Source organism: Vanellus vanellus (genome assembly GCF_965231255.1).
Source record: "Vanellus vanellus genome assembly, chromosome: 2".
NCBI lineage: Eukaryota > Metazoa > Chordata > Aves > Charadriiformes > Charadriidae > Vanellus > Vanellus vanellus.
The window spans coordinates 873,868-1,152,156 of NC_138906.1; the positions used below are offsets into that span (position 1 = coordinate 873,868).

Consider the following 278,289-nt stretch of genomic DNA (forward strand, 5'->3'; position numbering starts at 1 on the left):
CAGTTTGTTTCTGTTGGATGAACTCTCCAGCGATGTTTGCTGGGGCTTAAGGCTCAAGCAAGGAGCCATAAAAAGGGAGAATAACATCAAAAGAGGAAAGTGGAAGGAGGCCAAGAGGAACACGGCCAAGTGCCCTTTCCTTCTTTCTCTTTCGCTCTGTGTGGGAAATCCCCGAGACTGTGGGCTGTGTCCCATCCCTGTGTCAGGCGAGACATGGCCCCAACCCCGCATGGTCCTGCCACCATGGGGCCACGCAAGCAGGAGGGTCCCTGACGGCGGCTCAGGGGTCCTGGGGAGGGCAGAGAACCGGGGAGAGGCTCAGCCGGAGGAGAGGGCCCCACAGAAGGAGCTCCAGTCCGGAGCTGGGGTGAAACCACGCTGCAGCTTTCACTCCACCTCGGTGGCTGGGTGACTTCTGCCATCGCGTTTGGTGGGACAGGAAGGTTGGTCCCCAGTGGGACTTATGCGCTGGTGGAGGAGCCCTGTGGCCAGATACCGGGTGTCCCCACTGAAGGAATTAAGCAGGGCTGGGAAGGAGACAGTGGCTACTCTGTGGTGATGAGATTAGCACTTGCAAACACCACTGCGGTGGTTGCACAAACCTCTTCAAACAACTGCTAGGTGCCACGTGAAGGTGCAACCCTGGCTCTGTGGTGCTCATCCCCGCCACCCCCTAACTGGTTTTCCCCACGTGCTGTGGCTCGGCGAACCCCACACAAGCAAACTCCAGTGCTGGTGGTGGGTTTGGAAGTGCAGCTGGCACCCAGCATGGATCAGCTGCCATGGCTTGATGCTGCGTGGAAGCTCCCCAAAGAGATGCAGCCCCTTTCTGGGTACAGGCTCCGCATTCCAGATGGCCGTGCCATGGCCCACCTTGAGGGTCTCATGCCCTGGGAGAGGGCAATGGGGCGGTGGGTGCGCAGGGTTTGCGGGTGTGCCCTGGGAACGGCCCCCGGGGCTGCGCGCTAATGAGGGATGATCCAGCAGCACCACGGCAGCGCTGCAATCCTGGCCGTGCGTGACACTGAGCAATGCCGTAATTAGAAGGTTCCAGCGTTGCTGAGGTTCGTCCCTGGTTCAGCCCAGTTTCGCCTCTGTCTTCTCCTCTCCGGGGCAGGGGCAGTCCCCTCGGCACCAGACAGGGCAGGGGCAGGAGCCGGGCTCATGCGGGTCCCCGACTGTAGCCACCACCCCCCTGCAGCCCTTCTCACGCAGGTTAAAGAGCAGAGCTGTGCTTTGGGAGGCAGCAGGATGATGAGGGATTCACCTCTCCCCACCAGGTTAACCAGTGTGGGATGTGGTGAAGTCCATGGGGGATCCCTGTGCTCACGGGAACTCTCCAAGGATCACTGCGGTCCCAGGAGATGTGGGGTCTGCCCATGCAGAGCCACCACAAGTGCATTTGGGGCTGTTTGAGGCTTTCCTGGGTGCATAGTTGGTGCTTTGGGTGTGGAGGGGCTGAGTTGGTCCTGGCCATTACCCATTTGCTGCAGGAAGAGGAGCAGTGCCCCAAGCTCCGCACTGGGAACATCCAGTCACATCCCCACCAGTCCCACAGATCTGTGTCCCAGCCTGCTGCTCCTCTCCCCTCCATCAAATCTGGTTGGAATTGGGTAAGAAGGTTGAACATTGTTGTGCAAGGCAAATCCACGCACACAGCTGCTGCTCAGCCTCGTTAGCCCCGGGAAACCCAGCCAAAAATCAAAGCAGGACTCAGATGGAAGCACCACATACTGCCTTGATTCAAACGGAGCTGCAGTGCAGGGAGCCCTTCAGCACCACGTACAACACTGACCACTGCCCACCACGGCACTTGCTAACGAGCTTCTGCACCAACCTGAAGATGCTGCCCTTGGTGAGGGTGTGCCCTGCAAGAACCGGAGCGGTGGGCTCGAGAACCGTGCGGAGATGTCACACCACCAAGAAGCTTTTCCTCCAAAAGGTGGTCCCAGCTCTGTCCATCATCACAGCTGAGCTGGAAACGGCTGTGCTGAAACGGGCCCATGCCTTGAAACCCACCCTCTCCTGCAGCCTGGAGGACCCCCAGTGCTCTCAAACAATCGCCGAGGAAAATAACGATCTTTTAATGGGAAGCAGTGGAGCCTCGTCAGCCTGTGCAAGCAAGCCTGGCTAGCTGGAGGAACGGGCATGTTAGCTCGGGAGAGCTTCTCACTGTCCCTTTCTCCCCTGGGGTGAAACCAGTCCCTAAAGCGGTGGACTGCACCGGTTAAATCCCAAAGATGCTCAGAGGGGGCGAGGGACCGAGGCCCCATGCCAAGCCTCCGTGCATGCGGCCCTATGTGTCATACAGGTCCTGGAGTCCAGAGCTGCCTGCGCTCTCCACGGATGGGTGGAGGATCCCTCCTCCCCACACTCGCCGCCTCTAGCACATTCAGAAATCCCTGTTTCCCACCTCCGAGCTCACGCCACTACAGACCCTCTCGGCTTTCTCGTTCGCTTTCAGACCATCTCTGAAGACCACTGCGGACAGTGGTCAGACCAAGACATTCCCGATGATGAGCTGCCCGTCCTTTCTGATGGAGGACTCTCACTGCGCCGTCCCCGTGTCTCCAGTTACACAAACATCCACAGCCAGCAGAGGGGCATGGCCCACGGTGACTTACCCTGCGCTGTAGGATTATTTTAGGAAACTTGGCGACAGCAGCAAGCTCGCATCTTGCTGGCGTCTCCCCTTGCTCTCCCCTGGCCGCACTGCTCCGGGGATAAGAGCAAGAACACACCACGATGGCCTTGCGCAGGGGCTGGGGAGGCATCTGGTGAAACGCCAGGGGCACAGCGAGCATCCTCTTCCCCGGGTCTCGCCAGGCTCCGCTCGAGCCGACTGGGGTAGGGCTGCAGAGAGGGGGTGCAGGGAGTCCTGCTCCAGCTTCACCTCCCGCCCTCGGAGGCTCTCTCCTCACCTCCATCTTCTCCTGTAGGAAACCAGCAGGACCTGCTCCTCCCTCGGCTCAGGAAGGAGAGATTACCGGGGCAGAGCCATCATTTACAGCACCACCTGCTTAAACGATTGCCCAAAGTCGCTCTCTGATTAGCAGCAGAAGCACTGCTTGAGATCACAGCTTTGTTGTGCCACAGGCTGTACGTGCACACACGCGCACACATGCACACGCACTACGGCTGTGCACAGATGTCTTTTGGATCCTGCTGAGGCTGTGTAATGTATTGCTGTTCCCAGCTGCTCACAGCTGACCCTTTCGCTGGCTGCTGCGCTGGTGGGACCATTGGAGTCGTTCACAATCTGGTTTTTGTCAAGAGCCGCAATAGCAACAAACCTCTGCACCAGAGGCTGTGGGGTACGGGGTCCTGGCGGCAACGAGCCGGGGACTGGGGCTCGCTCCACTCACTAACGCCCCGCTCCTCGCCTGGTCTGACCTCACTCTGCGGCCAGGGCCTGTCCCTAGGGGATTTCACCCCAAACTCACATCAGGCGAGATCTGATCTGTCATTTCAACCCACCTTTTGTGGTTGTGTCAACAAGCCCTGCTGTGGGGTTCGAAGCAGAGAAGGGACCGCTCTCAGCTCCAGGTCCACCAGCTCCGCCAGGCAGCAGAAGCTGCAACAACAGTTCGGAAAGGGGACAGCAGGAGTGGGGTATTATCTTAAACTGCGGCAGCTGTTGGCAAAACGAACGTGTGTGCGTGGCCTAGGAGACCGTCTCTTGCCTGGATAGCTGACAGTTGAAATAAAGACGTTCAGACCGAGGAGACAAAGGCACAATTGTTGCTGCCACAGCACGGACGGGGTGCAGAGAGGCAAGTGGCTGTCGTGCACGGAGGCTGTGGTGGAGCCGCCGGGTCCTGGAGGGCTCAGGCGCTGTTGCACACTGCTAAACAGCAGCTGGAGCTCGTGGAAAACAATTCCCCAATGCCATTCTCAACACCAGGAAACTCCTGGCAGCTGGGACCCGATCCCAAGCACGGAGGCCGTCTGGCTGGCAGTGCCTTTGCCGGCGTCGGGGGCCGTAATGGGGAGAGCAACCCCGCAGCTGCTGGGAGAGGCAGGTTTCAGGGGGATTGTGGCCGAGGGAGAAGTGCAGGGTTTGGTTCACAGGGTGCCGGGATCGGAAGAGAAACAACCAGCAGTGCTTCACAGAAAAACACGCCGGGAATTTCCGCGTGGGCTTTGCTGGATGCCGGCAGACCTGCTGACCCTGGGCTGTGCCGACGCTCAGGCCCCGCGAGATGCAGAGCGGCCGGCCCTCTGTAAGCTGAAGGCCGTATCTGCCGTGCTCCCCATCTTTATCGCTGGCTGTCCGCTGAGCTGCTGCGCAAGCTCAAAGCCTTCACGCTGTGCCTGGGATCCTGGCTGGGCACCGCGGGATGCTCAGGTCTGCCCTTTGATCTATCCAGCCTGCATGAAGGAGAGGGTGGGCTGCACAGAGCCCCGAGGCGTATGCAGACCCTCACCCTGCAGAGCTCCAGCGCTTGTGCTAAGATGGGCTGAGACCACACTGTGGCTCCTGAGAAGCTCTGGCACCCATTGCTCCGGGTATGGCGGTACAGCAGTCTGGATGCGCCATGGCGCTTAGGTGAGTCATTGAGCCCCAGGGTCTTATTCACCTTTCATCTGTGTTTTGTTCACCTCAAACACACCAATTTGTTGAGATGGTGTCGCTTCTGCCTGACAGAGCATCTTTCTAGAGCCCTTTTACCCCTGGCTGGTGCAGCAGAGCCGAGCGGAGCGGCACGGACCCGGAGCTGCGCTGAGCAGAGCTGATAGAGTGGGAAATGTGCGGCAACCTGGACATTTCGTATCCATGAGGCAGGAGCCAGACTTGGAGCCAGACGCTCTTGTGCTGCCTCTTTTCTTCCCCAGATGGATGCACGAGCCCTTTTGTGAGAAGCATGTTTGCACAGAGTCAAGAGCAGCGAGTCTGGATTTGAGCCTGGGCTCTGACCCAGGGCTGCTCGGCTGCAGAGGGAACGTTCACAGACGCCGGCAGCTGGCGGGTGGCAGGAAACGCTGGCTGCTACACGCATCCACACCCTCCTGCGTGTTAGTGGGGATGCAGCGAGAAAGCCTGAGAAAAACAGAAAAGCATTAGGTTAACAGGCCTTAAAGCAGCTTCCTCCCCCATCGCTGCAGCGAAGCGCTCACTCTCTGCCTTTGGCCAGCACTGAGTAGGAGCTTCTGTGCCTTGCTGGACACTTTGATGGCAAAATTGGGGTTCAGATGCTTTTTTTTTCCTCCTGGAAGTGACGAGGAGATCCCTGCACAGTAAGCTAAGCTCTCTCTCCTCCCTCGCCACGGGACAGCTAGAATAGACTTTTCTTTCTCTAGAATGATGTTGCTATTGACAAAAGTATGTAGACACCCACCCACTCATAAATAACTCGGTTATTTCCAAACAGAGCTGGTCTTTGCCATAATTTCCTGCAATCCCCTGTGCAATCAGGCTGCCTCTGTGCTGCGGCGAGCATTGTTCGGCTTGCCGGCAGACCGGGCCTATCAAGAACTGCCTGTGCAGCAGATCTCGGGGCAGCCAGCTCATCCAGGGCTGGATTTCAGTTGAGTCACGGTATCAGGTTGCTCGAAGCATCCATTACAAGACATTTAAATCAGCCTAGGAGGAGAAGCTGTTCCAGTCAAAAAGAACGAAATACTTTGGCTCTTCATGGCTCAGCTGCGTACACAGGGACTTTCAGTGCGTAGCACTTGAAGGAGTCCAGGAGACACAGAGATTTACCATATTCTCTCCCCACCATACCCAATGCTCTGGGGCACTTTCCTGTTTCACCAAACTTCCACCGAGAAGAATTTCAGTATTCAAATAACAGCAGCCAAGATCTGTACAAACGGTACTGCTACGGCATTCGTACAAATGGTAGTACTCACAATCCTTAGTATTTTTTATATTCCTGGCGGGACAAACTGGGCGAAATGTACTTTTCAGCAAACCCCGAGCCTCCCTTCCGCAGCCGTGGGATGTCCAAGGTGGGGCCAGCAGATGCGGGCATGAAAGCCCTGGCCTTTTTAGATACGTGGGGTTTGGCAGCATCCTGAATCCCTTCCGCCTCAGCTCCTTGTTGTTCCTTTAGCTCCCCGGCTCCCCGTCGCACGCAGAGCCGTGCCGGCGGTGAGCAGCGACCTGCCGCAGGCACCCGCAGCTCTTTGGTGATGACAGAGAGCAACGTCATCTACTCGTTTTCAAGAACGCCTTATGAGGAAACAATAGTAGCAATCCTACACTGCACATCATTATACATATGTGTATGCATAAAACAGCTATTTTATGCTGTCTCTTTGTTTAGCAGCTTGAAATGCTTTAAAATTAATGGCCTGTAACTATTAGAACCAGACGTAATCGGTGCGAGACTCAGCTGAGCGGGCTCTCTTCGGGCGGCTGCGGAGCTGGCCTCTGCACAACATCAGGATGTCATTTCTGATGTTTTATTAAGCTCCTCTCAGCTGTCCTGGCAGGAAAGAAGCTTTTTTTTTTTTTTTTTTTAACAAACATCAGTGTTTAAAAATATGCTGATTGTTTTCAGCTAAGTGTATTTTCAGTCATAAATAAATGGCAACGGAACAACTGAGCACCCCATTCGCACACTTTTTGGTTTTGTGCAGTAGGTCGCTGATACGCCAGCCTTCCCTTAACAATAGACTTCCTTTTTTTGAACTGTTCTTTCAGTTTTGGCCTGATTTTCTTCTCTGAACAAGAGGCTGTCTGTCATCAAGTGCTAGAAGAGAGATTATCTCTCCATTCTTCGTGCCTGAGCATTCTGGCTGGGAAACCCCAAGGGATTACCACCGGATCATTTGGTAATAAATAGCCATATTTGTAATATTTGGTTACAAATCGCATCCTAATACCCTTTAATAACTGGGCGTGTTTACCACGCAAACACAAAATTTCTCTTTCATCACTATCCCTCCAAGATTTCTTCCGACCTATCTTTTAATCTAACCCTGTGAGGAACCTTAGAAACAATACTTACATCGATGGTCTTTCATCATGCTGCCAAATGAAGTTGTCGGTTCTCTTCTCCCAGACTGAAGCCGGACTCCACGGCAGCGCACGGGGAGTTTGGTACACAACCTTGTCAGCAGAGCCATCAGCAAAGGAAAAAAATATGTATTTTGCTTGCAAGCTTCCTCACTGGGCGGGTGCCGTCACTGCAATGAAACGACAGGATTTTGAAGGTGCGAGGACTCAGGTGGTCCCAGTTCCTCTCATGGCCCCAGCTCCAGCCCTTCCTCAGCCCCGGTGGCCCACAGCCCACCAGTAACACAGAGCACGGGGATCTGGGTGGTGTTCACTGCCGGAATACGGCCCTACAGGCTGAACCAGAAGACTAGAAGAGTTTGTTTCAGTTTCTAAATAAGACAGGTAAGATTCTTTAGCAGCCAACTGGCCAACTTTAAGTATTCCTTTGCTTTCCCACTGCTTAAATCCTCTATTTCGTGATTAAGGTTTAAAAGTGGTGAGAAAGAGCAATGCCCGTCTGCTTCTGTCCCAGGAAAAAAAAAAAAAAAGAGAGTAAACTCTGCTAAAAATATATGAATGCATTTTTGGAGGCAGTGATTCTTTAATTAACACAGGGCGGTGCAATAATTACACTCATGGCTTTTTGCCCAATACAGAATGGAAATCGGGCACACTACAGCCCCTCTCTCCACTTTCCCTCTGAGACCACGGCCTCGGTGCCACCCCACAGTGCCTGGAAGAGCCGGTCCAGCAGCTGTCCATCCAAAAAGGCCCTTTTCTTCTCTTCGGCCATGCTCTATCCCACCCCACTTCGCTACCACGCACACATTTTTATCTCTGTGCAGCTGACTGGGAGGAGCCAGAGCTGTCCCTGGGGGTTCCCCCTCCCCTGTGGCTGCGGTAGCTCGTGACTCGGCTGGAGGCAGTGGCACAAGTCCCGTATCACCGCGGGGATGAGCCCGCTGGGTGGGAACCCCGGAGATCCCCGCATGCAAACAGGGACACACAGGCGTACGCCAGACAGAGCAGACCTCGCACTTGTGGGAACGGATGCAGCTCTCCTCTGAGGGCTGCCAGACGCACGGAGCGGCGTGGAAGAGCATCCCGGTCCCACCGTGCGCTCGGGCGCATCAGGAGGACGAGAGGTTGGAAGCAGCGGTGGTGTGAGGCTGCAGGGCTCTGCTTTTCGAGCTCGAGCGGGGACCCACTGCGCGCAGGGTCAGCACACAGTCTGCTTTCCCCACTCCTGCTTTTGCAAGAGACGTGACCCCATTTTGAAACCTTTGAGCCAGTTCCCCCAATTTAACCACCTACATTCATTCATTAACGCTTGGGCTGTTCTTATTCTACCCCCTTTCTAATAACATTGCACTCTCACCAATGCTTATTTGGGATGACTGTGGGAAGATTTTGAAACCAGATACAGGCTTGGCAAAACATTCATTATGGCTGTGGCTCATCTTCTCAACCAAGAAATTGCATATTCCCCCAGTGCCCCAAATCTGCTTCCATTTGCTGAAGCAGCAATTTGACATTTAAGTCGTTTGGCTCTTCTCAGTGGTTTCGCATTTTACTTCTCAGGTTTCCTGAGGAATTTGTTGCAGACTAATATTTAATCGTGCTCTGGTAGGGTGACAGCACAAGTTTAGCAGAAGTATTGCTAATATTCAGAGCTGGGATAATTTAATTCAAAAGCAGATGCTTTCCCAAAGCAGTGGATTTATTTAGATACTAATTTTAGGGAAATGTTTGGGCTGGTTACAACCAGCGCTACCCCATCAGCATGTAAAGCTCTGTGCCGTGCCTCCCTGACAGTTGTGACAAACCGATTATCCCTTATTGTCTCTTCCAAAGACGCCACGGCCAAGTAGAGGAGACAATAGGCATCGGAGCCTGTTCTCAGACAGAGGAGGATGAATCCACTGACTTTTAAAACTGCTTTGGGGCTGACACTGACAGAAGTTGTCCATTAACAAAACATGGGAGGGATGTCCACATGGGATACAACTTCAATCAGAGAGCTCCCTTTCCAAAACGCTCTCTACAATGAGAGATTCACATAGCTAAAATTAAAAGGTTCTCTGCTGGCTAAAAGCAAACACTACGAAGGTTTCCAAGTGCTCTGTTAGCAGGATCTGAACATTGTCTTTGCTTCATCCTGTTTCATTTGGGGTTTATATAAACCACAAGCACGGGCTGCAGTTCACCAGCTAGGATTTTTGCTAAAATCTTTAAACAGCCATTCAGTAATGATAAGGGCCTCTAAGAACTGCACACAGCAAAGGCTCCTCTCACCAGGAGAACAACTACAGTAGTTTCTTTCATGGACTTTGGACGTTCCTCTTAAAGGAATGGCCTGAAGGTCACCCCTCCGGGATGTGCTAACAACACCTTAAATACCTGGTGACGTTTGTCTGGATACCATCTGACCCCAGAGCTTCTCAGACGCTGTTGCCTCTACAGTTTCTCCTGTTACCTAAAATTTCAGTTTTAAACAAACCCATGTATCTTTAGCTCATCTGCTGCTTGGGGATCTACTTCAGTAAGTCCAGAACTTCGGCTATTTGAGGACTAGAGGATTTTGTATTAAGCGGCAACAGTAGCATGTATTTCATTATGATGTGTAATGACCTTTGGGGATTGTTTTTAATTTAGGAAAGAATTCTTGAGTCATTTCAGGCTTTCAAGCCAGTATCTTCTTCACTTTCATATGGCATCTTTATGTTCCCAAAGGTTCGCTTGCCGGCATCTGTTGCCAACATATTCAGCTATACCCTGAAATGAGTTAATTGCGACGTAGCTTTCTCATCTTGTGTCTTCATGACTCTCTTGTAATCTTTTTCACTCCTTCTCCAGGATTCATTTTTCCCAAGCTCGCTCTATCTGTACGATTCTCTGTTTACTGACTGATGCTGGCACCGAAGACTTCTATTTATAGAAGTCTTTATCACTTATTTCTTTATCACTTATTTTGTGGCATTTCATGCCCATAATTTTCCCAGCTGCCGCAAACCTTCTTCAAATTAAATAATTTGGGAGCGGTTTAGATGAGGGGGGCTTTGATTCCTTCAGAGGTTGTTTTCTTCCCCTTAAAAGGCAATCTTTAATACAAATACCACTTCACAGTTAAGTGCTGCTAATAGTGATTAATTCAGCTTATCAAAAACTTGAGAATAGTTGAGCTGGGCTATTTGGTTGCCTGGATCCTTGTCTGGTGAATGCTTCCAATTACGTTTGATTCACAGAGGTGTGCCTAAATTTTCTTTAATTACTGCCTGTCTGCTGCCGTGCTATTTTCTGTGATAATTCCCCTTGACTGCAAAAATTAAAACACCAAAATAATACTTAAAACCAGTCCCCAACAGCCCTCCTTTGCTGGGTCCCAAGTACCTACCTGCTCCCTCCAAAGCTTGTTTTACCCAAGGACTCTCAGGAAATGCTGTGGGGGGTGAGGGGGACGACTGTCCCTCAGCCTTCTTGCTGGGTTTAACTTCTCCAATTGTTCAGACTTTCTACAGTCTTCTGCCTTTTCTCTCCCCTCCTTCCTTTTCTGAATTTCATAGTCTGCCAAGATTGTTTTCATCGGATTATCATTATTTTCCAAGCTTTGTATGAACGAGTTGTATTTCTATTCCAAGCAACTGGAGTGCATTCCCTCCCCCCTTCCACCCCCTTCCTTAAAGTCTCTCATTTTTGGAAGATGAATAAGAATTTAAATGGGAATTCTCACCCATAGTAATGAGAGCTGCTGTCACTTCCCCCAGCTCTCATTTCTTTTTAAAGCAAGAGCAGAAAGATATGTAGAAAAAACATTGCAGTTTGCGGCCTTTGAGTGCAAGCTTTGGATATTGTTTGCATCTATTTTTTTTTTCTGCTGGTAATGATGAAATTTCGCAATCAGGTCTCCAGGTCTGTGATGGAGTCCCAAGGGAAGAAATAGTCTTCTAGAAACTGTGTTTACTTTGCTCTTCCAGAAAGCTCGGGTTTAACAACATGGTAATTAAATTTTTAGATGACGGATTGAGTTTCTTCCTTCAGCATTTTCAGGCAACTTTTAATCCTAATGTCATCCACCCTCTGTTTTATATATAATTCAAGTAGCGCTCTGCTGCAGCCATGTCATGCAGCCCAGTGATGCACTTTCACTTTTCTCCTTTGGGCCAGTTTCTGGCAGTTACGCCCTCATCCCAGCCAGTACCTTCATTTTTATTTTTTTTTCCCTACTGCAGTTTTGGATGTGAGAGAATTCCTCGGAGATCACCTCTCTAACCTCAGCCTCATGGGTTAGCTGGTTTTCTCTGGTTCGTATACTCCACTCTGTTTTAGCAGCCAGGGTTTGGGAGCGGATTCAGAAAACCTCTCCAATTGCATCCTTGAAAAACTCATCCATCTTCCACAGCCCCGGTGCTCCACGTCTGCTAAGCTGGGTGGGCTTCGTTAGCTGGTAAAGGCAAATGACTGTGCTGCCCGCTCAGGTGCTGGGCAGCCCGTTCAGTCCAGCGTGACTGGATGGTGCTGAGGGGCTTGCAGGGACAGCCGACCCTCGCGGGCTTGTCAAAAGACTTAAGAGGCTCCCAGGTGACACTGCAGTGAGCTGGGTGTTACGCAGACAAAGATCTCTGCCTTCTGCTGTACTGTATCTGAATATTTTCTATACTGTACTGCTGCCTCCATTCAAACTGCAGGGGAAAGAGGCTTTTGATCAAGAAGGGCTGAGCTCTGTCCTTGCTGCTGAAGTGACACTGCCTTTAATCCACACAGAGGGCTTGCTTCTAGCCTGAAAAGATTTTTTTTCCATGCAATTTTCAAGTGTGGCCCATATTTAAAGCTAAAGCATATAAATGAAAGCTACACACCCTTTATTTGCATGTCTGAACTGATGAGTGTGCAAAATGGGACCAGCAGTGGCTGCCCAGCTGTGGGTGAGCATCGCACACACACGGTCTTTCCACCCCACGTGTCCTTCATAGGGTTCATGCAAATGGACTAGCTGCCCAAACTGAAAACAAACAACAGAAAATGCCCTGGGAATTCTTCAGACAGCCAAAGTGCTCTCAGCCATTTTGACGAACCAAGGGGAATTTCATGGGAGTCAGGTTTCTAAAGTGTCTGTGTCATTTCAGAAAGGGAACTTGGGCACTACTGTACGTAGCACTCTCCTGACTTCTGCCCAGTCTATGAGCAAAATGAACAACAAGATGTTAGAGATTTAAAAGAAATAAGATGAAGTATAATGAAAGTGCTGGAACACAGATGAGTGATGTAGGAAATGTATGTGAACTTTATAGTCTTTCCACAGATGATACCCATAGTACTGTCTCATCCCACCACAGCAAGGAAGTTGGAGAATTCAGGAGAGTTGATCAAAAGCAGGGAGGGCAGCCGTGGAAGACAGAACAGCACATGATGAGACTCTGAGAGATCGGCCACCTCAGAAAAAAAGGAAAATCAGAAATTATGTGATGGAACCAGAGAAAACACTGAATGGCCAAGAGAAGGTACAGCAGGAACCTTCCGTTTCTTTTTTTTTGTTGTAACACAAACCCAAAGGAATTGGAAAGCAGCGCATTCCAAAGCATTAATTTGCACACGTACCAGTACCTGTTGCCACAAGAAAGTGTTGCCACTGTCTTATTAAGACTCAGAAAGGGAGTGGACCGTTGGGTCCCAGGAATGCCTAGAATAGTCATAATGAGTGGTATGGAAAGGGTATTAAACCTCCTGTCCCAGAGCTTCAACCAGTCCAGCAATCGGAGCGCAGGATGAGGTCCAACATGGGGAGATCACCCCCACTTTGGCCTGGCAAACTGACGGTGCCTGTTACGGCGTGCCTGGCACCAGCTACCATCAGAGACAAGGTACTACACTACAAAGACGTGAGGTTTGGTTGCCTTTCACAATTCTCTCCTTCTGTCCAAGCAATGACAGCACATCTCATAACAGAGACATGGCAACCCCGCAGATACCCGCGTCCTTCATCTCACCGCTCTCAGATCTGCTCCTTCCAGTCTCCAGATGAGTGATCCAAACTTTCCTCTCTGCTGCTCTCTGCGCCTTATCTTGTACCTGAGCATATGAGGAAGGAAGAGAACGGTGAAATTAAAACAAACTAGGCCCTGACCCCTGAGAGACTCTACTTGTTGGTGAGGGATTAGACTTGCAGGAAGCTTCTTGCAGACCTGCAGGGCCTAATGGAGCCGGGCTCTCTGCAGATTGCTTTTCCCCAGAACAGTCGTCTTCTGTCTCATCACACAGCTTTTGTCAGTCCTGGTTACATGCTCCGTCTAGTTCGGGCTGGAAGCTCCTTGGGGCCCAAAGACCTCTCACCCGCTCTTGTCCCCCGAGTGTCCTGTGCACCAGAAGCGGGACAGAAATAGCAAATCACCATCAAAGTGATCAGGAGTCATTTTTGAGCTGCATGTTTCACACAGCAAGGGAGAAAATGTCTGTGGCTTCACCAGGGATAGCTGCACAGAGTGGAGAATGTGATCAAAATCTCCTCTCTCCCCCACTTGGTAGTTTGAGGAGAATAATTTAATTGCAAGGCAAATCCTTTAATCTCTAGATATAAATCAACAGAATGGCAGAATTGCTTAGGACAGAGCATATCATATAGGACATGTACTGTATGTCTTTTCCCTTTAAACAAACATGGGCCCTCCAGCTGTTAACCTATTTATAAAAGGTAACTCAAGGCTACACGCAAACTCCCGAGGACATTTCATTCTGTCATTACAGCACAGACTCAGTTTTTCTGCCTCGGAATAATTGGGCTTGGTTTGGAGAAGAGATGAGCTCTGCCAACCTGATGCTAAAAGCCCTCTCCAGTGCAGAGGAGCAGGATGAAGCCCTCTAGAAGGCCCAGGCTGCCCTGCGCTTCCCGGGACAAGGCTCTGCTTAGATAAAGAACGATGCAAATATCAGCTACGACATCATGACAAGCCTCTGCAGGTCCACCTCTTCGCGCATGTGAAAGCCCGTGCACGTCCGCACGCTGGGTCACTCACAGTAGGACCTGCAATGCAGGATAGCAGCTAGCGCTGCGCTTTCTGCCGCTGCCCCCGGGACTGTGGAGCCCTCAGCAGTGGTACTCACAGCCGCAGCCTCGGTGCAGCACCACAGCCACCCTCCTCCTCCTCCTCCTCTGCAGCCCCGCACACCAGGTTAGAGCTGATGGACAGATCCCAGATCAGGAGATCACGGGGTGCGCCAGCTGCAAGGCAAATCCCATGACCGGTCAGAGAGACTTGACATGTCTCTGGGATGGCAGGGATCTCTGGCCAAAATTCCATGCCTTCCATTGTGCTGGAGTCAGCTTTGATGAGCATAACAGCCCTGTCTGGCTGGCGAATATCTGCCAGTGACCCACAATGATTTTGTTGTCGCCGGAGCAGCGTCCTGCCTCGCTCTGGCTAGTTAGCTTCTGCTTGCATGCCTAATTCATGATAGGGAAGTGGACGTGAAATGAAGATTGTGGCATGGGAGTGAAGGTTGCAGGTGAGTTTTGTAAGAGTATTCAAATTCTCCAAGATCCTTGCAGGCATTCACTTTCAAAAGCATTCAGAAACCTAATTTTCCTGAAAATCAGAGTCTGTTGTGTGCTGCTATTAAGCGTTGAGGCAATTCTCTGCTCTACTCAAACACTTTATAGCTCTGGTTAATTTTTTTTTTCTTTATAGAGGGTTCAGGTTCATCACTTACTAACTGCCACTGATGAGCGCTCATTTTTGGAAATGACCCCTCCAAAGGCCCTGCTGCATGTCTGAACTGAGTGAGAGATCGGAGGAATGACAGCGAACCCCTCAGCAACAAGCAGCTCTTAAAGCAGCATCCCTGCGGAGCCAGGACAAACCCCAGCAGCCTCTCCTCCCAAGCACTTCTCATGCTGAGCATTCACCTTCGGCTATCATGTCATGTGCTTTGAGGAGAGAATGACAAACTCTTGATAAATGGGCAAGAAAGCTGCACAGTTTTTTACTGTTCCCCTCCGTGACTTTTGCTGTCAATGCCCTGGAATTAGCAGAGCCAAACCCTACCACATTACTGCGCGTCCTTAATTTGCACGGCCTCCCGTCAAAGTGGCGACGAATGAGCATTTGCCAGCAATGAGCTCTCCCGTTCCAGCTCCCGCAGTGCTCACAAGTGACTCACATGATACAAGTCAGGCCTACACTTAGAGCAGCCGAACTGCTGGCCTGCTTTACCTGCCCTGCTGGGCTAATGGGGCTGGCCAGGAGTGACTCGTTAGGGAGATGAGCTGGTCCCCTGCCCTTTCCCCATCCACTTTCACTGTCTGGCTCGATGAAAGGGCAGAGCCATCGCCTACACACCTCCTCTCCCTCCACCTCCCCCCACCTCAAAAGAATAATCCCCCCTTGCTATTAGAAGGAGAGACACACCTGTAGCATCTCATAGATTTTGTCTACCACGTGACCGAGGACAGTGGTTCGTGCTGCTTTCTCTTTCAGGCCAAAGGTAGCTGAGAGTGGACTCGGAGTCTGGAAAGGCAGCTGGGAAAGCTAGTGGAGAAGTAGGTTATATTCTTTTGAGGGACAAACAGAGATAAATGAGATGCTCTGAACTTGTGTGTAGGGGAAGTATGTGGGGAGGCAACAAATGGAGTCTGTCCTAAAGTTTTTCCCATAAAGCAGACTTCAGATTTTAACCTAAAACAAGGAAGTTTTATATTAAACAGTGCCCCACACAAGCCGTGCTAAGCTCGGGTAGAATAATAAAGTAGCGATCAGGTTTTCTGGGCAAGCTAGGCTTGTAAGCACTGTAACAGCTAAGAGAACATGTCAGTCAGTTGTCCACCTAGGAACAAGCCCAGCTGGGATTTCGTCCTGCCTTTACATCGATGATTTCTGAAGAGTTACAGGAATTCACCTGTGTGGAGGATAGAAGTGCAGCTCGTATTATACATTTCCTTTCTTCCTTCCTTCTAGTCAGGAACAAGTTATTCTGTTCTTCAGATGTAAGCCAAGCTGTGAAATGCTCTCTTCCATCCTGCTTCTTCCAATGCCAATGATAAAAATTCAACCGGCTTCAGCTGAAGCAAGAGAGGATCTAAGGAAACCAGGAAGCCCAGTTCTCCATGTACTGAGAAGCTATGCACAATAGGGTAAAAAACCATAATAGCTGAAGATGTGCAAGGAGCATGCCACGTATCACAAAGAAGAAGCTGTAGCTGGGGATGAGACAAGCAGAAGAATCTGTGCTCGGTGAGCGATGTGCCTGGAAGAACAGCGATGGGAGGCAGCTGCCCCGACTGCGATGCTACGTGCTGTAGAAACAGATTTACTTTGTTTCCGTGGAAGGAAAAAATCACGGCTTTTGGGCTGATGGTAGCCCACCTCCCAGGGCTGCCAAATTCAGGTTTTGTAAAGTATGAAGCCCCTTGTGCAATGAAATATGGATGTTTGGATTACGGTGGATGCTTGCCTGCTGCAACCATATATAGTTTATAATGGACACACCTATGGCATTAAAGCGTTGCTGCCCGCTCTGGTTTATGATAGGTGTGCCTGGCTGGGACTAGGGCGAGTTATCAAAGCTGTTGCTTGACAGAGTGAAGCCTGGACACCTCTGTCTCCTTAAAACACCAAGAGTTTGCTCCTGTGTGATTGACTGTGCATTAAAGTTTAGGCTTTGGACTCAAGTTTTTCTTCTGGGGCATAAATTCAGGGCTCGGTGAACAACCAGAAGTTCTTTTCGAAGCCCAAAGCAGGTCAGCCTGGTGGTCTGACATGGTCCCTAACATGGCACCGATGTAACCCACAACTTTTTATTGTATTACTATGTCTTCTCCACAGACACAGGAATTACTGTCCCGCACTAGAACCAGGGTCTATGCTGCCTCAGAGATCCCCTAGCAGAAAGGCTCCAGAGGAGAAGAGAGGTGGATTTATGAAGAAGAGAGAGACGTCTTTAAGCCTATGACGATCTGAAGCCCAGGGTAGGCTGGGACAGCCCTGAAATTCAAACCGTTGCCCGATCCTCCCAAAGCAAGCCATTAGGACGCTATTTTATCTTGGAGCTTAAAAATAGCACACGGTACCAGCAGTTGTTATATATATGCCTTTCATCAGGACATGGGATTTCCCCCCCCATCTTCCCCTTATGAGCTCTGGCACTGGAAACGTACCCACACTCTCAGGTTTGGGAGGAGCAGGGTGGGCAGAAGCTGCAACCTTAGTTCTACATGGATGGGGTGTGCCCCCTTCCACAGCCTCATGAAGAGGGTGTTTCCTCCCTCAAGTGACCAGACAAAAGAGACACACCTATTTTTGTTTTAATTTAGTCACCACACTTTGATTTTCTTATCTAGCAGGCCAACATGTTGCATACTTTTATGAGATTTAGTAGCTCTGCAGCTCCCTCCGGTCAGATGAGTGACACATACACCCCTTGGGCACATGCAGGAACCTTTGCTGTCAACAGGCAGGGGATGATCTCCCTTCCTCATGGATTAACTCCCATCGTAGGTTGGAATGGTTTAAATCACGAAGAATGAGGCTGAATATTCCTCCTGCGTGGTTGTTGTCACTGTACCAATACTGGATGGTCTTACCTTTCTCTTGTCTGAGCAAGTTTCAGCCACATGCACTGCATGGGTTCACTAAGGGCAAATCGTGCCTGACAAATCCGGTGGCCTTCTATGATGGGGTTACGGTCTTGGTGGACAAGGGAAAAGCAACTGACTTCGCCTATCTGGACTTGTGTAAAGAATTTGACACTGTCTCACACAATGGTCTTGTCTCTTAAAACAAAGAGACGTGGATTTGACAGATGGCCGCTCACTGGATAACAAATTGTCTGTATGGCTGCACTCAAAGAGTTGCAGTCAATGTCTTGATCTCTGGGTAGAGACCAGTGATGAGTGGGGTCCCTCAGGGGTCCATATTGGGACCAGTAACATGGGGACATGGACAGTGTGATTGAGCTGATGACACCAAGCTGAGCGGTGTGGTTGACATGCCTGAGGGATGAGATGCAATCCAGAGGGACCTGGACAGGCTGGAGAGGTGGGCACGTGAGAGTCTCATGGGGTTCAACAAGGCCAAGTGCAGGGTCCTGCACCTGGGTTGGGGCAATCCCAAACATGGATACAGGCTGAGCCATAAGTGGATTGAGAGCAGCCCTGCTGAGAACTTGTGGGCACTGGGGGGTGACAAGGTGGCCATGAGCCGGCAGTGTGCGCTGGCAGCCCAGCGAGCTCCCGGCACCCCGGGCTGCATCCCCCGCAGCGTGGCCAGCAGGGCGAGGGGGGGATTATGCCCCTCTGCTGCGCTTTGCTCTGCTCTGGGGAGACCCCCCCGCAGTGCTGCCTCCAGCTCGGGGGCCTCAGCGCAGGAGAGACATGGAGCTGGTGGAGCGGGGCCAGAGGGGGCCCTGGAGATGCTGGGAGGGCTGGAGCCCCTCTGCTGGGAGGACAGGCTGGGAGAGGTGGGGGGGTTCAGCCTGGAGAAGAGGAGGCTCCGGAGAGACCAGTGCCTAAAGGGGCTCCAGGAGAGCTGGGGGGGGACTCTGGGTCAGGGAGGGGAGCGATGGGACGAGGGGGAACGGTTTTACACTGAAAGAGGGGAGATTGAGATGAGATCTGAGGAAGAAATTCTTTCCTGTGCGGGTGGTGAGCTCCTGGCGCAGGGTGCCCCGAGAAGCTGTGGCTGCCCCATCCCTGGAGGTGTTCAAGGCCAGGTTGGACGGGGCTTGGAGCAACCTGGGCTGGTGGGGGGTATCCCTGCCCAGGGCAGGGGGTGGGACTAGATGAGTTTTAAGGTCCCTTCCCACCCAAACCATTCTTATGATTCTACAACTATGCCTGCTGTAAACAGCATGTTCTTTCATCCCTTACCATCCTACTATCTACATTTCATCCCTATATATTGTTCTCCTGTCCTTCTTCTGTCCTCCTGCATGCAAGGAGGGTTGTGTTTCCAGACCAGAAGGGCCATGGTGGAATGTAAGCAGAAGCACCAGTTGTTCAGCCACCTGGAAAGGTGGGTGAACTCTCCATCTGTCCCTGGACACTATATTTTACTGCAAACCTCCTTTCAGCTTCTTCACCACATCAAGTCCTCCTGTCCAACACAGGCATGCACGTGCTCTCAGAAGGACATCCTCTCCCCTGCCAAATGTAGTCCTTTCTTACCTCACCCTCTCCCTCCCCAACCCATGGGATTTCCTTCATCAACCTGTCAGCCACCATCCACCCTCAAACTTCTCTGTCTCTGTGAACAACCATTTTGGTCCCCAAAGGTGAGATGACAAAGCTTTGCTGCCAGGAACCAAAATGTGCCACTTGTCCTTCGTCACTGTGTGTCAGCGCTGTACACATGCTAATGCCGGTGGCTGCTCTCCCCTCCCTGGGGACGGATCTGCTCTTACCACCCCCCAGAGACTGCACCAACTCCAAAGCACTGCTGCAAAGACACCCTCCACCCCCGCCAGCACCACCCCCCACCCCCAGCCGAGCTCAGGTCTGACAGCCCCATGTTCCCTCAGCCCCCCATGGTCCCTCACCGTATCCCCCTGGGCCCTTCCCCATCACCTCCAAGTGCCCTTGCCACCATCTCCCTTCACCGCTTCCCCTCAGCTTCTTTCCCTGCCTAACCACATCTTCTCAGCCCCCTCTCCACTTCCCCTCAGCCATATTCTCTTGGCCCTCTGTCCCCTCAGCCATGTCCCCTCAGCCACCTCTCCTCAGCCATGTTCCTCCAGGCACCTATCCCCCCCAGCCATGTCCCCGAAGCCTCCTGTCTCCTCAGCCATGTCCCCTCAGTCCTCTCTCTCCTCAGCCATGTCCCCCCAGGCTCCCATCCCCCTCAGCCATGTCCCCTCAGCCCCCTCCCTCCTCAGCCATGTCACCTCAACTTCCCCTCTCTTCAACCATGTCCTGTCTCCCTCACCCCAAACTCCCCCACCTCCTCCCCTCACCCACCTCCCCTCTCTGACCCCCTTCTCGGCCCTTCCCCTCACCCCCCCCGCCCCTCAACCGTGCCCCTTCCCCTCGCAGCCCCCCCTCACGCCGTTCCCCACAGCCCCACTCCCCTCAGCCCGGTCCCGCCCCGCCCCACCCAGCGCCATGGCCCCCTCCGCGCCGCACCCTACCCCACTGCCCTGTCACCGCAGCGCCGCCTCAGCCCCGCCCGCCGCCCGGCCCGCCCCTGCGCCGCCCGCGCTCGCAGCGATTGGCGGGCGGCGGGCGCGGCGCGGCGCCATTGGCCGAGCGGCCGAGGGCCCGCCCGCGGCGCTAGCAGGGTAGTGCGCTCGGCGTGAGGCCAGCGGTGGCTCCGTTCCCTCCTTCTCCCCCGGCCGGGCCCGCAGGGGAGAGCGGCACTTACTAGGCGGCTCCGTCCCGGCGGCAGCCTCTCCCCGCGCCCCCCTCCGCCTCTGGTATGGGCCACCGGGGAAGGGGGGCTGCGGGTGGGGAGAAGGGCGCGGGGATAACCCCGCGGGGAGCGGGCGCGGCGCCCTCTGAGGCGATGGGGGGGCGGGCCGGGCCGGGCCGGGCGCGGGGGGCTCCGGCCTCGCCCTTGTGGGGATGGCGGGCGGCCTGAGGGGGCGCGGGGGGCCGAGCGGGCCGGCAGCGCTGCCGGGTCTTTTGTGAGGGGTGCGGAGGGTGAGGGGGGCGGCGGGCGGGCGGGTGGGGCTGCGGCGCGGTGGGTGACAGGGGAGCGGCGGGGCCGGGGGGGGGAAGGGCCCGGAGCATCAGGAGAGCATCTGCCTGGAGGAGTTTGCGCCTGGGTCATCCCGGAGGAAGGGGGAGCTGCCGGGGAGCGCCCTTGTTGCATTGGGGGGGGAGTGTGGGAAGAGGCTGTGGTGATCCTGGGGAGGGCTGCTGCTTGTGCTTTATGGTAAAGAGAGCTCTCTGAGAGCTGCCCCCCCCCAAACGCGTAGGAAGCGCGGGTTTTGTTGGTCAAGGGCAACGCTGTGAATCGTCACTTCTCGTTGGGACCTCTCGAAACTTTGTGTAAGGTGGTCCCCGTCCCGTCCCACACCCCCCCCCCCCATCCTTCCCCGCTATCCTTCTGTTCGGCCGGTCTCCTTCCCCGCTTTATAAGGATCGTTGCACCAGGACATCTTCGTGCCGTAAGTCGGGAATCGCAGGAGGGATGGAGTATCTGCGGAGTCGCCGCTCGCTGTTCGGTGCCATGGGTGTGGCGCGCGGGGTGGATGCGGCACTCGAGGCCTATATGGCAGTGGTGCTCAGCCATCGGCAGAGTCCAGCAGCGGAGATAGGCCGGGCCCGCTGTAAGGATGAAAACTTGTTTCAGGCAGAAGAGTCGTAATTTTAGGTATTAAACAAGCGTTTGCTACGGCATGATGTAAGATTGCTGCTGCTGAGTTTAAACTCGAGACAGTGAAGTTTTTTGGTTCTGAAGATGCTGCTCTGCTGCCAAAAGCTATTTCTAAGTGTATCTTGCTGTAGGTGGTATGCTTTGTTGCAAAAACTACTTCTCTGACAGGGATGTGTTAAATGCATGATCTGTGAACGTATTAAACCTGAATTTAGATGTTGGGTTTTGGTTTTGTTTGTTTTTTTAGGTTCTTCTTGATAATTCTTACTTGGTTGCTCCCTCTCTTATCTTTCCCCCCGATTCCTGTATGGATTTAACAAATAAACTTATTTATTTTAGCTTTTTTCAAAGTTTTTTTTTAAAGCTGGAATCCCATATTCAATGAACCATGTTCTTGCTGGCTTACTCTTTCAGCAGAGTATCTGAAAGGCTTCTTGAATAACATAATAGACATCTTAAGTACTTTCTCAGTGTTTCAATTTGTGGAATAGTGAGCCTTGCTTGATGCTTCCCTGTGCCCTCTTTACACGGGGCTCTGTGTGTGATGCTGCTGTAACTTTGTTTTGAAAAGTGAAAGGACAGGACTGTGCTGGAGTTTTACAACTGGAAAGTTTATTTCCTCTTTGCTAGGGCTTGATTATTCCATCTGGTAGTGTATGTTTTACTGGTATTATACATATAAGATGCTATTGTAGCTTGATTTACTTTTTCTTTATTTGTGAAAGAAAAATAAATCATAACTCACGAATATTCAACACAACAATACAATTGTGATAAAAGTGATGTTGGCTGGAAAGAGCTGCCTGTGTTAAAATTGCCTTTTTTTTTTTAATATGAGAACGAGTGACATTTCTGATTGCTCTTTCAGATGCATTTTGGAGGATTCATGGACTGCTTTTTTATTTTCAACTTTTATTTTGTTGCCCTCCTCACATTAGAAGAGAGATGGTTTTTTTCAGTTTTAAATAGGGCTTAACTGACTTGCTTTTGCAATAGCAGCAATATCCTGTGTCTTTTGTTTTCTTTGGTAATAATTACACGTTGATGACAAATAATAAGCTTGAATGCAGATTAGTTGATCTGTTTGTGAATGTGATTGTTGACTCTAAAACTGAAGGACGTGGATATTATTAAATCTGTATTATGTGTCTCTGCAGAAATGACATCAGGGAAATATTTAATAATACAAAGAAGTGCCAGTGGTTTGAAGATCACGGCCCTGCAAGTTCAGCTAGAGCGCAATGTTGCCATGGGTACAGTTTTGTGGGTCACCCCTTGTTTCCCCCGACTCCTCAGATGATATTAGGAGAGGATTAAGTCATTCTTGTCCTTAAAGAACAAATGGGAAGCCTGTTGGTAGTACGCTTATGCCAGCGGATACTCGTTGAAGCTTTAATATCTGACTTTATCAGATTGTTTCTTAAAAGCTAATGACTCTGTCAGTCAATTTACATGTTGCTGTCCAGTGATCCTCGGGCAGGCTCTGAGGAGTGTTGAACACCACGGCTCAGCTCTGGGAACTGCAGAACCTCACCCTGGCAGGATATCTAGAGATCTGTTTTAACAAGTTGCCTAATTTGTCTGTGGGAAACTTTGAAGGTTATGAATAGTGTGGTGTTGTGGGTAAAGGCATCACTTCAGCCCTTGCCCGTTGCTTTGTATGAGTTGGCTGTGGGCATCGTAGAGTGGAGCAAAGAGACCGGGAGGTGAATGATCACACGGCAGGCTCCCATAAACTGTTGAAACCAACTTGGACCTACTCTGGTATCTGTGTATGCCAAGCCTTACAGTACTGGTAAGTGTCCTTTAGAGATGGCAATGTTACTTCCGAAGTACTTGGGTTTAGAGTGCTCCTTTGTTTTCCTTCTGGGGACACTTCACAGTTAAATCTAGTTTTTAAATACCAAAGTATTGCTTAAACTGTTCTTTCTATCATGGTATTAAACACCCCCCCATACCTCCAACAAATAAGCACAAGGCAACCTGCTCAGTACAGTGAAAATAGAAATACAGTGCAAATAGAAGCACAGAAATACAGTGGAAATAGAAACAACTTGTGTGGTGTGTGTGTTTTTTTTTTTTTTTTTTTTTTTTTTAAGGGGCAGTAGGTAAGGCTGTGTGGAGGGTGAGATGTGACTTGATTTCCAGTCTTAAGCTCACTTTATGAAGTCTGATGAATACTCAGTTTAAACAAATGAATTACGTATTCTTTCTGGTGCTTGTAAAAGGGCTGATGCAGCCTTAATTTTAGCAAATGGAGCTATAATTATATTTGAGGTCCCAACCCCTGTAGTATTTTAGTGGTTACCTCTCTTCCCTAGAAATAAATGAATCTGAGCCATTAAATCAGATTTGAATTCCTGCAGAGTTCAGGTCTAGTTTGGACTGTTAGCACTGTTCTTGGTCTTTTGTATTGTTCTTAAGCTTACCTCATGTTTACTAAGCTCTTTTGAGATCTTCAGCTAATAACTCAGTACTTAAACTACATTTGTCTCTATGTACATAGCAGTGATATCAGAATTTGGAAGTCTGTACGTATGCCAAACTTATGACTAAGGGAAACCACTGGTCAGACGGGGTATAAGTCAAGATGAATTTGAGCTACTTGCAATTCAAATGAAAGTGATGGTTACTTAAAAGCCAAACAATGTATAACTATACCTTGTTTTGGTCCAGAAAAATCCCAAATAATTTATTTTGCTGTTCCAGACATAGATTGGAAGATAAAATTCCAGTCTCCTCTTCTGAGAATGAAGAGTTCAAGGCATGTTACTCATCATGTTGTTGCCAGTCTGGTTGTAGACAGCAAAATTATATTTTGTGTATGTGCTTCAGGAGTTTCAAAGGCAAGCTTGAAGAAGCTAATATTGCTCTGAAAGGCAGATAGTTATTTCCTGTAGCTTCGTGTTTACACTTCCTGTCCCAACTAAAATAGATCAATCTCTTGCTTAGCCAAATGTCTGTGTATATGGCTTCCTCTTGTCTTAACAGCACAGTCAAACTGATTTTCTTTGTGCTTTTTTCTTTTCCTCGAAGGCAAATTAAATTACAGTCACCTGTAGATCAGAGAAATGCAGGGGTCTGTGATTACAGGAGGCAGTATGGTGGCAGAACAGCTTGAGTCTTGAGCCTGAGCCATCATCACTGCCGTCATCTGCGACAGAGTTTGTCTCCCAGAAGAAAGGGTAGATGTACTTTGGATCAGGTTCTTGAGGAGGTGGCATAAAAGCTGGTTGAACAAAGTACAGCCTGTGTGAATAACGCGTGCAGGTAAGCTTGCACAGCGGGTAAACCTGTGTTTCCCTTGTGAATTTCTCCAGCCTCCTACAACTCGGAAGCCCATTTCATGATTTAGTATTTTGCACATGTAAAAGAATTTCTTGTGGGAAGAACAGGTCAGTGAAATCAGTTGCTGTCGATGTTATGCAGATTTTAACTTGGTAACAATGAGAGTAAAATACTTCTGGCTCATACTACTGTCTTATGTTGCTCTTGGGGAGACTTCTTGATAAAGTTTTTGAACTTTAAATGTTAGAAAATAATGAAGTTATTTAAAATTATTGGGAATTCTAACCCCAGAGAACTACGGACAGACATTAATGTGATGCTTAAGTAGTATTTAAGATCTAGCACTCTTAAAAAATACATCGGGATAGGGCTAAGCATTTGGATCTGTTCCCAAACAAGGTTAGTCTTAGACTCCTCTGAATAAGTTGTCATACAAGCCCATATTTTGTAAACGTTGGAATAATTGAGAACAAAATGCCTGCAGTTGTTGCTCTAGAAAACATGGGGAGATACTGTGTTAATGGGAAGTCTAAGTCTACTACCTAGATGAAAAAAGGATGTATATGGATGGATAAATGATAGTATATTCAGACTCTGTAATACACATTCTTCCCTTGAAATATCTGCTGGAAGGTGGGAGGATGGTGGGTTATTTATCTGGTGCTTTACACACATCCTCCCCTAGAAATGGGGAGGGAAGGGTCTGATTTCTTCCCCGCCTACCCAGCCTCCTCACTGTTGGAAAAGGCTGTTTCTTTTTGCTCTTTTAATCCTTGCCTGGCCTCGTAGGAATTTTCCTGAGAGGGTGGCAGCTGTTGAATTAGTACTTCTCTCAAGGACTAGCAAGATACTAACTTTGAGATAAAGCTAGCAATGTCCCTGTGATTTGGATAAAACTAGCAAAGAAAAATAAAAAAACAAAACCAACCCCCCCCAAACAGTTGTAGTTGCATTATTCAGGCACGTTTGTGTAATGCAATAGGCTCTGTATTAGCTTTCCCCTGCGAAGGTTAGATTTCCAGTCTCTTGGGGCAGTAACTTTTTTTTTGTAAAGAGACTTCAGCGTAGACAAACACAGGTCTGGAGTCTTTGTACCCTGCCCAAAATGATTGTGTTGGCATGGTGGAAGATTTGATATGTGGGTGGAAATAAGGTTAAGTGTTAGGTATATCCTTGCATGCTGGATGACGTGACGCGCATGGCGTAGCTGGAGATTAAAATGGGATGAGCAGTTCTCTCATGCTGCATTCTGGCTATCAAGCTACTCGTGTAGCTGCAGGAAGCTTCTCTGAGAAGTATGCAGTTAATCACATCCATTAGCATGATTAAAATCCTGATTAGCCTGTGTCACTCACTTCCATTCTCCACCTACACTTTTCCCCTTTTATGCAGAATATTTGCAAGTAGGAGCATAAGACAGACTGAGAGCAATGCAGGCTCAAACCCAAGGGATGATCACTGGGCTTTAATGTACCAAATAATTCTGGGCTTTATATTGTTATAGGAGGTAAGTTCCTCAAAAAGCCGTGCAGCTGCTGCCTGAACATAAAATCTTAAAAATCAGCCCTTCACAGATAGAGGATCCTCAGCAAGATTGTCAGGAATCCAGTTGAGCACAAAGTAGGCTCGTCTTGCTCGTCAGTCAAGTACTCATAGCTTGCTAGTGTTTCATATCTAGGGTGTACTAATGTTTTAATTTTAACGCCTCCATCCACATTTGACGATGATCTCTTCATGGTGGTTGGTGTGTTGGGTCGGTGCTGGCCGGGCCATTAGAGGCAAGGACTAAAATGGGCTGGTGAGGGAGTCATACGTGGATGTAATTCTATGGGAAGATGGCTAGTTTTAGGCTGAAATTAAAGCTAGGGAAACTGCTTGTAGATGGGCTGATTGTATTTGGCAAGGACTAATTGGAGGGTGTGTGGGGTTGTGCAAAAAGGGAGGTCATTTTGTAAATTCTGTTGTGCAAAACCTTTCCCTCTTTAAAACTTTACGTGTTGGGGGAGATACTGTACATACTGAAGTTAGATCTTTTTGAAAAAGCAAGCTTCTTTCTGAGCATTAGGTCATACACTTCCAACACGTTCCCGCCGGGGAGTGAGTCATTGTTCCTTTTGTAAAATTGCATTAGAGCTACATCATCCTGAAAAGCTGTTTTTCAGCTGAATTTAGGGTGTTGACACTTGCTTTAAACAAAGTAAAACTATGGGAGCGTTTATCAGATGAATTTCAAAGTATGTTTACATACTCTTGAGTTGCGACTCCCGAAGTGCTAGAATATGAGATCAATTCAGACTTGTTAGTGAAAACCCTTTGGTGCTGGGGACGCTGCTTTCTGGGTGTGCTGGGTTTCATTCCCCCCTGTCCACTGGGGTTTTGAACCCTCCGCTTGCAAACTGAGGATTGTAGCAAATTTGTACTTGTAGTTTAACTGATGTTTGAAATGCTTGAAATCCTCTGGAAGGGGCAGAAAAGCATACATGTCCTTTTCCTTGTTTTTATTTCCTTTTCTCCCCCCCCCCAGCAGCTCGTCACTTGTTTCTTGCACTAACTGTGGTATGTCTAGCTCTAGCTCTCTGCTGTAGATACTCTGCTCGTTTGTCCTTGTAGGACTGTGATACTGCAAGTTTGTTTTTGTATTATGGCTTTTTTTTTTTGATAACAAAACTGGTTTGAGGCTGCAGCCTTCTTTCACATTACATTTTTTTTTTTTTTTTTATCATGCTGTTATGCCATCATAACTATGTGCTGTAAAATCGGTTGGTGATCAGGTGGAATTTCAAGAACTATTTTCAGGACTCGCACCAATTCTATTAAAGGGGAAGTTAGAAACAACTAGTTGGAGAAGGGGATGCCCAGCATATATCAAACTAGCTTTCTGTTGGGGAGAAAGCGATGGAGAAGCACTGTCAGTGGCATGAATGAACAAACACAGTGCAAAGCATTAAGGCTTGAGGGTGGAAAATCCAACCCCAAACCGTACGTACCTTCGATTGAAGGCTTGAGCTGTCAGGCATGCCAGCATGTTAATGGAACTCTGAAAGTTGTGCTTCACTGACCATTTTCCTTTAATCCCCTCTGGGAAGTACCATGCATTTTCTAAGATTCCAGCTATTAGTAGTTTAAATTTGACTTTGCTTTGGGGACACTAAGAGGAAGAGGTCTGCCGTTGGGTAAAAGGCTGTTTATCATGGGTTAAGCTAAAGGTCCACCTGGTCTTGTAGGTGCTTTTGACAGTGACTAATGATGTCCGCTCAGGAAGTTCTTGCGTGCTCTGTTCCCAAGTATGGCTTGATGTATGCTTGAGCAGTCCTGTGAAACTATTAATGATGCGAGATCTGAAATGCTGTTAGAAATACAGATGCTGTTGCAAACAGCAGCTTATGGAAAGCATTTTTAAGCATAGCTGTTAGCACTGCTTGTAGCCGTTCTAAGTGCTTAATCTTGCCTGTAACGTGATTACTGTCTACACTAAGGTTCCCTTTCTGTTGGACTGAAATGGTGTTAACACCAAACACATGAATCTGGAACTTTTCTTTTTGTTGTTGCAGGTTGGTGTTGTGGTGTGTGTGGTGTGGTTTGTTTTTTTTTTTTTTCCCTTTGTTTCCTCATCCCTTTTCAGGCCTTTTCTTGTTTGTTTGTTTATTTTTTTAACCTTGAGTATTCTACTTATCTCTATCTTCTGACTCTATAAAGGCTATTTTCTCTATTGCAGTTTTGTTAACTGTAATGCTCTTTTTAAAGATGCTCCTGTGCTTGTCAGCACTGGTCTTAAGAAATCTCAGAACAGTTTTTCTGCTGTCCATAGATAACTAACTACTAGTAATGAAAGTAATTGGAAACTTCAAAACTGTGGAAGAGCGGAGAGAAAAATCCATAAGCCAGTTCCAGCAGAGGCTTTGAATTAGACTCTGCAGATTTAAGAGGCAAAGAATGAGACAAAGATCTGAGTCATTGGCTCTTCCTTCCTTTTGACTTTTGTGGTGGGAGTGAATCATTTCTCTTCTTGGTCATGAATCGAAGCAATTAAGAAAAAGGTTCTAGATGTTAAGAGCTAGATGATTGGGACTTCTAACTAAGCAGGAGCTGTGGATTTTAAAGTGATTTAGATGTGCAGTAGTAACTTCAATATATCTGTGTTAGGAATCCAGCAACAGGTCATAACATAAATTATTGATGCACAGCTTCAGAAGCATTACTTTGATTGTAACTTCATATATGCTAATGTTTTATCTCTGAAAAGGCAGAGAGAAACCTCTGGAAAGAAAGGTGGGATGTAAAAGGAAACCTTAGAAATGATGGTGGGATTCTGGAGGAAATGTTTGGTCAGCACAGCAGTTGGTAATAGTGCTTTGAGTGTCTGCACTCCTGCTGGGGCTTGCAGAATGCAGCTCCTGCAGTGTAAGTTGGTTCCACCTACACCAGCACAGTTGGACAAAATGATGGGATGTGATCACCAGGATGTCGGTAAAACTAGTAATCATTGTCGAGGTTTAAATCTCACATTAAATGCTTTTGGGATGACATGTCATAACATTTGTTCCCCAATATATGTATCAGGTGGCACTACTGTGACACCACGATGATGGGAACTCTGTAGGATGCTGTGGGTGGCTCAAGCTATATTTTATCCAACAAATTTGCATTTACATATGAAGCTACAATGTACGTAATCTGCAGTGTTACTTTTTTCAGGATATCTTTATGCTTAAAGCATATATATTATTTTTTCTTAGACTGTATTTTAACCTATTTAAGCATTTATGGCATGAAAATTAAAGGATACATCCATCTTGTGTTCTGAGGATTGGATTTTTTTTTTTAACTGGTCTTTTCAGTAAAATGTTTTTGTGGGTTTTTTTTTTTTATTGGGATTTGGACAGAGCATGTAGGGCAATAGGATCAAGTGTCACATTGGGGATTACATATTTGTCCTGGAGTGACCCTCTTAGTAGCTTGCATTGGTGTAATTGGTGAATGACTGACTGGATTTATAGGGATGTATATCTGCATTAGCACTGGTTTGATGTAACTCTAGCTTATTTGCTCTTGGTCCAAACTATTTTCAGCTTGGTAATTCACTTTTAAGGAGACATCTATAATTTGCCTCAAACTAGCATTTTTAGGCTTGTGTTTCCCTTTAAAAGTAATGGTGGTTTTACTGGGAATAATAGTTCTACATCTTAATGTAGAAGAGTATTGTATGGCATTGTCTGGTTGCTGAAGACCAAATTTTTCCAATAATCTGTGTATTTATTTGAGACCTGTGGATATTAATGGCGTTAAAAAAAAATAATATATCAACTGTTCTATTGTTGCATCAGTAGTTGTCGTCTTGTTCTTAAAACTGTAACAGCTCTTTTTTAACTCGTGGTATTCTATGTTATTTTGATGTGTTGTGTTCCTTTGCTGGCAGTTTATATGAGATTTCCCCCTCCTAGAATGAATGAATATGAATTTGAAAGAGTTGGGGAACATAAAGAAACTCCTTGCAATTTCAAGTTTAGTTTTCTCCAGCTAAGATTTTTAACTTGCCAAATTACCCATAATTGCTGGTATTGCTAAAAGACTCACTCTATGGGCACCATCCTTCTGTACTCTTGCAGGCTCCTCCACATCCAGTACTGGTTATCGTGGGGGCTGGTAACTTCTCTAGGATTTTCCATTTTAACCTAGTCTACAGTTGATGTATGCTCCTCGCTGCTGGCAGAACCTCCTACAATCGCGTTCTGGTAATGATAGATTAGTAAACGATTGTGGTGCAGTAAACAAGAAAAGCTGAATTTGTCAACTCACAGCAAATAGCCGTGTTGTACATCAAATCTACTTATGTGTTGGACAAAGGCCTTTAGGTCTAAAGCACTGACTTGTGTTGGTTTTTTTTTTTTCTTAATTTCCACAAGCTGTGCTTGTGCTACAGGTTCTGCCCTACAATTGCTGTGCTTCTCTGTTTTTCTCTATTCTTTGCACCTGCCTGAACTCACATTTAACCTGTGCTGCTGTTTTCCTCCCTTATTTGTGTTTCTTGCCTACCAAATCCCATTTATGGCCCCTCTGAATGTATTGAATGTGGGGTGGTTTTCCTTTTTGCTTCAGAGACCTTTCAAAAAGGTTGGTTGAGGGTTGATTGCCACACATAATTTAATACAGTGCTTCTAAAAAACCGAACTCTGGCTGGCATCAGCTGATGCTGTGTCTTATTTAAACATACGGCAGACTTCTTGATGTTCTTTTTCCCTGGGGGATTGACTTCCTGTGATAAAATGAGATTCCCTTTTAAAGTAGAGGTCTGTGGTTATATAATGAGAGTAGGAAATGGTCCAAAAGTGACACTGGAAGAATAGAAAAGTTATTTTGGTAACTGACTGTTAGACCAGAGAATAGAAAATATGCTCAGGAGCATTATTAGTAACTTGAATTCTCTTTAGAAAGTGAGAGGAATACATGTAAGGAATTAAGTGAGGGAGTGACCAGGTCAGAGCAGAGGAAGGGAGGTTACATTAAGGACAAAGTTGTACAGTGCACATCTAGGATTCCTCTTAAAAGATTTAACTCTTTCTGAATTACTTTTAATCTACTTGATAAGCTGCTCTGTTGTCCTCAAGCATAATGTGTCTTTAAGTTTGAAACTGTAAGAGCCATGCTAGCTTTTGCTTTTTTGGTTTGAAGATGTGTTTGAAGATGCATTTTCTGTTCCCCCTTACCAGTATGGCAATCTTGCAAAGAATTATGCAGCAGTCAGTAGTCAAAACTGGCTTTTTATGCTATTGGTAGGGCAATATTGAAATTCCTAAATCAGATCACCTTTACTCAGGAGGGGCTGTTAAGGGGCAACGATATAAACTCCCAGGGAAGCCAACTGGATTCTGTCAGGGGGTCACTAAACTTGCTGAGCCTTCGTAGTCTCCTCTGAGACGGAGGAGTTCAAATTCAGCACTGCATGCATGCTACGCTCCATACTGTGACCAGCTGTTCTTGCAAGTCTGATGTTCATATGGGTTTAAAACGGAATATTGGTTGTGGTGGTTTTGGATTTAAACTGGAATATCAGTTGTGTTTTTTTGAATAAGGCTCTTTTAAAGAAATTTAAGATCTATTACCTCCAGATATTCACATTTTGTTGTGTAATGAGATAATTTTCTATCTTCTTGCTCATTGTGTTTTTTTGTTTTCACTTATGCTAGTCTCATGTTTTATACCAGTTTGTGTCTGTCGTTGCCTCAGAGGGAATAAGGGCAGAGGGGGATGGAATGAGAGTACCGTTAATTTAGTTCCCGGTTCTGTTTGTTTCTCTCCTGCTTCCTCGGTAACCTGTATTAAAGCATTAAGCTTTGAAATAGTGCTGACTCTTTAAAGTGTCATCTTCAGTAAAATAAATGGAGGGAATTTACTTCTCTTGGACCACCATTTCAGTCTGACTGCGTACATGAAAAAGCAATGTTGTATTGTAGATAACACATTTATAGCTTTTGGGGGTACAGTGTGAGGTCAACATATCTAGATTTTTGGCAGATCTCAAGTATGCTGGTAGGCTCCAGGACATGGGGTACTCTTGTACTCCTGAACAATGGTATAATTTTATAATTTTGGCACAGTTCCCCCCCCCCCCCCCCCCCCCCCCCCCGAAGTGAAAAGGAAGGTCCTAATTTCTCTAGGTGTAGAATCCAGTTTGAGAATTACAATTTTTAAAGCCTGAACTCTTAGGTGCTGGCTGGCCACTCTGGAATCATTAGCTGAGACCATCCCTCTTTCTGTCTTCTAAAATCTTTTTCTTTGTCAGTTTTCTATTAAAGAAATTGCACGTGGGGACTGGGAGGAACACAGATTGAGAGAAATGTTCTGGGCATAGTTGATTGGCTATCTTAATGAAAGCAATGCTCTCCATCCTGTGCTAATACGACCTCAATGCCCATTGCTCATCCCAGAACTCCACCTCGGATGGTGCAGCTTGCCAAGACCAGATCCCTGTGCTTACCCTGGATCCCACAGACAGGGTGCTGTCCTGTGGGACAAAGCAAAATGTACCAAGGGTGGCGTTAACGCAGGTTTGTTTCTGAAAGGACCCTCACCCACTTTTCGTCTGTGGTATACCTGTAGAAACATTGAAAATGCCCAAGATTGATCAAAATTAGACTTCCTTCAAGTCTGGGGTGTTTGGTTTCCCTAGTATGTAATTTATCTGTAGCCTTATTTTTCAGCAGCCAAATATGCTGACTGTGCTGGTTACATTTCCCAAATGAAATTCTCTGGCAAGCTTCACATCTTCTAGTATCGTTTTGAGGGGCTGATTTAATCAAATGGTTGAACCTGAACTGAGCAGGAAATAATATAGTGCAAAACTTGCTCTTAAAATCTGTATGGAATTAAAATGCATTTGTTCTTTTTATATATTTTTACAGTAAGCATTTGTAGTATTCAGTACTTTAACTTTTGGTCGTTTTTTTAATGGAAGAGATGTCAATTTATTGAATGCATACGGGGAGTGGGGGAATCAATACCGATGTGTTGCATATCTTTAACTTGTCATCAAAATTTTAGGGGAGTTATTTTTGCAACTCTTCTAATAATTAAACATTGTGCTGAACTCATTTTGCAAATGTGAAAGGGGTAACACAATGAGTACATGAAAATTGGTAATTTCAGTTGAAATGCATTAAAGCATCCTGGTTGTAGAGCTGTAAAACCGTGCATTTTTCTCAACAATTGTAGTATTACTTAAAAGAAACATCACAATTTAAAAATTGAGGAATAAAATATAAACAATCCTCAAAAAGAGAAAAGTAAAATAGAGGTATCTCTGATCTTTAGTATCTTATTTAGCACACACAGATAACCTTGAGTAGTATTGTTCTCCATATTGAATTTTTAACCAATAACCTTTAAAGAAAGGTGACTTTGTAGGTCCTCCAAGTCACTTACGATATTTTTGTCCTTAAATTATTTTAAGTTTCAAACTATGGATAGTTGGATCTAGTTATTTATGCAACCTAAGCTTTGGATTCAGCTGAAGGACGTTACTGGGTTATTAAGAGAAGTCAGACCACAAAGGGAAGCTGTATATCTACCAGCTACGCTTCTTGCTTACTGATACTGGACTCATTCAAAGTAGTTTTCTTTCAGTAGTCCTGTTAATGCTTTAGATTAAAGCCTAAATCATTTTGTGGCATTGGGGGTAGCAAAAAAAAAAAAGCTAGATCAGAGGAATAAATGGAATGTATGGTGGGGGGAAATAAAAGCACATATTTTAGCATGAACAGCAGAAGAGTAGGGTGAAGTAAGTCATTATTAGTTAGTTGTTTGGTTTTTTTTTTTTTGTAAGTCAACAAGACAGTATTGCGTTCTCTACTTTCATAGCATATGAAAAAAAAATCAAAACTACTACAACACGTCAGGCAAAAGGATCATCTGTGTGAATTTGTGCAGTAGTATGTTTTAGGTTTTGTCTTTTATTCATCTTCTCGTTTTCCATGCTCAGGTAGGGTTAAGTGTGGGCTGTCACCTCTGAACTCTGTTTGCATTGGAGGCTTGGGTGTTGGTCAGCAGCTATTGTACTGCAGCCTGCCTGCCTGTGATTCTGTTACAGCTTCTTTAGAGGCCCTTCATCAATGCTACCAGCGCTGACCTACTGCAACAAAAAATGCCTGTCCTTCATAGGAGGCAAATAATCTGTAAATGGGCAAGTGCTGGTGGTGTTGAGGAAATGATCCAGCTCAAAAGTCTCTCTGTCTCCAAATAGAAAAGATTATTTTTTGGTTACCACTGCTACCTTTGTCCTCTCAGCACAATTTATCACACTTGCAGCTTGCAGGTCACACTAATCGCTCTCACATCCCTGCTTATCTCTTCTGAGAGTGTTTCTTTTAGTCTTTCAAAGTACAGGAGCCATAAATTCTAGATGAAATGGTTTGTATTATACTTTTCAGAAGCATGGTACCAAAAAAGGGGGTATATACTGAGGTGACCATTTTCATCTACTGAACAGGGATGTAGACTGTATTTTATGGAATTGACTCAAATCCTATGTTTTTTGTGAATTGTTCACTTAGTTTTTGCTAAATTACTTCTGTTAGTCTACTAATTTTTTTAAAAAATATATTTATAAAAAGAAAAGTTTAGTGTGTTCAAGATGCTCACTGGATTGATCTGATTCAAGGCAGTCTCTTGCTTTCACGTTTCTTTTGTGTAAACTCTAGGTTAATTAAGTGACTCATTCATTCCGTCTAGCTAAAGCTGAAAGGCTGCAGAGGCGAATGAATTGCAGGCAGCAGATGCTTGGATGAAAGAAGAAACAAACCAACCACAGGGTGAAACTTTCTGAAGCATCTGTGTTTCCTTCTGAAAAGTGAGTTGAGAATAGACAGTCTATGCCTTGCTAGAGATCTGTGGAATTGATCACTTCATAGAACACAAAGTTTCTCTTGATTATGAAATACTACATGACTTCTAGTTTTTGTCTTTGTTCTTAATTTCTATGATCTAGCCATTAATAAATGCCACTGTGTTTTGATTTGTTTCAGTTGTGTGCTATACAACGGCAAATCTTTAATTCTGCATCCAGTTTTCTTTAGCTTCTTGTGGCCAAGATGAGAAGTCTTGCATGACTGGAATAAAATAATGGGGACGATCTAGAAGGAGGCTCAAAAAACGGCATACTCAGTTGCAGCAGAGTAACAGGAGGCTCAGGCGTCAGGAGCTGTGGGTTCTGGCTTATATCCTTAGGATTATTTCTGGTTTTATCCAGCAAGTCTCTTGTGTGAAACACAGAAGCAGTTCCTGAAACAGAAGTCAAAACCGAGAATGCTTGGTTAGGAGGGGGATAGACAGGCACAGCCGTGCTGGTCTTTCAGGCTTTGTAACTCGTCTTGGGCTTACCTTAACGTGTAGAGGCTGACCCCTGCGCAAGCAGTGTCTGTGGCAGATATTTGGCTGGTAGTGCACTTTCCAGATAAATGCTTTCAGGCTGAGGAGGAAATACAACCTGGATCTCCAACTCGCAGGGTGTAGAGCCTGCTTCACTTTAAAAGGGGACACAGTAGGTGTTTCTTTCAGCTCGATGCTGTTCGTGCATGTTTCATACGCTTGTGTATATGTGGGATCAGTTCCTTTGGAGGCGTATGTAAGATGCTGAATTTACAGATCTAGAATATGCTGAATATTTGTCTTAATCAATTGCCAGTGACCTTGGACAGGTACAGCATCAGGACTTCAAAGGTTGCATGAATTTTGGATGGAGGACCTCGGCTGGCTAGAGCCTATCAGGCGCTGGAGCAGGCTGTGTAGTCTTTGTTGAACTGGTATTCTGAAAGTAGGTGTCTCAGCTCTTCTTAGCTGAACTTCAGGAGCCCAAGAGGAGTATTTGGATTTTACTGGGGGGGAAATAGTACTATGACCCCTACTTTTTTTTTTTTTTTTTTTTTTTTTTTTTTCCCCCTTGCTCATTTGTCAGCAAGGGCGCTTTGCGCAGTAGCAACCTTCTCCTTCGTGCTGGCATATTCTTTTTCTTCAGCTTGAGGCCAGGCATGGGTAGTTGAGAATATTTTCTCATTCCTTTTGCAATGTGTGCAAAGCATAACTGAAGGGATTTTTTCCCAGATTCTAAAAGGGATTTTTTTCCCAGATTCTAAAAGGATTTCTGCTTTCAAACACCAAGGGGAAAAAAAGACCTAAGTAAAAAGCCCCTCCCAAATCCCTCTGATACTCGTCAGAAATCATCCCCTTACGATTTTAATAATGTGGCTAAAAAAATGTAAAAATGTCTTATAAGCGTTCTAAATCTAAAGCAGTAGAAATGTAGGAGGGGGGCTACTGAATACTTTCTGAATAATAAAGTGAACCTTTCTGTAAGAGATCTTCTTTGCTAATGAATCATAAAATGAAGCTAACTTTCTAAAGTACAACAGCCTGCAACAAAAAGCTTTTTGATTAAGTTTGTTGGGAATGATCTCATCCTAGTGACCAAGCGGTCTCTGTGCAATGCTCTAACTATTTGCTGAAACAAAAGTATGCTGCATTGGCTGAGCACTGGGTAATCTGTTTGGTCGCGTCGGGGGGAGCTGAGTGTCCGTTCAGATGCAGCCGTGGCGCGGCAGCCAGCAGGAGATGCCGTCTGTAGAACTTTTCAGTTCAGAAACAAGAGCTAATCTTTGAGGTGGGTTAAGCCAAGACCTGCTTCCTCTGAATTGGATGTATTTATTTTACTGGCAATCACACTGATGTGGTGTTTTTTTTTTGTTTGTTTGTGTTTTTTTTTTTTTGTTTTTTTTTTTTTTTTTAAGACTCTATATGGAAGATTTTAATTAAAATTATGTAACAGTTGTCCCTAGCTTCATAGTTTTATTTATTTTGAAGCTTAGTACAGTGAATCAATATGCCTTCTGTATTAAATTCACCCAGCTGTATTTTGCAGTGAATTTCTGTCTTACCAGAGTAAGAAATGAAGGCATCTCTTAACTGGGTTAGAGCATTTATCTAACATTCCCGTTAGATTAACTTTGTCACAGACTTACACACAAAAAAACCATTCAAGGACTCCTCTAGCCACTGTGTAGCGATACTCAGAGTAAACCCTGATAGGTTCTCTCTGAACCTATCTCTCAGTATATTTGTGCTGCTGTGACTGGTGTCCTCTGGCTTTTTAAAACGAAACCGTTGAGAGGAGGACCCCTCTGCCCCTCTCCCCACATCACTGTGTCCATGACTGTAGTTTGGTATGAGATGACTGACTTTCAGTGAGTTCTGGAAGCCATGGGACTTTATTTAGTAGTGCAAGTTACTAGCAGTGGTGCGTGGTGAAATGCCACGTGCTTTCTACCTGTTTCCATTTATAAAATTGTCGTTTTAAAATATGCCGTTGAATGGAGAAACTTACTACAGTATGAGCAAACCCCAGCTATTCGACTCCCGCGGTGCTTGTGGGAGCTGACAGTTGTATCTGTCTCGCTTGTTGAGTTGGAGTTTAGTGATGTGCCAGAAACAAAGCGAGTTTGATTCATTTTAAGTCAACTTTAAAAACTAGAAGTTGTAGAATTTGTTTTTGTTCTTTCAGTTTCTCACCCCTGTATGATTGTTTGCTGACCTTGGATGCGTAGAGAGCCACATGCTGGTTCCAGTTTAAAATGCAATATCTGTGTGTAGAGGGAGCCAAAAAGTTTGTAGTCTGCTCAAACTCAAATACAAATATTTTATTTCTGCCAATTAATGAAATGCTGAGAACTGTAAAAATAATGAAGTTACATAGGAGACAATGTACTATGCCTGTCTTCATTTTAGTTTGAATTTGTCTTAAAAATATGGAAGAATTAATTAGTAATTTTTGACTCATAACAGCTTCAAAATCTGAATGCAGCAGAAGTGACTACATTTCACCTATGTGTTGTTGGCTTAGAAATCCCCAAACCCTGGGTGGCATAGGAACAGGGCTGTTTATACAACTTTTTTGTTTTGTTAATAGCTGTCAGGCTCGTCGCACTGGCCAGTTTGCTGTATTCCCATCTCCTAGTTGCACTTCATTAGTGGTAAGTGTGAGATTTGGGAGTAGAGCCTGTAGGTGCAGGGTTGCTTTTCACGTACTGGCCCAGTGAAACAGTGGACAGTGAAACTTGCCAATGAGATTAAAATAAATACTAAAAAAAAAAAAAAAAAACAAAACAACCAACCCAAATGTGGACAAGTCCAGTTCATAAGTGATTCATTCCTCCAGGAGTCAGCCTCCTGTGTTTTGGCAGAAGCTGGTGGCCTTGCATGCTGTCCGCCTCCCCCAGCGCTTTGTGCGGGCAGGGTGAGGGGCACGACTGCACCCAGCCGCCTCGGTGTGCTGCTGGCTTTCGTCTGAGCCGGCGTAAGGGCCACCAGCAGAACTGGGCTGTTCGGTGGCTCAGCCAGCATGCAAGTGAAACTCTGGACGGACATATGAACAGATTTATTTTTTTGTCTTAACGAGTCTGAGCAGAAAATTTTCAAGTTCGGATTACAAGCAGGATGGTATAATTTTTTTTTTTTTTTTAACTGGTCTTTGCAGTAGGAACCTAGGCGTTAAACTGATTAGCTTTTCTGATTTGTTTAATGAGTTGAGTTGGCCTGAGCAACAGTCGATCGGCTCTCCCAGCACAGGAGAGGGGCAGGGATGTGCAGCCGGGGCCGCAAACCTCGGTGATTCTAGGACTGGCACCCCGAGTAACGTACCTGCGTGCTTGAGCGAGACTAGGCACTGGGTTCAAGGCCCCTGTATGGAGGAGGGAGGGAATTTAATCAGAAAGTTACTTCTATTTTGGCACTGGCGCAGCTCTTAGGATTGTTTCGGTGGTCAGCTGGGGCCTTGCTACGCCGAGTAGATGATGTGCTGAGTCTGGGTGCGTGTCCTCCTTCCAGCATGTAAGCTTCTCGTGGCTCTGCAGAATTTCCTTAATTCCCAAAGGTGTGAGAAATAGAAATCAGATGGATTAAGTATACTGCTGGAAACTAGTTTTATTGGTACATCTGAAGCATTTTTACAAGGGATTTTTTCATTCAGCTATATATAAATACAATATTTACTCATGTAGCTCTTGATTTCTGAAGACATTATTTGATATTTTTAAGGCAGTAAAATCTATTGCACTGATTTACTTGATTGTGATGTAAAGTAATGCACGTTACAGCTTTCGGTCTTGATGGGAAACTGCTGCTGATCTTACTACATCTTCAGAGCAGCTATTGCTTTCCTTGATAGGCACAGAACAAGTATCTCGGAGAACAGTTCCACCAAACTCCCTTTGTTTATCCTTGTTGCGATAACACCGACAAACTAATACTGCTCCTCTGTCTTCAGCAAAATAAAACAATGTCTGAGGGGAGGTATATTCTAAGATGCTGAGTCTCCCTTTTTACCTGCAGTTCTTCTCCATCTCACTTTTTATTTACTGTGATTGAATAGCAATTTGAAAAAATGCAGCAAGATAAAAGTGCATGAGTCTCGTCATGCAGATGTCTGTTTTTGCCATGGCCATGGGTGTGATAGGTTTAAAAAAAAAAAAAGTAATTAAAAAATCATGTTTAACAATGCATCACAGGGCAGGGTAGACTGAGTGTCGGATGAATGATCCTGCCCTGTGGTGCTCTGCTCTGCAGCATATTATTTAAGATCCTACCTATGTCAAATACACCATTACATATATTGTGTCTCAGATCTTGAAACAATTTGTTCATCTGTTCTGGTTTAACACAGCTGTCCACACCTTGTTGTAACCTGTCATCATCTGATGTTGGGTACTAAGACTCCATCTCGCTTTTTCATGCTGAATTGAACAGATCTGGTTTTGGAGGCAGTTGCATAATGGGAAATTAGTGTTCTTCCTCTGTTCCAGTTAATTTTTTGTTAGCTTTAGAAACTTCTTCCTTTACAAACCTTAATTAATCTTCTACAGTTGTAAATAAAACATCTGAAGGATTTATCAGGTAGCTCCAAGGCCAGTCACTTTTGTCTGGAATTTGCTAAGGAGTGACACTTTTTAAACCATGAAAGCCATAGTTTTGGTGCAGGATATGTAAACATGTTTCAGCTTAAACCAAATATTTAATTTATTTGCAAACTGGCACTGAATCTTATTCTGACTGCTTGGTTCTTCAGCCCACTTGTAAAAAAGAAAAAAAAAAAGGGGGGGGGGGAGAGCTCACCTTTTGCAGATTGATGGATTTTGATTGGTTGGCTGGTGTGTAGTTTTGTTGGTGTGTGGGGTGTGTGGTTTTTTTTTTGGTTTTTTTTTTTTCTCCAGTCTGAGTCCCCAGGACTGCTCCTCCAGGGGAGACACAGAAATTGCCTTTGTGGTGGGACATATTATTTTTTTTACATCACCTCAAAGTGTTTAGACTTATGGAAAACCCAAAAGCTTGGGTAAGATGGGCTTCTTTATGCCTTGGAAATGTGATATGCAAGCTAAAAGGCAAATAACTAAATGTTAATGATCTTAACCCTGTCTGGCAACACTGTTCTGACCTTTATCTCCCCTTCTTCCCTTTCAGCAGGTATGGATATCGCTTTCTGCTTACACCTTACAGAACAAATCCAATCTTACATGCTCTGATTTTAGCTGGAAGTCTTAAATGTTGGTGCTGCATGATAAATAAAGGGAGAAGGTTTTGTTTTCTTTTGCTGCCCCACACACCTCCCCTTAGTGCCAGAGTCTGCCTGACCTGAGGTGCCAGCTCTAGCTTGGCCAGGTTGATCACTGTCCCTGCAGCGGGGAGGTGAAGTGATGTTTTGAGGCTTCCACTGAAGTAACTGGGAGAATGTGGGATGTTCTACAGGGGACTTCTGCACAGCTCTGATCTCAGTGAGGTCCTGGCAAAGTCTGTGTGTCATCAGGACTTCACCATTTCAGTAGCTTTGCTATCTCAGGATGCTGATACTGCATAATTGCAGTGGATCTGGTATTTTCCATGTAAAGCTTTGGAGCAAAAAGTCCTCTGAAAACTTTGGGAATATAGTCCTATTCTGAATGGCCTTGCTTTTAATCAATTATGACACTTGTGTCTGTAACAATTTTGAGTTTCACTAACTTTTTAATCCTCTGTTAGAGGATGGCCTGTAGTCTAGAAGTAAATATTTTGATACAAGGTAAAGTACATAGCTTTGTGCTACTGAATAGCTGTGACTCCTGGAAAGGCCTTTTGGCTTGAGGAAGAGGGGAGAGAGAGGAGGAACCTCCCCCCTGGCCCCTGCCAGGGTTGTCTTACAGCGCTCACTTACAGCTGAGTGGAGTATATTTTCACATGCTCTAGAACTACAGCGAAGATCTGTCATTCTTCACTGTGCAATCCAGACTCTGAAACAGCAAGACTGAAAATATTCAGCTGTCAAATGCAGCAGATCACTTAAGCCCTGATCAGTTTTAAATTTGTACTTGGGAGGGTAATCTGTCTCTGCAGTCGCAGTGGTTCCGTGTAAGCCTTGGTTCCTATCAACCGGTCCTCCCTGTTGACGGGAGGTGGGTGAAGACTGTCTTGGAGATGTGCAAGGCAGCAGCTGGTTTATTAGTAGCAGATTCCAGAAAAGTGAATAGGGAAGCTCAATGGTTTCTAGCGCTCAATTAGCAATGATCATGTGTCTGTGCACTGGGGTTTTTAAATGCTTTTTTTTTTTTTTCTTTCCTCGCTCTGATCCATATTCATGTTTTGGCTCTTGAGAATGCAGAGAGAAATCTATTGATAATGCAGAGGTTCTAAACCTGTTATCTCTACACAATAGAAAAATCAACATTACTGTGGTTTTCTTTTTTTAATATATTCCTTGGTGTACTGGTGGTATTGCTGTCTGGCATCATTTTAAAAAAAAAAAGTTGCATTCCCTCTGTCTAATATAGATGCTGATGAGGTGTCTTCTGTATCATCACTGGCTAAATAAGTCTCAAAATTAATACAGATATTGATATAGAAAATGTAAAAGCACAATCAGGCTCTGTTTGTAACCTGTAACTATTGAATTTTGGCGTGGGCTACAGTTAAGTGTTGGAGACAAGGGGAATTATCATTTCCATCTGCCCTTTTTAATACAGGAGATCTTGTACAGAAAAGAAATGCTGTTCTTCATTCACCTGTTTTAAAAAAATAGTGTGCATGTGGCTTGCCCTTGGGATGCTTTTGCTCACCTGTGACTAATGAGGAGTGTTAGGTGTTTCTAATAAGGTCTTATCTGACTGTTCTGACACCAGTCCTGCTATTGGTAGCCTTTAGAGCCATTCTGCTCAACCTCGTCTCCAGTTTCTGTAATGGAGACACAAGGCACTGGAAACCAACCTGCGAAGCTTGTGTGTGCAAAGGTAATAGATATCAGGTGAAGGAAGATAGAATTTCCCGTAAAGCAGCACCTGTGTTCAGTAGCAGATTCCACAAAAAGCAGGCAGGAGAGCACATTGATTTCTAGCCCTTAAGTGGCAGTGGCGTACGTGCATGTTGTTTTTCTTCTCCTATTCCCCTGCTTGCTCCTTCTGTTCCTTGCTGCCATTTTGCCCTTCGAGAAAGCAGAAAAATCTCTTTTGGTGCCCCTTTATATGTGCAAGGGACAAGCATCTCTGTCTCTTGAAAATGTTGCTGCCTGTTGTGTCTACAAGTGCAATGAGGACAGTAAATAGAATATAGAGCCATGATGGAAGCTCTGCCCTGTGGCTTGTCATGGAAACATGTGGCCTTAACTCAGAACTGCTCACAGAATTGTGTCTATAAAGAGCAACTAGTTCATCAAATGTATCACCGTAAACAAAGGAGATACTGAATTTGCTATTGAGTGGATTCATTTTAGTCTTGCTCACCTTCTGAAGTGATGGTGTGACTGATTTTAAGGGCACGGTTAATGGCTAGTTCACTTCCTCTTAAGTGTTCCTAAACATCTTAAATATTTAACCTAAAACACACAGGTCATTAAACCTGTCAAGCTGATTTGCTCAGATACTGGTGTTTATTTAGAGCACATCTGGGCATGAGATTTTTGTCTATATAGATGACCTTGGGCGTGGAGTTATCTTTCACTTTTTTAAACTAAATAACATGTACTTTTAGAGCTTTTAACTCAGGGTGCTGGTCAGGCTGCCAGTGTGTATTCTGCTTAATTTTGGTACTTAATGGGTTGTTTGTGGTTTGTGTTTTTTTTTTTTTTTTTTTCCCCCCTCCAAAGCATTTAATGTAAAATATACTTTCATAAATAAGTTTCCAAAGTGAAAATCCAAGGATTAAATAAATCATAAATCTCTGTCTTAAAGGTACTTCTAGGTCAAGATTGGGGCGGTTGGAAGTCAGGGTGAAGAAGCACAGATGAACAGTCCTGCCACATTTGAGTCCTCGAGTCCCTGTAAAACGTCCCATTCACAAGCACCATGTAAACCTCAACGTGAAGAGCACCCGCTATTATCTGTGTGGATCCTTTAACATAAAAAATGACAGTGGCTTGGTAGGGTGGTGTGGTTTTTTTTTTTTTTTTTTTTTTTTAAGATATGCTGAGTGCTTAAGTGCTCAGTGAAGTCAATTAACAGTATCCCTGAAAAGTGACCTGCAGCTGTGCAGCCCTTTCCCCTGCCCACATCACCGCTGTCCATACGTACCAGTGGTGTAATCCTCTCCATGCTGTGCCTGCTCCTGGAGGAGCAATGATAGATGCGCAGGATTATGACCTCTGCAGGAGGCTTGGGTGTAAGTGAGGAGACATTAATGGACAACTCTGGCACTTAAATTATGAAAGCTGGCAGGCATCAACCTTGAAAGCATAAGTAGATTTAAGTCTCATGAATTTTCATGCTTTCTTACAATAGCAAAATGTCACATACGGTTCAGAATTCTCCTCCAATAGTTGTTTTGCTTTAAAGCCGTTGCCATGGTAACGTGTCATTGCCGAGGCAGTCTTCAAGGTCCCAACGAAATGGGAAATCCAAACTTCTCTCTTGTTTGCCCACACTGGTTCATTAGCTGACCCTGCAGACAGTGTTCTTTAATCTGGTCTAGTTTTGTAAAATTGCTTTTGGCACCTGCGACTTCCTAAGTTGGTCTTCCTTTTCCCAAGTCAAGGAAAGACAGTGCTTCATAGGCCAACTGAGATTATGGCATTCTCCGTTCAGGGACGCACCAGTACCTGGGTATATTTGATATACATGCACATTGTATTTTTTTAAACGTGCATAGCATCACTGACCACTTCATTTCATCTGTGCAGTGAGAGTTTGTCAGCAGAAAGGAAACAAACAACCCTGTTCTTGAGCCATCTCAGGAATTGCCAGGTTAGGGTGTGCAAAAACAGCAGCGTTCTCTACTGCTGCCCTAAAAGGATGTACTGTGGATGAAGTGAATGAGAGAAGGATGCTTTTTGTTTTATGTCTTGAACAGCCTGTTAGAAATTGGCTACTGATAAACCTATTTCAGCCTTGTTTGCTGGGCATGTGACCTTAGTGCCTTTATGACTTGCAGCTAGAAGCCTCAGATTTCTTCCTTATCCTCCTTCACCTGCATCTGGAAACGGCGCATGGCTGCCTCCGTGGAGCAAAAAGGAACTGTTAACTATGGCTTGAATAGGATTGAGCTCCAAGAAGTTCCTTTGCAAAGTGAGACCAAGAGTTCCCACGCAGTTGAGAAATACAGCTATGGAGCACCATACAGCACTGAGTGGAGAATGGGAGAACGAGGATCTGGGCAGCCCATCGGCTCAGCAGTGTTTCAGGTTAAAGAGGTGGCAGTTGTGGGTTAGCCACTGGTGAAAACTTCTGATCACCTCACCTCCAGCTGTTTGTTAAACACCCTTTTAAAAAGTGTCAGAGTCAAATTGGTGTGAGTGAAAAGGAAGTCCTCTATTTTAGGGGAAGTTGTTAGGGATGGGTGGCTTACACTGTTGAAGGGGTAGAGGAAAACTATGGAGGAGAGTAAGTGGCGAGTTGCTGGTTGCCCGTGCTAACCTCCTATGGTTGTCCCACTAAGCTGTGAAGAACGGATGCGCCAGAGATTTAGTTTAGATAAAAAGAACCATCTCAAGCAGAGAGACTTTATAAAAGACTTGTTAAAGACTAGCAAAAATTAGAACTTTTTAGAAAGGCATTGAGAAATAAGACCTTGCAAACAGCCCTGTTTCTTACAGTAGTGGCTGGGGAGACTTTCTTGGTGGTATGGTCTTTTGCAGTGGCAGATGGGGATGAGCTGGACTACTGGAGTTTCCAGGAGGCTGGGATGACACAAACATCAAAAGAACTTAGTAAAAGCTTCTCTGGTGTCTCCAGCTATACCTGTGGTAGTGAATTACGTGATGCTTGGTGACTTCTGGTAGTGCTGGAATACAGTGTCTGTGCTGTTTGTTTTTAGAATATTTCCTGTTGCAATCTTTGGCCTTAGGGCAGAAGTACTCTCCCAGACACTGGTGGATGCTATTCAAGAGCTGGCATGGACCAAGACTGTTCCCAAGAGCCGTCTGCATGCAGCCACCCTGGTTTAAAGAGTGAGATTTCACAAGTGGGAATGCAGTCCATTCCTAGTCCTGGGCAAGTTTAAGTCAACTGTGACACTGAAGTTCCTAGTGGGGAGGGAGCCTTTGTGTTCCTTGTTGTTGCAGGAAGCGCAATCAGTTTAGCAGCCTTTCATTAGAGGGCAAGTGAAATTTGAATAATGAAAGCTGCTTTTCTCTTTGTTCTCCTTGAGCGATCAGTAGTGTTCAGCCCCAGCTGAGGCAAAAATGGCCATTGGAGCAGCTTCAGTTGCATTTATTTTCCTATTCCTATTTCAGTCATAGCTCAAAACTCAGCTCAGGTTCTTACTGCTCCTTTTTCTAATGTTTATGCAACTGAATCTTTACTTAGTGAATCTCCGTAACATCTCAAATTGTTAAAAATGCCTATCTCTGGTCTACACTATCCAAAAAGATGGCAGGTTGTTGGATAATGCTGTGCAAGTGTGGGGGTGGGCGTGTGCTTTGACAAATAAAGCATATGACAGGAGTCACAGTGGTTCTGTATTGATTAGATGTAACAGTAGGAAGAATTCTTGAATTCTTAATACCTTTATTTTTAGATGTAATTTGGCTAGGCTGAAGGCTTACTGTTCAATGAATTGTTCCAAAAATAAATATTTCAGAAGAGGATTAAACTTGAATGTGGAAGACAGTTTTTCTTATGCATCAGTGTTCATGGAAGGAACTGGTCAGAAATCACTATTCTCCTTAAATTTGCATGCTCTGAATCCAAATTAGAACTGCTTTCACCGAAACTACTCATCCACACAGGAAGCTAGAGGTGCTGTTGGGAATGCAACTGTGATAGCTAATTTTAGCTAATTTAGTCCTGTTAGCAGCAGAGTTCTTCAACTGTGAAAAGAGATACTTTGGGCTTGCTTAAATCACTTTCTTTTTTTATTGCGCTTCTGCTGAAAAGGAATGTGCTTTGTTTCTCACCAAAGGCGTTTTCTGCCCTTTTTTTTTTTTTTCTTGTGGATCTGGATGTTTGTGTGTTAAAAACCACAAAACCAAAGCTTTCTTGTTTGTTTGTTTTTTTTCTGTTTGGACAAGTTGAAAGATCTATAGAAAGATTTAGAAATTACTTCTGTCAAAGTACTTCATCTCAGGATTCTTTGGGTGTCTTCAGCCTCTTGTCGGGTGTACTCTGGGATGCAGCTGACTGCTCGCTCCCACCTTCCCCACGCTCTCTGGTTGTACGCTGGCTGCTGGAGCTCGCCCCTTAATTAGTGTTTGCTGCACTGTCCAGCCTTTTGGGATCATTCTGGAAGGTCCTTGGTTGGTCCTTGACACTGGTGATTTGGGAATCCATGAGTCACTCTTCCAGCTTTCTGGAATCATAGAATGGTTTAGGTTGGAAAGGACCTTGAAGATCATCGAGTTCCAGCCCCCCTGCCACGGGCAGGGACATCTCTCACTAGACCAGGTTGCCCAAGGCCATGTCCAACCTGGCCTTGACCACCTCCAGGGATGGGGCCTCAACAACCTTTCTGGGTAACCTGTGTCAGTGCCTCACCACCCTCACAGTGAAAAACTTCTTCCTACTCTTCAATCTGAACCTGCCCTCTTCCAGCTTAAAGCCATTCCCCTTCGTCCTATTGCTACATGCCCTTGTAAAAAGTCCTTCCCCAGCTCTCCTGTAGGCTCATCACATGTTGTTTCTTTATTCCAAATTGCTCTTGACATACAAAAATACACTGTGCTATAAAAACAGCTACACTTGGGCAGCTGCTTATTTACTGTCTGATTGTATGAACCTCGCTGTTGTTTAACTTTGTCAACCTGAATTGCTACAGAAGACTATTTGTTAAAGCCTGTCCCCTTTCCTAAGGTTTAAATGTGGATTTTGGCAAAGCGTATCTGCTTTACAGCTGCACACCTCCGTTCTTCCGTGTGCTACCTACAATTGGGAAGTATGATCTCTTTCTTCAAGTAGTAAGAGTTGGATGACTACTGTGAAACTCTCACTTGCTGTTCATGAATGTCTACGAGTGAAACTCAGGAAACTTCAGTGGAACTCCATCTTGTGTTTTGAAGACTCTCTATTAGTCTAACTTCAGCACTTCCTTCCTCTCCTGGGAGACACTCTACTCAAAAGCCTCAAATCGAATCTAAAAGCAGTCCATTTCAAATACTGTCAGCTTTATCTGAGATGCCTCATGTGAGTGTGGGAACAGGAATTTGATGCTTAACAAAAAATCATTAAATATTTGGCAATGGTACCCATGAAGAAAAAAAAGTCTGCCATATATTCTAGAATTAAATTCTTGGTTTAGGATCTTGGTGAGTTCAGTTCTGGGCAAGGAGCAGAGATAGGGGCTTGTGGCTATAAAGGTGGTTTTCCTTGTTCAAGGCGGTGTAGTTAATTTGCTGCTAGCGCTGTTCCTCTAGGGAAGGACTGGGGTGAAAATCTGAGATGCCTTAATCTCTGGCTTTCATGGCCACCATGTATATATAGCTCAGGGTTTACAAGACTTTGTGTTTGAACTCATGGTATTTGACAACGTGATACTGCTTTGCATGTGGAATGCTGGAGCTGCAATGTGTGCCGCCCCTCTCGGCGCTTCATATCAAGTGATCTCCATGTACCATGCATATTTAAGACGGGCAGCTATTTAAAGGAAGCTGTTTATCTAGAGATTTGGAAACAAAGTATGAAGGGTGAGAGACAACAGGAAACTAAAAGACCCAGTGGCTTTCTCTCCACGGATCTGGGAAACACGCTGCTGAAATTGGGGATGAGAAAACAGAAAGTGGTGCTTGTTTAGAGACATTGAGGGAGCCGATAAGGGCATCTGCTATGATGAATGGCACATTCTTTCTGTTACAAAACTTAATTGCACTGAAGGACATTCCATTTAGCTGGGGCAAGAGTGATAATCCTGAGTGTAACTGGAGGTTTGCTCCAGTATTTCCCTTTGGCAGTATAGCAACACAAACGCAGATTGAGACAAGCACTTTTCATACATAAAGAACTAAATTATTGGAACTAGAGACTGTCTAATTATGATAATTTTGTGAGGTGGATGTGGGGGAATCACTTCCTTGCTTCTGTCGTGCATTGTTTTTGGGTGGCCTAGCAAGGTAAGTTGTATGGTTTTCTCATGGGCCAAGGAGATGTGGTAGTTTACTTCATCCTCTAAAGGCCTGGAAACCGGCAGGGACAAGTAGTTGCTACTTACAGAACCTTAAAAATTATAGAAAACCAGAAATAAATTGTTAATGTTTGCCCTGAAATATGTATATGCTTTTTGGGACTCTCGGAATAGCTGTTGTATTATAGATGGGGTGGATTTGGTAAACTCTCAGGTGAGAAAGAGACAGAAGGTACGAGACTGGGGAGTAAGCAGAAAGCAATCTGGTGTATTAATGGGATGCAGGTAATTCAGTTACTGGGGAGGAAAAAAAGCCCATCTGTGTAGAAAACTGGGTGAAGTTAGAGAAGCCATTAAAATGTTTAGTAATAAAAGTGCAAGGAGCTTGGGAACTAGAAGAGCTGAGGAACAAGAACTACTGGTGCAGGACGTGGAACTGGATATTGTAGGGATAGCAAACACGATGGGACAGTATGCATACCAGGCATTACCTGTTTTCTGATAGCGTAGGCAAGATAAAAATGAAGAGTGGGTGTGGTGTGGGATGTAACTGAAATAATGGACTGCTTTTCGGTGTCACTTGAATAAAAGTTGTGTTGGGGAGAAATAAATTTGCAAACTTAGAATCAGGGCTCTAATGTATAGACAGACATCTCATAACATTAAAATAGTTCCTGGTAATATTTCTTCAAACTGGAAAACATTTATGGCTAATATTGGAACATGTGAGTTGGTATTTGCTGGCAAGGTGATAGATGACTTTTTTTTTTTTTTTTTTTCCCCCCTGCTGTTCACCAACACTTCTATAAGTGGTCGGAGTCCCCCTCAATTTATTACGTGAGGGGACGAGGTGAAGTCTGTCTTAGGCAACTGTAAGACCTGGTACATAAAAAAATCTTTGCAGCCACACCTGCAATTTTAGCAAATCTGTCAATTTGGGGTAAGAAAGATGAGATTATTTAGCATTTCTGCTTGTCAGTCAAGAACACTTCATATGTAAGGAAAAAGGCAATCTTTACAACTGTGGACAGTTAAGACTATGTTGGTAGTATAGGAATTCTTTCCTTCAGGGTTTATTTAAAGCGCAACTAGAGATGCAGACCAAGAATCTGCGGCAGGTTTTACTTTACTGGTATCAGAACCCCGGTTGATGAAGCGCTGCCCAATCTGAGATGGAGTAGCGATGCCCAGCACTCAAAAAGGAGATAATACTTCTCATTTTCTTTAATGTTCTGCTGCAAAAGACAGGGCTGTAGCTCCCCCCCCCCCCCCCCCCCCCTTTTTTTTTTTTTTCTTACCAAATCAGTTAAACTTTGTTGTTTTCAGTGAGAAGAGACTGGAGTATCGTGTGTGAGAGTGTAATAACCTGGTGGATCACAGCAACAAATGTGGGATGAACTGCAATGGAGCAGGCCGTCGGGCTGTGCATTTTGGGCTTGATGCCTTTGGATGTGGTCTGGGTGTCCGTCAGTGGGAAATAGCTGGGGAGAAGGACCCCGATGCCCCAGTGTATTACGGGGGGGGGGGGGGAACGACACACAGACTGCAAATAATGATGTGGAAAAAGAAAAATGCGGGTTTGTGATGTATATTAGAGAGTTTCCTTTTGTTGGAAAGGAGAGCATTGGTGTTACCACACAAGCAAGGGCTCATCCACAATACTTGTGTGTGATTCAAATACACAAGATATTTCTCCATTCCTTAATTTAGTAGCTCTCCTTTCCACCCCTTCTGATGGGACCAGGGCTCTTTCAGAAGGTTTTTCTCACTCCTGAGCGCTTTACCACTTAGTAAAGCTGAAATGATACCCTTTTCACTGGGCTGTCTTCTCTTTTAACTGAAGGAGCTGGCACTTCACTTCCGTGTAACGTGCAATGTGCATCTGTAGGGCAAGGAGCAAGCATTAGTGTTTCTCTAAGACTTTGCATTAATAAGCAGGTACTGAGATGGTATTTTGTTGTGAGACTGGCCTGATTGCTTGCTACGGTGAAGAACAAGTTGCCTGTTTCTCCATGTGGATTGAAATACTTAACTGACTCTATGCAGCTTAGTTTATATTCTTTTCCAGGGAGTGCTGCATGGAGAATGTAAGGAGCATTATTTTTTTATTTTTTGTAGATATGCTTGTTTTGCAATAAGGAAACAATAATGACCAAAGTGTAAAATACTGTATAGAAAAATCTGGGACACAACACCCAGGAGATGAAGAGACAGTTCCCTTGTAAAGCTGGTGGGTGTAGCTTCACTGAAATCATGGAAAACGTACAGAAAATAGCTAGCTGTGTATAACTGAAATACAGATCCTGAATTACTTTTTTTTTTTATATCTGGATCCCCTTAAAATATTAATCCAAGTATCATGAATGCAACCCTTAGAAGAATACAGTGTATGCTTTTCTAGTAGAGTAATAAATCAGGCAATGCCTGTTGGTTTTGAGTTGTGAATGTATTAATAACACTGCGAGAGATTCCACTCTGAAGTTGAGAAGTACAGAAAATGACATGGAGTGGTACAGCCTTTATTGAAGGGAAAAAGCTTCATCTTTGCTTTCTTGCTTGTCTCGGACTGAAACGTGACAGTTCTGCCATATGAAAGCCTTTGGAGCGCCATGCACAGGAGCTCTCCATAATAATAACTGATAAATTGGGCCACAGATGTTTTGGTGCCTCTTTAGCTTTGTTCATCTCCAGTCAGATTAAAATCAAGTCGTGAATCAAAGGTGGCTGTTGCAGGTGGCTGTGCAGGTGTGTGCCTAACAGTGACTTGGAGAGCTGCTGAGCCTTTATAAGAATGCCCGAAATACTGCTCAGTGGAGGGATGGCCTCGTCATTCTGGATTGCTTCAGCTTTAATGGTGTGTTTGAAAATAGCTATTAAGATGCATGATGAGGGAGAAGCTGCTCACAATTTTCATGGTATATCCTTAATAGCTTGAGCAAGTTTTGATGTGAAATAGTAATAGCTAGATAGTATTCCTATTGAGGAGCAAACATTAAAGCAAGCTTACTGGATGACTGTGGTGAGACCGTGGCAAAATTTCTCAAGGTTTAGTTAATTTTGAGTAACATAAATCATCTCCTAGCCATCCCTATTAAGCTTACATCCAAGTACTCTGTAATTGTATGGCTTCCTCTTAATTGTGCATGCATTGTATTTTGCAGATAAGCGGTTTCTGAGGACTGAAGGACCTGCTAAAGGGAACGTCTGCTTTTGAGGTAGGAACGACTTTTCTAATGACACATCACTAAATCTCTGATTGAAAATAAAGGTTTGATACAGCCGTATGTACACACTAAAACTTCATCTGTTCTGGAAAATACAGTTACCATCTCAAGTTCAGAAATGCTGAAATGCCAAAATCTCAGACTGAAGTTCAGCGGCAGAGCCTGGCAGAGCAGGCACGCCTGGCTGAGCAAGGGGAGTGTTAAATGGACTCTGGGAGAGCCTGTGTGTCTGTAAAAGGTATGATATGGAGAGTTCTGCGACTGGAACAGAATAAACATTTCTGAAATGCATTTGCCTTTCAAATCTTATGTTTACTTACTTTACGCTTTACTTACCACTCTTTTTGGGTATTTGTTAAAGTTTCTAACGCTCCCCTGCTGCAGTTCAAAATAACAGGACTGGAGTGTGACTCAAGGGATGTCCTTTCTCGCCAGCTGGACCTTCTTTCTTGCTTTTTCTGCCGCAAAGGGCAGACATCATGTTTAACTTGGTCACTCAAATCTTTTTATTAGAGTAAGAGGACTACAAAAGATTAAAATGGGCAAACTAGGCTAAGAAAAAAACAAGTCTGATTTGAATTGTTAGGAATCTGGAGCAGTGGAATTCTCCATGTTTCTTGTCCTAGCCTTCCGTTGTGGAAGGCACCATAAAGCTGCACTTCCACTGGAGTCTGTCTTCAGGTCTGTAGTCGGAGGGTATCTGAGGTGCAAGTGCTCATGTAACATATTTTAGTGAAGGAAATACAACTTCTTCATGATATTTGTATGGACTGAGGGACATGAGTGTCTTCTACCTTGCAGTTTGATTAGCTTGACAGTGATTGTTCTAAAATGCTGCCTATTTCTGGGCAGTCTTGGAAGCAGTTTCAGCCTGTTTACTCCACTAATTAATGCTTCTTCCTTCTGCCTTAACCTTACGGTACTCCAGAACGTAAACCAATGAAACGTGGTACAGACTAGTACAAAAATGACTAAGCTGTTACTGTCAGTCTGCCAGTACCATCCAATGATACTCGGCTGTAAAGAATGCAGAGGAGTCAAATGGATGCAGTTCAATTACAGCTTGTTTTAACATCACCAACTGTATCTACTATGATTTACTAAAACTGTCTTGAACTGACAGTAGCCTTGCATGTCTCCTAAAGCTTTGTTACAGGTATGGGATAAAATTGTTCCTAAAATGCCTTTCTTTTTTTTTTTGTCTCCTTAAATGGCAGACACAGAGATGATAACATCATAGGTGCAAAGTTCTGTCTTTTCGGTTGGGATGATGCTCTTGCGTATCCATTCATGATGTGACTGGAACCAGGCTCAGTTAGGGGCAGCCGCACCACCAGTTGTTTATACTGTGTACTGTGGCTGCCTGCCAAACCATCTTAAGTCCTTCTCTAAAAGCTGTTTGAATAAAAGCCAAATAAGATGGCTTATCTCCCTCTGGGTGGGATGGAGGGAGGGGGCGGGAGGGCAGGTGCCCAGAATGCTGCGCGTGCTTTTCACTGTGGCCTCAATGGAGCTAAAGAGGTCACGGGAGGTGGACTGTCACCTTCTCCTGCAGGGAGTCAGCGCTATGCGCAGCTGAACATAGAAGATGAGATAGGAGTGTAAGTGCCCTTCCTGCACTTTCTGATCTTAAACTTCTTTTTTCCTCCCTTTCCACTTCACTTAGCTTTGACCAATGTGGTTGTAATGTCTGCCAGCCTCCTTGGGTGTCTGGAACCGATCTCGGACTTCAGTTTACTTGATCATGTTGTTAACTCTCATGTTGTCTAAGGGGGTGAGTTTGCTATGTTATTTTCCTCCTTTCTTGTCTCCATTCTACAAAAATGAGAGTTACAATGTAAGCTGCCTCTTAGAGTCCCAGGGAGGCATGTACTTGCGCCTCTCAACATTTGTTCCATCGTTTCAGGACATGGAAACCAAGCAGGTGTTTCCCACGGACTGCATTCAGCAGCTAAAAATGCTTCCTGAAGTAATTTATCCGGGAACATTTAATCCATGTTCATTGACTGCCTCAATGAATAGAGGCTACTTCCTCCCCGACATCCTTTGGAGGAGCCCGGGAGAGTGGGCAGGAAGGGGGAAGCGTTGGTGTGAGTCTGGCACTGGCTGGTTGCTTCTTGTGGGGTGACCTGATTGAGGAATATCTTGGGTTCTTTACAAAACAAATCCCAAACCCTGTTCCTCTCAGACTGTCACTCAGAAATAAATGGGTTCTTCCTACTTATTCTGCTATGAGCTCTTTCAACCAAGTACGGTTGCACGTTTGGTCATCTTGCTTTCTTAAACTACAAATACTGACTACAACTCTTGTGGCGCCTAGAACTTCATTTGGTTATTGTATTGGCTACATGTATATAGATGGGGAGAAAGTACTTCTAAAAACACTTCCTAATGGATTAATTTGTGTGGGTGGTTTTTTTTTTTTTTTTGTACAACTGCTCTAGCTGGGAGGAAACATGCACAAACCCCCATCTCTTGGATCAATTTTATTGATGAAAAGTGAACCAGATTGGGGATGCTGCTGCTGACATAACTGTAGTAGGAGAAAGTAGCTGCTACTCGCTGTGCGAGTCTGCTCCCCTCCTGCAGCAGAGCTCTGCCTACAGAGAATTCTGCTCAGATAAGGCAAGCAGATAAGAAAACTTCCTTTGTCTCTGTGCTTTAGCAAATCGAGTGTGATTGCTTGTCTTCCGAGAGGAGTTTGCTGCAGGAGGGGCTGGCGTGTTACCACCCACACTTGTAAAAGGGGCTTGAGGAGGTAGGCGCTGACCTTCTAGGTTGAGAACGCAGAGAACAGAACTAAGAAGGTTTAGTCCTTGAAGTAAGAGAGAATCCTTGGGGAAAAAAGCAATGCTACTATGTCACTTACCTCGTATGGTTTTGCTTCCTTAAGAGATGTGGGCAGAACCCTTTCTTTTGAATTAAAAACAACTTAAAATGTGTTTTTTCTGAGTACCACAGTGAACAATTATCTATTTGGTCAACTTATGTTTCTCTTTTTGGAGGGGAAACTGCCTGTGTCAAAGGGCACAGTGCTGTGATACTGGATATTGCAGCCATACCTGCAATGAGGAAGTGAATCTTTCTCTAAGAAACCAATAGACCGTACCTGATAACATTGCAGGGAGATCTGAAATTTCTTTTATTGCTCTCTTTTGTGGAAGCTTAGCTTTTGTTTTCTAACCAATGGCTTGTTTTTCAGCCATAGTTGAATGTATTTGTTATCAAGAGTACGGAAATATAAATACAATAGTGGTTGAACTGCAGTAGCTACTCCCTTCCTCCTTTGCTGGCTTCCTGCATACGTTTGGGGAGGTGGAAACTATTCTGCATTAATTCATTTCAGAAATGAGTGTTCTTCCCCCTATTGCCACCTCATCAGGTTTCAAAACCCAAAGGGTATGAGCAAAGAGAAGCGAATACTCTCACATATGTTCCTTGAGACAGAGAAGTAATGTTCCTCTTGCTGTAGCTCCTTCTGGCGTTTTCCCGTGCTCCAGCCAGCCTGGTGCAAGCCCTTGCCGATGGGACATCTTGGGCTTTCTCTGCTTTACTTAAACCTCTAACCAGATAAACCACGTAGGCACCATAGGAACTAAGTCTGCGTTCATCTGCTTGCAACATCTGTGCATTTTTCTTAGAAAAAAAACTTCAAAAAATTGAAGCAATGCCTTCAGTGACTCTTGTACTTCTCCCAGACTTAAGTTTGCAGTTATTTTTGAGAGTTGTTCCCTAAATGTGGTTCTGCTTGTTCTGGTTGGGTCATTAGTAGCTAATGTTGGTCGCTTTCTTAGGCAGGCAGGAATTTCGTCACTAAAACCAGCTCAAGATAATGGCAAGGCTCAAATGGTAGAATTTGTTCTTTTGACTAGCCCAGGAGGAATTAGGTTCAGCTGTTTGAAGGGTGTAAGCAGTTAAATTGACCTCTGACTATAGCTGTCATGTGCTTTTTTTACGAAGTCTGTCATGAACTTTGTATGGCAGTAACAGCTTTGTGAGGAGAGTTATTTATCTTCAACTACCCAGGTCTTTCTTGCATAACCTGACACTCTTAATGCTATTAATGTGTCTGTACTGCACTAATGCTGCTCCCTTTTCAGAACTGAGGAGTTCTGTGATGCTCTTATGGCACTTGGCCAACTGCATGACCGAACTTAGCTAAATAAAAATCCCTGGGATCCTCTCTAAGGATAAACATCACGTGAGAGCAGGAGTGTTTCCCTGCTTTGAGAGAATTAAAATGGCGTTGCTGGTGGGGAATAGCAACAGCAGCTTAAGGGCCAGGCTGGCATCCCTCTCTGCCTAGGAGGGATCAGCTATGAGTCCAGAGGAAGCAGAAGGGGCTGGCATGTAACCTTTAGCTTTCCTTGCCGTTGAATTTGTCCATCTGGGATGACATAGTGCTTTCAGAATGTCCTGTTTTTATAATTCAAGAATCTGATAAATACCCTCATGGAGGAGACGTGAACATTCTTGCTTAACTTGTAGTCTAGCAGTCTTTCATATTGGGCCTTGGCCTACAGCTTAAATGCCTGTTAATGTGCTATTGAGTAAACTTCTGAGTGCTTCTCTGTACCTATATTTTTTTCTTTTGGTAGCATGGGAGGTACTGGAACTGGTGTAGGCGTCTGGTAACATTGCCTCAAGTGGGCCTGCATGTGGCTTATGTTCTGGCACAAGCAGTAATGGATGCTGAGATAATGTTATCTTGCAAATAACCCCCTTGCTGGGGGAGGAGGTCTCTGCTCTGCCAGCCTGTGGTGCACATGAATGTGCCTTGTATTCTCTGGTCCTGCAGAAAAGTGTGTGTTCTCCCCTCCGGGAGTTCTGTGGTGACTCACCGGACCTTTCCCTGCTTCACATACAATTCTGAAGCTAAATTATTATTCTGCCTTTCTTTGTTTTGAAGCTGTTACATTACCAAATAGGAGCACCTCTTTTTCTTGGATCGCAGGCAGGCAATACTGACTTCCCAGGCGTGTAGCAAATCCTTTCATGAGCCGTTGTAGCCAAAGACTTCAGCTCTGCTAGCAGAGGTGCTCAAGTGTGTTCAGCATTTTTCCAGCTATATGCTTCTACCTTGGTTTAAAAGGACTTCTGATTTTTGTCATTCTCACTTGTGTGTAGGTACAAATATCCCTACTTAGAAGTAATTCCTAGTAACACAGAATATATTTAATCCCCATTATTATCTATTGTGGAGTTGCTCCAAGATGAACAAAATCCATGTGTGGAATTGCAAAAGGTGGTGCAAAGAGCCAGGTCCTTCCTAAGCATGTTCTGGTAACAGAACATGTCTGTGTAAAGACAGCCTTGGATATCCCCAAGCTGTTCTGGACAGAGTAAGAAGGAGCAGGCTCCACAGGTCTGAATCCTCCAGGTATATACTCTGCTCCCACCCTAAACATGTCTAGGGACTTCATTTCTCCATGAATTTCAGAGCACTTGAGTGGCGTCCCTGGAAATACAGGGACTGAATTTTGTTCCTGGCTTGAAAATCTGACACGTGTGAAGCAAATGGGAAGCTGCTAACGCTTAGTAAGTGGGCACGTTTGCTCTAAACTACTTTGCCTACATGGTTGCAGAGTTCTGCTCTGGCTGGCGCTCTGAAACTTTGGCACTAACAGAGCATTTGTTTCTCCTTTGTAAATGTCTGCTTCCATAAGGCTGTGTTGTGGTTTTCAAACGGCAAACCCCTACCTCTCCACTAGTTAAATGTGTCTGTCTGTTCTATTTCCAGGTTCCTTTTGGGGCATATCTGTCAGCTCTCAAAAGCCTGCAGGGAGGGCATGATTCTCCAAGGCAACTGATGAGTCCATAAACTAATTTACCTGCTGTAGCTAAGTTCTTGCAGAATTTGCAAGTAGCTAAAGCTCATTTCTTAGCATAGAAATGAGATTTGTTTCATTCTTGCAAAGTTTTTTGACCTTCTGATAATGGAACTCTTTAAAATGTTGTTTGTTCTTTACGAGTCATCTGCTTGAAAAAACATTGATAGGTTTGCTCTTCCACTCATCTGGCTCTGAAACATCAAGCTGGTGATGAGTTGTCATCGATGAAAATACTTTACAAGTCAACTTTCTCATTTTGAAGGGACCAGTTCTGCATCCTGATTGACAGGTTCTCATGCTATATAATTACATTGTCAAGAGAGGTGCTTATTTTAATTAAAAGTAAAGTAGCTACTCTAATATAGTCACTAATATAATTAGAATTATTCTAGATAGGTAAAGGAGTAAAGCTTGTATGTAAACTGAGTTCCTGGAAGCAGTGACTGTGCATACCTGGTTGCCAAACGAGCTGCTTCTGTTTTCATAGTTGTATCTGCTGTAGCTGCTACTCTCTGTAACCTGTGATGTTTTGTGCTCCTTGCTCAAATTTTGCCTTGCTTTTTGAGTAATGCTGACCAATGTGTTGATCTTGGGGTGCTTCTCTAGAGTCAGTTTGCTTGCAGCAGATGGCATCTAGCCTTTCTCGTGGGCATCAGATTGTGTATTTGAGTAGGAGAAGCCCAAAGCTGACCTCCAGGAACTGTACTTCACAAGGTCTTTCCAATGACACTTATGACTTGATTTATCCTTCTTGATAGCCCTTGTAAAATAAGGGAGCGGAGATGCTGAGTTGCCCCTTTCTGCCAGATCATTTCCACAAGCTTCTTTTTTTTTTTTTTTTTTCTGCTGTTCTACAGAAAGTTTAACTCAGAATTTTCAAGGCTTACTACAGTAACTTAATACAATAAACTTGACGTATGCATGAGGTATGATGTGGTTGTAACACATGAAATGCTATTTAATGGCTGCTTATTTTACTCTTCAATGAAAGCTTTTTTTTGATTCACTTAGTTTCAGAATCTGTCCTCTATGGTCTTTCCCTCCTGCCCTCTCAGATCTGTGCGTGTATATATATGTAAGGCCAAATGTTGTGAGTTCATGAAGGCATTTGGGCCTGCTGTCGCACAGCGGTATTACAACTGTAATTAAGCTGGACTGGATCTCTGAAAAACTTTTCTCACAGCATGACTTGAGCTCTTTCTCGCCTCCTGGTTTGTAGTTCCAGTGTTCATACTGCACAGTTTTCTTCACAGCAGTAACAGAAGAAATCATCTTTGAAACGAAAGTCAAAATTCTCACGTAAGCACGAGATCCGTTGTTCTGGGAGCCGCACATATAAGACCAGTGTGGAGTAGGATGAATTTAGAGGAGCTGACTTGAGGACTGAGGGGAACTTTTGCAGTGGAACTTCTCCCTTTTTGTGCACTCATTAGTCTTCCTTTCCAGGCTACGGCAGCGCGATGGTCTTGCAGGAAGAAGAATAAGGAGGTACAAAATACCTAATAAAAATGAGAATTATTGACTGGTCTGCTATATTAGAAATGTGCCGTCCTTCTCTTCCTCCCAAGAGAAGGGACTCTTTAGCAAAAGCCAGAAAGCCATTATTTGCTGGATTTTGCTCTGGGGAGGTGGAAGCTGCTTTCCTTTCTGATGCATGTGCTATTAAAGGAAAGCAGCTGACAGAACAGCTGCTTGCCTTGCCTGTTTGGTTTGTGGCTTAGCAGTCAATATGCAACACAGAAAGAAAGCGTTTTGCTAATAGCCAGAGTTTTCGTACCCTGCCCCCACTTTGACTGTCTTTGCCTCCTTCCTCTGCCAAGTGAAAACAGGAGACTCTTTTCCCCCTGTGATTAATGAACGTCTCCTTATTTGGTGCTGCCTCTCCTGGTGTGCAGCACAGAAAATCCTGTCTGCTGTGAGACAGCCTGAAAACCAGCAAACAAGTATGACTCTGGGCAGTTTCCTTTTTTTAAAGTAGTTAAGGAATAGGTCATTTTAGAGCTAAAACTTACAAGTCTGTGCAGAAGGTGGGCAGACTCCTTTTATTTTCTTTAGATAAGCATTTATGATTTTTGGAGATGACATACCAGTCTTTTTTAGGTCTCTTATTTCAGTGCTTGTAGGCCTGTGTGGAGCTAGACACTTGAAAGTCCCTCACAGTTATTATCTATGAACTCATCTTCCATGTGGCTTTTTTGAAGGCCAGCCAAGACCATTAATCCCCACCTTCTAGAGTCCCTAATCCCTGCTGGGGTTTATAGGAAAGTTATTCTTGTACTCCCAGTGAAGCTGCTCTGGCAGAGTGTCTATCCTGCTGTAATTTAAGGCAAGTTTATTAATGTGACTTTTTATCAGCTTGGAAGTGGTACAACTCCTAATGTAGCAATCTGACTCGGGCAGTCTTACCCCATCCTGCTGAGTGGTTAATAGTAGTGAAATTGCCCAAAGGGAGGGAATCATTGAGGAGGCTGGTGTCCTCTTATCTCATCTCCCTGTGCTTAAGTGTAATTAACAATAGTAAAACGCTCTCTGCAGGCGCAAATACATGCCACGTATGTTTTTTGGGAATGGGTGCAAGTAAAGTGAAGTCAGGGTTGGAAGTGGTCTGCTGGGTGAGTCTTTGCAGTTGTATCACTCTTCGTCTTCCCAGCCTGACACTCCGGAAACCTCCCAGCACTGTCTTTTGTCCAGTTGCGGCTAGGCTGATGTAACGCCCTCTTCCTACATGAACCTCCCCCATTCCCACCATCCTTACTTGCCCAAAGACTTTCCTTTGGTTCCCAGTAATCTTCTTCACTCAGAACTGGTTCAGGTTGGCTTCCTTCCATCTCTTGTCCTGCTAGGGTTCACTTGTGATTTGGACAGGATGGAAGTCCCAACAATTTTATTTTCAGTTTGTGATTGTTCACTCTTGTCAGTTTTGGTAGCACTGGTCAGCTCTGTCAGTGCTAAATCTTGTGTGGGTTGAAGTGGTTTTTAGGGAGCTTTGGGGCCTTTGCTGTCAAAGGGAGTGCTGCCTCTCCACTGGTACATACCATGGGGAAACTGCAAAATTCATTTCAGGCTTTTGGAAAAATTCAAAGCAATTTAAGTCTCGTTCCCAGGGATGTGGTGGAGTTATTCTTGTGAGTGTTTGGTGTTTTCTGTTTCTACGAGTTCAGTGACCAGAATTAGGCTCTTCAAGGCCAGATAGCAAAAGAAGTTGCTGTCTTGGCTTTGCTCGGCTGTTAAGTGTACTGATAAAGAGCATTGTAGGCTTCATGCCTAGAGTTCCCCTGGCATCTCCTTCTGGAGCCGCTGCATGTAGTTACTTCCCTACAGAAAAGCCAACAAGTTCTGCAAAAAGTATCTCCTCACCCTGAGCAGAGGAAGAACCTGAACTGAGGCCAAAGGGAATGTAACGGATGGAAAACTGTGACTCTGAGATCTGAGTTAGCAACCAGTCTCGCTGCACACTACGGCTGCCCGTGCGCACTGGACTCCATGCTGAGGTCTTTTGGGAGAAGCAAGGGCCAGTCTGTGCAAGGGAAATGCTGTGTTCCAGAGATGTAATGCTTCTGAATGTGATGATCATTGAGTCTGGTCATGTTATCACGGAGCTGGAACGCCAACAGGTAAGTCCAGCCTTCTCCAGTGCATCAGCAAATCTGAACACTTTCAGAGCAGTAACTGGGCCTATTTCATGAGCTCTCATGACTTCCCTAAAGCAATATTTTGGGAACGAGTTCTCTAGAGGGGAATCCATGAATGCGTAAGTGAAAGGTGATGCAGTCATCTTTACTTAACGCGTAACATTGATTTCTACAAATGGTACTGGAGGTGATCTTATATCACCCACAAAAGGAGGGGCTCTTATCCTTGAGGGAAGAAGTCTAGTAGTCCTGACTAGAGTTGGATAAGAAATTCATAAAATATTTATCCTGAGTGCTCCGAGTTCTGAATTATTGTGTGTCTGTAGCTGCTGTTGATACGCTGTCTGCCTGTTGTGGTGCTTATGTATGGCAATGTTCTTGTCGTATGCGAATAGTAACAGGTCAGCCACTCCCAACTGATGGAAAGGCATTGTGCGTTTCCACTCTTACCCCCGACGTCCTAATCCTTTACTAGGAAATAACTATAGGGAGAAAAATATCAGCCCAGAGATTTGAAAAACTAATGAAATTGAGCAAGAAAAAGCCCCTTTCGGATGACTCTTACTCTCCTTCTCTGTCATGAAACAGAAGTTTACTTGCTGCATCCTGGCCTGCAGCCACACATTGCGGGTGGGGGATTGGGAGTGTGGTGCTCTGGATGGGGAGCTCTCTACTGGGATCCGCTTCTACCTGGAAGAGCAGCTCCATACCCACGGGACTGCTGCTGTTCCAGCCCCATCAGTAGGTCAAGACAACTCTGCTGGCAGTATGCTAACAAAAGCCCAAATACTCTTACAAGTAGCAACAACATTTGGAAGCTTTTTGAGATAATACTTGCTTTTATCCTAAAGCTACATTTTCATATACCTTTCTCTGCAGGAAGGAGGGGAGGAGTAGTGAGAAACTAACATCTTTCTTGTGTGTATATATGTGAAATTCTTGCTTTTGGAGCTGACCTTCCAGATTAATTCTGGTTAACTTTGTAGTTTTGCAAGTCAGGCTCTTCCTACTGTACTGACTTCTGGCCTCGCACTGTAGATAAACTGAAGCAACTGCAGACAAGTAATACCTGTGGGTCTTTTGAAGCAGCAGGAGGAAGACTTTTGTATTTTAGTAGGCAGGATCAGTGGCTGCCTTTCCATTGCAGGACTGGTTGGGAATCCTAGACCTAGCTTCATAGTACCCAGAATAATTTTAGCTCTTAAATTAAGATTACCTGAAATTTTGAAAAAGCAAGATTGGCCATTGCGTATCAGAGATGTAAATTCTGGAATTATTCCTCGGGTTTTTTACATATCCTTGTCTTGTTTCCATTCTTAGCAAAAGCCATTGCATGAATGAAATGCCGTATCTACTGCAGGGCTGCACTACCGTATGCCCTCCATACTGCTTTATCCTCTTGGTCTGGGACAGAAATGGATCCTTTCCAAAACTGTACGAGTGGCCAAGGAGGTTGGGGGAGTTGTTTTCCTTTGGTTTTAAAACTTGCTGTCAAAATACAAAATGGAAGTGCTTTAGGACTTGTTCTATTCATAGGCTTTTGATCATTGGTTTTGAAAGTATGAACAATGGTTTTCAAAGAATATCAGAATTCCCAAATGGCTGAGATAGTCAGGGACCTCTAGAGAAGATAATCTAGTCCAACACCCCTCTGCTTAAAGCAGGGTCCCCTGGAGCAGGTTGCCCAGAACTGTGTCCTGTTGGGTTTTGACCATCTCTGAGAACGGAGGATCCCCAACCTCTCTGAGCAGCCTGCAGCTCTTGAACTCTTAGTCCAAAGTAACTGTCCCAATGGTGTTGGTTATACAGAAGATGATGGACTGATTTCTTTCTGACTTTCTTTATTCTCAGAATGTAAGGGGTGTTCCTGACAGTTCCTGGGGGATTCCTGACAGTCAGACATTTGCCAAGTGAGAAATGGTCTTGTCTTTAGCTGTCTCCATCTCCGATTTTCATAAGTATGTCATGTCATGTTCTTATCGATGCCTCCTAAGTCTCCCTATTCTGGCATTAAAGAGTGTCATATATACAGGCACCTGTACGCGTGTGTCTGTGTGTGTTCATATATAGACAACGTGCAAACAAGAATTCTTCCTGCTGCTGTTTCATTTGGGTATCCCTCCTGCCTTGATCTCTGACGGAGCTCTAGCTCCAGCTAATTAATTTTATTTTGCATAAGTGCTGAATGTAGACTTTATTTTTAAACTGCTTTTACTTAATTGAAAACAATGATAATAAGGGGCATATAATATGCATGTTATCTGCCACTAGAATGCAGACAATTCCTCGAAGTCTTGAAGTACTGGTATTTATTTATTTATTAATTTTCTTCCCTCCATTAATAACAGATCTGACTACAGGGATCAATTTGCATAGAGGGCTTCCATCATAACTGGGAGTAATCCTCTCCAGGCAACTTTGCTCGGGTTGAATTGCCTTTCTTCTGTGGGAGAGGTGAACGTTAAGTTGAATGTAGTGGAATCTGCAGGAGAGTTTCTGCCCTCGCAGGTGGTCTCTCGCCAGGAGCCCGGCTGTGTGGGTGGCTGTACTTGGTCTCCCTGTGTTTGGGATGCATTAAACGTCAGGATGAGAAGCAGCAAATGACACTGGGTAAAACAGCAGAGGCTTTGATGGCTGAGAGGTTTTGGCCTGTATTGTCACGCACTGGATCACCAGAGACCTCTATTTTGTTGAAATCTGTGACGAGATCAATGCCTATACTAAATTGCAGCCAAGTTATGTGTCAGAGTGACTCGTCTTCCTCATGGATAGAGATCACTATAATAGCGTGTTCTTTTGGCTGGTGCAAAGCTTGTATTTCGAGTGAGCAGTACAGAGCATTGAATTTGTCTTTGAAGAGTCTGCTGTAGATGCAAGTGCAAAGGTGGGAAGGCTAAGTAACACAATGATCTATCCTTGCTGGGATAAGGCTAAAGTTTCTTGAGAAGCCTCATCTTGGATCACAAGGGTTCTGCCCTGGAGAGGGTGGACCAGCCATGGAATCTCATCGCTTTTGTTGCAGCTGTAAATACATATAGTCCTTTCCTAGCATTGGAACAGGCTGCCCAGGGCAGTAGTGGAGTTGCCATCTGTGGAGGTATTTAAAGGACGGGCAGACGTGGTGCCGAGGGACATGGGTTAGTGGTGGGCTTGGCAGTGTTGGGCTGATGGTTGGACTTGATGCTCTTCAAGGTCCCTTCCAACCTAGACGGTTCCATGATTCCAGGTATTTCAGTGTTTAGTAGCTCTTACAATAGTCTTCCTTCTAGCCAGCTCCAGTGAAGTTTTTATTTGCGTTCAAGAGCTTTTCATTACCTGATGTTGTGTAACTTGTCTCAAACACCCTCTGCAGACCTGGCTTATGTTGGAGGTGTCACTGCTGTACTGGAGATGCAAAGCCGATGTCTCATCATTGCATCAGTTGGGCTGGGAAGCATCCTCTCTAGCAAGACAAATCACGCTGATTTTCCTCAAGTTACAATTTGTCTACCTATACTTGAGAAAAGTAGCCTTGAATTGTCCTTGTGCCATAACCTCCCCTGCACAGCCTTCGCCTGGTCCCTGCAGCTTCTTTTGAAGTCCCTTTACTTTAAAGAAAAATGGTTTATTTCTTGTGAAATCAAGTACAGATAATTTTAAGTGAATGTCTGCATCTAAAAAGAGTGGCTATAAACTGAAATGTAGCTTTAGTAAACCTGAGAAATTTTGGACTGTCAGCTTGTAGGCTGACTTTAATTATGGCTTTTATGTTGACAGCAAGTAGGAGATGCGCATGTGGAGAGAGGAGGTTATTTTACAGCTTTCCTCTGGCTAGTTTAGGATTTCTGCCCAGTTATCTTTGTAGACTTTATCGTTTGATGAAGTGTCGGCTCTCTGAGCTATGTATGTCTGGAAGGCAGGAAGAAAATAGAAGTCGTCTCAAATCTCCAGAAAACTGAGAGAATCTTTTTAACATTACTGAAGATGCACAAATACTGGGAGACCGTCTGCTGCCTTACTTTGCTAATTCACACGTCATCTGAATAATTGAATATGGTGAGTGCGTACCTCATTGGCTTCGCTATTGCTTTCTTAAGGGAAGCCTAGTTCATGAAAATGTTTCAAGCTTATGGAGCAGAGATGTTCATTAAAAAGACTGGTATGCAATCTAGTTGTAGGAGTTGGGGACATTTGCAGTACCAATTAACAGCAAAAAAAATGCTTTACTTTAAACGGGGGAGAAATGGCTTGTATCCCAAGTAATGAAACCCTACAAATTGAGGGATACTATTTGGAAATACTGAATAAAAAGCAGAATTATGTAGACTCTTACAAGGCAACATGAAATCGATATAACTGCACTTTTATGCCGTCAACTTTGGAATTCTGAAGTTGCAGTTTATAAAAGTTGAAGGTACAGCATTAAAAAAAAATGGCCTTTGTCAGCTAGAGCTCGTTTTGTTCAAATGACTTTCCCTGTCGTGGTCTATTGGCCTCACTGTGGTGGTTTCTGTTCTGCTCTGACAGTTGGTCTTTGTTTATTCAAAATATTAACATGTCCATGAAAGTGAATGACTAATAGTGTTAACGAAGCGCAGTTGGCATGCAGACCGTGCTCACCACCTGCAGTGCTCGCAGCTCCCTGCCCGCCTGCAGCCATCCTGAGCATCTTCTGCAGAGTCTCTGCAATCGCCTCGTGTTTTCCTGATCCTCTAGTTTGGGTCTCAGCTGAAACTGTCGCTGCTTCCCAACTTGTCTTTGTGGCCACTGCCTAGAAAAGTTCGCAAACCTACCTGGCAGAGAACTGTGCTGTTTTCCCTTCTGTCCGTATGTAGATCAACATGCAGCTTTCCCATCTTAGAGCTGTGTTGCGAAGTGGGAAGTTGACTACCAAGCGTACCACAGTCAAGCTTCTGCTCAGTCGTCATGTGGCTCTTGTGTTCATTTTCCTCTTTTGCCTGTCCCCTTCCACTTCCTTGGGCTTGTTTCCTTTTCTGACTTAGGCTTTTTTCCTTGTCCAAAGTACATATGTGTGGGTTCCACCCAAGACATTACCCATATCCAGTGGTTTTGCTCATAGTCATGCCTGCTCACAGGTTTACTTCAACTGTCCCCTCCCAAGCAAAAGACCAGCAGTGCTTGGAGCACTCATTTCCTTATCTGCTTGGATCTGTCTTGGCTCCTTGTGTGCCTCACGTGCAGTTCAGTTACCCGCAACCGAACAGGCTACAGGCAGCTTGAGAATCTCCAGGATAGTTTCAGTGCATGTGTAGCATCACTTGGAGCTTGTTTAACCTGTTCTGTTGCGTAGGCTTTTTCCTGTAGGAAAAGAAGCTCAGGTGAGACGAGCAGCCTGAATCAAAAGCTGAGGGAAAGGTTATGAGTGACCTGGTAAGTGGAAGTAGTGAGAGACCAGACGAGGAAGAGGAAATGACTCTGAGCAAACTGTCTCGTGAGGCAGTAATAGTGGCTGAAGCTGTGCCCTGGCGTTGAAGTTCTGTTGACGAGCTGAATCACAACTTCGCTAAACCTCTCTGAAGTGAGAAGTTAAAACATCGTGTTTATTATCTTGTGTGTGGCCATAAAGTGATTGTGGAAGTGAACAGAGATTTGCGTCAAGCCTTTGGAGCTATTTTGTGGTTATTAGTGTGTGGTTCAGTGGCCCTGACTTCTGTATAAAAGCCCAGGGTTCTTGGGGACATCTTGCCGTGTCCCCACTCCTCTGCAGTACCGCCACGTCCATCACTGGTTCCCGAACTCTGCCTGTGTGATGGATAGTGTGCACTGTGGCTGGGTAGCCCTGAGGGGAAATGCCTACGTTGTTCTTGTGTTTCTCTGGGGAGGCAATAATAGGAACTTTTTTCCCTTTACTTGAGTTGTGCACTTCTTGACTTCTTACCTACGGGAGCACAGAGGTTCAGGGACTTATTTAACACATTCTATGTACTTAGATTAGCCAGAAAGCTGTTGGAGAATTTGTGCTGAGAAGTGAGACAACTCTACAAGTGCTTTGTCTGTTGCAGCAATCCAGGCGTAAAACCAACAAATGCCCCAAATTTCCTGTCTCTGTACTTGCCACTTCTTTTGTCCTTCATAAAGGAGGGAGGCAATTACTTAAGCTGTATAAATAATAGGTGGAAACTCTCTTGCTGTATTTATGTGTTGTCTGAAGGAGAAGGTGGTTTTGCATGACGTGACTCTAACTGAAATCTTGATGTTGCTGAAAGTCCAAACATACATTTGAAATTAGTAATAAGAGATTGTATGCAATGCCTTACATAAGCAAGACCCTTAGTGACGTGGAGGTTGGCAGCACGCATGATGGAAATGGCGCTCTGCTTCAGCTCATAGGAGTTACGAGAAAGCTGCACTCCAGTTTGAATGGCTGCTCAAAGTGTGCCATTAGTGTTTGATTTTTTGCTATGGAAATATCAGTAGTCTTTTTCTTAACTAGTAGTATGATGATGAATGTGGTGTGGGGTCCTTACGCTCGTCTGGCAGGTCTTGAGCATCTGGAGTGGACGGCCTTCCCTCCGCTGGTGAGATGGTGACTGTACATCGTTGCATTTTTGGGGAACTAACTCCTGAATGTAAGCCTGTAACTCAGGACACCCATTTTGAGGCTGTTGCATTGGTTTTTCTAGCAAGTGAGTTGAGCTTGAATTTGTAAGTGATGTTGGAAAGACTTCAATAAAGATCCCTTGACCTGCATCTCTCTACCTCTGAAAAGAAGCTTCTAGTAATTTGAGTGATTTCCTGCAACTCAGAACATCCATTAAAAATAAAGCCAAGATCTTACCTTATGTAACTTTAAAAAATAAAAATAAAAATTAATCCCCCTGATTCACTCTGCCCCCCAAAATTGCAAAAAAATAAAATGGAAAAAAACCTGGGCAACTTGATTCACTGATGTGTCCTCTCCTTTGGAAACCTTGATGCAGACATCAAACCAGGACACTTTTCATGGAAGACTCCCTTCAGGACACTGCGAAGGAAGATGACTTAGCATATTATCTGCTCCCTGCTATCCTGTTTTCTTCTGCCTCAACGGCCGCTGCCGAGTGCTCAGCTAAGAAAAGCAAGCTGACTTATGACAAGAGAAATGGGAATTATGACTGAGCTGTCCCTGTTTCTTCCAGTCGGGGATTTTGTTCTGTATGTAGTTAGGAGCTAATTTTAAAGGAGCAAGTGGATCTGATGAAACAATATACATGCTTCTCCTAAATCTGTGCATCAGATTTAAACAAACAAAAAGCAAGGAAATGTTGCTTCACTTCGTTTTCCTCTTAGATGTGCTACTTTTGTGAATAAATGTCTGTTACCTCTGGCATAAAGGTTGCTCGAACTTCACTTTGGTAGGGGAGAATATATAGTTAATACTAATAGGGATACAGCCACTGCCTATCCAGATCGGCGTTACGAGGAAGAGGAGCGGCTGCACGCAGCTCCCTTGGTAGAGGACAGAGCCACAGAGCTGCTTCGTGGGCGGCATCCCTGCGGGACGCCGAGACGCGTTGTGCGCTGTGTCACTGCGGGGCTGGCAGGCGCTCCGCCGTGCACCGCTGGCAGGGGCTGGTACCTGTCCTGGGTACGCTGCCCCGGGGGAAAATCTTCTATTCCCTCTGCCAAAAACCTGAGGGAAGTCAGTCAGCATCTTGTGCCAAGTATGATTCTGTTTAAACAGTTCACAGGTTTTCAAGTGTCTCCGTTTCTTTCTGTGGGCAGCACCCCCTGCCCACACTTGCCTGCTCTCCCCTGTCTCTGTCTTCAGACGAGGTGTGCAAAATCTGGGTCAGACTGATCATAACTTTAAGCTCAAAGGCTGTGCGTGCCCAGAGGCATGTACACAGCAGTGCAGTTAAGGAAGCTACAAAATGGAAATACAAAGGTCGGGAAACAAATTCCACTCTTCCCTAGATGGGAAGCTAGAGGCTGTGCCTTTGTGCAAGTAAGAGCTGTTTGTCTTGCTTCTGCTTTCAGAGGGTGGCTGGATGAGATGATATTTCTTGGGAGTTATTCCACTGGGTCACTTAAAGTGAAACTCATGCAAGGAAGTGCCAGTCGAACTTCTTTGGGATCTCTAGGATGTTGTGAGTCTGTCACTCTCTAAATTGGTTTGCAGAGCATAAGTTCTGTGTATATTAGCAAAGGTCAACCTCGTGGATGTGGCCAAACATCAAATAAGATGGTGGGAACACCCAGAAAGGAGCTCATTTGGAAAGGGAGAGGCTCACTGAATTGGGTAAACAGTAAGGGCTGTCTGGAACGAGAGACCAGGACAGGGGGTCTGTGATATGGGCAAGAGATTAAAATAACTCTTCCGTATCTTTCAGATTAGCTAACAAGAAGATGGATTTTATTTGTCTAAAGGAACAGGTTATTCACTGGGTACACAAAGATTCTAAGCATAAAAATGAACAGATGGGGCAAATACTGGGTGTAACAGATCAGCTGTTGCTGGAACATGAAGAGGTCTAAACAATTCTTTTCTTTTAATTAAAAAAAAGTGTTAATTAAAGGAATATGATTTATTTGCTGTGGAATAATTTGAAGATTTCCTGGAATGGACTTGAGGAATGTCTAGCTACAGGAAAACTCTTTTCCTGGTCTGTAGTCCAGCTGTCACTGTGGGACTGATAACGCGATGGTTGGCTCCTTTCCACACCTTTCCTCTGGGCAAAATACCTACCTAACTTGCCATTCTTCAGGGAGGACTTGACTCTCCTCTGAGGCTCTTCCAGAGATAGAAATCTTGAGTCACACAAGTTGGTGTTACACCATCGCTGCTGTTACTCCCTCTGTTACTTAACAAACAGGGGGGGCCTCAGCAGCTGTCTTGCAGCTGAAGAATTATTTAATACATTTTTAAAATGCTGCCTTCGGAAACCTCAGTCATTCCTCAGTTTTGCCCTTTCATCTTAAAAGTTAATGTCAGGATTCATACTCTTTGTACTGTGTTCATGTCTGATTTGCATAGCTTCGTAATGCAGTGTGTTAAGGTGCATCGTGATGAGGATTCTTGAGTGCTTCCTGCACGTAGGTAACTGGGTTCCATATGAATGGAAATGGTGTAGGAAACCTCTGTCTTGCTGAGCTGGTCAACACATGAACAGGCTTCAGATTTGCTTTCTGCCCTTGGGCAGAATCTGTGCAATATACTTATTTTCCTTTTGTCTTGGTTAACTCTATAAGTTCAAACTGGGAATGTGGGAATTAATCTAGTTTGGCTGCGCTAACATCGGAGATGGAAAGCAGAGAAATGACTTCTAGTCCAACCCCAGTGGTGGTCTGGCTGTCCTCTGTCCCTGCCTGGGTTGTAGAAGGCTTTCTGGAGCCAGTGTGGTGCTTTGGGTTTAGGCAGCTCATTATTTGCCAGGTGCTTTTACGTGCCTGAGATACCAGTTCTGTATTTGCTACAAAAATGCAAAATGGCTTTTATTAGTTATGCTGATTTTTTTTTTTTTTTTTATACATAGTTTCTGCATTCCCTATTAGGTTAAATATAGGCAAGGAAATGTCCTGCTGATAAGCCTGCATAACCTCATTATTATTTTTTCCCAGAAACTAGATTGCTTTAGTGTCCCAGTTCCTATGTAGGTCTGAGATGGAGACATCGGCAATGCTATTTTACGGTATCTGTTTCATAAAGTGTGACCATATATGTGGACCAAAACCAGCGTGATATGAATCCCTCAGTTGCTTGTGGTGGAATACTCCTAGAATCATAGAATGGTTCAGGTTGGAAGGGACCTTAAAGATCATCTAGTTCCAGCCCCCTGCCACTCACATTCTGGGGGCTGATCTGGGTGGGATTAGCCTTGATTTGGGTTTAAGAGTTCCTAACTGCTTCCCTAGCCCCACTCGCACAGCAGCTCCTGCTGCCCATGGGGCTCCGGAGGTAGTGTCTCAGTTAATTGAAGTGCAATTGTTTAGGTCTAGGGAAAGGTGGCTGAATATCTCTGTGGAATGAGGACTAAATAATTTCTGGGCCATCTAAATACTGCTTATAAGCTTGCTCTGACTGCAGACTGGTGATTATGGCCATGCGTGTTTCTGCGCTGTCTGGTCTCGGCTGTGGATGGTTATTGGGTTTGACCATGCAGGGGAGGGGATGCTAAATGTTAAAAGGCCTCTCTAGAAAGTAGTTGGGTAATAGTTTCCATTAGAGTGGGAGGATGGCGATGACTTGCTATTTGGGCAGACCCTAAATTAAGCTGTCAAGAAGAAACGCTCCTAAAAGGCCACTCTGTGTTCCTGACACTAAAATAGCAGGAATGTTTAATCTGAAGTGAATGTGTGAAAATTGTGAGCTGATAGTTCAGTTTACGGACTGTAATCTACTGCTAATGAGCATTTGGAGTGAGGTTAAAAAGAGAGGTTTTCCTAAATGCCATTTATATAAAGCTTCAGGTTCTTGACGGGTAAACCTTGCTGTGCTGGCGCTGGTTCCGCACCAAATGCGATACTGTGAACATGAAGGACTTGACATCTGTGGAGCCTGATTCAGCCCGACCCGGCATGAAGAACAGGAGTTGGACTTTTCTTTTGGCATCTGGTGCGTTCACTCCAGCCTTTGCCTGCTTATTCCCCAAGCTATTGGATGTTCTGTAGCTATTTTCCGACCATAGTCTTGATTCTTGCGGTTCCTAGTACCAACATGAAGCAGCTTGTTGAAAATTTTAAATATTGTTTTTCTTCCTTATGCTAAATGACATTTTCAGAAGAAAATGATGAAAAGTTCATAGATATATATATATATATATATTTTTTTTTTTTTTTTTTTTTGAGATTGACTGACCCAAAAGCTGTCATTTCCCTTTCAAGTTGAAAGCAAGGGAGGACATGCTTGAAAAGATGACTGCTTAAGAGCCCTATTTCTTCCTTCGAAGGGACTGGGCAGTGCAAAGATCAAACTTCTGGAAGTGACTGACTTCCCTGGTTGGAGCGCAGAGAAGGGTAATGTGCTCAGTTGCGTGCAGATCTGTAAACCGGGTGGGGGTAAGACAGTGTGTCTTGAATATACTGTTGGTATGGAACTCTGAAAGAAAGCTTTTTTTTTTTTTTTTTTTTTTTTTTTTTTAAACAAGACTCTTTCACTTAAGTATAAAGATGGCTTTTTTAATAGCAATAATTCATTCAACTGTGACCCTGCACAAAGGGTTTGGAGCTCCAAACCTTTCACCTCTGGATTTCCATAAGTGGTAATTCTCCAGGGCCTTTATCTAAACTAACAAAAACTGCAGTTGCTGCTTGAAGTCTGATCTGGCTTCAAGTCTGACCTTTTATTGTTAAAGAAAAAAAGAATAGATTTAACTGAATTCGTTTCCATAATATCCTTGCATGCAATTACATAAACAACAATATCAGTGTGATACCATTGTTTATAAAGAATGCGAAATATTGCCGTATACAGGCTTGAGCCTGTAGGTATGTGTCGGTGGCTGTATACTGCTGACGAAGAATTGCCTGTAGTTCAAGGAGTAGGAGCCTTTGTGATTTCGGAACAAGAGGATCTGTGTTCTGCCATCCCCATGGAAGTCAGTGACCCCGGACTGCTGCACAGCGGCCGCTTGGGTCAGCCCTTCGTTAACCAACACATACAAATGCCCATTGTGTATTCTTGTGAGTGTCTGTGCCTTTCTACGTGTCCAGTCCTGTATCTTTGGCTCTATGTTCGGTGTTTTTTTTTTTTTTTTTTCCCTAGTGTGGCTTGGTGGTTCTTGTCCAATGTAGTGAGAATTGGTTGTAAAATGATGAATCCCTTTACCTAAGCTCCTTCGTATCTCTCTGTTTGGATGAATTTGTTGGTGGAACTCCGAACTTGTTGTTTCCATGTCCTTGTTCTCTACTAATTCTCATCCAAGCGATTCTGTGCTGGCTTGCCAGCCTCCTAAAATAGAGTAAATCTTTCAATAATGGGAGAGTCTCTGCACAGATTGTGCATCTAATAGAGTAATACAGATCAGCAGCAAATTGCTTTGTGCTTCCAAACGTAGACCAAAATTAAAGGAGGCTGAGCTACTGTAGTAGGAGTTGTAAGTATGCCAATTTAGATACTAATGGCCCTTTATGCTTCTGGTTTTCACAGTTTGTACCAGACGATTTCTGCAAATGGCTAAAGTGTATGACTAGAGCTTTTGGTGTCTTCGCTGTTTTGGTAGTGTCGTGTGTTTAGAACAGTGCCTAACGCTGCCCTGAAAGTTTCAGAAAAGTTTCAGAAAGGCGCCTTGTGTCAATCAGAAGCGGTGGGTTTTGCTCCTATAAATTTCCTTCAGTGTTTGTTGGCTGTTGTTCCTAATAATAACTTCAAAAGGATGAAATGTGTGGGGGGAAAAAAAAAAAAACAATGTTTGTGGGTATATTTGTTATGCCAACCTGAAAGCTTCAGCTGCAAAACAGATGAATCCGTTCAGGTACATCTTTCTCTTCAGGGCCAGGAAGTTAAATTGAATGCTGAGATACAAATCGGGGAGGAAAAGATAAACGGTGATTCTTCCTGCTTTTTTTCCAATTTATAGTTTTATATATAATGTGTACTTTTCCTACATACTTTCATGTAAACATTACTAAAACTTCACCTTCCAGCACAAATTGCAGGGCTAGAGTGGGTTCGCTGGTATTAGCGGGGTTCGCTGAGGACATAAACATGCTACAGGACCCTATCAAAGGGATCAAAAGCATCACTGAAGTATACATCAGAGATTAGGTAAAATCCTAATCTCCACAGGAGAGGCTGGGGGGAGTCCAACCCAAGAACTAAATTCGCTTGCGTCATTTCTCTCTTTCTGCTGCTGAGGATATGTAATTAACTCTCGGATCTAGGGCAAGGCAGAAATCGATGTCAGATTGTGTTTATGCTGGTCAGGTATTGTTGTTTTTTTTTTCTTTTTTTTTTTTTTTTTCTTTGCTAAGGTTCTGATAAAACATCACATGAAATGGAATGTTTGTGCAGTAAAACCTGATTTAGCTGATCTAGCTGCTTGTTTGGGTACTGGTGTGGGGGTTTTGTAAACACCTGGGAATTATTGAGCACTAAAACAAACATTTTACTGTGTTATGGCACAGGAGGCATGCAGTTGTCAACATCAAACTCTGAGTAAGCTTAAAAGGTCTCTTATTAAACTGATTGTTTCTTTTTCTTCCCCACATCGCTTTTCAGGTTGCAACGGTGCTAAAGCATGGCTGACTTGGATCACAACCTCAGTCTTGCGGATGCTCTGACAGAGCCGCCTCCTGAGATTGAGGAAGAAGTGAAAAGGGACTTCATTGCCACTCTGGAAGCAGAGAAATTTGACGATGTGGTTGGAGAAACAGTAGATAAAACAGACTATGTTCCTCTGCTGGATGATGATGATGCAAAAGCTGGGAGCCAGGAACCAAAAAGCAAACCTCATGCAGATGGTATTCAGGTGGAACGTAAGTGTCTAAAGCACAAGACCAAAAAGCTGCATCACTTGAGCATAACAAGGAAAAGTGTTCTGTGATCATATTGCCAGATCTGCTAAAGCACGGCTTTTGTATGTTGCTGGTTTTAGTTTGAACAGTTTATTTGAAAAGCAAAGGTTGACATCAAATCCTGTTTCTTGTTTTTCTACTCTGCCTTCTGTTTAGTTCTTCAACCTGTAAAATAAGCTATCGCTACTAGTCCACAGAAGGTGCTATTTTTTATGTTAATGTTTTGTGGGCTGCCTTGGGCGTCTTGGAGAAAGCACTGTCCAACATGTGTGACTGCTATGCTTTTACATATATACACATATATATACACACACACGCGCGCGCGCGCACAGTGCTTTCCATCTCAAAATACTACAACTGTGCAAGATACCACCAGTCTGGGTAATGGCAAATCTGAGGTGTGGAGATTGCTGACTTGCTGGTGGTGAGGTCTGCAGATTGGTGTCTTCATAAGGTCCGTGCTGTTTGTCAGCTTCGGGCTTGAATGTTTCATGTCTAAAGCTTTTGATTCTCCATTGATCTGAGGGTCTACTTATTTTGATTTCTTGATGCGTGTATATGCTGGTTATGTGCGTATATAGCAAAAGATGGTGCTGTCTCTGCTGGTTATGAGCACTTACTAGCCCAGCTGATATTTTATTGGTGTTAATAACTTCATCAGAAACTACTTAGAAAAAGGAGAGGTTTCAACAGATACTTGCTTCCCTACCTGAGTAAAAAGGAAGCCAGTGAGATTTGGGGCTTATCCATTAGGTATCTTTCTCAGTAAGCAACTTAAATTCTTTGTATCTTTGCCTGTGTGGTGTTCCCCCCCCAGCCAAGTGGGGCTGGTCACCTGTCACAAGTAGTGCCTTTGTTTTTTTTCTATTTATTTTTTGGCCTTAATCTGTGCTATGTAAAAGAAGAAAATGTTTGTTCCTGGACAGGTAACCTCCTGGTGACTTCTTTCAGAAGGAAGTCTTTCTCCCCCCCCCCCCCCCATCAAATGTTGATGCTCATCAATGTTGATGAAAGTGGGATGTGCAAAAAATTTGTAATGATCACCCCTCAGGAGCTCCAGGACTACAGTATGGGGAATTAGGCAATGGGAATTTCTGGTCTGTTTAAGGTACTTTGCATTGTATAGAAGTGCATCAGGTGGCTTGTAATACAGAAGACTTAATTTTGAATTTTCCATACTAACATAGTTTGTTAAATGGTGACAAACGAGCAGGAAGGATGGAAGTAGGCAAAGAGGTTATAAAACTTTGAGCTTTGGTCAATTCAGCTGTGTATTATTATAGTCAATTACAGTACCTCTAATGGTAGGTGGTTTATATTTTAGCATTGCAGAAGTGAGAGTAACAGAGAAACATGAAGACTTGTTAACACTTTTGCATATGGTTTAAGGATGTTTTAAAAATAATGCTTTGTTCTAGAAGTTACAGATTTTAAATTGTCTCAGCACCAGAATTTCTCAGTGTTAAAATCATTATATAATACTGTTTTAAAATACAAGTTCCTTAAGCTGTGTCCTCCCAGACATGTATCCTTTGAACATTACCATCCTAACTCAGGATTTCAAACCACCAGATTCTTGAAGCAGATAGAACAAGGCCTTTTGGGTTTGCTCAGTAATGAAAACTCGCTGAACTCCCCGTGAGAAAACTGCTGTTCCCGTGGGCAGGGCTGGGACAGCCACTGGGGCTAACACTGGCGATCTCTGGGACGGACTCTTCATCTGCATCTCTTGGCTTTTCCACCCCCCTTCCCCTCCCCAGTGCCTTCCCGGGCTGTACAACCAGTTGTTTGCTTGAGCAGGACTTGTTTCCCTCCTGCACAGCAAGGGGGGGATGCAATTTCTTGTTCTAGGTTTGGAGATTTGTTTTTCCCTTTTTTGGGATAGCTGGAGAACAGTTATGAGCATTATCTACATCTTTGGCAAGATGCAAACAAGACACTAACTGAAGAAATTGGAGAGCTTGTATGCCTTGAGTGGCTAAAATAGTGTTTTTCCTGCTTTCCCACCTTGTACCAGGAGGAGAAGGGCTGTCGTGCTTGGCAGTTGAAGCCAGTGTCAATTTACTACAGGCCAGTGTTAGGATCTGATCCTGTTATGTCTTATTTCATAGAATGGTTTGGGTCGGAAGGGACCTTGAAGATCATCTTGTTCCACCCCCTGCCCTGGGCAGGGACACCTCCCACCAGCCCAGGTTGCTCCCAGCCCCGTCCAACCTGGTCTTGACCACCTCCAGGGATGGGGCAGCCACAGCTTCTCGGGGCAACCTGCGCCAGGGGCTCACCACCCTCATGGCAAAAAACTTCTTCCTCAGATCTCATCTCAATCTCCCCTCTTTCAGTGTCAAACCGTTCCCCCTCGTCCCACGGCTCCCCTCCCCCATCCAGAGTCCCTCCCCAGCTCTCCTGGAGCCCCTTTAGGCACTGGGAGGGGCTCGGAGGTCTCCGCGGAGCCTTCTCTTCTCCAGGCTGAACCCCCCACCTCTCCCAGCCTGTCCTCCCAGCAGAGGGGCTCCAGCCCTCCCAGCAGCTCCGGGGCCTCCTCTGGCCCCGCTCCACCAGCTCCATGTCTCTCCTGCGCTGAGGCCCCCGAGCTGGAGGCAGCACTGCGGGGGGGTCTCCCCAGAGCAGAGCGCAGCAGAGGGGCACAATCCCCCCCTCGCCCTGCTGGCCACGCTGCGGGGGATGCAGCCCGGGATGCCGGGGGCTTGCTGGGCTGCAGTCATACATTTCTGGTTGATGTAGAGCTTCTCATCAGCCAACACCCCCAGGTCCTTCTTCTCAGAGCTGCTCTTCCAGCCCTTCTCCACCCAGCCTGGATTTGTGCATGGGATTATTTGTCTAATCTGGTTTTCCCTGAAGTGTAAGGATACCTATTTCTTCCATGAGATTTCTTCAATGTTTAGAACTGTTTTATAAAAATATGTAGTAAAACTTAATGTACTTGCTTTTATTGAGGCTATAGAGAAAACGAGCCTGGGTGAGATATTACAAGGTCCTAATGGGGGTGTTGGGTGTTGTTCTAGTGCGGTTCTTGGAGTATAACATGAAGTTCTTGGGGAGGGGGGACTGCTATGTGAAAGACGGCAAGAGTTCGATGTCCCCGACTCCAAATATGACTGCAAATAGCTTTGTTTTCCTGAGGGAGAAGAGTAGCTTTCATGCATCAGGCTTTTCAGCCCCCGCTTGTTAATTTATTTATGTTAAAAGGCACGAATATGTTCAGACAGCACAGTCTCTGCTACTGAGATTGCCTTTCCCCAGTCAGAAGAGGTTTAATCATACGTCCTGTCAGGCTCGAGCTATTCCATCTCTGCTCAAGGTTTTTCTTTCACTTTTTTCTTAAACCCAGGAGCCAGATTAGGCAAGTTTAAGGATCAGATGGGCCCCCATCATGGACCTGGGTGAACTATGTGAGTACAGAGAGGTAGAGAAGAGGGAGATGTGATAAGTAGTAGTATGGTCACCTATAAATTTGTCCTGGAATAAAGCACTAATAACAGTTAACTTTTAAAAATATCACTGGAAAGGCATGGCTTAAGAAGAAAGGGTTTTACTCTTTCTGGCACCTGGCTGGACATCATAATTTGGCAAATTCTGGGGTAATCCTCTTATGACATTGTGGGCTTTACGTAACCCTGAAGGATCGCTTTGGGGGTGTGCTGTGCTGTTGGCAGCCAGCCTTCCGTATCGGGTCTGAGGCTCCAAGGAGTTCAGAGGGGCCCGTGGAGCTTCCAATTAAAGTGATGGAGGCTGGAGCAGCCGTTCTCGTTAGGGTGCTCGTGTGAAGTGAGGGATACGCATCCAGAAGTGCAAAGGCAGAGATGTTTGGGTGGGAGCAAGTTCCAGCTGGAAGGAAAATACTGTGCTGTAATAGCTCACAGCAGGCAGCAGTGCTCCTGTGAAGTGTTTCAGCTCAAGTGAGGACCAATATCGTTTCCGAAATGTTTGATGGTGTTATTGTTGAGGAATTGCCTTCAAAGCTAGATCCGTGTCATAGCTCTTCGTGGCCTTCTGCACAGTAAATGCATATTTTGCATTCTTTCACTCTGTTCACAAACTTGGTGACTAGTCTAACTTTGTATATGTGTTGTTTTTTTTTTTTTTAATAGGGAAACAAATACTGTGCATCATGTAAGTGATGAAATGCTTTTAATTTGCTATGGGCAGTGGCTTTGGGGCTTTTTTCAAGCACGTGTGTCGCCACGAGATGGCTCTGCCGGCGTTGCGTGATGCTGCTGGACAGACACTGCTGCACAGCAGAGCAGGCCATCCTCCCCTGGTATGGAGACGAAACGGCGCCGGAGCCTGAAACCCGAGGCAAAACCACGTTTCCAGTTCCTTTTACCCCCTTTCCGCACCAGGAGCGAGCACCTTTGTTGCAGAAGGCAGCAGGCTTTGCTTTTGTAAAGGAAAGCTTAACGACTTTGTCACATGTGAAACTGAGGATGGAGAATGCTCCATATATCCCAAAGTTTCAGAGGGATTAAAAAAAGTCAGCAAATAATATTGAGATATATATATTTATCTCTTATGAGACATTAAACACCTTCTCCCTCTCACAGTCTGTTCATCCCCATTTCTGCCCCAAAACTGTTAAAAATTCCAGTTAGTATAAATCCTTGTATTACCTTTTTGTACAAACCCAAATATTTAGCACAATCTGAGTGCCCTCTCAGATCTGGGTGACACTTGTGAAATAAACCTTCAAACAGTTCAGAGAGACCCGGGTGATATCTTAATGTGCGCTCCTAAGCCGTGTGTGCTCTGCCCCAGGTTTCGGGTGCTTTCCCAGCGTCTCGGGGTCCAGCTGCCCAAACTGCAGGTTCATTTCCGCACGGAGCCTTGTGCCCGTCTGTAGGGAGCATATTGCAGTGTGAGGGTGGGTTTTGTCTAAAATGCAGATTATATTGTAAAGCTGCCTGGATCTTGGGGCGAGTTGCTTAACTACATAATATACCTCCATTTTCTTAAGGAGGATGGAGTGCCTGAAGTATTGTCTTGATAAGCCAAAGCGTTCTTGAAAATTTTCCATGTTTTATGAACTGAAGTGGGGAAATTCATCTAGTTGTTCCAGCTCACAAAGCAAAACTAATCTTTTTCTAGCTCTGCTGCTTTGCACTGAATTAGCATCACTCAAGTAATATTTGTGCTCAATTAGTGACCTTCACTTGGGGTTCTCTCACGTCTTGGGTTCGGTCCCCTCACCGGCAGCCAGTGGGCAGACGTGGTGATTAAACCCTCCAGGAGAGGTGTGAGGGTGGGGTGGGGGAGAGGGATCCTGGTGGAAGTTAGTGTCTGGTCTCCTTGCCCTGCTCTCGCACACCAGCCCTGCCCGTGCCGCTGTGCTTCCGTCAGTCCCGCCTGACAGTACGCGTGTGCTTCTGAGAGCCCTGGCGTCCCTGACACGCAGACCCAAGCAAGCCTTGCCTTCCGTTTGAATTCAAATTCTCGTTAATTCTCATGGTGAGAAAGAGAAGCTTAAACATCCGAACTGAGCGTTTATGTGCTATTGGAATGCCAGAGGGCAAGCAAAGATCTAAGGCTTTTTTTTGGTGACTGGGAGAGGATGAGCTTGACTGCTCTTTGGAAGCCATTTTGAGACAGAGTATTTAAACATAGAAACTGAAATAGCTTAAGCGACGGGTTTGAGAGTTACCAGTTAGCTTTGACTGTATGGCACTCTGTTTATCAGCATTTTTATTCTCACTCCTGTATTTTTTTTTTTTTTTTTTTTTTTTTTTTTGTCTAAGCTCTCAGATGAAGTTGCATTCAACCAAGTCTGCACACATGAGTGTGTGATGGGATGATAAAACATGCAAAAGGAATCTCATCCCCAACCCATCCACCCCCTCCCCGGCCTGTTGAGAGCTCTTTTTTCTTTTTGCCCTCAGGTATGCCATGCCTACGACAGAGCAGGCTGCGGGTCTGATGCTGCAAACGTGCTCAGTTGCGGTTATGCTTCCGTGTGCGCTGTGCCAAGTCACCGCTGGAGATTACGGGGTTTTATATTGGCACTGTCCATTTGCTTGAGATTATCGGTTTAGCGAATGCTGCCTTAAATTTGTTTATATAAAAACAATCCTTTGATCCACTGGCCAGATGCAAATACTATCTTGTGATTCTGGTGAGGATTATGTAGTTACAACATCTTGACATGGTTTTGGTTTTATGCAATTTAGAATAGGAGGGGAGGGGACCTGGCCCCGGGCAGATCGCTGGGTCCTTTCACGCTTGCACCCTACCTAACTAAAATAAGTTTGATTTGCTCCCAAGGAGCTGACCTTCGGAGGCATAAACCCCAAAACTACTGATGCTGGATGGAGTTGTTTGATTTGACCTGACTTTTCTGGAAGCTTGTCTTCCAAAAAAGCTAAAACTGTAAAGGAAACCATTTTCCTGCTTTTCATCTTTCCCAAGAAGAGCGGAAGGCAAGACATGGCATTCCTGATTCTTCTGCTCATTTGGGAACCCACTGTTGAGCCCCAATCTTTTTCAGATTTAGCCTGGCTCTGTGTTTGGTTCGGAGTGCCCCTGGCTTGCCTGAGCGCACCATGCACGTGCGACAGCGTCCTGCTTATCCCGGCACGTTTGCAGAGCTTTTTAAGAAAGTGAAAAGCTGGTGCCTGTGTGAGACCCGCTTGCAGGTTCCTCTGCCATTCTGGTGTTTGGAGTTTTTTCTTTTTTAAATCGCTTTCCCCCTCATGGTGCTGCTGGCAGAGGAGCAGCCCTCTGCGGTTACTGCTCAGCACTTCAAGAAAGACAGGAATGGCTTTAACCTCTTCTTTTGTCCTAGTTCCTGTGCCATTGAAGCAAATATAGGATTTTCAATATGTATGTCTTACCTTTTCTTTTTTTATTTATTTTTTTTTTTTTTTAAATGAATGTAGGGGACTGAGTGAGACGAAGCTTCTCTGAAGGAAAGTATTAGTGCTTTGTAGTCTAGAAGCTGCACAGGCTTGAGAGCCCTATCAGCTCCGTGGCAGGTTACGCCAGAAACACAGCTGGCTTTGAGCTGTCCTTGTTTTCATCTGCCATAGCGTTTGGTGGGCTTGACTCATAGTTTGGTAGGGTTTGTGTCTTTTTTTGTTTCATTTTAAGTTTGCAGAGCCCTTGGTAGGGGAGTGTGGGTTGCTCTGGCTTTTCTTTTTGCTGGAAGGCAGTAGGCCTGGGTCACTTGCTGCCTGGGAGATCAGGCTCTAAATGAAACTTTCTACAGATGAAGTATTTATTTTCCGAATAGCTGAAATGCACTGAATTGCCAGAAGCACCGCTGAGTAGACCATGTGCAGTGCAAAGCCGACCTCAAGTGTGCACAAACCGCTCCTTCCAAGTGCTACCAGACCAGTCTTACAGATGAACACTTTCTGCGACCCAAAGCCAGTGCTCAAAGTAGGCACGCAGACTTGCAGACCAAATATGTTTAGCCATATTTGTGATTGAGTCCTGTTTTTAATGCATGGATGATGATGGTGGCACCGGACTATGAAACATTTCAACGGCTAGACTGCCTGTGCGAAGTGTAACAATCAGGTTTGAATGAAACTGAAAGCAATATGTGATCTTTTTGTCCAGTTTAAAACAGAACTTGCTCTCAAGTTTTCAGTTACAGTTTAAATACTGTGAAGAATAATTCCATGAAGAAATGGGAGGGAGTCGGTGGGTTGTGGTAGTGGAGGTTGCTGTTTATTTTCCCCATCACCAAAAGATTTTTTGACACGTCTAGTGTGAGCGAAGACTGGAGAAGACCTGCAAAGCCTCTGTTACAGCGGCGTTGTCAGCTACCTTCATTAAACCAGTGTTATGACACTCCTTTGAGCAGGACTTAAGAAAACTTGTAGCTCTTGCACTTGGGTTAAACTTCCTCGCTGTTAACTGGAAGGTTCAGCAGGACCTGTGTGGCTCCTCAACGTTATTCCTCAGAGATCTCGTTGTAAGACCCTGTTACTGCACGCGATACCCAGCGTGTACCTTTTGGAAGCTGTGGAGCAGTGTTGTGTAAACCATCCCGTGACCCTGATTTCTCCTTGCCCGCACTGATTGGTAAATGCAGTGACGGGGGGTCGTTCTCCCAGTTACTCGTTAAGAGGGTTCTGCTGTTATAGAAAGTACCAGACCTGGTAAAGACTGACGGCAGGAGGAGCTGGTGTGTTTAAATGCTAAGAAACAGGTCCAAGGATTCCCGTAGTATTTTCAGCTACTTGAAGAGGATGTAGGTGTATGTTTTTCTGTAAGCTGTCTGGCAAGTTCATGTTGAATCTTCATAAAGCACCAGGATGAGCTACTGAAGTAACTGGAAAGACTTTCCTTTTGCTTTACGGAAGGTTGGATTAAACCATAAAGTGTGTGTCTAAAGTACACTGGTAACAGAGCTTTGTGTTAAAACTGCCCGAGCCTGGGGAAGGGACAGCAGCAAATGTGTGTCTCTGGGAGTGATTTTATTTTTATTTACTTACCGGATTTTTTTAAGCCATTGCCCTGAGTGTTTCTTCATGATACACAGAACTGATGGCCGGAGGAGCTGAACTGCTGTTAGAGCCTGTGCCGCTTGTTACGCTTAACTAATATTACTCAGGATCATTCTTGCAATGACTTGTCTTCGCTATTTCACAACTGGAAAATGGGATAAATTCTTAGAAACTAAGCATAGTTTATTTAAGAAGATATTGGAAAGTATTTTAAGACTTGGTGCAAGGATGGTATCTTCTATTTAGGTAAATGGCCTTGTAATAGTCACCTGTCGTGGTGGTGGCTGCCTACAGCAATACTGTACTGCTGGCAGCCTGCACCAGTATAAATACCAGCACAATCCAGCTACTTTTGTGGGCACCCTAATCTGACCTCAAAGGCAGGAACCTGAAATAAATAAAATTCCTTGAGCAGTTTGCCTAAGCAATTGTAGTTATTGACCTTCAGCAGCCCAGTGCAGAGATTATGGGGTGACTATAGAGTTTCACTAGCGTATTGTGATGATTGGGAAGAGCTGTTTTAGTATTAAAACAAGTGTGCTTTTTAAAAAAATTACACTATTATGTTGGCCAGGTTGGATGGGGCTTTGAGCAATCTGGTCTGGTGGGAGATGTCCCTGCCCGTGGCAGGGGGGTGGAACTTGATGAGCTTTAAGGTCCCTTCCAACCCAAACCGTTCTATGATTCTATGTTAAATTCCTAATTATTCCTGACGATAGTTTCCAAGCAGCATTTTGAAAACCATTACACGCTTGAAGATAGCTGCCTGTTAGCGGAGTGGCTTTCCTAAGGTGACCCACTGAGCAGATGGCAAAGCCAAGTGCAGAGCTCCGTTCTTTGATTCCGGATTGCTTGAGCTTTCTCTGGGTCTCGTATTGCTGCCTTGTTTTCAGGTTCAGTGTGTAAATCCTGGTGCCTGTTAAAATTTTATCTGACAATGTCAGAATGAGATAGACTAAGTCTCTTGGTGGTAAGTATCTTATATGCTATTTTCTGGAATCAGTGGTCTTCCACCCTGAATTACACTTCTCTAAATCTCTCCCTGATATCTGCTTTAGCAATGTGCTGTCAAAGCTGAGACTGAGGTCTTCTGATCCGTTTTTCTAACAGTATTAGGACAGCTTTGTCTGTGAGAAACTTGTCATGACTAAAGGGGACCAATATTTAAAAATTCTGGGGAATTAGTTCATGCCTCTTGGCCTGTCACTGGACTCCATTGAAAAGAGTGTGCCTTAGGCTCCTTTACAGCCTCCCTTCGGGTGCTTGTACGCATCCTCCCGAGTCTTCTCCAGGGAGGATGGTCCCAGTTCTCTCTCAGCCTTTACTCATATAAGAGATGCTCCAGTCCCTTAATCATCTTAGTGGCCCTTCACTCACCTCTCTCCAGTAGTTCCACCTCTCATGCTGGGCTCCCCAGCACATTGGACCCAGCACTCCAGATGTGTCTCAACAGTGCTGAAGAGAGGGAAAGGATCACTCTCCTCAACGTCTCTGCCTAATGCAGCCCAGGATGCTGTTGATCTTTGCTGTAAGGGCACGTTGCTGGTTTGTGTTCAACTTGTTGGCCACCAGGACCCCTGGGGCTTTTCCTGCAGGACCGCCTTCCAGCAAGTTGACCCCCAGTGTATGCTGGTGCCTGGGCATATTATTCCCTTGGTGCAGGACTTCGCATTTCTCTGTGTTGACTTCATGAGATTCTTCTCTGCTCATGTCTCCAGCCTGTCCGGGTTCCTCTGGATGGCATCACAAGCCTCTGGCGTATCAGCTGCTCCTCCCGGTTTTGTATCATCTGCAAACTTGCTGAGGGTGTACTCTTCTCCATTGTTTAGGTCACTAATGAAGATGTTGAACAGTATTGGCCCCAGTGTCAACTGCTGGGGGACTCCACCAGTGGCTGGCCTCTAGCTGGACTTCATGCTAGCTGTCACCACCCTCTGAGCTTGGTTGCCCAGCCAGTTTTCCATCCTCCTCACCATGTAGTTACCTCACCCCTGCTTTCTCAGTTTGTCAGTGAGGATGTTAGGAGATGGTGTTAAGATCAACAGCGTCAACTGCTCTTGCCTGACGTCCACCAAGCCTGTCAAAGTTTACCGGCTTGGTGAAGCATTGTTGAAGGAAATCCAGAGTCACGGTGGTCTAGTGGTGGCCCTTAGGAAAGCTTAGTTTGAAGCAATGGTATGAATAAAGAAGCTTCTAGTTGTTAAGCCTCAAGTCTCCATCATGGAACTAGATTGTCTGTGATTGAAAAGCTCTCCTTTTTGGGTTTTAAGTTGCTGCCATGTGGGTACCTTAACTTATTTCAAAAATAATTCTGGGGAATTATCTGTGTTTGATAACATTACAGTGTTGTCCTTACAATGTTGTTCTTCAGTTTTGGATGAAGATTAACTTCATCCGGTGCTAACATTTCCTTCAATTTCTTGCAGATACTTCAGCTTCTGGGCCAACAGTTGTAGAAAATGGTGACCATGGAATAGAAGATCACCACACAGGTACGTGTTTAAAGCCTGAAGGAAACATGTCGGCTTGTTTACTTGTTATTGGATCAGTAAAACCTCATTGTGACAAAGTGTGTCTTCTTTTTGAGTTGTATTTCTCCATTGAGGGTTGTTTTCAGTTTTTTTTTTTTAACTGATCTTCTCAAAGAATTTGAAACAAAATAGAACTTTATTCTCTTCTTGCTTATTTGCACAAAGCCTCATTCTGAAGATACCATATATTTTATGCGTGGGCAGTGTTGGGAAGGCAGCATCGAGAGCACTGACACCTAAATGGCTTTCCAGTGACTCCATAATATTCATAGCTGAGCTTTACCCCAACCTCTGAGAACTTCTCCTGTTCCCCCTGAGACTGACAGTGATGGTGCTTCTCTGAGTGCACCATCCTTCCATGTGGTTTTTTCATTCACTAATTCTTAGCTGCTACTGAAATGACACTGCTGTGTTTATTCTGCAGCTGCTCCTTCTGCCCCAAACTACCCTTCTCTGAATATCTTCTAAGAGTTGTTTTAGCACTGTCAAAGATGAAATTGAGGTCTTCTGAGCCTTTTTTCATACAGCGTTAGGATAGCTTTGTCTGCAAGAAACTTGTGGTTACTGAATTGGTCCAATATCCCAAACTTGTGGGGAATCTGGAAAACAAGTGATCTTTCCAAGCAGCCTAACGTGTGCTGAAGGTAGTTGTCTTTCAGCAGTTACATTTAATGATAAACACCATGAGACTTTCTTACAGTGGATTGGGTTTCCTACCAAATTCCAACCGATCTGTTTAGGCTGAGCAGTGCTAAACTCTGCGTCTGTGCGTGAGCCAACGCATTGTCTCCTTTTGTGGCGAGAAGGGTGCGGATTTTGACAGGCTGTACTGTAGCACCTCTGTTTTCTTGAGGATAAAACATGCAAAAGTCGATTGTCTTCCCAGCATTGGTAAGAGCTATTTATGTGGTCTCCCTTTTCATGATCTCCCGCTCAGCTTTAGCTGCGCAGATCATCACTTACATCATTTGGGTGTTCCCAGCACTAACATCCCCGCTAGTCCCTAGGTACCGCCCCGAGGAAAAATCCAACCAGGAGATCATGATGAATGTGTGGGAGTGGGAGACAGGGATGAATTAAAACACTCTCTTGCTGTAATTCTATTTAGTGTGAGCAAGTGTTCATGTTCTTATTGAGGGTGGGAATATAAAAATTGATCTTTGTACTTAATTTGCCATCGTGAATCTGGTCAAAAGGAAGCTGTGCATCTTCTATAATTTAGTATAAAACTGAAATTAACAACACTTCTGAACCTTCCTAAGGATACTTCCTCTCAATATATACATCTAAAAGGAGATACAAATAAAATCATATTTGTGATGCTCCAGCTATGACTTTAAATGTATTGGGATTTTTTTTATTGAACTTCTGAATTGTGTTTAAAAAAATTTCTTGTTATTTGCTTAATACTAGCTTTCTGGAGGTTTAACTCTTCACACACTAATGCTAACAACATTGATCAAAGATACTTTTATGTGTCTGAAGCTCTTAATTTATTAATAAGTTCCTTCTTTATGGGGTAGAGTTGGATTTTTTTTTTTTCTTGTTAAGGGCTGTCTAAAAGTGACATCAAAGTGGTAGAAACAGCATGTCAAAGGATGAAGAGTCGTAGGCATCAAGTTAATTAGGCTTTTCAGAATAACAGAGGATTTATACAACACAACTATTTCATGGATTCTTTCCCCCTACCTCATTCTCTATGGAATACTTGAAATATCTGTGCTTATACACTGGAGAGTAAGGGAGAGGCTCGCTTTCCATCAGACAATGGAGGATTTTTCCGAGTTGAAGAGCAGTTGATGCTCTGCAGCAATTCAGGCGAGGTGTTCCTGACCAGGTGACGGACTTCGGCAGTGCCTGTTCTACATTTAATAGGCGGTGCTGCCTGAAGCCCAGCGTCCCTGGCCCTAAGCCACCTTCAGTTTTTGGCCAGCTTGTTTGTTCTCAGCTGGATCTATTCCCTAATCTGGCTCTTTGTAAAGCTGAATTGATTCTTCCACATTGGCGATGTGGGCGCAGTGCAGAGGTGGGAAATGGAGTTGCTGAGAGAGGACTAAGGAAGGTGATGCTCAAGGAAACTAACTTTTGCTACCCAAAGTAGTGTCAGGAGCTACAGAGAGAGCTTTTAAAAGCAGAGCTGTGTTTGAGTTGGATTCTGAAACAGACTTCAGGGAAAGTATTGGGGAAAGATGTAGTTAAGCTATTTGAAAATACAAATGTCTGCTTATCTCTCCTGTCTAGATCGCAGGAAGCGTTGCTACATGTTGTTTTTTGTAATTTTTTTTTTTTTTTTTTTCAGCTATCAAATAAAACAGGGTGATGACTTGCTAATGTTTTATTGCATGCAACATTATCTACAGACATCTGGCGTATGTGTATGCAGAGGTTAGAATTAGTCAGGACTGAAATCTTAGTGCTGGTTTGGCAGCCTGTGCTGCCTCCTGACCGGATGCCCCGCTCCGAAATACCATTAATGTAGTAGATGGCATAAATCCAAAACTAATGTAACTTGGGGGCAACTCCTATATTAACTGTTGAATTATTTGTATTATAACAGTGATGTATTTAAACCATTGATGCGGGGATGTGTAGAGTTCAGTATTTCAGAATGTACAGGAACAATGTGAATGGTTGACTTTACGTTGGCTGTTTACTTCGAGGGTCCAAACCTGTGGCCGTGAGGCTGAGAACCCTCCGCACCGCTCTGCTTTGCCTGAGAAAGCGGCACTTTCTCTGAAGGGTTCAGTTCTTGGCAGTGCTGAGCCGTCCGTAGCAATTTCGTTTGTGGGTTTTTTGGGTTGTTTTGGTTTTTGGTTGGTTTTTTTTTTTTTTTTTTTTTTTGAGAATTTGAGAGCTACAGCCTGGGAGCTCTGGCTTGGGTACTCAGCACATCGCCTGAAACTCTCTATTAATTCTGTTCTTCCTTATAAGGATAAATAGAAGAGCGGTTGGTGCAGCGCTGGGAGGGAAGCTGTGCACATCTGGTGCAACTCAAGTGAATCAGCAAGGGTGTGGGGGAACTGTTAATAGTTTATAATCACTGCTGGCATGCAGGTATTGAATTAGGGAACAAACTGCTAACTTTCACCATGCAAAGGCTAGAGAGTGGCTAGTAAAACTAACGGCAGGTTTAAAACAACAAGAAAAAGTGTAATTTTTGAACAGTGCAACGTTTGCAACGCCTTATTGCAGGATATTTGCCTAGAGTTCAAAGGAATTCTATATTTCAAAAAAAAGACAAATTTCTGGAAAGAAATCCATCAAGGATGGTCAAAAGCTTTAATGCGGATACCTCTTGTTCCAAGATCCTGTTGATGATCTTGCTGGAAGCTGAGAAGTGACCTGGGGAAGTATCGCTACTCGGTGTCCGTACTTTCCCTAGTGGGACTTTCTCTCCAGCCGGCCTGCTTGTCGTTCTCTCATCTGAGATCGGGTCACAAAAATACTTTGTCGCTGCTTTCAGTGCAAATTGTGCTTTTAAGCAGCATCCTGAGCTGCTGCTCTTTTGATAGCAATTTGTCACTAATCTTGATTTATGACAGCTAATTTTTGCATGTGGCACAATGTCATGCCATAGCGTGACTAGTGATGTATTTTCGGACACGTCTAAAAGCAAAAATTCCGAGTGTCTCTAATCTGGCTTTTGGCAAATCTCCTGGCTGCACTAAATGAAATATTGCTTGTTGTGCAGTTGCTACCTGAATGTTCATGTTTACTAATGACTTGCGCTTTTTTGCCCCTTTCCCCATCCCGTTTCCCTCTCCTACTTCTTTTCCTCTCTTCTATTTTCTCCTCCTAGAAGCCTAGACTGTCTCCTAACACTGGGGCTGCCACTGACACGACACCAGTGTACTTTTCTACCTGCCATTACACTTCTAAAATCTTCAGCATTTTACAGAGCTCTTGCTTTACATCCTTGGACTTTACGTGTAGAAGAAACCAAAGGGTAGCAGTGCTGTCGGCCGATCAGCCCTTCTCCTCCTCCCTCTCTGCTCTGCAGTGCTTGTTGAAACCTTCCTTTCTTTGTGTAAGCACAAACGTGCATGATGATTTTTTAACTGCACTATTTCAGCGCTCCCACTGGTTTTAAGTCACAACCACAGCTCCATTTTTAGTTCAACCACCTTTAAATTTAATTTCTATCCTTTTTCATGGGTGCTTAATAGCAGAAGGTTTGATATTGAATTTAAAGCTGTGCTTTCATAGCGGATGGGTGCACCATGACTGCAGCTCCTTTCCCTTCTCCCCGTACTCACCACAGCCTTTTAGAATATCGCTGAGTTTTACCTGCCTTCATCCTTGCTGCTTTGAAACCCTCTCGTATGAGGTTTTTGTCTTTAATGATGTTGTCTTCTTCAAAACAGGTGTTCTCGCATCATAGCACTTAAAACACAGACTTGAGAAACAAATTAGGAAAAGCTGCATTTACTGAGGTACAAGCAGATAGTCTCTGGTTTGTGAGGGGTGGATTACGGGGTTCAAGCGCTTCCCATCCACTGGGAGTAGGAAGGAAAGCAACTGACCCCAAATTCCTGCCTCGGTAGCTGCTTTGCTGTTGTACTGCTTCCTGCAAGCCTGGGAAGTAAGAGAGAAAATTGCTTTTCTTTAACTTCATGCCTCTAACTTCGTTTTCGTAATGACAGCCTTCGATAAAATCTTACATGCCATGAAAAATAATCTGTCCTTTCTAAAACTGAAAGAAACAAAAGCTCTAGGACTAAACTGTTACATTTATACTGAAATCATTATGACAGTTTCCAGCAACACCAAAAGGAATGGGCCTGTTTTAACCTTCAGCTACAAGAGGGCAGCAAATCTGTTGCAATTTCTGCCGTCTCCATAAAGGTGCAACACTTTCCAAACACAAAAGTATTAGTTACTACCACTTGACAGATAAAACAAAATGTAAAAGAAGGAAATAACGTAGAGAGACTACTGAGTGTTTTGCATGAGACGAGCTTGGCCCCATGTTTTGTAGACACGGGTGAGTGTTTTGTTTGAGGATAATTGTGTTGTGTAGCTGAAGATGCTTTGCCTACAACACCTGAGCGAAGTACAGGATTTATTTGAGCCTAAATCCAGTCTGAGGTGGGATGTGATTCTCCAAACTGCCAAAAGCTAGCATGCTAAGGCCTTCACTTGCCTAAAAATATTTCCTTGTGAAGACAGTAGCTTGCACCTGAATGTTCCTAGTACCCACAACTATGTTACAATACTGGTCTACTAAAGATTTACTGGAAGCGTATTGCACCTTGAATGAGTACTACTGTTAATGCCAGTAGAAGGTTTTCTTTGAAGATCTCCCTCAAGTAGTTGACCCATCCAATTTTGATATTTTTTTTTTTTTTTTGACTGAGACCTCACATGCCCCCCACCCAGGGTGAGCATCCAGAGCTGCTGTGATGAATCATGTGCAATCAGCCCGCTGAGAGATGTGCATCAGAACTTGAGGCTTTTGTTCTCTAATTTGGTGGCAATTTATTGCTCTACCCACCACTCAAACCCTCATTAGTAGCTGACATCCTTGTGGTGCCAATTTCTGAACAAGTAGTGCCGTTGGCTTCTCCTCCGAGGTAGACAGCTGTCACTTCGGAGAAAACCTCGTTGCCTATGCGCACTCAGCTGCCAAAGCTGGGCTCTTCCCTTGCTGGTCCAGTGTGCCGAACTGGCAGAGCCATCACCCAGTTTCTTATGACCAGCGGCCTTTGAGACCACATCCTGACCCAAGTACAAAAATAAGCATTTCCCCATGGATTAGGGTGAGAACGGTAACTGGGATTTGGGATACACTGGCACGTATGGCTGTCACGAATTGCCCTCTGTCTTTCTGGTTTTACTGGAAATACTGCCACGTGTTAGCATGTAGCCAACAGCCTCCGCCTTTGACAAGCCACCAAAGCCTCACCTCTGCCGTTTTGGGGGTGACGGAAGGTCCGTGGGCCACCCAAGACCATTCCTCCAGACGTACTTCACACCCCGGCTCTGCTGCGCAGTCACACCGAAAGGCAACGCGCGAGCAGTGGCGTGTGATGCAAGGAAAGGTGTTTGTTCCTCCTTGTTGTCATGAAGTGCTTTCCTCCGGGGGGATTTTTTTTTTTTGCTGTCTGTTGCCATAAAAGGAGATTGTTGTGTTCTTGGCCTTGTTTTTAAAGACCTCTTTGTAGCTACACTTTTTTTAAAATGCGGTTGATTTTGGAGCAAGGCAGCATCACGGCTGAGTTTGGGGACCTGTTAGCTTGGTTCCACAAGTCGTTCTTTCTCATCTTTTGCCTTAAGTGAGCTTACCTATTTCTGCCCTAGAGACAGCGAGCAAATAATTACAGAGAGACACTTTCAGATTGAGTAACAGGAGTTGTCAGATTAACTGAATATCAGACTTCCTTCCCCCCAACCCCTGCACACACTTGATTTTATTGAAATTTAAAGTCTCGGCTGGAGGGGGGGTTCTGGCGCTTGGAGCAGTTGGCTGGGTCGGCTCGTGACGACTCGTTGGCTGAGACGGGCTGGACGCCCGTCGGCGCAGCAGCGTCTCCAGCAGACCAGAGCCGAGGTTGGTAACGCAGCCGGGGGCACCCCTGGGGTTCAGTCGCTGTTTCAGCTGCGACCATGAATAATTCGTTCCATTCCCCTAGCACTTCTTCCCCCCTCCATATTTTTATCCCTGTTTATTTTAAATGTCATTGGGTTTACAAATTTGAATGTAAACTTGTAGACAGAGGGAGGGAGATGGTGGTTTCTTGCTCGTGGTGGTTCTTCCTTACAGGACAGCTGCCAGAAGCTCTGCTGTGTCACACTTTTGCTCTTTCGGGGGCAGAAGTGTAACGTGCCTGTCCAGGGAGGCAGAACGCTTTGGCAGGGGGCTGTTGGAATGCAATGGTGTATCTTTTGTCACTCCCAGAAAATGTACCCGTATCGTGCTCAAAATTCGGTGCGGTAAATGAACATGCAGGAGTGTGTGTTTTGTTTCTCAGTTTTTATTTGCAGAGAGCCAGGTAGCTGCCAAACGTGTTCCTCTGTTTAAATTCCATGTTACCCGTACTTCTCTTCAGTCTTTGGAGATGACGCGAAATCTTTGCAGAACATACTATAACTTGCTTGTGCTTCCAAGCTTGTCTGTTACCACTTCTGACTTTTCTGACCGATGCCAATGCTCTGTATGATGTGAAGCTGTATATCACTGTTGAATAAACCACCCTAATAAACATTTCCAACTAACCTCTTGATAGTTGTACTGTGGTGAGAATCTTCGTGGACGGTGCTGCTCGTTCATGGCTGCTCTCCGCAGCAGCTGTGTGTGCTTCGTGAACCGCTTTGGTGTTATTTCCAAAAGAGGTAAATGGCTTAAACTGGGATACCTTGCTGTCCACGCAGGTGTCTGAAAACACGTCCATCAAAAAATTGGTTTAGTTAATATGGTTAATACATTAAAAAGGAAATTACTTCAACGAGCCACACAATTTTGTTGGTTTTGTGGGGCCGGGGGTAGGCAGAAATGTGAAGAAAAAAGCAACTCAAGGAATAAAAAGTGACCTGGGGATGGATGAGATGGATGCTCATTTCCATGTTGGGCGTACAAGGTACTTAAAATCTGCGTGTATGAACTAGCTCGTAAATAATGTGTAGTATTTGTGGCAGTGTAGCTCTTGTGGCTTAGGGTGCCTGATTTTGTGAGGATTTGCAGAAACACGGCCGTGTCCGTGGGAAGGGCGCTCCCCACTGAGCGGTGTTTGGGTGTATGGTGTGTGCAATGGGAGCATTTCGCTGCCGCCCCAGCTGAGGGTCGCTCTTTGCTGTTTGTTATCTCTCCCTCTTTAGCTGTGGAGTAAGTTGCTAGTGCATAAAGTTTAAAAAACAAAGAAACCAAACAAAAAAAAACCAACAACCAACCAAAAAACAACAAAACCCCTAAAAAAGTCATTCCTTATGTTTAGCATTTTTGTAAATAGGACACTTAAAGGTGTGCCTTTCTAATTAAAGCTGTCTTTCCTCTTTTACCTGCCTGCATATTTCCCGTTTGGTGCAAGTTTTCATTTATAGAGGCTTTTACACTTTCTGGACTCCAGGGAGAGCTTTTTAGGCTTTTCATTCTGCATCCAACCATTTTTGCTAAAGGAGAGTTCATGTTTTCTGTTGCTTCAGTCTAAAAAAAGCAGCCAACTGAATAATTCAGAAGGCTTCTTCAGTTCTTCAGACGGGCATGACTAAGAGTTTTCTCTCTGTGTCTGATTTTTTTTTTTTTTTTTTTTTTTTTTTTTTTCTCGGGGGGTGTGTGTGTGTGTGTGTATGTGATGGTTTTTAGGCCAAACTGGATGGGAGAAGGGGAAGGGGGGGCATCTGGATGGAGCTGATCTGACGGCCGGGGGCAGAGGTTGGGGGTGTCCATCCCTGCGCCTGTGGCTCCGGGGAGGATCCAGCCAGGAGATGGAGGCACTGCCGGGGCTGTGCTGCTTCCTCTTGCCCCCGGGCTGAGTGCAGAGGATGAAGGTTTGTGCTCTGCAGGCGCCCCTTGGGCGGGCTTGGAAGGAGCCGGTGCCCTTCCCAGCGGAGAACCCTTTCTGCAGCTGGCTGAGGAGTTGAGCAGCAGGTAGCGTAATCCCAACTCATGAGCCACTCGGGAGCGGTTCAGAAAGCCGAAGGAAACTTTCCAGATGTCAAAGCACTTGTAAACACTGGAATGTGAGAGGCATTGGGGTAAATTGTTCAGCACAGAGCTTTGCTTAGAAAAGCTGACCGCTCTGAAGAGCCCCGTCTGTGCCCCGGATTCAATCAAGGTCTGTAATTCTCACGCCGCTGAGTGTTTGGTGGAGTGTCACGTGGGGGAACCAAGTCACAGCACTGGGATTGCAGGGAAAGATGACTCATGAGAGCACCGGGGCACAGATCTGTCACTTCAATGCGTGTGTTATTAACACAGCTCTTCCCTATTGTCTGACTGCGCACCGGTGTCATGTACCAACGGGGACCTGAGTCCTTACCAACTGAAAAGGTGTGTTGGAGCTGCTTACCAATGCTGCCTTGAGCACACAGAATGTCTCGCAGCAGCTTGGCATTAAAATATTACAGGTCTGTGCTAGAAGTATTGCATTTAAGAGCTTTTGGTCCTTGACTCTCTTGTTCTTACGCATCTCGGTGAGTTGAATAGTCGCATTTTGTGTGGAAGCGATGTAGGTGTGCGCTGACCTACAAGACAGTTGTGTGTGCTACCAATTTTCTAAATCCTTCTTTCTGTTAAGATGTTGGATGTTTTCGTGAGTGCTCAGTTCAGAATGGTGGTTTCATCTGCACCTTGAAATCACTGTATGGGTCTTTGATACCATGAGAATGACTTACTTGAAGAACCATGACTTTGGAAGATTAAATCTTAGATTAGCAGGTCAAAGATTCTGCCCCTCTACTCCTCTCTTGTGAGACCCCACCTGGAGTACTGCCTCCAGCTCTGGAGTCCCCAACAGAAGAAGGACATGGACCTGCTGGAGCATGTCCAGAGGAGAGCCACGAGGATGATCCGAGGGCTGGAGCGCCTCTCCTATGAGGAGAGGCTGAGAGAGCTGGGGCTGTTCAGCCTGGAGAAGAGAAGGCTCCGGGGAGATCTTATTGCGGCCTTCCAGTCCCTAAAGGGGGCCTACAGGAGAGCTGGGGAAGGACTTTTTACTGGGGCATGTAGCGATAGGATGAGGGGGAATGGCTTTAAACTGGAAGAGGGCAGGTTCAGATTGAAGAGTAGGAAGAAGTTTTTCACTGTGAGGGTGGTGCGGCACTGGCACAGGTTGCCCAGAGAGGTTGTTGAGGCCCCATCCCTGGAGGTGTTCAAGGCCAGGCTGGACGTGGCCTTGGGCAACCTGGTCTGGTGGGAGGTGTCCCTGCCTATGGCAGGGGGGCTGGAACTTGATGATCTTCAAGGTCCTTTCCAACCTGAACCATTCTGTGATAAATAAGGAAAATTTATTTGCCTGCATGTAGGAGGAGCAAGCTGCTACTAACACAAAGTGTTTCTTTGCAGATGAAGTCTTAGTGGAAAGAAGCTGAAGTAGTGTTGTAGTACACCTCTGGGGCTTTTGGTGTTTTACTGACCATTTCATAAGACTAGGTAGGACCATTCTGAGCTCCCTGGGTCAAGAAGGACAGGGAACTGCAGGAGAGGGTCCAGCAAAGGGCTACGAAGATGATGAGGGGACTGGAGCATCTTTCTCATGAGGAAAGGCTGAGGGCCGTGGGGCTGTTCAGTCTGGAGAAGAGAAGACTGAGGGGGGATCTTCTCAACGCTCATAACTCCTTAAAGGGAGGGTGCCGGGGGGATGGGAACAGTCTTTTTCCAGTGGTGCCCAGTGACAGGACAAGAGGGAACGGGCACAAACGTGACCATGGGCAGTTCCATCTCAACCTGAGGAGGGACTTCTCTCCTGTGCGGGTGGCAGAGCACTGGCACAGCTGCCCAGAGAGGTGGGGGAGTCTCCCACTCTGGAGCCATTCCAAACCCGCCTGGACGTGTCCTGTGCCACTGCTGGAGGTGCCCCTGCTCTGGCGGGGGGTGGCACTGAGTGAGGTCCTTTACGACCCCCACCAGTCTGGGACTCTGTGATTAATGACCACTGCCTTGACTTCTGCCACACAGGGTAGTCCTCAGTGAGGAAGTTCCATGCCATTCGCATAATTTGTTTGATGTAAATATCTGATTTTGATTTCTTTCATCATCTGAAGGCTTTAAATCATCTATTTGTGGGGGCTAAGTTCTATATAGTTCCTACTAGTATTTAAAAAAACCCAACAACCCAAATAGTTACTACACTTATTTCCATTTTGTCCAATTGTCAGCTTCAAACGAGCAGTACTTTGAGAAATTTACTTGCAGTAGAAGTAGCGGTAGACTGATCAACTCGCCTCTCCTGTCTTTAAAGGATATGTCAATGTTGTGTTTTTGGATGAACATCAGTATCTTTCCTGTGGACAAGGAGCAGCTGTGAGTCAGTCTGTTCGTGGTACCTTTGTTAGCCATTAACAGGCGGATTATTTTGATTCCGGGGTAATTTCTGAATCCCGGGGCCCAGAAACGCATCATAATATACATCTCTGTGCGTAGGTGTTTGTAACAAAAATCAGATCACTTCTCAGGACATACGATCAACTTCTTTTGATGATTCTGGATGTGCGATTTGCTTGGCAGCCTCTTAACTGCCTGGTGTGCTAATGTGTTCTTTGACCACCCAAGCAGAGAAAACTCTCACCTGTGTTACACGAAATGCACACGTACGGACTTTATGAAGGCCCGTGGAGTGACAGCTTTTGTGTTCCGTCTCCTTATGAAATCATCGGAAGGCATAAAAGTGCGAAGCCACGTTCTGCAGAAGCCGCTGCCTTTTTGGTGTCCTGCTTCATGTGGGAGCACCGAGTCCACATCCGGGGGGGGGGACGCCAGCACCACACTGTGTGTCCCGGCCTTTCTTTTTTTTTTTTTTGTTCAGGGGAGCAAAACCAAGTTCAGGTGAAATGTGCCATTTGGGGAAGCCATGACTTTGTGCTGTTCAGGCTCAGTTGAAGGATGACCCCTGCGCCAGCAACTGAAGCGGAGAGCGAATGGCATCTGCAGAGGGCTCTTTGCCTCCTGGAGACGGGCACCAAAAGCTTATTTGGGTTTATGTGAAATAAATTGAAAAAAAATTCCGAACTGTAGGCTAATGCCTGTGCCTTTGTTGCGTGCACTGATCCAGTAACGCCTCAGATGGTCTTTTGTTAGTTTTTGCGAAATACATCTGTATTTCTCCCTGTTCCCCGTGCCTTGCTTGGGCTGCTAGAGATTTCTCACCTTTAACTTGCTTGCTACGTCTATACTAAGTAGAAATAACTTTTCAAATATCCAGCTACTTAAAATTAGCAATTCTGAGTCTGAACACCCTTAGAAGTTTCAGTTCTAACCCCCAAACAAGTCGTTATGTCGTGTTTTAAACCCGGTGAGCACAGCAGCTGGCCCTCGGCAAACCCCGGTGCCTCCTGCCTGTGCTCTGCGCTCGCAGGAGGACGTGCGTGGCGGCACCCTGCCCCGGAGCTTGCTGGAGCGCTCGGCCACCTTCCTGGAGAAACATCACCGCGACGAGGGGAGTGTTTTATGGCTACAGACAACCTCTTTTAGGTACGCTGTAAATAGCCCACTTTCTTTAAAACTTTCTGGATGGCATTTAAATGTAACTGATAGGCTTGGCACTGGACGCAAGTTGTCTTTTTGGTCATTTTAACAAACTCGGTTGGGAAAAGAAATAAAATAATATAATAGCAAGTTATTCTTTGCCACAGATTTCACATCTTGACATCACTGCTACCCTGACCGTGGAGCAGAAGCACAATTTTTCTCTTGTATATTCTTGCCCCTCCTTTTGGTTTTGGAATCTCTGCATTAGTGTCTTTATTTCTTTGCACAATAGTCCTCTCATTAGCGTTTTGCTAAACTAAACTTTGACTTTCCCAAATACAATGGTAAGGGAATAAATGGATACTGCTGGCAGTGGCTGGTTTGGGCTGGGAAGTTGTATCTGGTCAATGGTGAAATACAGCTTTTGAGCAAGAAGCAGCTGGGTGGTGGAAACTTCATTATGGACAAAGTGTCCACATGATGTGAGATTTCCGCTGTGTCTAATGCGCGTTGGATTATAGGAGCCTTGTGTGACGGGGGTTTATGTTGGTGAAGACTCTCCTCCCCACCTCCGGTTGTGGCTTTGCTGGCGTGAGCCCACTTTGTGGGACCCCGAGTGGGTTTCCCACTACCCCGTTCCCCGCTGGAGAGGGTCCCTCTGGCAGCGCCTGCAGCCCTTGTGGCAGCAAGCGTCAAAAAACAGTGTTAGGAGGGTTTTTGGGGGGGGTTGTTTTTGCCTGCGTGGTAGTATTGCATCCCCTATGGGCTACTAGATCCAGCAAATTGCCGTGCTATTACCAGGGAATGATTTTAGTAAATGTTTAAGTACACTCAGCATCGTACTCCGGGTTTTTCTCACTGTAGTGCCCATTTGGGGCACTGTTCACGTTGCCGTGGGGAATAGGTAAGACATTGTGCATTTACGACGTTACTTGGCTGTTACACTTTAAAATGTGCTAGTTGCTTGTTTTTATGAACTTTATTTAGGCTTAAATTCTTTAATTTCCTAAAATGATGTAGAAAGATTGCGCTAGTTCACGTTGTTGCTGTCTTCCAGTGAGCAGACTGAGACCAGGAGGAGCAGGAGGCTGTGCTCGGGGCGCTGAGGCTCCGCTTCCGACAGCCATGGCTTTATGGAAATATTTTTTTGATAATTCCAATGAGTCTGTCTAGTCCGGGTGAATAGGTAGTTCTTTTGCAACCGAGAAGCCAGGGGAAGACTGAAAATAGCGAGAAAAAAAAAAAAAAAAACAAACCCCCAAAAAACCCCAAACCTTTATTTTTTCTTTTGTGATGATAGTACTGGTAACACGAGGGATGAAAGGACAGTCTTTTGGCTCTGATGTCTTGCAGGATATCATGATTAGAAAAAAAATATCTGTTAATATAGAAAAGCTTTCCTCTCTAATTTTTAGATTAATAAACTCAAACTTTTTATAACTTTGATATATTTTTTTTTTCCCCCTGTGCTTTATCAGCCATGTTTTAAAGAAGTAGTTTTCTGTAATAACTATTCAAGATGTCCTTCTCGTGTGCATTTTTGCTTGATGGGAAGGAAACCCACAACAAAAAAACTCGCCACAAAACCCCCTCCAAACAAAAAAAACCTCCGAACAGACAAAACCCCTCCGTGTCCTGTGAAGAAGGTAACACTTAACGGTTTCATGGCATAACTACCATCGCGTGTGTGCCCGATTTGTGATGTTTCCCTGCCGAGGAGTGTTTTTTAGAGTAGATACTCTGTCTTGAGTTGGCTCCCGCTGGGACCTCCCTAAAACTTGAGGGGAAGGGAGTGTAAATGAGCGAAACCTCAGCCTGGTTCAAAGGCTGATTAGATGCTGAAGTTCAGTCTACTCTGACATAAATCAGGTCCTTTTTTTACATATGTTAAATGACATGCTCAAGAAGCTTTTCTTCCCGGGCTGTAGTCTTGTTTGCTGCTTGTATCAAATCAGCTTAAGTAGTTGTGTAACGAGCTCTGTTATTTGCAGGAAAGTAGAGCGTGGCATCCCACCGGCACTGCCCGGTGAAGTGCTCCGCTCCCCGGGGCCGAGGTCGGAGCCACCAGCCTGGAATTGAAAGCGCCGCTGTTTCTGGGCCGCGGCGGCGCGGGGAAGCAAAGCTGTGAGATGGGGCAGAGGTGGGAATCAGCAAGGATGGGGGGGTCAGAAACACAGCACTCTTCTGTACCGAGTATCACTCCGGGTCCCTAAAAGCCTGCTTGCTGATGCGCGAAGGACAGTGAGGGTTGGAACTGGTACAGCTACTGGGAATGTATTGAAAGCTCTGGTGATGACTACGAGTAAAAGGAGGGACCTCTTCTTTTTGTCTAAAAAAATGCTGTTGCCATGGCCGTGGCTGTCTGCAATGGTATTTTTCCTAGCAACCTGCTACTTCTGCTTCTCGCTTTTTTTGCTTCTGAACTTTTGATTCAAAGGTGGAATGTAGCCTGACTTGACTCGTCGAATAGAAAATAAAACAAGTTTATAATGAAGTAGTACATATGTCAAATCTACTAAAAGCTTGAGGGTGAGGCTTAGTGAGATTTAAAAAATGTTAATACAAAACCTTTAGTTTTTGTAGTGTGTTTAAGAGTCATTCCAGCACGCGTCTGACAGCTGGAGGAATTAATGTGTTTTTTACAGGGCTTGACTTTCCTGAGCAAGTAGCTGTTACTTAAAATATTCAAGCCATGAGCTTTCCAGCTTATATCTTCAATTTAATATCTTATTAGTGCATGTAAACCAGCTGATTCGTGGAAGTGTGCTTCAGAAGTGTTGCAGAAGTATGCAGACTGATATCGAATAGAAAATGTGAACCCTTTTTCTCTCTGTCCCTACTCTGTCCGAGTTCATCAGCCTTTACACAAAATCAACTTCACTGCTGTTTCTCACAACTTTATTTCTGTCTACCCAGAACACTTCTGGACACATAATCCTGTAAATGGCTGGACATCGAGGCCGCCTTTTTAAAAAAAGTGGTATTTGGGGGAGTTTTTGAGGCAGGCAGAAGAGAGTGAGGATTATTGCTGCAGACGAGTGGCTTACCCTTACTGCTCTATCATCAGAAGTCGTGCTTTTATCCTACACTTATGTTACCTAATTTTCCTTTAATTAGCTTGTCTTTCTGGGACTTAACTGCAAGTTAGACCCCCCCCCCCCCCCCTTTATTGCCTCAGACAGCATCCAGTTTCTTTTCGTGCTTATTCGGATAGCTTCTGCTACAGTTTTTGCAGTGACCCTTTAGATGACTGGAATTTATACGCGTGTATTCTTGAGACACTTGTCAAAGGACAATAAAACAAACAGTAGTACTGTAAACCACATCAAAATTAACTTTAGTCTAAACACTTTCTTAACACCTTTTTGCTAGGTCTGGTTAATTACTTAGCTTAATAATAAGAACGTATCTTTCCTATTAGATCAGTTCGCTCAATTTTTGCCTTGGAGCTAGTCAGGCGGCCGAGCCCCGGGGGATAAGCCGCTGAGCTCCCAGGGAAAAGCAGAGAGGGGAGAGCAGCCCGGCAGCGGTTCGGCGGTCGCGCGCGGAGGGAGGCTGGCGGCGAAGCCCCTGCGAGGGGAGGCTGCGGGGAAGGGGGGTTGTGTGAAAGGCGCTGCGCTGCTCCGAGCTGCCGTCTGCTGCCCGCAGCGCGCGGGCGCTCGCGGTTAACACTCCTTTTCTTTGTTCACCTCTTCTTCCTGTCCTGAACCCCCGGGGTTTGTTTGGAAAAACAACTGATTTAATAGGGGTTTATCCTGCTTACAAAAAAATTGAGAAAGAATTGTGTGCTGGGATGTCGGAGTGGCTTTGAGAGGTCGTATGACACGGGCTAAATATGAACCTGGGGGTTAGGAAACTTCCCTAATCCTGGCTCTAGTTGGAGCTCCCTCGGAGGCCTTAGCTCTTTAATCTTCTTCCATTTCAGTCCCATCACTGAAAATAGGGTAAGGCTGATTATATTGTGCATTTTATCTTTTATAACTATGCTGCATCTGTTGTTATCACCGCGTTCTCATTTCAGTGGGGTTGGCTCGTACCAGGGGTAATCTTGGATTAATCTGACCTTTTCTGGAAAAAGAAAGTCTTGTAGTTACGAAACGTATCTGGACACGGTGAGGCTGAGCAAGAGGAGATCGTTGGTAGTTGGTAGTGAGAGCAAATGTACGCCTCCGGGCAAGCGTATCTTTCAAACGGGGATTCTGCTTAGACACTGAGCGAGCTGGCTGCTAGGGCTTCCCCGTTAAACCCCGTAAAGCTACTCTCTATCCAAATGTTTTTGAACAAATTTGGCTCACTTGCATTAATAATTCACTGAAAAATAAAGAAATTATAATACGCTCATCAGTAATCCCCCTTTTTGCTGCTATTTTTGGTACCATTTGTGCAGCTAATTGCCAGCTCCAACCCATCAAATGCCAAGTACACCTTCAGTAGAGTTTGTGTTTCTAAAATAGCCAGGCTTTTGTCCAGTGTAGCGTAAAAGTTACTTGAAGTATTGGAAAAGTTTTGCAACCTTCTGGAGCTATAAAACTCTGAACCAAGACGTGAGGGACACTCAGGATCCTGTTGTCCTCCCCCGGCCCAGGGAGCCCTGCCTGGTCCTCTCTGAACGCGTCTCTTCTCCCTTTGGATAACGCCGCAAGTGAGGCGTACCCAGTTCTTGGACACTGCATTTTCTACAATGTTGAATTATTTTTTTTAAGTATGTGCTCTTCCTTTTTCCATTTCGGTGGACGAATCGTGTGCGGTATCTCCTTTCCTTCATCCGATGGGGTAAAAACTCACCTCGATATGTCAGAGTTGGTCCCTCCTCGCTTGAAGCCGCTCTTCTCTGCTGGAGCGAACAGGGTAGGATCCCGGGTTCCGTAACACGGAGATGCTGCGGTGTTTGAAGAGGAGGCTGTTCCCGTAAACCTGGCGGTTCATTTTAGCGGCAGTGACTGGCAAAGCGAGCTGCTTCCTGGGGATGACTGGGTAGAAATTGAAATTTCTGAACAGGAATCTGGCTGTTCGCATTTAATCAATGCCTCTTAAACTATGCAGGATTAACAGCTCCCTTAGGAGCGATCGTATAACTTTAGGGCTGTAGATATTGCTGTAGACAATATATGCTGTAGGCAGCTATGAAATTAGAAATGACTTAGTGAGGCACGGAAGTGGTGGAGTCGCCATCCCTGGGGGTATTTAAAAGCCGTGTAACCGTGGTGCTGAGGGACGTGGGTTAGTGGTGGGCTTGGCAGCGCTGGGGTGATGGTTGGACTTGATGACCTCAAAGGTCCCTCCCAACCCAGATGATTCTGTGATTCTAGGTGAAATGAGACACTAGGAAGTAAACAAAACACAATCCCAAAAAAGAAATTAATGTGGAAGGGATGCTTGATTTTGTTTTGTCCTGTAACTTATTTCATTTAACCTTCTTCCTTTTAACTAGAGCATACTATATTTCACCTATCTATTTTAAAAGAAGAATTTTCTGTAGTTCTGTGACAAGTGAGTTTTTCCATGCCCTCAGGTTGATCTGGCTTCCTGAAAAACCAGAGTCTGGCTAAACTCGCTGTCATTCTCTGCCCTTCCTGAATTACTGGGGTTTAGCAGTTACGGAGTGCAAAGCACTTGACACTGTCCTGCACAACATCCTTGTCTGTAAATTGGAGACACGGGTTTGATGGATGGACCGCTCGGTGGATAAGGAATCGGCTGGATGGTCACACTCAGAGTTGTGGTCAATGGCTCTGTGTGCAAGTGGTGACCAGTGACAAGTGATGTTCCTCAGGGGTCAGTACCGGGGCAGGTGCTGTTTAACATCTTTGTCAGTAACGTGGACAGTGGGATTGAGGGCAACCTCAGCAAGTTTACTGATGAAACCAAGCTGAGCGGAGCGGTCGACACACTGGAGGGATGGAATGACATCCAGAGGGACCTGAACAGGCTGGAGAGGTGGGTCAGTGTGAACCTCATGAGGTTCAACAAGACCGAGGGCACGGTCCTGCACCTGGGTTGGGGCAACCCCCGCTGTCCATCCAGGCTGGGGATGGAGGGATGGAGAGCATCCTGCTGAGAAGGACTTGTGGGCACTGGGGGGTGACAAGGTGGCCATGAGCTGGCAGTGTGTGCTGGCAGCCCAGCGAGCCCCCGGCATCCCGGGCTGCATCCCCCGCAGCGTGGCCAGCAGGGCGAGGGGGGGGATTGTGCCCCTCTGCTGCGCTCTGCTCTGCTCTGGGGAGACCCCCCCGCAGTGCTGCCTCCAGCTCGGGGGCCTCAGCGCAGGAGAGACATGGAGCTGGTGGAGCGGGGCCAGAGGGGGCCCCGGAGCTGCTGGGAGGGCTGGAGCCCCTCTGCTGGGAGGACAGGCTGGGAGAGGTGGGGGGGTCAGCCTGGAGAAGAGAAGGCTCCGCGGAGACCAGTGCGTAAAGGGGCTCCAGGAGAGCTGGGGGGGGACTCTGGATGAGGGAGGGGAACGATGGGACGAGGGGGAACGGTTTGACACTGAAAGAGGGGAGATTGAGATGAGATCTGAGGAAGAAATTCTTTCCTGTGCAGGCGGTGAGCCCCTGGCGCAGGTTGCCCCGAGAAGCTGTGGCTGCCCCATCCCTGGAGGTGTTCAAGGCCGGGTTGGACGGGGCTGGGAGTGACCTGGGCTGGGGGGAGGTGGCCCTGCCCAGGGCAGGGGGTGGGACTAGATGATCTTTAAGGTCCTTTCCAACTCTAAGCGCTCTGTGATTGTGTCCTTCTGGAGTCCTTTTTTTCTGTGCAGATTAAAACTTACAATGTTAAATGGCTATTTACCAGATTCAAGAGGAAAATGCACTGGTAGTTAATGATGATGCCACATGGTGAGATAGTGTGAAGGTCGGGAGGAGAACTTGGGTTTCCTGAGCCAACCATTAAAATTGTTGCTTCCCAACCAGAAATTGGCAGGCAGAGCGTCAGGACCCGGGATGTGACAGTGTTTGCCAGCGGAAAGCTGCTGTGAGTCTCATCATCGGTCTGTGATGGCTGTATGAACTGTTCCGTGTTAATGGGATTTGGCAGAGGAGAGGGGTTAGAGGTGTCTGCGTTCTTGATATGATGCCACGTATTCTGCCTTAATTGGTACACAGCTTTTTGTGCTTTAAAAATCTCTTTTCTTGGTGCCAGTTTAAGACATGTTGCTGTAGAATGAAATTTGTCAGAAGGGCAGAAAGTCCAAGGGTGTTTCTGATAGCGGAGACCAGGTATCGAATCTCCAGTACGTGCAGATAATAGAAATTTGGCTATTTGGTTTAGTCCAGTGTATCTGAGATAGGAAGTAAGAATGTTTTCTCTATGCCTGAGAAAAAAATACTTCTGCTGCTTTATCACAGTATCACAGTATGCTAGGGATTGGAAGGGACCTCAAAAGATCATCTAGTCCAATCCCCCTGTCGGAGCAGGAACACCTAGATGAGGTTGCACAGGAAGGCGTCCAGGCGAGTTTTGAATGTCTCCAGAGAAGGAGACTCCACAACCTCCCTGGGCAGCCTGTTCCAGTGCTCTGTCACCCTCACTGAGAAGAAGTTTCTTCTCAAATTTAAGTGGAACCTCTTGTGTTCCAGCTTGAATCCATTACCCCTTGTCCTATCACTGGTCGCTACTGAGAAGAGCCTGGCTCCATCCTCATGACATTCCCCCTTTATATATTTATAAACGCTAATAAGATCACCCCTCAGTCTCCTCTTCTCCAACTAAAGAGACCCAGCTCCCTCAGTCTTTCCTCATAAGGGAGATGCTCCACTCCCTTAATCATCTTAGTTGCCCTACGCTGGACTCTCTCCAGCAGCTCTCTGTCCTTCTTGAACTGAGGGGCCCAGAACTGGACACAATATTCCAGATGCGGTCTCACCAGGGCAGAGTAGAGGGGAAGGAGGACCTCTCTCGATCTGCTAACCACCCCCCTTCTAATACAGCCCAGGATGCCATTGGCCTTCTTGGCCACAAGGGCACAGTGCTGGCTCATGGTCATCCTGCTGTCCACCAGGACCCCCAGGTCCCTTTCCTCTACGCTGCTCTCTAACAGGTAGCTCCCCATCCTATACTGGAACCTGGGGTTGTTTCTGCCCAGATGTAGGACCCTACACTTTCCCTTGTTGTATTTCATTAAGTTATTCCCTGCCCAAATCTCCAGCCTGTCCAAGTCTCTCTGGATGGCAGCACAGCCCTCTGGCGTGTCAGCCACTCCTCCTAGCTTAGTGTCATCAGCAAACTTGCTGATAGTACACTCAATTCCCTCATCTAAATCATTGATGAATATATTGAATAATATGGGCCCCAGTACCGACCCTTGAGGCACTCCACTGGTTACCGGCCTCCAACTGGACTCTGCCCCATTGACTATGACTCTCTGGCTTCTCTCCTTCAGCCAGTTCGCAGTCCACCTAATTATCCGGTCATCATTATTTATTATTGAAGTATGGCTATAAAATAGGATTTTATTGTGACGTCATGGTGTCACATTGTCATCTTTCCCAGTTCAGGTGGACCACTACCATGGCAGCATCCTGCTCGCTGCCATCACTCTAGCTGCAGTTATGGCTTACAAACCAAATACCAACCTGGGCAATTGAATTATGGTTTTACACAAATATTGTTGAAGGGGGACAGTGCCAGAGATGGGAGACTGGAACGACTCATTAAAAAGATCGACTGTGGGACGTTGTTGATGGGATCAGCCTTAGGTTGACCTAAGGCAAGGGGGTCGTTGGAGCCCACCCCGTGCCATAGGTACAGGCGCTGGTTACCAGCTGTGGGACTGGCTTCTTGAGCCCGCCTTGGCGCTCTTCCCTTTTGGGGTATTTCCTTCAAATTAGCCTGGGTCAGTAGATTAATCACTTGATCATGATGTTCTAAATATGTTCTACAAACCATGGACTTTGTTTAAATGTAAAGCTATATAATATTGTGGGTTTTTTCAAACCAATTGAGTACACAAATCTGAAACATAATGGTGAAGAACTGAAAGCCTTATTTCTGTTCGCTGTTTGAACTCACAGAAAAATACAGTCCGTCCGGATAGACGTTTTAGAGAGAGAGAGTGTCCCATGGATGCAGTTAACACACAGGCAAGCATCGGACTTCTTTTCATAGGATGCGTTTATTTGCAGTGTGTAGTGTAAAATGGAGTGGTAAGGGAAGCCAGATTTTCAAATCTAATTAGGTTAATACAACTGTGTCTCTTTTGTAAGACTCGGAATTATTCCATGTGCTGGTTATAGCCCAAAACTACAAGGTTAAATTCTAATAACTCAGCCTGCCCCTTCTGGTTGCTGTTTATGGAAGTCATCAATCACAGACCCGTCTAGGTTGGAAGGGACCGTTAAGATCATCCAGTCCAACCGTTAACCTCACACTGCTGAACCCACCACTAATCCCGCTGAGAAACCAAGGCGCAAATGCTCTCTTGAGAAGGCGAGCTGAGATTTTGCCCGTGTTACGGGGCTGATGTAGGAACTCTGCCTTTGGGTCAGGCTGGGGGGTTACGCGGCGGTGAGCCCAGCGCAGGGGCTTTGCTCGCAGGGTGTTTCATGGGGCTGCAGCCTGGGGGGAGTCTGAGCTGTCCTGCGCCACCCGTGCTGCTGGCGACTGGGGCACTGAAGGTGTTCATTAGTAAACTTGAAATATGTCCGGTTTAATTCAATAACACTACAAATTGAGTGTGAACCTGGGAAGATGTTGGGTGAGCAAACCTGGATTCTAACTGCTGTAGGTAGAGGGGTGCTTTCTTTAATAAACACCTTGAAAAAGATGTGTTTTCTTGTCTCTGCTCACGGGCTGTTTCGCTGCTGCCACTCCCTGACGGTTGCTTAAAAAGTTTCTTCGAACTTCTGTCCTAAAGATACTGATAGAAGCAGTTGTTCTGTGCAAATACTGGCTTTAAGTTTGAGGAAACGCTTCCACCTCCCCCATAATCACCCAATAAATTCACAGAGAAAGAAGAACCTGTTCCCTTTTTTTTTTTTTTTTTTTTTTCTGAGCTAAACCATTGGAACTCTTAATTTCTTTATGATATTCAAGAAAGTTTTAATATCATTGTTCATCTTCCAGTCCTAAGTCACCGTTCTTTATTGTTTATCGCGGAATGCTGATTGGAGTGGCGTGACGTGCTTTGCAGAAGAAGCCTTGCTGTTGTCTCCCAAGGTGCTCGTGCGTCCCTCGCCTGTGGGGCTCCTGCGGTCGCTTGTCTCTTCATCACACAATTCAGCCTTTCTGTATTTCATTAGTAAGCTCAGCCTGTGTTTCTCTCTGAACACCCCGTTTATGGCATAAATCCTGTTCGTTGTTTTGGTCCCTTGCATGACCTTGACTTTCATGATATCAAACGTCTCATGTCTACCATTCTGATACTCAAAATCACTGAATTCTTTCTGGATGGCATCGTAGCACTGTTTACTGACTTTATCTTTTAATTTCATTTCATCAGAACCTTTCGAACTTCTGAGATTCAAAATAAAAACGTTAAGCCTGACTTATTCTGGTTTCTTGATCTTCAAACTGTAATAACTCGTTATGTTCCTCCAGCAAGATAATTCTCCTTTTGACATTGCCTCGCCGCTTGTCACTTAGCCAATTCTTTATTTACCTTTATGTCATTTCCTTGTGTCTCGGGTTTCCCTAACGTTTCCCCTGGCTACAGATAAAAATACTTTGCTTTCAGCTAAGGCAAGTCTTCCACGCTTTGTCTTGAAGATCTGTTACGTTACATCTCTTCCGTTAACACTATCCCGTTTGTCAATGATGCAAACAGCTGATCTTTCAAAATGTCACTCACATAAAAAACAGTTTTGCAAGATTTTAGGGAATGATCAGTGTCTCAATCTTACAACCAAAATGACTGACTGTACTTAAAAAATAGAGAAAAATCTGCATTTATATGTGTATTACTTGATGTTATGTATAGTTTAATGCAGTACTTTGTTCTGCTAAAGCCATACTCTCAGATTCAACGGGAACGGGAACCAGATAATCATTCAAAGACCTCAATTAGAGTTGCCCAGTTGAGTAGCTGAGAGTGGAGGAGGGGTAGTTTTATCTGGGCAGACCTTCAGCTGAACATCTATGTATGATTGGGTTCAGCTACCGGTTGTGGGGTTTGTGGTGGTTGTAGGAGAGCTGGTCTTAGGGGTGGCATCAATGCTCGTACTTCTGAGTCTTCAGGCCGTTTCATTAACGCGATGAAGACAGAAGCCGGCCTTGTTCAAGGAGTAATTGCAGGAATATTTAAATTACTGTTTGTTCTTCAGGATTATGGTGAATTGAAGGTTGTGTAGGAGCACATGGTATCTTCCTTGCTTTACCTTGGACAGGTTACCTGGGATCTCCGGGTATCACTGTAGAAAATGCTGTGAGAAAGATCTTGAGTCTCATGAGTTTTAATTCTGAAGGACAGAGTATTTGATAAAATTTAAAATCTGAACATACTGAGAGATCTATAGCTGATTTGTAACTAAAGGTCCGTTACGACTTCTGGAAAAGCCAAAGAATACGCAGGAAAGGTAAAGCTTACCAAGACTGTTTCCATTATGTTAAATCTATAGGTTTTTTTTACCCCTTTCTGCATTTTTCATGTCTTGGAATTTGTCCTCCTAGTTGGCCAGTTAATTCCCCTTTTCGGAAGGGCTGCTGCTGTATTTCCTCCATTCACTGAGCTCTTCCTACCTCTGACTGCTGCAGCTGAAGGACGCGGAGGCTGCGCCGAGTTCCGCTGGTGCTGTCGTTGCTGAGACTCGCGCTGCCCTTCCGTCTCGGTAGCACCTACAGTCCTGCTGAGGTTCCTTCATAAAACCATCCCAGCACTAAACCGCAGTGCAGCGCGCACGCCTCGCCGGAGCAAGGGGTCTCAATGCACATCTTTGAACTCGGTGGTTAATGCAAATACTGCGTTTCAAGCCATGCCTCCAAAAAAACCTCTTTGGGGGGGGGTTGAGTTGTTTTTTTTCCTTGGGAGTAACCATCTGCCTAACTATATACCACTTTTTTCTGCCTAACTATATACCACTTTTTTCTGCCTAACTATATACCACTTTTTTCCATTTTTCGTTCTGGTCGGTGCTCCAGGCGCGCTGGCTGTCGGTGCAGGAGGGATGCGCATTGCACCTTCGCAGCTCCTGTAGAGGTGGTGCGATGCACTTGCCCAGTTCTGTTTCAAGGTCAAACTTTCTGGGCGCTGTTGTATTTTTGTGTTGTTTTTTTTTTTTTTTTTTTTTTTTTTTCCCTAAAACGAAAACAAACCAGAAGCCTTGTCTGCCCTGACTGCAGAGATGCCCTGCAGTGCGCTCACTGCGGCTCTCGATGCGGCTGGAGCTTGGTGGGCCATGAAAGTCTTCCGACAACCCTGGAAACGTCCGGTCTACTTACCGTCAAAGAGGCAGGAGCATTAGCGGTTCTGCTTTAGCTGCGTGCCCGAGACCCGACTCTGTCAGATACATCTAGGTGAGACAATTCAACATCAGACCAGAGATCTGAGTAATAGTTTATGTTTTTTCTTGACATGTTGGGTCCATGGTGTGTAGGTGGGAGCTCCCGTGCGAGTACCAGCTCCGGTACTCTTTCCTTCGGGGGGAGCTGCTCCCCTCGGGTGGCTGTGGTCAGTCTCGAGTGCCTTGTCCACATGGATAAAGGTACTTTACTGGTGAGTTTTACCCAGAGAAAATAGTATTGACGGGATTTATTTAGCACCGCAAAACACCAAAACCTCCTTAGTGAGGAATTCAGAAATTCCTAGAAAACCGGCTGACTCCTTACGAGGCTGTAAATTATAATGATTTCAAAAGAGCAGAGACAGCGTGTCATTTCGCTCGTTCTCTAAGCAGAAGCTTCCTGAATAAACAGTAATAGAATTGTAGATTCTTCTAGTATTATGTAAATTGCTTCATGCTTTGATGTCCCTCGTGTCATTAGTTTGACACTAGCTGGAATTAATGGCCATAAAACTATATTACAAACGCGGCAGATAGATTTCTCTTGACTGCTTCTGATTCCTCATGTGAGCTCGCTGCTTTTTGCCATGGGATTTTTAAAAGCGGAAAGTAGGTCACGGCGATGTGTGTGAACACGGGCTGAGAAACGGGCTGTAATCTCAGCATTAAACAAACATGACTGTAATGCTGAAGGGAAATTTTCTATTTTAAGCACTTATTTCCATTATCGCTATCTCATTCTGCAGAACAAGCATATGGGGACTTCTGTGTGCATGCACCCACAGATGGGATCTGGGAAGCAGTGGAATAGATATATATAAATATATATATATAAAAATATATATATATATATATATATATATGCGCGCGTGTGTATACATATATGTATGTATTTATATGTTTCAGGAGTGACAATATATATTGTCACTTCTGAATGGTTCCTCTGCATCTCGTGTGAAACAAGCGGGGAAAGAGCCAAAGTCCCAAAATATGTAGGTCAAAAGAAACGAAGCGGTTTGTATCGAAGCGGCAGTCAAACACTAGCGGTTCTGGGGATGAAATCACTGATACCGTGAGGTTGAACGTGAAGCAGTATTATATTAAATTTTTTCCCGAGTTTCCTGACCCCGTGCATATTTATCATATACATTCTTCATCCTCTGAGTGGTTTCCTCGCTAACAGCTCTGGGCGTCTGGTTTTGGGGTTAAGTGTTGCCTTACAATCTAGAAATACCTGAAATAAATTGTTTGGATATTTTTTTTTTTACTAGGAGAAGGGTTAGTAAGTGAGCTGGCGCTGTCTCTCTTGCGTTTTTTTGCTTCTGAGAGCTGAATGAAGATAAGGATAGAAGATAAGCTGGAAAGCAGGTACATACGGTAGAATTGGCTATTTTTAGGCAAGTAAAGGTGTGAGCAGCAGGGAGAGAAGGATAGGGAACTGAAATTTGTCTGGGCAGTCTGGGTTCTCATGAGTTAAATCTGTTGGGAAGATGAAGAGCTGAAAAACTCATGAAGGCGAATGATTTGTATGTATAGACAAGACACTCGTAGACTGTTACTAACGTGGCTGTGTCAGGAGTTCTTTAAAGGGTCTGGAAAAAAGGAGGAAGCTAATAAAAAGCTAGGAGTTATAGCTCGGGATGTTTAAAGACTACTCAGCTTAAGGTACATAGCGTTTTACAACTGCTGAAGTACGCGAATCAAAAAGAAGGAGCTTTCTAATTCATTAGACGGAAGAGAAAGGTTGAAAGAAAACGACTGAACAGAGATGGGGGAGAAAATGATGCAGAAAAGGCTGCAATATTCAGACCCTCCTCTCCTTTAGTTCTGTTTTTTTTTTATTGTTTGATTTGCTAAGTAACACTTGTTTAGCAGGGCTGTAGCACCCACCTCAATAGCGGGGCTTGGCACAGGACGGAGCACAAGGAAGATGAGGCTGGGAACCCTCGGCAGCTGCCTGGAGCTCGCGGGGACGGAAGGTCCCAGGCAGTGGGAGAGGGAAAGCACCACTCCTGGGTTAGAGATGGGAAGCGTTACTGATTTGCAACCTAATTTAAATTAATGACAAGACAGTAGACCAAGCAATGAAACAACCGGCTTCTAACCAGGTAGAGAATGGCAGGGTAGTAAACGGGGCGCACTGCACTCTGGAGAGTCTTCCACGCTGCTTCTGTTTGACATGGCGGCAGATGAGGTGTAGGTGAGAGGGGGTGGGTGAGTAAGGATGCGTCTTTAACGAGACCTCAGTTTCCTAATCTGCTTGTTAAAAGTTTGAGAAGACACAACTGGTTTTGTGCCCTCCTCAGCTGGAGAAGGAGCTCTTGAAAAATTCTTGTTAGTGGATCACTTCAAGTAGTTGGCTGGACATGTCCCGTATGGTGGTGTAGGGACCTTGTTCTTGGGTGTGTTTCTGTTCGTAAAAATAGACTATCAAAGGAATATGCTCGGATATCGTGATCGTTCAATAGGGACTGTAAGTGCTTTTATTTATTTTTGGTTTCTTCTCTGGCCCTGATTACCTTTAAAGAAAGAATTCAGCAGAAAAAGCACTTGGAGGTTGCCAGGAGAAAACTTGGGAGTTGTAACGTCACAACTGAGATGCAGCTCAGCGCGGAAGAGCAGCGGCCGTGTCCTGGCAGGAGCGCTGTGTGCGAGGAGGTAGAGGCACTTATTCTGCTCCAGTTGCTTTTGATGACGACTTGGCTGGGTAGCTCTGCCCAGTGTCTGTCGAGCAGGCACATGGAAGACAGTCTGGGGCCATGGGGAATGTGTGATGTTTAACCGACCCAGGAAAAGACATCCCAAATATAAAATGGTTTTCATGAAGAAAACATCAATTGGTTAGTCTATCTGTACGGGCATGGGATAAGAAGCAATTTTATGCTACCTTATGATCTTAAAGATAAAGAAGCACTTTGTGTCTAGCTGGAGAGAAATTTGCAGGCTTATTTTTCATGATAGTTTGGGTAAATGCGATCTGGTGGCAGTGCAGAAGGATAAAGCTTAGAGAATCATAGCATCATAGAATGGTTTAGGTTGGAAGGGACCTTGAAGATCGAGTTCCAACCCCCCTGAAGGAAGGAGGTTGGAGCCCCTCAACGTGAGTTACCAAATCATCGTGAGATGGTATGTAGGGGATATTTTCTTTAAGAATTTTACTGGCTTTTTATACCTCAGCTATTTCTTTTTTTTAATCCGCTCTCTGATCTTGGATTCCCTGGGCGCAGGGGCACTGTCCTACTGGCAGAATGGCAGGAGCTCGTGCCCTGCCTGCTTTTCTGTGTGTCTGGTGTCCCGAACCCTCGTTAGCTGTCAGCCTCAAGCCAGGCTGCAGCCCGGGATTCCCGATAGCGTGTCCCAGGGACTGGCCTCTCATCCTGGCTGGACTGCAGGTCCTTCCTGGGCCTCGTGCTGCTGAGCAGTCCTCTGGTCCTCAGCTCCACGCAGTCACCGTATCCCCGAGAGGTACCTTGCAACACATGTCCCCAAGTCAGGGTTCGCACGTTACCAGCTGCTTGTGCGTGGTGCCTGTAGATCCTCCTCGTTTTCCAGACCCCTGGGTTGCATGTCTGGGGTCTAGTGTGTCTCTTCGGCAATGTGTTCTCATCCTTCCCCACCCCCATCCCCAGAGCTCTAGGGGAAACCAATGTCCCTGTTCAGGAGACTACTTCCATTGCCCTGGAGGAGAAGGACTCCCAAACCTGTCTTCTGTGAAAACCAAAGCCCTTACATCCCACAAGGGTGGCAGTTCATGCTTTTGTATATCCATTTTTTAAAGGCTTGAGCATTAAGCTCAGCACTGACTTCTGCTGAGTGAATCCTTATGCTGGTTCCTTCCTGCTGCTTCTGCTCTGAAGTGCTGCGCGGTTATTTGACCCTGGATTAATCTGGAGCACGCTTGGTCCTCTCAAAATATGCCACTGCCATGTCTGAGATGCTGCTCCAGCCTCTCCCCTGCCGCGCTGGAAGAAGTTATAATCATGTTTGAACTGGAGCGTTCGCTGAATCAGTATAAAGCTGTTTAAATTTGGTAACAGCCCTTTCAGGGGAAATAGCTTTTTCCTGCTTGGAACAAGGGATGACAGAGCTCTGGGTCACAGCTCGCTGCTGTAAACTGCAGTGTCACTGGCTCGTGGTGACAGCGTAAGGGACACGTTCTCCCTGCTCGGGGTAGTGCCGAGCACAGAGGGGCTGCAGGCCACTACAAAAACTCTTTGGGGCTTCATTCCTCGTGGAGTGTTGCAGCACCACGCAGCTCTGGTGGCTTCCAGAGTGCTCTGGAAGTTGGGAGGATTTTGTAAGACCTTAAAGCAACACAACTGGGTGTGAGATTGTACGGAAGGGCAGGTGATACTTGCTTTAAACAAAACTTTTTGAACTTGTGATCATTCTCTCATCACTCAACACTTGCAGACCTGTGTACTCTCTGCTCAGGAGCTCTGGCCAGGCTGGCAGCGTGGAGGGTGAGAGTCCACCGCCTGTTCCTCACATCTCTAGAGTTTTCCTCTAGTGCCAGCAAACTGGATTATGGAAAGGCCCACCGTAAGGAGCTGGTGATTCCTACACTGTGGGTCTCTTGTCTCAGAATTGTCCTAGAATCATAAATGGATTGAGTTGGAAAGGACCTTAAAGATCATCTAGTTCCCTCCCTGCCCTGGGCAGGGACACCTCCCACCAGCCCAGGGTGCTCCAAGCCCCGTCCAACCCGGCCTTGAACACCTCCAGGCATGGGGCAGCCACAGCTTCTCGGGGCACCCTGCGCCAGGGTTTCACTGCCCGCACAGGGAAACATATCTTCCTCAGATCTCATCTCAATCTCCCCTCTTTCAGTGTCAAACCGTTCCCCCTCATCCCACGGCTCCCCTCCCTCATCCAGAGTCCCCCCCCAGCTCTCCCGGAGCCCCTTTACGCACTGGAAGGGGCTCTCAGGTCTCCACGGAGCCTTCTCTTCTCCAGGCTGACCCCCCCAACTCTCCCAGCCTGTCCTCCCAGCAGAGGGGCTCCAGCCCTCCCAGCAGCTCCGGGACCTCCCCTGGCCCCGCTCCACCAGCTCCATGTCTCTCCTGCGCTGAGGCCCCCGAGCTGGAGGCAGCACTGCGGGGGGGTCTCCCCAGAGCAGAGCAGAGCGCAGCAGAGGGGCACAATCCCCCCCTCGCCCTGCTGGCCACGCTGCGGGGGATGCAGCCCGGGATGCCGGGGGCTCGCTGGGCTGCCAGCGCACGTTGTCAGCTCATGGCCACTTTGTCACCCCCCAGCACCCGCAAGTCCTTCTCAGCAGGATGCTCTCCATCCCTCCATCCCCAGCCTGGATGGACAGCGGGGGTTGCCCCAACCCAGGTACAGGACCGTGCCCTTGATCTTGTTGTACCTCATGAGGTTGCCACAGACCCACTTTTCCAGCCTGTCCAGGTCCCTCTGGATGGCATCCCCTCCTTCCAGCATGTTGATTTTGCATATTTCAACTTCATGGATTTTAGGTAAGGCTGTCTGGTCAAGATGTTGAGTTACCTTCTTGTATGTTCTTCTCAGTCACGTGGGTGGATCCAAGGCTGGGCAATGGGGGAGTGATTTAGCTGACTCCATCTTGGCGTTACTGCTTCAGGGTTTCTATATGTAGAGATGTTCTTTTCTATTGTCTGCATCTTGCGTTGGGCCTGTTGAACAGGTTTGTGGGTTTTTTGCATGGCTTTGGATTGAAGTGTTCACTACTAGGGATATGCAGGAGGCCCTTGGCTTTAGGAAGGAACCCCAAGTGAAACAGTAAAACTGTCTCAGTTATATCACTTGGCTCTCCAAAACATCAGTTTAGAAAAAATAATAATAATAAAAAAAAAAGCCCAAGAATAGCAAAAAGTAAAAATATTCAACTGTGTTTCAAGTGTCTGGTTTTAGAACACCCGGTAAGACAGGCAGTACTCCTGGAATTAACGTCTTCCTCCAGGAAACACAAGTGGCGTTCTCTAAATTCACTGAACAGGTACCTGCTCAGAGTTAACACTTCATGGGTAGAAGTCATCTCCCAGGTAGAGCTATTTTGTTTATGTGTGCCCATGACAACGCTGTGGAAATAAGTCTTCAGAGAGCCTTTTGTTTAAAAACAGGACTTCAAGTGCCTTCGTTATTAAAAACCATCGAGTCTGTTGAGTGTGGTTCTAGATGGAGGGACCCAAGGAGAGCGTCTGGTGGAAGCTGTCCCGCATTGCAGTGCAGAGTGTTGTCAGCGATCTGCAAGACTCCTCTGATAACATCTGAGATGGGGTAACAGATTACTCACTTCCCGAGCATCTGACATTCCCAGCGGGAAGCAGGAGCATGAGAACAAACATCCCTTGGAGAGCAATTAGAGCTGAGGGTGGGAGGTGTGCTTTCCCTGCATATCTCGTTCTTGCTCTCAATTTATCACGAAGCAATCACTGCTCAAGAAATATCTCTTTAGGAAGAATAAGTAAGGGAAAAAAGCTATACGCGAACTGTAATGATTGCATCTTTTTTTTTTTTCTTGCTGATTTTTTTTTTTTTTAAAGGCAAAATGTGAACCTTGTGTTGAACTTTAAAGTTCCTGACTTTGCGTCTTTTCAGTTAGGAGATACCGGTTCTGACAGTCGTACGCACTGAGCTGTTTTAGCATTCCGGATTATATAACAGCATGGAATTTCAGAAGGAAAGCAATAAAATGTTACTGGAATTGTCAGCACCGTCTGAAACACCCTGTGGCTTCTTGAGGACCTGTAATATATTCTTGATCTCCTTTTTCCCCATCTTACTCAATGGCGGATTTTAATTTGCTTCTCGTTGCAGCAAATTAAAGTATTTAGAGTAATCTCAGCCAGATTTGGTTTCTGCACTGGCCCCTGGTAGTTAAGGCTTTCTCTTCTGCAAGGACAGAAGACTTTCTCTCTAAAAGCAGCATCCAAAGTGTTGCAGAGGCTCAGGAGTCCAGAAGGGACCTCTGACGTCCCGACTCCAAACCAGAGGACGCTGCTCGGGCGTCTAGCTGGGTGTTGAGTTGTCTCCAAGGATGGAGACTCCACAGCCTCTCTGGGCAACCTGGCCAGTGTTCAATTTCCCTCAGATTTTTATTAAAAAAAAAAAAAAAGTTTCAATGGAGTTGCTTATGTTTCAGTTTGACAAATCACTGGGCAGGAAGTAACCAGTTTGATGGCTCTGGTCTGGACCAGTTCCTCTCTGCCAAGGCTGCCAGCTTTGTGCTTTATATTTTTATTAAATGCAAAAACTTCTTTTAATTTTGAGCTCTTATTCTCTTGGATAAAAATGTACACACTTCCTTTGGCAGGTCGGTCTACATCCTTTTCCATGTAGTTGTTTATGTTTATCCCTTCTGTTCTGGGCAGTGGTGAAGTTCGTCTGTAATACTCCTTTACAGTGATTTTTAAGACCCTTCACTCTGAACTGAACTGGACAATATTCTATCTTACAAAATAAGGAAACTGATAATAATGAAAAAAAAATGAACTGATAAGAAATATTGAAAAGATATTCCTGTGAGGTACCATTTATTCTGAAGCCAGCACACAGCGGAGGAGTGCTGAGCATCCTTGAAGAGGCACTACCCTAAGGAATGCATCCAGAGGGAGGGAGGGGAGCCCAGAACATCTTGGCTGCCCGGGGGGTTTCTACCTGATGTTCCACACGTCATCCCATCCTATCCTTGAAAAGAAGTGTAGCCAGCGGTTTCTGGGAGGTGATTCTGCCCCTCTACTCCGCTCTGGTGAGACCCCACGTGGAGTACTGCGTCCAGGTCTGGAGCCCCCAACGTAAGAAGGACACCGACCTGCTGGAGCGGGGGCAGAGAAGGCCCCGGAGATGATCAGAGGGTTAGAGCAGCTCTTCTATGAGGACAGGCTGGGAGAGTTGGGGGGGTTCAGCCCGGAGAACAGAAGGCTTCGGGGAGACCTTCTAGAGGGCTTCCAGGGTGGGCTTCAGGACAGCTGGGGAGGGACTTTTTACAAGGGCATGTAGTGATAGGACGAGGGGGAATGGCTTCAAACTGGAAGAGGGGAGATTTAGATGAGATCTGAGGAGGAAATTGTTGCCTGTGCGGGCGGTGAGCCCCTGGCGCAGGTTGCCCCAAGAAGCTGTGGCTGCCCCATCCCTGGAGGTGTTCAAGGCCGGGTTGGACAGGGCTTGGAGCAACCTGGGCTGGGGGGAGGTGTCCCTGCCCAGGTCAGGGGGTTGGAACAAGGTGGTCTTTAAGGTCCCTTCCAACCCAAACCGTTCTATGGTTCTATGTGACCCCACTGGTAAGCATATTGACGGTAGTACCTCTGTGTATGAGTACCAAAAAAATAAATCTGAAAATCAGAGAGGACGTGTCAACAAATATACTGTGAGTCCCCATGCTGGGGGGGAGAAGTCGGTGGTGTTGGTATCTGCCGGCGGCAGCCTGAGTGCGGCTGTGCCGAACAGAGCCTCGCGCAGGAACCAAGTGCTACCAAAACAGCTCAAAAATCCCCTATAGAATATAAAAATGCGTATGTTACCCAACCCAGTGCCATCTAACAACGCTTCCTAACATTTGTTCTAAAGGCAGTAGTATTCCATCCCCTGCAGAGATGGGGGGGACTTCCCTTCCCTTTGAGATTGCGGAGAGCTTATTGCGGGGCATGGCTCGTTCTGTGGGTCTCGGGGGCGAGTTCAGGAAGGCGAACTTGGCCTCCATTGAAGATCCTGACCCAGCGCGGTGATCTGGGCAAATTAGCTTTAAGATCGGCTGTAGGAATGAAGCTCTTAAGCTTCTCTCTCTCTGTTCGCTTGGCTTGGCGCTGGCAGGGACACCTCCTGGCTGCGGACTCGCTAATTTTGAAGATACTTAACCTCTCGCTGGAGATCTGATCTGAGACCTCTCAAGATGAGCATCTCCTGCAGCGAAAAGGCTTCCTCGTGGCAACGCTCTCCTGGGAGCGCTGCTGGCTGGAAGTTCGGTGGGATGTCCCACGTGTCGGTGGGTACGGATTCATTCCTTTTCCTCCCGGAGGTGTGAGCGCGGCCGGTGGCCCGTGCTGGGAGCGGCCGCGTGGGAGGTTGCCAGAAGTGCTGTTTTCTATGGATTAGCTTCTGAATTGGCTTATGTCACTGTGCTGATCTTTGCAGAGCACATGACAAAACAAACAAATCAACGCCGTCAGCAGCCCTGCTAAATGTTTTGCTCTCTTCCTCCGGAACCTGCCGTGGGATCGGTTCGGGGAAGGTGCTGCTTGCGTGGGATGCGTATTTTTACTTTCAGAAGCAGGTTTGCTTTGTGAGTACATTTGTAACGCTATTTCTTTTCTTTAAGCAAGACTTTGAGCTGTAATCCTACATTGGTTTATATTGTCAACAGTTGTAACCGGATTTTCAACTATCGGCAAGCTCTAACGCTTACTAAAATTACTTTACGGGTTTGTGGGATCTATCAAACTTATATTTTGGGTTGAGTACGTTATCTGCTGCTGATACATATTAATGGGCACTTTCAGGATCCATCATCATAAGAGTTTGGCTGGTCGTTTTTGGTCACTTTTGTGTCTTTTATTTGTAGCTCACGTGCAGACTGTGTGTGTTGGGGGAGTCTGTACAACTGGGTTTGGAGCTGAAAAATCCTCTCTTCTACAGTCCGGGGGACCCCCTTTCTAAGATCCCATTTCTCCTGTTCCGCCACGCTTGAATGAGGAGGAACCGAATATTGGGACGAGGTGGGCACGACAAATAAGCCTGGAAGTATCCAGCAAGCGTATGGCAAGTAATGTTGACAAACACTTTGGGAATCACAAGGGAGTTTTTGCCGGCGCTTATTTTGATTCAGCGACCTTTGTTCTCCGCTCGCGTTGTCAGTGGCACTGGCACTGGCGGGACCAGTGCCGGCAGAGGCAGGAGAAGGGACCGGTCCTGCTGCTCCTGGGAGCCTGGTGCCGGCTCCTGACCTACCCTCTGGTCCCTGGGCTCCTTCTTGCGTCCCTCTTTCTGCTGGAAAGCAGTGGTGGTCTTGTTTTGTTTGTTTGTTTGTTTGTTTGTTTTAATTAGTATCTGTTATGAAAATGTTGTATGAAAAATATGCAAGTCTTCGGTTTATATTCCTAAGGATTTGGCAGAGGCAATTCACAACAATCTTTCATCTGGCTTTTGGGGCCTTTGTTAGACCTTACGGGTTTGCAAATACCAGTAGAGTTGTGGTAAACTGTTACAGGACTTTGATTTCATCTGGTGTCACGTGCAGCAGGGCCTGTTGCGATAGGACGAAAGGTGACGGCTTTAAACTGAAAGAGGGGACATTCAGACTAGATAGAAGGAAGAAACTTCTACGCTGAGGGTGGCGAGCCCCTGGCCCAGGTTGCCCAGAGAGGTGGTGGCTGCCCCATCCCTGGAAACGTTCCAGGCCAGGTTGGACAGAGCTCTGAGCAACCTGGTCTGGTGGAAGATGTCCCTGCTCATAGCAGGGGGTTGGACTAGATGGCCTTTAAGGATCCCTTCCAACCCAAACCATTCTATGTTTTTTACGTAAATGTTCCTTTTCCAGCGAGGTGTGTGGTTGAGGGCGGTTCTCCTCCTCTTTATTTCAAGACATGAACACAACCTGTCTGCTCAAAAAAAAAAAGGAAGAAATGGAGGTTTTACTTCTGGTTTACCGGTTGCGATCGTAATTTTACGTTCTTCACCTGTGAGATCTCTGAATATGCCAAGGTGTATTTCTGGTCTGGTGCAGATTTGGTTAAAACATTTGGGGTTCAGTCGATGCGCTCTACAGTCAATCAGTTTAGTGTGGGTCCCATCCAAAAATCAGTTAGAGTCATCTTTGAGAAAGTCCACATCAAATTCTCTTAACTGCTCCCGGGCCTCTTCCTCACCCTGACAAGGACACTTACGGTCTTCTGGTTTTTTGCTTTTAGTGGAGTTTTATAGACAAATGAATGACAGATTCCTGTCCGGAAGAATTTACAACAGCATAATTAAATCCCTTGCTATTCTGCACCACAAATAATCATAAATAATAACATCTTTTGACACATCCAGTGACACTTTCTTTTCAAAGTACCTTGCGAATCGAAATGATCGTTGTCTGTCTTAATAAAATATCTCCTGCTTAATTTGTCAGCCTTTAAGCCACCCTCATGCTCGGAGATCAGCCGGCGTTGCCTACGCCCATTTCTCCGCTGAACACGAGGGGGTTGTTGCCTTCAGGTGTCACCTCTCCCGCGTGTCCCTCGTGCGGCGTCACCCCTCGGCCTGGGCACGGGGGGACCAGAGCTGGCGCGAAGCTGGGCCGGGGAGGCTTCTGTATCCTCTCTGCTGAAGTCAACCGTGTCAAATGGAGTCATTTAGCAGAATAATAGCTAAAAGCCACTGGCAGAAAAGCAGCATTCGCTTGCCAAGTCAGCGCTGCTTTAGGAGGCTTGTAGCATCTGCGGGGTTTGTGGCACAAGAGGTAGGAATAGCTGCGTTGATGGTCAGAAATTGAATTTATTCAGAAGCGGTTCTTCGGGGCTCGCTTCTGGTGGGGTTTACACAGAAGTGAAGTAGTAGATCTCGTGTTTATGAGAATTATCCTTTGAATTCCTATTCTCTGGGCCTCAAGAGTGCATGTAAGGGCAAAAAATAAATGCATTTTATTTCTATTTAGTTGGCTCAGAATCTGAATAGGAACTCTTCTACAATCGTGAACTTCTGGTAGACCATAACATCACTTCCCGTAGTTGTTGCCCATCTTGTGGTGGTCAGTACCCAACCTGCGGCTGGGACACAGCGTTCTCTGTATCTTGAATTTCAGTAGGGGGAAAAAAAGCATGTTTCCAGCACGTTACTTGTTCGGTTGTTTCTTGTGGGACACCCCAGTTCAAACACTGGTGCCATGAGCAGTCTTCTGAACTATAGAATCATAGAATGGTTTAGGTTGGAAGGGACCCTAAAGATCATCCAGTTCCCACCCCCTGCCCTGGGCAGGGACACCTCCCCCCAGCCCAGGTTGCTCCAAGCCCCGTCCAACCCGGCCTTGACCACCTCCAGGGATGGGGCAGCCACAGCTTCTCGGGGCACCCTGCGCCAGGGGCTCACCACCCGCACAGGCAACAATTTCTTCCTGATATCTCATCTAAATCTTCCTTCTTCCGGTTTGAAGCCATTCCCCCTCATCCTATCACTCCGTGCCCTAGTAAAAAGTCCCTCCCCAGCTCTCCTGGAGCCCCTTTAGGGACTGGAAGGGATCGTCTGTCTCGTTTACCTTTGAAGACCCAGTTCCTTTTTGCTCCCCACGTCCACCGTGCAGCGCCTCTGGTGCAGCATTTCTCAGCCCCCGTGGAAGCGGAGGACGCCTGGGACGTCCCCGCGCAGGTGATGTTGGAACCTGGTGACACAATCACCGCCTCCCTCTGGATTTAGGAGGAGAACCACTCTCCTGGTCCCCTGTCCCATCTGCCACGCCGCGGTTCCTGTAATGCCTCCCGGGGACTTAAAGCTCATTAATTCTTCTGCCGTTCCTGGGGATTACCCGTGATGTCCCTGCTGAAGTGTGTTGCTGTTAATGACTCAAAATAGGAATATACAGACTGTCAGCCGCCTCCGACCTCGCGAAGTTTGAGACCCCAGGGATGTTGCACGGCATTGAGCTCCAGAGTTTAATTATGAGAAGCAGTATTTATGTGCTAATCTGAGATTTTGACACGTTTCTAACTTGATTGAATCACCTCCTGTTCTTCTGAAAACAAAATCTCTGATCAAATTGCTGTGACCACTGATCGGTTTGTACTGGGATCAGTTTGTTGTTTTGTGATGTAAAACAAACAAAAAATGCCACAAAAGCCCTCTTTCATCCTGCCCTTTCTCAATCACCTTTTGATTGGAATCATTGCAACCTCTCTATGAATCTTTGTCCGACCTTCTGCGAGTCCCCTGTTAGCGACGGGCGGGTGGGTACCTCGGCCTCCGAGAAGAGGCAGCGGCTGTTGCTTTCATATACCAGCGTTCTGGTTTTAATTAGTTCTTCCGTTCTGTTCCTTCTGTGTGTTAACGTCGGGTTTGCCTTTATTAACTGCAGTTCTGCACTGAATTCGGGGTCGTCTTCGGGGATAGCTTTTGAGGCGCACTATCAGTTTCCTCTCCTGAGCTCCAGTCTTGCAAGCGGTATCGTTAGCCTCAGTGAAGGTAAAACTACTAAAAGCATAAAGAGATGTATTGGCAAGAGAGTGCAGCACACTGCATCGGGGTGAGAGAAGGAGTTTGTGTAAATTTTTTTTGTGTTTCTTTTCAGAAGAAACTGGAAATTGGTTTGAAAGTCTCAAGTCTATAGAAGAGTTGATAAATTCACATCCCCTTAAAATGAAAATGAATCTGTAAAGTCACAAGTCTGGGTATTTGTTTTGAGCCTTTTCCGTGCATTTGTCATATTTGAAAACTTTAGGACATATATTTTTGTTTCTTTTGTACAATTACAGGATCTGGAAATGCCGTTGAAGGCTGAAACGACCAAATTTTTTACAGTAGCAGCTGGGACTCGGAGGGAGCTGCGGTAGAGTAGCCAGTATTGACACAGCTGAAGCTCAGGGGTTTTTTGTGTGTTAATTAAGGGTAAATCAAACCTCGCAAGCGTTAGCTCATTCATAGCTAGCTTTCGTCTGCTCTACACATCGATACATCTCTTACTTACACAGAGAACTTAATCTATGCCTTAGTGCTTTGCCCCATCCCGGCCATTACCACTCGCTGCTACTTTTCTTTCTCCGTTGAAGTGATTTCAAGTTGAAGCGTTAAAAATAGCGGTCAGCGGAGATGCATGGGCAGTTCCCTTCACAGCCAAAGCCTCCCCCCAATATCTGGGGATGGACCACCCTCCCCGAGAGGTCAGCAGCGCTCGGGAGCCTCTGAATCCCACCTTCCCTGGATAGAGGTGAAATCAAATTGTTCATGACGCTGTTGGTGTGGCTGGGGCTGTTGTCAGTGTTTCATACCTCTGCGCCTCGTGGCGGGGTGCAGGGCTGCTACAGGCAGTGCTTCAACAGGGCCAAGTGCCGGCTCCTGCCCTTGGGTCACACCAACCCCATGGACCCTACAGGCGTGGGGCAGAGTGGCTGGAAACTGCCGGCGGAGAAGGCCCTGGGGGTGTTGGTCGACAGCGGCTGAACAGGAGCCGGCAGTGTGCCCAGGTGGCCAAGAAGGCTGACGGCATCCTGGCCTGTATCAGCAATAGTGTGGCCAGCAGGACTGGGGCAAGTGACCGTCCCCCTGTCCTCGGCACTGGTGAGGCCCCACCTCGAGTGCTGTGCTCAGTTTTGGGCCCTTCACAACATGAAAGACATTGAGGTGCTGGAGCGTGTCCAGAGAAAGGCAACGGAGCTGTGGTGGGTCTGGAGCACAAGTCCTGTGAGGGGCGGCTGAGGGCCCTGGGGGTGTTCAGCCTGGAGAGGAGGAGGCTGAGGGGAGACCTTCTCGCGCTCTACAGCTCCCTGAAAGGAGGGGGTAGCGAGGGGGGGGCGGTCTCTTCTCCCAAGGGACAGGCGATGGGACAAGAGAAAACGGCCTCAGGTTGCATCAGGGGAGGTTTAGGTTGGAGATAATCTCTTCCCGGGAAGGGCACAGGCTGCCCAGGGCAGTGGTGGAGTCGCCATCCCTGGGGGTATTTAAAAGCCGCGTAGCCGTGGTGCTGAGGGACATGGGTTAGTGGTGGGCTTGGCAGCGCTGGGGTGACGGTTGGACTCAATGATCTGAAAGGTCCTTTCCAACCTCAGTGACTCTGTGATTCTACAGGCTTTTGCTTATCCAGTAGTTCATCCCAGGGTGCTACACTGGGAGAAGAGAATAGGCTGGGGCAAAGTGGAGATGTAAATTCCAAAAACCAACCAAAGCATGGAAGGTGAGGAAGAGGAAAGCCCACAGCGTGTCTTGGTGCTGCTGCTGGAGGGTGTCTCAGTTCACAGCTGAGCTTTCTTGCTTTGGTTTTCTAACCATCTTCCACCTGCTTGTAAGGACTTCAGGAAAAGGCTGAGTTGCATATTTGTAATATTCCTTGTGACAAACCTTATTGAAATAGTTTCATGTAGTCTAACTTCCTTATTTCCGTGCGTTTATAGGTCGTGAAAGGTGCCTACCAAGGCTTCAGTGGTAGAATATTTGACCCTCGAACATCTCAGATTGCTGAAGGCTGTTAGTCTCAGTGCGGCTGTTTTTAAGAGAGGCAAAGAAAGAGTAATGTTTTCTGTGGTCAGATATAAACCATCAGGCTTCGATGCGTTGATGTGTTGAGAGAACCGTCTTTATTGTGAACTGGGGGAAGATTAGGCTTAAGTGTGAAATGCAAAGATGTACAAGTAAAGGTCTTTGAGGTATTCAGGGAGAAGTTATTCACTTAAATGATTTGGTGTTTGTCTCCCTAGTACAATAGAGAGCAAACCCATCCTATGGGTGCTGTGTGTCTGTGGTGGGATGTACGCTTCTGTAAATACAGTCCGATTTGGTGCGTACAAGTCAACGCCTGGGCAGGAGAGGAAGGGGCTTTGGTTTCCCCTCCTCCCCGCTGTGACCCGATGAGCAAGTTGTGTTCAGCATTTCTCTATTGACAGACTTCAAAGCTTTGCTCAGCCTCACAAGTTCAGGGTCTCGGGGTTGTTCCAGCCCTTACGTTAATGAAAAAAATCTCCCTAAAGGTGAGTGTGAGAAGCTAGCGTGACCTGTCCAGCATTTGAAAACAGGTCAGCGCTCTGGTCTGAGAGTCCACTTGTGATCTTACATGTGTATCAAGATGCAGCAGTTCCCATTATTCTGTTCCTTATATTTGGAGAGTTGGATCAAAGCAGTAAAAAATGAATATTCATGGTCTCTGGTTTGGCTGACAGTTGATGTTATCTGTTGGCCTCTGAATGTCATCTCATGCAATAATCTGTTTTAAATATTTTAGCTTAATGTTTCCCTTTTGACTGTGTCATTTTCTTCTCTAATTTCAGGAGAAATCATGGATGAAAAGCTGTCTTACAAAGACTTTCTCGATCGCAATGACTCCTGGACGACGGACGACAGAGACCTGTGCTTTGAATCTCAGCCTGTATTCAAGCCCGTGGAGATGGCTGGTATGCGTGTATAGCGTCACAGAATGGTTTGGGTTGGAAGGGACCTTGCAGATCATCTCGTTCCAACCCCCCTGCCCTGGGCAGGGACACCTCCCCCCAGCCCAGGTTGCTCCAAGCCCCGTCCAACCTGGCCTTGACCACCTCCAGGGATGGGGCAGCCACAGCTTCTCTGGGCAACTTGTTCCAGTGCCTTACCACCCTCAGAGTGAAAAATTTCTTCCTAATATTTAATCTAAATCTCCCTTCTTCCAGTTTGAAGCCATTCCCCCTCGTCCCATCGCTCCCCTCTCTTGTAAAAAGTCCTTCCCCATTTCTCCTGTAGCCCCCTGAGGTACTGGAAGGCCGCTGTAAGGTCTCCGTGGAGCCTTCTCCAGCCCCAACTCTCTCACTTAAAACGGTAGCACCGCTTATTTTATCAGTTGTGGGATAGACTTGTAGCCTCTCTCCCTAAGGGTGGATTTATTCTCTTGCCTGCTACTCACGCCTGTGTTCTTTAGGATGTGTTGCTCCGTTTTCCTAAAATGCGTGAGATCTTGACACCAGAGATAACTTAGCAGATGGAGCCCCTAACTTGCCCGAGTAGCTGGTTAAAAACGGAGCCGCCAGTCCGGTGCGTTCCAGCACACAGCGTGTGGGCGAGCAAGATTTCCCCCTGCCTTGGCTCACATGGCGATAGCAGTTTTTGGTTGAATCCCACAGTTTAACCGCTCACCAGTACTGCGGCTTTCACTGCAAACCTCACCAAAATTATTGATGGCTGAAAGCCGGTCGTCCCCGGTGCTCGGCAGTGCCCGTTCCGGCTGTCACGTAGCTGCGTCTGCAATGCAGGTCGGGCTGTTCCCGAGGCAGCCGGCGTAGCTGCTGACTCTCTTGAAAATTAGATGAACCTTGTATAACTCGCACCTGCCCAAAGATACCCTTTCACCCAACAACTTTCACCCAGTTTTCTCTCGGTTTTGAGCAGGCTTATGGGAAGTTACTGACTGGCTCTTGAGGGTATGAGAAGTGTATGTGCTGCCCAGATTGTCAGAGGCAACACACCTGGGAAAGATACTGGCTCAAACAGGGTGAAACTCTTTTTATATGTTTTTGAGCAGTGTAGACCTGCTTACTAAATTATTTTCTTGCTCTCTGAATGTCGTATTTACTAAGAGATTCTGTTGAAGAAATTCTGTATCGTTACAAGGGTAAGAAATGATTCGTGGAACAACTGGAACAAAAGAGCCGCCGGTTCCTCAAGCCCAGTTGTTGGGTTTTCCCCTCCCATCGCTTTCTTAGGTGGAAGAATGGGATGTTGATGTGGTTATGCTCAATAGCCAGATGAGAACCGTGTTGATTAGGAGAGATTTACATATCTAGCCCATCACCCAGTATTCTTTTGGCCCGAATAGTGTGAATCTGTGGGGTATCTATTGCACAAAACCCCATCTCCTTAGGTTTCGCGTCCTTAGAGTATCTTGCGCACCTGTACATGCGTAAGGTACCGCATATACTGCAGTGTGACACTACTCCTCCATACTGCTCTTCCTGGTGCTGTTGAAACAAGAGATTCTGCTCAGAGATTAGTCCGTTCCCATAACTGAGCCGAGGGATCAGAGAGGATAGACGCGCTTTAACAACTTGTCAGCAGAAAGAGAAAAATGTGAACAACAGGCTCATAAAAGTGTACTGGTTTATTAAATGTTTTTATGCACGCTCTTTGGAAAACAGTAAGATGATTTCCCTCCCAAGGAGAGAATTCTCTGGTCACTGGTGTAACAGGTCTCCCGACCAGCATTGCTGTAATTCCTCATTCCTTGGTGAGAAACATGGGAAGCGCCAGCTCAGAATATTCTGCCATCTCTGAGCGCAGCTGAAAGAGCGCGTTTGAGTCTGCTCTGCGCTTTGCTCTTACGTATTACAAACACCGCGGCAGGATCTGGCAGCGGGACATGACCCTATGAAAGCAACAGTTACCAGTAAAAAACTTACATATTTTACACACTACCTATAATAAAAAGGCTTGTTTAAAAAATGTTATTGTAACGTAGAGTGAATAAAAATCAAACATTAGCTAGTGGCTTGCGAGCTTTAAAAGTGCCGCAGGGCCCTTAATCACAGGTGTACCGTGGTTTCTTACAGTAAATATCTAACCACGAAGAGTTGCTATTTAAATGATCTACAATAATATGCTTTTATCAGCCCACCATCACTGGCACACCGGAGCCGTCTCTCTGAACGGCGGAGGATATGACCGTCTATGGCAGTGAGCTGAAAAGAGACTTTCAGAAACGCTTTGTCCATCTTACCTCCCGCTGTCTGGAAACGATACTCCCGGATCCTTAACGTTTGTGTGGCTTCGTAATATTCCAAACAAGCTGCAAACCGTGAGCAAACAGAGGATTCTTTTCGGAGCTCATTTAATGCGGGAACTGATGGTTTCCTGAACGGGCTGTATCCCATCCGTGCAGTTCATCCTTTACCCACCTGCCGAAACTCCGGTAGGGCACAGACCCACTGCGAGTCCGTGGAGGGTCTTTGGAGATGGGAAATGAGTTCGGCCGTAGCTCCCTCCGCTTCTCCCCGGTCTCCCTCTGGAGCAGAGACAGGCTTTAATCTGGGTCGCCCACTTTCACCATGTCATCTGGGCAAAGAGGGGGGATCGTCAGCATCTCTTTCAGTTTTAAAATTGGTTTCGGTCGTGATGCTTTTTTGTGGGTGGTGTTTTGTTCCTACATTGGAGAAAAGGCAGTTGTTTAGTTTTGGTAATATGGTTTTAAACAGCTTGAAATTAAAATTTTCTACAGTTTACTCTGAAGCAAGACATTGTCTTGGCATCTCGGATATTCTGATAGATTTATAAGGGAATTCATGCAGCTCGCCTGATCTCGACACCGTGGAGCACCGTGGGCACGCGGACATTTGGAGTTTGGCCGCCGTCCCCACAGACAGCACGCCTGACAGTAAAATGAGTAATAGCCTTCAACTGAATCCCCTTGAACTGTGCTTAATGGCTGTCACACGCTGCACAGATTTTTTTCCCATTTCGGGAACAGAGAGTTCTTCGGCTCCTGGGGAACGCAAGGCGTGGGACAGTCGTGAGAAATGTCACCGGTCTGCAGGAGCTGACCCCAGTCTCAGCCTGTGGTTGCTCGGCTGTGCCGGGCCGGCGAGGGATGCAGGCTGCAGCTGCCCAAGCCAGCAAGATGTGTTCGGAGTCATTGATCCTGAACCACATCCAGGGCTTTGTCAGCTATGGAATAATTTGTTTGAGAGGGGGCCGCCACGTTTCCTTCCCCTTGCACTGTCCTGCCCTTGACTGTGTTACGGTACAGGGACTAAGTCATGGAAGGGTCGGTCGTCTCTTTGGCATTTTATCCTCAGGGAAGGTATCTACTCTCCGCCTTGTGGCGTTTCAGTGCAGTAATCCATCTCAGAAAAGCCAACGTGATGGTTCTCTCTGTCCCGCCTGCTTTGAATGCCCATGCGGATTACTAGAGGGGGAAAGAGATGTGTGCACACACACACAAAAAAAAAAAAAAAAACCAACCTTGCAGAAAAGGAATTTTCTCTGGCTGAACCCTCAGCTGCGAAAGTACCATCTTTTGCAGATGACATCGATGCATCCACTTAGAACACGGACCAAAAGCAGAAGAAAGCTGAGGCACGTTAGGCCGACCAAAGCTGACACCAGACAACTTGGGAACGGGGACTAAAGATCCTGATGGCCTCGCCAGCGCGCCCGCTCTGGCACTGAGGGCGCAGGCTGCTCGTCTGCCTGGACACTGGGAAACATGTTATTTTCCTCGCTGGCTCATCACTTGGTTAAAATACTGGTCCACCAGTCAGAATGTACTGGTGTACCATTCTTGGGGAGGAGAGCATGTGGCTTACATGGGCTTTCCTTGGTCTGCTGCCGAGTTAACTGCTCCGGAGCTGAGCCGGCGTTCCTGACTCAGGTTGGCTGTATGTGTCCATCAGGGCGGAAACAGATCCTTCCTCCTGAGAGGAGGAGACAGGTTCTCCACACGACACTCATAAGCTAAACTTGAGTCAGGTTTTCCTTAGGAAGTGGTCCGAGCAACCGTGTTTGACTGTTGGGCATAAATTCTAATGATGACGGTGTTTGCCGCTGGTAAATAATCTGGAAAGCAGCTTTCCCTCAGCAGTGCAGTGGTGGTGTCAGGCGCATCTTCATCTTGTTTTTTAACTGATCTTACTCTGCGTTGTCTTCCCCGTGTCTGGTGACATTGGCCTTGTTCTTGTCTCCCTCCAGACACCTTCAGCATGCACGGAGGGGAGAATCTGCCTGATTTATTGTTTCCTACTGACATGAAGAATGTGCCGCTGTTCACGGACTATGTTGATGCTTCCAGAGACATCCATGGTGAGTTCCTCCACGGCGTCTGTCCCCGCTGGTCAGCTTTTGGTGTTTTCTCTGTTGACTTTCATGTACTGAAAATTATTAAGCTGATGAGTTCACGGACTCTATAATCACTTTTTTTTTTTTTCTTTTGTGCCTAAAGCCATTCTGATAGCTACTTCCAGGAAGGTTTTTTTGAAGTCTATTTAGGCAGAAGGAAATAGGGCGACTGGAGAAGTTGGGTTAAAGCAGGCATTCCCAATGGCTCTTGTCTTCGTGGCTAGAAACCAAACACGCGTGAACTTTTTCCACAAAGTGGTCTTCAGTTTTGGGACTATTGGAGTTTTAGTGGTTATTAACAACAATTCATGGGAGCAGGAGCAGAAAGCAAAAGGGAATAATTTGCCTGTGGTTACTGTCTTATACCTTACTAAAAAACTATATGCGCATACGTAATTTACAGCGCAGTTTGTAAAGATGAGCTAATGGAGAGAGCTGCTTACAAACTTCATCTAAACTGCTTGTGAGCAGAACAGAATAGTTTACTTTCCAAGCGTTGTGTAGAATTTAACTTTTGAAGGGGAGTTGTTAGGGCGTGCGTAGTGATTAATAAATGGGCTTTTTATTTCATTAGCACCACATGGATCCATGATGGTACCTGAACAACCTTTCTTGGGGCCTCTGTATTCTCCTGCAGAGGCTCTAGACCCATCAGCCTTCATGGGCCTGGACTCAACTGCACAATTTCTGCAAGACAAAGCAGGTAAGAAACAGATATTTTGCTATTACTGTCTGTCTTGCCAGCTGGGTTTGAAGGGTATGCAGCTGGAAAACCTTGGTTTGGTAGTCCTGAAGAATCTTGGAGGGGGAGTTGATACATAAAATGAGTCAAGATTAGAAAGTATCCCATTGGCAATGACAGTTCTTGGTTCTGTGTGTATGTTCTGAAGATGTTAGGAGATCGCAGTCTGGTTGAGGTTGGAATGGGACCTCTGGGGGTCATCTTGTCCAACCCTCCCTGCTCAAGCAGGGCCACCCAGAGCCAGTTGCCCAGAAAAATAGCGTGAAGAACCTGCTGTGTCAGGTCCTGGAGTCAGGAACTCTGCTGTGACGCGAGCTTTTGCTAGTAATAGTCACAGGAGAACATGATGTTCTGGTACTGTTCTTAAGGGAACCGAAAAGTTACCTGAGAATGAATTTGCAAAACAGCAGAGTCAATGCCTTCAACTGAAACCAGAAAGCAGTGGTGGTGGTGGGACTAAATGCGTGTGTTTTCTGTAGTGCCTGAAGAACATTGGATGGGAGCTCAGCATGATGCGAAGGAACCAGATGCCTCATTCTTTGTTGAGCCATCAGGTAAAAATAGTTTTGACTTGTTCTGCAGGAACAGTCTATAGAGAGTATCTGAACAGCAGAAGCAGCGCTTCTCTCCGTGTCTGCCTTCTCAAGAAACAAAAGGCACTGATGGAGTGAAGCGGGACCTGACCAAGAAAAGCACCGTTTCTGGTTCTCGAATCAGTTTAGAATAGAAATCCGTGTTTTAGAGATGTTACTTAACACGCATTTTCTGGTTTAGTGCTGTAAGAGGTGGGGAGAACCCTGCATTGATATAGACTGCTTACGTCTAATTTAGGGTAACAAATGTAATGTATGCAGTTCCAAGGCCAGCCGTCAGTAGATATCAGCGGCATGCCCTTTGGGGGGCATGTTGTGTGGCTGGGCTTTAACCCGCTGAAAGCGTGCCCTGTCGTGGGTTTGGGGAATTGAGTTACCAGATGTAGATGTGTGCAAAAAAAATATCTTCAGCAGCAAGCTCTGCCGATTCCAGACCGCGTTTCCATTCTGCCTGTCTCCGTTACAGTGAAGGTACCGCAATTTCCAGTTGGGATGTGTGTTCAAGCAGTACGTGACGCTAAAATAATAAATAGGGTGAATAAAATTTACTCTTGAAAAGACACTCGAAAACTGGAACTATATTACTGTCAAGGATTCTCGTCTTTGTGCACACTAAGAATCAAATCTGCTGACTTGAGTGGTAACTCGGAGCACTCGTGTTTGCTGCTTTAAAGAGTCGGTGCAGCTGAGGGCACCAACAAACATAATTTTGCCGCGCGCATAATCAACAGAATTTTAAATTCTAATTGCAAGCCTATGTACTCTGTCCGGTTATCTTTATATTATGCTTACAGTCAAATCTTTGAAGCTCCATCAAGTAAATGCGATGCATTGCAGTTGCATGTATATTATGATATTTGATCCGTAATGGGATGTCTATTGCTGATTCTGGTGCACAAGCTGAGAAGAAAGTAGTTGAACACTGGTCCTGGGTAGAAGGCGTTTCTGGAGCTGGTGGCTGTACCTTGGGCGCAGTGTGGAACTGGGGTGCTCTGGAACTGAATGTTGCTGAGCTTCGGCACAGCAGTAGCTTCTCTCAATATAAGAGATAGACAGAATCATAGAATGGTTTGGGTTGGAAGGGGCCTTGGAGATCATCTCGTTCCACCCCCCTGCCCTGGGCAGGGACACCTCCCACCAGCCCAGGTTGCTCCAAGCCCCGTCCAACCTGGTCTTGACCACCTCCAGGGATGGGGCAGCCACAGCTTCTCGGGGCAACCTGCGCCAGGGGCTCACCACCCGCACAGGGAAAAATTTCCTCCTAATATCTCATCTCAATCTCCCCTCTTCCAGTCTAAAACCGTTCCCCCTCATCCCATGGCTCCCCTCCCTCATCCAGAGTCCCTCCCCAGCTCTCCCGGAGCCCCTTTAGGCACTGGAAAGGGCTCTGAGGTCTCCCCGGAGCCTTCTCCTCTCCAGGCTGAATCCCCCCACCTCTCCCAGCCTGTCCTCCCAGCAGAGGGGCTCCAGCCCTCCCAGCAGCTCCGGCGCCTCCTCTGGCCCTGCTCCACCAGCTCCATGTCTCTCCTGCGCTGAGGCCCCCGAGCTGGAGGCAGCACTGCGGGGGGGTCTCCCCAGAGCAGAGCGCAGTAGAGGGGCACAATCCCCCCCTGGCCCTGCTGGCCACGCTGCGGGGGATGCAGCCCGGGGTGCAGTTGGCCTTCTGGGCTGCGATCGCACGTTGCCGGCTCATGTTGAGGTAGTGTTTTTTCTAAGTATTGCACACACTAACCTTCTGAAAATTGACAATAAAACCCGACGGTGCTCTTGTGCCGCCCGGCTGGGCCGCTGCCGTGGGGGAGCTTACGCAGCAGGGTGGGCTCTGCCGCCGGCGGCGCCTTGGGAGGGCGAATCGCATCCTGGCAACTCCAGAAGAGAAAGCTGTTCGCTAAGATCCGAGTGCTTAATCGAACTTTGTTTTATATGCCCAGTGCCCCCCACAGCGACTGAAGCAATCAAGGCGGATTTGCCGGAAAGCCCTGCAGCCGTGGCCCCTGGCTTCCTTCCTGCTGCAGCAACGGCATCCCCCGGAGAGGCTGAAGCTGCTGATGGACCAAAAGGTGCCGAGTCAGGTAAAGTTGCCCCAGTCTAAAGAGCGGTGCTGGCTTTGGGCCCTTGATGGGCAAGCTGTAACAGCGGAATGACGGGAGATTGCCTCTCCTGGAGGAAATGCAGCGAGGTATTCAATGAATTCCATGTGGCTAAAGGTTCATAACACCTGAATTGCGTTGGGGAGAAATAGCAAGTTTACTCGATTTTTCACCTCTTGTGTCACAGTCCAGATTTAATCAGTCTTTACTTTCTCCAAATTTTTGCTCCAGAAAAATGTTAAGGTGTGTCAAGATCGTGGTTATACCATGAGTCTGAAGCTATACATAAATATCTTAAAAACTTTCTGTTTTAAAGACTTTCTTTAGAGAGACTTTCTTTTAAAGACTTTCTTTAAAACAGAGTTTTTAAGGTATTTGTATACAGCATCAAACTCGTGGTACATTTTGCACCAGTCTTTGTCCAGTTTCTTTACACTCTATTCCAGTCCTTCCCGTGATTCACCGGGGCGCATCCATCCTACTTTTAATATCTGTTTCTTTACTGTCTTATTCTTCCGTAAAAATCACAATCTGTAAATTTTATTTTGGAGAGCATCAGGATACCACTTAAAAAAAAAAAAAAAAAAAAAAAGTCAAACCCAAATGAGGGCTGGTGCATAATGGATGTTTTTGGTTTGGTCCGCTGGATTATTGGTTTTACCTAAATGGATCCTGAAGTGCTATTTTAAAAAGGACTTTTTCCCTTTTGCTAATTTTGTTCCTTTTTCAGTTTATTGTGTTCCTTTTTCAGTTTATTAAGTATCTAATATAAGATGTAATACATTTTCCATTGTTTGGGGAAGATATTTTTAGATGTGACTCAAACTATCAGTAGAAATGTTTTGGGTTTTTTTTCTTTAACATCTACTCAGCAATGTGTCGGAGATGTTGAGGTCACTGTGCCGCATTACACGGAGTAGGGGTAGTGCTTGGGGCTGCTGAAATTAATAGCTGCAGAAGAGAAATGTAGTGCTCCCGGCTTTTGATAATTTGTGAAAACTCGCCTCTGGACAGCTGAAATGCTAAACTAAAACTGACGGAAAAAACTCCTTTGAGGGGATCTTATGAAAATGCTAACTTGAATGCTGAGGTTTGATTGTACTGTGAACTGACAAATGTTATTTTGAAACTAACAGCTCAGTATTTAGCAGATATTATGTAAAAAATGAACGAGGCCAAGTTGGGGATGAAAGAATAAAGGGCAGCTGGTGATTCACGGGCTGGCAGTGCCTTTTGTGTCCAGAGTGCCGGTGCTTCCGCTCACGTTGCAGCGCTGTACCGCCCGGGAACACCATAAACAATATTTAAAATGAAGCGTGTATGGCTCTGGAACGTTTTGGGACTTTTTCTGCTGTTGGAACACATACACGGTGGGCTCATAAATACATACACGTGGAATACACGCTGGGCTTGTGAAGGTGACACCCAAAGTTTGTGTCCCACTGTATAGGACAACGCTCTGGTGATTCCTGTGTATGTTCTGCGGGAGCGCGTTGCTCGCAGTGGGTCCAGCAGCTCTGGGCTCTTGCTTGCTGCGGAGCATCGGGTGGTTTTTAAAAGAAAACAGTGCATCTCTTGGCTGAGGTATGTTAGAGCAAAGGGATATCTAACGCTGTAGTCCGGGATACAAAGCCAGGGACACGGGGCTGTGGTAGGACAAGCGCTTGGGTGCATTGAGGGGTGTCATAAGGACTGGTACAACTTGAGTGCACTGGTGTGACTGGGGGAGGCAAGTGATGCTCAAAGACAAGAAGACAGACAGGGAGCGAAAGCCCCATCTTTAGTAATAAAAGCACACTGTCAGGTAATCACATTCTTTTTTTGTTGTTGATTTCCGTGTTTCTGTAGCAGATGCAGCGTGTGCTCCTGCCTGGGATGTCACATCCGTTTCTGCAGAAAAAGCCGGGTCCCTTTTTGCAGGAGACGCTCAACCTCCTCAGGCTCTGGATGCCGGGTTTGCGCCTGCAGCAGAAGCCAACCCTTTTCAGGCTGTGGACGTTGGGTTTGCTCCTGCACCAGAAGCCGAGCCTCCTGTCAGTGCTGCGCCCGCTCCAGTGGCGGATACTGGCTTTGCCCCAGCAGCAGACGCTATGTCCCATTATGCCATGGATTTGGAGTTTGCCCCAGCAGAAGATGCAGGGTTTGCCCCAGCAGCTGATCTGGAGTCTCACCAGGCTGTGGATCTGGCGTTTGCCCCAGCAGCTGATCTGGAGTCTCACCAGGCTGTGGATTTGGCGTTTGCCCCAGCAGCAGATGTGGAATCTCACCAGGCTATGGATTTGGCGTTTGCCCCAGCAGCAGATGTGGAATCTCACCAGGCTATGGATTTGGCATTTGCCCCAGCAGCCGATGCAGAATCTCACCATGCTGTGGATTCTGAGTTTGCCCCAGCAGCTGATACTAAATTTCATCATGCTGTGGATTCTGAGTTTGCCCCAGCAGCGGATGCAGAGTTTGCCCCTGCAGCAGAAGTCAACCATCATCATGCTATGGATTCTGGGTTTGCTCCTGTGGCAGAGGAAGAAGCCAAGCCTCTTCCTGCCGTGGACTCTGGGGTTGCCGCTGCAGAAGCTAAGTCTGCCCCTGCAGCTGACACCAAGGTTGCAGCGTCTGAAGAGCTGATGACATCCGAGTCTTCTGTTGAGCAAGACAAGTCACCCTTTGACAAGCCTCCTGCAGGTGAGCGCCTACGCCCGAGAGCTTCGTTCGGGCTTGGAATAGCATGGCGAGCGGTGTGAGAAGGCCACTGTAAGTTGGCACAGCACTGGTGGCACGTAGTGATGGCCACACAGGTGCACAATTGTCCTAAGACTGTCAAAGGAAAAGCGTATTTTATTAGTAGTAAAGCTTATGGTGTGCCTTGCACAAAACATCTGAAGTAGAGCTCAGTTCTGCTGTCAGGATAACAGACAGAGGAAGTGCTTCATGAGGATTTTTCACTTATAAAAGATAAAACTCCTATATCTTCTTTTTTTTTTTTTTTTTCCCACTTGGCAGATGTTTTGGTTTTTTCCATGTGGTGGACAATAGAATTTTCTGTGCTGCACAGGTTTCTCAGAGGACACTGTCCTTCTGGAGAGAAAATTACTGTCAAAATCAAGCAAATGGTACTGGGCGGAGGCAGTACACGTGGATTGATTGCGGAAGGATTTGGAGTGGGATATTTTCTTTCTTACCTTCTAATACTCTTTAGTTTAATGATAGGAATAAATTTCAAAAAAGAGAAGTTTTAACGAAAAAATCCCTACTAGTATGTAGTAACAGAGGCGTAGGTGGTTGAATGAAAGAGTAAATATGGGACAATACAGGAAGATTTGCTTTAGCAGAACACAGGCTTTCAGGAGGGGAGAGCTGGTAGAAAGTGATCCTAAAAAGCAGATTCCCACTGTTTTGAAGGTGAGGAAACCTTTAGTTTCTTGTGGAAGATAAGAATTAGGTGAGGAAGTGATTTTTATCTTGCTTAATCTGATCTAAAATAAAAATAATATAAATTTTTTATTCTTTCCGTTCCATTTTCAGAAGCAACTGCAAATGTGGAACAAGAATCAAAAGTCCCAGAAGCTTCTGTTGACCGTTTAGAGAAAGCTGAAGACAGCAGACCACCTCTCAGCCACCACGAAGAGCATCTTCCAGAGCAGACAAACCATCTTTCAGAACCAGCAGGTGAGAAAGGCAAAACATGGTATAAAACTGGTGCCAGCGCTTTGCTCTTGGCTAATTCTGCCCCACCACCCAAGTCATAGAACCATATAATGGTTTGGGTTGGAAGGGATCTTAAAAGATCATCCAGTTCCACCCCCCTGCCCCGGGCAGGGACATATCCCACCAGCCCAGGTTGCTCCAAGCCCCGTCCAACCTGGCCTTGACCACCTCCAGGGATGGGGCAGCCACAGCTTCTCGGGGCACCCTGCGCCAGGGGCTCACCGCCCGTACAGGGAAACATTTCTTCCTCAGATCTCATCTCAATCTCCCCTCTTCCAGTGTCAAAACGTTCTCCCTCGTCCCATCGCTCCCCTCCCTGATCCAGAGTCCCTCCCCAGCTTTTCTGGAGGCCCTTTAGGCACTGGAAAGGGCTCTGAGGTCTCCCCGGAGCCTTATCTTCTCCAGACTAAACCCCCCCACCTCTCCCAGCCTGTCCTCCCAGCAGAGGGGCTCCAGCCCTCCCAGCATCTCTGGGGCCTCCTCTGGCCCCGCTCCACCAGCTCCATGTCTTTCCTATGTTGGGGGCTCCAGAGCTGGAGGCAGTACTCCAGGTGGGGTCTCACCAGAGCAGAGTAGAGGGGCACAATCCCCTCCCTCGCCCTGCTGGCCACACTTCTGATGCAGCCCAGGATACGGTTGGCCTTCTGGGCTGCGATCGCCCACTGCCGGCTCATGCTGAGCTTCTCGTCAATCAGCACCCCCAGGGCCTTCTCCTCAGGACTGCTCTCCCGCCATTCCCCGCCCAGCCTGGAGTTGTGCTTGGGATTGCCCCGGCCCAGATGTAGGACCCTGCACTTGGCCTTGTTGAACTGCATGAGGTTGGCTTGGGCCCACCTCTGCAGCCTGTCCAGGTCCCTCTGGACGGCATCCCTCCCCTCCAGCATGTCTGCCTCGCCACACAGCTTGGGGTCATCGGCAAACTTGCTGAGGATGCGCTCGACCCCACTGTCCGTGTCGCCGACAAAGACATTGAACAGCACTGGTCCCAGTACCAACCAGCCTTCCTCGCAGACAATGTTCTCCTGCCCTTATTAAGGAGAAACCAACAGAGGTTTAATTTTGAGAAGGTTATTAGTGTGTGCAAACATGGGGACTCTATAAATAAATAGTCTTAACATTTGAAATTACCATCATGTAACTTGTCTTTTTCTTCCGCATCCATAGTTATACCAATGTCTGTCATAATTTTTTATTTCTAATTAAAATTTAAATAAAATTAATTATATAGAGAACTGTTCTGCAATGTAATTATGTCTTACAAATTAAAACTTGTTATAATAATGTGTAGCTAGGAATTTTGTAGTGTCTGCATGAATATATTCTAAGGTATATATGAATAGTGGATGATTAGCATTAGACAGGGACTCCAGACGGATAACGGAGTAGATTCTGGATTTGAATTCCAGTAGTATGGTGGGAATTCGCTTGACTACAAAGAAGGGGGAAAAAAACCCCGACCCCCAAACCCTCACCCTGTGCTTAAGCCCCAAGGCAGTCTTTGCTTCATGCTTTACCTCCACCTTGGCACGTCTGCCAAAACAAAATTGCTGCTCAAAATGGGATTGTGAGGAGATAACACATAGCAGACTACCGCATCTTATAAACTTCTTCCCTCTTAAAAATGAAAATAAACCCTAAACCTTTTCCAGGGGCTTGCTTTGAAACTGCAGGTTGCCTGTATTCACAAGAACTGAAGCATTCTGTTCATATTTTTCATATTTCAGTTCCAGTAGAAGCAAAAGAAGCTGTTGCACTAGAAAATAAAGACCTCCTTCCAGAAAAATCTGTTACTACTGTGGACGTCGCTGTTACAGAGAAACAAAAGGAGGAGGCTGAACACAACCACGTCCAACATGCAGAACCTCAGCAAGAAAAAACCCCGCAAGAGCCCACAGGTAGAATACAAATCATAATTCAATTTTACGATGGAAAAATCCTCTGTGAACTCTTCACCTTTTCCTACTGACTGCGTTGCCACTTGAGCAAGCAGAAATCTTTTTTGCACCAAGCAGCTGTGCGGTTCTTTGCATTCGGCAGCGGTTCTGCTCGCACTCTGCTTCTAATCCCTGCCCTCTTAAATAGCCTTTTCCCCTCCGCGTTCACCGGACTATAAGCCCGAATATGGGTGCTCTGAGTACTTTATCGCTGGGACTGGCTTATCATGTCTGCTGTAGAATTTAAAAGCTCACCATCTTTTTTTGCCATTACTGCTAGCTTTTTATTTGGGTATTAAAAAGGACCATTAATTCTTATTACAATATGCCTAGTGAAGACCTCCTTCCAAATTGAGTTTTGTAATTACCAAAGGAAAATGTAATTTCTTTTCCTGCTCCGCTAACGCAGCCTCTCCAACGAGCTGTTATTGCCGACGCCGGTGACCGGAGGCTGATTTGGGGGCCAGGGCTAACTGACAAACGACTGATGCTCTCTCTAAAACGGGTGGCTTGTAGCTAAGGAAACCTCGTGCTGCTGCTAACGGAGTACAGCAAATGACTTCTGTTAGGGAGGTTCTGCCTTCCACCGCTTCCACCGTGGGTGCTGGGGGAAACTTGGCTCTTTTGCTCCCCCTTCCCCATTATGCCCCTTCTCTCTTCCCTGGTCTCATCTTTCCACTTAACTTTTATTTTCACGTTTTGGAAGGATGCTGGTTAGGGATGTAAAAAGTATATCTGTTTTCTTGTCTTGCTAAGGGAAAATGGATCCTTAATGCATTTTTAAAAAGAGATAGCATGTCCTTACAAGAACTGTTGCTTTTCGGTGGGGTAAGAGCATGTATCAGGAATTATGTATTTTTAAACATTGACATATTTATCGGTAGTAGTTTAAATAGGGTTTGCATATAAATGTCTATCCCAGCCCCACTGAGGTGGATTTAGAATTAGCATGATATGAGTGCTGGAAAATTCTACATATATGACTGTACGGACTGTTTTAGATGGCTAAAATCACATGTAGTGTATATATATTTTATTTTTAAAAAAACCCACAACCAAATAGTTGCTTCGATGTTTGAGCAGGCTTCCTGTATTCCAGGTCTACCCACTGCACAAATAAGGCAAGCTAACAAATCGAGTGAACGCAGGTTTGGCAGAGCAAAACCTGCACCAGTGCCTATTACAGATGTACCAGAGGAACGGCCGATAGGTCTCCCACAACAGAAGAGTACTGACCCAAAAGTAGACCCCTGTTCCCTAGCGGAACTTGGATGTGTTGCTGCGACATCCCCTCGCACTAGGGTTTCGCATAAAAAGGCAACTGAGCAGCCGTCCCGTGTGCTGTCGGAGTTTGTGGAGAGCTGCAGAGATGCACCGAGGGAGAGCTGGGATTTGGAAGGTTCTCTGGCCGTTGTGAAGAAAAAGAAAAAGAAACCAAAACAAAAGAGAAACCAGCTGCCAAGAACTATGGAGTTCTGGGATGAAAATGTCGCAGTCTCAAAAGCTCCTAGAAATTCCCCATATGCTGTTGAATTGCAAAAACCAGATGTCTGTCCCGTACTGCCGTACTGCAGAGCTCCAGGTATGCCAGAGGATGCTCAAACCATACCTGGAGGTCATGTCCTGGATGAGCAAAATGCCTTCTCGGCACCAGGACAGCAGGCCCGGAAACCCAGTGTGCCGTTAGAATCTGTCTTGGATGCAAAAACCAGAGACGGCATGAAAAGAGAAGAAAGGAGAGATGACAGTTCGATGCTGCAATCTAAAGGCAGAAGAAAAGAGGTTCCCTTGGAGCAGGTAGGCAAGACTACGGTGGGGGAATCCGTTACAGCAAAGGTGCCAACCAAGCCTATGGAAAGAGATTTTCCCAATAAAAATGGGAAGAGGGAGTATAAGGAGTCCAAACGCGCTGACCTGATGCCGCCGCTTTCAGAAGCGATCGATCTAAGCAAAGTAGAAACTCCTTTAGAGACCAAACCTTCAGAATTGCTCCTTTCTGATAAAGAGAAGGAGTGTAAATATGCGTCTCCTGGGCGTGAAGCGTTCACTGACACCGTCCATCCTGAGCTTCAGACTTCCAGTGGGTGCCGGGAAGAAGCAGCAAAGAAAAGAGGTAGTTGTGAAAAAAGCAAAGGGGTTGGAAGCGGATCCCTCCAGCAGCCTGCGGCCCCCTCTGACGAGCTTCCTAACGAGCCAAAGGCAGCTGAGGAAACTAAACCAGTGTCCTCCGAAAAGCGTGTGGCTGTTGACTTTAGTACTTCCGAGGGAGTGTTGAAGACTCCAGGAGGTAGCAGTAAAATGCCTGCTAGGCCATTGGTTTTCCCCAAACCCGAGGAAGTTGCGGCTTTGCGGAGCAGTCAGGCTGACGGTTCTTCAGAGCAGCCGCTTCTGCTGCCGGCGAAGTGTGATGCCGCCGCCCCCCCCGCCTCCGCTGAAGCAGCGGACAGAGCGACGGTAGCAGATTCCCCTGATAAAAACAAAGGCAAAGGATTTACTGCGTTAGAGCAGCAGACTGGAAAAGATCCCAATATCGCACATGGGATGGACAGACCTAAAAAAAAGCGCAGTGAAGGGAAAGTAAAAAAAATCAAAAGCTTCTCTGAGCAGATGATGCTTTCGGAGGATGTAGGCAAATTTAGTGAAGGAGTGAGGACAGATGAGGCTATAAAAGAAACAACTTTCCCTGATAAAGGCAGAGGTTTTGCTGCGAGAGAACAGCCGTCAGTGAGCGTTACGCGTGCCTACCCTGCAGACAAGCCCAAAAAAAGAGGTAGCGATGGAAGAAGTAAAAAGGGTGAAAGAAGTTTTTTCCAGCAGCCTTTTCTTGAGAATAAGGTGGACCCAAGTAGTTGTCCTGATGCAACTGATAAAACTAGTGATAAAGGCAGAGAGAGGGGCTGCGTCACTGCTGAGTGTTTTCAGGATAACACATCAGATGTAACTAAAATGCAAAGGTCAATCGAACGGGTAACAGAGAAGCCTAAAGAAAGCATTGGAAAAAAAGAAATAGGTGATGTGGGTGCTTTAGTCCAGCCGGTCCCGCTGGGGAGTGGGAGAGAGGACGCAGAGCATCTTGCTGTGGCTCACACCGTCAGCAAAACAGAGGAGGTAGATTCGCTGGCTAAAGGCAAAGAGGCTGGAACCACTCCCGCAAGTGAAGAGGTTGCGGTACGTTCCGATGGAGCAGTGGTGGCAGACAAAGCTAGGAAGAGGTGTAGCGATGGGAAAAGAAAGAAAACCGAAAAAAGTCCTTTGGGGCAGGCAGCTGTCCTGCACGCGGGGGTGGAAACAAGCAGTTCTCCAAGCAAAGAGAAGGTAGGTGGCAGCACAAAAGAAACTGCCTTTGAGAAAGATGAGGTGTCTGGTTTTGAGCGAGGGCTTTCGCTGGAGAATCTGACAGGTATAACCAAAGAGGTGCTGGAAAAGCCCGAAATACAGAGTGGCGATAGAAGAAGTTTCTCGAATCAGCCGGTTCTTTCAGGTCATAAAATAGAGACAGCAGAGCCAGAAATAGCCAACGCTAAAGAAACTTGGCCTGTGAATAAAGGTAAGGAACTAGATAGATCCGAGCGTCTCCCAGAGCACAGGGCAGACGTGGCTCTGGCACGTGGTCCCGCCGGGGAACTGGTGATGGCCGTGCCTAAGAAAAAAAGTAGAGATGTGAAAGGCAAAAATAGTCTTGAGCACTCCGTAGCGGGTGCAGGTGACATCCCTGCGGTAGGTGAAGAGGTGGGAAGTATTAAGCAAGCTCAGCCTTTTGCTAAAGGCAAAGAGACTGATTCCAGTACGTCAGTGAGTCTCCCAGGTGACCTAACTGGTGCTGCTGAAGCGCGAGCTCCTGCCGTACCTCTGGAGCCAGGAAAATCGCACACAAGTGATAAAGAGAAATACAAAAAGATGGAGGCCAACTTGCAGCAGCCACATCTTCTGGAGCATAGAGCAGGCGCAGAGATGTTTCCTGAGACGGCTGACAAATCCGAAGCAGAAGGTCTCGCCCCTCGCAGCGGGGGGGGTGGGCTTCCCATCCCAGAGCATCCAGCAGTGGCAGATCACGCCTTGTCCGCAGCTGCCGATAGATCTAAAAAGAGGAGTTATGATGGAAGTAATAAAAAGGCTAAAAATGCCTCTGAGCAACCTGTTCTTCTCGAGGCAAAACCGAACAGGAGAGAAGTGCAGCCTCGCGTGGGACCTGCGATGGAATACGCAATGGAAGACACGGATTTTGTAGATGAAAACAGAAATATTAAAAACTTTCCCGTTGGCCCTCAAATGCTTTGGAATAATCAAGGAAGCGACTTGGAATCCTCTGCCGAGCCGGCAGGAGTTGGCCCCGATACCGCTGGCAATGTTTCCTCTGGCTTCCCGAAGCGGGCAGGTGGGGGGGCGGGAAGCGAGGGGCGTCCTCCTCCTGAAGCGGTGGCGGAGGAGAGCAGCGGAGAGCCTGGGGCTGGGGCGAGGGAGGAGATACAGGCGCAGAAACCTCGCGAGCAACCGATCGGTCTGGGGGACACGGAGCCTGGAAAAGAAGGATTGAAGAAAGATGGTAAAGCCCAAGCGGCTGGTTCCCGGGGTGGGTGCGAGGCGGGGAAACCGCTTTCTGCGGAACATTCAGTTCAACAGGACGTTAAACCAAAGAAGGACGAAGTTCACCTTTCTCCTGCGGCGAAGGTGGATGATAAAGAAATAAGAACCGCTGATAAAAAGCAAAACACTGACAGCGCTTCCTCAGACCTTCCTCAGACGGTGGCCGATTCAAAAGATAAACCGGCTCCTGTAGAGGCCAAAGGGACAAAGAAACCCGAAGCCACCGTCCCTTCTGGAGAGAAGGGCGCCGAGCGTGTTGCCCCAGGACTCGCAGCGGCAGCAGACAGCAAGGCAGAGGCCTGGGTGGAGGATAAAGCTGAAGAGGCCGAGCTGGACGGGGGTGGGAAGGGGGAGCAGTTAGAGGACGGTAAAGCGGCTGAAGCAGAGGCTGCTGCTTTAAACCTGACGGCTGCCCAAACCACCCGACTGAGTCCCAAAGATGACGATAAAGGCGGTTCTCGGCCCGCGGCGCAGGATGCTGCTCACGGCGGGGAAGCTCACCTGAAGGATGCCGCGGCATCGAAGCCTGGAGTAGCCAAACCTGAAGACGCGACTAAAGGAAAAGAAGAGGAACGTGAAGAAAAAGCTGTGAAAGAGGCAAAAAAAGAGCGAGTTAAAGCAGCAGAACAGATGAAAGGCTACATGAGACCCACCAAGTCAAGAGGGGTGCCGCCTGTGCCAGCCAGGCCTGCCGCTCCGGAGCGAGAGCAACAGAGGCAGCTGAAACCCACTGGTATGAACCGGCCTCAGAGGCACGAAAAAGGTGTGTGCTTGCGATGTGAGCTCGCAGCAGTAATCCAGACAGCTTGCGTGCAAGACCTTGCTATTTGTCAGTGCGTTGGCATGAATACGTAATCGTTAATCCTACGTGGCACAAGCGAGTGTGGCATGACTGGTTTTTTGGCTGATGTTAAAAGGCTGTTGGTTCTGCTTGCCTGTCTCACAGCGCTAATTCCCAGAGTTTGAAGGACTGACAGCTTGGTCTAAGTTCCAGAACTCTTTTTTTTTTTTTTTTTTTTTTCATTCAGAGTTATTTTTACATGGATATTGTAGAGTATTTAAGTAAACTTGCCCTTTTTGGTGTAAAGTTACGGTAGCTTCTTGTCATCCGAGGTGGAAAGTGACCTTCACCTGCGATGCGACAGTGACGCGTGGTGATCGCTGAGCGGTGCCGTGTGCCCCTGGCACGCAGGGACCAGCGTGTTCCCGTGGTCGGGAATGTTCTCGATGGCTGTCATGGTGCAGGGTTGGGTTTTAATCCTTCCTCCAGCTGACTGCACCCATCTACTCTTCCTCCCGCAACAGGTTCATGGCTTTATCTTAAGCCACCTCGAACTCCTACATCTAGGAACCACGCTTCCTTCTAGAATAATAATCTTTACTAAAACAGAGTTTTAAGAAAACAATAGCGGGACTGATAGACATTTTAAGACTTTATCTCTCTGGGGCTGTGGATGGCCTGGGAGGTGGTTTGGACTGTTTCCCCTGGCTGTTGTCCAGGGAACAAGATCCCTCTACTCATAGGAAATGAGATGGAACTAATTTGATAGAATTTAATGAAGTCGGTAAGAGGTTTGAAACGGAGAAAACGGTATGGCTACAGATAGAATATAAAACCACCCTTGTGCTTCTCATTCTGCACCTTCCTCGGCGAGGACTGGCGGCTTTTCGGAGGGTTGCACCCCGCTGAAGGGGGCTGGGGAGGTTTCGCCCTGCCCGCAGGCGCTGGGAGGTTTTTGCCTTGTCATCAGGCATGAAAGTTTGTCGCTGTTCCTATTTCTGCGGAGTTCCTCCGCTGCCGGTTTGCATGATGCAGCCACTAACTTAACAAACAGAGAGCTCAAGTGCGCCTTAACATGCTGGTCAGGTTTTTGGGAGGTTTTGTAATTTTAATGAGTGTTGCATAACCTGAAGTAGTTCTATTTTAGTGAAAGTGGTGTTCTCTGCATGAACTTGTGCCTGCAGAAGTAATGTTCTTTGGTGCATGATGCTACAAAGTAAAGGGAAAGCTAAAGGCAGCATCTTTTTTTTTTTTTTTTTTTTAAATAATCTTTAAAGCCTTTCCATTGTCTGCCCAAAGTCTTTATTTTCCTGTGCTAACTGGGAGCAGAATTTTAGTAGCAGATCCGTGCAAAAAAGAAAAGCTCCTCCTGAATGTTTTGCACAGGTAACGCCTGTGCAGAGTTGAAGGACTCCTGGCGCAGAGTAGCACGTCAGCGCGTGAGTAAGTCGGACCAAAGTTTGCACAGGGCTTTAATGATATTCACTTGCGTTCATCCTTTCAGTAGACTTCAGTCCACTTCGTAGACTGGCGGTTGTGGTTTTAAGAGCAGCTCTGAGTGCCGGAGCTTGGTTTTGGCAGCGTTGGTTGACGTGTTCCTGCGGCAGTTTAAACCCGAGCGCTGTCGGGTGCGGGGCTGCGGAGGGGCGCTGGCGGCAGACCCGGTGCCCGACAGAGCTTCGGGCGCTCCTGCGGAGACCGCGCAACATCTGGGCTGAGGGACGAAGCCCCTGTTGCCATTGAGCTGGTAGGAGCGGAGGAGCAGGGAAGCAGATTTGCTCTGCCGTCCAGCGGCGTTAGCGAGGCTTTTGTCTCTCCTTCGTCCGCTGCCCAACCCCTAACGAAGTAGCTGCTCAGTGAGTTGCGAAACACCGGCAAAACGCGGACGGAATCCCTAAGTTGGCACCACTGGTGTGGAAATGCCTTAGGCAGGATCTGAGGCTGAAACAAGGGAATTCACGCGTCGGTTGAACACAGGTTAAAAGCAGAAATGAAGGAAGGGAAGGTGTTGACATTTCCTGACTGTGAACATGAGTGTGTGTGTTTACGGGACAGAGAAGGGATCCAGGAGACCGCTGTAATGATTATAGCTCAGATTTCACTGAGTTGATGGGGCCGTGGACCGTACAGACCTTGTATGTGCCGGTTCATCCTCCTGTTAAGATAACTGTTCACTGCTCAAAGGTTTTATATTTTTACCCGTCACCAGAACTTGCCCATCGCGTCATCTGCATTTGTCAGGCAGAACCTGTGCAGCTCATACTCCGCAACATCCAATATGCGCCCAAATCAGCTGTTTTCCCTTGCAGTGGGCAGTCGGTGACCTCCTATCAGAATAACACGTGTTGATATCTTGGAGGATCTTCTGCTTGAAGTTTAGTAATGGAAATCTCTTGAGCTGGGCTCCGGCCTCCGACACCGCGTGTTCTAGAATAGCAGGACGGTTTCCTAAATGCATCGGCTCCTGCATGTACAGCTAAAATAGGTACGAGCTTTGTGGTACGGCTCCTTTGGGAACCATGGCAACTGGGATGCTGCACATTCCTCTCCCTGACGGAAGTTGTCTGTATCTCTTATAAACTAAGCCTGCAAACTTCTGGAATTTTATTTTTTTCCTAATTTTGACTTTGCAGCTTAAAGTTGAGAAGCGTTGGATGTAAGGCTCTTCGTGCAATTTGAATTTAATCCCTTATCCATCTTTTTGGGATTTATTGCAGCTTCTCATTTTTGTTGTTGCCGTTGTAAGAACTGCCCTAGATTCTGCTGGAAAACTATTTTATGCCTTTCAATGTCAGGAGGCAGCTGAGATGATAACCAAAACATCTCAGACATTATCAGCCTTGAAAATGTGACTGAGCTTTTATGCTGCTGCTTGCGTGGAGTTGAAGCTAAAATTGGGAATTACATAAAAAAGCAAGGTCCTAAAACGTGTACTTCCAGGCGGGCGCCCGGGCTGACGCGGGGCTGGGGCGTCGGGGCTGAGGAAGGGTTAATGGGGGGAGTGATGGAGGGGTTTCCTTCATCCCGCGTTGAGCCCTTTGATTCAGATTTACTGCTGGCATCTCTTCCCTCAAGCTGTATTTCAACATCAAGACTTTGAAAAGATTTTCTTTCTCCAACCTGTCCTTAAAGAACAATCTATGTTAAAAAAAGAAGTTAATTTCTTTCAGTGTTTTGGGTTTTCTATCTTCTTATGTTTTTTTGATGTGCGTAAGCTCTCCGGGAAAGGGCTTTCTTCATGTATGGCTGTTGCAGTGGTGCTCCGATACTTCGTGCCGGGGGCTTCGCTGCGGGCAGAGCAAAGAGCTTATTGCATAACCACGGTGTGGTCTGGACAGTTACGGTTCTGAATTATCCTCCCGAGCACTGACTGGAGGGGTCTGTTGAAGGGGTCATCTGATGCTGTGTTTCCCTCCGAAGCTCCCGTTGGCGATCTCTGTCGCTGCCTTCTGTGGGCGTCCTTCCAGCGCCCGTCCGGTCAGCTGAGCTGATGACAAGCTGTCTTTGCGGCGCGCTGGCACGATCGCCGTGTGTAATACGGTACATATTTCTCAATATGACAGCTCTAAATCCCTTGTGTGTAAATAAGATACGTTGAAAAGCAAGAAATGCCATCCCTGCTTAATTACAGTATTTGCTCTTCTTCTACAGCCGCAACAAAGCCCTTTCTCTCAATATTTTCTTTTCCTGACTGGTTTCCATTGTACTGGTGTCACTACAATGTTAAGTCGGTTTAGCATTTCCTCGGTAACCTTTCATTCATACAATGTCTGTAATTCTCCTGTGGGACCCTGGGCTGTAATTGGGTTTGTCTAATAGGAGCTCATCAGCTGCAGAAAGGTGGTGGGGCGGTGGACTGTGTGGATGTGTAATTAATCCATCTTTCCTCAAATCATCGTCTCAAACACACTCATGGACCAAGTACCTCATAATAACAGCGGTGCTTTAATAATGCTTTTGAAATGGATGGAATAACATCAATTCGTTAGTTAAGACCCAGGAATTATCCCGGGTAGGTATATGAGAGAAATGAAACCCGAACATTGGCCCCAGCCAGTTCTCACGTCAGAACTAAACGTGTTTATGAAGCAGCAGCAGAACTTCGCTGTTACCTGCTTTTCCCCTAAATTTTTGCACTCGTGTGTTCGTATTTGGTTCTGCTTTAACATAAAGTTGTGTTGAGGTGTCGGTTCTATCTGTAATTAGAAAGTGAGTTGAGCCTGGAGGACACTTTTGCAGGTCTGTACCTGGCAGCTACCGGCTCTTCGGAGGCCTCTCTGTCTTTTGTTGAATCACTGCACAGCTCTGAACATCTTCTCTTAAAGGCTGCTCAAAATGGTTGTAACTGGCTTCACGTGCCCTTTTTTTCCCCCTTGTTGGTTTGTGCCGTGTTACACTGATCCCGGCTTTGTCTCTAGCTGGGCGGTCTCCTGCGGCATCTCTCGCTTTGAGCTGGCACCCTGCAGTCCTTAGCAAGGACTTCCGAACTTTTGGGTTCTTCCTTTATTTTATGTTCCTGTTCATCCTTGACGCTATGGTTTTCAAGGAAAGCTGGGAATGAAACGAATACACTTCTGTTTGTAAATTCTGCCAGATGAAGAAGGTTGAACACGTTTCCTTAGTGATGACGTTTAACTTTCCGGGGATATCTGAATTTCAAGCCTCGTCTTTCCTTGCTGAGGTTGCTGCTTCACTGCTTGTGCACCATTCCATTGACTTTCCTTTGTCTCTTTTCCATTTCTACTATCACGTACTCCTACAATAACCAAATACTGGTCAAGTTTTGAGTTGGAAACACTCTTGAGTGTGTTTTAATGCTGGTTTTGGCTGATCACTAGGATTTTTAATGTATTATATGTAAATTCTAAAGTAAATGAGATTTGAAGGTGTCCCTGCCCAGGGCAGGGGGTTAGAACTAGATGATCTTCAGGGTCCCTTCCACCCCAAACCATGCTAGGGTGTGGTGGATCGAAAGACGCGGACTCCGGCATGCAGGACCAAAATCAGCTTTATTAAGCAAGCATGCTCTTTGTATACTTTTCTACCAGGGGCAGTAATTTTCTACTTTACTTGTTTACACCGTCGTGTGCTCTAAAAGATCACGTTCCCACCGAAAAGTGAATCTCTCTTCCCTGTGAGCAGCGTCTCCTTATCTAGGGAGGAGCTTCACACAACTTCATTGTCTGCCAAAACAGTGCTGCAGCTGCTTATTCCTCCCGATTAGTTCTACCGCGCTTAACCCTTCTTTTGCCTCAGTCCCCACAGTTGGGTTCTGGGGTCTGTAAATGTCCTGTCCTGTAAAACATGAGCCTGTGTTTGAGTACTGCGCGGCTCCGCGGCTTTTAAATGTTAAGACCGTAGTGCAAAGTCACGATGGCGAGGCAGACACGCTGGAGGGGAGGGATGCCATCCAGAGGGACCTGGACAGGCTGCAGAGGTGGGCCCAAGCCAACCTCATGCAGTTCAAGGCCAAGTGCAGGGTCCTGCCTCTGGGCCGGGGCAATCCCAAGCACAACTCCAGGCTGGGCGGGGAATGGCTGGAGAGCAGCCCTGAGGAGAAGGCCCTGGGGGTGCTGATTGACGAGAAGCTCACCATGAGCCAGCAACATGTGCTGGCAGCCCAGCGATCCCCCGGCACCCCGGGCTGCATCCCCCGCAGCGTGGCCAGCAGGGCGAGGGGGGGATTGTGCCCCTCTGCTGCGCTCTGCTCTGCTCTGGGGAGACCCCCCCGCAGTGCTGCCTCCAGCTCGGGGGCCTCAGCGCAGGAGAGACATGGAGCTGGTGGAGCGGGGCCAGAGGAGGCCCCGGAGGTGCTGGGAGGGCTGGAGCCCCTCTGCTGGGAGGACAGGCTGGGAGAGGTGGGGGAGTTCAGCCTGGAGAAGAGGAGGCTCTGCAGAGACCTTCTAGAGGACTTCCAGTACCTTAAGAGGGCCTACAGGAGAGCTGGGGAAGGACTTCCTACAAGGGCATGTAATGATAGGACAAAAGGGAACGGTTTTAGACTGGAAGAGGGGAGATTGAGATGAGATATTAGGAGGAAATTTTTCCCTGTGCGGGTGGTGAGCCCCTGGCGCAGGGTGCCCCGAGAAGCTGTGGCTGCCCCATCCCTGGAAGTGTTCAAGGCCAGGTTGGACGGGGCTTGGAGCAACCTGGGCTGGTGGGATGTGTCCCTGCCCAGGGCAGGGGGTGGGACTGGATGAGCTTCAAGGTCCCTCCCAACCTAAACCATTCTGTGATGGCCAGAATACTAAATATTCTGGTTCACCTTTTTATCCGTCAGCCTGGCGTCTCCCAGACTGGGAGATGAAGTGCAGTGTGCCACTCCAGCGGGCAGCGTCAGGCTTTGGGCTTTGGGTGTTGCTGCTTGTTTTCCACGCAGTAGGTGTTTGGTGGAGCAGCGGAACACGCGTGTGTGTGTGTATGAACATACAGAAGAGTGAGTGTATAAATTGCAGATTTACGGTTTGAGCTTTTGTAGACACAGCGTATCCTTATTGGCTCTGGTCAGTCCGATCACTGACTGTTATTGGTAATAACACTTAATTAGAGATCACGTTAGTTGGAGATGCTGGCAAGGAGTAACTCATCACCGTGGAAAGGGATGTTGCCTTAGAAACCAGTGCAAAGGATTGCACAGAAACGATTGTGTTAGATTATAAAAAAAAAAATAATAAAAAAAAAAAACAAAACACCAAAAAAACACAAACCACCAGCAAAGGCATTAGCGGGGATAAGTAATAGCTTGGGGAGCGAAGCAAAAATAGAAACACTAGGCTGATTCATCTGCTGAGGCTGGGAGCTCGCAGATTGGGTATTAAGCCGTGACGTGTTGATGTAGTGATCTTGGTGTGCTCTGGTTATTGGCGCTGCCCCGGCCCGGGCAGCCCTCTCCTGCCTGCTGCAGCCCGGGGAAGGGCACCGGGGTTCTTCGCAGGCGCTTCAGCACATGGCTACGTCTTCCTTAGGAAAATGCTCCTGTTCAGACATACGATATGAGCCTCAAAATATGTCTCAGCAGCTCAGATAAATGATTGCGGGTGTGTTTAATCATAGGATGGTTTAGGTTGGTACCGAAACATGTGCTGTGTGTGCTCAGCTTCCTTGACAGGCTCATTTGTGTCAGCTGTACCTGTGAGAAAAGACAACATTTAATGGTGGTAAGAGGATGTGAACAGACAAAATGGAACCCTTCTCCCTGTGAAACTGTCTCACCGCTGGACGGCCGTGAGAAGGTCCAGGCAATGGGCAAATCTCCCCATCCAGAAGCCGGACCAGGGTCTGACTTGCGAGAGCTCATGGCTATTTCACTGCTGATATCTGCCACGTTCTAGAAAAGAAAGATGGTGGAGGGCCAAAAGGATTGTGAAACCCCAAATTTGACACTTGAAGAGTATGAAATCTTCCTCAAAGCTGAACTAAGGGTAAAAGTGGTGGGTGGTTCCTTTCAGAGAGTCTGACTTACGCTTCTAACCCGACTCCTCCTTAGCATGGGCCCTTCCTCACCTGAATTGTGTTTCAGAATCTCTCCAACTCTTCTTTTCTGAACATCCTCCCACCGTTTCCTGCGTATCTTTCATTGACGAGTTCTGCTGCTCTTATAATTCTCCAGAAAATTTGAGCTTTGTCAGAATCTAAAGGAGGAACTGGGAGCAAAGCCCCGGTGTTGGGACTGGTTGTGTGTAGTGAGCGTTGATGGTTTCTGGTCTGGCCGAAAGCTTAGCACGACGACCATGGTGTAGCTTCAGGGGCAGAATATTTGACTTTCACAGAATCACAGAATGGTTTAGGTTGGAAAGGACCTTGAAGATCATCGAGTTCCAACCCCCCCTGCCATAGGCAGGGACACCTCCCACCAGCCCAGGTCGCCCAAGGCCACGTCCAGCCTGGCCTTGACCACCTCCAGGGATGGGGCCTCAACAGCCTCTCTGGGCAAGGAAATTCAAGGAATTTCAAGGAAAAAAAAAATGCTTTGGGGAGAAGGTAGATGCTAAGGCACTGGAACTGAGAATGGGTATCTGGAAGCACGGTGCTATGGGCAGGATAGAGCCGTTGAGAAGCTCCCAGTGCATGAACTCTACATTACCCCCATTAATGTCCTGCGAGATTAAATATTAGATGACTTTAGAGATTTTTCATAGCTAAGCGTTCTCCTACTCCTGAGTATCCCAGGTATTGAACGTGGTTCATTTCCTACATTAAGAAAGAATGATTAAAGTAGCAGTGGTGGTTGGTACTGGCTGTCTGTTGACCTTGAGTCGGGCTTTTCCTCCCAGTGATACAAATCTCCTCTGTGATGCTGAGCTGCCAAGTACCAGCCCCTAAATCAATGTGGGTTTTCTCCTCTGTCTATTGTAAGTAGCAGCTGTTTGCTTTTTTTTTAAAAAAAAAAAAAAAAAAAGAAAAAAAATCCAATAAAACCCCACTGGGTGGTTTCAGGTAGCTTTGCAAACTTGCCCTCGCTCCTGGTGAAGTGCTTTAAGTGATCTCTAATGGACTGAGATTTGTTACGGAAACCTGGTTTCGGAATTGACTGAGCGACAGAGGAATGGCAGTAATTCCCGGCGGTTGGCCAGGACTTCCAGGTCTGCCGTTTTGGGGAGCAGACTAAATACTTTGAATCATAGAATTGCTGAGGTTGGAAGGGACCTTTAAGATCGTCGCATCCAACCATTAACCCAACCGGACAAAACCACTTCTACACCACGTCCCCGGGTACCACGTCCACCCTTTTTTTTTTTTTTTTTTTTTTTTAAACACCTCCAGGGATGGCGAATCCCCCCCTCCCCGGGCAGCCCCTTCCAATGTTTGATAACCCTTGCAATGAAAAAGGGTTTCCTAATCTCCAATCTCACCCTCCCCTGGCATAGCTTGAACCCATTTCCTCGTCCCAAGAGTGAGCGAGTGTTTGCAAACGTTAGTCCTGCCTCAGCTGGGGGGCAGAAGGCAAGCCTGGAGCGAAGGTCCCGTTCGCCATGAGCGAGACACCTCGGAATATTTTAAAGTACAGAAAAATTGTTGAGGCCCTTTGAGAAGCGAAGCTTGTGGGTGGAACTATTCTGGTTAATTAGAGGGTGTCATGAAAGATTCATATAACTTACAGTTCCTTAGTCATTGTTTTTAAATATAGCAATGACTTAAATCCAAAGCTTAAATACAAGTAGATAAATGTGTGGATTGTAGCATTTCTCAGCAGCAGGTTAAATTCAGGGGGCGTAGCGTAGCTTGCAGTCTCCGGGTGTAAAAATACATTTCTGCTCAGTTAAACTCTAGCAGGGAGTCCTTTTACCGCTTCAGCTATAAGGACAAAATTTTCTCCCGGACCGGAGCGTATCGATGTCGGTAATGGTCGGTGTCTGTAAAGTCTCGTGACCCTGGTTCAACGCAGAAAATTTGCTTTAGTCAAGGATTAATCTGTACCAGGCACTTAAGGGAAAAAAGACGACTCTGCAGTTCGGTGCTAATGCAGTAGCAGCAGTTCGCACGCTGAGAGAAGCAATCCCCAGCCCTCTCGGGCAGGCTCCGCTTTATCCAGGGAAACAAAGTCCAAATCGAGAATCGCGGGGGTTAGAAGAGCGGTGGGAAGGACGCGGGGTGTCGCGGCTTCGCAGCGTGGCCGAGCGGTGCGCTTTTTACGCGTGGAGACTGGTATTGAATAGATCAGCACAGCATGGGAAGTGCTGGGTGGAGGTGAAGTGCAATAGAAAAAATGCAGCTCGAAAAATATTTTAAGATATGTGACGTTTTAAAAAAATTAATTAAAAATCAAGTTTACAGTATTTAAGGCTACAAAACCTCTCCTGACCTGTCCCATTTCGTCCTTTTCAGCTTTGTCTGAGCTTGTATGAGTGAGAGAGTTTGTGAATTGTGAAATCCTCATTACAGCAACACTTGTGATCAGTGTCGAATCCAAAAGAATATATTAAAATTCACTGCAAACAAAGGCCTTGTGCTGAAAGAGGCCATTCTGTGCCGTAGCGTTTGGGGTTGGGCTTGTTTGGGGGGGCTTGTGTTTTGGTTTGTGTAAGGGGAGGAAAATCGCTGACCTGAGTTCCTAAGTATTCCTAAGAGTGGTTCATCAGCCGGAATTAAGGCTTATAAATGCATTGTTCATCGTCGGGTTTGACAGAGGAAAAGGGAGATGGCGATGTTCCCCCAAATGTGTAACTCCCTGCGAAATGCCGCTCACAGAAAAATCATTTCACAGAGATTATGACACCCCCCCCCCCCCCCTCCCTGAGCGTGTGGGCAGAGATGGGCATTTCTCTTACAGCAGCGTATTCCTCTTGATCTTTACGAAAGGCTGGAACCTGACATTTTCCTTCGAACTAGCGGCTGAAGCCGGTAAATGAAGGCGTGCGGCAGGCAGGGGGTGGGGAGGAAGGAGTTTTGTGGTGAATACAGGGGGCACGGTGTGTCGTCACCGGCGCCGGCAGCCTGCGAGCTCGGCTCGCTCGGAGGAGGTGGCGTTACAGCCGCGGGAGGAAGCGAAGCGATCGGAGATGTCTCTCTCGAACAAGCAGCCCGCATCGCTCTCCGAATACAGCCAGCTGTGCAAAAGCAAGAACCCGGAGAGCTTCTCGGAAGCCTTCCACTGCATGGAGTCCCCGAAAGACTTCGGCAAAACCGAATTTGAATGGCAGAGGACTGAGGGGAAGCTTAATGAGATTGGCTTGAATGTAAACTCGGGGGGACCGATTAAGGATGGGCTCGTTAAGAACGCTGGTTTCACCGATGAGGACAAGCTCTGCTTCTTTGAAGGGAAACTAGACAAAGAGCTAAAAATAGCTCAGAAAGACAAAAGAGAAATTGAGGTGCAAGGCAAAAAATACCAGGCAGCTGCAGGTCACCTTGAGAGCTGGTCTTTGATTTCTGACACCTTTCCTTCTGCCGAAGGGAACTTTGCAAACCCCAAAACTACAGATTTTCACGTGGGACAGGCAGGAGCTGAAAAACCCGGTCCCGGGCTGGGGCAAAATGAAGCCATCACCGATCAGGAGAAAGCAGCCGGTAAGGCTGGAATGGAGACCAAATGCCCGCCGGAGCCGAACCTGCCCAATCTGTCTGTGTCGGAGAGCGATCCTGGCAAATACGGGAAGGAACAAGAAACCAGTGTCTGGAATCCGAATTTCCACCCTATCCTGCCTAACGATTCGGGCTCTAAAGAAGCAGCCGTGAAAAAAGATGGAGCCCCCGGCTATTGTGTAATTGGGGTGGTTAATGACAACTACGTGCAGAGTGGATTTGCTTCTTCCTCGACGGTCCCTAAGCCCGAACCTCCGACTACCACCGTCGAGCTCGCGCAAGATGACTCCAAAAGTAGTTACTTTAATAATGCCACCGAAATGGAGGATGAGATGGAAGACAAACTGGGCTGTGCGGACGACGGCGGTTTTCTGAACAGGGCTGCCCACCAAAGGAAGGCGATGAGGCGCGCGATGTCCGAGTGCTCGCACTTGTCGGTGCCCCTAACCCTTAACCTGGCTGATAAATACCCTGAGCCGGTGCTTAGAGAAGACGTCGCTACTGGTCTGCTCTCTCCTAATAGCAGCCTGACCCAGTGCTCCAGCCCCACGGCCAGAAAGCCGAGCGCTCCGATGAAAAGGTCAATGACCGTGTCGGAAGAGCAAACATCTGTCTGCAGCTTGGGACCCGAGCAGAGCCGTGCGGGGCTGCCCAGCCTGGTGGTGAAGGAGCATCAGTCCCTCCTGGCAGAGGAGCCGGCGGCCAAGAAGAGAGAGGAGTGGAACGGCGGCGGCAACTCGGTCAAGAAAGAGCTGGGCAGCCCGAGCTTGTATCACAGCAAGCTGGAGCAAATCCCTGAAATCAGCAGCCAGGACAAAGAGAGGGAGGAGGCGGCGGCGAAGAGGGAGAAGAGAAACGCCACCGATGGAGCTGCCGGCTTTGATTCTCCCAAAAGCAAATGCACCGAGATGGAATCCAGCAAAACCGCTCCGCTGGAAAGAAAAGAAATCGAGGTCAGCGATGTGCAGAGCTCTCCGTCTCCCAAGCAAGGAGATTTACCACGTGATGGTATGTTGCTAATTTTTACCTCCCCGGGCAGCGAGCAGACGGTGGGTAGGGAGCAACTCGCTGACTTTCCAGGCTGCGGGCAGAGGGCGGGCGGCTCAGCACACCTGAAAAGACCGACACGGTTCAGGCTCCGGTAGTTAGAACAAAGGATGTGGTTTTTTGGATAGAAGAAAATGGAGGAAAAATGTGTGTGGGGGGGGGGAAATAATTGCCTGGCTGGTTCCGGAGCATCTATTGCGGCACCAGCCGCGGATTGCTTCCTGGGGTCCTAAACCTGACTAAGAGATTTTAAAACGGGTGGTAGCCACGGTGGCAATAGGTCTGTCTTCAGTAGCCTCTTGCCACTCCCTCTCACGAGCACAGGTACCTCCTCATCTGCAGGCTGTACTGTCAGAGCGAGGGCGTTATCGGAGTTAAAATCCCGTGTCCAAAAGATCTGAGGTTTGTGCTCTTCCCATTAAGCCGTTAGCACCTTTTGGTGTTTCTGTCTGAGGAGCTCAGCACCAGTAAATGGGTTAAGCTCTTCCTTACCGCTTCGGTGCTGAAATTCAAAGGGGAATTTCCCAATCGCTTTCTGTAACCCCTTTCCCCAAACCCCGGTTACAATGGAGCCTTTCCCGTCGCTGCGTGTCAATAGCAGCTTGTTTTACTTTGGAGTGTTTTGTTGTTTCGATAGTGCCGTGATGTATGAGGTCAGTCTTCCCGGATTTAGAATCTGTGAGTAGTTAATCTTTGTTCTTTATCCTGGAACAACATCCATGTCCCTGTTGCCAGCTGCAGTCAGCAATAAAACCTGCTTTTTCCCCCCAATTTTGGGTGCGAGGAGGGACTGCATGCTTTGTCTGTCGCCCGTATTAAGGAGAGGTTTGCACGGGAAGAGGAAAGAAAATGTGTCGGGGAATAGAGACAAAAGATTTGGATGAGAATTTTTTGCATCTGATGGCTTCTGCAGCCAGCTGGTTTGCTAAACCTTCGGGGAACTAATATCAAACTCAAAGTTGTAATACACTGGTGTGAGAGAGGAACGTGCGGGTGGGTGGAGGGATGCGCGGTTCAGGTCGAGCTCCGGAGCGCTGAGTTTGGGTCGGCGCGCTGAGCTCTCCGTGGCGGGGAGCGGGGAAAGGCGGGCTCCCAGTAAGGCGGTGGGCTGTGAGAACTACAGATTGGAGTTATCTCCTCTGGTTTGCGGAGTGTTAGTGACACCCAATGGTCGGTCAGTCGGCTCTGATCATCCGTCCTCCCCACTGTCAGTTACTGCTCTCAGCAGAATCCTCTTCTGGCTCTAATCAGAGTTTTACTTTTCTCTAATAATTTCTCTGAGATGCTTCAGTTTCCAAGACTCACGGTCGGGATGAGTAGAAGGAGGTTTTGGCAATACAAACCTCCCCGCTCTCAGGTGCCAACACGTCTTATCTTCTTCCCTTCCCGTTGTCTCAGTGTTACCTTGTTCCTCACGGTCTACTTGGTGCACAGATTTTAAATAGCTCTGGCAGTCGTGAGATGAAGTCCTGTCAGTTTGGGTGGCAGCACGTCACGGATTGCAGACATTGGTCCTTCGGAGCCTGAACAGAGATGTCAAGTCCTTTCATGCAGGCGGGAGCCATCCGCTCTCCTGTTTGATAGTCAGCAGAGCGGTGCGGTGAGGTCCTGGCTGCGAGCCACGGCTGGAGAGGATGCCTGGAGATGGGTTTGCTTGGGCGCAAGCAGGAGCTGTGCAGCTGTGTGTTTACTCACTCAATTTTGTTCTTGGAATCATAGAATCCTACCTAGAATGGGTGGGAAGGGACCTTGAAGACCATCTAGTCCACCCCCTGCCCTGGGCAGGGCCACCTCCCCCCAGCCCAGGTTGCTCCAAGCTCTGTCCAACCTGGCCTTGACCACCTCCAGGGATGGGGCAGCCACAGCTTCTCGGGACAACCTGCGCCGGGGGCTCACCGCCCGCACAGGCGAGAATTTCTTCCTGATATCTCATCTCAATCTCCCCTCTTCCAGTGTCAAACCGTACTTGCACAAAAGGGTCACCAGACTTCTTGACAGCTTAAGCGTGACGTGGGTAAAAGCAATGTTGGCAACAAATACAGAACAGAAAAAGTACTGTGTTTGTGCACACCTTTCACGTCGCAGGATTTCTGGGGCGGTGGGCTTTGCCGCCGTCTGCTCTGCGACTGAAGTTTATTTGCAATGCGGCAATTTAGCAAAGAGGGAGGTTCATGTTTTGGACGGGTTCGGCAAGGTTGGCAAATTCTGTCGAGCTGAAGAGAGAACCGTTTCAAAACACGGATAAATGGGATTTTTAAATGAGAAAACCACTGAAAAGCCAATCTGGAGTGGATTGACATGTTTTTCCCGGAGGGGCTGAGCATCAGTGATGTAAAGGTCACTGAAAGATACGAACGCTCAGAGTCTTCTGGTTGGGTTGCTTTTCGCAGATGGCTAATTTGTCTTACCAAGGGTATTTTTTTAAGCGTCTAGGTTTAAAATTGTGTGCTCTCGCAGTCTTCATTTTAAAAGCTAGTTTATCATCCGTATACCCATCGGTCTGAGTGTTCTGATACGGTAATACCTGCGTTGGCAGACAGCTCATGGGCTTTCCCAGGCAAGCGTACGACAGAACTGCAACTTCTATTTTTTTTTACTCTTTTCTCCAAAATTAACAGCTGGTGAGGTTCGGTTTGGTTTGTTCTGTTGCGTACAATGCACTGGTAAGAAATGAACTCTGGATTTATTCTCTCCTGGAAGAAAACATATCAGTAGAGGCAATAAAATGTTTTCTTTGCTTTATATACGTGTAGTTTAGAAAGAATTTTTGGAATGCAAGAGGAAACACAAAAATTCCTTGGATGTTTCTGAAATGCTTTGAAACTTTTTGTGATGAGATTTTCCTTCCTCTCCCCTGTTAATAAGCAGAGAGGCGGTTATAATAAAAATCATAGAGTCATAGAATGGTTTAGGTTGGAAGGGACCTTGAAGACCATCCAGTGCCACCCCCTGCCCTGGTCAGGGACACCTCCCACCAGCCCAGGTTGCTCCAAGCCCCGTCCAACCCGGCCTTGACCACCTCCAGGGATGGGGCAGCCACAGCTTCTCGGGGCAACCTGTTCCGAGCAGCCCTGGCTGGCAGTGTGGAACTGATTCTAAATCTGTCCTTTGCATTTTGTTCACGGCTAAATTGCTCCTTCGTATCCTTATCAACCTCCCCTGCTTCAGCCGTGGCGTTCACCTTGCAGCTCTCCTTCCAGTTGCGAGGAGATGTGTCCAGAATGGCCAACGTCTCTCTTTTATCCGACAGAAACATGTTTTGCCATCCCCTTGTTAATTCCTCTGTTTTTCTACCCGTGCTATCTGTTCATTCTGAACTTAGCCCTTACATTCTGGGTAACAACTTTTAGCGCTTGCACCTTTTTTCATCCTAAAAATGCTTGAAGGAATTGTCCGACCTGATTCTAATCACTGGAATGGCGTCCCTCGGGACTTCTGCCTAAAGGAGATTTCCTCCATCCTGTCCAGCCAGGGTTGGGTTGGCTTTTTTGTTAAACCTCTACTGCCCCTCGGTTTTTAAGGTGACCTAGAATTGTATATACAATATTTCTTTCTTGCAGGTAGTTGGGTGTTAGTACAATGGCACATTTAGTTTAATTTCAGTCTAAAAACTGTCAAAAAGGCGTTCCTGTTCAACGTCCCCACGGCAGGTATTTTAAGGAAGGAGATCCTGGCTGCAGGGCAGTCCTGATGGGAGCGGAGCTGCGCGACTTCTTCTGGTCCCTTATTGCATAAGCAATTGCTGCAGATTCTCACCAAAACAAGCGGCCGCATTGTTTCCTGCGCTGAACAACAGATTTGATTCATGTTCCCGTTGTGTATAAGCTGTTGTGTGATTTACTGCACGTCCCTAATATGCCGCCGCCGATGGTGTCGCTCAGATGAGCGGTGTCGCTCACCGTGCCTTCACCTTCTGCCTTTTCTCATTTTCTTTGAATTTCCTCCAACCTGAAATATTTTCTGCTCTGAAATACCCAAAATTCCGGGCTCCGCTGAGCTGGGACCGTCACCTCCCCGAAACTCAGCAGCTCGGAAAAACTGTCTTGGTTTTCTGACTCTTATTTCTTTATAAACCCGTAAGCAAGGGGGGCGGTCCAGCGTCGCTTCCCGATCTCCTGCGGGTTTCTTCGCAGCAGAACACTTTGTGGTTTAGATAAATATAGAATCCGAGACTTCCAGCCGGAGTGAGTGAGGCTGCCATAGCCGATTGCCTCAGGTGTGCACAGATTAAAGTTAATTATGGGATTAGGAAATAATCAGCCCGGCTACCTCGTAATGAACTGATGATACTTGTTCAAGTACCGTCAGTGCTGTGGATGGTGGATTGCTAACGAGGCTCCTTGCTGGATGAAATCCTGCTTTTAATGAGAAAGGAAGGATTGCGGGCTGCGGGAAGGAGGGGAAAATGAAGGGGACCAGTGATGACCAGTGCCTGGTACGGGCTGTGGGTAGTTCATAGTGTATGCATGTTCAGCCTTAAATATAAAATAAACATTGGCATCTCTCGGGGGCTGAGTTTAAAATTGATGCTGGAAGTATTGTAATCGTTAGGTAAATCAGGGGGGTTCCCTGTTCTGTAACACCCGCTGGGCTTTCCCAAAATTCCCCAAATTGGAGGGAGAGTACCTTCAAACCGGGGGTTTCCAGCAGATGCATAAGCCTTCCTCTTCCTCTTCCTTCCTCCCTGTCTCGGGGAGAGAGGGGAGAAGGGCACGGAGGTGTTCGGTGGCAGAGGACGGGTTGAGGGCAGCACATGCCGGTCCTGTGCGCTGCTCGTCCCTGGAAATTCCTGCTGCAAGCTCGAGGGGACGAGTGCGGCAGGGCTGAAAGAACGGGGACGTCTAGGGCTGGGTTTTCAGGGTATGCTGGGTAGGATAAAGGTATGTAAAATGTCATCCTTTGAGTCCAAACCAGGGATCGATCAGCTGACACAAGGGTTAGAAAGACCCCCTCAGACCGGTGTCTCAGATGATGTGCAAGAATTTGACGTTGGACTAATTGCATCATCGGTAATGTCTTATCTTTGTGCTGGAGTGTTCAGAGACGGGATCGTGCTTGTCATTATTTTGCATTTTGAGCAGTATGGATTTGCAATTTTATGCCTTCGGATGCTGAAAATAGCGTGGGTGTCCCCGGCCCAGGCGCTGCCCGTGCCGGGGGGTCTCGGCAGTGTTCAGACCCACTTTAGGGACAGAGCGAAATAGGAATTGAGGCGGCGTTTCTTCCCCAATCCCCGCTTGCTGTCCCATCTAAGACCGCTCTGGTTAATGCTGTGGTTTTGACGCTATTTTTAGTTTGACTGGGCGGTGCGCTTGTCTCTCTTGCTTTGGTTTGTCTGCGGCGTTGACAGAAAATAGGGCTTTTTGTTGGGTTTATGAATGGGCTTCCACTTTTCTCAATGAAAAGGGAAAAGCTAATGATTTTGTTAGCTTTTTTTATATCCAACGTCAAATTTTTAGCACTGTATTACAGTCAAACCAAGTATGTTAATTACTCTAAATAGCTTTCGGATTTCAGTTCATGCTATGTTAGGTTAACACGGCGAGTAGTTTCGGTTGGTGTAGAAGAACAAGTTCTGATTTAAGATTGCCCTTCCTGGGTAAAAAATAGTCTTTACAAGTCAAGCTGGGTTTACAAGATGCAGGGAAAGAGCACGTCTGGTTTATTCCTTGATTCTTGATAACGAGTGAAAATGTACGCGTTGGTTGAGTTGCATTCTCATGAAATGCTGAGCTATTCTGTCCTGGGGTCAAGCGGGAGATATTTTATTTAGCCTTTTCTGGAGAGGAGAGAGCAGGTAAGGGTTGTATTTCTGCTTAAACTGAGATTTGTTATCGCTGTAGATACATTTGTCCTAAGAGCCTTAAACAAAAAGGCTTTATTTGAGGGTGATTTTGATGATGAAGCAGCTCCTTCTGGATGGCGATGGGTGAAGAAGAAAGAGCTCGTGCCTCTCTGCAGCGTTTCTGGCAAAAGCAGTAGTTAACATGGTCTGGTTTTGTTTGTAAGGTCGTTGTCTCCCACTCTGGAGCCATTCCAAACCCGCCTGGAGGTGTCCTGTGCCACTGCTGGAGGTGCCCCTGCTCTGGCGGGGGGTGGCACTGGGGGAGCTCCAGAGGGCCCTTCCAGCCCCCACCAGTCTGGGATGCTGTGATTATGTTTAAGAGGGAGAGTAAAGATGGTCATTGCCTTATTGCTTAATCTATTTCTCTTAATGGATTTTCAGCTGATGACTCTAATCCCTACGAGAATTATGGAGCTGTTTCATTGAATGATGTTTTAGTTCAGCTTAGCCTGCTTGCTGGCCGCCCCTCGCTGGGGACACGGCAGATGAGTGCCTGGCCTCGTTCAGGCGCGCGTCGGTACGCCGCTGCGAGTCCTCTTCCATTTTGAAGCACGTAAAGGAGCCAGCCTGGACGAGGGGCAAGGCAGGTGAGGTACAGACCCCGTAAAATGGGGGCTGATACCTTCCAGGGTGGGATAGGAAGGAGATGAGAGGATGCAAGTGATACAGTCTCAAGTACCCACCGAAATGCTCCTTGAACTAGTCGATGAAGGGAGAAGAAGGAAAACAAGGTGTAACGTTCTTTAAACATCTTCCAGACGCACAGTATATAATTACTGTTATCCTTTATCTTCACTTTAGCTTTTGCAGGTAATAGAAGTACTCGCTTTTGGCCCTTTAAGATGAGCCCAAGATGTGTTCTGTTGGGGTCTCCACTCGTGCCTTGTGACGTGGAGAATGAATTTTCGGGAATGCTTATTCTTGAATAAGTTGCCATGGGATATTTGAGAAAGACACGTGCACAGGCTTTTATTCGGGGTTCCATGATTTACAAAGCAATGCAATAACATGGTTTAACTTCAAAAAAGATACTCACGGGTGTGTTTCTATAAGTACTTTTTCCTAATTTTGCTTCTTCAAGGAAGGAAACGCGAACAGTAAAGCTTTTCAGATTCAGCGCCTGTTCTTTTCACGCACGGTGACAGCTTTCACAAGAGAGCTCTTACAGCAGAACCGATGGCGACGGGGTCTGAAGGGCTGCAGGTCTGTGTTTGCTCCCCTCCGGGGTTCCCGCTCGGCATCGCCTCACCCGAGCTCCGACCCTCGTGGGCTTCTTTCTGTACTTGCGGAGCAATAATGCTGCTGTTGTAAGGACGTAGAAGTCACAAGGATGCTTTTGTGTGGCCTTCCTTCAGCACCTGGAGTTCTAGAAATTCAGAAAGGAAGAGAGAACAAACTAGAAAAAAAATATATCACTTAATAAATTCATTGTGCACTTGCGTTCTGAATACGATGTCGAAATCTGCATGTTGTCCTCTGCCTCAAAGAGACTGTAATGGAATTAGAAGTGTGATAAATAAAGGTATCGTATTAGAGATGTTCATATGGGGAATAAACAAAATAAATAAACAAAGACTCTTTAGCGTTGAAGAGAGAGGACTTGGGGAGGGCGATGGTTATGATTACTGTCTATGAAGTCATGAATGACATGAAAGTTGTGAACAAGAGAAGACTGTTCAGTTTTTCCACTATGAGAATATGGGTCATCGAACGAAAATAGCAGCAGCAGATGAAAGCAAATGATGCTGGGGGACTTGTGAGCGATTTACAGTGAAGCTGTAAAACATCTTGTGGCAGGAATTGGGCAATTGACGGTTTGGTTTTTTTTTTCTACCATGAGGCTAATCAGATATTGCAGGAGAAGCCCCAAGATGTGGAATCTCCATCCTTGGAGATGCTCAAACCCTGAGCAATCTGGTATAATGTGAGTGGGGCACTGGGCTAAAGGACCTCCAGACATCCCTTCCCACCTACATTGTGCTGCTCTTCTGACCTTAAATGATTACGTGGGCTAAAAAGCTGTTGGACGAGCGGGTAGTCTCTAAACTGCAAGTCACAGGATGGTGAGAGGGAGTTTTTAGAGGAGAGCGGGGTGTGTTTTTCTTCTTATGATTAGGAAAACTATATATAGTTATTCATAATGGGGACTTGGCTTCAAGAAGGCACATGATTAATTGCGTACAACGTGGGCATCCTCCACTACGTAGCTGTGATACACAGTCACTTAGGCTGGAACAGAGCTCTGGAGGTCTCCGGTTTAACCCCTGACTGAAAACCATGTGTAAGTAGATCAGGTTTCTCCAGAGCCATGTGTGTCCCTTCCAGGTCTGAACGTCCCCAAGGATGGACATCTCACAGTCTCTTTAGGCCTCTTCCAGTGTGTGACCTCCTTCACATTGAAAAAGTTTTTCCTTATATTGGGCCATTAGGCTGGCTGTGGCTGTAGGCAGCCTGGGCTACCGGGACCTCCTTGGAGTGATGGGCTGGGCTGGTGACCTCCAGCGTCCCTTCCAGCCTTCCATTGCTCTGTCACCCTGTGTTGCTCGACCGCTTTGGTATATCCGTGCAGGGAGATGGCTGATTCTCACAGTAACCCTGTGCAATAGGTAGAATTGCGTTTCGAGTATCGCGTTGAAAGTTCAAGTCCTGAAGCTTTGTCTTCGCTTTCAATACATGGGTTTGCAGTCCCCCTTTTTACCGCAGGCAGTACAGCTCCAAGGAGCGCGGTGGCTCTTCGTGTCACCCTTCAGAAGTGGGGAGGTGAACGTCCCTCTGCTGTCCTTTCCTATTGCCCAACTGCTCTGGTTTCAAAGCGACTTCAGCGGCTTTTGCCCCGGCTCATTGCTGCTTTTGGGGAAGAGCATCTGCAAAACCTCCATCAGAACGCTGAGTTTGGTTTATCTTGTTCTGTGGTCTTTTTCAAAACATGCCAGTGTTTTTTCAGATGGCACAGCTTAAAATCAACCAGATTCTCCATCTTATACTTTTATTATTATTATTATTATTATTATTATTATTATTATTATTATTATTATTAATTATTCATTTGGAGGGAAGTTCTGTGCATCCTTGTGATATGAAGGGGGAAATGCTCCATTTTCTGACCTCCTTCCGATGAGATGAATGAAGTCTCCGTAGAGGAAAGATAACCAGAGGAAAAGCTTTGACCTCAGAATGTTGTGGATTAGTGGATGCCGGTTTCCTGTGGATACCGTGGAACGGGTTGGGTTTGAACGACTAATGGTAAGATGTGCTTGAAGGCTCCTTGGGAAGTTGTTCTCTTGAGCTGTGTTAGTGCCGTGGAGGAAACTTTGGTGAGAGACTCCCTGTTCAAACACGGGAGTGTTTTAGAAGAAATAATAGATGCTCCAGTTAAACATTAATATTGAACCTTGGAGGACAGCTTTGGTCTTCTATGCGGTTGATAAGGTTGATGACGTAGCTGTCCTACAGCCATAGCTGTCTTACAGCCATTCTTAAAACGGTTGCATCATCTACTTCGATTGCTTTATAGCACATGGCGTTTCTTCTAATGGCAACTCGCCTGCTGCTCGGAACCGCCGAGAGGGTGGCAGCATGTGTGCAAGTCAGAGGTTAAGGATCAAAGATGTTAAGGGTTTCCTCAGGCACCAGGGTTCTGTGTAAATAACTTGGTACGAGCGGCTGCTGATACCTAAATCCGAGGATGAATTGCCTTTCAGGAGATCGCGCCCACTCCACGGCTGCGGGGACGGCCCCACCTGCTTTATTTGCGTCACAGTACTTAAACTGGGCTGTCGGAGGCAGAATTATAAATTTCCCCGTTAGTGTTTTTTTATGTCTCACCCTGCTATTAAGAGACAAACATATGAGTTATGTTATCCATAATTTTTAAGATCTATTGGATGTGGAAGCTCCATCCCTGGAGGTGGTCAAGGCCAGGCTGGACGCGGCCTTGGGCAACCTGGGCTGGGGGGAGGTGTCCCTGCCCAGGGCAGCGGGTGGGACTCGATGATCTTCAAGGTCCCTTCCGACCCAAACCATTCTATGATTGGAAGAGTATTGTCTCCTTTTATAACCAGGAGCTGAAGCTTTTTTTGAAGGGGGGGGTGTCAGTTTTGGCACAAGTCATCTCATTTTTCCTATTTATTCTGAAAACTCACCACCGCTTATTTGTTAGGAGTCTTCTTCCCTCTGACTTAGGTTTTATCTGAACACCGCGTGCTCGTGTTTGCTGGGTCCTGGTTTCTGGTGACAAATTTGCCTGTTTTGTCTAAAATCACCCGGAGGCAGATAGACACTATAAATAGGAAGGAAGTGAAGCAGAGCATCCGTGGGAGAAGTGCCGGGCCACCCCGCGGTCCCTCCCCCAGGCAGCGCGGCAGGAATCCCGAGCATCCCTCCTTCTGCCGGCTAGGGCGCGTCTGAAGGACGCTGTTAAGGGAGACGTAAGCACCACTTATCCCATTTGCTCTTTCATAACTGATGTCTGTAAAACCGCAGACAAAATTCAGGAGTTTGCGGTTTGTGGGTTTAGTTGCCGTCACAGAGTCTTTTCTTTGCTGCGGTGCGCTTAGGCGGGAATAATTTCTTCCCGTGTCGCTCTTAGAAATGGTGAAGCAGCGGTGCCTTGCAGGATTGTGAGCTGACACACACACACACAAAAAAATAAAGGTTTAATTTCCACCATTAGAAATGTACGTGGTGAGTAAGGAATGGTACGTGGGGGATGAGGACGGACGTAGCCGACAGCGCGGTGCAGCGTGTCGGCACAGTGAGGAGCAGCGGGGAGAAAGTAACCCGGATCACAGGGTTATGCCGTTGAGTTTATCGGTGGAAGATGCCAGATTGGAACATCCTTCCCGCTCTCCTTCAAGCCCCTGTCCCGCTTTCCCCCGGGAGTAATTCAATTCTGGTGCTGACTCAGCAGAACTGAATTTCCTCCGGCGGGAGCAGGAGCGGCCGGAGGAGGAGCGCCACTCGGGGCCGAGCACAGCCCCTGCTCCAGCTCCCAGCAAAAGCGCTTGGGAATAGCTTTCGGAGGTTTGTTGCCATGCTTGGGGGAACAAGCAAACTGAAAACTCTCTTAAATAATTCTTGCAGACTAATGAACAAATTTGATTAAGATTTGGCAGCTTTTCCTAGTATTACTAGGAAATCTTCCCAGGCAGCCCTCTGCTCTGGATGGCAGAGAGCGCCCTCGCAATTAAACGAGGAATGAAAGCAAAGGGTTGTCACACAAATTGAGGCAGCGTGAAACAAAACTCTCCTTCTGTAATCCCTCGGGGTTGTGTCCGGGGTTGTGTACCCCGCGATTCCAGAGCCTGGGAGAGGTGGAACCCAGATCGTGGTCCTGTGGCCCCTGAAAGAGGAAAGTCCCCTACCCAGCTCTCCTGGGCTTGTCATTATTATTATTATTATTATTAATTATTATTTATTATTTATAGATATGAGTTGCTGAACCCCTACGGGTGCTGTCCTGCAGCGTAGCTGCATCAGCTCGGTGATGCTACAGTTCTGCTTTACATTAAAAAAAAAATCCTATTTGTTTTGTAGAACCTTAATCACGGAATCGCGGAGTTTCAGAGTTGGAAGGGACCTCTAGAGATCATCCAGCCCCACTCCCCTGCCAAAGCAGGATTGCCCAGAGCACATCCCTCAGGACTGCATCCAGGCGGGGCTTGAAAATCTCCGGAGAAGGGGACTCCCCCCCTCCCTGGGCAGCCTGTGCCCGTGCTCTGTCACCCGAACCGTAAAGAAGTGTTTCTGTGTATTTGAACGGAACTTCCTGTGTTCCAACTTGTGCCCATTGCCCCTCGTCCTGTCACTGGGAACCATTGAAAAGAGCCTGGCTCCATCCTCCTCCAACCCACCCTTTAGATACTTGTACGCCATAATAAGGTCTCCCCTCAGCCTTCTCTTCTCCAGGCTGAAGAGTCCCAGTGCCCTCAGCCTTTCCTCATACGGGAGATGCTCCGATCCCTTCATCATCTTAGTTGCCCTTCGCTGGACTCGCTCCAGCAGTTCCCTGTCCCTCTTGAACTGGGGAGCCCCAAACTGGACACGGTATTCCAGTTGTGGCCTCACCAGTGCAGAGTAGAGGGGGAGAATGACCTCCCTCGACCTACTGGCCACACTCTTCCCTATGCAGCCCAGGATTCCATTGGCCTTTTTGGCGATAAGGGCACATTGCTGGCTCATGGATAATTTACTGTCTACTAGGACCCCCAGATCCTTCTCCCCAGCAGGTCCGCCCCTAACCTGTACTGGTGCCTAGCATTCTTCCTCCCCAGGTGCAGGACCTTGCACTTGCTTTTGTTGAACCTCATTAGGTTCTTCTCTGCCCAGCTCTCCAGCCTGTCCAGGTCACGCTGGATGGCAGCGCGGCCCTCTGGGGTGTCAGCCACCCCACCCAGTTTGGTATCATCAGCAAACTTGCTGAGGATACACTCCGTCCCCTCATCCAGGTCATTAATGAATATATTAAACAAAATAGGACCAAGTATTGACCCCTGGGGGACACCACTGGTTACAGGCCCCCAACCAGACTCTGTGCCGCTGATCACAACCCTCTGAGTTCTGTCCCGCAGCCAACTCTCAATCCACCTCACTGTCACCTTATCTAGCCCATACTTCCTCAGCTGGCTAATGAGGATGTCATGGGAGACAGTGCCAAAAGCCTTGCTAAAGCCAAGGTAGATGACATCTACGACTCTCCCCTCATCCAGCCAACCACTTAAAACATCACAGAAAGCTATCAGGTTGGCCAAGCGTGATTTACCCTTGGTAAATCCATGTTGACCACTTCCAATAACTTCCTGTTCCTCAATGTGTTTGGAGATGACATCCAGAATGAGTCGCTCCATTACCTTCCCAGGGACAGAGGTGAGACTAACTGGTCTGTAGTTCCCTGGGTCCTCCTTCTTGCCTTTTTTGAAGATCGGAGTGATGTCAGCCTTCCTCCAGTCCTCAGGCACCTCTCCTGTTCTCCATGACCGTTCAGAGATGACGGAGAGTGGTCCAGCAATACCATCCGCCAGCTCTCTCAGCACTTGCGGGTAAATGTACTCTCCGATAATTTTGTGTGTTGAAGTTACACCAAATTTCTTGCTTAGTAGCCCATATTTGATAAAGTAACATGAAATAACATGAAATTCATGTTGTTCAGAAGCATGGAAGCTGCTGGAATTTAAATCCTGAAACTCTGGAAGTTGAGGTTTTCGGAGGAGCGGCGTCAGGCTCCCTGAGCAGACGAATTCGCGCGGATGCTGTGACACCGGCACCGAGCGAGAGGTTTCACGTTGCTGCCGAATTAGCTGAAATAATAACGATAGGCAGTACGTGAAAGGTGACCATCAGCGGATGGGAAGTCACCTCGATGTCTGGGATATTTGAGACTGGTGGGACTCAAAAGAACGCCCTCCCCGGGCGCGGGGCCGTGGAGCAGAGGGCAGAGAAAGGGCAGGAGGTTGGTACGGGGGACCAGGAACTGTCGACAGCAATTGCTCTTTCTGGTGGTGCTGTGGATAAAACCACAAGTTCGATGAAGGAGAATTTAAAGGTTTATTGAAATGCGGTGGAGTAGACCAGTATAGAAGAGCTAACGTAGATTAGTTGTAAAAAGATGGGCTTCTAGGTGAATGTGAATGATTCTTAAGAGTTTTGCATTAAAAGTAGTGTCCAGCCTGTGCGTTTGGGTGCTGCTTTTTCTTCACAAGTCTCTTGTGTGCCTAGGATAAACCCAGCGCAGCAAAGCATTTAGTACGACCTGGAAACTAAACGGCTAGGAAGAGGTGAGTGCAATGCAAAGGAAAAAAAGGCTTCTGAACTTGTCCCAGAGTCAGTAAAATAAATAAATGGACAAACCCCCAAACCCATCCTGCTGTTGAGCATCGCCGGGGCAGGCGGAAGGCGCGATTTTATTTTGCTCGTTTCAGTGGTAACGTTTGTACCAGAACTTGAACCGTCCTCTGAGTCTCTCTCTGCAACGCTGATGAGCAAGAAAGTGGGCGATATAAATAGTCATTTTTCAAAAGACGTGGGAAACAACCTTTTTGCTGTCGGAATTGTTACGCTGTTGTCTGGTGGGCCCGTAGCACGCGCCGCAGCGCTGCAATCTGGTGCCTTGTCATATAAAGCAACATCCAACACACATACGCTTTATTTTAATCCCCAGGTGACGGGGGGGAAACGCGTACGCTTGCGATGGGTTGTTTGCCCCGTGTCCTTCGTGACATGGAAGCGGCAGAGGCGTTGCAGCGGAAGCCAGCTCATCGCGGTGCGGTTGTACGGCGACACCGCTGAGAATTAGCGTTTTCAAAGCTGTTTATTGAGAAATGGCCTCTTGGGTGTCTCGCGGCGCACAGCGGCGTGGCAGTTCTGCTGTCGGGTTTGGAAGGTTTAGGGAGAAGACTCGGTGCAGCCACTGCTGAACGAACGTTTCGTTACGTTGTTTGCTTTGGAGGGCGGTAGTTCCTCTTCTGCTGATGGCTGTAGAGGTGAACGACGGTGGTTTTTTAAAGGAGACGAGGAAGTGGTGGTGGCTGTTCCGCTACGTGCAGTGTGCGTATTGGCTGTCCCCGCTCAGCGTGGCCCCCTCGGGTGGCAATGACAAACCGTCACGGTGAAAAACTGGCGACCCTCGTAGCTGAACCTAAGCTTTGCGCTGTGAAACACGCGTAGGGCAGCATGGCACGATGGTTTCCACGCTAACAAGGTGTGATCCCCACGTGTTAGAAGGAGATTTCCCTCTTCCCGCTTTCCTGCGCGACCGTTCCCGTTGGCGGTCCGGTTCCCTTCGGCCGCCGGGAATCCTCCCCGCTCACGGAGAGCGGCAGCGGCGGGCTGTGGGCGGAAGGAAGGGGATGAAGAAACAGCCATGAGGGTAGGGACAGCTTGAAAACTTCAGGGTAAGTCATAGCGTAAAACCTGGAAGAGGTCAGAACTTCACCACTAACGTTCCAACAATTTATTTTAATAGCGTGAAAGATGGGAGGGATTGCTGTTTAATTAAACCAGGGGTTTCCTTCACCGGCTGCCTTTCTTTTCCCACTGGAATAATGTGAGAAACTGGATGCTAACGGCATGTGGGTGAGCCTGTCCCGTTTGGGGAAAAAATCTTTCTTCCTATAGGTATTCTGGTTTTGGGGAAAGTTTCCAGAAACAGCCAACCTGTAACTGTCTCAGTTCTGTCTCCTCCTGCTACTGTGTCGAATAATAGTAAACTAAAAATATATATATCTAAAAAAACCAACCCAAACTTAAGAAATCTCCCTTCCTTTTTTTTTTTTTCCCCCCAGTAAAACCAGAAGAGCCCAAACCAGCTGAAGCTGTAACAGGGAACGATATCACAGCACCTCCCAACAAAGAGCTTCCTCCCAGCCCCGAGAAGAAGACGAAGGTAGGTGTCGTTTCCCGCTCGGTGTCTTCGCTTCTGCGGTTTTTAATTTGCCGACTTTTCTGCTTCTTAAGCTGTGGCAACACACGTTCTGTTTTCTGAGCTGCCATTTGTGAACCCTTTCACTGAAACAAAGACATCCAGTGACGGTGTTGCAAACAACTCAGCCCGTAGCAGCGTGACTGAAAGCGGATTTAATAAATGTGCGGTAAGCTTTATTTAAATTAATTCTCCGGTCGGTATCGGTGGTGTAGAAGTGGTAAACGTGTATGGTAACGCTTCTGCTGCACTGATGCTCTCCTGGTTGTTTACAGCACATTTATTTGCGTTGCAATTAGCAGTCAGGGATCTCGCTCGGGATCCGATATTCTCGTGTTTTGGGGCCGTTTATGAAACACGAGAGCTATCTGCTTTCAGAAGCTTGCGGCATTCGGCCAAATCCAACCCCAAATTCGTAAAGCAGTGCTAAGGGTGGGCGCTTCTTGGGCCCCTGGAAGGCAGCGGCCGTGTGAGCACTCGAGGTGGTCAGATGAGGCTTTAGAGCTCGCGAGCCGTTGTCTGCGTGTAGTTGGAAAGTGATGTCCCCTGTGTGGCACGCAGGACTAGATGCCGGGAACACCCCGTTGCTGATCCCGGCTTTCCCAGCCATTCCTTCTGGTGCTTTAGATGTCGCTGGAATCAATCCCGTTCGCTGTTAATTGAATGGCAAACCCCCCCGGGCTCCGAAGGCAGCCCTCTTCTGCCGCTTCACTTTGCTCTTTCTGTTAGGCTCAGAAAACAGAAAGCTTATTATTTCCTTTTTGTTTCATTTAAAATATCATTTTTACGTTCTTGCAGCTCAATGTTTTGGTTTACAATGCGCTATTTTATTTTTTTGTTGTTATTTTTGTGTTGTTTTGGTTTTACCCTGGATTTTGCTTTTTTTGAAAACCCGTAAAGCCTGCCGCATCCGCGTCATCTACAAAGCCCGCCGCACCGAAAGCCAGGCCCCTGTCCGCTCCCAGCCCCAAGCGGCCAGCCTCGGCCACGCCTGGCCCAAACAAAAAACCCACCAGCCCTACCGCAGGTCCTACTTCAGCCACTGCTGCTAAACGCCCGGCCACCAGTGCAGCACGTCCCTCCACCTTAACTCCAAAAGAGGCTAAACCAAAGGTAAGAAACAGCTTGCTTTCGTGTGGGCTGACCCGCTGGAGAGCAGCTCTGCGGAAAGGGACCCGGGAGTCCTGGTGGCCAACAGGATGCCCATGAGCCAGCAATGTGCCCTGGTGGCCAAGGCGGCCAGTGGCATCCTGGGGGGCATCAAGCAGAGTGTGGCCAGCAGGTGGAGGGAGGTCATCCTCCCCCTCTGCTCTGCCCTGGGGAGGCCACATCTGGAGCACTGTGTCCAGTTCGGGGCTCCCCGGGTCAAGAAAGATAGGGAACTGCTGGAGAGGGTCCGGCAAAGGGCTATGGAGATGATGAGGGGACTGGAGCATCTCTCGGATGAGGAAAGGCTGAGGGACGTGGGGCTGGTCAGTTGGGAGAAGAGAAGACTGAGGGGGGATCTTATCAATGCTCATAACTCCTTAACGGGAGGGTGCCGGGGGGATGGGAACCGTCTTTTTCCAGTGGTGCCCAGTGACCGGACAAGAGGGAACGGGCACAAATGTGACCATAGGCAGTTCCATCTCAACCTGAGGAGGGACTTCTCTCCTGTGGGGGCGGCAGAGCACTGGCACAGCTGCCCAGAGAGGGGGGGGAGTCTCCCCCTCTGGAGCCATTCCAAACCCGCCTGGAGGTGTCCTGTGCCACTGCTGGAGGTGCCCCTGCTCTGGCGGGGGGTGGGACTGGGGGAGCTCCAGAGGGCTCTCCCAACACTCACCAGTCCGGGATGCTGTGGGAGCTCCAAGAACTTATTTACCTGGTAACTTCCCAGCTCTCTTACCAAACATAAGGGTAGTGCTAACCGTGGGAGGGGAGGTCAGGAAGGGGATTCACTGCGTTAGGAGCTGCGCGGTTATTGGTGCCGGCTTCCATTAACGCCCGTACAGCGTCGGGTCCCAACTGTTTAATTGTGTCATCACAGAGGAGAAAATTAAACTCAACTGTACTACCACGATTGTCCTCGTGAACTGTCATGAAGTACACAAGAGAATTCTTTATTTTTGTTTTATTTCTTTCCATCGCTAAAGGAGGAGGGGGGGGTTAAGTATAGATGCACTACAAACGTAGGGTAACTCTTAAATTGAGACAAGAGCACAGGAAAACTGCACGGAGAGCTTAGATATTGATATGGGGGGGGGGGGGGAATCAGTTTGAACACTTCAGTATTGCCCAGTGGTTATCTGCCCGTTGGAAAAACTGTAGAAAGAGAACGGATGGTACACTTAAGTGCTTAGGAAATATTGGAGGTTGTAACTCTCCAGTAAGAGAAGATTTGTGGGCAGTTCTTAGTGTTGCATCTTAAAGCTGAAGTCGGGTATCCACACAGCGTGTCAGGGGTGGAGAATGTCCCTTGAATTTTTCCGATGTTAACTTATTATATAGTGGAAGAATTCATATTTGAAAGAGAATGTTAACATCTATTTCGGAAGCTTTCCGTTGGTGTTTGGATGCTGGCGTTTCTGCTGCACACTTAAGCTTAAATAACTGCATTTGAGCGTCTTTTAAAACTAACTAAATAAAAATAACAGAGAGCATGAAAGCACAGGTGTAAATCTGTACTTTTTGTGTGAACCGGTGTCTTCAGTTTTGTTCAAGTTTTGCACGATTCTCAATCCCTTTTTGATGAAATCAAACTCTCATCTCATTTGTTTCCGTGCATTGACTCAGTGCTTTAATACTTAAACGATCAGTCAGTTTACAAACAAGGGACTTACCAGGGACAGACATGAAATAGTTTTCCAAGCGCGGAACGACCCACGGACATCTAATTCTTATGTCCGCAGTGTTCTAATAAACACCGCCTCGGCTTAGGAAGCGCTTCTGCTCGTGAAGGAAAGAAACCTCTCCCAGAAGTATCACTACCGGGACTGATGTTTTCCGTGTTGTTCAGAAATCAAAACCTCGTTCACATCTGTAAACAGCTCCGCACGTTAACGCTGAAACGGGTCGGGATGAATTCGAATATTCAGTGGGAGCTGTGCTCGGTGTCCCGCTCTGGATACAGTCGGTCCCTTCCGCATGGCTTCATTATACTTTTAATCTTCTGCATTGTAACGTTGCAGCGCCTGGCTTACGTGTGGAAGAATTGAAACAATTTCAGTTTATTTCAGGCTTTTTTGTGGCAAACGCTTTGCAGAGGCTCTCGGTGAAATGCTGGCTCTAACGTAGCCCGGTCGTTTGCAGGTTGCGGATGCGAAGACCGCGGAGAAGCGGACCTCACCTTCAAAGCCTCCGTCAGCTGCCACTGCCAGAGCTACTGTCAGGAGCACCCCTGCTCCTCCCAGGACAACGGCGGCATCGCCGGTCGCTGCGGCTGCTGGCGCGAAAAACACTGCTGCTTCTCCACCGAAGAGGCCAACGTGTAAGTATTCGCTTGTCTTCCTTCGGCAGATCTCGCTTTCTAACCAAGTTTCTGTTTGAGGGGCACTGTTGGTTCGCGCTCTGCTGGAATTCTCGTGCGTTCCGGTACGCTGGCGGCTTTCTCCTGTGTCTACGTCATCCTGTGGCCCCATCACTTTATGAAAATTAGTCTTCTGGTAAACAAACTTGCGATCTTCCGGTTCAAAAAAAAGGAAAAAAAAAAAAACCCAAACCTTGAAATGTAACCATTTCTGAGAAGGTGCGGCTGCCATTAACCAGCACGAGGTGGGAACTGGCCGACCTGTCAGTCGGGAGCTGACTTGAAGCGTAGCGATAGCCAAAATATCCACCTTTTTAGTAGAGCACAAGGCAAGATCCTGTGCCAAGGCACACACCGAAGGACAGCGTTTTTGTGTCCAGGGCTGCTGCTTCTAAAACCAAATCTGAATGACCTTCTCAGCTCTGGGTGATTCGGGGTTAATACAATTACTGAACATGCCTGATTTAAGAAAAAAGAAGCTACTACCTTTGTGTTTTGCCGTAGTAACAGAATAAACACTAAAAACAATTTAATACTTGGGAAAAGCCAATCTCCAGAAGAAGACTTGAAGCACTCAAAGTAGTGCATCTAAAAAACAAAGAAGGTTGAAGAGAAGTGGAGGGTTTTTTACTAGTGCAGGAAGAATTTGGAGCTGAAATCGCATCAGCTTCATTGGAAAACTGTATCCCACTCCTACTGTTGCCAAAGAGGGAACTTCCCATGAGTTTAACGCAGTCAGCGTGAAACACGAGCAGCGTATTAGCGTCTCGAAAGCAGTGTTTTCACTCATTTTAACGGCGCTCGAGAGATTTAACGTCAGATAAAAATACAGTTAAATGTTCTCGAGTCTCCAAATGCCTAGACCTCATTGGCAAAATCTGCCAGTAAACAGGTAAAACTAATAACACGTATAGGTTGCTTTGTTCTCGGAGTCCCGAAGCATGAATTCATAACCTGTCTTTCCCAAAAGAATAGTAATGTTTTAACTATGTTGGAATATATTAGGCTAGATGTGCATTCCATACTTCGTGCTCTGGGGGAAAATAGAATTAATCAAGCGTAGAGGAAGCGTTGCACTTTCCAAGAGCCGCGTATCTTAACTGATCCTGCGGACATCCTTGTAAAATTGATTTTGTGTGGTCTTTTATGCAGACTGTAGCGCAGAATGCTTAATGCGTTTTAATGAGTTCGCTTAATGTCTCCTTCCAAAATTGAGACGCGAACAAAGAAGCATTTTCTGATGACATTTGAAAGGAGACGGAGTCAGCGGTGCAGAGATGCGGGAAGGTTGTTCCAAGTGGCAAGATGTACAGAGGAAGAGGCTCCTGCGGCAGCGCGGGTGGTGGGACATTGCCAGAGCACAGTGAGAACTGGGTGGGCGAGGGAGAGATGAGGTCAGCCGGAGAACCTCCCCAGGGAGTTAAAGCTGTTTTGTCTGGATCTGGGAATGCACGGAGGAGGCACGAGCGGTAAGAGATGGGAGTTCTGTTTTGGCAGAGGAGAAGGCAGGGGTGTGACGGAGGAGGAACGGTGGTGTGGGGCCTGAAGGGGAATCGCAACGAGCCAAACACCGATGAGTCAGTTTAGGTTGAGCACGCGCGACCTCGGCTAGATGTGTAGATGTAGGTGGCGGAGACCTCGATCTCTTCTGATCCCAGTTTAGTTTCTCGTTACGTAGCATTGAGCCGGACGCTGAGTTTCTGGCTAAAGGTGATATTTCGGAAGGACGTCTGCTCTTGCTTTTCAGGCGTCAAAAGATAGACGCTCGCTTCCTGGGGGTTTGCTCAAGTGTTTAGTCATTATCGCTGTTTAAAAATGTGTGATTAGTGGCTTGTTTTGAAATGATACGGGTTTCTCAGGTCAGTCACTTTCTCAATGAGAGCTATGGGTTATGTGGTGCTTGATTTTTTTTTATTTTTTTATTTTTTTAATATCTTTTTTCCCTCCTTGTGAAAATGACTTTTATGTTCGAACAAGACCCACCTCTCTGTCTTTCAGATCGGAAAAAGATCAAAGGCTTTGACTGCCATTACAGACCATTTTCCCAGTAGCTTTATCATTCTCCAGGTTTTCGACATCGCATGCTGATAACACAGAACCGTTCCAGAATTTGGCTCCCCACTGACACGAGCAGAAATAACATCTCTTTCTATATTAGCTGCATATTACTCCTCTTGCCTTTGTACAAAACTATGTCTGTTCTGTCCATACAGTTTCCCCAGTTAAAGTTGTGGTCTCCAGGAATGAGATTAGGTTGGTTTGACAGGACCTTTTTTGAAGTGTTTGGTATTAATTGTATATCTATCCTCTAGGCCTTATTAAATTATCCAAATGTGTTTCATCTCATTAACTGGTATCTCATCTGGGGTGTTTAATTGAATGCTTTTAGCGAAGTCGGCATGGAATGATCCAGACCAACTCGGCCTGTAGTTATCTGCCTCCTTCACTCGCTCTTTTCTAGATTGGCGCTCCGTAAGGTCCCCTGCCAGCTACTTGACTTTATCTAAAAATCTAAGACTGTTAATGGAAATTAAATATTAGAAGATGGGGTTTTTCATAATTTCTAACAGATTTTTTTTCCCCCGTCTATTGTTTGTTTTTAATGCTGCCTCCCTTTGGCTGTTGAAATGAAGCAGGTTTTAGCCAAAGTTGTTCGTCACTGATAGTAAAAAAGCTACAATTTAATTATCAAAGAGCTCCTTAAAATAAGGTTCTGTTCATATTTTTCAGTCGGTGGTTTTTGCCTTGATCAATGCCACGTATGGTTTTCTTCCATTTGAGAAATACAGATGTGTTCCTGGTTTAGGCTGTCCTCTATGTGGAACGTGATCGGGTCATGATCGTTGCTGTCTGCCCGAAGGCACGGTTCAGTTCAGTGATTGATTTTTGGGGTTTATACAATTGTAATAGGCACCAAAATACGTGCGATAACTTCTGTGCAAGAAAACTGGCATTGGTTAGAACTGATCTCGCAATAATGCCGAGGTTATAGCCAGACAAATGTAGGTTTGCTTTTGCTATTTAGTAAAGAAAGGAGCTTTTTTTTTTTTTAAGAAGTGAAATTGGGGCAGGATTAAAGTGTTAGCGGGCGCTGTCAGATTCAGAAAGTTATTGAAGAAAAAACAAAATGCAAAGCGTACCCCAGGTGTTGCATCGTTGAACGATGATCCTTTTGATGAATTGATCCTTCTGCTGGAAAAGGGGAGTATATTTTGCTGCGGTAATGGGGAGGAGCTCAGCCAGGTGTTCAAACGGAGCAGGTCATTCTTGAGACGCTTTGTTTCAAGCAGCTCGTTAGACGTGGGGACTGTGGGTAAAGAGGACCGACGGTATGTGCGGAGCTGTGGAGAGCCCCTGACCTCCAGGGGAAGCTGCGTGGGACTCCAGACGTCTCACCCGAAATACTCATCCGTGTGTTTTGTGTTGGGCAGCCATCAAGACTGATGCAAAGCCCGCGGATGCGAAGAAGACCTCTGCAAAGTCGCCATCAGGTAACTTTGTTCAGTTTCCAGCTACATCAGCTCCTCCTCGCCGGGGGCTGGGTTGGTTAAGCACACCACTCTACACCTGTAGGACCCTGAGGACGTTTGCGTAAATGGCATCTGACCCATCTTTTTCCCCCCTCTTCCCTTCAATTATCACTGTGATCGTTGTAGCAGACTTGAGCCGCCCTAAGAGCGCTACTGGAAACGCAGTAAAAAGCAGCGCCACCACTCCTTCTACCACCGCCTCCAGCGCCCCTACTGTACCCGGAGTGGCCACCAGCCGGCCCAAACCCAAGCCTGCTGCAACCAAACCCACCACAACCTCAACTGCAACAGCAGACACTAAAAAAACAACTACTAAGGCTCCGACTAAACCCAGCACTGTCTCCAAGCCGCCTCGCCCAACCAGCAGCGTTTCTGCTCCGGACCTGAAAAATGTACGTTCCAAAATCGGATCGACAGATAATATTAAACATCAGCCTGGTGGAGGCAAGGTAAGATCCTTCAAACTCGGTAACGATACGCGCTTTGGAACGGTAGCTCTTAAGCATTAGGGGTGCTCTTTGCTAATTGTGGTGGCTGTATCCTCACTGCTCTTCTCATTTATGCTCCGCAGAGCTCCTCTTTGGGTTTACGCACGAGGCATTAACGAGGCAGTGATAGTAGTGTACAGAAGGAATCCGCCCTAAGAGCCTTCCTGGTGTTTACTGGTGTACGTACAGGAATTCAAAACTCTGTCGTACGTCCAGACGTAGAAGCTAGTTGGTATCAAAAGCTCAAAACCTTGTCTATGTTCCCAAACTTGGCCTTTGAATAGAGGACTTGAGTCTGCTGGATGGTACGGAATAACGCACCACGATGCAGGAAATCTGGATTCAGGAGCACGTTGCAGAGCACCTTTCCCAGTTCTGGGAACGGGGACTCTGTTCAAGGTGTCAGGCCTCCAGCTGAAATGGAACGGGTCTACAGACGCTGCTCTTCGCGTAACCTCTGGTGGCCACAAGGGAAGAAGAGGGTAGTGTCGAATGAGCTGTAGGGAAAAGCGTATATCTAGATATAACTTGAGGCTCTCAAGCAGTAATGGTCTTAAATTCCGCTTTCACTGTGACTATCTGCCATGCAAATGATAAAGGTTTAGGGGCAGACCCGTAGCCCTCTTCTGAGGGTTTAAATAATTTTAAATAATCATCTCTACCTGACCAAACACGTTAGCAGCTTGCCCATAGTCAGAGGGCTTTTAATTTCCACGAAGTGGAACCCATTTGCCCACTTGCCTTTGCTGCAGGTCTGCGGCAATGCCTAACTGGGCGCAGAGCTCTGATCTGGTGCCAGGAGAGCACGGTTCGTGCTGGGAGCCTTAATTAAAGTCAAGGGCGTTCTTGGGCTGTGGCGGTGTGTGGCAGGCAGCAGCGGTACAGCGGGGGGTTATTCCGCAGAGTTAAGAGTATCTTAGTTGCACAGCATCATACCCCACTCCTCAGAGCTTAGAGGTCCGGAGGACAGACCTTTCCCCTCCCCAAAAAAACAGAGTTTCTGAAAGTGGCAAACAAAGGCTGCCGAAAAACTTGGAGGCAGGCAGAGGGGGGACCCTTTCGTACGCCGTATGTTGTGGCTGGAAACCAGAGACGTTCAGAAAAGCTTCTGCTCAGAACGAACACGTGCGATTGTTCTGCTGTTGTAAACTCTGCCGGGGTCCCGAGGACTGCAGAGCTTTTTAGCTTACAGGGTTATCGGGTCAGTTTAAGGGCGTTTATTTTTACATTTCATTGCACTGTCCTTTATTTTGAAAATATTTTCATAGAAACGTTAAATCCTAACAATTGCACGTTTAAGAAAATTGTCCTTTTCATGGCCTGCCTTATGCTGGGGTGTTTTTAGAGTGTGAGAGCGCCTTCGGAGCGCTGGGGTTCTGCTGCTGGTAGGTTAGTGCGACACGGGCTTTGTGCTGACCCCCCAGAAAATTCAGGTTCTGCTGCGCTTACCTGGATCTAGATCAGCAGAAGAATGGATATTCTTAGGTAGTTACTGATTTTTGGGGGGTGGTTTTTTGTTTTTGGTTGGTTGGTTTGGTTTGTTGGGTTTTTTTGTTTGTTTTTTTCTTTTTGTTTGTTTGCTTGTTTGTTTGTTTTTTTCTGAAAAGCCTGTAAATTGTCATTCGGTTTTCTGCTCAGCTGGATTAGCTAGGTGCACCCGCATTTGATTAGTTAAAAACTAAATCTCTGAGCCCGAGTCGGGTCAGCGTGTGGGTGTAAGACCAGAAACGGCCGTATGTCCGCGGCCGGCAGAGCTCCGGGGCAAAGCAGAGCAGCCGGTGGGTGTGTTTGCCTCCAGCGACCTGTGTCGTGTCCTCCGTGGGACGGGGGGGAGCCTGCGCGGCTGTGGGGTTACTATAAAAGATTGGGTGTCATTTTTTGGGGGCAGAATATGATGTACTGGGGTCACTTGGAGAGCTGCCGGTGTCACCGCTGGGGAAATGATGAGGTGCCCTCATGAAGGGCGCCTGTGAGCTTTTTGAGAAATGGAGAACTTAATTATTGCTGGGTGACCCCCGGGGTGCCCGTTTCATCCCGTGTCTGATGTTGCTGCCCCTCCACCCCCTCAGTTTAACGTTCCTGGGCGCGGGATGCTATTTTCCCTGAGGGTTACAGCACGTAAGAAGTTCTCCTGGGTTGTCCTCTGCTAAGTTTACCTGGGTAGCTTGTGTTCCCCTGCTCTCCTGCCCACGTTTTTTGCTTTTGCTGGTTGAAATCATCCGTTTGTCTCCATCTAGGGGAAAATAGAGAAAAAGCCCGAATCAGCCGCTGCTGCACGAAAGTCTGAACCCAATGCGGTCTCTAAAATGGCTACTACTAAAACAACCGTTTCAAAAGAGGGTGCCCCAAAACAGCCCAATGGGAAAGTGAGTTTCTTTCAGACTTTTCTCTGTGGGAGATGAAGGAAAACATTTCCATTTTGAGTCACTTTCCCTTCTCTTCAACTCTTCTGCTTTCTCCTGTCAGTGTCACTGTTCCTTGCACAGACACTTTTCCAATTCTTTCTTGTAAACCCTCAGCCGTTCTCGGTTAAACACGTTCAGAGGCCGCGGTCGTAGGTATCTTCTCCACGCCTGCCGTAAATGTGAATATTTTCAGAGGAGAGATCCTCCACTTTCACTTTTAGGTAACTTCAAGTCGGAGGTTTCCCTTAAGATCAGTTCTCCGTACACAGCACCGGTCTGTACGCAGGAAGAGAGCGCTTCTGTTCAGCGCTGTTTGTTTTTAAGATTGCAGAATATTAAGGACTTCTTTTTTTTTTTTTTTTTTTTCCCCTTGCAATATTCCCGACCCAGTTGTATCCAAACTCTTTAACTCCATGCGTTAGGCGGTCACCGTTTGAGGGGTTCCTCCAAAGCTGTCGTGACGTGGTATTTCAGCACAAGGGGATGGGGAGCGAGGCGGCAGTGCCGGTTTAATTTGGATGTCGTCAGGCAGCCTCTTAATGACTGGATGGGATTTGTCAGTGAATCGTTATAAACTGCCACGGCACCAGTACGTTTTCCTGCACTGAATCCAGTCTTTCTGAACTGGCTAAGGAGCTTTTGGAAACCTGCTCAAGTGAGAACGTGATTCCTTTTGTGCTTCCAATTTATCACCTCTTACTAGAAAGTACTTTAGATACAGCTTCTGCCATGTTCTGTGCTGTGTTAAATAACCCCCAGACTAAACACGTGTCGTAACTAACCTTTCGTAATCACGGGGCTGCGACTCCAACTCCGGTACTGCCTTTGGGAGGAAACACTCACTTCGCGGACTCCTCCTGTATTTTGAAAAAGTCCTGAATCATTTTAGTTTACGGGAGAAACAATTTAATTAACGTAAGACTCGTCCGTTTAAAATCTAACTGAAGGTTTGACAACCTTCATCAGAAGAATTGTTTCTCAGACCGGGCGTTACCGCCCCGGAGGGTTCGAAAGACGTTACCCAAGGCTGGAGTCCGTCCAGGCAGCGGTGCAGGCACGCGGAGCCGGTGGCGTTGGTGGCAGCGGTGGCCCCATGGCTTGGAGCCGTGGCGGAAGGAGGCGGCTGCGCTGGCCCTCCCTGCCCTGGGGCAGCGCCCGGCAGAGAGCTCCGGGGGGGACGCGGGCGACCCCGGCCCTTCGCAGGCAGGCGGTGCTCCCCCGGCCGGGAGGGGGAGCGGCAGTCTTCACGTAGCGCTTACGCTCTCGCACTAACACTGTCTGTGCAGCCTCTCGTTTCGTTCACTTTTTTTTTTTTTTTTTCTCACTCTCCTCCTCAGTTGCTTTCACACCTAATACTAAAGTCGGATTGAGTTTAACACAACTCCTTGTTTATCCGCCGTGTTAGAGCATCCGCTCCAGCCTGCCGTATGACAACTCTAACCAGTCCTCTTCCCTTGTGTTGTTTTCCATTCTGTAACGTTCCAGGTCCAGATAGTCTCCAAAAAAGCGAACTACAGCCATGTTCAGTCCAAGTGTGGTTCCAAGGACAATATTAAGCATGTCCCTGGAGGTGGGAATGTAAGTATGGGCTCTGGGCAAGCTGTCTTTCTACTAACTCCTTCTCTTGTACTATGTTTTTATATGTCAGTCTTATAAATGCTGTGTTTCAGGCAGAGAGGTGTGGCAGTGTTTCAGGGCTTCTGGAAATAATGCGTGTAGGCTGGAGAATTTATTTTATTTATTCTTTTTTCCCCCACGGGATGCTAGGTTGAATGTGTGTGTCGTGTTTCATAGTACTATAAATACAGCTGACCTGTTTCTCGCCCGGTTTACGTGGTATTCACGACCAGATGTAGGATGTGCACATCGTTGACCCCAGGAGTTGGTTCAGCGTGGGTTCCCCCCCCCAGTCAATGCAGGCACCTCATCGCTCCTCTGACCTTCTTTAGATGGCTGATTCTTTTTTTTGAGATTAAATGAATTGTGGCTTAGAAGCGGCTTTTACTCTCCACTGGCCAACAGAGCCAAGCTAATTCCACTTCTTGTTTCAGAAGAAGGGAGACTTCAAAAAAGGAGGAGGGAAAGACGGTGGGACTTAATCTTTGAGCTGCGATTAATTTCTAAATTTAAAGGCTACCGGTGTCTCTGGCAGCGGAGTTGAGCTCATTAAAATAGAAGGCTAATCTTGTAACGTCTGTGTACTTGGGTTGGAGTATCATGTCCTGAAAGCGTTAACTGTCTCGATACTAAAGCTTTTGAAAACGTGACTGCAGTTCGACAGGCTTGTTTCCTTCTGGGCAAAGCTCTGCTACCTTAACAAATCTACACCGCCCCCTCCGTACTGGGGATAGCTTGCAGGAACACAAAGACTGCATGGTTTCAAAAAGACACCGAAATACTTAAGCCCAAGGAGGTTTTTTCCATTGGTGTCTAAATACGCCGAGTTCCCCAGGAGCGATGTCCCGCTCTCGCATCTTGTGATGCTTTCTCTGTGCCCGGAGCCAGCACCAGCGAAACTCCCGGCGTCTTTGCTTCGCGTAGTGTTCGAGGTGCAAATAGTCAATTCCTGGGGCCAGACTCGCTGTTGCCGTGGAGTCAGCGCGTCCTGTTTGGTGTCTGCTTCAGCAGGTAGAAACGCTACACAGGGCCTGACTGTGCCGCGAGCTGCTGTCTCCGCTTTTCCTGGGAAATACGTGTGTGTGTGTGTGGCTGGCTGAACCGCTACCCTGCACGACCAAGTCTTCCTTTAAATCTTTGCAAGAAGCAACCAAATCTGCCTTCTTAAACTCCTTCTCTACGGGTTGGTTGCCGAGATGGTAGGAGGTAGATGTTGAAGTCACACGCTTAACTAAGCTCGGCTCCGCGCTGGGAGCCACTGGACACGCGTCTCCGCTGCCCTCCAGTCTGCGGGTTCTCACCAGCGGTGGGATTTGCCATTCTTCTTTGATATTTCCATGATTTACCCGATGTTTACAGGAGTGGATACCTGTGTGTATGGAGCTTCCCGTAGACATGCTCATGCAGGAGAATTCTCCTCACCGTAGAAAGCAAAAATGATCTGGAGACCATCGTGTCAATTAGGTGACTCGGTAGTAATTTTTTTAGCTGTCCACATTTCTGTTCCTACTGCATATTTCATCTGGTTTTGTCACTCAAGTTTGGAACAGACTGTTTACGTATAATCGGTGGTTTGGGGCAGAAGTCCCTTTGGCTCTGCTGTTGAAACGCAGCTCTTGTAACTTAACTGCTCCTGCGCTCAAAGGAGCTGTATTTTATAAACCACTTTAATTTTGCCACTCTTACCCCGTATAGCCTTTGAGTGGACAATGAGCGTCACACATACTGTTCTTTTTTTTTTTTTGAGGCCAACAGAAATGTGATTTAAGTGTGGAGGATATTTTCCTCGCCTGATTAACTACGTTAGTGAATCGCTCTTTCTTCTAAGGAATCACCAAACCTGTCCTTTCCTCTTCACTCTCCTGTCCTGGGGACATTCCCGACTCTAGGGGACAAGCCTGTGCTGCTTTCTTTTCCTCTTCTTCCACACTCTCCTTTTACTGCTGCACTTTTTCTCCTTCCTCAACTACTTCAGCTTTTCGTTTTGAGAATAGAGAATAAAGCGCTGCTCATTTCCAGGTTCCAAATGCCCCCAAACCAGCTTCAGGCAGTCGTTCCCAGCCACCCAACGCCCCCAAACCCAGCACGGGCAGTACCGGTGTGAGTAGACGGGGCGCAGAGGCCAGTCTGGCTCCCCAATAAAAGTGTTCCCTTTTATTCATTTTTATATCTGCTCACTCCCTTTGGGGCACTGTGACATGAGTGTCCTCTTCCCAGATGGTTTCTTGTTCAGATAGTTACGGTGGTCGCTTCTGATAGAAGACTTGTGAGCGTTTAATTCCTGAACCACACTGCTGATGGGGATGTCTGGAAGGTCCGTTGTTCTGTCTGGGGCTTCAGTGAAAGCTTTTAGGGGTCCTGCGGACGAGAGCTGTGGTTAGCAGCAAATTACGATGCAGCTTTAGGGTTGCTCTGGGGGAAGGGATGGACATCCTACCGAAGAGAAGTGGTTCCTCGCTGGTGCACTCTGCGTACCCGTTTTGCCTTCTGTACACGGAGAGAATTTCTCCTCCCTTCCAAGTTACCCAAGATATCATGTTCAAAAGCAGTAGATGTTGTTCCTACTCACGTTATATTTGCCAGAAGTATCTTGACACAAACATGATTAGATTTCCTGGGTAAAAGCTTTTGTTGTGCTTTAGTCTTTTCCCCCCTCTCTTTTTAAAGAAAGCAGCAGTGAAGAGGTGGATTTTACAAAGTCGCGAGTGTTGAAGATTTAACAAGGTGACTTGGAATGTCTATATGTTTCTCTAGCCTTTGGCTTGAGCTGCTTACACGGATTGGGAAATGGTCAGAGGTAGAAAATCGGAAAAGGGATGAGGATCACACTTCCCATCTGAGCCTCTGTATCAAACTTTAGATCTGAAAGTTTGTTTCTGGCACCGGAGTCCGAGTATTTGGCTCTGCAAAGGCAAGTCTTTAACAGTGTCTCCCGTTGCAAACTTAAAACAACGAACGTTAACGATCTTACAAGGAACACGCTTCCATCTAGGTGTAATTGTTGCATCCCCAGGTGAAACCACGAGGAGTCATAACTGGGTATGTCTACCCCAGCTGATAAGAAACAGTATTATTTTAAAATGCGTTCTGTGAAATCAATTCAGCTTTATTGCAGCTCCAGACAAACAAGTACTCATTATAAAAGTTGTAGTAACTTTACTGCCAACCCGCAGGAAAACCCAATTCAGTAGCCGTGATCTCCCCTCTTGGGGGTGTCTGGTGCCACTGAGTCGGGGGACACGGACGTGGAACAGCGTAGCAGGAGGCTGAACTCTGCTCTTCTGCTAATCCTGAGCAAACAAGACATCAGGGCTTTGACTCATCCCTTTTCGCAAGTACTAGGAGGGTTCATCCTTCCTGAGAAAAGATGTAGTGCAAATTATCATGGTAATTCTCAATAAGCTTTTTGAGTAGTTTGTAAGCGAACGGATTCGTCACATTCATAAAGAAAGATTTTCATTTTCTCTGCGAGACGATCTATAGCAGAGCTGTCTGTGTGCGTCGGTGCCAGCTGGTGGTTGCTGACACGGTTGGCAGAGGTGATCCTCTGAACGTTACTACCAAAACCCCCCGATTTTCCCCATGGAAAGTTATAATGTCAACTTAGCATGGGTTTAGACCTGACGACCAGAAGTTCCTTCTGGTATGAATTATCCCGTGTTTGCGTGAAATGAAAGTTCTCCGAGTAGTTAAATAATAAATTAGTTCTGGGATAGAGGAATTTTTCCTCCACCTGGAGCTGCAGGAGGAATTTTAAAGATGTCAGAAATGGGGCTCTGTGCAATGCACTTGGTCCAAGTGTTGGAGGTGAAATGTTTTTTTGAGCAAAAAGACATAAAATCTGTGACATTTTGTTTCCACCTTTGTCCTACCCCAGAGAAGACACTTCTTCCCAAATTCAAACTGATGCCCACAAACACCGTGTTAGAACATTTGGCTCATTGGCTTGGAAGAAGGTCATTTACTGAGTCATGAATGTCTCATGATTTCCTGACTGCATCACCGAACGTTTTTTCATTGAAGGTTTTGTATGCCAGGATCGAGTCACTGGGAGGATGGGGCTAAAGGAAATAATACTGGGAGACGGCTTCCCTGCTCCTGGTGTTTTGTCTTTGAGGAGGAGAGCTTCTTGGAGCAGTTTGTTCCATCTGGGCACGATGGTCCTTCCTGGTGGCCCGTTCTCAGCAGGGAGGAACACACAGCCTGGGTTAGACGGGGGTCGGTCTGCGCGTTGGAGATAGTAGAGAGAAAATGCTGGAGCTGGTGGCACGGCTCTGACCCTACAGCAAGAGAGCGGCTGAGCAGAACCGTGAGGTGCCATCTGTCCTGGTGACCCTCTGGAGCTGCCCAGGCAACGGCCAGTGTCTTCAGAGCCAGCGCTGGGCAGGAACGGTCTGGGGAACATGGCAATGGGATTGGCGTTTTTTGGTCCCTCTCCCAAGTGCTTTTGTTACTCCGTGGATGTGCCGTGAACTCAAGACTCCCGTTTCTGGTTGCTGCCCATCTGTTAGTTTTATCTGGTCTCGATTTCTGTCTGCTCACATTAACCACTTGCGGCTGGCGCAGGCCTTTAAATACCGCCGAACCCGCCTGTAGCGTTGGGCGCGCGGGGGCTGGGAAATCAGGATGGAAGCAGAATAGGGGTGGAAAAGGGGTGCAGGTGCGCTAAGTGGGACCTGATGGTTGAGATGGCCCTTTGGCTTTCAGAATCGCGGGAAACGTTTCTCTGTGTTGAGTTTTTTCTTTTTGCCTCTTTAGGTGCAGATCCAGAACAAGAAAGTTGACCTTTCCAAAGTGTCCTCCAAGTGTGGCTCTAAAGCAAATATCAAGCATAAGCCAGGTAGAAATTTTACCGTTTCCTCATGATTTGTCTGTAGATATCGCAAGTCGTTTAAATGGAGTCCTGGATTGCAAGTGAAGATTAAAGGGTTTGCTGCTCTCGGGGAGTATTTGAGAAGGGCTGTCTAGGTTCTTAGCGATTCCTGGTGGTTTCATCAGCAGAGAAGGGGATTAGGAGATGCGGGATTTCATTTTGCCTGTGAAGATAACCTACTGCTTTGACTCAGTTCTCTTTTTCCCTCCCTATTTAAGAAAAAAAAAAAAAAAAAAAAAAGTGGATACTTACCATGATCATTCCAGAAGTCAGGAAGCTTCATCCGTGTGTGCAGAGGGCTTTGGGGCTCTCTGAACCTGTGCGCTATGGAAGGATCAAGTAACTTCCCTCCAGTCCTTCACAGCAGATACAAGGGTCTCTTCAGCCTTGGGTTCAGTAGCAGCTCCTGTCTTACATAAAACACTTTTGGCTCTTTAACGACGTATTATGGGATGAGTGTGCAGGAATTATTTGCTCCCCACTGAGAACACAGCAATTACTCCGCGTGAATTCCGGCGCATCTCGGGTTTCCTGAGCCCAGCCCCCCGCTCAGCGGGAGCGCAGGCGAATCTCAAGCTCGAGGTGCGGCGGCTGTAGGCAGATTGTTTGACCTGTACCTTTGGAGCATCCTCAGGTACGGCCCGTTCACCGACTTCTGCTGGTTTGTGTCTGAGGACAGGAAAACTCCTGGCAGCCAAACATCCGTGCACGGGGGACAAATTTTGCTGACCAAAGCTGAAAACAAATACTACAAGCTTGTCTTTGTCTGCTCCTGGGACTTTCCTGCACCCGTCCTGCCAGCCTGTTCGGTTGAAAGCAGTTCAACCTTATACACCGAGCACCACGCTTCAGTGCCTCAAAACGCGCTCCCGCTTTGAGAACGTGGTGCCACAAACATGACCTCTGTTTATTCAGTGCTCTGTAATAACAAGGTCTGCGCCACAATAACTGCTCTTGTCCGGAGCTGATTAAAGCAGAATAATGCGTCCAGAATTATCTGTTGTCAGATGTTTTAACTGTTAATTTTTGTTAGACCAAAGCAGTTGGTTTCCATCGTTGGCCATGCCAACCTTCCCAAGTGCAGAGGACTGAGTATTGAGTGATGTCACTGGGGAGCAAAGTTAAGCTTAGCAATACTTAAATAGGGGTTTTTTTTTTTGAGAAACCTGCTGGAATATGGACTGCACGTACAGTCTTATTTATTAATGGGAACTGCAGTATTCCAAATCTAGAAACGTTTTGCTAGAAATTGTTGTTCTGACCTTCATGTTCTCCTGAGCCTGAAGTTCAGTTGCCGCACTTGGCTTCTCCCCGCCTGCACGGCCGCCTCCGGAGCCGTCCGGGCAGTGGCACCTGCGTCGGTGCCAGGGAGGAGCCGTCGGTCCGGGCAGTCCTACGGCTGCCAGTGATGGAGTGGGAGTGGGGACGGATAACGAGCAAAGAAAGGCAGTTAACGAAAAGGCGCAGAACATGTCCCGGCACTGATGACTCCGCAGACGGGCTGAGCTGGCAGAGACCTTGGCGAGGGACACGGAGAGGAGTGGGCAGTGGGTATTAGCCGTTGGAAACCCACCAGGGTGGGATCGGGACTGGCATTTCGCACCTCTGCTGGGGGAGACAGATTCACGAGCAGATCTATAGTCAGGTAGTCGGCGTGAGGATGTCTTCCAGCCTGTCTGTCCGGGCGGGTGGCGTTCCCTCCCCAAGGGCATCTCCGGGGCTTTGCCCTGCTTGCCCGCAGTCCTGCCTGCTCTGCGCAGGTGGGAGTCACCAGCTTTGATCTTGCCAGTTTTTAAACTGAACCTTAACTGGAGAGAGGTTGCGATACCGAATTACTGACTTTGTCACGTCCCTCCTCCAAAGTGCGTTGGGTGCGCAGTGGTTCCTCAGAGGAGGTGGGAAGGGGACAGAACTCAGGTGGGACTGTTCTGGAGACGTTAATAAACTCACTCCGGCACAATCTTCTTCCAGGGGGAGGAGATGTCAAAATTGAGAACCAGAAGCTGAACTTCAAGGAGAAGGCCCAAGCCAAAGTGGGTTCTCTGGACAACGTGGGACACTTGCCAGCAGGAGGAACCGTGAAGGTGGGTGCAGCAAGCTCCGGCACGTCAGGGTAGGGTTTGAATTTAGTTGTTCTCCTTGTCCTGCTGTGATGTAGCGCGGCTTCTCCACCCCCAGCCTTTTATAGCCGTCATCTTATTTCTGTGGCCTCTGTTGTCAACGCCAGGAGTAAGTAGGGGTGGAAGAGGAGAGAGCTGAGAAGCAGCTCCGTGCCCTGCCTGCATGGGCTCCCTGCGAGGTGTCACTCAGAGGGCTCGCGCTGCCCGTCTGCATCCTTCCTCGAAGAATCTGAGAGCCGGGGGTCGCTCTGTAAGCTTTGAGCCCATCACAGAAGCTGTCTGTGGCCCTTTCTCCCCCTGGGTTTGGTGTTTTGGTTTTTTTTTGTTGTTGTTGTTGTTGTTGTTGTTGTTTTGTTTTTTTACCCCCAGTAAAGCTGGTGTGAGCGAGGTGCTCCGTGCTGGGAGACGGCACCTTGTAGCTCCCAGGAGCAAATTTCAGCCCAGCCCAGAGGCCCTTTGGGTGAGGATAAGAAAGGATCGGTGTTCTCTTGTCGCTGTGATTCAGCGCTTCTCCCCATGAGAACGCAAGCTGCCCCCAGCCTCCGCTCTGCAAATTGCAGGTCTCGCTACGGCAATGCGACATCTGTGCTTAGGGGAGGGAAATCGCCCCCGCTTGACTGACCGGAGTGATGGATGTGTGGGCTTGACCTATCACGCCACGTAACGATGAGAGCAGCGCTGGGGATTATGTGTAGGTCGTCCCTAGTGCTGGGGCTTTTATGGGAAACGCCGCTGCTTCTGAACCGGCTGGTACCTCTGGAAGGGGAGAAAACATGATGCTCTGGCATCATAACTGTTAAAATATGACTTTGTCCCCAGCGGGATAGACAGATGGAGGAGAAAAAAACCCTTCTAAACACCGAGTTCCCTCGGTTGTCCCGGCGTTGTTTTGTTTGAGTGCTTTTGTGTTGTGGAAGGGTTTAGAGTTCAGCCGGGTCGAGCTATTGTCTTAAATGCCGTGTGAATTTGAAAGAAATAATCCCTGTCCTAAAGAGCGGATCATGCAGCAGAACTCACAAGTATATTCAGCGTGTGCTTCATCGTCCCCGTTAAAACAAGGCAAGAGGCGACTGCCAGCGTATTGGCTGGGGACGCATCAGGACTCTCCCGTCTCCAGTCCTTTATGTGCAGTTCAGCCTGGCAAACCGGCGCTCAGCGCAGCGCTGAAAGGAACTAGAGAGGCTGCTGGTGCGTTGGTGGCGATGGGGAACTTTCTGTAACAGTGCCTGGCTCTTCCCGTTTACTGCAGTGTCTAGTCCATACCCCGGTGCTTTTTGCTGGTAACGGGTTTTCACTCAAGTTCTAAAATCTTTCCTCTTCAGAATGAGTCTGATCTTTTTTAAATATTTTTTCCTCTGTCTGCATGGGTGCAAAGAGTCTCTGTCGATGACACTCTCATCCAGTATTTTTGGGGGGTTCTAATATTGAGCTTTGCAATACAGGGACCAAATAATTTCCCTCTCGCATCCCACAGACCTCGGCCAGTGCTGTTGTCGGGGCAGGTGGTGCTCAGGGACTGTCTCCTCCTGCTCACATACCCTCTGTGGCTCTCGTGGAGCTGTGGGCATCATCCAAATCCCTGCGGTTCCTGCAGAAGCACCTACATCTCGGTGTTGGTGGCAGTTCATGGGTGGGAACTGGGACCCCAGAAGGAAGACCGGGTGGTTTTGCTGCTTGTTGAGGGAGCAGGTCCAGAGGCAGTCCCTGGCTGTCTCGCCTTCCCACCGGCGCGGCAGGGACAGGCCCAGACTTAGTCTTGAGAAGAGCGCTGCAGCCTTATTCCCCGAGAATAAGACTTTGTGGGGCAAAGGCATGGGGTAAGAGCAGAGCTGCTTCGGACTGGATGTGCCACCTACTGAACGTGGCAGCAAGGGGATGTCCCGGCTGGATGGGTTGCTCCTCCCTGGAGCTGGGATGGTCCAGCGTGACATCTTCTCCGCTTGCTGTGCCCTGGTGTTGGTTGGGGGTGTCTGAATGTCTTTCCGAGCGGCTCTGCATTACTCTCAGCCCGTGCCCGCCAGCATCTTAGTCTCTTCTCTAATGGCAGTAAGACGTAGCTCTTGCCCGAGGCTCGGAGGAGTTGGTGACTCCAGGTCGGGTCACCAGCTATGGCAGGAGAACAGACCAGGACGAAGCCTTCTCTAAAGACCGCACTCCCAGTTCATAGTCCAGCATCAGCATCAAGTGAGGATGAGGACCTTTGTGCCAAACTTGGCCTTCCTGTTTTGGGGTGGATTTCCTGTGTATTGTTTGGCTCTGGTATAGATAAACACCTCCCCAGATAATGCAGTCTGCGTCACTGCGATGGACCAAACCACCTCCTTGCTTTGGACCCCGTAGCGCTCTGCTTTCATCCTGCCGACGTGTCTTGGTCTGCCTTTGCCTCGGCCCTCCCCAGGGTGTTAGAGGCGTGTGTTCGGGGAGAGGGTGCTGAGCTGCGGACCCCGCGGGCAGGGACACGGTGCCTGCACTGGGACGCGCTGGCAGGGAGCGGCGTGGGGCCGATGGGTCTGCGGGGACCGAAAACGCTGTGAGAGGCTGGAAAGCCGGTCAGGCCGGTGCCTTCCCACCGAGTGGAGGGACCGCTTCCCCCTTCCAAACACCCCCTCGTCCCCGCGTGCGTCCCGGCAGCTGGGGAGGGCGGAGGGGGCTCCGGGAACCCGCACTTCACCCCCTATCCCGCACTCCCCATCTTCTATTGACTCGTCCCTGTCGTCCTCCCCACCCCGTTGTCTCATTGTAGGCTGAGGGCAGCGCGGAGCCAGGGCAGCTCCCGCCAGCCCCTCAGAACGGAGAGGTGACAGCGGCCCAGGCAGGCAGTGAGATGCGGGAGAATGGCGTAGGGCCGGCAGTGCCCACTGCCCTGAGCGGTGGTGACCAAAGGGAAATTCAGAGCTTCGAGACTCAGATACAAGAAACAAGTAAGTGCCTGTCTGTGCCTTCTCGCTACGCACTCCGCCGGGTGGGGTGGGGAGAGCACTGCAGCAGCGCAGAGAAGCCGCCCCCGGGCACCGGGCACACCGCTGGAACCTGACCGTTGAACTGTCTCTATCGATGTCTGTAGGGTTGGGGTTTGGTTTTGGGGTGGGTTTGGTTTTGGGTGTTTTGGTTTTTTTTTTTTTGGCCTTTTTTTTAATTCAGAAAATTGCCTTTTATTTTCCAGGCATCTAATGATGACATTATGGTATCGTCTTCCATTCCCCTCCTGTCCCCTCTCTCCTCCTCTTTCCTCCTCCCGCCCTTCCCCTTCTCACCTGCCCTTGTGTCGCTGCAGATTGAATCTCACAAGCTGACGTTCCGTGAGAAGGCCAAGGCTCGGACAGACCACGGAGCGGAAATCGTCGTCTCCAAAACCCCCAACCTTTCCAGCAGCACTTCCCCCTGGCGTAGCACATCCGTCAGCGAGAGCCTGGGCTCAGTCGCCTCCTTGTCACCGCTGCAACAGCCAGCTCCCCTCGCAGCGCTTTCTCCGCAAGGCTTGTGACCCCTCCCGGCCCCGTCTCCCACCCGCTCCCCCCGCGGAACGCAGCTTGGCTCTCTTAACCCGGCGTCTGGCTTTAGATGGGAAGGGGACAGCGTTTAGCAGGGCTCGCGTCCCTTTCGGCCGCGCTGGCTCCTCGGAGCAGCCTGGAGGCTCGCCCCCGCCCCGGTGCGCCGGGCTCTGCTGCTCCCTTCTGGGTTGGAAAGGGCTTCCATCCCTCGCCGCGCCTCGGCCCTTCCGCTTTTGGGGGGACACTAGAGCGGGCGGCAGTGTCGTGTGGCGCGGACGGGCGTCTAGTGACTTCCAGGCTGCGTCCCGCTGTCCCCAGCAGCGGGGAGGTGCGTGCCCAGCCTGGGCGGCGGGTGGCAGGGGAGGAGCGCGCCTGCGCTGCCGGTGGCTGAAGCCAGGCCAGAGTTAATAGGGATAAGCTGTGATCTTTCTTCCTTTCTTTCTTTCTTTTTCTTTTTAAAAAAAAAAAAACCAAACCCGACCTTTCCCTCCTTGCCGCTTCAGTTTCTGCTGATCCCGTTTGATGATGATATATATGATACACACACGTTAGGCTGTTTTAACTGTTGACTTTAAACCTTTTATTCTTTGTGACGCTGTGTTGATGATTTATCGTGCTACGAACCCATGCTAAGTTTCCTTTTCTCTTTCCTTCTTTTCCTAACCGTAGGAGAGTAGAGACATTAACCGCTGCTGCAGTGCTGGCTTCTTATTGACATATCCAGCAATTGTAACTTCTTTGTCGTTGTTTTGTTGGTTTGGTTTTTGTTTTTTTTTTTTTGTTTTGTTTTGTTTTTTTTAATATTTTAAAACGATGGAGCAAATTCATGGGATTAAGCCATGTCTGAAATGAAAGGCACAAGGATGTGTTAAAGGAAAACTTGCTGTAACAGATCAGATGAAGCCTGTGTTGACTGCGACGAGACGTGTTGAATCGATGCTTGTAAAAAAAAAAAAAAAAAAAAAAAACCAACAAAAAAAAAAAACCTCCTGTAAGGCCAACCCGCCAGCGCTGGAGGATGCCTAGGACCTTCTGCGCATTAGCAAGGCAAAGACGGTTTATTTATTAACTTGCACAGCCAAAACCCTGGGATTTCTCTTTTCCCAGCCGGGGCGTGAGGTCTGGAGGAAGGGCAGGAGGCTCCTTTGGCGCTGGAGTTGCAGGTTCCCGCAGGTTCCCGCAGGTTCCCGCGGGCTCCCAGTTGCGAGGCGAAAGCAGGTCTGTGGCGTGCGGGTGTGGTGGTTTCGCTGATGTATGGGGTGACCGTACGGTCAGGCTGAGCGAGTGCGGCGGGGAAGGCGGGAAAGGCGTCGAGGCAGAGGGAGCAGAAGGTGTGGGGAGGGCTTGGGGGGAGGCAGAGCCCCCGCGGGGGCAGGGGAGCAGGGGTTGGTGCCAGGGAGCCGCAGCTCTGACTAGGATGGAGATTTACCTCCTCTTCGAGGTGTGAGCTCCTCGTTTCATGTTGCAAATGACACTAAAGAAATGTAAATAAATTTAAAAAAAAAAAAAAAAAAGTGTTCTTGGTTGTCAAACTAATTTAAAGCAAAGAAAAAAAAAAAGACAAAAAAAAAAAAAGGCGGAATAACAAAATGCTGGGATCAAAGTGAAACGAACCAGGCGTGTGCTAAGGGGGGCTGCTCAAGGAGGGGACAGAGGGAAGCCTGCCGCTTCTCGTGCTTGTGGGAATATTTCTTTGGGAAGCCGACAATGACACGATAACCCGGAATCTGTATTTACACACAAAGATTCTTATTGCACTTGTATTTTTTATATTAAAGTTTGCATGATTTCTAATAAAATGGCATTAAAATGTACTAGTTTGCATCAAAGTCGTCTGCTAGTTTCATAAGTGCTTTTTCCTCTGAATACAAATTTAAATAAGCAATGCAGATTTGCACCTGAAAGGGGCGGTTATATATACCCTCGAGAACTCCCAGTGCTTCCCTTCCTCCTCCACCTCCTCCTCCTCCCTCCTCACCTTTCCCTCCCTCCATCCCACATCCCTCTAACCCCGCACCAGGGCAAGTGCCCGAGCTGGTGGCTCCCTGTCCCTGTTGTGTGTGCCGTGTGGCCTCGGCGCTTGCCACGGCCAGCCCTGGACTAGCCACCACTAACACCCTGGGCCCCCTCGCGCTCCTGGCGCCCGGCCGGCTCTGTGGAGAGGGGGGCCGGAGCTGGGGAAGGGGCTGCAGCCGCCCTCCCGCCCCGCATGGGGCAGGCAGCCGGCATTGCTGCCTCCAGCTCCGGCCTGGGGTTGGAAACCTCATTTCTGGCGAGCAGAGCTGTGTCGTGACGCTTTGAAACCCTCCAGCTGATCCCATGACGGTGCCGCCTCTGACCACCCGTTCACCCGCATGCCGCCCTCCGGTATATATCACTGCCCCTTCGCTGATGCTTCCTTCTTTCTCTTACTGCTAAATTCTAAACACCAGCTTGATCTTGTCGATCTTGGCGTTTGGGGTTGTTGTTTTTTCTCTTTTTCCAACACTTGAATGGAGGGGAAGTTTGGAGGCGAGGGACGGAGCGGGGAGCAGGCTCATCCCCCGGGCAGGAGAAGGCAGAGGCTGCGCTTCCCCAAGCAATAATGTCCATCTGCTGTGGGCAGGCGCTGGCGAGAGGGTCCTGTGCCCGCGGGCTGTGCGTGGAGCCCGGCTGCTCCGCCTGCCACCGGCAAATGCTGGCCGGCAGCGGGCTGAAGCCGACCTCCAGCCTCGCTGGCCGGGCAGAGGAGCAGGAAAGTTCGGTGATGGTCGCGGTGAACCAAAGAGGAGGTGGAAGCTGAGCTTGTGGTGTTCCTCCTGCTGCCCCCGGGGTGGGGGAGATGCCCCGGCGGAGGGAGGCAGCCGGGTGCTGGTCTCGGTTCAGGTGCCGCAGGAGGGCAAGTGGCAACATTGCACTTTATCTTCTGAGATTGCAAAAAAAAATAAATAATAATAAAGCAAGCAAACTCCCTGCAAAGGGACGGTAAGGCCACCTTCTCCCCCTGCATTGCTTTTGCTCTGGTGTATTGACTGCGCGGCAGTCTTGGATAAGGCTTTCACGTCTGCGTACGGTTGCGGTGGCATCAGGCCCGTCTGAACATGCACAAACCTTCCCCAACCCCCGGGGCTCAGCTGAACACTGACCGACCGGCCTGTGCTTCTGTGCCACTTCTCTAACACTTGTTGTGCCTGTGTTTAGCCGACAAACTAAATCCAGAGACACTAGTTTGGTGTGGTTTTTCTAGGACAGCTTCAGTTTTAATATGGATTTTTTTATTATTATTATTTTATTTTAAGGAAACGGCTGTACATATTGCTAGCCTGGGAAGAGATCTGTGTGTGGTGAAAACGACTTTAGTTGCCCAGCGGGAGAGGTGGGAGTGAGCTGGTTAGTGCTAAGACCTTAAATGAGGACCGTGGAGAAGCTGCTGGCCGGGCAGAGCGGGGAAGGAGCCAGGTGGGCCATCAGCGTCGTCTGGGGCTGGAGGGAGCAAATTCTCTTTGGAAATGGAAAAAAGAAAAAAAAAAAAGAGTTGTGGTCTGAATTAGATGCAACTTGAATGTACGTGATGCTGTCCTGGGATGCCATGTGTGGGTCCTGGCTTTCTCTTTGGCTGCGCGTGGGGTGACTCTGCTCTCGGGGGAGGCAGTGTGGGGAGAGGGGAGGGCTGGGGCAGCTGAGCTGGTGGCTTTGGTGAGCCGGGAGAAGTTGGGTGCTGGTGGGTTCAGTGCCGCTGGATGGGGCGCAGCAGCAGCATGGGCAGTGCTGGAGCTCGGGGCGTGCTGGAGCCTGGTCCTGCCTCGGGCGAGATGCTCAGCAAAGGCTTTTGCTCATGGTCAGGGTGGGCATTGGCTGGAGGTGTTAGCGCGGTCCCTCCCTGGCTGGTGGTGCCTGTGCGGGCAGGTGGCTTCCCCACAGCCTGGTCTGCTCAGCCGCTGTCCTGTCTGCTGGCGTCTCCCTGCGTATCAGTGGCATATACAGTTACTTTGGGGCTTTTTATACTGTTAAAGTACATTCGAGTAACCAAGCGTGTGGGCTTGAGGCCACAGGAACGGGAGGCCAGGAGCCTCCTGTTGGGTCGGAGTCCTGACCGCAAACTGAATGTAGTTTTCTACGCTGACCCTCGCTGTTGTCCCCTGCGTAGTGTCGGTGTGTGAGTGGGGCTCTGGGACCCCTAGTGTGTTTGTGTCGCTTAGGCAGAATTACTAGTTTTCTGGGAATGCAGCAGGAGCTCTGTGTCGGTGACATCCTCGGGGTGACGGGGGCTCCTGTGTCCTCCCAGCGTGTGGCAGAAGGGACTGGCTGAGTCCCTCCTGAGCTGCTCACGCTGAGCAGTGCTGTCCCGGCAAAAGGCTGAGCGGCCACAGCTGTCGGGAGACCAGCAGCCTCCAGGCTTGGGAGAAATGTCACCCGAAAACCCTCCTGGCCCGGGACAGCCTGTGGGTGGGGTGGAAAACTGCTACGGGAGGCAGCAGCGGAAAGCGTGCTCCGTCTCTCCTTCCTCCTCCCCACCTGAGTTCCAGCTAGCGTAAGCGTTTGCCTTTCAAATCTCTCTCTCGCGAGTCTCGCTGGCCACCAGCTGGTGTCTAGAGTAAGATCAGACACGAGACTCCTGTCTTGCACCCGCTGTGATCGTCCCACCCCCGCGCTGAGCATTGCCTGCAGCTTCCATTACCCCATAACATAGGTACAACGAGTAACGGCAGTGGGGGAAAAGTCTGCGTGGTGGGGCGGGACAGAGAGCACACCGTGGCGGGAGCCGAGGGCGCAGGACCTGGCAGGGCTGATCCTGGCTCTTGGCTCCCTCAGTGGTCTCGGGAAGTCATGTCACCTCCCTGCCTCAGTTTCCCCATCTGTATGGTGGGGATGATACTGCTCACCCCACCGGGCTGGTGTTGGGGGTGGGGCGGGACAGGGAAGCAGTGTTTAAAGTGGTCTCTAATGTGATGTATTAGTAGTATTATTATTATTTTTGTGTCATAGGATTGCTCTGCAGCGGTAGAGTCTCCTCCGCGGTGGCGGGGGCTGCCCAAGGGGGGAGCAGCCGCTGCGGGGCTGTACCTGTGCCGCGGTGCCGAGGGGAGGGCTGGGAACTGGGGGACCGTGCATGGGTGTGAGGTCTGAGACAGCAGCGGAGGGTGTGGGGCAGAGCCCTTCCTGCCCTGGGGGGGAGAATTTGTACTGGTTTGCTTCTGCCTCTCTGTCTCACCCTCCTGCGAGGGGCTGTAAGACTGTCGTCTCCTTTTAGCAACATTTCCTGACTTGATGTTGTGATTCTGACTATTGTAAAGGGTTGAAATAAAGCTTCTAGATGTTCCTCCTCAGCACGGGCCTGAGTTTGTGTGTGTGTGGGGGGGGGGGGGAGTGGGAAGGCGGGGGGGGTGGCAGGTCTAGGGGACACCTGATGTCCCACTGGTGGCAGAGGAAGGCACAGAGAAGGGGGTGAAGCCACATTGTTGTCTCTGATGCCTTCAGCTCTGATGCTCTGCTCCTCCAGCCTGGGCTCAGGGGTGGGGGGTTTGGGCTCACACCAGCCACTGGCCACCACCTCCCCATGGCCAAGGTCAGCCCATGGTGGCTGCAGAGCAGCAGTGTGGACCAGCTGCAGGCAGAGCTGCAGGCACAGCCCTCCCTTCATCCCAACAACCTACAGCGGGGGGTTTCATCCTTCTGCCCATCCCACCTGGCTCCTTGTCCAGCAGTGGCCAAGCCCAGCTCCTGTAAACCGCAGTGACTAAAGGGGGGCCACGAGGGTGTCTGTGCCCCCCCCGCCCCCGTCCTCCGGCTCCCCTCTCGCTCCCAACTGCTGTAACCCACACTGGGTTCTCACTGCTGCATCCTTCCTGCAGCCCTACGTCACCCCCTGGGTTCCCACTGCCCCCACACTCCCCAAGTGCCAGACCCCAGGGGAACACCGCTGCAGTCTGTTGCAGCAGCTCAGCCACAAGTGGGGGTAGAACCCACCAGATTTGGAGGCAGCACAGTCCCACAGTTGGTGGAAACAAAACATGAGAAGCCTCTTGAAAGAAAATAAACGGAAAAAAAAAAGAATGAAGAGGACAGAGGCAGTTACTACTCTATCCCTTTTTATTGTCTTTAATCTATGTTGTAAAAAGATCCAGTATCACATAACAGCCACTGAAGTATCCCAATATCACACTAGTTCTGAACCATTTAGACAATAGCTTAGTCTTTTTTTTTTTTTTGTCTTTTTTTTTTTTTTTAAACCTGCTGGAAGGGAAAACCATACTGCCCATTATACAGGCCAAAAGAAACAAACACTGGTCAAATAATAGTGACAACCTCAAGCAAGTGAAATGAAGATGAAAAGTTTTGAGTGAACACAGGCTGCGGGAGTGCCGGGGCCTGGCACTGGCTCCTCACCGTGGAGCCCAGAGGCTGCAGGAGACCAGAAACAGCTCCTGCCCTGGTCTCCCTGCTGGAGTTGGCCACCAGCCCCTCCGGCCTTGTGCTTTTCACCCCCAGCCGCTGGAGGCATGGGGCTCCCGCACACCCCTCAGCTCAGATGGCAGAGGCCACAGCTCCCTTAATTAAAGCCCATGACAAGTAAATTAAATCTTAGTAGGGAACAAACAGGAGACCCAAGTGGTGCCTCCGAGGAGAGCAGCTCCCAACCCACATAGGGGCAGAGGCTGCCAGGACAGGAACCCCTTCACCATCGCTCCCCTCCGCAGAAACGCACTCAGCCGAGGGATTTCTGGCACTTCCATTTCCTGGCAGAGCAGAGCAGAGCACGGCCTAGCTGGTGCGGTCAAACGTCGCATTGATTTCAGATACAAAGAGCATAAGAAATGATGAATAAAAACAAATGATCCCAAACCCTGCGACTGCCTCTTGCTCAGCTCCGGGGAGATCGGCAGCCGCTCCTCCCTCCAGCACCACTCGCAGCCCTGCGACACTGCCAGCCCCGAGCCGGCACACGGCTGCGGCTGCGCCCCGCCGCCCACAAACCCCATGTGAAGTACTCGTTCCTCTCCCGCACTGTCCAGCCCGAGGGCTCACATGCATTACAAATGTTAACGAAGCCTCACAACAGCCCTGTGAGGTAGGTCACTGTCTTCATTTGACAGGGAATCCAAGGCAAAGCTGGGATTAAACTCTGGATTTCTCATTTAGTGCTGCGCCTGTCACAATCCTCCTTCCATAGAAACATGGTCCCTGTTCATAGAAAACAAAGGATTTTGTGCCTATGCTCCTGGCTTCCCGCAGGAGAAAGCGCTCACAGGCAGACTGGCATCTACAATCACGTCCTGTGTTGCACAAGTTACAGGGATCCGGCCTCCTTGATGTAGGGAGAACAAGAAATAATTAAAAAAAAAAAAAAAAAAAAGAAAGAAAAATAACAACGCAAGAGGACAAAAAATACAGGCAGATTAGGAACGACAAGTCACATCTCACACTCAATGCCACGACTGCGCTCGCGCTGTGGGGTGGCAGGGCCCCGCCGTGAGGCTCAGCGATCCCACGTGGAATGTCACCTCCATCCGGCGCCTTCAGGGATTCCCCCCCTCTGATGTCTTCCAGAGCGAAGACGACAACAATCGAGCGCCCTGCACCGGAGCTGCTGATCCACGCTCTGCCCAGCGCAGCGCTGTCCCCGGAGCAGGCACAGCCGCAAGCCGAGACATCCGTCCTCCTTTTGAGCCAGGAGTAGCTCTGGCACCAGAGCTGCTCCAGCCCGGCCCTGTGGGGATGGGGCAGGGGACGGCCCGCAGCAGCCGCGTCCTCACGTTCCAGTTCAGGGACTGACGCTGTTAAGAGCGGAGGAGGTGGGTGTCCACAAAGCTCGCGTCAGGGTCCATCGGCACTCCCAGTCCATTCCAGGCTGTACTGCGCTGGTTCTTCCTATGCGGTGACCATGCACGGAGCCGACAGCAGGAGATTCAGACAACATTAATCTTCTAGGATGGAGAGAGATGACTTCACAAGGGATAAATAGAACTTTATTTAAATAAACATTTGTGAACATCTTTATACAAATTACAAGTCCCCACACAATCCTCCAGCTCTGCCTAAGCGCCAAAGCTGCCAGGAGGGCCTTTGAGCAGATCCACCAGGATGTCGAGCAGCTGGCTGTGCTGGTGGTGCAGGTCCCCAGGGATGGCCGCCATCTCATAGCACAGGCACGTCTCCACCATCTTGGAGAGCGATACACGGAAATCACGCAGGAGGCGGATAGTGTAGGAGTCTCCCTCCAGCACCAGGAGATCACTGTCTGTCAGGGAGACTGTTGCTCGCCAGCCATCATCTTGGTGGGAAGAAGAGAGGAGGTGAGAAGCAGGAATGGTGCTGACCTGTTCCAGCCTGCGCTGATGGCTCCATCCTCCCCACGCTCATTTTAGCCCAGTTGGGACTCAACTGGGCCAAACAGTTCCCACAAAAGCCCAGCAGCACTAGGACCCATCCCACTGGGATCCTCCCACTGTTTCCCACAGGAGGTGACTGATTGTGCAGCCCGTCTGAGCTCTGCGGCTGGAGACCAACTGCAGCACTGCCAAAATCCCACGGGCTAAAGCAACACATCCTCAGGGAGAAGGGCTCCTCCCCACACACCAGCCACGGCTGAAGAGCAGCCTGACTCGTCATTCCTCAGGGATGAGCCTCCCGGCACATGCTCAGCCTGCCTGCGGCTCAGTTGCCTTGTCTCCCTGGAAAGCTACAGCTGAGAACAGCTCACAAATCATCACCCCTGTGTCCCCATGACAGCAACACCTGGTCCAAAGAACGAGCTCAGGAAGCAGGGGGAGATAGCTGGCCAAGGGAAGCAGCTGAGCTGCTCAGAGCAGAGGGGGGGAAGCCACCTCGCAGCCCCTCAGACTGCGGTAGAGCTGTAGGAGAGCAGTGCCCGGGGCATCAGGCACGGCAGGAGCAGCCCGCAGCGGCACAAGAGGACATGCAGAATGCATCAGCCCTGCAGCTGCTGCAGCACTCACCTCGGACATGGATATCTGTGTCGGTCATGAGCAGCACGGCCAACGGGTGGACCTGGGAGGAGTCCCGCACAAACACCCCACCGTTGGACTTCACCGCCATGAAGTATGTTAGCCAGCGGCTGTACAGCTTGGACGCCTCCCTGCACGGAGGAACAGCTTTGTCAACCACGGGCAGAGATGTGTCATACTCCAGTTCTGGCACACGTGTCGGCGGCAGTGCCAGGGTCCCCAGCACAGCCAGCTGGTGCTGTGCAGCACACGGGGTGGGGTCCCCACAGTCAGACACACATACATCACCCACCTGTTGATTGTTGACTTGTGGAGCAGAACGGTGCCAGCCTTTGTCCGGTACGCGTAGCTGTTGGGTTTGAACTTCCCTTGACGGGTCACTTTGCCTTGTCTCACCTGAAAGGAGAAGATCCTCTCCAACACTCGCCCCGCCAGCAGGCACTGCCCACAAGCAGCCAGCCCGGCTTGCCCCACAACTGTCCCTCCTACGTGTGCATAGGGGCGCGTGTGTTCCTCCACTTCCAGAAGCTCTGCTGCATTAGCAGAGTACATATGTGGGGGTGACCAGACTTGGCAGGCACCGAATGCCGTGTGAGGGGCGGCAAACAGGAGGAGGAAGATGCCACCTTGATGGCCCCCAGACCAAGCTACAAGAACCCAAGTATGAACCCGCACAGGCTGAGGGGCTGCTCCTCACGAGGAGGGGTCCAGGGACAGCGCTGGAGCAGCAGGCAGATGGACAAGCAGGCGGCCTGCCTAGGGCACATACTCCCAAGAGATGACAAGCGTCTCCGGCACATCGATGCTTCCCTGTGTCACCCACAGTGACCAGCGAGCCCAGGAGTGTGATGGCACAGCAGGAACCAGTACCTGGATGAGGTTGGGGTAGAGCCCAGCCATGAGGACTCCCTTGACCAGTTCTTCCTCTTCACTGTACTGGTTGCATACTGACGAGGGCATGGTACAGTCAGATGGGGATGACACCAGGAAGGCTTCGTAGAGGTTCTCAGAGAACTGCTTGACAAGGCCTACAGAGTGGAGACAGTCCCAGGGAGAGAGAGAGTCACCTTCTCCTTCACTCCACTGGATGAAATAACCTCAGCAGGGCAGCACCAGCTCTGGCCTTGGCGCTAGGACAGACCTGTCCTGCCTGTGGCCTCCCTGGCATCGGGGGCTATGCCTGTGCTCGTGAGTGCCACAACCAGAACCTGTGCCCAGTCCAGCAGTCACCTGCCCAGTCTACCCCGTTTCTGCACCACGTTCTTCACCAGTGCTTCAGCCCTTTCAGGGGACAAAGGGGAGAAGGCCTGTGGGACTCACCATTGATGAAGCGAAGGCTGGGGCCGTACAGGTAATAGTCCTGCAGGTAGTTATCCCTGGCACGACTGTCTCTGCGTCTCAGCACCTCCTCCCAGCCTGCCACAGCTCTGACGAACGCAAGGTGATCGCTCCCACTCTCCCGGCTCAGAACAGCCTTGGCCTGGGAGGCAGAAACACGTGTCAGCCAAGCAGCAGCCCCTGCCCTACCTGCTGTCTACCTCCCTCTAGGAGGGGCTCCTCACCTTGTCCACCTCCGCACGGTTTTGCAGGCTGCTGCTGAAGGGGTCCCGGGTGAGGCAGGAAACGATGACGAGCAGAGGGTGGAGGCAACGGTAGATGGACGCCAAGACAATGGCCTTTGCCAGCCGAGGATCTGTAGAGATCTGGGCAAGGCGTTTGCCCAAAGTGGTGAGGGCTTCTCGCTGGTCCAGCACGCCTGCAACAGAGCCACCCGCAAGGGCACATCCATCAGCTCTGACTGGGGCCAAAGTGGTGGCTGGTGGCTTCGGGGAGCTGCCAGGAGAACCCGCCTCCCAGGCTTGGAAGATTTGGTATAACCTCCAGAAGAGGCACACAGCATAGGTGCCTGCAATAGACCTGGGAGGTTCTGGGTGCTTAACTGACCTGAGGCCAAAGAAAAGGCTGTCACAGCCAGATGACAATCCACAAGACCCCAGCCATGAACTCCAGATCACAACTTCCTTTCTTTCTCCGTCACCCCCCCACCCCACCGTTCTTTTAAACCTTGTGAAGTTCTCCCCACTTCTTGGGCAAAGCAGCATGGGAAATAAAATAGCACCATAACATGCGTGGTTTGGGAAGTCCCGATCAGCTGCCATCCCTATCTAGGGACAATCCTGCCCAGTCCGTCCCACAGGATCCTGTGCCAACTCCCACTTCCCATGTTTAGACAGCAAACATGTTTCCATCACACCCACACCAGAACACAGCATTAGCTCACCGATCTCCTGCAGCAAGATCACTGCTTCATCCACAGCTTTGATGTCAGGGCTGTCCAGGGCCTTGGAGAGAAATTCAACTGCCTGCAACACAGCAGGGGGGAGGGAAAAGAATAAAAAAGGGCACATTTCCCTTACAGGAATATGGAGAGCCCTGGGGAGCCCCCTGCTCCGCCCCAAGGCCCCAGACTGCAACACGGTTCCCTCTTTGTTTGCCTACAGGGATATGAGCTCAGCCCTCGCCATTCTCGCCGAGTCTTTTAGACATACTCTGTAATCTAAGTAATCTATACGTTTCCTGGTCTTAACGTCCCTAGATGGCACTGCATTTAGGAAAGTGAGAACTAAAGTCGTCAGCATCTTGGTTTTTTCCTACTCGTGTTTGCGGTCAAATCACATCTCTGGAACTAGCACCAGGCAGGCCGCATCCTGCTGGTTCAGCCAGCTGCAGTCTTGCAAGGCATGTGCTGTGCTTACCGTTTTCTCCGGCATGTGGATCTTGGCCTGAACCACCAGGTTCTCCAGTGGGGTGCGTAGGATCTCTGGAACCTGGTAAGTTGGCATCTTGTCCAGGCGGCTACGAGGGAAGAGGTGGTAGGCAAATCCCGACTGACAGCGGCCAGCTCGCCCTCGCCTCTGCACCACATTTGACTTGGACACCCACACCGTTTCCAGGCAGGACACCTAGGAGAAGGAGGATTAGGGATGAATGCTGTCATGGCGCTGTGTCATGTTTAAATGCAGCCTTCCATCCAGTCTACAGAGCTCAGAAACTCCTCATGACTTATCAACTATCCTGCTAAAGGGCAAGGGAAGCCTTTCCCACTCTCCTACACCTTGCAATGCCGGTCTCTAGCAGGCAGCAGCGTGAAGGTCTGAACTGCTCAGTGCATGGATGAGACCCTGATGCCATCTGCTGGACACCTGCCTTGGCTCCACACCAGCAGCTCACCACGCTGCCCTGCTGGGAGCTGCCAGCAGAGCGTGGTCCCTGCCTCCCCCCACACCAGCCCCGCTGCATGCTAGCACAGGCACGGCAGGGTCTGCACAGTGAGATGAACTGGGTTAAAACTGGATTGTTTTTAAACTAGAACTGTTCCAAGGTGTGAATCGCCACTTGGCTCTGTAAGATGCTCTAGCACAGGGAGGGGAAGGGGCAGCAGCGTGTAGCCAGAATCCCTTCTTCCAAGAGCAACAGTAGCACAGCTGCCTTCACGTTATTGTGAAAGCTTACACACAAGAGCTTTCGCAGGGCCCAACGCCGCCAGAAACACGGTCTGAGATCAGTGTAAAGCTCCTCCCCCTTAAAGCTGACTAACAAGCTAAGGCAGTGGGGTCAAGATAGCTTCAAACAAGAGAAGTTTATGGTGAAATCATAGAAAAAAGCAGAAAGCAAACGGAAAAGCTACAGAAGTTAGTTAGATGGCGTAACAGAGAGATGGGAAGCGAGCAGGATCTGCATTCCATTTCTTTGAAGACACCAGACTTTTGCCTGTTCAGCAGAAGTTGATGGGGAGCCTGGCAGGGAGCGTGGTAAAGGCAAACACTGTCTGAGTGATGATGTCCCCAAACAGAGACACAGTGCCAATGCCCCAGGGGCCAAATGGGAAGCAGCTCTATCATCCAATTAATGGCATCTCAAATGTTGCTGTGAAAACATCCATTAGCTCCACTATGACCCAAATGCACCCAGAGGCGAGAAAGTGTTAGTACCTTCGTCTTTAGATCGTAGCGTTCCTCCTTGTGCGTGCCACTGTCCACCACGTGGACAATGTCATTGATGGTGATGGAGGTCTCAGCGATGTTGGTGGCCAGGACGATCTTCCTGACACCAGGTGGAGGCCTCTGGAAGATATTTTGCTGGTCCATCATGGGGATGTTGGAGTGCACTAGGAGATAAAAAATAGTCAGTCCTGCCCTGCTGAGCTGCTTTGCAGTACAAGGTCAAGGTGGGCAGAGATTCTCAACCCTCTTGTACCATCACCTTCCATGTCCAGAAATATGGGACAAGGATGGGGACACCACTTGTAATACTGATGGTCATTGTCAGCAGTTTCCTGCCAGCCAGCCCTCAGGAAACACCTTCCCCACATCATTCTGGAAGGCCTTACTTCAGTTGCCTGAACATATGGTTCAGTATCAGCAGGAGCTCTGATCACTTCCCATCCCAGAGAGGCTAATGGCATCACCCAAATATCCCTGGGCGCCAAGCAGAAGTCCCACTCCCTCCCACAGTCCAGTTCTGCAGTTCCCTCTTTTCAAAAGGCCTATGGGGCAGGGGAATGGGGTATCCTCACTGTCATTTGGTTTCACTTGGTCAAAAAGGGTTATCAGCAAGGGCCTGTAACTCTTCTATATCACATATTTGCCCTATTACAGATCAGTGATGCGGAGAAATTCCCAGTAACCGCACAGAACAGCAGGGGAGCACAAGAACATGCAGTTTTCACAAAAGAACACCTGCATTCATTAGCAAACGAGGTGTTCAATGTTGTGCTCCTGGCTGGCTTTATTTGACATTGAATAGAGGACCATTAAAAAACAAACAAAAAAAACCCTTGAACAAACCAACTCCAAAAATCTTATAGCCTCGCAGAGTAATACTGCCTTTTGTTATAAATTACCCTCCTGGGATAGAGAACCTTAAATTCACTAATCAAAGCTGAGCTACAGAGTACATCTCCATCCCACAAAACAGGTCTTGAAGATCTTTTCTGTGTAGGCTCAGTGTGCAGCTAACAGCAATGCAGAATTTAGCAGTTTCCTCCTTGCCTAATTCTGAATTGCTGCAGGCAAACAGGAAGGCAGTTTCTTTGATCACATACCGGTTTGGATGGCCTCTGCTAGGAGGAGTTATTTGCGCTTAACATGCACAATTACACAGCAGGTACTTACATCAGAGCATACAAGCTTGCTCTGTATCAGAGCACAAGAGCCAAAGGGGCTCATTGAGTCAATTGGCCTATCCACTCTCCTGAATCCTGGGGAGATAAGGTCTGGCCCTGCAGTCTCACCTGGTAAGACGAGGTACCGGCTGTTCTGAGATCCGAGCATCTCTAGCAGGCGCTGCTGCACTCCTTTGATTTCCTGCCAACCAGGGAGGAAGCACAGGATCCCACCTGAAATAGAGCAAGAGTTAAGAATGAGCGACCTAGAAATCCAAGCATTTTTCCCTAGCTGGAGACACAGAAACTGCTTCTGCTGCATAAAAGGGGCACACGTTATTTCCCCAAGTCCACAGCAACCTTTAGCCCAAGATACCCAAAGAAAAGCAGGGCCCCGGTCTGTGATGCCCCCTGCCAGCTGACCTCTAAGGAAACCTGCATCATACTTATCATGAACAAGTGACAGGTACAGCCATTATGGGAAGTCAGACCCAGGGGAACGTTTGTCTAGACTTCACGCCTCCTATGCTGTATCTGCTTCTGAGAACTCATTAGGGCAAGGTTTTAAAGCCAGAAAGAAACCAGGATACCTGTAGTTTGACAGCGAGTACCTTCTACTAGCTCTGAAACACTTCAAACTCTTAGAAGTCATCTGAGGGTCCTGCCTTTTTCACTAAAACCATCTCCTCCCAAGCAAAGATATTTAACAGGGATGGGTCTCCAATACAGAAAAATAACTAAGTCATGCAGCACAAGGTCACAAATGCTGGAGCACAGACAAGTCTTGCCCTTCACCCCAGAACAGCCGTATCTCAGCACACTGAGATACAGAGAGGACTCTGATGTTGTCTCAGCCAGAGACTAGGAATTAGCTCATGCCCCACTGCTCCAGACCACTCAGTTCAACAGGAATTCAAGGTGTCCTTCTAGAAGTCAAATCAGCATCATGTTTTCTCTGCAAAGCGTTGGGCTCTGCAGGGTTCATTTTCCACCCCCCAGCAAAAGGAAAGAGTGAGGGGGCAAGGCAGAACCTACCTGGTTCTCCGTGGGCATCAATCTGGAGTACGAGGTCAGTGATCAGATCAAGATCAAGGACACATTCGTCATCCGATTGCTGGATAAAACAGGAGGACAAATGCAGACAAATGAGTGGCAATCTAGCAGACAGCAGAAAGGCACACAGCCTCCCAGAGCATCTTCTGGAGAGAGCAAATGCCTGTATTTGGATCGCCTGCCCAGGACTAGGAGCCAGGAACCTCAGGAGCCTGGTTTGGGCTCCATCTGGAACCTGCTCTGGTCACAACTGCTGCCAGTTTCCTCTGCTGTGCACTGAGAATACACAGTCCCTTTCCCATTCTCCAGACTTGGAAGCTAACTGAGATTTGTGCACCTCTACTAAGCAGCACCTAACAAGTAACAAAAATTAACATGAAATTTTGGGGGACAAAACCATGCCTTATGCACCTGGGACTTCAAAGCCACCAGGCACAAAGCCGTAGCTTTTGTATCTCAGTAATTTGGAACACACCTATCAGGCCAGCTTAAAAAGTGCAGGTAAAAATCCCAGCCACGACAGAAACAGAAAGGCTGCCCTGAAGGCAATGGGACACCCTCAGCAAGTTTGCTGATGATACAAAACTGGGAAAAGTGGCTGATACACCAGACAGTTACTCAACCACAGGGAGGGACCTCTACAGGCTGGAGAAATGGGCTCTCAGCTTCTAGTCCAGCAGGCTGGACTAGAAAATGTCTAGAGGTCCCAGCCAACACCAATAATTCTGTGACTCCATGACCCACAACTGAAGTAAGAGTAGCCGCAGCAAAGAGTACATGTCTGGGGGGCATTTTCCAGAGGAACAATAAGACTAGTTGCAAAAAGCAGCAATCAGGGAACTCACTCATGCAGGGTGGAGAGCACTTAGGTAACAGACTGCTGTAAGCCATAACTACCCTGGTCTTGGACCAGGCTTGCACTGAGTACGCAACAATCAAGTCTGCATCTATGTATATGCATACACAAGTACAACGAGCTGTTAGCTTACTCAAACATAAACAAACTTCACATTAAAGAGGGAAACTCAGACCGAAATCTGAAGTAATCTTTGCCCATAATTTAATCAAAATACTCTGGGATTCTACTAAACTGACTTTACCTCACAAGAGTTGACGTAGCATTAAAGCTAAGCAAACACCATCCAACAACCACAGGAAAGAGGGACCAGTTCCAGGCCCAAACTCTCCCCTGCTGATATGCCAAAAGTCAGTGCCTCATCCAAGGGAAACAGCTTAACCTCCATGCGGCACACCTACCTTGATCTCGTAGTGCCGGTGTCGGTGCCGGCCCAGTTTGGCCAAGATTTCCTCCAGATAGTACTCCTTCACTGGGTACATGAAACCCGGCACCTTGACCACAGGGCAATCCCCAAAGTAATGTGAGAAACGCTGATTGTCTCCTGTGGCGCTCATTAAGACCAGGCGCAGGTCAGGGTTGAGCTTCTGGATGCCTTTCAGCAGGATGAGCAGGAAATCAGTGTTGACGTCTCGCTCATGGACCTCATCGACCACGACGTGGCTGACACCCTCCAGGCTGGGGTTCCCCTGCAGCTTCCGCAGCAGGATACCCACGGTGCAGAAGAGCAGGGCTCCTCCCCTGGCGGGTGGCTTGCTCTCCAGTCGCACCTGGTAGCCCACATTCTTCCTCATGTTGGGACCCAGCTCTTGTGCCACACGCTGGGCAACCGAGATGGCGCTAATCCTCCTTGGCTGGGTGATCACTACATTGCAGCGGGCACCACGTCCCTCCAGGATGTAGTGTTCCAGCAGGAGCTGAGGGATCCTCGTGGTTTTCCCACAGCCTGTGTCTCCTGCTATTACCACTACAGGGTTCTGCTCGATGGCTGATAGGATGGTGTCCTTGTGAGGATCTACTGGCAGCGGGTGGCTCTCCTGCCATGAGGATCCTCTCCTTTTCCAGAGGGCCAGGAGATTCTGGCTAAGGCGCACTTCCTCTGCTTCCAACATGGGTATATATGTCTTCCCCGTGATTGCATCACTTATCGCACCAGATTCCTTGCTCAGGTTCATCATGTCATCAGCAATCCGGGGCCTGGATTCCCTGATGTCCACTGGATACTTGGGGAGATGGAGAAAGTTGGCAGGGACAAAAAGATTAGTACCAGTCCCGAGAAGGACAGAAACAAACAAGTGCCTGGAACAGACTCGGCCAGACCGGCTTTGCCATGACCATGAAGCTCTGCTGAAGTCTCTTCAGATTTCAGGTAACTTGGCCTGAATTCAATTCTATTCTATTCTGAATATTATATATTCTGAATTGAGGCTACTTAAAGTGAGAATTAACTTAGGCAGCTCCCTGCATTTTCTTTATTGCATCCCCTATTTTAAGAGGGGTATTAGCGCTGATGCCTTAACTGACAGGCACAAAACAGTAACTTAAGCTCTCCAAATCAGCGGCTACGCTGCATGCAAGTGATGCAACGGCCCCTCAAAGACAACTTTTGGGAACTATCAAGTTACACCACCACCCTTCTCTCCCTCAGGAAGCCCAGACACGTAACTTGCACAAAATGTAAGCATTCAGCTAAGCCAGAAATATTCCATTTTGGCAACAGAAAAAGCAGAAGTCCCACATCCCACAGGAAGAACTAAAAGGAGCAACAATAGGTCAGGAATCGTCTAGAACACAAATCAAAACATTGGCCCAGATTTTCGCAGGGTTATGAGTTCAGCTACAAAACAGTACTTTTAGATTCAGCCTTATTCAGAGACACAAACCCAAGCCTTCCATGCACGGTGTGACAGTTTGTGGTCACAGAAGCATGGGGTGCAGACCAAGCTCCTTAAAGATGCTTCTGTTTTTCAAACTTTTCTACGCCTTAGTTCAGCCGCTTACAGCGGGTCATTCAGAAGCGGCTGCTGTCTTAGGTGCAGTCTTGGCTTTCTAGGGCATTCACTACTGCTTCGTTTACTTTACGGTATCTGTAAGATACTGTGAAGATCACCTGAGATCCTTACTGAGCAGGCCCAAGCATGCTGCATCAGTGGCTTGCCAACTTCCAAACACAGACATTATTTTCAATGACTTCAGTAAAATACAAACATTTGTACGTGAGCTACACTCAACCTCACCTTAGCGCTAACTCCTGCTTTGACAGCAAACACGCCTAAGGAACCCTGTCTCGGCACTGCTTCAGCTCCCGTGGGTGCCTGTTCAACACTGGTCCACCAGGAAGAGGGATCTCCTGGGTGAAAGCACCACCAGGTGCCTGAGGACCCGCACCCACCACTGATGTACAAAACTTCCAAGGGAGATGTGCAAGTATCTGCCCCTGGTCCTTGTAAAGCTACGAGGCACAACCAGAGTTTAATGGAACCAACACCTGCATGAGGCAGTATTCGTAAGCCTACAAAAGAGGCTACAAGTGAGCCAAAACTGCACCCTGTAACATCCCAAAAGCCAAATAATGCAGGCAAATGTCACAGATGCACACAGAGAAGGCCCACTGCCCAGAAAGTCTCCCTTCCCCAAAGGTCAGCAGAGACCGACCAGTTTTTGCGGCAAATTACCAAGTTATGAATTCCTTCAACATTTGGGCATGAAGCTCTCAACCCACGTGCAATTCCTAAAGTTAAATGAGATCAGCCAAAGGTGGTTCTTAGACAGCTGAGCAAGCCTTACATGATTCAGATAGTTCTCAATCTTGCGCAGGGTTGCTTCAGGGACTTTGATGTGGCAGGGTTTCCTCTGGTTCTCACCAAGCTCCCGAAGCGAAGTCATGTTGTACATAGCATGGCTGAGGGGGTTGTTGTTCTTGTCCACCAAGCCAAGGCTCTGCAGAGGAAGAGGCAAACAACACTATCAGGCACAAGACTGCTGCATACAAAGTGATGGTGTATAGAGCACATGGGTCCCATGTGTTTTTCAACAGCAAGAAACAAGACGTGATCTCATCTCAATTCTGGTGAAACAGACACACTGGAGCCAACCGCTACCTGCCCCCAGCACAACATTTGCTAGAAGGTCTTAACCAGACCCATCAAAGAAACGGCAGCCACAATTGTATCTGACAAAGCCCCCTTGCAAGTGCCGTTAACTCTGCTGCTATGGTTCTGGTATGCTGTGCCAAGTCAATAAGTCTTGCACTATTTTCTTGGACTTCCCCTCTGCTGACTCTAGTCTGCAGTAAAACTATCGCAGCAATGTGTCCAGATTAGAACGAGAAGATACTCTTAGCAGACAGCAGCAAGGTGGCCAAGAGACCAGGCTAACACTTCCAGGGTGATCCTCACACATAACTTTGTAGCAGGCTCAAAACAAGCACAACAGATTAGACACTGGAGAGGTACAACAGCAGTTCAGACTGAATCCTAAGGTTTGGAAATATATGTTCATTAAGCATGAAATCAAAGGTCAGGAAGTTTCAGGTATCACCCCATCAGGCTCAAATACCGTAAGTTGGGGGCAAGGAGCCCCTATCCATAGACACATTACACATGGGATGGAGGAGCCATGTGCACTTACCTTAAGCTTCTGACAGGCCAGCGCCGCTGCTTTGTTTTCTGCCTCCACCTTGCGACGGCCCTTGGCAGCAAAAGTCATTGGACAGGGCCAGCGGAGCGTGAGCTTGCAGATCTTGGTCTTGGTGCCTACTGTACGGAACTGCATGTATTCCTAAAAGACCCATAAACAACATCAGATTTGGGGCGGTGTTAAGGGTCTACATAACCAGGCAGGCACTTTCAAATACACCCCAGTATTTCTAAGCAGAGCTTCAATTGTTTTTTTTTGCCTCACAAGGCACTGGCTAAGCAGAAATGAGAGCAGATAGCTGCATGGAGAACGTCACTGAGAGCCTATAGGGTGGAGAACAGCTACTGTTTGCTAAGCACATGAGGTCTGGAAAGGAGGTGGGTGACACATACCAAGGAGGAGGATCACCGGATACTGGCAAGAATTGAGTTGTGGAAAGATTCCGTCAGCACAGAAATTACACATTGCTCCAAGTAAGACAAACTTGTGTTTGTTGCAGATATATAAGGAAACGCAAGCCTTTTTCACCTTAGAAAATATTTGCCTTCATTCAGACAGCAGCTCCTCTATTGCCCTGGCCTCAAGTAACAACATTCTTCATGCTTCTTTTAAGATATTTCCTCAATTCTCACCACAAAGTCTTTTCCCTGCTCTTCAGGCTAGTTTTTCTAGGCCTAGTTTTAATTTCCCTTCTCTCCCCAGCTCTCAGTTGCTCAAAAGAAGCATCCAAAGTGATTCCAGTTTGGAGTCTTTGAGCTTCATCCCTGGCAGGGGTGAAACAGCACCTTACCTTGACTGTGGAGGAAGAGGTTGCAATCTGAATCACTTGGGCCAGGAGATTTTTGGGAAGTGGGAACTGTGTCAGGGCACGGATGGCAGTATTGTCGTCTGTCATTTCAATGGAACTCCCTCCTCGGCTAGATGGAAGATGAGAACAGTTTGATATACAAATACCCACTCCATGCTCAGACCCACCTCACTTCAGGTCTGCTACTGAGTAGCAAAGGCACAGATAATTTTGGTCATCTGAAAAGTCAAGCTGTATCTTGCTACTAAAATCTGTCAGTCATAGAACAATCACCCAGCCCAGTCAAGCCACCTACTAAAAAGCAATCAAACCTTTAAACTAGCACTACAAACTAGATAGCATCAACATATATTCAGAATTATTTATTTATTAGTTCTGTTAATCCAAAGAACATCCCTAAAACCAACCACCACCACCAGGGTCTTACTGATCTTACTCCTGCTGACTATTGAAAACCAAAGATTTGCGCTCCTAGAATATAGTCAAGCAAGCAACCATGGCGATGAAAAGCAGCAGGTTTAATATTGCCCTCAAAACCAGGGTGGTCAAAAAAGGTCTAAGTGCACATCCACAATTTCTGGGAATGGAAGCCAGGAGGCTTTTGGCACAGGAGAATAAGGTAGGCAGGTAAGGAGCAGTTCGCAGCCTATCCAAAGGGCAAGGCTCCAGAGGAGACGCCTGTGCATTCCCTTGTGATGACAGCCCAGTACAAGACCAGGCTGCCCCACTACTGCTCACAAAGAGAATGGTACAGTAGTCAGTGATTGCCCCATCTACAGACCACACCAGCCACATGTGAAGCTTCAGCTCAGCTGTGAGGAACTGCAGGGGTGCATCAGCTACAAAGAAAAGTCTCTCTTCTTTACTGCCCTGGATTAGCAGCTAGCAGGGCAGACCTACCTTGCATCTCTGCCTGGGGTTCGAGCATCCTGATGTGCCATAGGTAGATAATCAGAAACATCGATTGCTTCTTCTTCCAGCTCTCCTTCCTCCAGTTCCCCTTCTTCTAGCTCCCCCTCCTCCAGCTCTTCTCTCCTCATTGCTTTAGGCATCCTGCCCTGTTCCATGGGCTGGATGGAATCGTCTGGCTCCATCCGTCGCCAGCAGGTTGACAAGTCAGCAAGAGAAGGTCCGGACTTGGAGCGCCACTTGCCCTCCGAGCACCACCTCTCGTCAGGACAGCCAAGCTGGTCAGCGAGAAGCCGGTACTTTGCAGCATCAAAGAGCTCATTTCTGGGCCCCAGCAAACCCCAGCCCTACAAGAGAAAAAAGCATCGCTAGCTGCAGTAAAGAGACAGGTATGGGTAACTACAGGAAACCAAAATACATCTGGTAAAGGAAAGAAACGCAGGAGCAATTTCCTCATATCCCACAGAAAAAGAGAGGAAGAAAAGGGTCTTTCAGAAACTTAAAGCTTTCCTCCTGTCATTATTTCTTAAGAAGGGAATCTGTTCACTAACCTCACTTCCGAGAACACAATTGCTTAGCATTATACAGCTTGCTGGTAAGGGCGGCCCAAGATTTATTGGTATTTTACAAACTATGTTTAGCATTCTAAAGTTTTTAAACCCACCTCAGAGCACGAAATGCATCTTTTTGGAAAGGCTAGTCTAAACATGTATGATCTTGGATAACACAAGATGAGAATTCAGGGAATGGTTCATCTCCTTCCTTTTCACAGGACCAGTTATTTGTATAAGCAGTAGTAAGATCCCCCTAACCCAGCAGTTTTTGAAACAGAACAGTTCCTGATTACTGTTGGCCTACCACTAGTTAGGACTGAACCTTACATGAAGCTGCAGACGCATCTAGAGTGCAACATGCACCATGTCTTACCAGTCTGCTGCAATAAAGAGTTACATCTTTAGGCCTCCCAATAGCCCCGTATTAGATAAGGCTGTGTTATTTTATGCTGTAGGAGAGCCTAAGACAGCAAGAATTCACTTTGCTAGCTGCTGTACTCAAAGCCACTATATTCAGACAGTCTCTGCACCAATTAGGCACTACTACTTTTCTTGAACTGATTCTGTTTATTTAAAACAGTATTTGTAGCTATTTCTATAGCTATGATTGCACAAGGCCTCCCATCACGAAGGTCTTCTGACAGGTTACAGGTTTAGCTGGCATAGCATCAGAGTTCAAAACCTTGTGTGCTGAACCTACGGCTTCAGGGGTTTCTTTTTGTTTGGTTGGTTTTTTAGTTCTATACTGAAAATACAGTTCAGTTATTTCCCAAAACTGGAGAAAAATCTAAGTGTAGGTAGGATTTTTTTTTCCTTTGAAAACTAGGCTCTCAAAGAAAGCAGGAAACAATGCTTTCATTGCATATTGACCAGTGAGGATAAAACAGTTACGCATTTCCAGTGAATGTTAACTGAAGGAGCACCAACCACACTTCAGGTGAAATGAAGTCAGTCAGTGAAGCAGGTTCTGCTAATCACACGATTAAAGAAACTAGCCCAAGCACGGAGGCCAGCTGAAGAAACTGCTAGTTTTAATGCTGCAATTCTTAACTTCTGAAGGCTTAACTTAAAAACTAAACAGTTATTTCTTAACGCAGGTTTCTTGATCTACAAGCAAATCAAAAAGGTCTCTTATTGTCAGAGCACCTGCAGCACCTTCTCTAGGCTCCTTAGTAGGAAGATACATTGTTCCTACTCGACAGTTGAAAGGGAAACTCCAAAAGCAAACTCACTTGCTCAGGGTTAACAGGCAACAGTGAGTGGCAGAACTGTCAATAAAACTGCATCTTACTGTCAGGTAGCTGCTATGTAATGCCATATCTTAAACTGAGACCTTTAACTTTACTGTACTTGTTTGATACTGGTTGCGCACACATATCAACCATTTCCAGCCATAAATAAGCGGCAGACTAGCATAACTTTAAAAGAGTAATCGTAAAACTGAACACGTAATTGACACACTATGGCTTACATGAAGAGGAAACAAGAGCCTCTGAAGGCACTACGCTTGCAAATATACACGGGTAGACTGGCAGAAGAGTGATTTAGTGAACAGTAACAGCAAATATACCCAAGGGAAGCTCTACTTCTCACCATAGATGTTGAGGCTAAGAGAAGCTGATTAAGGTCTAGGGCATAAAGAACAAAGGGCAGAACTCAAAGAATTTTGTGAGTTCATGCCTAGCCACAGTTAAGTGGGCTTTTAAGCTCAAACAGATTCAGACAGCTCGAGACTTCACCCTCTACCCCTGATTAACAGATAGGCCAACTAAGAAAGTGAACAGGCAAAGAGAGAGATCAAAGTCAGAAATCGTATCACCGGAGCAGACAAGGCCTGCACACTCAATGGCTTGTTTCTTCAAGTTAAGGAGGAGCATAAGCTCACCTTGAAGAGCTGACATGCTGCCGCTGCTGCCTGCCTCTCGGCATCAATCTTCTTGGTCCCATAGCCTTCCACTTCCACATTCTTAGGCCACTTTATATGCAGAGTGACTTTCTGAAAAGCAAAGACAACCAGTAAATTGAGACAGTACAGAACAACCTCTCTCCTCCACCAGGAGCATACCTACTTGAAACATGTCTGAACTCCAGGCAAAGAAGAGAACTAGAAATGAAAGTCCCAAACAAACTCCTTGTTCAGTCCCTTTATGGGAAGCTCCATTCCAGTAACTTAGAAAGAAAAGCCTCAGAAAGGAATACGAGGTGTCCACAGTCACACAGGAGCTGCATGGCTCAGGCCCAGAAGCCAGGCTGACTTCCAGCACAGTGCCACATACTCTGGGCCAGCACTTCACAGGCTGCGGAGTGTCAGCTCGGAGGAATTAAATGCCAAGAGCTCATTACCAGAACAATTCCAAGTAACTGCTCCCATGTACACTGCAGTGTACCAGACCATGCCTGAGAAGCAACACGCACACTCTGACATACTTCCAGTTGCAATGGCAAGCAAATCTTCCTAACTGCTTCCTTGCTGTAATTTTAACTAGCAGCATATTTCATCACAGTTACCCATGCAGGTACCATACTCACTGGGCACACAAGAACCCAGCCCTCAGTTTGCGCTGCCCAACACAAGCTATTAAGAGAACTAACAGTACCAGCAGAGCTCCTCTTATCCTAGTGCAGCTGGATGAGAGCAGCTGAAAAACCTGCAGAGGCAAAGAATGCTGAAAGCTGAACCCTGCCCCTTTGTAAAAAACTGCTCCAAATCAAGAACTCGTTCTACACCTGGACCTGCAGATGCTGTAGCTGAGTTTCTGCAAGGCTCAAAGGAGGGAAATGCCTAAGGAATTCTCTCCCGTTTCTGCAGCAAAGATGAAAGGTGGCATTTAAGTCCGCTGGGAAAACCCCACCTATAAGGCTAGAGAAAAGGCTCCTGACTTTTCAACAGTCTACATCTGGCTGCCTGCCTGCCATCTGAATCTCATCTCACTGTAGGAAATTGCTGCGTATTTTGCCTAGGGGCTCTGCATGAAAAGGCACAGACCTGCTGAGAAGAAAAAGTTGTCTCATGAAGGCCAAGTTACTTGGTGCTCACAAAAAAGCCTTGCTCAATTCCAACTGAGACTCCTCCAGGTTGTCCCACTTGTCCTTCTGTCCCCACGCACTTTTGCTGGGTTGTTGGGTTTTAGTTTTGGGTTTTCTGGGGGTTGGGGGTTTTGTGATCCAGCCCTGATTTGCTCCAAGAGCTCCTTTATTGGTTTAAGGTTTGGGGTTTTTTTTTTGTTGTTTTTTTTGTTTGTTTTTTTAATCTGAAGCTATCCTCAACATTAATCTATTTAAGTGCTAGCAAGAATGTGAACTGATCACAAAACTGAAATGATGAGGCATTGCTTATGGTATTCCAAAATTTAACTTAGGAAACTGCACTACTGCGTGAGGAAAAGCAAGAAAAACAAACACACAAATAATAAAGGAACTCTAAAGTAACCATTACTAACGTATTGCCTAAAATGCAAAGATGCTTGAAAAGGATGTGGCAATAAAAGCTGTCTAGGAAACTTTAGACAGAATGTTATTGGAAAACGTTAATCCATCAGAACTGAATCTTTTCCTGGAATGTACATTACAGTTAAACTTCAGCTGGAAAGGGCTTTCTGCTCTAGAATGAGAGCTGGTATGATAAAAGGAGGTAAACCCATCACACAGAGCACCCATCAGTTAAAACTTCTGCTCAGTTTATAGCACGGATTTGGGTCTAGGCCTCTCGCATCCCAGTAAGAGCTCAGACTACTTGGCAAACTTTGCTTGGAATTCCTCTGCTTCACTTAAAAAGAAAAAAAAAAAAAAAGTGTCTGTATTTCATTTTGCCCTTAAGTAGTATTAGAAGCCTCCCTCCATTGCAAACAAATTCTTCTTTTCTGATTGCAACTGAGCATTTTAAGCTTTGGCATTTGTTCTATTAGAATCTACAATAAAGTCTAAGCCTACTATGGTCTAAAATATAGCATTTAAATTTTAATTTTCTACGGCAGTGGGGTACATCGCTCAACACATTTAAGCGCAGACTACGTGTCTTTCTGCTGAGAAACACTGGTTACAGCAAACTACTAAAAAGAAAAAAATCCATCCTTCCCCACACAAAAGGAGAGGGACAAGACGTACATTTATATACACCTATTAAAGTACGTGAAAATAAAAAGAAACAGGAAGAAGTGAGAATATTTCTTGTTTGAGAGATTATCACACAACTTTTGCATGGAAATAACACACTTCTATAATTTTCTCTTAGAGTTACTTCCAGGATCAGCAGTATTCTTGGCTCAGGTCCCACTCCATATGCAACACACCTACCCACCACCCCTCCCCAGCACAACAGGATTACCTTTTTTCTTGGCCCATTAGTATGGATGTACACCAGCTTGTCCCTTGCATGAGAAATGCCCAGGGCTCGTCCAATCACGCTGTTGAGCAAGTTTTTAGGCTGTGGAAATTCCTTTAATAAGTCTCTGGAATCTGAAAAAAAAAACCAACAGAGGAACTAAATGTCTTATACTTCTTGTGCAGTCCTGTTCCAAGACATGTTATAACACCTGCTTCGCTGCAGCTCTGTGAGCACTAATGTCTCTAAGGTTACAGATAGAAAAGTAAGCAGAGATATTAAGTGGTTCACCTACAACATCTCCAGGCATCAGCAAAATGGTACACAGGACTTCAAAGTCTCCTGAGCTCCAAATGTAAGATGACACTGCAAATCCAAAACAGGCAACAATACTGTATGTCCCATACTTCTGAAATGCACAGATTATTTGTTTCCCCCTCTTTTAGAAGTATGAATATCCTGTAGTTAAAGCTGCAGCACTGACAGTTTGACTCCATGATTCAGTGACACTAACAATCATGTAACAGTTTAGAAAGACTTTTTTTACCCCCCAAACAATACACTATCAACTGAAAAAAAACAACAGACTACATATACCAGATGAATCTGAATACAAATATCCCATGACAGAATTCAAAGCCCAGATTAACACATACAGCTGCTGCTCCTTCCCCACTATGGAAGCAAAAGAGGCTCTGTTCGTCATTCTTCAACATTAAAAAAAAACCAAACAAGTAATAACTACTCTGAACAGACTTTGGTATTTGCATCCCCCTCCTGAACCACGCATATCACTGCAGGGTTAAACCAAGGGTCTTGACAACACACAAGCTACACACTAAATCCAGCCATCAGTAGTAACATGCAATAACATCTGGGGACTTTCTATTTCACTTCTAGTCCCTTCGCCTTGAATTTATTGACATGGCTTGGTTAGAGGCTGGGAATATGGGTTGGTACTAAATTGCTCAGAGAAGCCCCTGGAAACAAGTTTGCCAACACAGTCTTTAGAGGCAAACCAGCTCAAGCAGGAAGGCGAGAAGCAGTGCCTGAGGCGGCAGGTAGGACTCGGTGAGCCAAGCACAGGTCCCCTGCCCCAGCAGGTGAGAAATGCTGCTCAGGCTACCGCACTTGCAGAAAGGGAATATTAATGATCAATTCAAATCAGTCATTTAAAAAAAAAAACAACCACACAATAATAATAATCACACCGCCCCCAGACAGAGCAATGTCACACCCACCTCACGTTCCAGCCTCCTCCCCGATGCCAACACCAGCAGTTTTAGCTGGCAAGGAAGCTACTCCAACTCACCTCTCACACGCATCACTTGCATCCAGCACTGTAGGGGAGAGCCTTTATTTTGAGCAGCAGCCCAATCAAGACCAGATTAAGTTTAACGTGATAACAGTTCCCACAAATGAGCAGATCTAACAGGTCGTCATCGCGGCAAGGGGTAGGTGCCGCTTCTCTGACACCACCACTGCTCCAGCTCTGACCCAAACCCAAACGTGTAGAGAGATGATTTGCAGCCCTAATCTGACAGAAAGCTAAACCAGAAAAAGGGAGCATGTGGGTTTTTGCTTGCTTCAGAAGAAAATCATCCAACTGCACAGACCTGCAGGCATCCAAAACCAGTGCAAGGCAACAGGAGAGAAGAACAAGATCTCCAATTCTGGGAGCAGCAAGCACAGCTAAGCAGCTCTGACCCTACGTTCACCCAACATCACAAACGCACGCTCCCCAGGCAGTCAGAACTTCACTGATCTTCTTGCAGACCATCAATCAGTTCGGGCACTACTTTTTAGAAGGCTTCTAGTTCTCTACAGGTACTCAGGGGAAGTTTCAGTAACGAGTGAGAAGTCAGTAACACGTGATCATCAGTACTGATCATCAGTACTGCCAGAATGTGGAATTTCAGATCAATCGACCAAACCCGAGGAGAAATGACCCAAGTCACACTCATGAGAGCATCGCCAAGATCTGCCACTGTGTTGCTGAAAAGTCCGACTGCAGAGTTGCTGTAACAAAGATACACAGTAACCGGCTCCAGAGAAAAAGCAAACCTTTAAGAGAAAGCGTCTGTAATACAGGCACATGGAAAAGGCATCCTCCAAGCAGTTGCTCAGCGAGGGGAAACTGAAGTCATGAGGATCTATTACGATAGCTCATCTGAAAGCTGACCAAGGGGGAAATCACAGAGGCTTCGGGGAAGGCAAAAGAGTTATGTCGTACTGCTGCAGGCCTAACGCTTGTCAGACTGTGGATACTTGGGTAAGGGAGAGCAAAACACAATGATATCACCCTCTCCAAAAAAACAAACAAAAGCACAGCATGCTGATCCAGAGCTCAGAAAGAAAAACAATTACTGGGGACACTTAGTTTTGAAGAACCAGCTGAATCTCAGAGAAAACTCCTTCAGAAGCCAAACAGACCAGATAGAGCAGGAATTTGGGTTCCTTAACATATACAGGGAGACACTGAAATACAACCTCCGTGGCCTGCGATAAGGATGTCAAGAGCTGGGTATCATTTGAAGACAGGTCGCATTGTAATTTGACAATTGTCTAATTCTGACTCGCAGCTGGAACTGGCTCAGGTTGGCGTTACTTTTCAACCTGGTATGTAGAAGACAAGCTGGTATTTAGAGGGCAGCCTCAAAACGAACAGATCAGAACTGCTGCCTGCTCAACCTCCTTCAACTACACCAAGGTGGAAAAGACCAGGCAACACACAAGGGGCTTTCTACCACTCTCCTATGCCTGATGGTCACCCACAGTATCTTCCATGATAAAGAATAAAAAAAGCCCACAGGCTGCTGTTTCTCACTCCTACTTGGGCAAAACTCTTGGACAATTTCAGGGGAATACGCAGGAAGTACTCTGATTTATGAACACCATTTGTCCATGAATTACCTTCTATGTATTGGCCAGGAGACCATGAAAACACTCTCAGCCTAACAAAGAACTACAAGACAATTTTCTGTAATTATACAGCAAATTTGACATTTCTACCTACTCGTACAGCAAGCACCACTATACTCAAATTTTGACCTGTTCAAGAAAACTGGAAAAGTGACTAAGACTTTGGCATTCAGCAGTTCCATTCCATTCCAGATCGCTGGGACGCATGGAGGGAGGAGCGCTAACACAATTCCCAAATGCACTATTAAATTCACTTAATAAATGAGAAATTAAAAAAAAAAAAAAAAACAAACAAAAAAACACTGACCAAAACCCCCAACAAAACCCTCTAGCACCAGCCTGTATTATTTGGCCTCCAGTTGCTTCCCCTTTCAAAAACAATACCCTGAGAAATTTTGTGATAAAAAACAGGCGGAGGTAAGAAGTACATTCTTTTTAAACGTGTGTCCCATCCCCCCCTCCAATGCAGTTACCTAATGACAGAGCCAATTTCTTACATTCTGAGGTGACTCCTCAGTCAGGACTAAATATTTAATCCATTCTAAAGCAAAGAAGAATAGGATCTCTAAATAACAAAGCCTAGTTCTGGCTTGCAGATCAGACTCTGAATTACCAACCGAGACACAATGTATTCTTCACAGCTGACAATGCCATATTCAGCAGTACCATCTGACATATCAACAGTGACTCTAAGGCTTGATGGATTACCCTCAGCCCATTCTTATCCTAAATTCAAGAGCTGAAAGAGTCTTATCTTGCATGAAGCCATGCCTCACTCATAGTTTTTAAAGAAACAATCCAAAATTGCAGAACTGAATTTGCAGAATGTTTCCTTCCCTGCCAGACTGGATTTCTTGGCATCTTCCTCCAAAGAGCGTCTTCGTTCTCCCACTGCCGAGAACGGGTATTTGGGTAGGAATCATATTAGTGGTAGTCACAGCCCTGCAGAGGCAAGGAGTATAACCGAATACTCTCAAAACAAAAGAAAGTTGATTTTCACACTCAATTCCTGTCAAGTCAGAAACAAATATGATGTCCACACCACAGCTCCAAGATCACGAAGGAATATTAAAACCCTGTCTTGGATGGCAGACAATTCAGGGTGGGGTTATCAAAGAAGCCAATTAACTAATTTAAGTTCCTCAAAGCCAGTGAGTGCTTTAGCTTAACTTGATTGTGAAAGTCAATGATAATTCCAAGCAACACTGAGAGAAAAAGAAGAAAAAAGGCTCCCAGCTGTAGTGGCTAAGCCTTCTATTAACCTCAACAAATCTGACAAGCAAAGACACTGTCAGGTACAACAAGAGCACACATAAAATGGCCCATAGTCTTGTTCAAGGAAGACAGAGGAGCATGAGATCGATTTTAACAGTTTCTGTCTCCCCTCAAATTCTCTCCCCTGGAGAAGCAACAAACGAGCGGCAAGGACAAACTATTAAATACAACACTCATCAAGATATAAGCCCCCACAGTAATAAATTCAAGTCAGTGAAGAATGCTCCTAATGCATCAAAAATTCACAGGGAAGAAGAAAGCCCTGTGGCTCCATAATATTCATTTCATAAGGAATTAGCCTAGACATGTTTCACCAGGGAGAGATGGAGGGAGACAGAAAAGGTTCCACCTGGCAGTTTGGTTTGGACTAAACCAAAACAGTATTACTTTTTTTGATTTTTTTTTTTTTTAACCACCATCTAGCGACCCCGACCCAAGGCTCCTTTCAAGTACACACAGTAAGTAATAAGAGACATGTGCAGTTCTTGCTTAAACAAGAAAAAACTTAAAAATTGATAAAACTGACAAGGCTTCTTCAAAAGTAAGTGAGATCACCCGAGAAGAAGACTGACAGATGGCCAACCTCCATCTCTGGAGATGTTCAGAACTCAGCTGGACACAGCCCCGACCAACTCGCTCCAGTCTGGCCCTGCTCTGAGAAGGGGATCAGGCCACACGGCATCCAGAGCTCCACTCCAACCTAAATTCTTCTGGGATAGTATGAGACGGCAAATTTAATTAGCCTCAGAAAAAGACTCTTTCTTAGAGCAAAACAGAGGTCAAGATCACATAAGTCTCAGTAATGAGCGAGAAGTGCCACAGTCACGACCGAGCAGGCAGAGCAGCTCTCTTCATCACAGATTCTGGTCCAAAATTCCACCGTCTAGGCCAACGAAGCAAAGCCTTAGACATTAACACCAATATAACACTGACATTTTTTAAGCTGACCTCAGATCAGAGGTGATTTTTCCATCCAAGGCTAATAACAAAAGCAGTCAAATGAGGACAGCTCACTAGACACCAGTTTATCGCCAAAAACTCTCACCAGAAGAGCCTTCCATGGTCAATCCGCCACACCAACTGGAAGGACGGAAGACTTTCCAATCCCAGGAGGGTCTCCCCACGCGGCCTTCACATGGCTGCTGGGCATCCCCCACTGACACCCCTGAGCTCCAGGTGACCTCACAGGGAGAGTCACCACAGAACTGCGCCAGTGAGCCACCAGTGGCAACAGGAACTCCAGGAAAGCAAACCAGAGCCCAAATGTAAAGTATTAAAGCACTCTCTGAAAGTACGTTAGAAAAAGTGCTGAGGAATGAAGTCCAATAGAAGGAAGAAAAAAAATATAATTGGTTTACTACTTTTCTCAGGCAACACCTGAACCAGCTCATTAAACAATAATTTGGGGGTTGTTTAGCATTTACTTTAGAAGTAAGTTAATTTGCTCTGTTGAACAGCTTGAATGCAACAATTAAAGACTATCCGACTCTGAGCTACAAGATAACGCTCAGCAAGGCTTCTGAAATGGAATTAAGACCCAAAGAATTCAGAAACTACAGAGAAAAAACAATTAAAAAAAAAGTGCTGGGGGGCAGGAAGGAAACACATAAGGAAGAGGGGGAAAAAAAAAAAAAAACAACGAAGAAGTTTTTATGCAATAGTAAACCAAATTGCCAAAGTGGAGGATTACAGCCTAGGAAACAAAACTCAAAGCAAACCAGTGATTTTAAAAAGGGAAAGTGTAGTAGTTCAAGGCAAAGCCTGGAAGCAGTAAGCTCCAGCATAAAACTACTCATATCTTTCTAAACTAGAAGCGTTCTTCACCCTTCATAATCTAACGAGAAGCAATTGTCAAAACACAACATCAAAACACACTTTCAAACATTCTTTTAAAAAACTAAAAGATTCCTCCTGCACAGCAGGAAAGCATTTACCCTTCAAACACCTGAACCTCATGCCCTCTCACATGCAACCCTGTCACAGGCAGAAGGACTGACATCCAAAAGAGCAAAGAAATCTTCCAAACTTTAGACATCACCCTGGCCAGATTTATGGACACTGCAAATAGCAGGATTTATATTAACGAGAGCTGTCAGTATCTTGATTAGCGTTTCATTTGGCTCAGGCAGCAAGACAACCTGGTGGAAGGCCAGACCGAAGCCCTTTGTACCCAAAATGCGGATAAAGCAACGCTCCGAAGGGCCCGCAGCGTGCTCCAGCTCTGACCTAACGGAACTTGCTGTGCGGCGACGGCAGAGCAGTTTTCCTGGCGGATGCTCGATGGGCGTGCTCAATCCATCAGAATTTCTAGCGAAAACTCCATTTATGATTTTTTTTTTTTTCCTCCCACATCAGGCCACGGCGGGCGATCAGAAACAGCGAGGACTTTTAGCCAGGGCCGCCTCGGCCCGGCTTCAAACCGGCGACCTTGAGCCGAAGGGCTCCGCACCCCTTTTTTCTGTTTTCTGGCGAAACCCAACTCTCCGCGCCAACAAAGAGCGCCGCCCGCCCGCCCGGCGCGGCGGGGGCTGCCACAAAGGCCTCGGCCCTCGCTGCCCGCCGGAGCTCTCCGCGCTACCTGCACCGGACCCCCCCCTCCCGGGGCACACCGGCCGCCCCCGGCCCGTTACCTGCGGCGGCGGCGCAGCCGTGCGTGCAGACCCCGCCGCAGCTCGCCGGCTCCTCTCCTTTGCCGCGCATCCCGCCGAGGAGCCCTTTTCCCCGGCGTAGGGTGGCTCAGGGCCACGCCGTACCGGTCGCGGCTCCCAGGCGGCGGTGAGGGCTGCGGGCGGCCCGATGCGGCCTAGCCCAGCCGCCCGGAGCGAGCGGAGAACCGGCGGGCGGCGCGGCGCGGCCCGGCTGCAGGCGCGGGGGGGGGGGGAGGGACGTGCTCACGCTCCCTCCTCCCAGCACCGGGCAGCGGGGCTCGCTCCTCCCTTCCGCTGCGTGCGGAGCCGGCGCGGCGCGGCTTCCCCGGCCACCGGGCCGCACACACCGGGGGCGCCGCCGGTTGTTCCTCCCCCTCCTCCTCCTCCTCCTCCTCCTCACCCCCCCCACCCCGCGCCGCCGCCCCGCCTCTCCGCGCCCCCGGCTCACCCTTCACCATGGCGGAGTCCTCCTCCTCCTCGGCGGCGGCCGGTTCCTCCTCCTGCCTCGCCTCCTCGGGGCTCTCGGACGCCGGCAGCCGGGTGCAGAGCCCGCGCGTTCCCGGCGCCGCCCGGTAGCAGCGGCAGAGGCGCAGCGGCCCGGCCGAGCCGCAGGCCGCCGCCGCCTGCAGCAGCAACCCCAGCGCCGCCATCTTGAGGTTGGTCCGGCGGGAAGGGCCCGGCGGCGGGCGCAGCGCCCCCCGGCGGCGGGGAGGACCCGGCGCGAGGCGAAACCCGTCCCGCACCCCCCGAGTTGTCATTGTCACCGAGGGGGTGCTGAGCCCACGTGTGTGTGTGTGTGCGTCCGTCCCCACGCCACCCGGGGAGCGCCCTGAGACAGCCGAAGGAGGCAAAATGAAAAGAAGGTGCTTTCGCGAGCCTGGCAGAACACGTGGAGGCAGAGAGCGGGAGAAGTTTACGGCGGAGGAGTGGCGCTGCCCGCGGAAGCGTTAAACCGGCAGAAAGACATTTTCTTCCTCTTTTTTTTTTTTTTTTTTTTTTTTTTTAAATATAAATAAATAATCAACTGCACTTGCATCATCAAGCTCTACCAGCCCTGCCCGGAGCTGCCTGTCCTCCTGACACAGAAACGAGACAGCAAGTCAAAGCGTGTGCTCGTCCATCAGGCGCTACGGACGGGCACAAAGGGGTTTGTGAATATTTTGTAGGTGTCACAAATGCCCCCCCCAAAAATACAGTGTCTTCAGACACACTCAAAGAAACGTTACCACAAAGGGATGAGTCATTTGCTCCAAGATCTGAGCAACCTGATGAACACAACGCGCGGGCCAGTCCTCCAAATATGGATTTTATTTCAGAATCGTTACTAACCTTCTCTAATTAGAGGAAAAAAAAACACACACATGCAATTTTTACTAGGTTTTCAACGGCATTTGGCTGCCCCCGGTTTCACTCCCGCACCCATTTCTTGCAATCCTTGCAGGTTTACAGGCAAAGCAGCCTTTCTCATGGTTCCAATATGAGTGACCGCAAGAAGGACTGGGATGAGGAAATTCGGGAACTGCCCAAAACCCGGCACTCGTCATCCTCGGTTTCTGGTCTTCAGCCCAGAAGACCCCCAGCGCACACCCGCAATTCACCTTCAGGTGTACGTCACAAGCCCACTGTGTACTAACATTTGAGATAAACACTAAAAACCTCATTTTGTGTCCGTGGCATAATGTTCTCAATGTCGTAGTGCTGGTTGAAATCCAAACGCTACAGGATTTAATTTTTTTTTAGTTATTATTTTAAAGTCTGAATGATTTTTCTAAGCAATTCATATATATAAATTTCATTATCTCTGGCCGCAACCTACATCTGCGACTACCATTAATTGTGTATTTCTTTAAACCAGGGTATCATTTTTACATTGACTTATAACTCAGTGAATATTTTGTGCGTAAACTAAAAATTTACATGAACAGTTGTTTAAGTATCATGATGAAAAAAGGGGGGGTTTGGTGTTTTTGGGGTGGTGGTGGTGGGTTTTGTTTGTTTTTAAATCCAAAAGAGCAATCTTCACTAAGCCACGAAAGGATTAACCAAACACTGAAGCTTTCCACAAGAAAAGGTTCAAGAAGTGGGAAATTATCAAACAAAACCCGGTATAAAAACAACTTTGGAAGAGCATAGATGAACAAACAAACAAACAAAAAAAAAAACAACAAAATAATCCTACTACACCAAATTTGCCTTTTGCAATATGCACCTTTTAGAACCTCTGTGATTTAGCTAGTGATTTGTCCGTGTGGTTATTTTTTACTAACAAAATCCCAAACAAACACCCGCCCCCCCGATCTTGAAGCAGCACCAGAAGACACAAAAGCGGCTTTTTTTTTTTTTTTAAAGACACGAAAATTATTCCGGCACACTAATTATAAAGGCTTAGATTACAAATTTTAAGAGCATTGGTCCACTGAAAAGGAAAACAATCTTGCTAGACAAGTCACTCAATTTAAAGAAATAAATTATACGTAAATCTGTTGATAGCAAGTTGCAAGAACTCTTACTTTCAGAAAGAAACTTCAGTTGGTTCGGAAACAAAAGCTTCAAGGAGGACTAGAAAGAAAAGGTGGCTGGAAAGAGTATGTAAACATTAATACAGCCTTCTGGGAAGATGAATCTACTGGGAAACTACTTTACTTGATTTAGCTGCTGGTTTATTTAGCATTTTCCCAAGATCTAGATGAGGCAATAAGCTGCCCAGCAGTGGAGAAAAAAATAATAATAACTACAGCTACTAAGCTGTTTCAAGTTGTGAACATCAGAGAAGAAACACAAAAGGGATGAAAACCATGGCTGGAGACCACAATGATTAAAAGCAAAAAAACCCAAAAGAAAACAGATAAATAAAGTACATGTCTGGGGAGAATCTTGGAAACACACAGTCAGGGGGAAGGAGAAATCTGGGAGAAGATATTGAAAGACTGTGCTGGCGCACAGCAAGGCAGACACGAGTAGGGCTAGTGGTTTGTCACTGTAAATGATATAAAAATATCTTATGAGCACAGAAAAAATAGTTAAGACTCAATTTATTAAAAAATTCCAGAAGTCACAGATTCCACATACTCAATCCAAACCTCTTTATTTTGCAGGGATGAGCCAGTTCAGGCTCACTTCGATGAGCCATGGTTAATTCGTCTTCTCTAGCCAAGCCTTTACAGAGGCAGCAGCGCTATGCAGAAGCTCGTTAACAAGCCATGTTATGTTAAAGACTTCCTTTTCCCCTGGACCACAAGTGTCAGAGCACCCAGAGTCCCAATCCCAGTCTGGCCATGACAAACCACTAGCCCTCACAGGAAAAGGTCCTTCTCTCAAGATTCCAATGCGGGTCAGGCCATTTGACAGATGAGAGGGTTTTTATTCCCAACTGAAATTACTTCGTACATAATTAACGCCCTGGACATATTAAGCATTCTGGGAATTTTTGTTTTAAATAGGGAACCCACAATATTGGTGACTCACTAGCGTGGCAGCGTTACAAGAATGGCTGGTACACTGTTGTGTTCCCCAAGTGCTAAAGAAGAAACACGACTTCCCCGAAACAGGAGGCAGAGATCCGTCACTGGTTCAGCCATAGATGGAATATTTTATTCCATTCTATGCACCTTATTTTAAGACCAAGTAACGGAGTTCAGAAAAGAACAACGGAAGAAAACAAAAAACAGCCAGTGATTGGAGGGATTTCTTAAAAAAAAATACAGCCTAGAGAAAGAGGTTGGTAAAGGAATGACAGGAAAAAAAGGACATGACAACAGTAGACAGATATTTAAAGTATGCAAACACCAAGGAGAAAGCGCTGACTGAATTGGTACAAAAGGATGCAGGTATGTTTAGGAGGGTAAAATTAAAAGGGAAAAAAGAAAGGCTGTACTTTAAGCCTAATAGCAAACAAGTCTACGTTGTCATCTATTGGATAACACAACAGGCCTTCTCCCCTACCAAATTCTGTTGTTTCCCTGAAATTCTCTCTTGTACTCATTGTAACCGCGCTTACCTGCAACACGGACTCCTGCGCTACGCTAGCCACCACACTGGTTACAACAACCACCCTCGCATTACGCTTAAAGCACAAGTTTTGCACGCTGGGCTCCCCTCAGAGATAAAGCGTGTCTCAAACATAAAAACTGGCATCATATGTTACATCGCTATCACTAGTTCAGGTCGCACCATCTCGATTCATTTTTTGTCCCTACTGCACTGAGAAGGACGTCTGACACAGACATTCGTAGGACAAGCCTCTCATTTATCCAGCATAGAGAAGGACAGTACTGTTCCTTACAAATTAATTTTCTTGGTCAATCGGCTATAGTATTAAATTGCTGAACAAAGTTAAAAAAAAAAAAAAAAGTTGAACTGCAAATTGTCTCAGGTCCTTACCTTTAAGGGAATTCAGCGAGAACATCTCCATCACAGTGAAAAGGGCTGACTCCTAGGAAAGCAAGAGGTAGCGAGAAGAAACAGGAAGTTAGAATGAATATTTCCTTTGAGATGTTTCAAGTGCTTAGCGCTTCTGAAACTAGCTGTCTTTAGCACAAGACAAAGCTGACAGTCCTCAACAAATTCCACCTTGCTGTCTATATTCTGCTGGTTTCATCTGACTCGTGCATGTACTATTTGCTGTGGTCCTGCTCTATACCCAAAGGGGGAAGTGTCTTCTCAACCAGTAGTTTGTAGCTTTTGGCAGTGCTTTGTCCCTGTGCCGATATTGATTTAGGGATATTTTTTAATACCTTTTTAAGCCACAATGCCAGAAGTAAGTAGACGACTGCCATTATTCCCCCTTTATAAAGCAAAACAAGAGAAGAAACGTACTTTTAATAATGTTCTTTGCTGAAAGTATGTTAAACTTTCTATTTTAATTTCTTAAATAAGAAAAAAAAACCCAACTTTGTTTTGGGGAGTTATATCTGTCATGCCAAATATTAAATACATTTTAGGCATTCTTCATAACAGAGTAACAAGGATTTACTAGCAAACTTGGATCAGATGGGTGAGGGTCCTCATTGCTACAAAGCTAACATTACTTATCCATATTAATGGCTATTCCCACACACACAATTAATATCCTACAATTATTCTGCTTTTAAATGATCCATTTTTGCTTTTAGTGAAACTAATGACAAAATTACTATTAACTTCAGCAACAGCAAGCAAGGCCTAAAATAACACCACTTTCAGAACAGAACTCTGTGGACATGACACCTTGTTCAGCAAGTGCCCTACAGGCACACAGAAACAAACCTGCTGTTGTTGACAAGTCTACACTTTGTCTTTTTCAATGACTAAATAAATAAAAACACAGTTATTTGACTTGTTTAAAAACGAGGAACCATACATGCTGCAGTAATTACCAAGATTGGCAGAGGAAAACATCCTTGGTATAACTAACTCGCTGGACTGAACAAAGTTAGGAAACTCTTTTGTGGTAGTTGAGCGAGATTCTTAAGGCCGAAGCAGTCAACCGTGGAGCTAAGTCACGGGAGGAATGCAAATTGCAAGCGCAAAGAGCAGACCACATAGCAGTCTCGTGCTCCCTTCACGTAGGGATCATCTCAGTGGAGGTACAAACCATCTTAAATCCAAGAGTATTTCTGATAAAGTATATCTGAGTCCGATATTACTCTGACACAGAAGAGTAAGTTCTTGAACACTCTGAAGTCATCAGAGAGAGACAACCAGCAGTACGACAGGGAATGATGCAATATATTCTTAAATCTAAGTCACGGAGGTATTGGCCGCATCTTCCTCCCAAATATTTAGGCATGACAAAAAATGGGGAAGCTGTTTGCTTGCAGACAGGCTAAGCATATTCCAAAGAACACAGGGGAAGTTAGTCTACAACAGCTTTCTGGGGCAGCGTACCGTTCAGGCAGATAAAGTGCACGACTCACCTACAGAGTGCAAATTAGTGGAAAAGAGAACAAAGAACATCTCACCTACGTTGGGAGGGGCACAAGAGCACTTCCAAAAAATAAATGCAAGATAAAGTTGAAGCAAATGGTCCTTTCCGCTCAAGACCAAGAAAAAAAAAAAAAAAAAGAAACTGAAAACCCTACATGGACGAGATTGCAAGATTAACAACTGCAAGCCCCACTGACAAGCAAGACTCTAACAAAGCTGTTATTTATAATCACACCTGTAGAGCCCCAGTTGAGATGGGGACCCTTACTGTGCCACCAGTAACAAACCTGAGGCTAAAAGAGTTAGACTGGATGGGAGCAGGGACAGGAGAGGGAAAAGAATAAAGACATAGAGAGATGAAACAATCCAGATAATGCCCACAAACAGAATCCAGTTCTTGCTGTCCCGCTGAGGGATCCCTTTTACATGACACGGATGAATTAGAGTACTTCAAGCTTGAGCATCCAGTAGGAACATGGTCAAAGCACCGAGAAGAGCTTGGACAGATAAGCTTAGGTTTAAGGTACAGGTCATTAAGAGATCAGCCCCTGCAGCATCATCACTGGATTACTCAGGACCAGATCTGGTGGATCTGAACACAGAGGATCCCGAACTGGGAATCAGTTTTAGCACAGCGAGCAGCCTGGGGGAAATCCCAAGGTTTTGTTGCAGAAGAACCCAATTAAAAAAAAAAAAAAAGTGTCCAACTGTGGCAGCTGCTTCACCATTCATGGAAATGAAGGGGACACGTGAACACATTGAAAGGGGGACACATAGGAAGATCCAGAATATCCTCTGCCAGGCTCTGATGACAGGAGAGAGATGTGGGGCCTCATAGGACACTAGATTTACGAAGAAGTGGAATACGATGAATGGAATGAGAATCAACCATCACGATGACGCCATCAGACTGCAGAGTGCCTGATGCCTCACACTTGGACAAGTACTAGAATCACAGAATCACAGAATAGTCAGGGTTGGAAGGGACCTCTGGAGATCATCTAGTCCAATCCCCCTGCCAGAGCAGGGTCACCTACAACAGGTTGCACAGGACAGCATCCAGGCAGGTTTTGAACGTCTCCAGAGTGGGAGACTCCACAACCTCTCTGGGCAGCCTGTTCCAGTGCTCCACTACCCTCAAAGTGAAGAAGTTCCTCCTCATGTTAAGATGGAACTTCCTATGTTCAAGCTTGTGCCCATTACCCCTCGTCCTATCAATGGGCACCACTGAAAAGACTCCTCCCATCCCTCTGGCATCCTCCCTTTAAGTATTTTAAAGCATTAATAAGATCCCCCCTCATTCTTCTTTTCTCTGGACTAAAGAGACCCAAGTTCCTCAGCCTTTCCTCATATGAAAGATGTTCTAATCCCCTAATTATCTTCGTAGCCCTTTGCTGGACCTTCTCCAGCAGATCCCTGTCTTTCTTGAACTGGGGAGCCCAGAACTGGACGCAGTACTCCAGATGCGGCCTCACCAGGGCAGAGTAGAGGGGGAGGATGACCTCCCTCGACCTGCTGGCCACACTCTTCTTGATGCACCCCAGGATGCCATTGGCCCTCTTGGCCGCCAGGGCACATTGCTGGCTCATGGTCATCCTGTTGTCCACCAGGACTCCCAGGTCCCTTTCCACAGAGCTGCTCTCCAGGAGGTCAGCCCCCAGCCTGTACTGATGCGTGGGGTTATTCCTCCCCAGATGCAGTACCCTACATTTACCCTTGTTGAATTTAAAAGAGACACTAAAAGTTTGTTAGAAATAGACTTAATGCCCCTACTGCAAAGGTAAGGAGTCAAACCAGTGAATGTGGTACTGAAAACAGTTAGATAAAACCTCAAAGGCCTAGGAATTGGGTCTTTGTTGGGTTTCCTTGATCCACTTGAAAATAGCTACACACACGTATAAGAGAAACCACGTCCCCAAGAAGAAAGTACATCAGGATGCAGTGAGTATCACTGAATTTCTGATTATTGCCTACTGTGATACTCCAGCAGTGCATAAAGAGGTATAGCCCCATGTGCTTTGTCGTGAGAACAAAGGAGAAATTGTGTTGTCTTACATATCATTCACCCTCAAGGATCACCTATGCTGGGGTGCGAGCAAAGCAAACCAGTTTGACTTTCAGCTATTTGGGCCAAAAGAGAAGTGGATCCGTACAAAAAATCCTTCTTTGCCATCCTAATTTTGCAGGATTCCTGTTGCTGAACTCTGACAAGATGGAAGGGGGGGGACAATAAAGTGCTAGAAGTAGGACCAGGGTGTTGGATGCTCTTGGGCACCCACTGCTCTTGAGACCAAGCGCTGCGGACTAAATAGGCAACCCAGAGTCACGGTTTCAATGACCACGGGGGAAAAAATGGTGCCGCTAGTGACAACAGAGTAAGTTATGGGAATGTAAGGGAAAGAAAAAACTAAGAAAAGGGCTACGAGCTATGCTGGAGAACAGCTCTGTAACAGGAGTGATGCCTTCCCCACGGCACAGATCAGAAAACCCATGCAGAGCCCAGCTCCCCAGGCCCTCTCCGGGTCGCCCCGTGCCGGTTCCCGAAGCGGGGCTCAGCGCCCCCCGCTCCAACCGGGGCTCTCCCCTCCGGCAGCTCGCCCAGGACCCAAGCAGAGAGGCGCCCGGGAGCTCGGCCGGCCGGCTCCGCGTCCTTGCCGGCTGCGCTCCGCGGCTCTCCGCGGCGCTGCCCGGGCAGCAGCCCGCTCCCCGCTCCGCACACGGCCGGTGCCCCATCCGCGGGGCATCCCCGCCCGCCCCGCCCGGCCGCACAGGCCCAGGCCCAGGCCCCCGCACGGCCCCTTCCCGCAGATCGGGGCTCCCCTCAGGCCCAGACTCCCGCCCCCCTAGGCAGGCACCGCGCCCGGCCTCGGCCGCCGGCCCCGGGGCTCCGCGCCGCTCGGCCCCGCCGCCGCCCACCGGCCCATCGCCTCAGCCCCGCCGGTCCCCCCGCCGTCGCCACCCGGCTCGGAGCCATCCTCCCCCTCCTTCCCCTTCCTCAGGCCGCGGGTTCCGAGCCGCGGTCCCGCCACGCACCGCGCGGCCCGAGTCCCCCCCCCGCAAGCCCCGGGGGGAGCGGCGCCGGCCCCGCTCCCCGACACCCACCTCCTCACAACCAACTCTCTGGCGCCGGTCCGCCGCCGCTCGGACTACAACTCCCAAGAGCCCCCCTGCGATCCGCTTCCGGGCCGCCGCCGGTCTTCCGCCCCGTCCCCCGGATGTGAAACCATCCCCTGCGCGCGGGACGGGACCTGTCCCCATGGCGACGGTTGGCGCCAACGGGTGGCGCAGCCCGCGCGGCGGCCCCGCTCCCGGTCCCGGTCCCTCGGTGGGCCCCGGTCGCTGCCCTCGCCTCGCTGCGCTCCCCTACAAGCGCTTGTGCCGCCTTCTCCGCCTCAGCGCGGTGCTGGCCCCCGAGGGGAACGGCTGGGGCCTGGCTCTGGGCCGGGGGGCCCCGAGGGGAGCGGCTGGGGCCTGGCTCCGAGCCGGGGGCCTGTCCCCGCTGAGCTCCCCGGAGCTGGGGGCTTGGCGGGCAGACATGGGTGGCCGTGGGGCTGCCGAGAGAGAGTTTCACCCTCCCTTGCGAGAGACCCGCTGTGTGTCAGGTCACCCGATCGGGGGGAAAGCCATACGCGTCACTAATACATCACCGCATGAAGGAGCCACTGGTCTCAACTGTGTTAATGCTCAGCCAACCCGCTGTATGAGGGGTCTGGAGCACCAGTCCTGCGAGGGGCGGCTGAGGGCCCTGGGGGTGTTCAGCCTGGAGAAGAGGAGGCTGAGGGGAGACCTTCTCGCTCTCTACACCTCCCTGAAAGGAGGGGGTAGCGAGGGGGGGTCGGGCTCTTCTCCCAAGGAACAGGCAATGGGACAAGGGGAAACGGCCTCAAGTTGCACCAGGGGAGGTTTAGGATGGATATGAGGAAAAATTTCTCCATTAAAAGGGTTGTGAAGCACTGGCACAGGCTGCCCAGGGCAGTGGTGGAGTCACCATCCCTGGGGGTATTTAAAAGCTGTGTAGCAGTTGTGCTGAGGGACATGGGTTAGTGGTGGGCTTGGCAGCGCTGGGGTAATGGTTGGACTCGATGATCTTAAAAGTCCCTTCCAACCTAGACAACTCTACGATTCTGTGTATCTATAGGTAGAAACAACTCCTCATCTTAAATATTCACTTACTGGTTAGATGCACTGAGTATCCACCGCGCTGTCCCACTGTCCTTCTGGACCAAAACCGGAGCGGGCTAGTTCCTCCTCGGGCCCAGGATGCAGCTCCTCACTGGAGTAATCCTAACGTGAGCAAAGAGAAGTTGCGTTACCAAGGCCCTAGTTTGTAATAATCACCTAATTAAGCGCTTCTGTGCAGTTCCAGACGCTGCCCAAAGATACACTGGTAACATAGCACGGAATTCTGAGCATTCCCTCACTTTTCACTGCCGGAAGAAGCCCAAACAGGAGCGTGCAAGGACTTGGTATTCTCAGGTTTTGCAACACCCATCAGCCAAAATCTGTCTTTGCTTTCCACGAAACACTGAAGTTGCGTGGGTGCAATGGTGAGCTTCGTTAATGGTTAGCAGCAAATGTAGCTTGATTTATGAGGGGAAAATAGTTGTAGTCTGGGCATGCTGATTTGCCATCGTATCACTGATTCTCTGGCAACATGAACTTGTGCAGAAAGGCAAATGTGGGAAAGGTTTGCTTAAAAATACAGAAAATTTTAAGGCATTAAGGTCTGTGTGGTAATTTAACACTAAACTCAACGTGGTTTTGATACAGGTTTTAGCAATTACTACCTAACGGCTTATTTGCATGCAGTGATCTTTGCTTGTTTTTCTGACCTTTTCAACACACTATGATTTTTTTGTATCATAGAATCATAGAATGGTTTAGGTTGGAAAGGACCTTGAAGATCATCAAGTTCCAGCCCCCCTGCCATAGGCAGGGACAACTCCCACCAGACCAGGTTGCCCAAGGCCACGTCCAACCTGGCCTTGAACACCTCTAGGGATGGGGCCTCAACAACCTCTCTGGGCAACCTGTGCCAGTGCCTCACCACCCTCACAGTGAAAAACTTCTTCCTAACGTTTAATCTGAACCTGCCCTCTTCCAGTTTGAAGCCATTCCCCGTCGTCCTATCACTACATGTCCGTGTAAAAAGCCCTTCCCCAACTCTCCTGTAGGCCCCCTTTAGGGACTGGAAGGCCGCTCCCCGGAGCCTTCTCTTCTCCAGGCTGAACAGCCCCAACTCTCCAGCCTCTCCTCATAGGAGAGGTGCTCCAGCTCTCGGATCATCCTCGTGGCCCTCCTCTGGACACGCTCCAACAGGTCCATGTCCTTCTTATGTTGAGGACTCCAGAGCCAGATGCAGTACTCCAGGTGGGGTCTCACCAGAGCAGAGTAGAGGGGCACAATCCCCTCTCGCCCTGCTGGCCACACTTCTGATGCAGCCCAGGATACGGTTGGCCTTCTGGGCTGCGATCACATGTTGCCAGCTCATGTTGAGCTTCTCATCAGTCAGCACCCCCAGGGCCTTCTCCTCAGGGCTGCTCTCCAGCCATTCCCCGCCCAGCCTGGAGTTGTGCTTGGGATTGCCCAGACCCAGATGTAGGACCCTGCACTTGGCCTTGTTGAACTGCATGAGGTTGGCTTGGGCCCACCTCTGCAGCCTGTCCAGGTCCCTCTGGGATGGCATCCCTCCCCTCCAGCGTGTCTGCCTCACCAAAGAGCTTGGTATCATTGGCAAACTTGCTGAAGGTGCACTCGACCCCACTGTCCATGTCGCTGACAAAGATGTTGAACAGTACAGGCCCCAGTACCAACCCCTGAGGAATGCCACTCGTCACTGCTCTGTATCATCCATGTATTTATAAAATAAACCTTTCAGAGTAGTAATCCCAAGAAAAGCTTTGTTTCGGTGAGACAGAAATGACATCTGAAAACATTCTTACTACTTAAGAGCTTTCTTCCCTGCGAAGCGTTGAGATGCCTGGGATTATTTAAGCTTACTGAACATCTCAATTATTTACTGTGGTCTGCAGGGTCACAGTTATCTCCCTGTCACCACTACAAAGGACATGAGCCAGAACAGGATGGAAAAGGAATGATCTAAGGGTAAGACAGAATTTCCCTAAAATTTCCCTGCCTGCTTGGAGGTCCAAAAGTCTAAGTAAGACAGATTGAAGAACACATGTGGGATAGGAGGAAGTGGCAAAGAATATAGAAAATTTGCATCTGTAGCAGATGCTTTGGGGTCTCCAGCTACTGCACCTTTGTTCAGAAGATGGAGCACTGAGTCCAGTTATTTCTGTAGACTCTGAAGGCCGAAAGGTTAATGCATAATCTTCATCCCCCTGTAGCATTATAGATAAGAACAAGGACAATAAAAGAAAGTGTTAAGATAAGGGGAGTAACTTATGTCGTTATTACTGGCTTAGCTTAAAAAGCCTGCATAATCATTCAAAAGTCATCTGTTAAGCAACGAGTAAAGCAATTTGTTTCTGGGGGCTTAGAATGGAAAATTGCTTTAATACAATGACTTTGTAGAGAATATGTCAAGCCATCTAAAACATGATCATTTAATTATAGTTCTCTACTTGCTTCCTACTGATTACAGTATTTTACTAGTATTACTTTGTAGTCTCTTTTCCAAGTAACCTAAGAGATGCTGCAAAGGCTGTTTTTAGACAAGACCTAAATACAGTTTATCACTCCTTCTAACTGTAAAATCATAGAATCACATAATAGTTTGGGTGGGAAGGGACCTTTAAAGGCCATCTAGTCCAACCCCCTGCCATGCGAAGGGACATCTTCCACTAGACCAGATTGCTCAGACCCCCGTCCAACCTGGTCTGGAATGTTTCCAGGGATAGGGCAGCCACCACCTCTCTGGGCAACCTGGGCCACGGGCTCACCACCCTCACAGTCAAGAATTTCTTCATATCTAGTCTAAACCTCCCCTCTTTCAGTCTAAAACTGTTCCCCCTTGTCCTATCACAACAGGCCCTGCTAAAAAGTCTGTCCCCATCTTACTTATAAGCCACATTTAGGGACTGAAAGGCCACAATAAGGTCTCCATGGAGCCTTCTCTTCTCCAGGCTGAACCCCCCCAACTCTCCCAGCCTGTCCTCCCAGCAGAGGGGCTCCAGCCCTCACAGCAGCTCCATGGCCTCCTCCAGCCCCAGTCCAACAGGTCCATGTCTCTCCTGTGCTGAGGCCCCCGAGCTGAAGGCAGCACTGCAGGGGGTTCTCCCCAGAGCAGAGCACAGCAGAGGGGCACAATCCTCTCCCTCGCCCTGCTGGCCACACTGCTGGGGATGCAGCCCGGGATGCCGGGGGCTCGTTGGGCTGCCAGTGCACGTTGCCAGCTCATGGACAGCTTTGCACCCACCAGAACCCCCAAGTCCTTCTCAGCAGGGCTGCTTTCCATCCCTCCATCCCCAGCCTGGATGGACACCGGGGGTGCCCCCGACCCGGGTGCAGAGCTTTGCACTTGGCCTTGTTGAACCTCATGAACCTCATGAACCACCTCTCCAGCCTGTCCAGGTCCCTCTGGATGGCATCCTATCCGTCAGGCGCGTCAACTGCACCACACAGCTTAGTGTCATCCGCAAACTTGCTGAAGGTGCACTTGATCCCACTGTCCATGTCACTGATGAAGGTATTGAACAGTACTGGTCCCAATACAGACCCCTAAGGGACATTACTTGTCACTGACCTCCATATGGACATTGAACTGTTGACTGCCACCCTCTGGATGCAACCATCCACCAAACAGTCCACCCATCAAATCCATACCTCTCCAATTTAGAGAAGGATATTGTGGGGGACTGTCTTCAAAAATTAAGATAAAAACCACGGACAGTATTTTGATTTTTCTTTTTTCGCTCCCAAGCTTTGTTTACCTAATAATCTATTTCTGTTCCAAAAAAAACACCAACCCACCCTTAAAAATACCATGTCCCGCAGACCTAAGAGAAAACAGTCTCCTCTAATATCTTTAGATCTTCATCTAGACACCTAAAAATCCATGTATTTTCCCCAGCCATATGCCCTAAACTGCCCTTTCTCCGTTAACCTCTCTTCTGCCCACGTCCCCTCACCGTCAGCTGTACAACAGACAGCGAGCGCAGTTAAAAGCCACAAAAATCACTGTGTGACCATTGTGTCCAGACTGCTTGAGCCTACACCACCGCATGTAGGAAGTGGGCTGATTTCACTCTTCACTTCCACAGGAACTCAGTATCTCTGCATTTTTTAAATGCCTCCATTGAGTTTATTTGAAACTAGTTAGCAAGTTTAAAAGTTACCAGAAAAGGTGCCAAGGGGTCAGCACCATCTGAAGGACACTGTTGCTTTAGGAAAAAAAAGACATCCCCGTTGCCCATCCTTAAATGAGAACAGAGAAGTTGTTGAAGTTCCTAATAAATCCTAATAAATCACAATAATACTGTATTAAATAAACTACACACAAAAAAAGATTCTGGTTTTTGAGCCTGAAAACTGGTCAGTTTTCAATGAGTGCAAGCAATGAAATCTTCTTGTCATTCTGGTAGAACATCCTTTTTAATTGATTTTCATTTTCTGTCTTTTATTACAACCCAGACATTGTAGCTTTCATTCAATGAATTAAAGGAGTAGCTGGTATTCTTTGTAGGACCTTTTAAGATCTAGCACCTCTACAATTCAGTTACGTTAGACTGTCTTGCAGGCTTGCTCATACCGTTCTGTGTGTGGTCATACTTGGCTTTTTTATTTTCTGTGTTGCAGTCTTAAAGACAAAGGACCTAATACTACGTTAATGTAATTTTATAGAAGCTTACCGTCAGAAGAGCTCAGACTGATTGCTGCTCTTTCTGTCACAGTACCTGGAGGATATTGAAAAATATGGTAACATAGAGGAACGTATTTCCATTTTAGTTCAAGTTTTCTTAGGGTTTTTTCTATATTAAAAGGTTAATACAGCTTTTGGAAAAGATGTGAGGATTAATGTGAAAAGTTACTGTATTTGCTTAGAAGGTCAGTTGTTATTAATGCTCAGTTGTCATTAATGTGATTGTTGAGCTCATCACTGTTACTAGAAAGCCAGGAATCTTTCTTTTTTCCCCCATGGGATGCTACCAACACCTGCTGCAGTGATGTGGATCTTAGAGGCAAACTGCCGTAGCTTAGTAAAAATCAAATACAAAATCACTGAGTTTAGCTTAGGGATGACTTATAGAAACCAAATTGTTGAGAAAGTGAGCATAACTACCCAAAGAAGAGGCAAAGAAGCAGGTAAACCAATCTAGCTAAACAGCATGCCTCAAGAGGTCTTTTGAATCAAACTGAATTATTTCATAATTGGAAAGGTGAGATTCTACTGAAGCCAATGAACATAGGCTAACAAGCAACGTATAAGAAAAATTCAACTTCTGAGACGGAATTTGATGAACAAATCACGAAAGTTGTTAAAAACAACAAAAAAAGTATTTTAAAGACACTGGAAGGCAGCTTAAAAAAATTAAAAATCGCAAACCCCTAAAAGGAAGATCTATCTGGCCTCATACACTAGTTGTAATCAACAGAACAACTAAGAAAGATCATTTCCTGATCCCCTCTGTTGTGAAGGAGGATGTTGAAATTCCCTGCTGCACCTTTTAAAGCTGCTGGTAATCTGGATAACATATTAAACGTCAGAAAAGTAGATAATGGAGCAAACTGATAAATTGCTTTTTAAATTAAGTCCAAGAATTGTGAAAGAAAATTGTGTAGTCAAGCTGGTAAAAAAAATATAAAAAGTGGCTCTAGTGGAGGTTGTTAGACTGGATTGTCAGCAAATAATATATCACTTTTTTTTTTTATATGAAACTCCGTGCTTTCATTTCTAATATCTCTTTATGGCTTTCATGATGAGACATGACAGGATGTGGGCAATTCTGGGATAGATAAAAAGTTACATGGCCCAAGTTCTGCGCTGGTGAAGAAAAAAAAAACTAAGGATTTTCCCCCAGCCTCCCACATGAAATAGTTATCAAAGACACAGTGGTATCTCACTGTAGGAAATAACTTTATAATCTGTTCCCAATTAAACATTACTATTAGAAATAGAAAAATCTTAATTCCTTGGAATTGGACTGGCTCATTAAGGATCTTGGAAAACAACACCTCTTCTTCACATTCTTAAATGCTCTTCTTTTTCCATTTTTTGCCTTGTCTCAGGCCCCTTTTTGTGGTCTAATATTTGTTAAAATGGACACAATTTTCTTCTGAATTACATTGGCCTGAAAATATGACCAGCAATGACACTATCTCTTTAGCTGCAGCTGTACCGTAAAGTAAACCTTTAGGAAAAGGTTTTACATGGGCAAATGAGATAATTGTGAACATTAAATTCTTAAATGTCGCTTTTGGCTTTTTGCTTTGGCAAAAATATTTAATCAGGTATTAAATAATATTTGTAGAAACCATGCTCTCAAGCTGCTACGTCAATAAATCAAGCTGCCACAACCCCCTGATAGAACACTATAGGGTACGGCAGTTGATTCTGTGGCCTTTTTAAATAAAACTTCAAATCAAAGTATTACTCTGCCTTCTTTAAAATAAACCATCCCACCTTCTGCTGAGCACGTGTGGAAGCATCACTTCTTCAGTCTTAACCTTTCTTCTGCTGATTGGGTGCTTTGGGAGCTCTCTGCAACTTCTTTGTGTGGTTTTCAGGTGTTATTTTTTATAGAAGATTCCCCTCCCAGCACTGTAATGCTTAATTGCTTTTCTGCCTCGCGGTGTTATTCTACAGAAAACTATAGAAGGATAATTCAGGAAGATGTTGGCTAGAAGAGACTAGAGACAGCAGACCGCGCGATGTATTCCTGAGACATTGACTCTGATCGTGGCTGCTGTCTTCATTTCCCATGCAGCCTCAGGCTTTCCGTGACCTCAGCCAAGATCCACCGATATAAAGGGTTATAAAAATGCTTTAGCTTTTTTTGCTTAACTGAGCTTTTCTGTTGCACCCGTTATTCTGAATTCCTTATATTACGAATTCCGCTCTGGAGAGGTGATGGTTTGTTTGCGAGCTACCTGCTGTGGAGACCCGGGTCCTCCCCGCGTGGCCCTCAGAGCCGTGGGCAAGCTGCGAGCACCTCACGCCACCTCACGCCCATACAAGACGTAAAACCCTCAGGGCGCTGGCTGAACGTTGACTTTTCATTACTCGGGCTGGATTAATCACTAGCTGAGATGCTTTTATAATTGGATTAGTGAATAAAATGGGTCGAGGGTGGAGGATGGGCTCCACGGTGGAAACGGGCCTTGTACTGGAGCTATTCTTTGTTTCGCTCTACCGGGGGCTGCAGCTGGGCCGGAGACCGCGGGGATCGCTGATGGCGGTAGAGGGTCGGGCCAGGCGCGGCCCCTCCAGCGCCCGGAGCAGCGGCTCCCGCACCCCGACGGTACAAGATGGCCGCCAACGCCGCTACAAACCCGCTCGCGCGCGCCCCCCCCCCCCCCCCGCAGCTTTATATAGCCTCGGGGGGCGGGCTGACAGTTGTGATTGGCTCACCAGCCTGCCCTCCTCACCGCTCCTCCCCCTCCAGCACGTGCTGGCACTATTTATCCGTTCTGGTTGGTTCGGCAGCGAGCGCGTGCTCCAGCAGCCGGTGAGTGATCGGCGCGGGGAAGGGGGGAGGAAGAGGAAAATCTACGCATGCGCATTGATGAGACGCGGGCACTGCCCGGGGGGCGCTCGCGCTCTCCCTGAGGCACGGCGCCGCCTTCCCGCCCTCAGAGCCGGTTGTGGAGGCGGGCGGGCGCCTCTGCTGCCGGCTGCGGGCGCTGCAGGCCCGGCACCAGCTGCCCGGCTTGGCTAGGCACCTGAGGCGGGCGACCCACCCCCACCCCTGCTCCCCGCCCCCGGTGGCAGCCTGTGGCCCGACCTGCGGCTGCTGGCCGTCAGCGCTACCGCCCAGGTGGAGAGCCTGCGACTCCGACGCTATCGGCAGCGGCTCCGGTGAAGCAGAGGGCGACGGGCAGCGGCTCCCCGCCGCCACCTCCCCACGGTGAGTACAGGGCTGCCGCGTCCCTTCCTCCGGGAGGCGCCTCTTGGATATTTCCTGTGGCGTTTGTAGAGTTGTTTAAGGAGTCTGGCCATTCAAACCTGCATTTTTCGGGTTATTCAAGTCTAAAGCATCGCTTTAATAGTGCTGCTCCGGAATATTGGTGTGTGTTTTTTTTTTTTTTTGTGGTAATAGAGTGGGCAATTCTTTTTTTGCTGTCTGCGGGGCCCCGGGGGTGGGGGCAGTGGTGTGGGGAAGTGGCTGGAGCGCCGCGGGCAGCGGTGTTGTTGGTCCCAGGGCAGCAAAGGATGGGAGATCTCCGCTTGTATCCACCTCCTTATCTTCCTTGTGAGCTTTTATGTTTTTTTTTTTTCTTTTTTCTTGCAAACTTGGACACCAAGTGCTCTTTACTATATGTGCTTTTATGGTGCTTTCTCTTCTGTGTTGGGTTTGTGTATATTAGGTCAGAAATATTTGTGAGATGTCCACAGTTTCTGTGGAGTGCGTTGCTTGAACAACCCTTGCAGTGCGTGCCATTTCATAGCCTAACACTGTTGTATCTACCTTGGTGTAAGAATATGAGTGAGGTCAGGTTTATAGGAAGAAGTGATCTTCTGTTAGACAACCTGATGGAACTGGGGAGGAAAGGATAAAGTTTGGCCCCTGTTTGATAAACAAAGGTAGAATAGGGCTGTTTTGCGGTAATGTTAATAAAATGGAGCTAACCAAATTGATGTTGGGACAACCAATATGAAGATAAAGCTCTTTACTTTGATGAAGGTAAAGGCTTTTCTAAAGCCCAGTGTCTGCACTGACAATGGTCTTCTGTATTATTCCAAAACCTATTTAAAGTGCTTTTGCAATAGGAATGTTTTTGGAGTGCATAGAAAGCAATGCACATCAGCTTTGATGTGGCAGGGTTGCCAGTCTCAGTGGCGGGTGACGTGTCTGTGTTTCACAATAAACATGCAGGACTTTCAAACCAATCAGTTTTGTTTTCTGTGTGTGAAGCAGTCAGTAGTCTGAAAACTAGCTAGGCTGAGAACAGAGGTCTCCACTGCTTTTTTTTTTTTTTTTTTTCAACTTTATATCCCAAAGTAGTACTTGCATGGTGCATTGAAGCATGCAGCTTGATAAGAGAAGCCAGGTAACAGCCAGCTGCTGGTGGAAGGGATGGCCTGTGCTCTGCCCCTGTGTGAGCACAGCCATCTCTCTGGCTCCCAGGTGGAGCCGTTTGTGGTCTGAAACTGTCAGCTCTGTAGAAAAATGAGTTTTGTTCTGTCATTTTGCCTCCTGAAGCTAGTGTTTGTGGGTTTGGGTGTTTGCCAAGAGGAGCTCTTGGGGTGGAGTAGAGGGGGAGCAAGGCTACCCTCACTTGGCTACTGCTAGCTCTTGGGAAGACTTAATCACTTTTTAGGAAAGCCCCAAACCAGCAGTGTTTCTGTATGGTAATTTAAACTTGATTAGCACAGATTGTAAAGACAGGTGATGTTTTATTTCTGCCAGGTATATCTGCTGAGCAGCTCAGTGTATGCGTCGGATCCTCTAAATAATGTTTGTACCTTGTAGGGTTTCATCTGTGAAGTGGTCTGAGGCTTTTTGTTGTCTAAAGAGGGAAGAGAGCAGTTAGCTTTAGAGACCTATTAAGATTTTGTTGTGTTACAGAAATCCTGGGTTAGTCTTTTTCTGTTTTGTTGAAGTAACTATTCTCTCTGCTCTGAGATCACCTGTTCAGTGGAAACTGATAGCTGGAATGACTGTCTGGAGGGAAGGAAGGAGAGCAAGCTGTCTCTCAGGCTTACCTATTCTGCCATTTCTTGCTGTACCTTATTCTTTTTTTGTCTGTCCATGATTAATAAATATTTAGTACGTTAATTGTCCTCATTCCCTTTGAGAACCTGCAGGTTGTTCAGATGGCAATCTCTGTAATGCTGCATGTGCTTTCTTCCCAATAAACCCTCACATTCCTGTCTCCCCTGACCCTCGGAGCTTTCCTGAGCATCAGCAAACTGGAAGTGACCTGATTCTGCCTCCCTCGGCATTTGGAGAGCAACAGTGAAAAATGTAACAAAGTGGCAGCCTGTTAAAGAGTAATTCACTTAAGGATAGAGGAGTCCCAAAAAACTGCAAGGGAGTTTGTTAGAGGCTTTTGTCTGCCAGGAGGCCAAGAAGGTGGCAGAATAGAGGGCATCAGCCAGTGAGTTAAGCATTTGTATAGATGTTTTCCTGCTTCCCTCTGTTTACTTAAATAAATAAATAAGCCCTCATAACTGGTTACTTGACAGTCAAAAATGGATCAAAAAAAATTCTTGTGTATAAATCCAAGATGGCAACTTCATAAAATTACGCCTTTCCTGGCATGGCCCTGATCCTCTTAATCTTCCTCTGGCTTGTTTGTCCAGGTCTTTCACTGCATGCTTAGAAATATGTAGTATTTAAAGACACATTCTATATTTGTTCAGTTTTCTTCCTATTGATTTGCCATGTAGTTTCCCTTGAATGTAACTCAGTTTGGATTTTTATGGGAACTGAAGCTTTTCAGAGTGGTGTTGTACATTTATATTTATTGATAGCCTGCTGTATGTCAAGATGAATTTTTTTGTTTTCAAATATTTTTCCTGGTTTTTGGCTTAATTCTAGTCTTGCAAAACAGGAAAAAAAGAGTTGGTGCTGTTTTACCTCAAACCAGGACACTCGCAGAAGAATATTCTGAAAGATACTGATATTATTGGATGATTTCTCCAGAAAATACCAGGATTGTGCTACTGCACTTCTTGTGGTACGTGTTATGATAATTTTCATTTCTTCAGTTAAGTTTAGCTGAGCAAAATCTTATTTTAGCTGTTGCATGTTTTAAGTCACAGAAACAAATATAATTGGCTATAATTCTGAGTTTAGATTCTTGACCCATGGAAGGTATCCACAGAAAATCGAGCTGTGTAGAGGAGCAGTTCAAACTTCTGCTCTTAGTTGAAGGCAGGTGAGTGCTAGCAATGCTCAGACAAATGTATGGAAATCGGTGTTGGTTTGGTTTTGGCCTAATTAGTGCTGCTGGTGTGTTGTGCTGGGGAAGGGGCAGTGTTGGCAGAGGGAAGCTGGGATTGTGGAATGGGACAGACATGATAGCAGCTTGAAAATCAACTGCAGATTCTTGCTTTGTTTCATTGTCTCTCTAGTTCCAGATACTTTGTGTAATTATATTTCCTTTAATAAACATAAATGTTGATTTTCTTTGTTTGCTGCATTATTAGCTAAATTCTAAAAAAACAACTCAAGAATAAGATTTGAAGCAAGAAAAAAGGTGACTTACAGTAGATCTTTCTTGGTTAAGTGTTGAATATGCTCCTGTGGGTTGATTTGCTTTTTACTTTTTTTTTCTCACATCAGACTATCTGGCAAAATCAATGTTTTGAAATGGCAAATTTCTTCAACTGATCTGTGTAAATGCTTGTTTTCTCATTTTTTATTATTACTGTTAGTATTGTAGTAATTCTCCCAATATTGTGGAAAGCTAGATGTGGATTACTACACCTGGAAAATTCTTACCTTGTGGTAATGTATGTAAACTAATGGCAAAAGCATATGAAGTTTCTCTTTTTGGCCGGAAAGAACCACTGTAATCTTCTGATCTTGACCTCCCTACCACAAGCCAATACTCAAATAGATCTTCAGTCTGTGAATCAGTAAGAAGCAGATTCAAACCTGTTGAGAACTCATTGTAGACAGTGATTTAAAGTGAGGGTGGGAAATACATGTTTTCACTTCAGAAACACCTGAATCAGCCTTAGAAAATCTTCTTCATTGAAAGAAGAACATGTATGCTTATGCCTGATATAACTGTGGCCACAGGTGTAGTGATTTAAAATCTGGGCACACCTGATTTCATTGTATTTTTTTCTGTGAAGTTCCTGGGGTGATGTCTTTCTGCTTAGTCATTCCCATTGTGTCATGACTGAAGTTTGTTGTGCAGATGAGATTCCTCTGGCATGCTCAGAAGTATCTTCTGCTTATCTTCCCTGAGGTGAATGACGCCATTTGGCGTCATCAGGTTGTGAGGATTGTGCTATCCACAGTTGTAAGGACATTCAAAAACCTAGTGAAAAATGTCACAAAAGAAGGAGAAAAAAAAAAAAAAAAGTAGTTTCCTCTTTGAATGGTGGTCTACCAGGTTGATCACTCTTAAGCAAGGGTACAGAAAGCTCTATGTCCCAGTAACAAGAAGTTTGTCCCATAGACTTGCCTCACTTCTTTTAATACTGTTTTAGTAATGAATATAATAATACTGTTTTAGTAAAGAATATGGCCTGTTCAGGTTTTTATATAGCTATGCAAAACCTACCTTAAAAAAAGCCAAACACAGTTGCAGATGGAGATGAACAACTAGTTCTTCTGTAACCTGAGGCTTATGCAGTTCCTTCCATTTCATCTTGAAACCAGTATTTTTAATTCATTAGAATTAACTCATTGTCAGGAGGAAGAGAGAAAGCTTCCTGGAAAAGCAAGATAAACATCTCCTGAAAACAGAAGTCTGATATCCAGGCTCTAGAAGTCAGTTGTGATTATTACATCCTTGTGAACAGCCTTGTTCATCAAAACATCTACAGATGAGGTACTAACTTCTTTCAGATGTTGTTTTAGCTTGTCATTATTCAAAAGGTTACTTTCTGCAGATGTTTTCGTACCTTGGTGGTGGCAGCAGATCATTTGAGAAAGGAACTATCAGTAAGCACATAGTCTTTCTCTTTTCAGTGTTAAATAGCTGGGGAAGAACTGAAAGTAAGAGTCCCTGCAGATAAAAGGTTTCAGAAGGGAAGGACTGTTCTGGTTTTGTGCATTGCTGGAGAAACTGTTGGCTCTAATTCAGAACGTGGTAACCTCCTCTGCCTGGTCAGGTAAACATCAGTACCAAATGGTCTGTCTTGTGAAAGGCTTTAGAGGTATTTGTCTATAAACAAGACTTTCGTAAGCTTACTTAAAATAGAAGTTGGGTTTTCTGCATGTTCTGTGCATATGTGTTGGTGATCTTGGTTTTCTGCTCTAACCCTGAGTGGATACTTTCAGGGAGCACTGTCCATGGCCATAGATGGTGCTGAATTTCTGTCAGAGCTTTGGTTTAGTGGAGGCAAGCGTGTCCAAGGTGTTGCTGGTTAGATCCACCAACAGTGTCTCTAACAAACCCTATGCTGTTAGCAGCTACAATGTCCTGTGTTACATCATAAGCTCCATTGAACTATACATGCATAAAATGGGGAAACTTGCTACCTTAATTTAAAAGTACGGGATAACTGAGCCACTTTATTTATGTACTTGTTTGCATGTCTTTCTCCTCATGATACCCTAGAAATGTACTGCCTGTTAATCCACTGGAAAATAGATTCTCCTGTGTGCTGTTTAAATAGCAGTTCTGTACCATGTTGTGTACATCATGTGTCAGTTTGATTAAACTCTATTTCATAGAATGGTTTAGGTTGGAAGGGTCCTTGAAGATCATCCAGTTCCACCCCCCTGCCCTGGGCAGAGACACCTCCCACCAGCCCAGGTTGCTCCAAGCCCCATCCAACCTGGCCTTGAACACCTCCAGGGATCGGGCAGCCACAGCTTCTCTGGGCAACTTGAGCCAGTGCCTCACCACCCTCACAGTCAAGAATTTCTTCCTAATATCTAGTCTAAATCTCCCCTCTTTCAGTGTAAAACTGTTCCCCCTCATCCTATCACTCCACTTGCTGATAAAGACTCCCCATCTCTCCTGTAGGCCCCTTTAGGGACTGGAAGGCTAAAGGCTAAGATTTTCGTGTGACTTATTTCAATACCTGCCTGTTTGCTACTCTTTCTCTATGGAAAGAAAGAAAAAAATCTTTGACAGTTATCCAAGCTTTAATTGATTTGGTACTAAAGTATAGCAATTATTATTGAGGCTGTGATATGTCAAAGATGTTAATGTGCTTGCGTGTGACAATTGTGTAATGGTAGTAGCAAATGTACTATAAATTTAGCTAATTATCCGTATGAATGCTCCCACAGATTGTCTTGCATTTTTTCAGAACACTTGGTATCTGATCTAATTTGTTTCATGACTTTTCCCAAGAGCAATTTGGTACTAATAATTTGCTATTGTTACAGATAGACTCCTTTTCATATTACAGGCATTTTCTGTACAACTAGAATCTAAACAGCACTAGTAGTGGAGAAACTTGGGGTTTAAAACTCTAATTGCATCATACGATTTTTGTTAGGGTATTCTGGGCATTTGCCCAGATTTGAGAGATTCAGTAAAGTGCATCTAAAGAATTTGGGTTTGTACTGAATTTGTTGCAGTTAACTCTTCTAGAGCAATTGGGAAAGATTAACCCATACCTTAAAGATATGAATGGAAAATGTGAGTCAGGCTAGTATGCTGTGCTCTCTAGGAAGAAAAATTAAGACTGCAAGCCAAGCACGCAACCTGGTGTGAGGTGCGCATTTGCCTGCCTTGTTTTTCTCTATGTTAAAGTGTAGTCAGCTGACAAGTGAAAGGTGAGACACTTTACTCAGCCCTAAATAAAGACTTACTTGGACATAGACTATTGCAATTGATTATTACAGGTTTTTATATTGCACTACGTACTGGTATACTTATGAACTCAGGCTAAAATAGCAATTCTGAGGAAGCCTTCAATTTGCCTTTCACTGTTCCATGGCTCTGTATTACCAACTGGTGCAGTGGTCTTCTCTCAGGCTGGATAACTTCCAGGACACTAACATCTTCCATTGGCCTTCCCTGTTATCTATAATTTTGTTTAATCGAAGTGGAGTTGGAAGGAGTTCTGGTAGTGCTCCAATTCCAAATGGAATTGTAGCCTGAAAGCTCTCTCCTGTCATTTCATATCTTTTTGGACATCTTTAGCTCAGAGTTACTTTTAAACTCTTATCAGCTGCTTTTAAACAGTGCTTGTTCTTTATCTATTAAAGTAGGACTGGTCACCTAAATTTCTGAGTGTTGTGTTGCCACATTTGAAGACCAAGAGAGAACAGATTAGATGCTCCAGTGTTTTCATGCACATGCAACATCATGTTCTCACTGTAGTATATTTGGAGGAAGGAGGAAAAAAACCCTGCCTGATCTTTGTAAGAGAAAGATAGCAGTATTCAAAAAAATGAATTAAATAAAAGGAAATGTCTGCAATAAAACGGATTTCAGGCTGGAAAGTAAACTGTACTTTGAAGGTACAGCATTTAGGTTGATGAGGTCTTTGCATCAGTAAAAGCTGGTCTGGTTTTAAGAATGCATATCAGCTAAAATTCCTGTAGGAAAACCTCATTACAAAGTGTTTGGTCAGCCAAACTGTGGCTTGGTTTCCCTTTGGCATGAACTTGTCAGTCAGAAGATTCATTCACTGATGTGCAAACTGGACTCTTTGAAGTTGCTTTGAAGCTGCTTTGTTAGCTTGGGGCCCCTTCGGAGTTTTATTTCTCTTATCACATATTGATTCCCAATTGTTTCTAGAAGCTTTAATTTAAAGAAAATCTGAAGTTTTTACTTTATCTTAGAGATCTGTTTTGTGTGTGTTTTTTTTTTTTTTTTATCTAGTCAGTGCTCTGTTCTTAAACTTGGTATATTGCTTTAAATAATTAATTGATGTGTTTCTTTATTAAAATTAGAGTTCTTAAACTGTAGCCACATCTCATCCTATACAGATACAGCAGACTCCTCAAATCAGTGAAAAGGAGCCTCTTAACACTTCCTCAAGTGGTTTTAGCTCTAACTGTTATCTGTTCTTTATTCCTTAGCCATCATACTGCTGATGTAAAGTAGTTCACGCACTTTCTGAAGAGAGGAAAAAAAAAAAAAAAACCACCATGGGGTTGGTGATAGAAGTTTGAGTTGAATTAAACCAGATTGTGAAGTGAGTGGTCTTGAGTTAAGAACAGAAAATTAAACTTGAAAATTATTTTTTATCCCTGTTCTTTTGCAGGCAGGTTCCTACACGAAAAGACTTTTTGAAGTTAGTGCAAACTCTTGGTGATAGCAAAAGTGCACACCAGAGCTTCCACAAACTTCCATCCGTGGAGTGGTGTTGGCGTTAGCCATTGTTTCCAGCTCTAAAGTGACTGATGTACCGTTGCATAGCTGTATTTTGCTTATATTACAAGCTGTGTTTTGCTTATATTTCATGTTTGTGAGCTACAAAATCTTTCCTGGACTAATTGCTTAGAAATAACAAAACTCAGAGTCTTTAAGTCACAAGGTCGTCTTAGCATTGTAAATTTATTTATGGGTGCAGGTATTGAAAGAGAAGAACACTTTCATTTCATAAGAACAACCTTGCTGTAGGATCCCACACGGCCTACAAAGGCATGTGTTGTCCTGTATTCTGTGGTCATGATGCCAGCTCTCTCATAGCAGTGCTACCACCGAGAATTGCCCAGAATCCTTTTACTTCTAAGGTAAACCTTCATTCAAACAGTAACTTTCAGTGAAGACAATTCTTACTTTAAGTATAAATAAAGTATTATCTGTGTGGGTGTTTTAATATCTGGTGTTCTACGTGGCACTGGTGTGATGGTCTTCTGTTACAGCAGCAAAGATTCAACCAATAGATTAAAAATCTTTAGCTGAGAGAGTGCAGCACTGGGGTACCATCCTGAAGGGCATATGGGATTTCTGGCAGTAGAGGGTTTTAAGGCCATGTTACACAAACAGCTGTGAGGAGTGTCACAAATACAGGTTAGTCCTGCTCTGTGGTCAGCAACATAAGCTAGGGCTCTGTTCCTTCAGGCAGTTCTTGTGATTTCCACTGTCCAAATTTGCAGAGGGGAAAAGTCCGATGCCTGTCTAGAAAGAGCTGGACTCCTGCATTGGTTTGTGATAGCTAAAATAATGATACCTGCTCCTTTTTAATATTTTTGTTTTTCTTGCACAGTTGAAGAATTGTATTGAGTACTCTACCTTGGGGATAGGAGTTGTAAATAAAGGCTAGATATTGGTAGACTTTGTGGGGTGAAAACTCATTTGTCCTATATCCCCCACAAACCCTTAATCATGTCTTAATAGTGAAATTGTTCTTGAATTTCTGTCAAATCAGTTTTTGTAGTGCTGATGCTGTTACTTAAATGATAAGCATGAGCAAACACTTGCTTTTCAGACATCGCCACACAGAGTGCCAGTGGGCGGTGGAGAGAGAAGCCATTATTTGCCATTGGATGTGGTTGCAGGCTCAAATCTCTGATTTGGAATGTCAAATATCTAAAAATGACTTCAGGTTGCCAAGATAAATTTAGTCTTCTGCTTTATGACCTGGGGAGGTTCTCTGGAAGCTATTAACTGGCTATTTCTTTAGTAGAATGGTATTTTCTCTGTAGAAATAAGGGTGAGGGAGATAAACTTTTGAGTTAGTCCCATACCAGAAAGAGGTGTTACCTTTATCTTTTGAGGGCCGTGATTGCTGTCTGCTTCACAAAGATTATAGTAAGAGCTTGCTGAGAGGGAAGGGGCTTAATTTCATCGTGTTCTCCAGGCAGAGCAGCTCATTAATGTAAAGGGGCTCCACGGTGGCATAAGCCACTGAGTTGGTCCTTGCAAATGTTGGTTTCTAAACTGGTGTAATGCCAGGCTACTATCAGAGGTGCTCGCAGGTACCACTTACACTTCCAGCCTTGATACGTGCTGGAAAGTGTTATCATTTAAAGCGCATTGATCTTTTAAACCTCAGAAAACTGTATAAAAATTTTATGCTTTTCTTCTAGGCCATGACCTTTAATGTTTCATTTCAACATCTGAGAAGCATTATGGTAGAAAAATAGATAGGATAAATACTTATTTCTTGACTACAGTGATATTTACTTCTATGTGACTAGAGTTCCTGGAGAAAAATTAAACAAAGCTTTTGATCTTCAAAACTTAAAATGTGTTTTGGGGTTTCCCCTTTTAAAAGCCTCTCAGTCCACTGCAAAAGTGTCTGGAAACAGACTTGAGTTAATCCTTTCAGTGTGCTTCTGAACTTTTGAAATAACTCTTAGGAACTTGTTTCAAATCAGTACACAGGATGGTTTGGGTGGGAAGGGACCTTAAAGACCATTGAGTTCCACTCCCCCCTGCCCTGGGCAGAGACACCTCCCACCAGCCCAGGTTGCTCCAAGCCCCATCCAACCTGGCCTTGAACACCTCCAGGGATGGAGCATCTCCCACCTCTGGGCAACCTGCGCCAGGGGCTCACCACCCTCACAGCCAAGAATTTCTTCCTCAGATCTCATCTAAATCTCCACTCTTTCAGTGTCAAACCCTCACCCCTTGTCCCATGGCTCCCCTCCCTGACCCAGAGTTGCTCTCCTGGAGCCCCTTTAGGCACTGGAAGGGGCTCTCAGGTCTCCCCGGAGCCTTCTCTTCTCCAGGCTGAACCCCCCCAACTCTCCCAGCCTGTCCTCCCAGCAGAGGGGCTCCAGTCTTCCCAGCGCCTCCGGGGCCTCCTCTGGCCCTGCTCTACCAGGTCCATATGTCTCTCCTGTGCTGAAGCCCCCGAGCTGGAGGCAGCACTGCAGGGGGGGGTCTCCCCAGAGCAGAGTGCAGCAGAGGGGCACAATCCCCCCCCTCACCCTGTTGGCCACGCTGCTGGGGATGCAGCCCGGGATGCCAGGGCTTGCTGGGCTGCCAGCCCACATGGCCCATTCATAGCCAGCTTAGCACCCCCAAGTCTGTATGGACACCAGGGATGGGTCTGACCTTGGTGCAGGACCGTGTACTTGGCCTTGTTGAACCTCGTGAGGTTGGCACAGGCCCCCTTTCCAGCCTGTCAAGCTCTCTCTGGATGGCATCCCATCCCTCCAGCATGTCAACTGCTCCACTCACCTTGGTGTTGTCAGCAAACTTGAGGAGGTTGCCCTTGATCCTGCTGTCCATGTCATTGACACAGACCAAACAGCACTGGTCCCAGCACCAACCCTTGAGGCATGCCACTCATCACCAGTCTCCACTTGGACATTGAGGCGTTGACCGCTGTTCTTTGAGTGTGACCATCCAGCCAATCCCTTATCCACTGAGAGGTCCATCTGTCAAATCCATACCTCCAATTTAGAGGTAAGGATGTCATGTGGGACAGTGTCAAATGCTTTGCACAAGTCCAGATAGATGATGTCAGTTGCTCAGGTTTGAACTCTTTGGCTTTCAGTGTAAACTGCAAAGCTTGTTTCCCTAGACTTCTGCAAAAAACCCAGAATGTGAGGATTTTTATGTGGCTTGAGTGTTTTCTTTCCTCCTGCCCTTTCTCTGGAAGGAAAACTGTTTTAATTATTGTCCTTATTGCATACGTGTTTGTTTTCTCTGGATAAATGCACTTTCCTTTTGCATTAGCTTTTATAAATCAAATATGCTGGATGACTTTTTTGATAAATTTAAAGCTTGTTATTCCACTGGGGTGTAATGAGTCTCTGACAAAGACTGAGCAGTGCCCATATAGCTTTACTCCTCGTATGCTTTTGTTGATGCTCCTGCAAGATCTGAGGTGAGGAAAGCCTTAATTTATTGGCATTCTTGGCTAGGCTTGCCAATGAGAGGGTCAGTCACTGACTAAGTGTAGGATTAGACTATATGACCTCCAGGTTTACTTTCTGATCTAAATTGCTCTTTGATTTTAATGTTATGGAAAATAAGGATTTCTAAGGGCCCAAGACTTTTGTAACATGCAGTACATGAAGGACAATACTAACTTTTCAGATGCTTTGTATATTTTCTAAGTAATTAGAATTTGTCTTAGCTGTAGTTTGGCATTTCTGTAACCAAATTAGCTTATGATTATCTTTAATTCACTGTAAAGCAGTTGCTGTTCTCAAGCAATTATGATGTTTATACAGATGTGAATGCAAATGCATGAAATAAGTTAATTGTTCTGCATATTTTCCTCCTTTCACAAGTATGTGCATAATTATACCACAGGTGCTTAAAGAGTAGACTATGAAGTGAATAACGTGAAATTTCCCCGTAAGGAATACTAACTTTCCAGCTCCTTTCTACTAATCTCTTTTACTGAAGAGACATGTTGCTAGTGGGAGTAACTATTAAGCTGCTGTTGAGCACAGAAGGCTGTCAAGAGAAATAGGTCAGTGTGTAGAGCATTGTGTGTGTGACACAAGGTGTACGCTGCAGAGGATGGGAAGGATATGTGTGACTGCAGAGTGGCCAGCTCTCCTCACCCATTATAAAAAATACAAAATGAAGTAATCTGAAGGGAGGATGGTGGTCTTAACCATGGCACTCATCATCTTTTGAGCAGTACTCTAATTACTGCCATGTTATTCTAAATAGCCAGCCTTCTCTGAATAGTCTAGTCTACAAGAGCAGTCACCAATGTCTGCTGGTCCGTGAGCAATGATACCAAGCAAGTTAACATCCTGCAGGCACTGTCACGCCTTGATTTCCTTTTTGTTTATCTCTGTTATACCTCCCTGTTGCTGTGAGCAGAGCTGGAGGGCCTGGAAAGCACTGTGTTAATTGTGAGCCATGGTCATGGACAGCTCTTCTGGGAAAAACAAACAGCATTGATGTTGGCCTCGTAATGTTTTCTCCTTAAGCTGCTTCCCCTAGGTTAGAATTTTGAATTAATGAAGTTGCCATAGGAATATAACTCCAAAGTTATTTCTTTCCCTTTTAGAGTATACTTAAGAAATATTTGTTGTGCTTTGGCTTCTATGAGTGGAATTCAGTGTCACTTTTTATCCCCAGGGCCCAGTAGTCCTCGGTAGTGACTGGCAGCCTGGAAACCTAATGAAGAAGCAGGGCCAATTGAATTCTGTGTCACTGGTGGCCTCCAAAGAGTAAGTGGCTCTTGCATTCATCTTCTGTCCCAAGGTGCCCTGTAGGAGATGCTGTTCCCTCCTGTTTCATGTATAATATGCAGAAGCATGTCAGTAATCAAGAAACACATAATTTTGCAGTGATAGAAGTGAAGAAAGAAACTGTAATGAAGTCTTAAATCAACAGCAGTATGATTTGTGGAAGCAAGTTTATAAATAGTATCAAATAACTTGCTTTTGATATATTATTTTAATGTTTCTTTAACTCACTCTTGCTTTTTTTTCTGGTATAGTAATGCATCAGTTGATATCGGTTTACCAGTACTCTGCATTTGACACATAACTGAACTGGTGTCACCTTTTTGCTTTTAAAAAAACTTGTGTGCTTTTACGTATTCTTAGAGTCCTCCAAAATTAAACAGAAAGCAAAACAAAACCATAAAACAAACAAACAAAAAAAAAAAAACACAGAAACCTACTGTGAATCTTAACTTACTGCGCAAGGTCTGTGGAAGGTGATAGAATTTGCAGTCATAAAGAACACTGAAAAACAGCGTTTAGGAAAATGTTAACTTCTGATCATAGAATGGTTTAGGTTGGAGAAGACCTCGCAGATCATAGACTTCCAACCCCCCTGCCATAGGCAGGGACAGCTCCCACCAGACCAGGTTGCCCAAGGCCGCGTCCAGCCTGGCCTTGAACACCTCCAGGGATGGGGCCTCAACAACCACTCTGGGCAACCTGTTCCAGTGCCTCACCACACTCACAGTGAAAAACTTCTTCCTAATGTTCAATCTGAATCTGCCCTCTTCCAGTTTAAAGCTATTCCCCCTCATCCTATTGCTACATGCCCGTGTAAAAAGTCCTTCCCCAGCTCTCCTGTAGGCCCCCTTTAGGGACTGGAAGGCTGCAAGAAGATCTCCCCGGAGCCTTCTCTTCTCCAGGCTGAACAGCCCCAACTCTTTCAGCCTCTCCTCATAGGAGAGGCGCTCTAGCCCTCGGATCATCCTCGTGGCTCTCCTGTGGACACACTCCAACAGGTCCATGTCCTTCTTCTGTTGGGGACTCCAGAGCTGGAGGCAGTACTCCAGGTGGGGTCTCACCAGAGCAGAGTAGAGGGGCAGAATCCCCTCCCTCGCCCTGCTGGCCACGCTTCTGATGCAGCCCAGGATACGATTGGCCTTCTGGGCTGCGATCGCCCACTGCCGGCTCATGCTGAGCTTCTCATCAATCAGCACCCCCAGGGCCTTCTCCTCAGGGCTGCTCTCCAGCCATTCCCCGCCCAGCCTGGATTTGTGCTTGGGATTGCCCTGACCCAGATGTAGGACCCTGCACTTGGCCTTGTTGAACTGCATGAGGTTGGCTTGGGCCCACCTCTGCAGCCTGTCCAGGTCCCTCTGGGATGGCATCCCTCCCCTCCAGCGTGTCTGCCTCACCAAAGAGCTTGGTATCATTGGCAAACTTGCTGAGGGTGCACTCGACCCCACTGTCCATGTTGCTGACAAAGATGTTGAACAGTACAGGCCCCAGTACTGACCCCTGAGGAACACCACTTGTCACTGCTCTCCACTGGGACATCGAGCCATTGACTGCAACTCTTTGAGTGCGACCGTCCAGCCAGTTCTGTATCCACTGAGTGGTCCATTTGTCGAATCCATGTCTCTTCAATTTAGAGACCAGGATATTGTGTGGGACAGTGTCAAACGCTTTGCACAAGTCCAAGTAGGTGACATCCGTTGGTCTTCCCTTGCCCACTGCCACTGTAACCCCCTTGTCGAAGGCCACCAAATTTGTCAGGCATGACTTGCCCTTGCTGAAGCCATGCTGGCTGTCACCAATCACCTCCTTGTTTTCTATGTGCCTCAGCAGAGTTTCCAGGAGGATCTGCTCCATGATCTTGGCAGGCACAGAGGTGAGACTAAATAGCCTGTAGTTCCCTGGGTCTTCCTTGTTTCCCTTTTTGAAAATGGGGTTTATGTTTCTCCTTTTCCAGTCGGCAGGAACCTCACCAGACCGCTGCAACTTCTCAAATATGATGGCTAGTGGCTTAGCAACCTCATCTGCTAGCTCCCTCAGGACCCGCGGATCCATCTCATCAGGTCCCATGGACTTGTGCACCTTTGGATTCCTCAGGTGGTCTCGTACTTGATCTTCACCTATAGTGGGCGGTTCTCCATTTTCTCAATCCTCGCCTTTGCATTCTGCGTCAAGGGTAGTGTGGCTGCAGTCCTTGCCAGTGAAGACTGAGGCAAAAAAGTCATTGAGTACCTCAGCTCTGTCTCTGTCCCGGGTAACCAGTTCTTGCGTTTCCTTCTGGAGAGGGCCCACAGTTTCCCTAGTCTTTCTTTTCTCGCTGACATACTTAAAGAAGCATTTTTTGTTTGTCTTAATGTCCCTGGCCAGATTTAGTTCTATCTGTGCTTTAGCTTGTCTAACCTGATCCCTGGCTGCTTGAACTATTCCTCTGTATTCCTCCCAGGCTACCCTCCCCTGTTTCCACTCCCTATAGGCCTCCTTTTTTCCTTTTGGTCATGTCCAGGAGCTGCTTGTTCATCCATGCAGGCCTCCTGGCTTTTCTGCCTGCCTTCCTCTTTGTAGGGATGCATAGCTCTTGAGCTTGGAGGAGGTGGTCCTTGAATATTAACCAACTTTCTTGGACCCCCCTTCCCTTCAGTGCTTCATCCCATGGCACCATACCCAGCAGGCTCTTCAAGAGGCCAAAGTCAGCTCTTCCAAAGTCCAGGGTGGTCAGCCTGCTGTGCACCCTCCTCGCTGCCTTGAGGATCTCTAACTCGACCATTTCATGGTCACTACAGCCCAGGCTACCCTTGAGTTTGACACTGTTTACCAGCCCCTCCTTGTTGGAAAGGACAAGATCCAGCATAGATCCTCTCCTGATTGGCTCCTCAACCACTTGGAGAAGGAAGTTGTCCTCAATGCAATCCAAGAACCTCCTGGATTGCCTATGCCTGGCTGTGTTACCCTTCCAACAGATGTCGGGGTGGTTGAAGTGACCCATGAGAACCAGGGTCTGTGAACGTGATGCCGCCCCATCTGTCTATAGAGGGCTTCATCCACTCGGTCTTCTTGGTTGGGTGGCCTGTGGCAGACCCCCACTGTAATGTCCCCTGCTCCTGATTTCCCTTTAATCCTAACCCATAGGCTCTCAGTTGGCTTTTTATTCATCCCTAGCCTGAGGTCCATGCATTCCAGCTGCTCCTTCACATATAAGGCAACACCACCTCCTCGTTTCCCTTTCCTGTCTCTCCTGAAGAGCCTGTAGCCTTCCATGGCAACACTCCAGTCAGGATTCATCCCACCAAGTTTCTATGATGCCAATAAGATTGTAGCCTTGGAGGCATGCACACATCTCTAGCTCCTCCTGTTTGTTCCCCATGCTCTGTGCATTTGCAGAGGCACTTCAGCCTGATCTTAAGCTGTTGTTAGAGTCTTGGTGTTGATGGGACTTCTGACCCACACTGTTTGCATATAATGGTTTTAAAGACCTTTTTAAAGGCGTTGCATATCTAAGTAGGGTTCAGAATCAGGTGTTTCTGGGTGATGGCAGGTAGCTTCTGGTCACCACACCAAGTGACTTAACAGGTGCTTTTAGCTTTGCTGTGAAGGGCCAACTGTCACAAGCAGCAGATGTAGAGCAGGGAAAATAGAGATGGCACAGAAAAACAATTAAGACTCCTTTTCTTTAAAGCCAGCTTCAACTCCTTCAGTTGAAAACTCTGAGGGGAGATACTCTGATGTGTGTAAAAGTAAACTGCAAAATCTGAACATTGAGTAACAACTCTTGTGGGAACAAAGGTGAGAGATTGTGCTTGATAGCTTCAAGACAAGTATGGGATGATTAATTGTTTTTTCCATGGTATGATAGAAATATCTACTAAAACAAAGTATAGCCAATAATTGCATTCAGTTTGAAACATTCTATGGCAAAATTAAATTGTTCAAAAAAGGAATAAACAAGTTAATGGAAGGTCTACCAATAGAACACTGTGGTCCAGCTACAGCCAATGGCTCAAAGCCCTGTATTAATTGTTTCACAAGAAGATGCCTCCTTCAAAGGATGAAGCTGTGATGTTGATAGCACAGTATAAGGAAAACTATACTTCTGTTGCTTTTATCTTTGTGGGTGTTTGATGTTTAACTAATGCTAATGTAGAGATAGACACATGCAGTGAACTGCAGGTATGGGTGTTTAATGGTGTGGAAATCAAAAGTATTTTGGTTTTGACGCTTCAGAATTGTGTCCAATGAGTGTGTGAACCATCAAATATTCTTAAACAGTAGTATTTCATTAAAAATTCAGGAAGCTTCTATGACACTAGTACAACATTTAGTACAGCTTTCAGTACAGTATAAGCTTTTTATAAAGAAAAGGTAGAATAGCTTAAAAATGAGGCTGTCTTGCTCTGAAAATGGTCTCCAGCCTAAAGACAACTAAAAGCTCTGTTTTGTTACTTATTTTGTGATGTGTAAGAATGCACTTAAAACATGACCTTGGATTGATTTGGAGGTTGTTGCTTGAAATGCAATTGATTAAATTGCATGTGATTGATTATGTTGGGCCTACTTAAGTCCAATGTTACTTAGAATTGGAAAATGCTTCTTAGATTACTTTTTGTTGTTGTTGTTGTTTTCTGGGCTTTTCTCCTCTCTGCCCTCACCCTTCTTCAGATTCATTGTCACATTAATCTTTACTGAGTTTGAGATTTCATTTTCTCTTGCAGACCTGTCATCTTACACAGTCTTTAGGAAACCCTGTGTGTCAAAGTCCTTCTTGCACCCCCATCAGTGGGTCTCCAGCACCCCTCCGAGCCTGCACCACGTCAGCCTGCCAAGTCAACGGAGTGTTTAACTGGTTAGTTCTTCTCTTTTAGGTTGATCAAAATAATTTCACATTTAAGGCATTGGTGAGAGTGGCTAAGAAAGGGATCTTTGGCTAGAAGACTTCTGTATGTACAGTTCAGTTGTAAAAAAAATTTGAAATAAGTATGCATATCTGTTGGGAGGATTCCAGAGGGGAACTTCTTGCAAGAAGTAACTTAAAATTACCAGTTGTGATCTCTTGTGTAAAAGAGCCACAACTGAAACCCCAGAACTGCCAAATATATATATATATATGATGTTGCCTGCCTCATAGGCAGCCTGGTGGATGACTGAAGTACCTTGCCTGTCTCGGTCAAGGCTGGATGCTGTACAGCATCCTGGTGACATGATTTTTATTTTTTAACATGTGGATTTCTGAGCTTTTTTTGAGTTTCTTTCCTTGCACAGAATGTAGAATGTGGTTTTCTGCTTATTAACTGTCAATATATGAAGAAGTAAATCTTACCTGTCTTGCTGGTGATGAAGAGATGCCTAGAGTTTAGCCTTTAAACTCTTCATATTTCTATGTAGCCTTGAATCATAGAATCTGTAATAAAAGATGTTATTGATCAATTTTTTGTTAAAAGTGGGAGGAGCAGTAACTTTTAAAAAAGTTGGGAACGTTCCTTCTGTTGTTCAGTGTTTAACTAGTATTTTGCTAGTTTAATATCTGGGGACATGTCCTGTGCAAGGAGTCAGTGTGTTTCAAGATGCTTGGTAGTAAGAGGTGAACTTTAGCCTGAGGAATTGCTGAATAAGCTTTTCATCCCATGGCATACCTGATGTATCAGTGCAGAGAAGCTCCCTAGAAAATACACCCATGACATGCACTGATTATCCCAATGATTTACCACGCTGTTCTTCCAACTGATCCATCTGCATGTACAGCTTTGTGCTATCTCCTTGGGTTTTAGGCTGTTTTCTTTGAGAAGTTTTTGATCTCATTCCCTTCCCGTCTATTTTACTTTAAAGATTTCTCCAGCTATTGCCACCTTATTCTTGGGAGAGGGGAGAGCGAAGAATTAGTGCTGCTTCAAAAAAGAAAAAGCCAAAAACCTCACTTCACACTGTATCCGATCATGTCTAAATTGGATGAAGCCGTGATAGAGAGGGAGGGGCATAAACCCAATATGGACAACACAGTGAAACTTGCTCTGAAGTCTTATGGAGAAAATGTTCCTTTCCCTCACCAGATGCGTGCTGCTTTCTCTATTCTTTCTCATAAGCAGACAGCTGCAACTCAGCTGCCTTTCAAGCCTTCATCTCACAAGAAAGGGGCTCAAATGAATTTTTGCCTTCCCCTGTCAACTTTGTTTAATGTCTAGAGAAAAGACTTTCAGTTTCTGGTCCTGGAGGCCTGTAGACTTTAAGGGATCTGCAAAAAACAGATGAGCAAGTTCATTTTAAGGAGATGTAAATGCCCAAGAAGGCAGGTTGGCACTTGAATAGAAAAATTTCGAAAGTGAGAAAAGGTTGAGACCCACTGATTCAGACGACACATACTGTTGAGTACTCCTTTATACATTGTGTTTCCATTTTCAGTCAAGCTGTCTCAACCGAGGAATAGTACCCACTGGGTTGCAACTGGCATCACTTCAAACAAATATGTCATCAGGTTTGTGGCAAGTTGCTAATTAAATTGAGTAAAAGTTGGTGCACTTGCCACTTTTATTTCTTGTGGGGTTTCCCTTATGTTTTCTGTAAGGTAGTCATCATCATTCCATTTTCTGTGAAGCTACTGGAAAAGCAGGATGCAATCTGCGTTTTGCTGCATGGTAGACAAATTCATTGAAGGCTGCTAATTACACTGGGATTAGCAGAGCTATGTGTGGTTTGAGCTGAAGGTGCTGGGGGAGACTCTTGAGAGCACTGGGGTGTGTATCATGTGTGTTCCACCACAGCATACTGAGCAAGATGGACCTTTGGTCTGATCCAGCATGATTGTTCTTGCAAATCCTCAGCACCTTCTCCTGAGGTGCCTGATGCTCTTATAATCAATCAGTTGAGCTTTAGTCTTGGGGAGCTGCAGTTGGACTGATCACAACATACAGAGCCTTTGAGATGATATGTTGCCTCATGACATAAAACACTTTGTTTTTTCTTAGCGAAGAGCTGGTTTTCTTCCGTAGATGGCTCCAGTAAAGGTTGTTCTTGCTGTATTTAGTCAGGAAAACGAGCTTGTGTTTTAACAGTGGTAGTTTCGGCCTGGAATTGATTAGACTGCAGTCGAATGAGGGAACAGAAAGTATAGATAATTCAAAGCAGACACTTAGTTCTGTGTTTCTGCTAGTGATTGATAGGCTAACAAATTCTTAGCAGATTAGTCCTGAACTTCAAGCAGTAACATTGCTAATCTTCGGAAAGGAGATAGTTTAGTAGTTGCACTCTTATTCAGGGCTAATTCTGCAGATAATAAACCTCACTTTCTCTTGACTTACACTGTAGAAATGCAGAGGATTCTGAAAGTATTAGACCAAATTATAAAAGTCTAAATCTGTTTAAATGGCTATTTTAATCCAGTAACTTGCAGTCTGGAGTCTCTAATCCATACTCGAAGAGTTAAGAAATATATAGAGGTCTTAAACCCAGCTGACATACTACTTTCTGCTTCTGCATTCCATGAAATTTTATGGTTGCCCCCTTTGCAATTAATCTTCTTAAGTGCAAGGAAGGCATTGTATGTTTTATTATACATAAGCCAATTTTGATAAAACTGAATTGGCAGTGCATGTTTCCGCCTATGAAAAACAAAAAACCCCACAGAGTTAGGATGGCAGGATGGATACCAGGTAGTTGCTGTTCTTTATATAGTGTGAGCTCTGGTTGCCTGGCTCTGATTAACAGCTAATTCCATGAAAGGGCTGAAAAGGAAACAGTAGAGGAAGCTGTTCATGTTGTGCTATACAACATGTGCCTTGCTCTTTTGTTTGGGTTTGGTCCTGTTAATTCAAACTTGCTGCTGTGCATCACTGTAGCCTGTCTGTGCAAATACAGCATTACATCAAGTTCTCATTCATGTCTTAAGCACAGGCTCTTCAGGTTAACTCAAAGTTACAAGTTCTGTGACTTGAAGAGACCGTGTTTAAGATATGAATGAAATGGCTTAGTTGTTTTTTTGTGTGTGTGTTTGTTTTTGTGTTTTGTTTGTGGTGTTTTTTTTTTTTTTTTTCTGGTGCCTAAATGCTTTTTAGACTCTTTTTCAGTGCCCTTTACTCCTCTGTGGAATTGGCTGGGTGCTTGCACTGGGGGACTGTTTCCTAATAGGCAGACTCTGGAAAAATCATTGAGAGCTTTGGTTGTATCCAGCTCACATACCAAGATCAGCATGAAACTCTGAGTACCCAAACTGGAATTTGTGTCAGATAGTAGAAATTCATTTGCACCTTGTGGTTTTTTGAGCATAGAATCAAGGTTTTCATGTTGGAACTCATAAAAATAAGTTCCGGTGGATATTTCCTACGCAGTGTAGTATGGTCTGGCTTTGATCACTCCTAAATGAGATATATGTAACGTGACCCCAACACTTAAATATTTTGTCTCTTCAGATTTTTTTTTTTGTTAAATTATCTTCTGCTTATGTTGGAAACACGATCTGAAGTAGCTCGCTTGTCCTGTTTCTATTAATCTAGTAAAGGCTTTTGAAGCTTCTGTTGGAAGGAAAACTGTATCTTGTGTAGACTTGAAAGCATGGATTTTCAGAGGCTGTGCCAAGTTTCTTAACGCAGAGCTTTATTCAGCAGTGAGAAGGGAGTAAGAGCCCTGGAATTTCTCTGTGTATAACTTTTGACACAGTGAACCTCCTGATTAACACACAGGGTAATAGAAATTTCTCAAACTTTTTTGTTCACAAGAGCTCCTTGGAGCCTTTGAAAAATGATTAGAATGCGCTTAGACTGCGAGTTCTGGGACATCTTGAACACAAGTTTAGAAGTTAAGTTTTCAAAATGTCACTGAGACACTTATACCCCTGAGTTGTCTGTGATAAACTGAAAATATATCTTAGATTTTCTGAATCTGGTTATCCCTAGCTTTTGTAGGATCAGTGGGTATGCTCCTACCTAAAACTTCACTGTGGAAATCTATGGCTATTTTGTGAGAATAAGTAAACATATTGAGAAATTGTGAATAAAATTACTCATGTTTAACTTTTTACATGCTATTCAGGTGTGGAATGCTATACAATAAAAAAAATTAGCATTAGAAGTTAATTTTCTTTCGGTGACAAATAACAATAGGGCAGGTGCAAACACATGAGCGAGTACAGGTTTTCGATGGAGATAACCCAGTAACTGTGCTTCTAGCTAAAGATCTCCTTTTTCTCACTGTTCCACTTGCCTGGAGTGAGTGGCAGTGAGCTGTAGAGTGGTGGCCTGGCTTCAGAGGCCAAGACAAATCTTCCTGGCCATTACATCTTTTTAAATGGTCACTTTTCAGGGTTTTCACTGTTTGCATCACACAGGCAGTAAGTTCCTTCAGGTTTGGCAGTGATGTCTCATTACAGCAACCCTTTCTTTCTCATCCCGCTACCTGAGCTAGCTACTGTGGAGGTTACTGTGGTTTGGAATTGTGCAGGTCCAAAATTAATACACCAATTTTGCTGCAAACCTGTGTCTTCTGTACAGGGCAAAAGAAAATACTCTGTATTAACTTTAAAATAAATTCCCAGATACGTCAAAAAAAGTCACAAGGTCTCTATTTCACTGTGGTTTAGAAACTGATTCTAAATTTCTGTTCTTAAAAATTGGGCAGCTGTTTTCTGAGTAACAATGACCAGAGTGTACTTCAAACTTCAGCATGGGCAGCGACCTTCTGCCAATTACCTCTTGGAGTTGATTTCCCTGGACAATTGCAAGGTAAAATAAACCACCACCACTCCAAAAAAAACCCAACACAACCTACCAGCCGCCCAAAAATAAACATAATCTTAGTTACGACTTGGGAAGCTGGTGTGTGAGCAAGTGTAAGTGGGTTGGGGTTGTTTGAAGGCTGAGCTACTGAGCCTGATGAAATGCACACCTGGCTGGGAGTTACCTGATAATTAAAAGATGTTTAATATATTAATTCTGACAAACAAAGACCATGTGTGCTAATATACATCAGTTGACAAGTGGTGGTTTGTTATGCTGCTCATATCTTGTTTGCTTGTTTGTAGCTTTTTCCTCAAACATTGATTTACAAAGTAACAGGTATTTAACAAGCTGCAGATTTAAGACAAAAAAAAAAGTTATGTTACTCTTTCTGGTCTGATCTTTTGTTTCGCCAGAGCTCAAAGCCAGTATGATTTAATTCAGTCTGCTTAGGCTCTAGGTAAAAGCATTATTGATGCTCCCCCTTCTGGTTTGACTGCAGCTACGGAACCTGCTGTATTGATGGGGAAGGGGCACCGGGTGTGTCGTAGCGACAGGGTGCAGAAAAACAGTGGAACAAGGAGATGGGGGCTGTTGTGGTTGCAGCTCACGCTCCAAACAGGCAAGTGAGAAAAAGTGGAAAATGAGACAATATTGGTCAGAACGATAGGTGCTGCGGGTGGCAGATTACTCACCAAACAGGTTCTTATCAAGTTTTTTGGAAGTGTCAGAGCTACAAAAAGTCTTTAAGGAAGACGAGGAAGAATAGGATGGGAAAAGGCACAGAGGTGTTTGATGCTTTTAAAAGGAAGCGATGAAGTATTATGGCTTCACTGGAGTTGCAGAGGAGCAGCTCTGCTGGTTTGGAAATACTAGTAAAGAATCATCCCACAAAATGTGTCCCTTAACACTGCAGATTATTTTGGTAAGGCAGTTCATCCATGGTCAGAAGAAACAGCTTGTGGTATTATCCCTGCATGGTGTTTTAATGTTGACCCTGGCTCTTGACTTTAGTTTTCACCTGCAAATCTGCTGCTTGGTTATGGTTTTGGTTTGGGTTGGGCTTTTTTTTGTTTCGTTGGTTCCCGCCCCCCCCAATAGTTGTGCTGGGGGAAAGATTATGCCAGAGATGCTCTCCAGTTTTTCCAAATTTGCCTGGCTCTGCTTTTTTAGTGAGTGGAAAGTAGTGTGCCTGTAGAAAGCAGACTGGAGATACTGGATTTGAACTTCAGTTTTGCATCCTGCAAAGCCTCTGTGCAGACTGGAGCCTGAGAGTATGTCCCCAGCAGAGTGCAGGGGCCTCCTGCACTCTGGCTTCCGCGCCATTCTCTCTGTATCTCGTGGTGAGTGGATCACCATCCTGTCGGCTCTGTCTCCACACATGGGGCGAGAGAGCCTGCAGTCCACCACGCTTACATCAGTGAGCTGTGTCACTTTGTGGTTTTACCAAAGCACTGACAGACAGAAATTGTTAATGATGTGTGGGCAGCGCTGTGTATATGAAGACAGGGAAATCTTGGGCTTTCCAAAATAACTTGAGTTTTCTGCTTTCAGGCAACTCTCTCCACTTCCACTGTGAAACATTATTAAGAAAGGATGGATTGCGTAGACTACTGAGCCATGAACTCAAGAATGTCCCGTTTTGGGAAGAAACAAGATCCAACTAACGGTGCATTCCCAAAGCTACACTCTTTGCTCTGGCTTGCCTTCTGTAAGTTAAGTAAAATGGAGTTTGAGGTGAAGTTAAAAGAAGTTTTAGAACAAGAGGAAATGGCTTCAATTTGAGCCAAGGGAAGCTTAATTGGATATTAGGAGGAATTTCTTTCCTTAAAGGGTCATCATTTAATGATGTTTAATCAGTCTGAGTTGGGGTTTACTTAGCATTGAATGGGGATGGATGTTGTTTTCCAAGAGAAGTGTTCTGGAGATATCATCCTTCCAATAATCAGCTCAGGACGTAACAAAGGTAGAACAAACAGGCAGGCAGTGTTGAAAAATTTGTGAGGAACCTACTAGAAGATGCTTGAATAATACACCGGTATAGATTCCATCAACTGGTCAGCAGCTGTTTGGCTTTTAACTGATTTATCTTTCTATATGTCTTTCACTTTTTTTCCAAATACTTAGCCACAAGACTACACAAAACCCATTATTATTTATGGGCAGCGCATATGGGGTGTGTGCAGACATCTACTGTGAAGAGTATGTTCTAATGGATGATGAAGTAATGCAGGATGATTTTCATACATTCTGAACTCTCCAAGAGCCTCACAGCACTAGATCTTTAGGAAGGATTTGAATAGTGGAGTCATTTAGCAGAATAGGTTTGGGAGATAGCTCTATTTGTGGTATTCAGCATGGAATAAGCCAGTCACAGGCTTGTTGTGACCCCTGGGGCAGGGTCTCACCACCCTTCCAGTAGATAACTTCTTCCTAATATCTCATCTAAATATCTCCTCTTCCAGCTTGAAGCCATTACCCCTTGTCCTATCGCTCCATGCCCTTGTAAAAAGTCCCTCTCCAGCTTTCTTGCAGGTGCCCTGCAGATACTGGAAGGCTGCTACAGAAGTCCTCAAAGGAAAGCAGAATGTTCCTATGACATGGACTGCATCATGATCCCAATGTCAATGGCAGCCACCACTCGAGTGGAGAAGCCGCAGTACAAAGATCATAGTACCAAGGTATCCACAGGTCAGGCCTTATTGATTGTCTCCCCTGTGGGTGACGGGAGGAAATGGCTTTAGTTGGGGAGAATGAGAGCTGTTCCTCTTAGTGAAATGACATAATAAATTAAAAAAAGTATTTTTAAAAAGTGTTAGTATTGCTGGGATTTAAATGTTAGTACCAAATGTGTTTTTCCTCTAAGTGATCTCTAGCTTTTGTTGCCTCTTACAGCTGGAGGGAAGTAGAGCTTGAGGAACTGGAACTTTTCAATCAAGTGGACTCTGAGGAAAGAAAACAGTTTTGTCGATTTGTCTCAAAAGTCTGTAGCCATTGTGAGAATGTGCAAATGGCACGTTAGGAGCTCTAGAGTCCATCTTTACCAGTTATTAAATTCTGCCAGCCCAGTAAGCAAAGCCACTGTATGAAACGGTGTTCAATTCTGCCTGATGCAGTTGTATCTGAAGCCAGTGGAAAGCCCAAGCAGAGAGGAGGGTTGTGGTGGCGTGTCAGCTGTGGGTCACCACTGCTAGGTGCAGGCAGAACAAACCCCCTCATTGTGCGTGATTTAATGCCCCTGGCAGCTCTTTATATCGTGCGTACAACAGCCTGCATCTGCTACTGACAGGTCAGGCTGACAAATGAGTTCCCGATTCAGTACATAATGAAAAGCATGAATATGAGGGAGGGATACCAAGCGTGTGTGCGGGTTCCCAGACAGTTTGAATGGGTTGGATGTTGCTTACCTGGATTTTTATAACAGTGGGCTTGGCCTGCAGGCAAGACTTCATGCTCTAAATATTCAGACAAAACTTCCCTTCCTAGTTGGGAGGATACTTCTGATGAGATGTACTCCAGTCATCACTCCAAACATGAGGTCTTGAACGAGCCCACTGGGATTCCTGGGCAGCAGCTACTTCCCAGAAGCAAGAAAGCAGGTACTGCTCTTGCTAGCAGACATGCAATAAGGTGCCTTTTGTGTGTTCCTCATTTTAAATTGTACAGAGATCCCAATTCAAGAAGTTCCTTTTAAATGAAGGAATCATTTTGCTTGTATAATTAGTCTATTGCATAATAGAAGCAAAGCATTGATTAAAATAGGGCCTAATCAGCAGAATAGTAATACAGCATGTCACAGTCCTGTTAGAAATTAGCTACGTGTTAAGCTCAGGCTCTTGTGTCAAGAGCTTTGTGTTAACTGTAGTACTTTATACCTTTTCCAAACGTTTTTCCTCTGGCTTACTTAATGAATTTCACAGAACTTATTGCTACAGAGATTGCTTTCCCTTCATTTGTGATATCTCCTTACCTTCTTGCCTGGACGAAGAACAATCAGTTGTGTGTCCAGAAGTACACACATTAGGCTTGCACAGGTAACAGTTGAATTCTCTGCCTTTCCTTTGGCGGGGCACTAGTAGGTCTGTCTCTGCTCTCTTATTTTGAGAGTTTCACATTTCTGAGATCCCTGCCTTTACCAGAGCTGAAATTGTCTGATGCTCTCACAAGCTGTTGAGCCATAGACTGGGGAGGGGGACTGTCAGGTTGTATCCTTAGTAATCTATGTTTCTGGAAAAAGGCCGAAATAGTGTAGTCACACCGGGGAAGAATGTTGGCCTGCCTCCAGGTAGCTTCAGCTATGGCAGTTTTGTCTCTAGTAACCAGTGTAGTTTTTGTTTTTTCTCTTATTTCTTTCTGCAAGGTTTTATTCTCTCTTAATACTTAATTGTTCTCTTCATGATCAGGATGAGTGAAACAGTGACCGAGCTGACAGGACCAGAGCTGTGCTGTCTTGCACCAGATCGTCCCTGGAAATGCTCTATGATGCAATACAGGTGAGGTCATGCTGTATGAAATGTCAGCTGGCTTCAGCTTTTGTGTTCTTTCCAAAACCAATTTTACGGGTATATAAAGTAAACTTTCTGAAAGCCAAGTGAGCCTCACACTGCTCAAAAGATAGTTCAGCTTGTGTGTATGCGGAGACTGGGGCTGCCTAAAGGATTCAGTGGAATAAAATGTTCTTCTTTATGTCATGGTTTAAGTGATTGTAAAACAATATTGACCCAGAGTTTGAGATTGCTCCTAGTAGGTGGGACTGAGTCACCCACCTGCCAGTGAATAGTTTCAGGCAGTTGCACACATCATGGGATACTCTTTGGCACAAGGAGTTAACTGTTGTTAAGGATTAAAGTCTGAAATTGACAGAGGAACTGAACTTCCCCCTCCTCCTTAGGGATGGTCTTATGAAGTCTTACCAGCACAGTCTTACACTTTATACCAGATCTGTCCTTAGTTTGGGCCCAAGTGCACAGCATTTGCTTTGGAAGCCTTTTTGGAGGGAGACTATGAAAAACAAGGAATGTCACTGGAGATGGCAAGGTAGTGGTCTTGATACCAACGGAAAGCTGAACTGGTGATCCTGGAAACATGAATAGCGCACCATATTCACTGATCTTAAAACTTGGCTTTGCTGTGGCACACTGAAAAATGCGGAGCTGGCTTGCTAAACTGATTATGTTGGCCTTCCGGCAGACTGGAGGGGCAGGGAGGAGATGATATTGTAGAGTCCTTTGAGTACTTGATTCTAGGCTTTTAATTTCAGCAACTTCTCCCTTCTCTCCTTTTCACTCCAGAATGTACAGCCTTGGGAACCTCAAAGATTTCCACTCTCGGATTCTGCATGCCAAGGTCTTCTCCAGCACTCAGATGAAGCTGGCTACGACCAGGCTGACTTTCAACTCTGGTTCCCTAGCAATTAGCAGGGCATCAGGCCTACCTCTGTAGGTACCATCATACCCAGCTTCAGGGGATGCAATTTTCAGAGACGCACCTGCAAACAGACAGCAGTAAAAGCAAGGAGTTCATGGGCCAGCACTGCAACCCAGGAATGCTTGTCAGCAAGGGTAAACCCAAGCTGGAGGGTGTATGAAATGTTAGCTACTCATGCTGCAGTGTCAAAAGGCTGTCTGCTAGACTGGGGCAGTGGAGCACAAGCAGTGTGTGGCACTGCTGTGTGTCCGGTCTTGTTTTGGCAGCAGATGAGGAGATTCCCAGATGAAGCAGGGTTTAGGCACAGGATGGAGCTATGGTGCCAGGTCTCCGAGGGATAGTGCTCTTCAAAAAGACCAGTTTCAGGTCAGCGCTGCAAAACTGGGCTGAATTGCCTTGTCACAGGAAGGTTAGGTGCCACTTGAGACAGACGAAAGGAGGTTTGAGTAAAATTAATTCCAACAGCAGAAAGAAAACAGCATTGTTCAGTCTCAGTCTTTACAAAAGTGCCTACTAAGTGGCTATCAGGTCCTTGGTGGCTAGGAGCAGGTTTCCAGGTGGTGCTGACTCATTCCCAGATCAATTCCCAAATGCCCTAGAGGTATGAGGAAGCCTTGTTGTGACTCTGATGTGAACCAAAGACCTGATGAGGAAGAGGAAAGGGGAAAGCTGCGTGGTATGTATTCTAAAATGCAGCTTTGAAAACTTATTCTCGTAACTAGATAAAATCAGGTTCCCCTTGCCCTCCATAATTGAATTTTTGTGTCTGCTTCCTTCACAGAAACTGCAGGTCCATTCCATAACACACAGTTATCCTGCAGTATCCTTGCTGTAACAAAATCAATAGGTTACAATTCTCTGAGACTTTGTATCTTTCCTGAATTGCCCTCTCTCCTTGAAGTAAAGACATTGTCTCAGGGATTTTGGCAATGAGCCACTGAAAAGCCATACAACTGAGAAAAACATGCATTCTGTAAAAAGGACCTCGAGCTGACGGCTGTTTCAAGGTGAGCAGGGTGGTGAGACACTTTAAGGGAACAAGCTTCAAAGCTGATCAATCTGATAAATGTCACACCAGAATGTGTCAAAACTAATACTACTGTTAAGAAGAACTTAAAGCTGTATTAAGGTGACCAGGAACCATGTTCCAGTGTGACTAAAACTTGCTTATCTTCAGCAAAAGATGTTTCTTTTTTGCATTCTAGAGAAAAAATAAAGTTCTTATGACCAGTTCATTATGGAATATATTCGCTTTGCTGCCTTTCAAAATGGTCTAATAAGTTTAAAATTCTGGATGTTTGGTTGTATGTGTGTTTTTTTTTTTTATCATTCTCTATCTCCAGAAGTGTCCTCTCTTGCAAGTACTTCTTTCTGGGTTGGAGTGTTGAGGGGCAGGGGGAACACTTGCAGCCTACATTAAGGCCAGGGATGTTTTTATATGGATTATGATTTTGATGAAGAGCTCTTTTGGCTCTATATTTGATGTTTGATAAAGTGGCAATAAAATGCCCAAGCATTGCTTAGTTACATGCTGTAAAGTGCACTGCCTGCAGCCTGCGAACAGGTAACCGCAAACTGGCAGCTGGAGGTAATTCATCTAGTTTGTACCGAAACACGTACAGATGGAGCAAAATAATGGAGAGCTCAAAAAGAAAAGGCAAAGCTGCAGAGTTGAGTGGAGCACTACCACACCTGGGTGCAGGTTTGTTACTGGTTGTGTGGACCAAGGACGTTGCTGCTGCTTCAGTTTGGAAAAATATGAAAATTGGAGAAGCCCCCAGTTTCATCATTCTTTTCTGGAGTTGAGTATAGGAGCAAATAATGGAAAGGTACTCAATTTTCTTTACTAAAATGTATTTTGTAATTAGAGACAGATTTTTTTTTTTTAATTTTTGTATTTTGAATGGTTGGATTTGCAAATAAAACTACAGTAGAGACTCAGTCAAAACTAAATCTTTTAAAAAGAAGAAATTTGAGGAGAATTGCTTCACAATGACTCGTTCCATTAGACAAGATGTGATTATGAACAGAAAAATAAAACTTCTGACCATACCAAGCAGTGAAGGCTTGGTGCAGATTTGTTCATTGTATTTTAAACCACTTGATTTTTTGAAGCCATAATGAGCACTGCCGAAGTCTGTGTGGTTTCCTGTGAGCTGGCTCTACCTGTGCCTCTCCTCCTAGGCTGCCATCTGCAGCCTGCAGCACTGTCTGGTTCTGAACATCCTTGGTGATACAGAAGTACCACCAGCTCTGTTCAGTCACGCTCGGGGAACTGCCCCCTGCTTCATCTCTCTAAGGCTGCCTTAAGGTCACATATGAAACCCTCAGATGCTTCATCAAGGTATGCACTGTTCCTAACGCCACTGAAGAGAATCCAACTGTTCCACTGCTAAACTAAAACTACCCACAGGGTAATTATTAATGTCAGCACCCCATTTACTCCCTAATTGCATCTCTCCACTGAACTCAGTCTCCAGGCAAACCCTGATCTTCAGCTCACAAATCATCTGCTTGTATTCTGAGCTCTTCCTCTGCCTCCTCTGGTGCCTGTGCACTCAACCATCCCCTAAACCAAGCTTATCAAATCCCTGTCAGCCCTCAGCTAGTCTTGAAGTGCAGGTGCTCTTCCTCTTTCTTTGTGTGGCTCAAAGTTATGCCATTGCTGGCTTTAACAGTGTTTCCAGAATACCCCTGGTGCTGGACTAAGAAGGATGTGCTCCTGGAGCACAAACTACTTGCTCAGCTGTGCAGGGAATCACAGCACTTGTCAAACCTGACTGAAGGTGGCCAGCAGGTCCAAAATTTACAAGGTTTGGGAACACAGGGGGCGTGTGACCAAGTCTTGTTTCTTTAGGAAACTAGCGTAAAGCCAGATCTTCTTCTCTGAGACAGCCAAATCATCGAACTTGGAGGTGCAAGTTACCCCATAGCCTCAAAAGACACCCCAGGTTAGGATAGGAGGGGACTCCGAATGTGGAAGAGAGAGAAAGTGCAGATAATGTGAGGTGTCTTGGTGTTGGGCCAGAGTAGCACTCCCTTGTCCTTGAAATCTCATGGTTCTTGAATGGCATATGAAATGTCTCTTGGTTCCCATCAGGTGACATCTTTAATTTCATTTTTTCCCTTTAAAGGTCCAGATCAGTCCTATTCTACTCGAAGAGAGTTAGCCCTAGCACCAGAGAGCTATGGTTATGTGGCAGACCGACAAAAATCAACATCTTTGATGTAACTGAAATACAGGCATTTTCCTTAGTCCCTACAATCATGAAAATCAGCATCCATTTTAGTGTCTCCTGGGAGTTTTTACAAAACATCAGTGCGTGCAGCGTTCACTGAGGTCCAACCTCCTCCTTCATTGCCCTCCTACTCCTGCCTGACTTCTTCCTCTCTTTGATTCCTCTCCCTTTTTTTATGCTTCCTCACTGGCACTCTGAGGTGTGAGGGGCATAGCTGCAATTGTGACTTCTACAATTTCTGCTCCCAAAGGTTTTGTTCTTGTGTGGCAACTCAGACACCTGGAGCTGCACAAACGCACGTTCCTGCAGGCCATGTTAAGAACCTGTCCCACAACAAGCTGTAAATCAAGGGGCTCAGATGGATGCATTTCCCCCTAACATAGCTAAAGAATTGCTCCTGATTATGGTATTTTCACTTTTGTTTCAGATAAGTACAAGGTCAAGACGCTTTTTGGAAGAGCTGCCCTTTCTAGCAGAGGTGCAGTAGTGAATCACAGCTAGGCTACCTGTATGCTTAGCACTCTCCACCTTCTTTTCACATGACCTCTCCCATCGTTTTCAGTTCTTATCCTCGTGTAGTGATTACATTTGTCAAACTTTAAAAGTTGAGGCTCTGTTTCCCTGCCTTCCACTTTTGTTTCCAAAACATGACTTATTAGATATAATTCCTTCTCTTCTGGGTAAAGCTTTGGTCACCGTAGGAACAATGCGTGCAGCCACGCTGCTCGAGAATGGTTTCACTGGCACTGACACTAGCACTCCACTACATCCCATGGTGCCCGATGACAGAACAAACACGCCTGAGCTGGTGTCTGAAGCCTGTGAGGTGTTTGCTTATTTCATTTCTGCTGTGGAATGCAGGGATTGTCCGATAGCAAGGGGTCAACTGCTTTCAGAAACACAGAAAAGAAAAAAAAACATAAGTGTGGTGATACATCCTTGCAGCTGTACCTGAGAATGAGCTGTCCTATCGTCCTTCATGAAGGTCTGATGCTTCACTGCCTGCTGTCTGATCACTGTCTGATTCACTGCCTGATGGAGGAGCAAATATAAAAAGGTACACAGGTCTCCACTGTGCCTCTTTCCACAGCAGAGAAGTTATTTCCTGTATAAGAGGAAATCTAATGCCAAAAAGGTGGTATCACAAATTTCAGTCTGCCACCACCTAGTACAAGCAGAGTGCCAGGATGAATTGAACAGAAAAATTTGGGGTTCCACCCTACATACCCAACTCCTCTCCACCAGCGTGACACGTGTCAGATTAAAAAGGAGTTCTGGGTGAGATCAGATCGGCCTCCAGAAGAGCCCAGAGCTCCCAGGAGTAACCTACCCACCTCAACCCGGGCCTGTGTGAAGCAGGAACAAGCAGAGGTGACAAAAGCTGCACTAATACAAGAAAGCATGCATTTAAAAGCACCCCCAAATCATCACCACGCTGCTCGTGCAACAGTAAGGCAGAGGGATTTCAAGTCAGCACAAGGTAAGCTTGCTGCAGATGGACGGGGCTGCTGTGACAGGCCAAGGTGTGAGGAGAGAGGGCGAGATCTCTCAGGATGCTAGAGCATCCCACCTCAACGTACGTCAAGGGCACTGACAGCACTTTTTTGGGGTCTGAAGCACACCTGCAGC

At 46.8% G+C, this 278,289-nt stretch overlaps 2 protein-coding genes and 1 long non-coding RNA gene across 7 annotated transcripts; 2 read left to right on the forward strand and 1 right to left on the reverse strand.

The window, feature by feature from the left end:
- Nucleotides 1-20,244: 20,244 nt before the first annotated feature.
- Nucleotides 20,245-199,786, forward strand: MAP4 (microtubule associated protein 4). Of its 5 annotated transcripts, none has more exons than XM_082499280.1 (24): nt 20,245-20,344; nt 51,741-51,794; nt 74,405-74,661; nt 85,592-85,657; nt 126,172-126,294; nt 130,550-130,660; nt 131,271-131,399; nt 131,918-131,992; nt 133,963-134,103; nt 135,970-136,800; nt 137,641-137,784; nt 139,548-139,718; nt 172,315-172,415; nt 173,352-173,564; nt 175,740-175,917; nt 179,388-179,447; nt 179,613-179,935; nt 182,212-182,340; nt 183,865-183,957; nt 188,755-188,836; nt 190,841-190,953; nt 193,733-193,910; nt 194,153-194,173; nt 194,264-199,786. In XM_082499280.1, the coding sequence occupies exons 3-23, from the start codon at nt 74,424-74,426 to the stop codon at nt 194,158-194,160; spliced, it is 3,507 nt and encodes a 1,168-aa protein (XP_082355406.1). In that variant the 5' UTR covers nt 20,245-20,344; nt 51,741-51,794; nt 74,405-74,423; the 3' UTR covers nt 194,161-194,173; nt 194,264-199,786. The 5 variants fall into 5 exon arrangements, with proteins under 5 accessions (XP_082355406.1, XP_082355408.1, XP_082355407.1 ...); XM_082499282.1 differs by having other exon boundaries at nt 179,616-179,935; XM_082499281.1 differs by lacking the exon at nt 194,153-194,173.
- A 749-nt stretch (nt 199,787-200,535) lies between these two features.
- On the reverse strand, nt 200,536-228,224 carry DHX30 (DExH-box helicase 30; the record flags this gene model as incomplete). The annotated part of the gene is made up of 19 exons (XM_082499279.1): nt 200,536-202,731; nt 203,417-203,556; nt 203,718-203,821; nt 204,296-204,453; nt 204,746-204,905; nt 204,988-205,181; nt 205,707-205,788; nt 206,182-206,388; nt 207,418-207,593; nt 208,719-208,823; nt 209,625-209,703; nt 210,900-211,721; nt 213,286-213,438; nt 214,129-214,278; nt 214,928-215,054; nt 215,846-216,201; nt 218,294-218,404; nt 220,733-220,863; nt 228,023-228,224. 19 exons carry the CDS (start codon nt 228,222-228,224, stop codon nt 202,496-202,498), a joined length of 3,693 nt encoding a protein of 1,230 aa, XP_082355405.1. The 3' UTR covers nt 200,536-202,495.
- A 43,683-nt stretch (nt 228,225-271,907) lies between these two features.
- LOC309669330 lies at nt 271,908-273,474 on the forward strand. The gene is made up of 3 exons (XR_014268897.1): nt 271,908-272,028; nt 272,398-272,487; nt 273,286-273,474. It is a non-coding gene; the product is annotated as an uncharacterized lncRNA (long non-coding RNA).
- The last annotated feature ends 4,815 nt before the right edge of the window (nt 273,475-278,289 follow it).

Excerpts from the sequence above, each read along its gene's own strand:
- MAP4 (XM_082499280.1), top strand. The coding sequence starts at position 74,424 with ATGGCTGACTTGGATCACAACCTCAGTCTTGCGGATGCTCTGACAGAG. Across the intron at positions 134,104-135,969 it reads ACCAAAAGGTGCCGAGTCAG|CAGATGCAGCGTGTGCTCCT; the intron begins GTAAAGTTGCCC and ends GTGTTTCTGTAG. Across the intron at positions 190,954-193,732 it reads CAGCAGGAGGAACCGTGAAG|GCTGAGGGCAGCGCGGAGCC; the intron begins GTGGGTGCAGCA and ends GTCTCATTGTAG.